The sequence below is a fragment of the Gopherus evgoodei genome, chromosome 7, assembly GCF_007399415.2.
Source record: "Gopherus evgoodei ecotype Sinaloan lineage chromosome 7, rGopEvg1_v1.p, whole genome shotgun sequence".
Taxonomy (NCBI): Eukaryota; Metazoa; Chordata; order Testudines; family Testudinidae; genus Gopherus; species Gopherus evgoodei.
Genome location: NC_044328.1, coordinates 95,271,402 through 95,559,759, shown reverse-complemented (window position 1 = coordinate 95,559,759; position 288,358 = coordinate 95,271,402). Strand labels below are relative to the sequence as shown.

Here is a 288,358-nt window from a genome sequence, read left to right as displayed (position 1 = left end):
CACACGAAGCTGGGGATTGTGTAGCAGGGGCTCCGCGAGGAGGTCAACCCCCACGGTGGCCGCCACGGACCTGGTCGTTGAAAAGAGCTTCCAGGTCCGGAGGAGGTCTTAGTAGAAGACCGGCAGCCCGGAGAGGTTTCGCGGAAGACCTCTCGGATGGAGGTAAAAGAACTGCTGGTCGTATCGGAGCCCTCGGAAGCGGCGGAGAAAGGCGTGCGCCAATACACTCCATGCCGGACTACTCGCACCAAACAGGAGCCTCTGCAGTGAGTAAGCACTTCAGGCCCTGCCCCCCCTCCTCCAGGGGCAGGTGGAGGACCCCTGCAGAGACCCTGGCCAAAAGAACTCCAGAATCGCCATCCAGAGGTTGGCCAGGAAAAACGGGGCTGGGACCAGGGTGTTGAGCCGGTACCAGAGCATGGACAGGACCAGTTGATTAAGCACCAGTGCCCTCCCCCGAAAGGAGAGGCACCGGAGTAGTCCTGTCCATTTCCAGAGCCGCTCCGTCACCCTGCCCTGCAAATCTTGCCAGTTCTCCGGCGGAGACGGATGCGTGGCAGAAAGGTAAACGCCGAGATAGAGCAGCGGACCCGCGCTCCACCGGATGGCCTGAAGCACGGGTGGGAGGGAGCTCGCCTGCCACCTGTCCCTGACCACCAGGCCAGAGCTCTTGACCCAGTTGACCCGGGCGGAGGAGGCCGCCGAGTACACAGCCTGGCAAGCCTCCACCCGCACCAAGTCGCCCGGGTCCTGGACCACGAGGAGCACATCGTCAGCGTACGCCGACAGGACCAGCTGTAGCCCCAGCTCCCGAGGCACCAACCCCGTTAACCTCTTGCGGAGGAGACAGAGGAAGGGCTCGATCGCCAGAGCGTACAGCTGGCCCGAGAGGGGGTACCCCTGCCGCACTCCTCGCCCGAAGCTGACCGGCTCGGTCAGGGTCCAGTTGAGCCTGACCTGACACTTCGCAGAAGTGTACAGCACCTGGAGAAAACCCACAAACAGGGGTCCGAAGCCGAACGCTCGCAGAGTGCCCAGGAGATACCCGTGATCCATCCGGTTGAACACCTTCTCCTGATCCAGGGATAAGAGGGCGAACGACAGACCTTCCCTACACCCCAATTCCAGAAGGTCCCGGACCAGATACAAGTTATCAAAGATGGTGTGGCCTGGGACGGTGTAGGTCTGGTCTGGATGGACCACGTCCGCCAGCACGGACCCTAGCCGCATCGAGATGGCCTTCGCAACAATTTTGTAGTCCGTGCTGAGGAGCGAGACGGGACGCCAATTCCGTAAGTCGCGGAGGTCCCCCCTCTTCGGCAATAAGGCCAGCACAGCTCGCCTGCACGAGAGAGGGAGGACCCCGCTCTGCAAAGCCTCGGCCCAGACGGTGACCAGGTCTGGGCCGAGGACGTCCCAGAACACGCGGTAGAACTCCACGGTCAGCCTGTCCAAGCCCGGAGATTTATTGGTGGGCATGCGACGGAGGGCTTCCAAGAACTCAGCCAGAGTGAGAGGCAGCTCTAGCCGGTCCCGGTCGCCCGTGCTTACCATCAGGAGTTGTCCCAGAGCACTCTGCAAGCATTAGGATCGGTCGGATCCGGGGAGAAAAGAGTGATGTAGAAGGCCCTGGCCCTCTCGCGCATCTCCGCCGGATCCGTGAGGGGGGTGCCGTCTTCTGCCAGGAGGCAGGTGACATGCTTCTTGGCCCCCCTCCTTTTCTCCAGGGTGTAGAAGAAGCGGGAGCCGCGATTCATCTCCCGAAGGAGGTGGATGCGGGATCGAACAAAAGCACCCCGGGCCCGATGGTCTTCGAGGGCCCGGAGCTCCTCCCGCTTCTCCCGGCACGCTCCGCAGAGAGATGGATCCGCGGGGCTGGTGGCCAGACGCCTCTCCAGCTCCAAGACCTCCCGCTCCAACTGCCCTATCGCCGCATCCCGCCGTCAGCTGGCACCCCGAGTGTAGTCACGGCAGAAGAGCCGGGCGCGCACCTTCCCCAGATCCCACCACCATCGTGCCGAGGAAAAGGCGCGCCTCTGCCCTCGCCAGGCCAGCCAGAACTCCCGGAAGGACGCCACGAAGCCCGCATCCTCCAACAAACTATTATTAAAGTGCCAATAGGCCGGCCCCGGCCTCTCCGCGCAGAGAGAGGCCGTCACGGTGGCAAGGTGGTGATCCGAAAAGGGGGCCGGCCGAACGCTGGAGGAGTGGGCCCATGAAAGGTGGAAACATGACAGGTAAATACGGTCCAGCCGGGAGTGGCGTGACCGATGGGCCTCCACCCAGACGAAGGTGAACGTCGAGACGTCGTCCGGGTGGTGGTCACGCCAGGAGTCTGGTAGAGGCCAAATATACCGGTCACTGGATGAGTAGTTTTCTGTTCCCTGAGTGACCAGAGCAGGGGCTGCACTGGAGTAATCAGGATCCTGCTAGAACCAATTAAGGCAGACAGGCTGATTAGAACACCTGCAGCCAATCAAGGCAGGCTAATCAGGGCACCTGGGTTAAAAAAGGAGCTCACCCCAGTCAGGTCAGGGGGAGTCAGAGGAGAGGAAGTGTGTGTGAGGAGCTGGGAGCAAAAGGTGAAAGGAGCTGAGAGTGATAGGGTGTGCTGCTGGAGGACTAAGGAGTACAAGCGTTATCAGACACCAGGAAGAAGGTCCTGTGGTGAGGATAAAGAAGGTGTTTGGAGGAGGCCATGGGGAAGTAGCCCAGGGAGGTGTAGCTGTTACAGGAGGCACTATAGACTGCTGCAATCCACAGAGCCCTGGGCTGGAACATGGAGTAGAGAGTGGACCCGGGACCCTTTGTCACAGCTTAATGGTTTCTTGCTTAATATGCAAGCCACAACTGCCAGAGAGAGCAGAAAAAAAATTCTCTCTGGTTCCCTTTTAAAACCAACTGTTTCTCTCTGCTAAAAAGCCTGTAGCAGAGAAAAGAAAAATATAATATTCTTACTGGCTTCTGGATTCTGTCCCACTGCTGCCACCATGTCAGATAACCTTAGTCCCAGATTTGGACCTTAGCATCCAAAATATGGGGGTTAGCATGTAAACCTCCAAGCTTAGTTACCAGCTTGGACCTGGTACTTGCTGCCACCACCCAAAAAATTAGAGTGTTTTGGGGCACTCTGGTCCCTCTGAAAAACCTTCCCTGGGGACCCCAAGACCCAAATCCCTTGAGTCTCACAACAAAGGGAAATAATCCTTTTTCCCTTCCCCCCTCCAGGTGCTCCTGGAGAGATACACAGACACAAGCTCTGTGAATCTAAACAGAGGGACTCCCCCCTCCCCGTTTTCCAGTCCTGGAGAACAGAATTACCGAGAGTTAATCTCTCTTTCCCCCCTCACCCAGAGGGTATGCAAAGTCAGGCGAATAAATCTAAGACACACAGATCTCCCTCTGACTTCTTCCTCCCACCAATTCCCTGGTGAGTACAGACTCAATTTCCCTGAAGTTTCCCAGTAAAGAAAAACTCCAACAGGTCTCAAAAAGAAAGCTTTATATAAAAAGAAAGAAAAATACATAAAAATGGTCTCTCTGTATTAAGGTGACAAATACAGGGTCAATTGCTTAAAAGAATATTGAATAAACAGCCTTATTCAAAAAGAATACAAATCAAAGCACTCCAGCAACTATAGACATGTAAATACCAAAGAAAAGAAATCATATAACTCACTATTTGATCTCTTTGTCCTTACAACTTGGAAACAGAAGATTAGAAAACAGAAATAACTTCTCAAAGCTGAGAGAAAAGCAGGCAGACAGACAAAGACTCAGACACAAACTTCCCTCCACCCAGAGTTGAAAAAAAATCCAGTTTCCTGATTGGTCCTCTGGTCAGATGCTTCAGGTGAAAGAGACATTAACCCTTAGCTATCTGTTTATGACACCGGGTTCCCCACAAACCTCCCCAATCCTGATCAGACACAGAAGAAGTTGACTGAGACTGTGGGGAAGATCAATGAGGTGAGCAAATCTGCCAATAAGCACAGGACCCAACAAGGCAGAGGAGGAACTTTGTCACAATTGCTAAAGATGAGTTGCCCATCTCAGATATACCCATCACTTCCTCAGAGTCCCAGCCACACACTATTGCTGCCATCTTAATGCTCTGTGGCTATTCCTGGTCCCAAGGAGTTCTGGAAATGGAAGTATTAATATATCAGGGGAAATGATATTCTTATGCTATTTCTGGCTTAGCTTTGTAGACCCAAGATCTTCTAATAAGACAGAGATAACCATTCAAAGAACTTTTGCGTGCCGCGGTAAGCTCTAGCTTTATTCTCTATCTTTGTGATCCCAAATCTGGCTATGTTGCCCTTGGAAACAGGCACTGTACTCACTATTTCCAGGCATTATGCTAGCAGCTGTACACAGGGAAATCCATTGGATTTCCACAAACTAGCAGATAGGCCCCAGTGGACCGTTTATGTTGCCACCTAACTTCCCTCTTCCCCAATTAAGTCATTTGTGGCTTGTTTAAACAACTGTAAACACACTCACATTTTCCAAGTAATGCTGCAGAAGCTGGTTTTTAGGATCAATTGAGGGGCAGGGGGAACCGTGAAGTGATCTTGAAAGGAAGTTCAGAGCTTAAGTGGTAGCACATGGGAGTAGGCACAGAGACATCTATCTGCGAGAGCTGCAGAAATGAGTATCTCGGTTGGAAGGAGAGGGTGCTGCTGAGCAGAGAAGGCAGGTGGGGAAGCAAAGAAACCAGGTTTGAAATGCAAGAAGATTTCTTGATATTTGACTTTGAAAGTAAAGATGAGATGGCACTTGATGTGCACCATGATGGGGTGTCAGTGAAGTGAATCAAGGTGGTTGCAGCAATGGGCAAGAGGTAGTGAGGCTGGTATCAAAGAGACCCAGGAAGAGGCCATTCCTAGGGGCCACACTAGTAATCTGGCAGTTGGAATAGAAAAGGGCAGGGTTGCGAAAGCCAGAGGGAAGAATGAGAGATTTGATCCCAGCCTGGATAGGCCAGGAGATGGAGTGTGTCAAAAACAGATAGTTAAGGGTTAATGCCTCTTTAACCTGTAAAGGGTTAAGAAGCTCAGTAAACCTGGCTGACACCTGACCAGAGAACCAATAAAGGAACAAGATACTTTCAAATCTTGGTGGAGGGAAGTCTTTGTTTGTGCTCTTTTTGTTTTGGGGGTTGTTCGCCCTTGGGACTAAGAGGGACCAGACGTCAATCCAGGCTCTCCAAATCTTTCTGAATCAGTCTCTCATGTTTCAAACTTGTAAGTAATATCCAGGCAAGGCGTGTTAGTCTTATTTTTGTTTTCTCAACTTATAAATGTTCCTTTTTCGCTGAGAGGATTTTACCTCTGCTTGCTGGAACTTTGAACCTAAGGCTAGAGGGGGTTCCTCTGAGCTATATGAATCTGATTACCCTGTAAAGTATTTTCCATCCTGATTTTACAGAGATGATTTTTACTTTTCTTTCTTTAATTAAAAGCTTCCTTTTTAAGAACCTGACTGATTTTTCCTTGTTTTAAGACCCAAGGGGATTGGATCTGTGTTCACCAGGGAATTGGTGAAGTCCCTCAAGGCAACCCAGGGAGGGGAAAGTTTTTTGGGGGGACAGAAAGTGCTCCAGACACTGGAATTCTGGATGGTGGCAGTGTACCAGATCTAAGCTAGTAATTAAGCTTAGAAGTGTCCATGCAGGTCCTCACATCTGTACCCTAAAGTTCAGAGTGGGGAAGGAAACTTGACAGAGTGGAAGAAGTCAGAGCTGATTCCCAAGTCAGGGTTACTGGGGGGATGGGGGTGTTACCGACCATGACAGAGGATGCAGCAGCGGAGAGTGGTTTGGAGAGAAGGTGATGGGGAGCCATCCCAAAGGAGACAGACAGATGGTGACAGGTGAGAGAACGAAGTGGAAGAGATAGGTCCAAAGAGGAGAAATATATTGGAGTGTGTCAGAGTAGAGGCTATGGGAGCAGAGGTCATCACTGAAGGACAAGGTGCGGATAGAGAAGCAGAGGGGCCACTGTGGGGCTTCCACAGAGAGGGGGAAGAGAAGTCGAAAGAGTGGCCAGAGAAGCCAAGATATGATGCTGAAGAGGAGTGAGCAGAAAAAAACAGACGTGTGCAGGGAAATGAGGATGGGGGTGGTGAGGCCAGAGCCTTAGCCAGGAAGAAGTCTTTGGAGGATTCGATGAGTGGGAGAGCAGGAGCCAGGCTGGGGTAGATCCAGGCCTGAGTCAGAAGTAGGAGAGTGCAAATGCAAGTTGCAGTCCAGTCAGTGATTTTGGGAGAGATGGGTAAGAGAGAGTTGGGATCACAGCAAGAGAGACAGGTGGGTCATGGGTAGGACTGAGTGCATTCTAGTCAATTTTATCGCATGTACTAGCATTTTACAAACAATGAATCACTTCACTAAAAATTTACAGGAGATAAACAATAGCAGGAAGTAGAGATGGTTGGCAAACAGTTTGTTTACCACAGAATTTTAAATTTTAAATTATATAGGCAGAAAACTGAAGTATTTTGATTCAAAATGGTGCTGTGGTGCCTCATGGGAGTTGTAGTTCAGATGCCTTATGCTCCCATTCTCTTTCATAGGCTGGACTCTGGTCAGACTACATTTCCCATGATGAACTGCTGTCTCCTCTTGATAAGGAGAGGGAGTGAGTCATAGAAGTCCCTAGCTGTGGTGCATCATTGGAAATGTAATCTAGACAGAAACCCCATGTGCAGTGCCATTTTGAATGGAAACCTTTTGGTTTTCAGCCAAAATGTTCAGGCATTTGTTTTTTAGATAAAATATCTCCCCCTCCCCCACCCCCACCCCAGAAAGCAGATTTTCATTTTTAAAATGAAATTCTCTCAAAATAGTTTCAAATTGGAAAATTTTGGCCAGTCCTAGCAAAAAGTTAAGATGACTTGACCTAAATAAAACCATATTTACAAAACAAAAGAAACCCTCAGCACTGAAAGTGTTGCACTCTTAAGAAAATCTGGCAGCCTCATTTGATGCCTAAATCTGGCCCCAGTTGTGGTGGCTCAGATCTCTCAAATACTTAACCCCAATGCTATTAGTTGCAGACTGCTCTCCCTCTCCCCCTCCCCCCCCAAAAAACCAAGTTGGTCTGTGCTTCTCCCCAAAATTAAAGGGCTCATGGTCATAACTATCAGCCTTGGTTGGCTGTGTCTATTGGGACGGTTGTAAATAATCCCCACCTTTAACAAAAATGTCAATTGTTGGGCTTAGCCAGAGGTGAAAGTAAGCCGGTCTGGTCCGGCGTACCAGCAAGAGCCAGTATGCCGTGCTGGACCACATCGGCTTCCACGGCAGGGATTGAAAGGGCTCTGGGCTGCCCACGGCCATGGCTGAGATTTAAAGGGCTCAGAGCTCCTCGCCACTGTGGCCAGCCCAGAGCCCTTTGAATCCCAGCCGCGGCTCCAGCGGCCAGGCAGGGGCCAGGATTCAAAGGGCTCAAAGCTCCCCGCGGCTACAGGCAGCCCAGAGCCCTTGAATCCCAGCCACAGCTCTGGCGGCTGGGCTGAAGCAAGGATTTAAAGGGCTCGGGGCTCCCCTTAGCAGCAGGCGCTCTGGGCCCTTTAAATCCCTGCCCCAACCACGCAAAGCTCAGGGTTCCCCTGGCAGCAGGAGCCCCGAGCCCTTTAATTTGCCCCTAAGCCTGGGGGGACTCCCAGCCACCTCTTCAGCTGGAAGCCCCTGGTTGATTTAAAGGCCCTGAGTCTCCCAGCCACAGCTGGTGCCCCAGGGCCTTTAAATCTTGAGAGATCACGCCTCTTCCAGATGAGGCCATGCCCCCCTCAGGACTCCAGCAGTACCGGTAAGTCCTGTAAGTTACTTTTACCCCTGGGCTCATCTCATTGAACCATGTTCTAAAACAAGCATGGAAGACAACTGGGATATGTGAGGAAAGTACTATGATGTGTTGCATCTGTATATTCCAGAAAAAATAAAAGCAAAATATTACCTTGGAAGGTAACCAACATATTGAATCTGATGCTGGAAATCTCTCTCTCCAAAGAGGAAGATGGGGACCATTCTCTTATTTACTTCTGTGTACAACTTCATTGTAAAACTGGTGAGAGAGGAGATTTGGACTCCTGGTCTTTTTAATCTGATTCTAATGACTCAGCAAATAGCTGTTATTTCCCCCTCCCCTTCCTGCCCCACCCCCCAAAAAAAAACTCATGGGGAAACTGCTATTCATTTTCAAATGTCCGAAGCACATTTGCCAGTTGATGAATCCTGACTGGCTGCATTTTTCTTTTGCTGAAAGGCAGAAATCTAGAAAAAAATGTAAGTTTCTCCTTGCTAATAGCTGGGAAACCAAAATCAATTTCAGCAGCTTGCTGAGTAATGTAATCAAAGGGCTCACAAATGACAAATGCATCATATGCCTGAGCAGGCAGCCAGCATTGTCACTTTTATTTAACCCCACACACTAGCTTTCCTTTTCAAACAGACAATCTACAGAGATCTCTTTAGAAAGGCAACTCCAAACATGTCTTCATTTTAAAGGGCAAGTTTGCCTTTTAAAACAAACTGTGAGCCACAGAAAGCCTTGGTTTGAAAGTGGATGCAGCAGCGGAGAGTGGTTTGGAGAGAAGGTGATGGGGAGCCATCCCAAAGGAGACAGACAGATCAGCCAACACTTGACAGCAACTGCAAATGTACATTGCACACATGTATAGAGATATAGATATGGACACATCAGTGAGTCTGTGATACAAAAATGAATTCATCATACAAGTATAAAAAAGCAATAAAAGACTCAGTTTGCAGATAGTTACTTGGGACTTCATTCTGCCCTTTGAAATGCAAATACAAATGCAAATAAAAATGACTATGGGGGGCAAAGTTATGGAGGCCTTAAGTGGGACTCCCTGATTAGTAGCCAGGGTGCCCCACTTAGCCCATTTCTATTATAAGTAGGCAGGAAGCATGGTCAGGCTTCAATTCCATGGTGCATCTCATTGCTGGTCCCTTTGCATTGTCCTCCCCTGCTGACACAGCTATTCCCATGCGCCTCCCACTGGCAAGCTGCTCCACCTCTGTTTGGCTAAGTGTTCAATGTGGGGGAGCTGTTCCATATGATCACAACCCAGCTCTTACATCCCTACAGGCCCCAAATGGTCTGCTCCTCCTAGGTTTCTCAAGGCAACTGACCTGATGCAAACACTCTTGGCCCCTCCCACCTGCCATGGACCTTCCCATTCCTGCTGACCTGTGACCCTCCAAATGGTGCTTTGAGAGAGGGGGAAAAAAGAGTGTATTGGCTACTTGCATTATCACAATTGGCTGCAATCAAGGATGTGTCTGCAGTTACTCAGAGCTATAAAAATAGATCAGACAAAAATAGCCTGCTGAGCAAAACCAGTGAATAGGCTCTATCACTGATTAAAGGGCCTGATTTTTTTTAATGGACTCTAATTTTGCAGATCCAAGATTAAGGGTGTCCATTTAAGATGTATTTTGTGTGAAAATAGGGTAGCAGACATGTAAATGCTAATATTTGAACCTATAATTTGCTGCTTGCAAAACGGGAGACTGTTTAATTGTGTGGGCCTGAAAAGTCAACAAGTATTTATCCATTATGTAGCACCTTTCATTCCCAAAGGACCCCAAAGCCCTGCAGTGTTGAAATGCAGCTGGGGCAGATGGTGGCAGTTGTTTCATGGTGCACAACCTCATAATGTACTGCAATTGTTTAAGACAGGAGGAAGTACACTGAATTCAGCATCCACGGAGGGCGGGGGCTTCAAAAAAAGAACTGTGGCATGCCTCTAACCACCTGGGAGAAGTTGCTCTTGAAATACCACAATGTGTCTAGGGGACTCGCCCCTGGACTAGAGTCGCAATGACAGCAGAAGTCAGGATTCTGTTTCCTAAATTGCCTAAGATCCTGAAGTCAGATAGAACAAGCTAGCAACACTATCAGAACCAATCATAAGCCAGAACTGAGACACAAACCATTCGGTTTTACTTTTGGTTATGGGGGTATTTCAGAAACTTTCTAGGGTGTAGCTGGAGAGAAGCATCATGGCCAGGGAGGACCCTTCTCCCTTCACATTCCTATCCAAGGGAAGACTGAGTCATTTTGGGATTTCTGGGACATTAAACAGTGTCATCTCAGCTCTGATCAGAAACCCAGAAGGCTGAGGAAAGTCATGGTCAGACTATCAAGAGACAGTCTAAATGCACATTGGAATCCAGACAAGAGAGCCACAAGGACAATCTTACCATCCTTGGTGTGGATACTTTGTAATAACACATGTGATGGGGCTCCACTCACCATACTGGCACCTCCTGCTGGCCATCTTGGGGATTAGCAGCGCAGGTTGGTACACCTTTTCCAAATGGTGCCTCACCCACCATGACGCCTCCTCTCGGACCCATGTCACTGAAAGGACTGCAGCGCCTTCTTCATGACACAGCCCTTCGGCCGTGTCATGATCTGTGCTCCCCCCTTCAGCAGGCCTTGCAGTCAACTGTCCAGCCACTTCCCCAGTGGTGCGTTTGGGGCAACCCGAGCCCACCCACAACTCCAGGTCCCAGCGCAGGAACGCTGTAGATGGCTGCCACGTGCTGTGTCCCCTCCAACTCCTCAGTGCATTTCCCTGGACCACTTCCACACGGCCCCAGCACCTTCTTTGCCCTTACCTCAGGGCCTCAGCATGCTAGCTGTAGCAGCCAGAAAGGAGCTCCCTCTTGCTCCCCTGTTCCTTCCCAGTCCTACTCTCTCCAGGGTGCTAGCTTCCACCCAGCTGCAGGGCATCCAGTCCTCCCTCCTTAACCACCAAGGAGTAACTGACCCTCCTCTGCCCTGTGGCTCTTCTTTTGTGAGCCCACTTGGCCTTGATTGGCTGCTCCTCACAGTTCCGCCTCCTGTTGGCTGCTTCCTGCGCAGCCTCCCTAGGGCTCTGTTAACCCCTTAAATGCCACTGCATGGTAGACGTCCCTTTACAACACCCCTGTTTATTTGAGATGGAGCACAGGATTGTTTGCACTGGCTATACAGTTTATATATTGTTTTTTTGTTATTGTGATCTGCTTTTCCATTCTCTCCTATCCTAAGTTCCCCAGACCTAATAAAGTTTTGGTTACTGTTTTATTATGCTGGAACTCATAATAGCACTTTTACTGTTTGTGCGCTGACTGACATTCCTCTGTAACAGATTGTGCGTTAAATATTTTCCCAAGGGACAAACCCTCTGTGTTCTCTGCTCTGTGAGGGTTTTCTTGGGGGTTGGCACCAGATGCCTTTGTAGGTGAACCTAGGACCCATAGCCCTGAGGAGAAAAGGAAGAAGCTGCAGACACAGCTGGGGGCTGAAGTTACAGCTCTGACTCCAGAAAAACAAGTATGTTTGTTGTCTATCTTTTATTATATGACATGAGTTCTTATTTCGTAGGCTGAGGAAAGTGCACACCCTACCCTAGCATCTGTCATGTCCTTCTCTTATCCTTTCCCCACCCCTACCCCAATTCACTTAGAACTTACCAGCTTTGGGCTGCTCTCTGCACTGTTCTTTGGTTTGGGATTCAAAATGAAGGATGATCCATTTAAGGCTTAATGGAAATAGAGCATTAACTTTTGTGGATCTGATATGAAAGGCCACTGTCTGGATTTAGCTCTGGAGGAGGAAGGAACTGGTGCAACTGACCTACATTTTTAAATGTGACTATTGATGGTGGGTGCCTCAGTGTTTGCATGCCCAGTTTCAAACACTGTAAATGGGTCTGATTTTGGGAGGGGTTAGTGCTCAGCTGTATGATGAACTTCACCCCTTTAAGGCAACTCAAACTGGACACCCAAAAGATAAGACTTGGAAAACCTAATCACTTTTGAAAAATCAAGCCTTGAGTAACTGAGATTTTAGACACCAACTATCTTTGTATATAATATATATGTATAGAAATATAACTTGGCTACAGAAATGAGTTTTATTTTCTCTCTATCCAAACCACGTTCTACAGTGTAACAAGGAATTTAGGGGCACAGGGCGAAATCCTGGCCCCACTGAAGTCAATGGAAAAATGCTATTGACTTCACTGGTGTCAGGACTGAAATCCCAAACTGGAATTAAGCAGAACACAGGGGCTATCTATTTTCAAGTAAAGGGTCTTGGAGTGTCAGGGGCCAGAAATAGCTGGGACCCTAATATTACAAGACTTCCAATACCACATTACTACTTAGCACCATACCAGGCTGCAGGTTCGGGGAAAAGATTGGCACCTACTCTATCAGCCACCCTTGCTTACTGTGCGGCAATGATCTCTAAGAATATTAAGTAGGTAGTGTGGGCAGGGAAAGAGAATGCCACTTACTAAATAACTTCAAAACACCAGATAAAAAAATCCAGAGGGAAATAATCTTGTCTCCTCTTCTTTTCTATATTTAAACAACAAAATTAGGACATTTGTATCAATACCAACAATATGATATTTCAGAAATATTATAAAACAAGACACTGATGCTTAGAATGCTCTATATTCAGTGGATATTTATACAGTTATATTCACTTCATTACTATTACATTCAATACCTGAAAGACTATAGCATCCTTTAGAAGGTACTCAATCACTGTGGAGCTCTCTGTAAATACGAATGCTTTATTACATGGTTAGTAGAGAAAAATATTTTAAAAAACAAGAGTCTAATTTCTCTTAGGAATATCAGTATGTCAAATGTGGGCTTGTTTGTATAATTTCTCAAGTCTTGTCTGCTGCAAATAAACCTAGTAGGTAGAGTGCTCTGCACAGGAAGGCCCTGTTCTCAGCTGGCCCTTATATTATAAATAATAAAAATAAGAACTGGATTCAGCAAAACAACAAAAATACCACTTTGTTATTTTGTTATCATGTAACAGCACAGGTTTGTTTGTTTCCAACTGTTTAATATACTGTGTTCTTCATAATATTGATTTTCAGAAACACTATTCTGGATATTTTGATTTTCTTTACATAGCGTTTAACCTGGCCATACAGAAAATGCGACTGTCAGCTCTGCAGTCTCTTGAAAAGCACAGGGAAAGTAATGAGTGTTTCTGTAGGAGAAGAGTGGTTTAAATACCAAAAGGCACATTGCAATATAACCTTAATCACTCTGATTATTCTTCTGGTTGTATACAAGGGAAGGTTTATTATTTCCCTGGAACTGGCTCAGAGATGTGAAACCTTGATATCAGAAGGTGGATGATTACAGGTCTCCCTGAAGCAGCTAATGGGTCTGAACTAGATTGTCTGAATGGCAGAATGTTATCTTACTCTGCCATAAGGGGAACGTTTAGGAAGGCCAACCTACCATAAAGTTTGGGAAGAGTTTCCTCTGGTACTATATACTTATCCATGAGCTCAGATAAACAAACATTTCGGGCAGTGAGTCTCATTGTGACGTACATGTGAAACTGCAATAATAATTCACTTGTGATGCAGCCATAAAATCCCTAAAATTTCTTTGTAATATGTGTTTAACCATCTGGCACTGCTTACCCACAGGACCCAGTTCTGTGTTGTTTTTGTTAGGCATGGATTGATTGGGTTCTGCAGTGCAGACTCGTTGATTCAGATGGTTTATTACCCCACTCTACCAAAAAGGAGGTGGATCTGAGTCTTTAAAGAGAGAAGAGTTAAGATTTAAATTGAGCAGCCCAGAGGGAGGAAACCTGGGACCTGCCAGCCCACTCTTCCCCCAGCTCTTCCTTTCCTGCAGTAAGAGGAGCTTGACTGGAATGGAAAATCTGACTCAATGTGTAGACTTTGTCTTAGAGCACATTGGAACCACCACTGCGTCTTTGCAATTTTCAGCTCTATTTCTTTTATGCAGAAGACATTTGAAATCAAGTGCCCTGTTTTCTGCTACACATAGATCCTACTAATTGCTTTCTTATTTTCTCTACCCTTTATGGAGCATGCTGATGCAAGGGCAGAACTGACGCTATGGAGACTCAGATTAACCCAAAGAAAATTAGGGTTTTTTGTTGTTCAGCCCACTTTGTGCTTGGAGATTAATACAGGCCCTAATTTCAGTGATGTGGATGCTCAGCATTATTTCATAAATATTTGACCTCATTACACTATGGCTGATTTGCAGTTCTCTATTAAAATGGTTTGGAATAACATGTTTTAAACCTCTTCTGGAATAGGCACATGCAGTCAATATCTTGTCCCTCCTACCCATACTCTCTTCTTTGCTGTATTGTGTGTTGACGATGAGATAGTATTTGCTCCCAGAAACTTGGGGGTTATCTATCTCATATCTGACACGGACATGGAATTCCACACATCTGTAACAACCATTCTAAAACCAGCTGGATACACGTGAGCAGGCTGAGCATGGCCTGACTACTCAAAGAAATGAGAATTCCCTTGTCATGCGACAAAGGTAAAGCCACACAGAATTACAGCAAGATGGCATTGTGCTTAAAGCACTGATCTGTGGCTCAGAAGTCCTAGTTTCAATTACCAGCTCAGCCACAAACTTCCTATGCAACCTCGGGCAAGTTACTGACTCTTCCTTGTGTGTAAAATGGAAATAATAAAAATACTTTACAACCACTCTTTGTCATCTTGTGCGTTTAGATAAGAAACAGTCTTTGCAACTGGACAACAGGGGATGGATCACTTGATGATTGCCCTGTTACGTTCAATTCCCCCAGCATTGGCCATTGTCAGAAGACGGGATACTGGGCTAGATGGACCATTGGTCTGACCCAGTCTGACCATTTTTATATTCATGGTTTACAAAGTGTCCGTACAGTGCCTAGCATCAGGGAGCACCAATCTCATTTTAGTTTCTTTGCACTGCTGAACATTAACAGCAATGCGAAGTCATTTTCTCAAAGCACTGAGCAGGGACCTTTATTAAAAGGAGAACAGTATTGTGCTTGAAGACACTCTGTCTCTCTTTGCTCCACTCTAACGCTTCTACCTAGAACCATCCACAGCCATGCTCCTGTCTGACTTCTTACTAGAGATTTTTATTTTATTTAAAAAAACAGTACATATGTTTTCCCATTCTCATCACTCTCCTGCTTTTGGGGAGGAGAGGCACTACTTCCAGCAAGCTCTGCCAGTGGCACTTGCATCCTGTTGGGAGAGGACCACACCAGATCCTACCTTTCCCTCAACAGTGGCGAGCAAAGCTTGCCTGACATGGAGATGAGCATGCCCTCCCCTAGATCTTCTGGGGGAATTGTGGCTGAATCAAGAAAAATCTCACTCCCTTTGTCAAAAAGAAAAGAAACGTGGCTAAAAAGCCAAAACTTGGGCCTTAGCGCACGCACCTAGCTGATGCAAAGCAGCACTTTCATCCTTTAACAATGAATTGTACTGAATATGAGACACAGTCCTAGGTGAAACTAAACTCAGGTTTTGAAGCAAGTCTCTTGCTGGTGTAACCATCCTGTTATCTCTAATAAATAGTCAGTTTATGAATAAATTGCCAACAATTAACTGCTACTCAGAATAGCTGCCTTTGCTGGCAAAAATGGAGAATTTAGAAAGAGGAGTGTAGCAGGGTGGACCCCTGCTCCTGCCCAGAAGGGGTTAAAAACAGCCCTGAAAGGGGGCTGTGGCTGGGGAAAGCAGCCTTTAGGCTGCTTTGATTGGGGAAGTGGCTGCAGCTGGGGCCATGCCCCAAATGGAGCAACAGGGCCTTATAGGAGGGCCAGGGAAGCCAGAAGAAAACAGTCTTTCTCTGACTGGAGAGGGAGACAGGCCTGGCTTCTTGGGAACTCACCCAGGGGACCTAGAGGAAGGCAGGGCTGGGGAAAGGCCTTAGGAGCGGGGAAGCCCTAGGCCAGTAACTCCCCAGGCTGTAGGGCCTAGTTCTAGGCCTCCTAGGTACTGGGCCTGCAGAGGGGCAGCCGGAGGGTGGGTAAAGGCAGCCAGTCCAAACCCCATTGCCTATGATGAGAGGCTGATACTGCAGTCTGCCCCAGTGAATGGGGGCTAGATGGAGACTGGGCAGTAGCCATCTACTGAGGCAAAGTGGGGATAGAGGGTGGGGGTCCCCTGGGAAAGGGAAACCGTCAGAGAAAGGGGTGACTGCTTGGGGGCAGCACTCCATGTAAAAGGGCACTGGGTCCAGGGAAGGACACGGGGGCCAGCAGAGGACAGGCGGATCACCAGCCTGCAGAGGGCACTCCAGGCTGGAAACCGAGCTAATTCCCCAGAGACACCAGCAGGGACCACCCGCAGGGATGAGTCCGCTCATTTACAAGGAGTCTCAGGATAATCTTAAAATGAGACTAGTGCTGGATCGGTTGTCAGCAGCACCAGGAGAGATCTTGAACCTGATGCTACAGGCTGCCCTGTGCATTGAACTCAGCATGGTCTCCAGCGGAGTTCCTTGCATAGACAGGCTAAGGATCAGGTCCTTTCTCTGGAGAAATCCTGTAGTATTGTCAGGCAGCACAGATTAACAGCACAAAACAACCATTCGAGAATGAAGAAAAAGACAATGGACTATAGAATAAAAATGAGCACTAGAATTATTAGAAGCATGTTAGAGTTCAGGTGATTAATAAGGGCACTATGCAGCCAGAGATGTTTCTTGCACAGACTTGATACTATAGTTTTTAATTTTGTATCCTAGGTCTTTTTTTTTGTTTTCCCAATTGTAAAGCATTTTTCAAAATTAGAGAGATGGTGTTTGTATCAATTCAGACTGCATCAGGATTCCTACTATAAATTCTTGTTTCAGAAAGGCTTACCTTGTTTGTCTTGATTTCTAACATTAAAAAAAAAAATCATATAGGTAGAAACTTGATGTCCTGGCTTCCAGCCCAGGAACACTTTAAAAAAAGTTTGAAAACTAGAATCCTTTTGACTCGCTTTAAGTTATACGAATGTGCAAACACTGAGGTTTACAAATAAAAATGAAATGATTGAGGCCCTTATTCATAATCTGGTGTATGCCTTTTGCATAAAAATAATGGCAAAGTAAACAGTCAAAGCTGTGCACAGTAACTCTCTGTTTAAACCACAAAACCACTCTAAGAATCCATATTATAGATTGTACTGCTAGTGTCTGAAGGTGAGCCAAGATGGGAAGGCAGCTTTGTGCATAGAATGCCTATTCTCCATTGTGGATACGGAGTGGGTGAGGTAATATCTTTTATTGAGGTTGGTCCAATAAAAGATATTACCTCACCCACCTTGTCTCTCTAATATCCTGGGACCAACACGGCTACAACATTACATGTTCTCCATTGTATCATTCTCTCTCCTCCCCCCTCCTCAACACTACAGGCATTCCAACACAAAGTGTGCCCCACCTCTGGTAGGGGGTGGGGAGTGGGAGAATGTTTGGTGTTAGTGCCCACAGTGTACCACAGCTTTTGCAAGAGACATGCCTGTATATCACATGGGAGTGAGAACCAGGAGGTAGCATGGAGATAAGGGACTTCTGAATTAATTTCTTAAAGTCTGCATACATCTTCTGAGATCTGCTGGGTTACATTCCCTTCTCACTAGCTTGGTATGGATATGGGACCATAGGAAGATACATTTGTATCCCAGTTACTCGAGACACAAAAACGGACAATATTTGTATGAGAAAGGTATTTATAAAGCTATATCTTCTTATGGCCTATACTCATCTATTACATATAAGACAATACAGATTCATATGAGGGGTATCTGATAGCTAGATGGCTTGGGAGCAGGAGTGGAGTAGCGTATTCCAGTTTGCACACACAGTTGTTAAAAAAAAATTGAATGCATTATATTTTATGCATTGTGGCTGAAATTCACTGTGAGGACCAGCACATGGCCCATGTATCATTGAAGTACAGAGCTTAAGTGGAACTTAAGTGGGCCATGGGCCTTGTGCTAGGGTGAACTTCACCATCTGTGTATTATATGCATTGTAATTTAAACATGTTTTAATATGTGTATATTTTAAAAAACTCCAAGAGGAAGTTGGATTAATTTTGTTCCATTTATGATATTCTGTGTGTCACTGAGTTTAGCTTCCAATATTTGCCAAATTCCAATCTACTTGGAATTTAAAATAAAGAAAAAAAAGAGTTGCATGTATAAATAATTCCATAATCAGATTGGTTGGCTAGTGTTCTAAAGGGACAGATTCAACTTTGCTGTGTGGTTCAGGCAGATTAAACTGCTGAGCTGCATTCTATAGTGGCCCTATCTCTTTCCAGACCTAATGAAACAGAAATCCCTTCAGCAGTCTTTCAGTAATAAATAATTTCAAGGCTGTTGTTTAATAAGATACTTTCATGCTTGGAGGATTTGAGGAATATACAGTAGATATGCCTTGTGCCTCATAATATCTCAGAAGAGCAAATACCTCAGCATCCTTTTAAATCTTATCATGAATTTTTTTATAATGAAGAACAAGGAATGTATCTTTTATACAGTTAAATCATAGTTACTACATAAACTTATTACCACTGTTCAAAATCTTGAAGATCTGGTCTGCACTTAAAATTTAGGTTGACCTAGCTACATCGCTCAGGGCTGAGAAAAATCTCACGTCTTGTTTGACGTAGTTAAGTTAACTTAACCCCCACAGTGGACTCGGCCAGGTCAATGGAAGAATTCTTCTGCCGACCTCACTACCACCTGTCGAGTGGATGGATATTCTGAAGCAACAGAAAAAATCCTTACGCCATTGTAGCAAGTAACTAACACTACAGTGGCATACCTGCAGCAGTGCCACTATAGTGCTTATATTGTAGACATACTCTAGCCCAGTGAGATCTAGTAGAGCATTAGCCTGGGAGTTTGGAGAACTGGGTTCCATTCCTGCCTCTGTCACTCATCTGTCTGATATTGGGCAAGTCACTTCATCACTCTATACCTCTGTTTTCCTTCCCCTTTGTCTCATCTGCACAGATTGTAAATCCCTCAGGCCAAGGACTGTCTCTTCGTACAGTGTCTAGAATCTTTGGACCCGGTCTTGGGTTGGAGCCTCTAACTGTTATCCTCATACAAATCAATATACATAATAATCTAAGAGAGACTTCCAGATTCTATCAAAGGGGCTGCTCAACCATTGTGAAGTATCATAACAAGATATTCAATATGCCTGCATTGTACTCCTATTTAGCACTGTTTCATGTTGAATCATCCACGCTAGAGAGCAGCTGAACCCTCTTCCATTTTGGAAGAAATATCACAATAGATCATACTTCCTCACCCACCCACCCCTGGCACCCCCTACTTTCTTTTCTCACCTATTCTTTGCTACCAAAATTTATGTTAAACCTAGATATTTATTCCTTGCTTACCTGCTCCTGCTGTTTATTCCTCACTTGAAGTCATAAACTTATCTTTTTGACATCTCTATTGGCAGAGTTCTGAAAATGATTATAAATTCAAAAGCAGAGGATTATTACTTTGTATGGAGAATAAGCAAGAGGACCATATGAACTCCTAAACTGAAACAGGGCACATGTAAAAATCCCTAGAAATAACGATGTATTATTTGTAGGGCAGTAATGCCTAGGGGCCTATTCCCATTGTGTTAGACGCAGTAAATGTAATAAGGAATGATAAGATACCAAAGATTATGTCATATGGGCAGAAACAGTTTTAAACAGAATGCCTTTCATGGTTTTCCAGAAGGCATCAGGAGGGCTGTAATTATCATGTAAAAATTTACTCTAAAGAATAGATCCTTGTAATTCTTAGCTCTGTTAAATCATCAGGTCACTTTGCTGACAGGGGGCCTGACATTTTTTCCTTTATAAGTCATCACTAACAGATAAAGTAAAACAAAATAACTTTATTCTGAAAAGCAAGAGCTGTGAAAAGCCGTGTGGTAATTTGGTGTAAGGAAGTCACTCAGAATGGTCTCTTGGGTTGTATTAGGCCTTTCCAAATGCAATAGTGAAGTGAACTAGTAGTGCAGGCCACTAGTGATTTCCACAAACTACCTCAGAACACCTCAGCTTGTATGCTTCATTGTCTAGTCTAAAGAACCCAATGAACAGAAGAAATATGGACAATTATTTTTAAAAATTGTACTTAGCCTAAGATGAAAAGCAGTCTGTAAAAAAGCTATGTCTACACTATAAACTAGGGGTATGAGTCCCCTGCTCATTTACACATACTGGCACAACCTCTCATCAAGGTAGCATGAGTGTAAATGGCAGCGTAGCCATGGTAGCAGCAGCAGAGGCATGGTTTAGCTGTGCAGAGTACGGCTCAGGCGTGTTTTTACTCAGCAGAACTAAGATATGCCTCTGTTGCTGCTCCCCGTGCTGCTGCAGCTATTCTGCTACTTATCCTTGCACCAACTCAGTAAGAGCTAGCACCAATGTGTGTACACGAGCAGGGGAAATCACACCTCTAGCTCGCAGTGTAGACATAGGCTGAGAGTGCTTTATAAACAATAACTAGTTAATCTTCACAACACACCTGTGGAGTAGGTCATTAGGTAACGTCATCCCATTTGTAGAAAGGGGAGCAGAAGTGTAGTGCTAGGTGGTGGTGTGACTGTTACTCCCAAGAGAATCTTGAGGATGTAGCTGTCTCAGACATATTGTGTGATGGGGCTCCCTAGAACAAGGGGAGCACATACCTTCTGCATGATCCTATGGCACAGCGCAGCTGGTCTGTGTGTGAGGAAAGCATAGACTTCTTCTACAGTGACCTATACCCCCAAGAGCACTAAGTGGGGAGTGTGACTGTGTCTGGCCTCTGCACAGAGGGTATGTGAGGCAGAAGGCTTCTTATGCCTTCCTCCCAAAACATGCCACAGCAGCCACGTGCAATCCAGCTGGGAGTGATCTGCCCTAGACCAGGAGTTCTCAACCTTTTTCTTTCTGAAGCCCCCCAGACATGCTATAAAAATTCCACGGCCCAGCTGGGCCACAACTGTTTTTATGCATATAAAAGCCAGGGCCAGCTTTAAGGGGTAGCAAACAGGGCAATTGCCTGGGGCCCCCACAAATCTAAGTTGCTCAGGCTTTGACATCAGCCCTGAGAGGTCAGGCTCGAGGCCCTAGGCTGAAGTCCTGTGTAGTGGGGTTTTGGCTTTCTTCCCTGGGCCATAGCGAGTCTAACACCTGGAGGACCACCTGTAACCTGCTGGCACCTCCCCCCCGGGGTCCCTAGACCACAAAGGGGAATCAGTGGTATTGTGAGGACTAGACACCTCTGTTATCACTGGATTCCTTAGTCCTGCGTTCTGAGCAGTAAACTGTGCCTCTCTCTTATTAAATATCGTTGGTTATTCTGAAAAAGTAAATGATTGGTCATTTGACCTCTCCAGCTCTAGAGCTGTATTTGGCTAACATTCCTCTAACACCCGCATATAAAACTCGCATTCGTGAGGTAAAGAATTTGCAAACAACTGAAGGCAATGCAGTTTTTCAAAAATCTCTGTTGTTCTCCCACTTCCTTCAACTATGTGATCCTTTCTTAGAAGCAGTCTCTCTGCAGGTCACTTTGACCATCTGTGGAGGAAAACAGAGGTGTACATTAGAACTCTGTGGTATAGGGTGACCAGATGTCCCGATTTTATAGGGATAGTCCTGATTTTTGAGTCTTTTTCTTATATAGGTTCCTATTACCCCCCATCCGCCATCCCAATTTTTCACACTTGCTGTCTGGTCACCTTACTGTGGTAAGACTTTATGTTGAGTATAAGGTTAAATAGCAAAACATTCATTTTGGGTCATGTAGTGAGGAGGTGGTTCCCTGCCACCCCAGAGAGAGACAAATCCCTCCAGACACAAGAGTGGGTGGAGCCATGGAGCTCTGAGCCCACTCTGGGATGCAGTGGAGTGGAAGACTCCCATGGCTAGACTAATTCCCTGCAAGACCTATTCCCAAATTTAGTGAGGTGATGTGGTTTCCTGTCACCCTAGAGAGAGACAAGCCCCAGCTAACCTCTCTACAGGTCAGTTCTGGTTTCATTTATCTCATTAAAGGCAACAATGAAGATGAAGGTCAAGGGATAAGTCCAAGCGTGTCAGAAGCTGAATTGTAGCCTGCTGAACAAACAATCCTAGCAAGAAAATGGAGGAAGGTTTTTTTTTTTTTTTTAAATAGAACAAAATTCCCCCAGGCCTTGCCAAGCAATGCAAATAGTTTCACTTCTATGGGTAGTTTGAATGATGGAGTCTTTGGCAATCTGTCTTGTCTCCTCAAGTTTTGGCTGATTTTAGCCTAAAAGTTTTGCACAGTTAATAAGCTGTTTGTGCCCCAGCCTTCATGATCAAAACAAGACTGTCAACATGCTTTTTTCATCTGAGCCCTGAGGCCTTCACTAAAGATGCATCTTCCACATCCATACAACCAGAGAAGATAGCAGACATTTTGAGTTCTCAAGGACAGCCATGCACCCAATGCAGGGCTTGCATTTGCAGGAAGATGGTCCTTCACAATAACTTAGCCTATCTTCTGAAGAATGGAATTCAGAAAAAAAAGTCCCTCTCACAGCAGGGAGAGTGATAGAAGTAATAGACTAGTGAAATGCTTACTGTGGTGCTTAGCGACTGTGACACTGACACTGATTGATTAAGAGGCTGAAAGTCTGACTGTGGTGCTAGGCTGTTAAGAATAAAAATAACTTTCACTTCTCATTCATTCTCATCCATCACCAGCAGACAAGTATTGGCTCTTGTAATAACAATGGCAGTTTCTTTCATGGGTGACACATGCAAGTAATTGAAGTTTATGCAGTTACTTTAGCAATTTTAGAAGTATTTTCAATCATTAAACAATCTTTGAAAAAAACAAATTTTTTGCATGAGCCCTACAATAGACATAGAACATATTCAAGGTGACAGGCATCACATTTATCAGCAGACTTATGATCTATTTGTAGTTTCCCTGAAGGACATCATAATTCAGGCTTCAATTAAGCATGTGCAGAAATTCCAATGATTTCAAATGATCTTTCTGCACGTGCTTAAAGGTGAGCATGCACTGAAGTATTACTTTGAATAGAAATGCTTTATTGCACTGGGGCCTATGTGCAAATTCTTCTGTGGAGCATAGTTCTTAATACAGTGAACAGTCCCATTGACTTTGCAGTAGAAAGCACTACAGTAAGCTGCAAATCTTTGTGGGATGGGCTGCACATTGGGCAACACATCATGCTTCACTGCAACCTAACACTGATCCTGAAGCAATGATATTACTAGCTCACAATGAGGTTGCCATCATCATGCAATGTCATGAGGTGAAGATGCAATGTCACCTTGCCAAGATAGTGAGCCAGGACATAGTGATGCCTGGAACTAATTAATAGTCTGCCAAGCTAAGGGTATAGGACACAAGATACACACTGGAAAATAAAAAGTGATCTCACAAATTTCAGGACAGGTGGTGGACAGAATCAAGAAGTCTGACTTTATAAAGGCATTTTCTTGTGGGTTTTGAAAACTGTTACCATTATCATAAGATTAAAAGACAGCAAAAGAGGGCACTAAGGTCCTGATTCAGCAAGGTATTTAAGCATATGAATAGACCCGCTGAAGTCATTATGTGCTTGAAGACCACTTATGTGCTTAAAGTTATGCATATACTTAAGTACTTTACTGAACTGCAGCCTTAGCATTGTTCACTCTTCCACTTAAGAGCCTCCTCCGATTCCTTTCCAGCAATGGTCAGTCTCAATCCCATGTAATAAAGATGATATGGTGCAAGTCCATCCTTAAGAGTCACATAAGACACAGTTGCTGTCTACCACTTTTCTCTCAGCTGCATTCAGCCCCACCTACCAGCTTTCTCTCTCTCTCTCTACATTGGCCCACCTGCTTCTACAAGTATGGATCAATATTATTAGCAAAGTAAGAGCAAAGCTGTTGAAATCTCTGCAGTTTCAAGAAATGATCCATTTTTATGAAATGCAAGTAATTAGCAAAATTCAACAAAATTTAGATGGAATGTCTAGTACATATTTTAAGCTATTTGAAACATATGGAATTCATCAAAATTTCCCATCAGCTCTGACTATGTTGTCTACAAGGCACCAAGACATTACAATTTTAAGAAGTGGTGAGCTGAGACTATTGCTGATTGTACAATAACTTGTTTAATTAACTGCTACTTCATACTCTCCACTTCCTTCCCTTTTTGTTCATCTCATCCACCTGCTATGTCTTGTCAATCTAGATTATGAGTCAGTTAGGGCATGGGCAGTCTTTTTACTTCATGCTTGTAAACACCTAGCACAATGGTGCCTCTACAGGCTACTCCCGTGCAATGAATAATCAGTTTTCACTGCAAAGCAAAAGTAAAAACTTCATATAACATCATTCTTCCTCCATGAATTTGATAAGTTATTGGAGTAAGTATCACAATTTTTCAATTTCTGTATAAAAATCAGGGAGCAGAACAGGTTTGGCCATTTTAAACTCCAAATTAAATTGCAATCTTGTTCAAGCATTTGCTAGCCTTAAGTCAAACAATAGGCAAATTTAAAGTCACCTAACACAAACTGAATGATTAATTTAATTGATGAATTTCACCTCTCCATTCATGGACTGGATGGGTATTAGCCAGGACGGGAAAAGAATGGTGTCCCTAGCCTCTGTTTGTCAGAGGATGGAGATGGATGGCAGGAGAGTGGTACCAATCATTGTGAAAATCAAATGTAAAAGTCACCAGCTGCAAATTATAATTTGTTTGCTACAAACATACACGCAAGGAAAAGCTCAGTTGCTTCAATGTTCATGGGAGGAAAACACAAAAGGAGCGTGAATGTAGCCAGAGTTAATTAATTTGAAAAGTTGAACAAATATTTGCAGAATAGTTTTTTGCAGCACTCATTCAGTTCAAATAGCTAGACAGTTTTCCACTTCGAAGAAGCCTTTTCATCTAGGCGAGCTTTGTGCATAAGTAAAGTATTTTTAGCAATCCATTTAATGAGTTGACATTGAAATGATTGTACTTCTGTTACAAAGAGTTATTATTTCCACAGAAGTGCAAAGAGTTATTTCATACTCCCACTGAATTCAATGGAAGTTTTGCCACTGACTTCAGAACAAGAATTATGCCATTAAAGCATGTTGCCCTTTTTGCACACAAGAGGGCAGACAGAGATCAGGATAAAGATGAAGGCATCTCACTGAGCCTGGTAAGAAATCAAAAACCCTCAAACAATCAAACAACCCTTCCCCCCAGAGGATGAAGTGGGATGGCATTCTGACATTTACTAGCCATTTTAGAAAGCTGCACTGGAATGTGCCAATAATACTCAAAGGAATAGACATCTTAGAGGACTAGTGGTGCTGTTAATGCAAGTGTTTGAAAAGGTGGAGTTTGAAGTTGGCATAGGGAGAGTTTTGTGGGATGTAGAGTTTTGTTGAGGGCTGCTAAGGTGGTTAGCTGTCTTTGTTTTATTCAATTTGTTTTTATAACTTATCTCAAAGCCTCAGATAGGAACCTTCCTATACTTTTATCAAGTTAAATTGATTAATAAATCTCCACTCTGAATCCACCACAGATCAGTAATGGCAGAAAGTCTATACTATCTGATGGCAGTCTCGGTGAACTATATTGGTGATCTCATTCTTGTTCCTGCTGGACAAGAGTCCATAACACAAACCTGATACTACTACAATTGGCACTAATTTGCACCTGAGAGCTGGTGCCTTTCCCAACCTGCTCTAAATTAAAGTCTGGCCTCTCTCTAGATAGCCCTACCTCCATTATATGTCATTAGGGTAAGGAGCTGCCTGCCCCAGTAAGCAAAACTTGCTTAACTGTATCCCAGCAGCTTTGACAACACCTGCTAACAGGCAGTGTTTCAGTCAAACACTGCCAGCCTGTCACAGCAACCTTGTTAGGAATCTGAGCAGATTGAATGGATTTGGGCAATGATCTATTCCTTGGAGATGGTCTTGCTAGTGTAGAACTGAGACACACTGGAAGGCTGAGAAAGCTTGCATTGCCACTGCCTGTGTTGTGCTGTATCTCTTCTGTGGAAAGAGAAGAGCATCAATCTGGAGACTTTCACAAATACAGCTCCCTACTATTGTATGTACTAAAAATGCCCCAGACTCCCACATTAGTGGACACATTTTCTAGTGCATAGCAAACGTCTGAGTCAAAAAGTGAAGAGTCTCTTATCCAGTTTCAACCTCAGAATTTTAAGTAGACACAATGGACCAGATTCTTGGCCCCAGTAAGGCTGCTTTTTGCTGTTCTGGGGGTGCAAAGCAGCCATAACATGGTGCATCTGGTTCTCTGAGGATTTCCCAATGTAAGGAGATTCCTTCCAGGGTGCAGAGCAAGCATGGCATCTGTACACCACTACTCCTTTTAGCCTCTAGTGTGAGAAGTGTTTCCAGCACAAAGGAAGCTTGGCTAGTGTATCCTTATGCCCTTGTAATTCCCAACTGCTGGAATGATCCCTTGGAATCATGGGAATCCAGGCAACCTGTGTAACAATCTTGGGGTTCATTAAATAACAAACCAGTGAATAAGAAAGGACTAAAAATTGTTTAATTAAAACAAGCTGAAGAACATCTGTAGTTAGCTATTGCATACAGCTATGTGGTGTTCTCAACTCCAAGGCACATCTCCAAATTCCTATGTTCACAGTGCTGTCCCTTAAGAGGGAGTGACTTTAAATTATAATCTTCTACAAACCTCTCTCTACAACCTACTCTAATTAAGGCAGGAGACTGGCCTATCCCCATCCAGCCCCAGGATCTGGAAAATGTAATGGTGTCTTAAAGCCACCTTTTGCTTCCTCTTGTTAGTCCTGCACTGAGCACAGCTTGTCTGTACTAGAGGTCCTGGTCCAATGAAATTAAATCAAAGAGGGATTTGGCAATAACCCAGCAGTAAAGAAAAATGACTCAGAACTAGCCCTACCATTGCAAAATGTCATTTTGATCCTTATTACCAACAGGACATCAGTTCTAAGGCCCCGTGTAAATATTCTATCATTGCATGGTGTTTGTTTTGTAGTTTAGTGATCTATATAACTAAAGAACTAGGATTTAAATGTTGTCTGCACCTTGTAAAATAAATCTGTGCCAATATTTGTGCTTACAGCACTAGAATAACCAGTTCAAAATAAAATAAAGGAACTACTGCTCAACATATGGCATTCTCTTCTTTTTAATTCAGACTGAAAGAGCAAGACACAACTAGTAAATGTGAACAGCTTCTCAAGCATATGTGATCTAAAATAAGTAATAAAAGATGGTTGATATTAATTGCATTTAATTGAAATGATATACTCCATATCTAAGAATCATTTTCACTTGTAAATATATAAACACCTTTTTATTCTAACATTCATTAAAGTTTCCTTGTATAAGCATTTATATATTAAATGTAGTTATGGCTGTACTTTATATTAGAATGAAAATCTACTATGTCAATGTCATGTTTTTTATAACTCTCGACTTTCTTTTAATCAACAACAACAGGTTAGGAGTCACATGGTTTTAATATTATTTTGATTATAGGCTATTAGAATTGGAAATGAGCTCTATAATCCTTAATTTCCCCATAGATAACATGTAGTGTTCATGATAACAAATGCACCAAAAGATGATAGTTAGTCTTTACAGTCAATGAAGCACTACTTTTGACAGCTATATGGTTTTCCCCCAAGATGAAACTTAGTTGAATTTAGACTACGACATATCACTCCAACTTTCTTTATAAACCGACATTAAGGTTTTTTTATTGAATTTTTGCCTATGTGAACTGAAATACAGAAATTGCATACATAAGAGAGGAAGTTTATTCATCTCAATGATCTTTACACTAGTTAAGAATTAGGATTTTAATATATGTATGATATATACTTGAATTCAAGTGTAACACAGAACTCTAGAATGCCCAGATTTTTCTCTCTCTACTTCAGGGAATGTCTATATAGGGCTTAACAGCTGGGAACTTGACAGCAGAGAGGGGAGGGCACACAGGTGAATGGACAGGTGAGTAATGGTTGAACTACAAAGCACTGTGGGATAGCGATTGGAAGCATGGAAACAAAGTGATGTACAGCAATTGCATCCACATGAACAATAGACCTCAGCAAACCTAGTCCACCTCACAAGAGGACTCCAGAGTTCATGGCAAATGTGGGGCTAGTGTGCAGTAATGGACTGCTTTATGTGTACACAACTATTTCAGACCAGATAAACTGTTTGATCTCCTCTAAAATCACCATATGCGCCAGCCCCCAGCATAGTCATTCTCTGTTCTACAGTAAATATGCTTTGCCCTTAAACTATCAGGCAAAGCTCGTTTGATAGGACGTCACAGATTACACACACAAGATGAGTCTGATAGCTTACATAACTGTTGGGTTTGATGTTGGAGCACACTGTGATACTCAAGAAGCTGCTGATTTCCCCACTGCCAAGGGAGTGAAAGGGTAAAGTCATCTTCTCATTCTAGCAATGCCAAACAACAGGAAGCTATGCAGAAAAAGCATTGCTGCTACACAAACTCACAGGGAATGTGAAGCTAGGAGAATGGCCCCAAAATATTCTTGAAAATAACAAAATCCAAAACATAAGTCTTTCAGAAATAAACAACACATAGCTAAAAGAAATAATGTTTTTGGTCTCACCGTATGGATTTTGTTTTTAAAAATGGTGCAACAGATGTATAATGGATGACATAGATTGACTGTGTCATAACTATTATCCACTACAAAGTTCCCAAAATGTTTCTTTTTCAACCTACATATTTTACTCTTGTAAAGAGACAGGGCCAAATGCTTCCAACGCAGTCACTCTGGGTAGCTCTTACTCATGGGAGTAGTTCCACTGACTTTATTAGAACTACTCACATGAATAAAGGTTAACAAATACGAATAGAGGTTTAAGAATCCAGCCCAAAATGGAATACAGATAAACATGTTCCATGCTTGAAATGGCCTGAGACTTATCGAAGTAAGACCCAGATGCGTACAAAGTCTATGTATTTGGTAATATAGCTCATAGTGAGGAAAGTTATGGGCATGCTGGATAATGTGGTCAATAAGGATGGGAATGCCCATCTTTGAATGCCCTAGTTAACAACCATATTAAACCAGAAATGTTTGGACAAGAATAAGAAAGTTTCTGGCAGTGGGCTTAGTTCTGAAGGAAATTAAAAGAAAAAACTATCAGTTTACCCTTTCTTTTGTAGGTACACTAATGGAACCCTTCATCTTCCAGAGTATTTCCTTGAGGTCTGCCTAGAACTGTCACCAATTCAACAAGCAGACATAACTTCAAGTATACATGAAAATGCAACAGATACAGTGTCCAAGTGAACAGAGAGCTGCATCCAGCTGGTTATAGCATAATTCAGCTGAGCCAAATGGAAAAATGTGAAAACTCATGAATGTCTTTCTTCTCAGCATTTTTTGACAGATGGATGTTGCCTCTTGTTTATTGCGGCCCTGGGACTTTGCCCACCCGCCTCACAGACTAATACAGGCTCTAAAAATGCCCTAGTTTGCACTTTTCATGCAGCTAATGTGAACCAATGCATCTTAAATTCATCAGTTTCATGAAAAGAAAAATAATGAATCCCTTTGCAGTCTGAGTAGTGTAGTTACTTGAAATTTGTGCCATTACTGAAAAGCAGTTTTTACTAGCTAAGCTGTTATTTTGACTTGTAAAACCAAACATATTTCTCACCTTGAGAGGGAGGTGATGAAATGTAAAAGAAGAACTCAGCTGTAATGCCACCTTCTCATTTTAATGGATAGCATACATGGGTGCATTGCAAGACCACTAGCTGCCCATTAAGAATGAGTCGTTTCTGCCTTACACATGGGTGCATCATCAGCACTGATCTGAATCTAATCTGCATCAGCACTGGCTTATACCACACAGAGATAGTGAGCTAAATTCATCTTTGGCGTAACTCCACTGAATTGAGCAAAGTTACACAAGAGATGACTTTGGCCCAGCATAAGTGGTATTGGCACACACTTTATGAGCCTTCCTGAGTAAATGCCAAGGGATGAAGCCAAAAAAAGATGAGGAGGGGCAGGTGTGGGATATACTTCCTGTGAAAAATGCAGCTGGAAGAGACCCACTAGTTAATTAATACCAAAATACTTTCTAATGTAGGAGTGCTGGCCACTGCTATAATCCGTGATGTCAGCGAAAGTAAGCAGCCAAGTATTTGCTTCTATGCTGCTTTGAGATTTGCAGTGCTACACTGAAAACATTTGAAGATATTAGGCTCTAAGTAATGAGCCAGCTGTAAAGCAGCTCTCTTCACAGACCCACATTGTAGCCAGCTTCAAACTTCTGCTTTCCCTATGTACAAAATCTCCTATTCACATCCTCCTTGTGGGCATCTCTTCAGGAGCCCTGCCCCGACTTGTTCCCTCTTTGCTCCCATGCCCACACCATACCCCTACTTTGAGAGGGAGCAGAAATCCACCAGTTAAGAGTATACCATGTAGACCTAGCTACGTAGCGTCCCCCACATCAACTGATATATGCAGAGTTTATGTACATATATATATATGCCTACCATGGCCTAGAGGGAAATAAAATATTTTCCATTTGCACATGTCTGGGGGCAGACAAGGTCTGATAATCTCCTGACAGATCCACGGTGTGTCAGGACTCTTCTTCTGTCAAGAGCTTAACCTCCCTTCCTACAAAGTACACTGTCTCTCACCACCTCTCCTGTTTGTTCCCTTCTGCCTCTTTCTTTGTCTGTTCCACTCCCCATGGGTCTCAGAGTCCCTCCTGCACATCTTTACCCCTCCCAATTTTCCCCATCACCATGCTCACAAGGCCTGCACTTGAAATGCTGCTGCGGCTGTATCTTCTCTTCCTCTTGCTACGGTACCCATGCTCCCCTTCATCTGCTGCTGCATCTGTGATTGCCATTTCACTCTTCTTCCTGTGTTCCCATTCCCCTTTCCCCAACTGCTGCTCCTGTGCCTGGCTGTGAAAGATAGTACTGTAGCTGCACAGGCTATCAAATTAGGCATGTCAGTATACTAATCCTCCCCTCTCCAAATTAATTAATTTCCCTCATCTCATACAGTTCCAACCATACCCCCTTGATTCTTGTCCACAGCTCCAGCCATGCTCCGCTCCCCTCCCCTCCACATAGCTTCCAGGTTCTCCTCACACCCAGGCTCTGAGTCAGGCTCCTCATGGGCAGAACTATGCAATTTGTTGCTGCTGTTGGAGGTGCAAAGTCTCCTTCTTTCCTTCCCCTGCTAGCTGCCAGCGAGCCCTCCCTCTGACCTTTCGCAGAAGAGAAGATGGGCTAATGGCAGTGAGGGTGCTAATTGGCTGGCAGAGGAAGAAAGTCTCAGCCACTGGCCCAACACCATGACAAGAAGTCTAAAGCTGCAGAGCCCAGTGGGGAGGCTAGGCAATGGCCTAAAAGTCATACACTTAGTATCATACCAAGCAGAGTGGCTGCTCCCTTGTTTCTATCTCCTCCTACACCCATCTTGACCCCAGGAGCTTCAGCACCATGCTTTGCCATGGCAGGACTTCTGGGTGCATGCAAGGCATGCAACCCAGTTCTGGCTATCGAAGGCTATCTATCTATTTATATAGCCTACTGCCAAGATGTCTATGCACTCCATAAACTGAAGAGCAAGATATCTCTGAACAAAATGGTGCTTTTACTTTGTCTCTCTGTTCCCTTCCCAGGGGGAGGTGAGTGGGGGACAATGGACAAAAGTGGTTCAATTCCAGCTTAACAATTGCCTCTGCAGTTTCACCATCTGCATTTCCCCTCTTTCAGTACAAGTGGAAAACGATGTCCAGCCTGTAGTGCGGGGATGGCCAAAAGTGCTTTAGTTTTGGGAAGAGGTAACAGCAATCTGCTACTAAATAGAGACCAACAATGGAGTATTGAGCTGGCCATTCTTGAAGATGGGTACCCAGCAATCTGGGGTTCAGCTAGAGACCAGAAATCACTTGTGAGCTCAGATAACATGGAAGATCTGATTAATACTCTAAATATTAATAAACTTAGTGGGCAACTAAGAAAGAGATGGTATTAATGAGAACAAGTTCCAACAAAACAGCATATGGCAAACCCTTTTCTGGAAGTTTATTCAGACAATTTATTACATGAGGATGAGACATTTCCAAGTAGCCTCAAGGAAAACCTTAAGACAATCATTTTAACTGAATTAGACTGGTTATACATTTTTATTCATCATAATTATAGTGGTTAATTATGTTTCTCTTGAATAGATATTGGATACTTTAACATGTGAGATATTATCCTTCTGCTTTTTCATGCATTTTTGTTTAGTTATTGGGTAAAGAAGAAGGCAATCAAATCATGAGTAAATGAACATGTACGGCATTTAGAAATGAATTGGCACAGTTCTGTAGTCCACTCCATGAATTCCCAGCCAGGTATCACGTCTCTAACCAACACCTGTCTCTGGCCAGGGACCCTGATCCTATTCCTTCCTGAATGGGGGTTTTAAGGCAGCAGAGCTCCCTGCCATATGCTGCAATATCCCCAGCAAGCCAGTTTGCCTAACAGACAGCACTTTTGCTTTGCTTTCTCTCTCTGAAAGCTATGAACAGTGTTTTGCCAGCAGTTACGTGTTATCACACAGCTCTTTCTAAGCAAGCACCTTTATTCTTAAGGTAACAGCATCAAAAAGTCATATAAAAGCGCCTGTAGTCAATGCTAAAAGCTTACCAGAGGTGATCAGTCAGTCTTTTGGGGCCCTGTCAGGGTTTCTTTCCCACTTTGAACTTTAGCGTCCAGAAAGTGTGGACCTGCCTGTTTCCTTCTAAGCTTAATTTCTAGCTTAGATGTTATCTCACTGCCACCAACCCAAAATATAGTGTTTGGGTACACTCCATGTCCCCCAAAACCTTCCCTGAGGGACTCAAGACCCAAATTCCCTGGGTCTCAAAACAAAGGGAAATAAATCATTCCCCTCTCCTTTCTTCCTCCCTGGGTTACACTGGGAGATCACTGTGATTCAACCTCCTTGAATCTTAAAACAGAGAGGAAATTCACCTTCCCCTTCCCCTCTCTCCCCCTCTCAGACTCTCCCTGAGAGAGAGACAGTGATCCTAACACAGAGAGAAATTAACTGTTCCCTCCCCTTTCTCTCCTTTCCCCCCACCAATCCCTGGTGAGTCTAGACCCCGTCCCCTGGGGTCTCACACAAAAAATAACAGAAAAATCAATCAGGTTTTTAAAAGAAAAGCTTTTAATTGAAGAAAGAAAAAAGTAAAAATTATCTCTGTAAAATCAAGATGGAATATATTACAGGGTCTTTCAGCTTCACCTAGACCAGAGGGACTCTCCCTCCCAGCCTAAGTATACAAGGTACAGCAAACAGAGTTAAAATCCTTCCAGCAAAATACACATTTGCAATAAAGAAAACAAACAAATGCCTAATCTGCCTTCTCTAGCTAATACTTACTATTTTGAACATGGAAAACTGTTTCAGAAAAATTGGAGAAACCTGGATGCATGTCTGGTCTCTCTTAGCCCCAAGAGAGAACAAAGCACAAACAAAAAACACAAACAAAGGCTTCCCTCCACCAAGATTTGAAAGTATCTTGTCTCCCGATTGGTCCTTTGGTCAGGTGTCAGCCAGGTTAACTGAGCTTGTTAACCCTTTACAGGTAAAAGAGACATTAACCCTTAACCATCTGTTTATGACAGGCCCTAGTAGGCCCAAGTCTATCCAACCCTTCTGCAAAGGTTGGACAGGATCTTCTGTCCCTGGGGCCTCCATTTGCTGAATCAGAAAGAAGGCAGTGAGCCAGTTTAAACCAAGCCTTTGTAGAGCAAAATCCCTACTTGCTGACTGGAAAACTCAGTTTGAACCTGTATATGCAAGCCTCCCCAGGGTGTGGTATGTCTCTAGAGGTGTTTAAGATGGATCACTTAGGTTGTAAACACCCATCTACCCATTCTCTACCCCACTTTTCAGTTCCTGGAGGAGCTGTGATAACCTCCTGCCTGGAGTGGCGTGCAATCCCTGGCCCACAATGATACATAAATTTCATACACGTTACCCCCCGAATATTCCATGCAGTTGCAATATCTGTCACAGTAATTCTATTAAATTTATCTTGGTCCTAATTTAGTTTACAAGCATAGATCTGAGTCTATCCAAGTTAACTGTAAATTTTATGTAAATATTTCTTTAAGACAGTGGTTCTCAACCAGGGGTACATGTACCCCTGGGGGTACTCAGAGATCTTTCAGGGGATACTCAACCCACCTAGATCAGTGTTTCTCAGCCTGGGGGTTGCAGCTCCTAGGGGGCTCATGGGACAAGTTGGGGGGGTCATATGTGTTGGGCTGGCATTAGGGGTTGGCAAGCAGGGCAACTGCCTCAGGTTCCATGCCACAGGGGACCCTGCAAAGCTAAGTTATGTGGTTCAGCCCCAAGCAGTGGGACTCAAGCTTCAGACAAGGCTTGCAAGTGAAAAACAGGTTCAGGTCTCACACTGAAATGTAAGTACAATATTTATATACCAATCAATTTATTTTATACTTTTATGGTAAAAATGAAAAAGTAAGTAATTTCTTAGTAATAGTGTGCTGTGACACTTCTGTATTTTTAGGTCTGATTTTGTAAGCAAGTAGTTTTTAAGTCAGGTGAAACTTGGGGTACACAAGACAAATCAGATTCCTGAAAGGGGTACAGTAGTCAGGAAAGGTGGAGAACTATGGCTTTAAAAATACTGAATGTATTTTGAAAAATGGTCATGTGAATTCACTACTCATGAAAAGTCCATCCATTTATACAGCCCACATTGCTCTAGCCGCGCACTCAGTAATGAGTTTATCTTCACAACACCCATGGGAGGTAGGAAAGTATTACTAGTCTCCATTTTGTGGATGGAGACCTGAGGCCACTGTTTGCAATGGGAGCTGCTGAGCCATGAGCACTCTTGAAAATCAGGACAATTTATTCAGTTCCCTAAATGGGAGTGGAGGTCTTCTGAAAATACAACCATAAGTGACCAGCCTAAGGTCACACAGAAAATCTGTGGAAGAGACATGAACTGAACCCAAATCTCCCGAGCACCAGTCTCTCTGGTTTGACAATCCTGGAGATTGACATCCTCTGTCTACAGTGTAAGTAGATCACCAGGACCAGCTCTACTGTTTTTGCCGCCCCGAGCAGCGCACAGAATTGCCGCTGCAGACAGCGGGGGCACTCAGTGTGCCTTTAGGGCGGAATGCGTGTTTCCGTTCAGTGGCAGCTTCTGTCTTCAGCCGGAAGACAGAAGCTGCACCGCCGCGGACAGCTGAGCTTAGAAGCTGCCGCCAAATTGCCGCCACCGCAGAAATGCGTGTGCCGCCCTAACGGCACATGGACTGCCTCTGCCATCTGCGGCGGCAATTCAGCACGCTGCTTGGGGGCAAAAATACACGGACTGCCGCCCCTTGCAGATTGCCGCCCAAAGCACCTGCTTGGAATGCTGGTGCCTGGAGCCGGCCCTGGAGATCACTCACTGCCTTATCAATGTGCCTTAACCAGGATTATAGGGCCGACACCTGAAGGAGAGATGTGACCTGAGAACCTCTTAATGCCAACTGGCAAGGGGGTACAAAGGGGTTACAGAAATCTCCCGAGTCTGGTGTGCACATTCTAGTTCACCAAAGAATGTTATGTGAGGTCTCAGTTAAAAGCCAGCATCACACTGGTTGTCAATAGCATTGCAAAATGCACGTGAAGGTGTTGTGTAAGGAGTTTATGAACATATATTGAAAATTTGGTCTTAAAGTCTGTATCTGGGGCTCTAGCAAAGGTGAAAAACAGGGTGTTTTTTTTTTTAATCAGACAAGGGATGTTCAGCCATCAATCTGTTTACAGGTCAACTGAATATTGTCTCATTCACTATGGGTCTCCTATCACCAGTCTGGACTGCATGCAAGTGAAGGATTGTAAGAATTTCAGAAAGAAACTAACAGGAAGGGAAAAACACCAGAGGAAGAGAACCTTGCCTTAAGGTGCACTTCTAAGGTTTACTTGACTATATTTGGGGGCAGAGAAGACAACTGGGCATCACTCTGTGACGTTGCACTCTATACGATTTTATGAAAATATGCTAGTGTAACTGGAATATGCTTCATGCAAAAGATCTCTTGTAAGGTATCATTACAAAGTTTATAATCTACTGAGTGTGATCATCCTATTTGTATAAATGTGCCATTCTTGCACCTGAAACTAGAAATATGAAATATAACTCTGAGGGCCTATTGTAATTATGTAAAGCATGGGCCATTAATGGTGGTTTGGAATCTTGACTGCAAATGGCTCTGTTTTACTTGTAAGTCTTCCTGTATACGTGTGTGCTGGCAAGTGGGTAATGAAGTCTTACAGTGATGTGATCATGTCACCTGAACTGGAATCCATCTTTAACCTGGTACTTTTCCATGGGGGAGGGAGGAAGAACCCAGAGGGACAAAGGATTCCTGCTTTATGCAAAAGATATATAAGTGGATGGAACAGAAAAATGGGAGAGCCATCATGAGAAATCCCCTAGCTACCACCTGAGCTGGAACAAGGGCTGTACCAGGGGAAAGGATTGTGCCCAGACTAGGAAGGCATCCAGTCTGTGAAAGAAACGTATCGAAACATCTGAGGGTGAGATCTTATCTATATTCAGTTTCTTACTCTATTAGACATAGACTTGCATGTTTTATTTCATTTTGCTTGGTAAATCACTTTGTTCTGTCTGTCTCTACTTGGAACCACTTAAATCCTACTTTCTGTATTTAATAAAATCACTTTTTACTTATTAATTAACCCAGAATATATATTAATACCTGGGGGCGGAGGGGAAGCAAACAGCTATGCACATCTCTCTATCACCACAGTATCTGAGCACTGTGTCATCTTTAAAGTATTTATCCTTACAACACCTCTGGGAGGCAAGGCAGTGCTATTATCCTCATTATTTCAAATGGGGAACTGAGACCCAGAGAAGCTAAATAACTGGTCTAAGGTCACACAGGAAGTCTGTGGCCAACCAGGGAATTAAATCCAAGTCTCCCAAGTCCTAGGCTAGTGCCCCAACACTGAACCATCTTTCCAGGAGAGGAGTGTCTACACAGGAGTTATATTGGTGTATTTATATGGTTTACATGAACACTTTCCCTTATACATGGGTAAGTTATATCAGTACACAAGCCCTCATTTACACAAAGGCTGCTTTACATCATTCTGGCAGAGTAAAAGGGACCTTAAAGTGAGTGTAAATATAATTAATGCCTACTTCAGTTCCCCTTTACAATGCCAATGGATGCATAATGACCTTAGCATCAGCAACTATCAGGCCAATAAGTGGATTACCATGTTCTTCAACAGCTTGCGTTTCTGAGTTATCTCAAGGTGTGGCCCTACGGAGCATGCACTATAGCAATCTAGAGGTGACAAAAGCATGCATAATTGTACCTAGATCTACATCCGAGTGGGACAGGCACAGAGGAAAAAGACACATGCTCTTGGACAGAGCTGTTTCCTGGAGCAGCCTAGGAGTTAACACACTTGAGCTGCACAGCTGTGTTACAAATGGCAGCCACACTTGGCAGCAAAATATTCCACCAACTCTTCTGGCTGCTCCCCGCAATGCAGAAGAATTGTCAGTCTGTTTTAAGATGCAGTCAGCTAGCCTTCATCCAACCACCCCCCCTCCCCAGTTCATATAGACAATATTATTCCTTACTACTTCTCCAGCTATGTTTAGGTATGAGGGACAGGTATGATTTCAGATTTATTTTGCCCACTTGTATGCCATATTGTGATGATTTGATGCCAAAATCCATGGATGAATCCAGCCAGAATGAGACTCCTTAACCATCATACAAATACAGAGGCAATCCTAACCGTGAGGTTCATGAGTGAATCATTTCAGCCAAACCAAACATTGTTTATTTCCACTTTCAATCTGCAGTGTGGACTCTATTCTACATAGGTTCTTTAACCATGGTCACAACCATGGTATCTGAGTGCCTTCCAACAGTACATTAAGCAACATGACTACACATCTGTCAAGTGTTTTCTGGAAACCCAGGACCTGTGCTAAGCCCCCACCCCAACAGCTTAAGCAAATCCTTCCCCAGAACTTCAGGTTTGTAGGCATCCTGAGTTTACAGTTTAACTCCTCAGGGGCACATGACCTCTGAAGCAAACAAAAAGATGCACAGACTGACTTTGCAAAGATTTCTACACACAATTACTCTTTCCTTAGCATAGAAAATATACAAATCCCCAAAAAACCAATAAAACTCTATATACATATCCCTGCCTCAGTTTCCTCCACAGAGTGGGGAGTCTAACTTCATTTCCCAGTGCATCTCATTTTCCATACATGGTTTTGTTGGTATCTACCACTTATTTCTAACGGTGAAACAAATATGATTTGATTGTCACAAGACAATGGATGGAAATACCGAGAGGGGCACTCCTTCCCTTGATTGACACTAATTAAAGATAGCTAATGAGCAATTCAGTTGATTGTTTTAGAATCTTTAAAATATTATACAATTAATACCAATTTTAAATTGTTTATTGTGCCTGACAGCATGGCTGGGACAAATGCAACTAGTTAAAGTTAATCATTTTCTTTTACCAATCGCAATTTTTTGAAATGAGTCTTCAAATTGTGCAATTGGCATTAAAAATAAATGACTACCTTTATTTACTTTCCTTCTTGCATGGTTTCATTTGCCCTGTTACCATTATCCTATCAAGCAAACTGAAGCGGATGCTCCATTTGTTTATCACACAGGGTCTATTTTTCTTCTTTTGGCACCATCCTCACAAACTACGCCACGCCTATGCCCAGACCTACAGTGCTCAAAGCATCCCAATTATTTTCAGTCTTTTGCGGCTTTATATACTTTTCTTCTTTTTTTAAATAGTGATATATTGCAGCAACTTCATTTCTGGTATGCTTTCAACACTTCAGCAAATCTATACCAGAGATGAATTTGGCTGAGTGTTTAACATTTATATAGCCCTTTTCATCCCAAAATATCTAAAGCGGCACAAACTTTGTAAGAATCATGTTACCGGTCTCTGAAATGTGCTACCACTTGGACTGGAATGCACAGCTGTTGAATAATACACAGCAATACTGCACTGCCATACTAACAAGAACATGGCTTCCAACCGAAGCTGCAGAGGGGAGGTTAGCGAGGAAGAATATAATTACATGGCCTGGAATTTGGTCGGGTCACCTGCGTTAATATCCTGGCTGTTATGAAAAGCAGCATGGGAATCTTTAATCATTAAGACTTCACTTTTATGTCTAAAGATATAAATATTGTCTGCTGTTTTCCCCATTAGGTGTTCATTGATAGGTGAAACAAACCAATTGCTGCCCAATGGGAGTGTTTCCTGAATAAATGCACAAAAGGCCTCTCTTCTCCACTCACTTTAGTGATTCCAATACAATCTGGTATGAGAGTAAAAAAACTATAGCACTCAAAGCCCTTTAGTATACTGTATGTATCTTGAGATTATTAAAATGACATTTGAGTAAATGGAAATACTTTTATTTCCAGGAGAGTCCAAAAACCAGGCTTCAATTAAGTTCAAAAATCATCTTTCATCAAGTGTTAAAACTAAAATGCAAGAGCTGAGGAAGATGACAGCAACTCATTGAAAGATATGTTTATGAAATGAAATCAAATGACAGGGAAAACATTCCAGCTGCTCCTAAGCCAGCAAACACCTAAGGTCACAATGGTTGGAGTCTCTGTACTATTGGACTAGTCATACCAGCCATACCTTTCAATGGGAAACTTAAAACCTCCAAGTGATTGTGGCAACCTTTGGATCTTTGCCACTCAACAAAGAGTATTCTTGGCAAGGATGATAAGGGCACTTGTCCCAAATAAGGAGAAATCCAGAAACTGGGTTCTCTCTGCATTTTGCAAGCCAGACAGTTCTGCCAAAACTCATGGAGCAGACAACTGAGGGGAAAAATCTCCCAAAACATAAGCAACAGCCTAGAGTTAACTTATGATTATTTCTTTCTGGCCACTATAAGCAAGTATCATTATAAAGCAACGATGATAGGCAGCAAGCGTAACACATCTGATGAAAAATTTAAAATCTTGTATGATACGTAAGACTAAAACTCAGCATATGCACAAACATTTAAAACACAAATAGCGCTATTAGGAGAATCCACATCTTATATGTGTCATATTTTATACCAAATAAAATAACTATTACAATTTTTCTTCCTTACATTCTCAGTGCCAGACAGGTGTTTATGCTACAATAATTAATAAATTAAGATGATCAGATATGGTAGTTTGTTTCTCAAGCTACAGGATACAGCATGACTCTATTTATTTTTAAATAACTATATATTTAAACACAGGGACTTCTTATAAACAATTAGGATGTGATGTTCATCTGGTGTAAGTTTGCATAACTCCATGACTTCAGTGGAGCTAGAGCAATTTATACTAGCTTAGGATCGGACCTTTAGGATCCAGAATTGCTATCTATGAATTTACCATGGGCGTGAATACATCAGCCATCCAATTATTTTGGTGTTAAAAATTAAAAACTTAAGAGAGTTCATACCATGGGTTCTATCCCAAACATATGGATGTCATAATTTACCCTATCTCACTATTCAATTAGAGATCCAAGAAAAATAAATGACCCCTAGAAAAAAAGACATAGGCCCATTACCCAATTCCACCTTCTGTGGCAATCAGCATATGACATGATTGGTTCTGTGAGGATATTTGAACTGTTTCTTTAAAACTATAAGAGGAAACCAGGCAGGAGGGAAGCAGGAACTCTAATCTGAGGATGTGGGGGACAAAGGCAGAGAAAAGAGAGTGTAACGTTATAGAGATAATACTAGGCAATAATCGTAGGCAGCAATACGTTCCATGAATGTAGCATTCAGGTCAGTAAACAAAAACAAAAATCCAATCAGCAGGCAGGATTAGGAAAATATTTATTGCATTTGGAAACTGGTCTTGAATTTCTTGTTCCAAGACTTCTAGTGTCAGCGCAGAACATCTCTCTGCCACTGCTCTTTTAGCTTTTTGTGACTAGGTGAGGAAACAAATACTTCCCTTACATACAGCTGAACCTAAAATGCCCCATCCATAGCACCAGGCTGCCAGTTCTGGTCACCACTAAACCCCCCCCCCCAAACCTGTGTTTCTCAAGCCAGCTCTGGTTGGAGGTCCCCCTGTCACCTTCTTGTGGCCCCACAGGGGGCCCCAGCCCCCTGGTTGAGAACTGCTGCCTTTGGAGATGTGACTAGCTTCTTTTGTCCTCCCTTCCCAGAGGGAATGGAGTGGGAATTAAGGCTAGAGCCATTTGATGTAAATCAATGTAGATCCATTTACTGCAGTGAGGCTATGCCTGTCTACACCAGCTGAGAATCTAGCTCACGGGGATAGATGTTTGTTTATGGATCTTATGGGGGTCAAGAACATTGATGATTGTTCAGGAACTCTTACTTTATCATGCTTTAAGGATACTAATGAAAACCAGCATCTATTGTACTTGCCATAGCAAGACCATAAATTCACACAGCCTTGTTGTCTTTTGTAATGTATGTATGTAATGGTTCTGCTGTTCAGATAATTTTCATGGCGAGATTTCCAGTCACATGATGAAAAACAAAGTAGCCAGTCAGATTTACATTCTAGCCACTAACCTAATACTAATAGGCAAATAACTATAAAACACCAGTTTGATACTACACTTCTTCTTTACACAAATTATGGGTTCAGGTGTGTCATTTGTATCTTGAGTAGTAATTATTTATGTGGGTAATATAATAATAATTAGGATATTATCTAGCACTTTTCATCAGTAAAATTTGAAGCTCATAAAAAGGAGGTCAGTATCATTATCCCCACTTTACAAATGTGAAACCTGAGTCACGAGGGGCGGGGGGAGAAGTGATTTTCCCAGTGTCAGTCAGCCAGCGAGTGGCAGAAATAAAAGTAGAACCCAGGAATCCTATCCTATCCACTTCTCTATCCACTAGGCTACATTGTCTCATTAAAGCCCATGGGAGTACTCAGACAAGTAAGTGCTACTAAGCATAAATAAAGGAATGCATGACCAGGCCTATGTGAAGCATAGTTCATAGAATATCAGGGTTGGAAGGGACCTCAGGAAGTTGTAGTCCAACCCCCTGCTCGAAGCAGGACCAATCCCCAACTAAACAAGCCCAGTTCCCTCAGCCTCTCCTCGTAAATCATGTGCCCTAGCCTCCTGATTACTTTTGTTGCCCTCTGCTGGACTCTCCAATTTGTCAAGCCTGACCTTAAAAACCTCTAATGAAGGAGATTCCACCACCTCCCTAGGTAACCCATGCCAGTGCTTCACCACCCTCCTAGTGAAGAAGTTTTTCCTAATACCCAACCTAAACCTCCCCCACTGCAACTTGAGACCCTTGCTCCTTGTTCTGTCATCTGCTACCACTGAAAACAGTCTAGATCCATCCTCTTTGGAACCCCCTTTCAGATAGTTGAAAGCAGCGATCAAATCCCCCCTCATTCTTCTCTTCTGAAGACTAAATAATCCAGTTTCCTCAGCCTCTCCAAGTTATGTGCTGCATCCCCCTAATCATTTTTGTTGCCCTCCACTGGACTTGTTCCAATTTTTCAACATCCTTCTTGTAGTGTGGAGCCCAAAACTGGACACAGTACTCCTGATGAGGCCTCATCACATCCCTCAGTCTGCTGGCAATGTTCCTGCTTATACAGCCCAAATTCCATTAGCCTTCTTGGCAACAAGGGCACGCTGTTGACTCATATCCAGCTTCTCATCCACTCTAACCCCTAAGTCCTTTTCTGCAGAACTGCTGCCTAGCCACTCGGTCCCTAGTCTGTAGCAGTGCACAGGATTCTTCCATCCTAAGTGCAGGACTCTGCACTTGTCCTTGTTGAACCTCATCAGGTTTCTTTTGGCCCAATCCTTTAATTTGTCTAGGTCCCTCTGTATCCTATCCCTACCCTCCAGCGTATCTACCACGCCTCCCAGTTTATTGTCATATTTTAACTTGCTGAGGGTGCAATGCACATCATCCTCCAGATCATTAATGAAAATATTGAACAGAACTGGCCCCAGAACCGACCCTTGGGGCACTCTGCTTGATACCAGCTGCCAACTAGACGTGGAGCCATTGATCACTACCCATTGAGCCTGATGATCTAGCCAACTTTCTATCCACCTTATATAGTCCTTTCATCCAGCCCATACTTCTTTAACTTGCTGGCAAGTTAAAGTTCTGATAATATGAAGTTCTGATAGTTCTGATAATCTTCAAATTTAAAAAAGTACAATATGTAAATTTAAACATGAAAATACAGTTTAGAGATGTCACCTGCTCTATTGGCAAAGACAGAAACAACTGGTTGGCTGCTACCCAGGTGGATAAAACTTGATTTAAAAATTAATTTAAATTTAATATATTTTTGGTTAACTTAAATACAGATTTATAAAAAAAAATAAACCTATTTAAAATCAAATTTGAAATGATGACAACCTATGTTAAGGCCTAATCTTACTGTAATCTATTAAAAATCACTTAAATTAAATACCAAAAAAAATAAAAATAAAAATAAACAGTTCACATCTGCAGCCAAGTTTTAAAGAAGGTCAAACCACTGAACTGGTGGAAGTCACTGTCTAAATACCAGGAACCAGTGTTTGTTGAAGTGCTAAACCAGCTTTTGATAGCAGTGGCCTCTTCTAGAGTTGCAGAGAGAATATTTTCTTCATTTCAGTTAATTCAACAAGTTCATTTCCATGAATAGTTCATTCAAAGTTTAGAAACCAACTGGGAGTTGGAAAGCTTGTTTTCCTCTACAAATCTATGAATAAAAACTAGGTGAGAGAGGATGAGATCTACTAGTTCTAAAATCTTGCAAGGTGCAACTTTTCAGCAGTGAGGATAAATAACTTTTGGAACAATTTAGCAAGGGCTGTCGTGTGCTTTCCATCACTGGAAATTTTTAAATCAAGGTAGGATGTTATTCTAAAATGAATTAATCCAGAGAGGTCCTATTGCCTGTGTTGTGCAGGATGTCAGTCTAGAGGATCATGGTGGTCCCTCTGACCTTATTACAAAATATGTTATAAATTCATAGATTATAAGTTCCCATAATGGTTACATAAATGGATAAAGTTTTCCCATTATTCAAATATGGTATCTGTTTTTGGCTCCTTTTGCCATGAAGGTAGTCTTAACCATCAGTAAAAATTCATTACACCATGTGGACGTTAAGCCCTCTGAGGTGGCCTTTCCTCAAATTAGTGTTTTTATCCTCATGAATGGTCTCCTGAAACTTGGGTTTCCTACATGAGGAACGAAATAATGCTATAAGCTCAAGATGGTATATTAAATAACCCCCAGGAGTTCCTTAATAGTATTGATTTCCATAATTACATAATTATGGAATAGCTGCTTATGGGTGTGTGCCCCTTTTTCCTCCCATAATTAGTATGTCAGATGAGATAACCCCAGTTGAAATTCTGGATTGTTTCTGATGAGTGGAAGTGAGGAAGGGAAGGAGCTCCCTCATACCTGTATCAAAAGCCTTATCCAAAGTGTAATTATGAAGTCTGGAGTATTTCCCTTTTGTGTTGGTCTAAATCTTTGAGGTAAAAAAGCAACTTCTTTGTTTTGACTGCACCAGCTCCTTTAGGCCCTGCCTTCCCCAAAACAGGACTGCCTTCCATCCACCATAATCACCACACTGGCCCCTTTGTATAACTCCTGTGGTATAAAGGAGTCTGTAAGTGTGCTGCTGAGGATTTCTGCAGCATGGCTATCACAGAGGTGGCATACTTCGTTTTATGCCACCCTCCCCTGGCTCCACCATCACAGTTGGTGTGCTGGGGATGCAGCCACAACAGACTATGTTTCAGGAGCCCACAGACAGCACAAAAGCCCCATGGAAACTATGACAAGCCAGCACAGTTTAGAGCTACCTTAAGACTGCCTGGAATCCTTGGCTGGCACAAAGCTGACATGGCCAGCTCCATATTAGCTTCCTTGTTTCCAAGAGTAGGTGCATGTGAGGTACAGAGTGAAATACACTATGTGACAGCCCTCCTTACATGGCTAATTGCTTGTGTGAGGCCACTACAAGCCAGTGGAAGTCAGAGCAGCCATTAGGCTGCTCCAGTTTGCTTGAGGAGGCAAGACAGTTTGCCTCCCAGCCTGCCCCAGGGTCAGAAAAAAAAAGGTGGCATAGCGTCATCTCTGTCTCCCAACTCCTACCACTCAGATGCACCTCTGGAATAACTGAGATACATGGCCTAGAAGAATAAAAGATAACAATGGGGCTGATGCACTTTGAAGGATTGTTATGCAACTGCATATAAAAAGACATGGAGATTTGAGGAGAAAATGGGCTTAATGTGCCACTGTGTTATGCCACTGAAACTGAAGTGACTGAATCAGGCCCGTCAATGTTTGCTTGAAATTGAATGGCTCTGTGATGGGACATGTACTGAAAATGGGAGAAGAGGGGCTTATGCTCAGGCTCCAGATGCATTTATATACTCTGAGCCTGATTCACCACTGCTGGACCCTCCTTTCAATCACAGTTTGGGTTGTGAAGGTACCACCAAAGAAGGAAACAGTGAGGCATATCCCTAGGATCAGGGAGAAAGACAGAGGTTCTGCAGTGGAGCCAGAACATAGTTATTCTCTGGGACATCACAACACAGATACAGTAGCCAGGGCATTCTCTTACCTTACAGTGGCACTCTGTTCAAGAAAGAATCACCTCCTGTCCAGGGTATGTTCTGGTTCCAGAAGAAGTTGGCAGAACTCACTTCCTGTTAGGAGTTTCCATTTTTAATCACATGGTTAGGCCTGGGGAGGCCCTAAAGCAGCCCCTTAGGCTATGTCTAAACGACAATGTAAGCCTAGGGTTAGTGGGACTTGAATCAGTTGAGCCATGTCAGGGAACCATGGGTTTGAGTATCTAGGTTGCATTTTTAACTCTAAAGTTAAGAATTTTCTGTCCCATGCTCAAACCAAGGGCTCTGGCATTCACACTGCAGTGCAAAGACCCGAGACTAAGTAAGGGTATCCTAAAGTGCCTAGCGCCCACCTCCCAGTGTTGACACTCTAGCCCTAGGAACATGGTGCACTGTGGGAAAACTCTACTGCCCACTCTGTTTCCTAACCGTTGTGGTGCTATTGATAGGACTCAGGTGTCCATAAGGAGCCCATGGGTACATAAACTGCCTAATTAGCTGCTTTGGTGGCTGTCTTAATAGAATGGTTGCAGTTGGAGAAGGCTGTATACTGAACTGCCAGCTAATCTGAGAATGGGGCTCTCCAGCTCTCAGCTGAGTCACAGTGGCAGGAAAATGCCCATGGGCACCTGTTCTGAGGATAATTAGGACATCAGTCTCTTGGGCTGTCAAACTATTAAAATAAAACTTTGCAATTGTTCATTTTCAATATCGGATGGTCCGTGAAGGTGGGGGGGGGTTGTTTTTTTTATTTTTGTGCTTTTGTTTTGAAGTTTGACATAGAATGAATGAAAACACACACACACAACTGCAGAGCAGTGAAGTGGGAATCCTTTATCCCTGCCCTCTCCACACCCTGGGAGGCAGGGCTAAGGGATCCTGGGAGGCTGCGGGGAAGTTTTGGAGCTGGCTCCCACTCACCACCCTCACAATACATGCAACCCAAGGGAGGCTGGGAAAAAGGGATAGAGAGCAGAGCAGGGACTAAGCATTGACCTGAAGAGATGGGGAGCAGCAGAGCCCTTGGCTCAGCATGGCTGGTGAAAGAGATGACCCCCCAACACCCTGGCAGTCAGGAACTATCTCTGACCTTTCAGCTTTGCTCCCTGCTCCAGGCAAGCTCTGCCCAGCAGTGAGGAGGAGCTGGAGCAAGAAGCAGGACATGCTCAGGGATGCAGTAATGACACCTCCTGCTGCTGCATTGGCTGCCTGCGGTGCTGCTCTTCTGCTTTTAGGAATTCTAGGATACATCTGGAGCATATCCGGGACCTGAGTCAAGCTGGGGCTGTGTGCACACAGCAAAGCAATAGGGCTCAGATCGTAGGTCCCAGGTGAACCTGTGCTTGGACCTTCCAGCCCTGCGGGGTCCTGGGACCCTGGGTCCAAGCTATAGGTTATAACAATTAGTTTGTGGATGCAAGTAGTGTTTGACTTGAGCCCGGGCTCAATCCTGGATTTATATTGCTGTGTAGACATCCCCGACATGGCCTAAACTCAGCACAGCAGTCTCCCATTGCAATAAATGGCAAACTGCAGAACTATTTCTTTTTCTTGCACTTTTCTTCTGCTTTCTCTACTTCTCTTCAGTGGAATCTAGTTTTGGCAACCTCTGCCTTCCTGCTGGCCTTGAGAAGGCTAAAATAATATACTGCTTTCAATAAAAATACAAGGTCCTGATTCAGGAAGCACTCACACACCTGCTTAAGTATGCTTGAGAGTCACCCACCTCTGAGTTACACAAAACTGGGACATCTAGGCTGACCCTAATCCCATAAAACTGGACAGCTGGCAGTATTTGCTGAGTATGCTTGCAGATTTTCCAGGGAAGCTACCACAAAAAAGGGGGACAAGACTGGGAAATCCTGGACAGGTGACAACTCTAGTTGGCCTCTTGTCAGGAGATATGATTACTCCATGCACAAAGATAAGCACAGGCATGTTTGCAAGATCAGCCATTTAAAAGCCATTAGACCTGGAGCATGGACAAGGGAGGGGAATGATAGGCTGAAGCACAAGGAAAGCAGAACCAGGGACTGGAAAACTGAAGCCCAGGCACTTGGAGTTCAGGTTATGACTCTGAAATGGCTGCAGCTAAAATGACAAAGGTTTGCTTTTCCTGCTTCACTACTCCCCCTTGCATTTAAGGCTATCAGTGCTACTGTATGCATTGGTAAGTTTGTAATCATAGGGGAATGTTACATCAGAAGTGGTAAAGCTATCAGTGTAATACATCACTTATATTATGGCATTAGTTATGAAGGACCTCCAAAACAAACAAACAAATCCATAGGTTTGAATCTGCTTTTGTCCTGCAGCACTGGGACAGTATACAGCAGGGAGCATTGTTTTAAGTCAAAGCAATTTAAATCACAGATTTTTGATTATTGAAATCAGCAATTTAATTTTAGTTGTGGTTTGCATTTGTTCTTTTTAGTTATTTTCCTAAAGAAAGACTGAGTCCCATTGGGTTGGTAACCATTAAAACATGTCAAGTATCAGAGGGGTAGCCGTGTTAGTCTGGATCTGTAAAAGCAGCAAAGAGTCCTGTGGCACCTTATAGACTAACAAACGTATTGGAGCATGAGCTTTTCTGGGTGAATACCCTACTCATGCATCCGACGAAGTGGGTATTCACCTACGAAAGCTCATTCAAACATAGTGATTTGCAACTAAATATATTCCTTACATTACATTCAAAGGTTCTTTCTACACACACACACACACACACACACACACACACACACACACACACACACACACACACAAGCAACTGTATAGATTCATTTATATTTATTCAGATTCGTAATTTTAATCTATTACTATTTTAGAAAATGGTGAATTATACATTTCATATTTACCAGACAATTAATTATTTTATGTATGATTTGTATCAAGCTCTATTTGGATGGAAATTCAAATAGAATTGACAATGCACAAAAATAGCATTTTTAAAACTTAGTAAATACCTTCAATGTGATAGAAGCAAGGAAAAAATGGATCAAGCGGAAGTATTAGTTGTACTTAGTGAATTGAATTGCTTGTTTCTGGTTGCTGTGTCTTTCACAATTTTAGAACTAGTAGATCTCATCCCCTCATGCCACCTTTTCACTCCTACATTCACAGAGGAAAACAATCTTTCATGCTTTTAAAACTCCCAGCTGGTTTCTTAACTTTGAATGAATTATTCATTGAACTCAACTAATTGAATGAACTGAAATGAAGAAAATACTCTCTGCATCTGCAGAAAAGCCTATTGCTGTCAAAAGCTAGTTTTGCACTTCAACATTTGTTCCTGTTGCTTAGCTTGTAATTTCTACCAGTTCAGTAGTTTGACTTTCTTTAAAGCTTGGCGCTGAACATATACTGCTTACTATTTTTTGCATTTAATGTAAATGATTTTAGTATAAGTTTAGGCCTTAATATAGGCTGTCAATTTCAATTTTAAATGTTTTTTAAATATTTTAAACAGGGCCGGCGCTTCCATTAGGTGACCATAGGCGGTCGCCTAGGGTGCCAGGATTCGGGAGGTGGTATTATGTGCGCTCCCCATGGGGCGCACGGGAGCTTCTGGTTCCGCTCCTGTCGCGCTGCCGAAGAAGGACCTTCTGCCAACGTGCCGCTGAAAACAGCAGCAGGTAATGGAGAAGCTCAATGACTGCCGCTGTCGCCTGCGGCATTGCAGCGGAGGGTCCTTCTTCGGCAGCAGAACCGGAAGCTCCCACGCGCCCCGTGGGGAGAGCACAAAATGCTGCCCCCCAAATTCTGCCTAGGGCACCAGAAACCCTGGCACCACTCCTGATTGTAAAACTATTTAAATAAAAAAATCATTGAGCCTTTTCCACCTTGGTACAGGGCAAAAAAACAAACAAAACCCCTAGGGGAGAGGGGTTTTGTATGATGGTTGTCATTGTGGTATAAGCCGGGGGCTTGAGCCTGAGAAATCTAGAGTTAAAAGAAGGAGGAGAACCTTTTGTTACAGTTAAGTCAATAGCAAAACTGTCATTGACTTCAATGGGGCCAGGATTTCACCTTGAATCTCTATAACTTGAGCTAAAGACACAGGATTTAGCTGGGGACTGGAACTCACTTCCTCTAAGGACCAGGAACAAGGAAGGATGCAAACACTGAAAATAAGTTAGGTTTGTGAGGGGAAGGAGGGAAGCCTATTTCTATCTAATACACTGAACCATTTCATCCACTAGTTAATCCTAGTAAATCTATTTACAACTTGTAACGTTGGATGGTTGAGAGGTTGGATTATTTGTCACGTAAATTCCAGTCATACAAAAACCCGAAGAGTTGCCTTCTATCTAACATACTTGAGTTTCCAGAAAACATTAAGATTTTCATTTACAAGTCAGTGTTCTATGCACATTCCAGCCAGTTCCAGACGTTTATTTTCCTCATTCTTGGGGCTTATTTTCTCTCTCAACTACATATTAGATAAATATAATACAGCTAGTAACTGATGGTCCAATTTCATATATGTAAGGAGAGGTGTTTCACACTGATTTTTAAATGAACAACATGTAGTATATGACTTGCAAGATTGTGTAGGGTGTAACAGTGGTTCTCAACCAGGAGTCTGGGGCCCCCTGGGGATGGGCTCATGGGCAAGTTTAAGGAGGTCCACCAAGTATGGCCAGCATTAGTCTCACTAGGGCTCAGCGCAGAAAGCCAAAGCCCAGTGATATAGGGCTGCAGTCCACCACCCAGGACTGAAGCCAAAGCCTGAGCAACTTAGCTTTGTGGTGTCCCCTGTGGCCCTGCGCAATTGCCCTGCTTGTTACTTCTTAATGCCAGCCCTGGCTTTTATGTGCAGAAAAACAGTTGTGGCTAGGGTTGCCAACTTTCTACTGGCACAAAACCGAACACACTAGCCATGCCCGTTCCCCAAGGCCCTGTCCCCCGCTCATTACATTCCCCCTCCCTTGATGGCTCACTCTCTCTCACTTTCACTGTGCTGGGACAGGGGTTTGGGGTGGCTCTAAATGTGGGTGTGGCCTACGGGATGGGGCCAGAAATGAGGGGTTCAGGGTGCAGGACGGGGCACCGGGCTGGGGCCAAGGGATTCATAATCGGGAGGGGGGGGCAGGCTGCAGGTTGAGGCATGGAGTTGGGGTGTGGGAAGAATGAGGGCTCTGGACTGAGGGTGCTGGCCCTGGGGTGGGGCCGGGATGAGGGGTTTGGGGTGCAGGAGGGGGCTCCGGGCTAGGGTAGGAGGTTGGAGCTCAGGGTTGGGGAGCGGGCTTACCTTATGCGGCTCCCAGTCAGTGGCACGGTGGGGTGCTAAGGCAGGCTTCCTGCCTGTCCTTGGGCACTGTGCTGCACCCTAGAAGCAGCCAGCAGGTTCAGCTCCTAGGCCAGTGGGAAGTGGGGGAGCAGAAGGCTCTACCATACAGGCTGCTCTCGCCTGCAGGCACCACCACCCCCAGCTCCCTTGGCTGTTCCTGGCCAATGGGAATGCAGAACCAGTGCTCAGGGCAGGGGCAGTGTGTGCCACGGAGCCTCCTGCCCCAGAACAGGTAGAGACTAGCCTGACTTGGCTCCACAGCACTACCAACTGGACTTTTAACGGCCCGGTCAGCGGTTCTGACCAGAGCCACCAGGGTCCCTTTTTGAGTGGGAGTTCCTCCTGAAAACGGGACACCTAGTCACCCTAGTTGTGGCATAGCGGGGCCATGGTATTTTTCTAGCATGTTAGAAGAGTCTCAGAAAGAAAAGAGTTCCCTGGGGTATAGGATGTTCAGAGACATGTCACTTGCAACCCCTCTCCTTTCTATGGAAGCCTAAGGATATTAGTTAGCTGAGTGGTTTAAATATTTACTTTCACACTTGTCCAAAGTCTATTAAGCCAGTCTGATCATTAGGATTGCAACTGCTGTCATCTTTGCCTAATTTAATCAATTTAAATAAAGTTTTGTTATGAATTTTTAATATGCCATAGCCAGGAAAAATGAACACACCTCAAATACCTGCACTCATTAAAAAAAATTGAAATAAAAAGCTCAGTATTTCAGTAGTGGCTTGATTTGTTCTGAAAAGGCTGACACAAGAAGGAAAATATAGACATCTTGTTTTAAGACCACAAAACTTATTAAGGCCTAGCCCACCCAATGGTTGATTAATGCACAGTTGCAAGCACTATGGCCCAGCTCCTCAAAGGTATTTAGGCACCTAACTTCCATTGAAATCAATGGGATTTAAGGCTGAAATACCTTTGAGGATCTGGCCCTATGGGCCTGAATCCCATTTACCCTAAAGCCCCTTTACACTTAGCATAAATGAGATTCAGACTCTATGTCAACAAACAAGAGAATAAGGCCCCAATCCAAAACCCATTAAACTCAATAGGAATATATCAGTTGACCTCAATGTGCTTTAGTCCAAACCCTAAGGTCCTGAACCTACAACTGAAAATGAAATGAATGGGGCTGTGTGTAGGTACAGCATCCATTCGTGCTGAGTCAATTACAGCATTGGGGACTGAAGGAGAAAGGAGCAAGTGACTCACAATGTGTGTAGTATTAACCCTAATGACACTGTGCCTATTGCTGAGAACTAACAGGGACCATATTCCCCCTCCCTGCCCTACTCCACTCAAGTAGAGGTAAGTGGCTGTTTTGGTTGCTTTAGAAAAATTAAAATGTGAAGTTATCCAGCAGAGGCCTTTTCTTTTCTCTGTTAGGTAGAGTAGAATGACCATTCTCTCTTATCTGGGTGCCCATAGGTCGCAGTGCTGATGAAGACAGTGTTAAACACTATAACATTTTTTTTATAATAGTACAGAAAGCCTTTCCAGAACTTTGTTCATCAATTACCTGCCCTAGAAAATGAAAAGCCAGTGTTTCAAACTGCCAGAGGCTTAACATAATGATTGACTGTTGTTGCTTTTAGTCTGCAGAAGTAACAAATCGCCTGTCCATTAATTCTCTGACAGGACAGAGTGCTGGAGCTTGAATGGCATTTACACTCAATCAAATACTAATGCTGATGGAGAACTTTGGGTTTCAGTGATTCTTGATGTGCCCTGCTGGGGCACAGAGAACTCTTATCACCTCTTAATGTGCAAGCTGCATAATGAATCTGAAAGACTTCTGTACTCATTGGGCATTGCCTCTTCATCTTGCCGATCCTAGCACTGCAGACATGCATTTACTTGAAATGATAAATTGCATAAACACATTGTTTCTGATTGGTACTTTACTGGTAAGTTCTTAAGACCATTAACTATAGAAAACAGAACTCACATGGAAGAAAGATCACTTTTACAGAAAGGATTCTGACAGAACAGGAATAAGTTTGAAGTATGCAACCTATAGATAGTCCAAGAATTTACAACTAAAGAATAAAAATTCATTTTCTACAGTCATGGATACGTATAAAGTTAGGTACAAAAAGGGTTTATATTTTATTACCTGGAAAAAATCCAAATTTTTAAAAAATGACATTTGAAATGGTAGAATTGGCCATGGGATATAATGAATACAGTACATCTCCCCTTTCACCCATAGATAGCGTTTACATATTCTTAATCCACAGTAGAAACAAGTTAATATTTTACAAAAAGATGATAATCAAATGGTTAATTATTACTGTATAAAAAGACATAGGACTTGGTTTCTCTTCTTTTATATACAATGCACACTGGTCAATATATGATCTACTGTAGGATAGAATGGATTATTAAACTACAGTGTAGTAAATATTTATATATTGTAGTTATGATTTTCATTAAGAACATTTTGCAGAATAATTATAACTAGGTCAAAGAATGCTCAGAAGATTACAGCACTGGAACTTTTTAAAAAGATCTACAAAAAAAATTCTGATATTCACCTCTAAATTCTAACAAATACTTGGATTACACTACACATACCACACCTCGCTCTCAGTTTTAGAACCTCATCCAGTTTCCTATGAGACTAGAGGAAACAGAGATTGTGCTGTAACATAATGATATGACAAATGACATAATACAAACTGCCAATTTATCTAGCGTTCTCCTCTGCATCATGAAGGTAGCATAACTGAGGTCATTTTCTTGGAAAATAAAATTTTGCAATCTATTAATCTAATTGCACATCCAGGCTTTTGAATTAGGTGTGGTAACTGATTACATGTTTCCTCTTTGGCATTCCTTTTAAGAATTATAACACATCTAATCTATAAGCAGAGCTACCTGAATAGAATGAGTTTGTATAGAGATGAGTTCAAACGGTACAAGACAAATGCTACTAACTGCAGTGTGAGTTTTTAATTGGCAGTGCAAGACATAACTCTAAGGCCTCAGTCCTGTAAATACTTGGACAGTACTTAAATTTAAGTATATGAGTAGTCCCTTTAAAGTCAAGCCTATGATTACAGTTTATGTTTGTTTGTTGGTGGGGAGGGTTTGTTTGTATATTTTCTGTATTTATTGTTAGAGGCAATATACTATGAAAGTTGGGGAAAAATAATCCTTTTATATGAGATGCACTAGCTGTCTGTCTGTACTTACATGGCCTTCATCACCATAGCATCTGGGTGCAGACACACCTTGGTGAAATTTTTGGCTAAGCAAAACTTTAGGTTTGTGCAATGTGTGCTAAAGAGAAACTGCTCGGTTAATTTTTTCCCTAATCAGTGGCACAAACCAAAGCCCCCAAGTGAACTGTTTTTCTTTCTAGTGCAGTATCTTATAAATGTAACTAAACCAAAGGAATTCACTGGAGCGACTGTAAAAGAAGGTTTCAGCACACAACAAATGTACTGCCTTTAAAATCTTTCCTTCACATACATACAGTCCAATTAACATCTAAAGAATTACACAAAAGGCAAGTCAGTAAAAATTAAGTTAATTTACACAACCCAATAAAATAGTTTGAAGCAATGATAGAAAGTTATTATAAAGGCTAGATACAGTAAATAGCAGTTCCACCGTAATAAGCTTTGGTAGAATATTAAAAGAGCATAGCACCAATAAACTCCAATGTCAATACATGCCTCAGTACGCATGAGATGTGATGAATATATAAATTTTGGCAAGAAAAGTTGTGTATGTTCCTTGACGCCATAATTTCATTTCAACATCTAACAAAAAGTCTTTAGGCTCCTTCACTTGTCGCTGAAGATAGACAATGCCTGTATAGGAGTTAAGCTTTCTAGTGCTGAAGTAGTTTTCTTCATTTCCTTTGTTGATGGTAAGGATTATGTTGTCTCCAGCATAGGCAGGTGAAGGTCCAATACGGAAAATATGAGCTGGGACTACGATGTTGGTTTGAAAGTTGAGCTGATAGTAAGTAATTCGAACAGGGGTGTTTTGGCAATCCACATAATTAAAGCAATTGTTGCGTTCACACCTCCTGAGAGAGTAAAAACAAGAAATGGTTAGTATTACAGTAACCGTGAGTTAGAAGATGTACATTTCAGTCATTTGCAAAATCATAAGAAGCCTTTGGCATGTGTTAGACAGATATGCAGCAGAGCCCCAAGCTTCAACTGTGTAATTAACAGCTGCTTGGTTCTGCTTTTACAGCCCCCATAAAACACTTGTAAATGATGTAATTGTCAGAGTACAACAGCATACCAAAAACATCTTCCACATGGAGAATCCTGTTTGAAAGCTCCACAGTGAGCATACAGAGAAAGCTAGACAAAAGTCATACTGTGTGTAGCCTAACGCTTGGAGGAGGAATCTGTGAATCAAAGTGCAAGATTGGGATTGTGTTTTATGAAATCTGAAACAGTCGCACTTAGAGAGGCAATTGTGCTCTAACTCTTAACAAGTGCCTATACTAGCCAAACTGCCCCATTCTAGCTTTTAAAGAAAGCAATAAAACTATGTTTAAGGCATAAGTGATGGGGATTTTCATTTTGAAGAGGAGAAAAGCATCCTCTGTGATTTCTCCATAGCTCTCGTATTTCCTTCCCACCCCATTCTCCAAGGCCACTCAACACAGCCATCCTCTTTGATTGTGAATGTTTGGACATGGCTGCTTTTTGAGCACAGAGGCCCCACACTGCAGGCAGTTCAAACTAATGCAGGGATTCCTGGGAAACTGCCCCACTAAGGTGAATGACACAGTACAATCAGAACAAAACAGGTGTTCCTTCGTTCCAGTTCTGTGTGTGATTCACAGCTTCTACTTTAATGGGATAGCTCTTCCATGTGATCGATCCTTGGGGGGCAGCTGCTTCAGTGCCTCAGATTGTACAGTGAACACGTGCAATAGAGCTGAAACTGCAATTCCCGTTCCATAGTAAACACCAAAATATCTATATATCTATATCTATATCTATATATATAAAGAGAAGGTTCTGACATGGAACAAACCCCCAAATTTCCCAAGGACTGGAAATTGCAAACTTTTGCATAGAAAAAGTTGAAATGACATTTCACTTGGATGTTTTTGAAATGTTGGTGAGGCTCCTTGAGTTGCTCAGGGCCCTGGCAACCCACCAGATGAGGTGCTGGGCAGTCTGGGGAGCCAAAGCTCTCATAACTTCCAGACTACTGAGAAACTGGGAGCCCTGACTCCAAGCTGGGGACCCTGGAAGCCCTTTGCTAGGCTGCTCATGCCAGTTCTGTGGGAGAAAGCAGCGTTTTCCAACAGAAAAAATCCCCTTGGACAATCTCCAACCAGCCCTAATGTGAATATTAAAGCACAGAGCTCTAAAACAGCAGCAGCAGCAGCAGTAGTTCACTGGACAGCCTAGAAGCCACAGCAGAGTAGCAAGGTGCACTTTACAAATACCATAAGACTAAAACAGTTTGAAAAAAATAAGCAGCCAAAGGGAGTTGGTTATGATAACAGTGAGGACTTACATGTCAGATACTTTTCTGTAGTTCTGAGGGCACTCAAACAACAGGCATCGGTAGCTGCCCTGGATGTTGTAGCAAGACTCTGCAGCTGAGCAATTGTGGGTTCCTATTGCACATTCATCAATATCTGGCAATGGAAAATGGGGAAAATATGCAGTAAATCTACAAAGTACTATGTGTAATCATGAGAGATGAACCTGAACAGATGTACACGTGTGTGATATACCCAAAAAGAGAGGCAGGCCTGTGCTTTTGGATCTGAAGGATGAGGGCTCACATCCTGACTCTGTAGCTGGGAGTTTGCCTACCAATAGTGACTGTCGCCTGCAGGCTTGGATTATTACAAAACACAATGTCAACATGCAGAACTTGAAATCCAGATCCAAATTTTGTAGGTGAGGCTCAACTCCAGTACATATATCCAGATACGTAGCTTTCAGGTTCTTGGAATGGTGGAATAAAGTATGTTTGTTTAGGTTATGGTAAAATTCCAGTGCATATTAAAACAGGTTGTGAAAAAAACTGGTTTACCTCCCTCTTAGTATTGTCATTTATTATTAGTCAAAAGCGGACAGCATGCCTGACACTGTACAAGAAATAAGGAAGACAAGGGTTCCTGATCTAAGGCACTTGCAATCTCTCTCTCGTTATCATTTGACTGCCAGGTCTCCCACGCTGAGGTGACTCAGCAGACTCCAACCATCCTGCCAAGATGCACCTGCCACTGCTGAGCATTTTGCAAATATTTTCACATCTTTTGAGATGCTAAGTTCTGCTGCTCTTACTCCACAGCAAGTAAATCTGATGGAACCCAGGATTGTTTTAACTTTCAGTGGGGAATAAGCAGCAGAAGGAAATGAACTCTTGAAACCAAAAATCCTGCTATCATATCACTGCTCTTTGTAATCAAACAAAACATTTCAAGGTCAAAATAGAAACAATGATTTGGGCAGAACTACTTCTGAGTTGGTTAGTCATCTCTGTTGTTCATGAGGTGCCAGCAGATCCATGTTATAAACAATATAGTGAACCACAATTATTTAAGTCTGCTTCCTCGCTGTCACTAGCAATAATCTCATAGGACATAACCAGCCGGTATTTACAACAAGCAGTCCCCTCTCACTGATTTTTTACAGGGTCAGAAAGGTAGATTATGTCAGCATACAACTATTTAAAGAGCTCCCTACATGGTTATTTTGAATCTGGGAACTTCATGAACAACAGTTTAAAACAAGACAACTTGATCCTAAGTATTTAATCTAAAAAAAGTCCTCTACTAGTGACAAAAATTGCAGAAAGCAACAGAGAATTCTAAGGAAAAGTAAAACCCAAAGATGTTTCAAGTCACTGGGCAGAAACACGACTACTTGAATAATAAAAATGCATAGTACTAAATCATGGTCCTCAAATGCTGAAAACCAGATGCAATCACAGGGACCCAACGTGAGCAAAAAGATTGGTAGACATCTTGCAGTCACATTGTGTTTTCTCAAATGTCTAGACAACATAAGGGGATTTTAAAATGAAATAAATGTTAACAGACAAACCATGCAGACTGTGTAGTGCTCTATGATTCTGCCAATTGTCATACAGGAAACAGACTCTTAAAGGAAAACCACAGCCATCCCCCCTAGAGATGAGACTTGATCTTGCAGGCAACACTGACTGGTTTAAAAGCCCAGCAAAAATATATACTATACGAAATACAAGTGAATTAAAGTAAATTAGGTCGCTCATTAATTCTCAAAACCGGCCCCAGGTAAAAACAGAAAATGTTTCTATATTGTAGCCAATGTCATGAAAGGCTCACTTCATCAGTTTGGCTATAGCGTGAAATTTGCACAGCTTTTTAAAAATGTTCTATATGTTGAGGAGCTGCCTACAACTCCTCTGTTTGAATTCACAGTGCAATGAAAATGCCAGCAAATAAATGATACAAGGGACAATACTTTAGTGGCTTTCAGTATAAGAATGGAGAAGATGAGGAACACTCAGGCCCAGATCTTCAGCTGCTGCAAACTGACCTAACTTAATTGGGTTAAGGCTGATTTACATCAACAGAGGACTGAATTTAGACTGTTCTAGAAAGAAATGCATAAGACCATCTCTTCAAAGAGGCTTCTATATATGATCCTGCAAAATTCTGTGTGCATCCATTTGGCATTGCTCAGAAATCTGCATTTGCTCATGCAATCATGTGTGCATCTGTGCAAGAAAACAAGCACCTTGTCACACAGTTACTTCTGCTGCATGGTTAAGTGCCAGTTAACACGCACAAAAAAAACGGTTACTCACCTTTTTGTAACTGTTGTTCTTCGAGATGTGTTGTTCATGTCCATTCCAAGTAGGTATGTGCGCGGCACGTGCATGCCAGCAGGAAGATTTTCCCTTAGCAGCATCTGTAGGGTTGACCCTGGTGCCTCCTGGAGTGGCGCCTCCATGGCACCCTATATAGGGGCTTGCTGACCCTCCACCCCCTCAGTTCCTTCTTGCTGGCACTCTGACAGAGGGGCAGGATGGTGGGTATTGGAATGGATATGAACAACAAATCTCGAAGAACAACAGTTACAAAAAGGTGAGTGACTGTTTTTTCTTCTTCGAGTGATTGTTCATGTGCATTCCAAGCAGGTGATTCACAAGTCTGAGTTTGGTGGTGTGGTCGGAGTTCACTGCAGATTGGTGCACCGCCCTGCTGAAGGCTGCATTGTTTCTGGCCTGGTGCGTGATGGCATAGTGCAACAAGAATGTGTGGACTGAGGACTACATGGCAGCCCTGAATATCTCCTGTGTCGGGACCTGAGCCAGGAACGCCGCCGAGGAGGCCTGTGCCCTTGTGGAGTGGGCTGTGATTGGTGGGGCAGGCACCTTGGCCTGATTGTAGCATTCGCGGATGCAAGCCGTGATCCACAAGGATATACACTGTGAAGAGATGGGTAGCCCCTTCATCCTGTCGGCCACAGCTACAAAGAGTTGGGTTGATTTCCTGAACGGTTTAGTTCGTTCATTATAGAATGACAGGGCCCTGAGAACATCCAGGGAATGCAGCCTATGCTCTGCATTGGAGGAGTATGGCTTAGGGTAGAACACAGGAGAAAAATGTCCTGACCAATGTGGAATTGGGAGACCACCTTAGGAAGGAATGCCGAGTGTGGCCTGAATTGGACTTTGTCTTTGTGGAAGACAGTGTATGGAGGCTCGGATGTCAGTGCTTTGAGTTCCCATACCCTTCCGGCCAAGGTGATAGTCATGAGGAATGCAACCTTATAGGAGAGATATAGCAACAAGCACATAGCTGGTAGCTCGAAAGGGGGCCCCGTGAGGGTGGAGAGGACCAAATTAAGGTCCCAAGCCAGGACTGGTTGTCGAGTATGCGGGAACAGACTATCCAGGCCCTTGAGAAAGCAACAAACCAATGGGTTTGCAAAGACTGAACCACCTTCAGCTCCTGGGTGGAATGCAGAGATGGCCACTAAGTGGACCCAAACCAAAGAGAGGGAAAGTCCTCACTCTCTCAACTGGAATAGGCAATCCAGGATGAGAGGGATCGGGGCAAGCAATGGAGCCTGTCCCTGCTGTTCAGCTCAGATGGAAAAACGTTCCCATTTGGCCATGTATGTGGCCCTGGTGGATGGTTTTCTGCTACCGAGGAGGATTTGTCTGACCTGCTGTAAGCATTGCATTTCCACTGGGTTTAGCCATGCAGCATCCCGGCTGTGAGGTGCAGCCAGGTTTGGGTGGCGGAGGTGGCCCCGATCCTGCGTGATCAGGTCCAGGAGAAGGGCAATGTTAGGGGTGCCTGTATGGACATGTGCATCAGCGACATGTACCAATGCTGGCACGGCCACGCCGGCACGATCAGTATGATGTGAGCATGATCCCTGTGTATCTTGAGAAGTATTCTGTAGACCATGGGGATCGGAGGGAAGGCATAAGGCAGGCCGCCTTCCCACAAGAGGAGGAAGGCATCTGTTAGAGACCCTGGACTGCGCCCCATGAGGGAGCAGAACTGTCAACACTTCCTGTTGTTACTTGAGGCAAATAGGTCTATCTGGGGATAACTCCAGAGATGGAAGATTGAGCATGCCACGTCTCAGCAAAGGGACCACTCGTGGCCATGGAACGAGTGGCTGAGGGCATCCGCCAGGCTGTTCTGCACTCCCAGGAGGTAGGATGCCATAAGGTGAATTGTGTTCTTTATGCAAAAGTCTCATAACGCGAGGGCTTCCCAGCACAGGGGAGAGGAGCATGCACCCCCGTTTGTTGATATAGAACATTGTCCATGAGGACTGCAATGCACCTGCCCACTAAGAAAAATTTGAAAGTGAGACAGGCAAAGCAAACAGCCCATAGCTCCCCGACATTGATGTGCAAGGAAAGGTCCTCTGGGCCAAAGGCCTTGAGTCCTGAGATTCCTGAGTTGCACCCCCCACCACAGATCTGACACATTTGTCACCAAGGAAAGGGATGGCTGAGGGCTGGTGAAGGGTACTCCCACACAGACCAACCGTGGGTTGAGCCACCACTGGAAGGAATCCAGCACTGCTTGAGGAAGCGTCACCACTGAGTCCAGCGTGTCCCTGGTTGGTAGGTACACAGTCGCTACCAGGACTGAAGAGGGTGCAGCCTGAGCCTGGCGTGGCTCACTACATAGGTGCATGCAGCCACATGTCCCAGCAACTTGAGGCAGTTCCTCGCTGTGGTGTTCGGGAAATGGCGGAGACCAAGGATGATGTCAGACATGGACCCTAACCTGGCCTCCGGTAGGTATGCTCTGGCCTGCGTTGAGTCCAAAACTGCCCCTATGAACTCTATCCATTGGACAGGAGACAGGGTAGACTTGGCCTCATTCAACAGGAGACCAAGCTCGAGGAAGGTCTGTGTGATAAAGACCACCTGAGCCTCCACCAGTCCCTTGGCACAGCCCTTGATGAGCCAATCATCCAAGTATGGAAACACCTGAATTCCGTGCTTGTGCAGGAAAGCTGCTACAACTGCCATGCACTTTGTGAAGATCCTTGGGACCGTTGACAGGCTGAAAAGCAGGACTGCGAAATGGTGATGGGCGTTGCCCACTACAAACCTGAGATAACATCTGTGCTGAGGGATTATTGTGATATGGAAGTACGCATCCTTCAAGTCGGGGGCGGCGTACCAGTCTCCTGGATCCATGGAGGGGATGATGAAGGACAGGGATACCATATGGAACTTGAGCTTCTTTACAAACTTGTTCAGATGCCGCAAGTCCAGAATGGGTCTGAGGCTCCCTTTCATCTTCGGTATTAGGAAATATGGGGAGTAAAAACCCCTGCCCCAGAGTTCCTAAGGAACTTCCTCCACTGCCCCACTATGAGGAGGGACTGCACTTCCTGAATTAGAAGTTTCTCATGAGAGGGGTCCCTGAAGAGGGACAGGGAGGAGGGCTGGTGAGGCATGGGGAGGAGGGCTGGTGAGGCATGGGGAGGAGAATTGGGTAGAATATCCCCTCTCTACCGTGCGAAACACCCAACTGTTTGATGTGATTCTGGACCAGGCACGATAGAAGGGGGACAGACGTGACGAAAAGGTAGGGTTGGTAGGATCCAGAGTCCTGACTGGTAGGTCGCCCTTGACCACACCATCAAATTTAGGGTCTAGGCCCCGACGGAGGCTGTGGCTGGCCGGACAACTGGCTGGAGGACTGTTGTTGCCTCCTTCTGTCGTTTCTCCTTTGCCTATGTGAGGGATCCAGGTGGTTCTGGGGCTAGTACAGCTGTGGAGCCGGCTTCAGCCTGAATTGCCTGTGTTGAGTGGCTGGGGTGTGCAGGCCTAGCAAGCGTAAGGTAGCCCTTGAGTCCTCTGGGCTATGGAGCTTCTTGTCCATCTTCTCGGAGAAGAGCATGGGCCCTTGAAGAGGAGGTCCTGGATGGTCTGTTGGACCTCATGTGGAAGGCCTGAGACCTGAAGCCAGGCTCCCCGTCGCATGACCAGCCCGGTTGCCAGCGCATGGGAGGCTGTACCTGCTGCATCCAGGAATGCTTGGAGGGATGCCTGGGAAATTAGCTTCCCCTCCTCTACCAGAGCAGAAAGTTCTGTATGCGATTCCTGGGGAAGGAGTTCAGCGAACTTGTACAACGCCAAGCACATGTTATGGCCATACCGGCTCACTATAGCCTGTTGGTTGGCTATACATAGTTACAGACCCTCTGTTGAGTACACCTTTCTACCAAAGAGGTCCAACTTCTTGGCCTCCTTGTTCTTTGGTGTAGACCCTTGGAACCCCTGACGCTCCCTTTGGTTGGCTGCATCCACAACAAGAGAGTCTGGGGAAGGGTGGGTATATAGATGCTCATGGCCCTTGGAGGGTACAAAGTAGCACCTCTCTGTCTTTTTGGCTACAGGGGCCAACGAAGCTGGCGTCTGCCGCAAGGTGCGGGACGTATCAGCTATCGTTTTGATCAACGGTAGGGCAACCCTAGATGGGCCTGAGGGGGCCAGGATGTCCACTACCGGATCTACATCCATCTTAATCTCCTCCGCTTGGATCGCCAGGCTCTGAGCGGCACGCTTAAGTAGCTGCTGAAGCACTCGGTTGTCCTCTAGGGCTGGTGTCGCTCAAGTTCCCGCAACCGTCTCATCCATCGAGAAAGAGGAGGAGATCACCTGCAAAGGACCTTCCTCTGTACCCACAGCCTCTCCAGAGTTCTGCGGCACACAGTACTCTGTTTGCAAGGCCAGTGTGGATGTAGGATGCGGCACCGCAGCTGGTACCAAGGTCGAAGCTGAATGACGAGGCATGCTGGGCGGTGCCTGTGGTGTCGGAAACATGATCCCCGTCAGTGCCTGTGTCTGACTAGGTAGTGCCGGGTTCTGTTGTGGCACACTCCTGTCGGACAGCGGTGCTGGTGGTGGAGGCATTTGTGCCAGAGCCACCAACGTTGAGGAGACTGACACACACCTGGAGCGCGGGCCGTGCGCCTGTCCCAGGGACTGATGGTGGCCCAGGGAGTCCAGAACGGCCACTGGGAGGGTGGTTGCCACTGTTGCTGACACTGTGCTAGGTAAGGTCTTTGGCTTGCCTGGGAAGCCGACCTCCTGCTCCTTGATCTACTGGAATGGTAGGATTCTGCCTCCGAGACCAATGTCTCCGAATAGGAGGACCAACGGGGGGCAGTGCCCACTGTTGCCAGGGAGAGATGCCGCAAGGCCGGGGAGCGCAGTCTCTGTGTCAGTGCCGCCGGAGCAGCACAGGGCATGGACTGGGGTGACATCATGGCCGGCTTGTCCCTTGGATTGGGGTTGGGCTGTGTCTGGCCGCTCTTTCCATCAGCGTGGAGAGGCTGGCACCGGGAGGCTTAATAAGTCAGAGGCCATCTTGAATGCCTTCAGCATCAATGGGAGACGCACATCCTTGCTGAGCTCCGGGGATCTAGAGTGGTCCGGACTCGACTGCACCCCCACTGGGGCAGGAGTCAACGGGACCTTGGGAGGATGTGGTTGTGGCTTGGCTTGTCCCATCGCAGTCGTGGACGCCGCCAGCCTTTTAAGGTCCTGGTGGAGTGATCGGTCCCTCACTGGTCTCTTCTTTTTTTGCAGGCACCAGAGATGGTGACGGGTGCTGCATGGAAGCCAATTTTCTATGTCCCAATTCTCTCTGGTACTGGGACTTAGAGGTCTTAGACTGGGCCTCCTGTCTTGTGAGTGGTTCTGGAGCGCTGCGCACCGAGGATCAGGTGCTGGGCGGTGGACTGGCATGCTCAGGGTCCGAGTGTGGGCATAAGTCCACCTCCATCAGGAGCACTCTGAGTCTCTGCTCTCTGTCCTTAAGAGTCCTGGGACGGAATCCCCTGCATATAGTGCACTGGTCTCTTTGGTGGCTCTCCTCGAGACACCTCAAGCAGGACGAGTGTGGGTCACTCTTTGGCATAAACTTCCCGCAGTCCGTGCAGAGTTTAAACCCTGGGGACCTGGGCATGCCCCAGCGGGGCGATGAGTCCATTGGGGGGAAGCCCCCCAACAACTATTAACTATCTACAACTAACTACAACTTTCTCACTGAAGGACTGTCTGGATATATGGACTCTCTACTCAGACCCTATGCCACCAGCACTCCCAGCTATCTCCGCGACACCACTGATTTCCTGAGGAAACTATAATGCATTGGTGACCTCCCAGAAAACACCATCCTAGCCACCATGGATGTAGAGGCTCTCTACACAAACATCCCAAACACAGATGGAATACAAGCTGTCAGGAACACTATCCCTGATGATGCCACAGCACAACTGGCTGCTGAGCTCTGTGCCTTTATACTTACACACAACTATTTCAAATTTGATGACAATATATATCTCCAGATCAGTGGCACTGCTATGGGCACCCGCATGGCCCCACAATATGCCAATATCTTCATGGCCGACCTGGAACAACGCTTCCTCAGCTCTCGTCCACTCACACCCCTTCTCTACCTACGCTACATTGATGACATCTTCATCATCTGGACCCATGGGAAGGAGACTCTGGAAAAATTCCACCATGATTTCAACAGCTTCCACCCCACCATCAACCTCAGCCTGGACCAATCTACACGGGAGGTCCACTTTCTTGACACCACGGTGCAAATAAGTGATGGTCACATTAACACCACCCTATATCGAAAACCCACCGACCGCTATGCCTACCTTCATGCCTCCAGCTTCCATCCCGGGCACATCACACGATCCATTGTCTACAGCCAAGCACTGAGGTACAACCGCATCTGCTCTAACCCCTCAGACAGAGACCAACACCTACAAAATCTCCACCAAGCATTCTCAAAACTACAATACCCGCATGAGGAAATAAGGAAACAGATCAACAGAGCCAGACGTGTACCCAGAAGCCTCCTACTGCAAGACAAACCCAAGAGAGAAACCAACAGGACTCCACTGGCCATCACATACAGCCCCCAGCTAAAACCCCTCCAACGCATCATCAAGGATCTACAACCCATCCTGGACAATGATCCCACACTTTCACAGGCCTTGGGTGGCAGGCCAATCCTTGCCCACAGACAACCTGCCAACCTGAAACATATTCTCACCAGTAACTGCACACCACACCATAATAACTCTAGCTCAGGAACCAATCCATGCAACAAACCTCGATGCCAACTCTTCCCACATATCTACACTAGCGACACCATCACAGGACCTAACCAGATCAGCCACACCATCACTGGTTCATTCACCTGCACATCCACCAATGTAATATACGCCATCATATGCCAGCAATGCCCCTCTGCTATGTACATCGGCCAAACTGGACAGTCTCTACGGAAAAGGATAAATGGACACAAATCAGACATTAGGAATGGCAATATACAAAAACCTGTAGGAGAGCACTTCAACCTCCCTGGCCACACTATAGCAGACCTTAAGGTGGCCATCCTGCAGCAAAAAAACTTCAGGACCAGACTTCAAAGAGAAACTGCTGAGCTTCAGTTCATCTGCAAATTTGACACCATCAGCTCAGGATTGAACAAAGACTGTGAATGGCTTGCCAATTACAGAACCAGTTTCTCCTCTCTTGGTTTTCACACCTCAACTGCTAGAACAGGGCCTCATCCTCCCTGATTGAGCTGACCTCGTTATCTCTAGCTTGCTTGCTAGCACACATATATATACCTGCCCCTGGATATTTCCATTACATGCATCTGAGGAAGTGGGTATTCACCCACGAAAGCTCGTGCTCCAAAACGTCTGTTAGTCTATAAGGTGCCACAGGATTCTTTGCTACAACTAATACTAACTCTAAACTATAAGAGAGGAAACAACTATGTACACTTAGACAAGACACTGCTAGGCTTGCTGCAAGAGCGAGCAAAGTTCCAGCTAGCCATCATCTGCGGCAAGACGGAACCGAAGAGGTGGAGGATTGGCGGGCCCCTATAAAGGGTGCCATGGAGGCGCCACTGCAGGGGGCGCCAGGGATGACCCTACGGACACTGCTAAGGAAAAATCTTCCGGCTGGTGTGCACACACTCCTGCTTGGAATGCACATGAACAATCACTCAAAGAAGAATACATGGTGGCCTCTACACGTATATTTGTCCAAACATCAATGTAGATATGTGGTTGTACAGCTGCAAATAAAGAGAATACATTTTTTGCAGAACCTTGAAAAATTTGCCTTGAAAGTATCACTATATAGTTCACTCAATGGGAAATCCACACAATGCTGGGCTCCCACTATGCAGGTTGAAAGAGGGTGCACTTGAAAAGAGGGTGACAACTGCAAGTGTAACTCACTGGTCAGTGTGTGTTACGCATCCCCTTCTATGCCTGAGCCACAGAGGGTATGGGTCTCTTAGAGCTCTGAGCTACAGAGAGCCTGGCTATTCAGTTCAGCAGTAGTGACTCATACTATTAAGTCTGAAGTAACCTGGTTCAAATTCCAGCATTCACAACGATAGCAGCTGTTATACAGGCAGCCTCAGATCATGTCGTCTGCACATAACAGAAATGGAGAGAGGATCGTTAAAGCTACTGTAAGTGGGCAAAATAAATGTTTCCTCTGACTTCCATGCAAGAGCTCATACATGTTTTTACACATTCTAACTCCACTGAAGTCAGAGGAGTTATGCCCGAGTTTTATTGGTGAGAAGAATCAGAACCCAAGAGTTGAGCTGTGCAACTAAAAAGTCTGAAGATACCCTGAAAAACTAGGAGCACAGTAAATGCCTGATAGCTAGCGTAACTGACCACTCTAATGCATACAGGGTGATAAGTAATCAGCTCTTCAAACATCATTACATGACAAGCATGTCTTTCGAAATGGAGGATTTTAACTTCAAACATGTACAGCTGCGCTGCAGGTGAAAACATTAGCTATCTTAAATACATTGCTGTGATTTTATGGGAGTATTTAGTCCAGTGTGGTTTACATCTTATTGTTTACTTAAGGCTAGTCTATACTGGCAGCACTTTAACGTGCCTTGTGTGGTCATGGCACAGTACTGGGAGAGAGCTCTCCCAGTGCTCCAGAAAAACAACCTCAACGAGGGGCGTAGCTCCCAGCACTGGGGCCCTGTTTATACTGGCGCCTTACAGCACTGCAACTTGCTGCGCTCAGGGCGGTGTTTTTTCACACCCCTGAGTAGGGAAGTTAAAGCACTGTTAATTGCCAGAGTAGACAAGCTCTTAGGCCAACATTTTCAAATGCGTATGCCTTGAAATTAGGCCCTTAAGTCCATATTTAGTCTTCTGAATTTGGTCTCCTAATTTTCAGAAGTGTTGAGCTCCCACAACTTCCACTGAAGTTAGCGATTTGGGGGTTCATAACCTCTGAAAATCAGCCCACTTACTTAGGTGATTAAATATGGATTTATCCTGCATGTATAACTTTAGGTACCTACGTGAAAATGTTTACCTCAAGTTGTATAATACAGTGATTTCCATTAAAAAATGGATTAAACAGTTAATACATAGTTATTTCTTACTCCAAATATAGGGGGGAAACTGACCTGTTTGATACCGATATGTGGCAACTATTGTCACGTGTTAACTATTTTATGGTGATCATTGTATAAAATAGAGGTTTGACTGGATAACCTTAAAGTTCTAGATCATATCCAGAACTGACATCAAGATACAGTCTTTACAGTCCCTTAATCTTATTCTCACCTCGACATGTTCTTCCATTTGCTGCCATAGTATATCCCTGCTCAGGACAAGCACATTGGTAACTACCAGGAACATTCACACAGCGGAAAGTGCAAAGAATACCCGCACTTTGTGTGCACTCATCAATATCTGGAATTAAATGATTACAAAAGCATTAGAAAAGTGACAGATATAAACGAAGAGAAAATGGAACACAAGGAAATTCCGATGGCTCTGATACAGGTGACGTCAGATGAAATCCCTCATCTCATCTGTAATAGGTTTTATTTAACAAGCGCCCAACCCTGAAAGTCTGACTTTGCTGTAGGGCCGTTCATGGTGTTTTATGAAGCGCTCAGTGCAAAGCTCCCCCCTTGCTCTCCCATTACATGTTTGAAAATTACTATCTATCTGACAACTTAAAAGTAATGCAGAGCAGCAATAAACCAAGCATATGTCTGGGTTTATACTCTCCTGTAGCTTTCCAAATTCAGAATTCCTCTAGAACTTTTAGGGGAGTTTTTTCAGACCTTAACGGAAGGAATCAGGTTTTTGACTCCTTCATAAACAAAAAGAGATTCTCTCCCAAGTATTTGTCAGGTGTCTGTTTTTTAAACACCTGTTCAGCAAACAAAACCCAAAGGCTCAGATCCTTCATCCCCTCAGACAGCACAAAGCTACCCAGAAAGCTGTCCTATAGGTGCAGCTGGAAACTGCCCATACATCACCTGCTCCTGACTTCTGGTGCAGTTTAGTGTCAGAGCAAGCTGGGGGAATGACCAAAATATGATGAACTCTGGTGATACACAATAGCATAACAGCTCCAAGGGGACCATTACAGCCAGTGGAAGTCAGAGCAGGCCTTAAGCTCAGCTATGGTACTGCAGAGGTTTTAGATCAGTGGTTCTCAACCAGGGGGTACGTGTATCCCTGGGGGTACTCAGAGGTCTTTCTCGGGGTACTCAACTCATCTAGATCAGTGTTTCTCAACTTGGAGCTTTCAGTTCCTAGGGGAGATGTCACAGGACAGTTTTAGGGGGGCTATCAGTAAAGCTATAAACGGCGGTTGACTGCCTGCTGGCTGCTGCTCCCGGCGACCGCTCTCCGGACAGACTCTGGGTGCCCTGGACCGCTGTTCCAGCCGCCCCAGGACAGCTGCTGTTCAGGAGGTCCCCAGGGCATCCCCAGGACCACTGCTCAGGCATTCTTCAGAGCTAGCCACACCAGCAACTGTTCCGGCGGTCCCCAGAGCCAGCTGCACGGAGCCGCCCAAGCAGTGGCCTGTGCAGCTGGCTCTGGGGCAGCCCTCAGACTGCTGCTTGGGCGCTCCCTGGGGCTGCCCCCAGGACCGCTGCTCAGGCGGTCTGCAGAACCAGCTGCTCGGATGGCCCTGAAGTCAGCCGCACTAGCCGCTGTGGAAGTCACGGAGGTCGTGAAAAGCCATGGAATCACGGAGTCACTTCTGGAACCTCTGTGAAAGTATCGTAGCATTAGTCATAAGTGGAGGGCCAGCATTAGGGGGTGGCAAGCAGGACAACTGAGTTCCACAGGGGGCCCAGAGAAGCTAAGTTACATATTTCATCCCAGCTGCCAAGGCTCAGGCTTCAGACAAGACTCACAAGTGAAAAATAGGCTCACATCTCACACTGAAATATAAGTATACAATATTTATATTCCAATCCATTTATTTTGTATTTATATGGTAAAAATGAGAAAGTACCGCTAATCAATTTTTTGGTAATAGCGTGCTGTGACATTGTATGTCCGATTTTGAAAGCAAGTAGTTTTTAGGTGAAACTTGCAAGACAAATCAGACTCCTGAAAGGGGTACGGTAGTCTGGAAAGCTGGAGAGCCACTGTTTGGATGATAGAGTTTCAGAAAAGCAGTCTGACTAAACCCCCCTACTTGTCTTGCTCAGACTTCAGTCTCTTGCCACTGTGAGGCAACAATCTCACTAGTTCTTCAGTCATGCACAGGTTCCTCCAGCAAACCTAGGCTATATATCCTGGCTCCTGGGAAGTCTGATTTGTATTGCTCTGGTGGAGCAAAGCAGACTTAAATCTGGTCTAAGTGGGCGGCTGAGATTTCCCTTTGCACAGGAATTCCCCAATAGGATACATACATACATTGTTTCTGGCCTTATGCCATCCCCTTCTCACAGCCCCCAGCACTGGAGGCATGCCCAGTGCACTGCTACACTCCAATAACTGCCAGTGGCTGGAACAACCCTTTGCGGCCACTGAAGCAGGGCATAAAATTCAGAGCCTTAGACACTCCCTGCAATGTACAAAAAGTACAAATGACATGAACAGCATCCGTACCTTTACAAGAATGGCCGTCTTCTGCTAGCTGGTACCCTTGCCTGCAGTAACATTGATAGGAACCATAGACATTGGCACACTCCTGACTGCATAGAGTGCTGTCACATTCATTCACATCTGTATCCAAAAATAAACAAAAGACATTGCTACACTGGAGCAGAACAATATCTACTACAGTTTCCTGCCTCTGACAGCAGCTAGAACCAGATTCGGCCATAAGCCAATCACTAGCAAAGAGGGCTAGACGAAAATTTCTCCTTTGAGCAGATTATTCCATAATTGCATGAGGAACTATAGCACTGCCATAATAATATATAATTAATACTTTAGAGTTGGTGAAAAAAGGCCAATTAGTTTCTGGAAAATAAATAAATAAAAATAATTCAAAGGAATGAAACAATTTTCAATGTTTTGTCATTGCACAATTCTTTGTTTTGATACATTTTGATTTTGATTTAAATCTAAACAGAAAGAGTTAAGTTTTCATTTCTTTTGGTTTTTTTCCCCCCTCTCCTTTTATTCCCCCTTCTCTCCTCTGGAAAAGAGGGATTAAGGAAAAGAAGTGGGGAGAGGGAGGAGATCAGAAAATGGAAACCAAAACCTTTCTATTTTGATTCAATTTGAATTTTTTTGTTTTGATGAAAATTTGGAAGTTTCAAATGAGCCAAAAAATTCTGGAAGAAAATTTTAATTTTTTTGAATTGTTTCATCTGAAACAGACAAATCACAAAAAGTTGTGAAAAAAACCAAAACATTACATTCTGACATTTTCAGAACGAAGCATTTCAAATTTTCTGTTTGAAATGGCTTTTCCTTTTGAATTTTGCTTCTATGTTATTTTTAAAAAGTTAAAAACATTTAAATTTGTCTCTGTAGCAAAGAATAAAATATATCAGCTATACCAGGATATAGAGGTGAAATATAAGTATTAATTAATGTTGTAATATGGGGCTTATTAGACTTAGGCCAGTAAGATATTTAGCTTAGCCCAAACAGGGCCTCACATCAACTAGTTGACTGATGAATAACCTTGTATGGGAAATTGTGCTAAGTGCTGATGTTTGGGAAAAAATGTATTGAAATGTATCTGCTAACACTGTAAGATGCCAGTTAAAACTGGTTGTAACATTTTGGGGATTTTTGCAGACATAGGGTGACAGCACTGTGCTATCCACAAGTCGTTATGGTGATTGAGGGACATAAATGTTAATGAGTAGAAAGGGAAAGTTAGCCTATGAAAAATGAGGCGTCCTAGATTTAGTGGGGAGTGAAAGTACAGATAACGAAAACAGGGTTGAAACCTTCATAAATGCTATAAACGCCAGTGGGAGTTAGTATAACACATAATAAAAGTTGTGTCCCAGTCTGCGTGTCTTGAGAGTCACCTGGATGACACCCACTGGTGAAGATGGTGATGATGAGCAGGAGTAAGATGATTACTGAGACTCTGGGGCTCCCCAGTAGGAGATGTGAGTGATACCAGTCAGTGGGCTAAACACTTTGTACTCTCTTTCTATCTACGGCTGTATTTCAGTGGTTGTGGGATTATTCATCTGCTAAATGGATTTGTTAATAAGTGGACTTGTGATAATTAGCAATTTCTTGTGTGCTCCCTGGGTCCCCCATTCTAATAACATTGATAATAATCTTCCTGAGGCTGTAGCCACTCAGGAGACTGAACTTTTATCAACCACTGCTACCTACAAAATTAATCAATAATCAACACATCAATCCATCAGTTAGACTCTACAAGTCAAACAAAATATTTAGTCTGACCTGAAAAGAATTTGGTTTTTTACTTTTTCAGTTTGATGAAACAATTTTCTTTCGTGTTGACTTGCAACATTTTTTGCAGTTCAGTCATCAAACTGAAAAAAAAATCAGTTATTTGCACAACTCTAACTGAAAAGATTAGCTCTATAAACACAATGTGTCAAGCTCATGCACAACTACTGGAGATATACCTACTTTCCTGCTCACTCAGTCTAGAAGAGCTTCTCAAAATGCATTAGAAACATGATATTCCTGGTCTCTTGGGCTGCTACATGTTCCCAGATCGTAATGTGAAAGTTACTGAAACTACCTGAAATAGTATGAAAATTGCTACTGGGCAGCTGGGAAGCACAGCTGCTAAAAAACAAAGGCAGATTCACAACTGCAAGTCAGTTTGCTTCTTTACCTGCAAATATTGTAACCACAAAGATGGGGGACATGGCTATGAAAGAAGTTGACAAGGTGGGGGAAAGGCCAGAGAGAAAAAGGCAAAAGCCACAAGAAAGAGGCGCTCTATGTCGTCATCATATAATGGCTTTTCAGCATTTCATTTCTTGTTTAGTAGAAATGATCTGCCTTGCCTACCACCCCTGGTGATAGAGTGTATGGGATCTAATGATGCTGGAGAAGCTTTACATACATATTGCAAGTTTAACAAATACCTTAACTACATTGCAGCTTGAGAGACATTCTAAGGATGCTTGCAATGTGAAATTTTAGTGTTTACAAAGCCTCAGAGCATTCATGAATCATGGGTTCTTGTATCAAATGCCACCCAAACTTCCTTCCCCATAGTCTTTCTTCTTCCAATGCAGACTTTGTCTTAAAAGGAAAGGAAAGCAGTTCGGTACCTTCACAGTGCTTCCCATCATAGGCCAAGCGGAATCCAGATGAACAAGAGCAACGGTAGGACCCAGGAGTGTTCTCACAGGTGTGCTGACACAGCCGTCCTGGGTAATTCCAGCACTCATTTACATCTGTCAGCAAAACAAGCAAACAATGGGAAAACACAGGATTTGAGAGAGACATGGAAGGATATTTTAAAGATGCCAGAGATCGATCTGTACTGCGTGAAATGCTGCAACCTTGTTTTTTTATATTGTCTGGCTTTGTACTCTAATTGGCATACAGTGATGATAAAATATAAAAAGCTTTATCCCAGTGCATGTGAAGATTTTCAGAAACGTACATTCTGCAGCAGAAGATATTTAACCCAGACAAAAGTACTGTGCAGATGACCTCAATCAATAACCTACCATTGAGCTAAACTGAGAACATGTGCTCCATAATGATACAGAAGAATGGTGGAGGTTGGTCAAAATGAATGAAGGTAGTTGGGGAAGCAATTTTATCACCTATTTTGAGCTACTGTAGAGCAGAACTAATAACTACACACTAAACAACAGCGCTAAATACTGTGACGGCTCAATCAGTAGTTTCTGCTTGCTCTGTGCCTTACATACCAATGCAGGCTCTGTTGAATGCATCATACTGATAGCCCATCTTGCAGTCACAGCGATAAGCTCCAGGTAGATTATGACAAATCTGTCCCTCTCCACAGCGGTGTATGCCTGTCTGACATTCATCAACATCTATAGCAGGAAAAAACAACATCAATTACTTTAAATATGAGGCGTGAAAGTGGTGGACATTCACTAAATGACACAGTTTAAGAAATGCCACACCACTGAGAGAAGTTTCAAGTAAAAGAATAAAAAGGAACGGAAACTGTTAACTGTGTCAGGAAAAATAATCATTTTTTTCTGCTCTGTTTTTCTCAGAGGTGGCTTCATGTATGGCCAGGCTCCTCTAAATCAAACGTTTGCAAAATAATACATTGTTTGAAAAGGAAAGAGTGCTTGCAAACACCATGAATACCTCCCATGTTACCCCACATTTAGCTCTAAGCAAAATTTCTGGTTACTGTGTGCAAATGATACCATTTAAACCCGTTTATCAATAGCATTTTATACTGACATTCTCCGAACTTGCTATATCAATTTATGTTGATATTACAAGTCAGCATGTTATAGCAAATCAATTGGAGCAAAATAAGAACCAGCTCAAACTTTTGCTCATCTCCTGAGCCAAGCCAGACCTAATTTCTGGTTCAGATAAATTCCCACCTCTACTTGCATTGTTAACTCTTGTTCCATTTTCTACATTCTTCTCTTTCCCCAACCTGATCCTCCTCTCTGCTATGACCCAAACCAATCCTTGACATTCCCCCATTTTCCATCCCCATCTGATCCAAAATCCACTCCTGATACATCTCCCACCTCTTCCCAATTTACAGGTCACTAATCTCGGTCTCTTCCCTGCTCCCATTCTGTTCCAAGATGAGGATAAGAGTCTATTTAATAACGGCTGATGGGACTGACAATGCAAGTAAAGATGAAGTCATGTCAAACAGACATCTGTTTGTTCTCCTCTAGGATGGACAAGGTTCAGCAGTTTGGTTTGGATAACACTCCAACATTTTAAGAGTTTATTGATTATCTGAACCTTTTGAATTCTGCCTCTTCCCATCCCATCAGATCCTTCCCCCTCCTCCATATCCACCTCTTCGATTCCTCCGGCATCCTAACTCCCTCTCCTCAACAGCCAAAACGGCTGGCTTTGTTTAACATCATCTCAGAGGGCAGTCTAAGATCTGAAACGCTCTTTGCTGTGCTCTGGTTGGCTGCCTTATGCAAATTCATAGATTCTGGGACTTCTCCAGAGGGACCCAAGAATGGATGGCCCCCTCCACCCAGCTCTTTAAAATTTGGAGACAGCAAATCTCCTCAGGAAAAAAAAATGGACATTTTCTGAGCCTCTGCATGGATGCTTGCTGTGGTAGGTCTCTTGGGAACCAAGAGAAAACAAGGGTTACTTATACAGACTTCAGATTGGTTTGGATGTGGTGAGAGATGTGGCTTCATGTTTGGTTCAGTTTTTATTTAGCACAGAGCCACATGTTTCTAATGACTATAGGCACTAGAGTTGCAGAAAAACCTATCCGGGAAAGAATTCCTGGAAGGGGGAAAGATTTCTGCTGAAATGTTGCCTCTCCACTTTCTTTAAGAGCACAGCAAGCATTAGGAAAAGGGAGTTTTTAATACAGATTTAAATCAGCAAATAGCAATTTTATTTGCAGTGAATTCATTTGTGCCATTATTTCATTCATTTGTGAGAAATTGTATATTCCAGTGTAGAAGTCCCTGCCCTTAATTCGGTCTAGGACTTTTTTCAGTCTGAGGTGTGTATTTCAAGATAGTTACAATACTTTTCAATTAAATGTAAGGAGGCGGTTGCCAGTAACTGATCTGGTGAATTAGAAAGAATGAATACATTCAGGATAAAGTCTCTGAACAGAGGAAGACGACCACACAGGCTCAGTTCTGCTGCAGAAACATGTCCAGATGATCTATTTCTATTACTATGAGTTAATCTGAAGTCCAATTAACCATCACAATGCCCTGAAGAAATAGATTTTATCATAGAAAGGGGAAATTGGAACTACATGGTTTTCTTTTTTCTTCTACATACTCTTTCCTTATTTAAAGCAACCATACTAAAACATTTAGACTGAAAACAGAGGCACACCTCACTTAGCCGGAGGCAGAGAGCTTGCATGTGGCATAGGTCATATTAACATGAAACATTTCTTTCCCTAAACCAAACAGAAAAGCAGATTCCTACACTCTCTAGATGTGGCAAGCTACCATATGAATTTTCTTGTACCTGGACCTAAAAACTGTGCCAATCATTTAAATTAAAAATGTGGAGAAACATCTTTAATTACAATGAATTACATTATCTCATCCCTATAACCACACAGCCCAGCCATGTATGAGTAATGTGTTTTTCCTCCTTAAAAAAAAGGAAAAAAATAAAGAAAATGGCCCATTTTTCTCAGGCCAGCAGTTTGAAAACTCAAAAGATAGAGAAGCACTAGCCATCACAAGTCAACTTTGATACTGGTCTTAAAACAAAGACCTTTAAACTAATGCTGGGACTTTGGAGCTGCTTGCCACAGCTTGTAGAAAAATGACATGTTGTTCTAATCCAGGGTCTGAAAAGCCTTTGTCCTGTTTTGATACTAGCTTTCATGGTCCCAACGACTAGTGCCAGGAAAGAGCCTCAGCTGGTATTAGCTGAAACAGCTTTGTTGACCTCAGTGAAGTAACACTGATTTACACCAGCTGAGGATCCATCCTAGAGTGTTGATGCTTTCCATTGCGAGGGACAGGAGCATTTATTTTCTCTTTGTGTCCATTGGGGTATCTCCCTGTTTGCTAAATGATAACGAATGAAAGATGAGTGCATCTCTTGATTAAGATCAGCCAACTCATCCCCCTTGACAATTGTACCAGCAAGCGTTCTTAATCTTATCATCATCTAGTTATTTTTAATAGTTCCAGTCTATAGGCTGAGTCCAAAACTTGCCCATCTCCCCACGTGGAGGAGTTAAGAGGTCTGCGACACTCTGCGGATAGTAGTGTAGAAGTGAGTTATGTAGTGGTAACATAGGGTAATGTGTAATGCTGAAGGTGGGAAGCTCATCTTGCATATGTCCTGTATCCACACCATTGCTCTCTGCTATGGGCCTTTTTCTTGTTTAGCTTCTTTATCTTTTGCAGTTTATTAAACCATTAGCTATGAGCAAAGTCAGAAAATAAATGAATGGGACTTTACTCTTCCCATCCCTCCCCTAAATTCACAGAAAGGCTGATTTTGTTCTTTTCACGTTCTCGTATTGGTCAGTAAACAGCATTTGGATTTACTGGATCATTTCTTTCCAAATATAGTTTTCCCTCCCCTAAATTCACAGAAAGGCTGATTTTGTTCTTTTCACGTTCTCGTATTGGTCAGTAAACAGCATTTGGATTTACTGGATCATTTCTTTCCAAATATAGTTTTCTATTTTCTACATTTACAAAATATATTTAATTCATAAAGACACAACTTCACTCTTGTTTGAACTCTGTACGCCTGTCTTTGTTCTCTTGCATCTCATGTCATTCACACCAATAACTGAATGCAAAAATAAGTGTAAAATCCTACAAATCTGATTGGATACCACTGTATGCCCACTTTGTACTGGTGGAAGTAACTACACAAGGTGCAGCACAACAGAGAATCTGGCCCTGAGTATATGTGCACTTCTTCTTTAAACAAAGAAGTCAGGACTTGGACTTATTCTGAGAATCTGGACAACAGAAAAATAACTAGGAATTTCATTTGCACTGCTGTAAAGACTATCTGCCCATTTATATTTTCTGATGGATGCACTCACAGGGTCTCTCTTATGCAGTATGTTATTACTCGACACCATATCCATCCACAGTGAGATACTATGAAATAACAGAGTCTGAAGTTTTTGATTGTCAGGTTGGGACTAACCACTGAGTTAGACAGAATTTAGAATGAAAGTTAGTAGGTACAAGATGCAACCAAATCCAAGGTCACCAAAAGGAACTAAATACAGTATTCAGGCATTAACATAATACAGGGGTAGGCAACCTACAGTACGGGTGCCGAAGGCGGCACACAAGCTGATTTTCAGTGGCACTCACATTGCCCGGGTCCTTGCCATCGGTCCGGGGGGCTCTGCATTTTAATTTAATTTTAAATGAAGTTTCTTAAACATTTTAAAAACCTTATTTATTTTACATACAACAATAATTTAGTTATATATTATAGACTTATAGAAAGAGATCTTCTAAAAACATTACAATGTATTACTGGCACGCGAAACCTTAAATTAGAGTGGATCAATGAAGACTCAGCACACCACTTCTGAAAGGTTGCTGACCCCTGACATAATATAACATAACATAGTAAGCACTGACCACATCATCATCAAGTCAATCTTTAAACTCTCCTACTCCTGGAATGCAGTTATAACAATTGAAAGTTTTCTAAAACTATTTTGGAACTGAAATAAGCTTTTTCCTCTAGCAGAGCACCCAATTGCAGATGGGAGTCTGATCCTTACCGATACATCGAGATCCATCCTCGCTGGAATGATAGCCTCTGCTGCACATTAACAGGTTTCTCTGACAAGTGTAGGATCCAACAGTATTGATACAGTTGAATCCAGGCTTACATGGCTCAGGAAGTGAAGTGCATTCATTAATATCTGTGGAAGAGAAAGTGTATTAGTATTAGCTATTCAATGAATCTGCTTCTTTCTGTTCCAACTGTCACTTCTTTTCCCTCATTTTGATTATGATTTATTATGCAATCTATGTAGGGGCTGATGAGAATCAGTTATGACTGCATTTTAAAACTTCACAGTAAGCAAATCCAATATATAACATTTTTAAAAGAGCAGCAACATTTGGGCAAAATTCAGTGAAAATTTAAAGAACATCAAACATGACCAACGTACAGCCACTTAACAGTGTAACAGTATTAGGACTCTGTTCAGTGCTACTGCACACATTAGAAACGTATTGCTGTAATCACACTTACCGACACAATTGCCCTCCGGGTCTTGTAAAAATCCTTCCATGCATCGCTGCTTTGATTCACAATAGAATGATCCCTTTGTATTCTGACATACAAAGTTTACTTGACAGCTATGAGTTCCTCTCACACATTCATCAATGTCTATTAATAAAGATAAAGAAACAATATGTGATCAATTCTGCCATATTTTTTTCTAATCCTATTAAATAATTTGTAACTCATATCCTTTTTTTCTCTTTTTCAGAAATGTGGTTATGAAGTATCAGATTTTCAAAAGGCCTCTAAAAATGTGCTTGTAAAATCAGTGAGTACAGTTGTTTGTTCCTGCCCATGGATAGGCTTCAGAATCCTGCAGCTGCATTTTTTTTAGGCTCCATTTCTGCAATGAGATCTATGCAGGTAGGCCCCATGATCTCCAGAGTCCCACTGAAGTCACCAGTGTAGATCCAGTTTCAGGATCGGGGTCCAAGAGACCCACAGAAACACTGATGTAGTGTATGTTTTGTGTTGACTAGTAGCTCCATTTCTAAAACAAGATGGACATTCTGCTTCTTACAGAATAAAAACTATAGCTAAAATCTTGACACTTCTGAAGTCAGCGGCAAAACTCTCATTGACTTCATTGGCAGGATTGCAGTGTGCGTGCATGTGTGTGAGAGAGAGAAAGAGAGAGTGTGTATGTGACACAACTGAACAAATAAGAAATAGCCAATAATTTATTGCTGACTTTTGCGGTCTATGAGCAGCTAACAATTTTCTCCAATTTATTACTTATCTGACGTGATTTGCCAAATAGTTTCCACATTTAACTTCTGGTCTGTTTATTAGCAGTTTATTGTGAGATTTCAATCTTCAAAATTCAAGCTGTGTTGGTCAGTTTTAACTGGATAGAGATCTCATGGCATTGTTTCATTTCCCTGACTGGATGAGTACAATGAGGTTTCTGGTGTAAACACTCATATTTACAAGCTCAAAACTCATTTTTGGTGAGTATTTTCTAATATTAGCTTATAATTTGCTGTTTCTGTGAAGATTCCTATTGGTGAACTCGTTTGCTAGAATAGTGCCAGGAAAGCGCAAAAAGAGGCACAAACACAAAATCCATGTTTTAAGTAGGAGAAAGCCTTCAGAACCTTTGGAGGCATTCCCCCAGCTGTAAGTATCAGCAAGAGATGTATGTTAAAGTTGTTTGCAGTGTTGATGTAGCTGTGTTTATCACAGGATATGAGGGTGAGGCAATATCTTTTACCGGACCAACTTCTGTTGGTGGAAGGTACAAGCTTTCAAACTACACAGAGCTATTCTTCAGGTCCTTCCCCAGACCTGAAGAAGGGCTCTGTGTAGCTAGAAATTCTGTACCTTACACCAACAGAAGTTGGTTCAATAAAAAGCATTACCATATCATCTTGTCTCTCTCACACGTTAAAGTTGTCAGTCTTCCAGAAGCTACTGTGTTGTCAAGTTTTTATACCATGGAGAGAAGATGAGGTATCAAAAAAAACAATGGAGACTCAGTATCTCATAGCATAAAACTAACTGCCAAAACAAAGTAGTTGTAGCAATATCTAGACCAGCAGTTGGCAACCTTTCAGAAGTGGTGTGCCGAGTCTTCATATATTCACTCTAATTTAAGGTTCCGTGTGCCAGTAATACATTTTAACATTTTTAGAAGGTCTCTTTCTATAAGTCTATAATATATAACTAAACTATTCTTGTATGTAAAGTAAATAAGGTTTTTAAAATGTTTAAGAAGCTTCATTTAAAATTAAATTAAAATCCAGAGCCCCCTGGACCGGTGGCCAGGAGCCGGGCAGTGTGAGCTCCACTGAAAATCAGCTCACGTGCCGCCTTTGGCATGTGTGCCATAGGTTGCCTACACCCCATCTAGACATTAATTCTTACAGAGATGCTGAAATTTTAGCCTTTGGGGGTCACATTTAAAGGGCCACTTAAAAACCTGCTTTATATATTCTATAAACCATTAAGAAGTCATATAAATAAATAGTAACTCATTTATAAGGCTAATAAATGCTAGGACCAAACAGGCTCCCTCGAGGTGAGCAAGGACTCCACAATCTAGCCCTTATTAAGTCTTTTCAAACATATGCTACCTACAGTTAAATATCTGGTTCACTTACAGCGCAGGAATTCAGTAACTACTCACTTAAAATGTTTGCTATGTGCCAAATTCTCAGGTCTATACTAAGACCAGCTGCTATTCAAGTCATTGGGAAATTGCAGGAGTAAAAATGGAGTGGCGACCTAAGTTCCCTGTAAGCCAGCCTATTAAGTGTGGTGCAAGCATTCAGGGAACCACTCGGCCAGGACCTGCCGTGGCTGGGGGAGAGGTGCCCCTCTCCCAGCCCCAACCTAGCCCTGCCCCCAACGTGCCAAGACCAGGAGAGGGGCGCCCCTCCCCCAGCCCAAACCCAGCCCCAGACATGCTGCATCTATGGGAGAGGCATCTATACCATGGCCCCAACCCCAGAGCTGCCACAGTGGGGACAGGCGCCTCTCCCCACAAGCCCAGGTGCTGCTGCAGGGAGTCCTCACTCCCTGCCATAGCCCTGGGGCAGCCTGCACCCCAAATCCCTCATCCCCACCCCAGAGCCTGCACCCCCCCAGCCAGGGCCCTCACCCTCACCCCAACTCTCTGCCTCAACCCTGAGCCCCTCATCTCCAGCCTCACCCCCAGAGCTGGCACCCCAACCCTCTCCCCAGCCCTGAGCCCCTCATCCCCTGCCCCACCCCAGAGCCCTCACACCCCTGCACCTCAACCCTCTGCCCCAGCCCTGAGCGCCCCCTACACTCTGAACCTCTCAGCCCCTCCCCACCCCATGAATTTTGTTATGTGCACTGATATGAAGATGATGTGTCACAAATCACCTCCATATTGGTGTACATAACAAAATTCATTCCTCACATGTGGGGGAAAAATTAGAGGGAACACTGGTGGGGACACAGCTCCTACCTTCTTGGATTGAGGAGAGAGGGATCCCCCACATCTCTCTCTCTCTCTCTCTCTCTCACACACACACACCACACACCACACACCACACACCACACACCACACACCACACACCACACACCAGCCACCTGTACTGCACTGTCTCCATTGACCTGGGCCTCTAGTGGAGCTTCCATATGGGCTGCCATATATAGGGTTGGACAAGGAGCGGGAAGGAAAAGAACCCAAATCATTCTCATCCCCATGGAAAATGCTCCAAAAAAACTGAATACAGCCAGAGGCTGCATTAACATCAGAATTGACATACTGGATCAGGCTCATGGTCCATCTAGTCCAGTATCCTGTCTCTGACTGTGACCAGCACCAGATACATCAGAGAAAGGTGCTAGAACCCCACAGTAGGCAGAAGTGGGATAATCTTTCCCCATGGAAGACTCATCCTGATCCCTAACAGAGGCTTGCTTAAGCCTTGAACCATGAGGTTTTAAATCCCTTCCACAGTTCTATCAACTCCTCAGTTAAGATATTAAGTTTCTTCTGGAGCCCCCTGAGTGTTGGGGACTGCACTTTCTTGGAGATGCCAGCCAGAGGTAGCCTTCAGCTGAGAAGTCCCTATTAATCTGGTTCCACTGGAGAGCCATAGGGGACTAGCAGTTAGCGCACAGACACCCTATGCATCTTAGGGGATCTGTAAGATGTGGTCTGACCATCAATGTCTTTGGGGGTGTAATTAACCCTGCCCCGTCCCACCCACACCCCTGGAAAAATTTCGCTCACTGTGTTTTCCTTCCCATCCTCCTCCCAGAGATTTTCCTGTGGGAGGATACAACAAGGACCCCAGGCTATGGGGCAATGCAGCAATATTTCCATTACAAACCATGGGATGAAACTGTTTTAGGAACAGCAGTTTAAAAAAACCCAAAGCGTTTTGGGAAATTGTTTATGTCAAAGAGGCAGGTAAAGCCAATCTTTTGGTGATCTGTTTCTCTCTCATCTATTTAACATTAAGCAGCAACCATAAAAATTATTCATACTCCCCCTCCTTTTCTCCCCTTCGAATAATTACAACTAATTAGACATTAGCAGCTTGCAAAAGATAAGCAGATGGCAAAAAATAAATATCCACCAGCCAGATTCTGATAACCTCAGTCAGGGCATGAAGCCCTGGTCTTACATGAGAAGAGTTAAGCAGCAAACATAACGAAAGACTGAAAAGTGCTTGCCTTACCAACACATTCGCCATCCTTAAATTCATAGCCTGGCTGACAGTTGAGTTCTTGGAGACACGTAAATGATCCAACTGTGTTAATACAGTGTTCTCCTCGCTTACAGGTGTGCGCTTCTGTGACGCATTCATTAATATCTACAAGAAGAAGCAGTTAGATCATTCAGAGTCTCACATACACCAAGAAAGCTGCCTTTTCCTGCTCTCTTTAGGAAAGGCTCAAAGGCTCATTTAAAAACTTTTCTTCCAAAAACAAGTTTATGTAGCACTGTGCTTCAGTATTTTGACTGAGTACATTTTATGTTAGGGTTTCCTGTTGCTGTAGAGCAGCTCAGGAAAATTAGAGGTAGCTTTTTTATTTCCCTTTTGAATTCACAGTGAGTGATGTGTTCATCAAGGACATGGGGTGGACAGAACTGATTAGATAGCAAAGCCAGTAGAGGTTAGATAATGAACTTCACATTTAATGGCTTGAAACCCCTGTCTAACAGAACAAGAAAGGATTCAGACTTCCTGCTCATTAAAGGCTTTTCAAAGCTCAGGTTATCAATCCTACTGCTTTATGCCAAATATACCACAGCTGCATGCATGTAGCAGGGACTGTGTTTTGAGGTTATTCATATTGCTAATGGGGTTACATTCAACAGGGGATCTTTCCTATTGAAGTTGAACACTTTTTATAAACAAGAATCTTGTGAAAATATGGGACGGGGAAGAGAAGACTCCAAAAGACTGAAATAAAGCTTTTAAAATTTAATTTCAAGTGATCAGTCTTCATGAGGAGGAAGTATAAAACAGGAAAATGTCATGCTTTCACTTAAATGTTGGATCATTTCAAGCTAAAAAGGTACCTATTTTGGAAAGAAAAATGCAACCTCCGAACAGATAAATTTTGACATATTTTCAATGGAAATCTATTCAGACTGAAAAACGTGCATTTTGATTTCTGAATATGTTAAAAGTGAAAATTGGAAATTTCATGAAGACGGTCCAAAGTAACAAAATGGAATGGAAAGACAAAGGAAGAAAATCTTCATGCAAAATTCCCCCCTGAGATGTTAAACATTCACACAGTTCTAGTTAAAACTATGAAGTCAATTAAAAGTTGCATGAAACAGGAATATGAACACATCAGCTACAGTCAGTCACCATGCTTCTCTGCCCACAGCTATTTTCACAGCATGCAACAGAACTAGCGCTGTATTAATGAAGACTCAAAAATTCAGGTGAAAGAGCCTGGTTCTCAGATATGTACAGCATGGGTCACACCACCATCTCGCAAAGCCCCAAAACCTGAGCAGATATTACAAAATTTATACAGCTGATTTTTCTGGTCGCAGTGGAAGAGGGCCACAGACAAAATTTTAGACACCAATCTTGCGCACACTTGTTCGTAGTGTGATGGGGCAAGGCCAGATGGCTACAGTAAAGTACTGAGAAACAGGTATGTTAGCCCCAGGCTAAACAAATCTCTAGTACCCTGGTAACCAAATGGCAGTTGCTCCAGGTTAATCAAGGCACCTGGGGCCAATTAAGATCTTTCTAGAAGGCAGTAGAGATAGCTACTTTAATTAGAACACCTGCAGCCAATCAATACAGGCTAATCAGGGCACTTGGGTTTAAAAAGGAGCTCACTGCAGTCAGGCAGGGAGGAGCCAGAGGAGAAGGAGTGTGTGTGAGGAGCAAGAAGCTGAGAGTGAAGTGCTGGAGGATTGAGGAGGACAAGTGTTATCAGACACCAGGAGGAAGGTCCTGTGGTGAGGATAAAGAAGGTGTTTGGAAGAAGCCATGTGGAAGTAGCCCAGGGAGTTGTAGCTGTCATGCAGCTAGTACAGGAGGTACTATAGACAGCTGTGATCCACAGGGCCCTGGGCTGGAACCTGGAGTAGAGGGTGGGCCCGGTTCCTCCCAACCCCTGATCAGACACAGGAGGAGCTGACCCAGACTGTGGGTTCCACAAGAGGGGAAGATCACTGAGGTGAACAAATCTGCCAATAAGCGCAGGACCAACTAAGGTAGAGGAGGAACTTTGTCACAGTAGCTTTACACCTGTGAACAGCCCCAGTGGAACTGTTCATGTGCATAAGGTTAGTCATGTGTAAGTTTGTGCAGGAGCAGGGCTTTAGTTTCACTGGAGTTTCTCTGTTTGTTTCTTATGTTATTCTTCAAGTGCTTCATGCTGACTTTCCAAAGTGAGATCAGTCCCTAACAATGCATCTGCAGTTATGACCATCAACTGGGCACCCTTTTGACAATCCTGCAAGCCCTCTGCATGCAGAATTTCCTCTGAGCTCAATGCAACTTCAGCATACAATGGGATTGCAGGATTAGGTCCATCAAGCTTGCATGGTTTACAGAGTTATTTCCTATGTGCACTTCATTGACAGGCTTCAACATTTTCACAAAACTTCATTTAAAAAAAAAAAAAACTGCTTGAATGGATTTGATATGATAAACAACTATTCCCATGAACAGCCATTTATGGCATGTAACGCCTAGGGACAAATCCAATCACTCTTTCCATTCATTGAGCTCTGGATCTGGGCCCTTAACTTGCTACAGTTTCTCTGAGACAAAGAAAACGTTCTCTCATAAACACATTAGATGATATGATATACTGTATCATGTGACCGTAGCTACTTCTGTACACGTTGTTAAAGGACAAAAATGTCAAAGTAGCAGGTGGGCAATGTTTGAAACACTCCACACAGTTAGCAGGTGTCACTCCTCTGAGGAAAGGGTTAGATGGGCTCTGCCAAAAAAAGTGTTCTGCAAAATATTATTTCCCCCTCCCCCATTTTTTCCAAATTAATTTTTTTTTTTAAAAAATTCCTCAACTCTGGACCAGGGCTGCCTAGAGGATTTCAGGATGTCTGGGGTCTTTGGCGGCTGGGGCCCCCTGCTGCCAAATTGCTGCCGAAGACCTGATATTTCAGCAGCAGGTCCTAGGGCGGAAGGACCCCCGCCGTGGGTCTTCATGGCACTTCAGCAGCGGGTCCCGGAGCGGAAGGACCCTCTGCCACCGAATTACTGCCGAAGACCTGGAGTGCAAGAAGTTCTGGGGGCCTTGGCCCCGTGAGAGTTTTCTGGGGCCCCTGGAGTGAGTGAAGGACCCTGCCTCCAGAGACCCCAAAAAACTCTCGTGGGGGCCCCTGCAAGGCCCAGGGAAAATTGCCCCACTTGCCTACCCCCTGGGTGGCCCTGCCCTGGACAAACAAGTGGAGCTCGCTGGAATATTGTCAATTAAATGAAATTTTGTTGAAGCCAAAATATTTTGCAGAGACATTTTGGTTTTGATCAAGTCTTCATCAAAAGTTGTTTTGTTTGTTTTAAGAGAGATACTTATGCTCTACAGTCTGGTGGTTAGGTCCCTGGCCTGGGATGTAGGAAAGCCAGGGTAATCCCCGCTCAGCATGATCTGGCATAAAATACTCTGCTCTGAATCTGACCAAGCAGGGTCTTGAACTGGATTTCCCACATCCCAAGCCAGACTGCTAACTACCAGGTTACAGAATGCCCACAACATTCAGAAAATTCTGTTTTTGCAAATATGTTTACAATGTTGGGTTTTGTTCTGATGTAGAATAAAAAATTCAAAACCATGATAGAGGTCATAAAACAGAATTGTCATTCTTCATTCTGCTCAACAAACAAGGTCCTATCTGTTCATCTCACTTGCATGGGAACGGAGATGGATCAGGCCCCACATACTAACGGGAGTTACAGAAAAACAGCTGTGCTACACTTCATGCAAACACAGAGCGGGGAAGGGGTAGTGATGGGTAGTCTGTTTGTTGCTTCTGAATCCTGAGACCAACTTGCACAGGCCCAGAATGCTGGCATTAACTAGAGATGCCTCAGAACTCCCCAGAATTCCCAAGTCATTCTGGCATTTTGGGCTTGTTGGCATAGGTATGCCCTGACCACGCACCTGCCCTGCTATTCCTGCAGACATGCCCTCTGGCACCAGGGCTAGCAACAGAGCTGCTGTGGTCGTTCTGTACCACCCAAAGATTCACTTACTCTGGGGGAATCCTCCAGGGGACAATTAAGACAGCTTTAACACTGGTTGCTGCTACCAGAATGATGCAAAACAGATGGAGTGGTCACAAGGATCTTGCCCAATATATTCTTTAGACCAGGCCAATCTCTCCTCCTTTATGGATTATCTATAAAATTAGGGGTGGTTGATAACCCTGCTCTCCTCAGTACTTTGAGAACCACTCATCACCTCTGTAAGGTGTTTGACCTAGCACCAGAAAATCTGAGCCAGGTTTTCACTAATCAAATAAAATTAATTCCTGCTGTTGGACTAAATATTGACTCAGCTTAAGTCAGTAGCTGTCAGAAAAACAGGAGGAGGGGGAAAAAACCTCACTGCCACAAGAATAAGGGAGAAAGAGAGAAAGTTGCAAAGAAAGTGAGAAAAATACTTTGGAAAGATATCACAGATTAGAATGACAGTTATTTATTTGCTCTTTCAGAGATCCACAGCATTTTTGAAATGTGTTTGTGGGCTAGGAACAGAAAAGTGGTTTGCATTGCCACCAATAACAATTCAGTATTCTTGTTATCAGTCAAAACACTCTTGCATAAATTGAAGCTTTATGCAAAGTTGTGTGTGCAGCTAATCTCATCATCCTTTACTGCAGGTCAGTAAAATCTGGAATAACGTGGTCATAGGACAAACACTTATTTTTTCCCTGGAACTACTGTGTTTGTTTGTTGTGTCCCAGAAGCTGCAGTAGCTGCATAGTGATATTGGCAAAGATCTCATAGCTGATTTTCTTGGGTTTGTTTGTTCAGTTTAGTTGGGGTTGGGTTTGTGTGTGTGTGTGTGTGTGTGTGTGTGAGAGATGAATCAGACTTTAAACTGCCAATAGAAACAACCCCATTAAAAACCGATCTCACCACCTGATTCTTATCTCTGGTAAACATGGAGCTTTCAAGAGTAAAGAAATTATAATATGCATTCAAACAAGCTTCACAGAGGAGGTGTTTGCATGCGGTTTAAACAGCTGGTGACTCTTTCTGTTCCTGACTGACTTTCAGGAATTTTGGAAATCTGCTCTTGAAGGCACCTGGACTTTTAATCTATAATGTGACTCAAGGAAATTCAAGAGAAAATCTAGTGGCTGTTCTATTGTAGTGTACAGATATACATATAGGGTGACCATATGTCTTGATTTTATAGGGACAGTCCCAATTTTTGGATCTTTTTCTTATATAGGCTCCTATTACCCCCCCCCACCCCCTGTCCTAATTTTCACATTTGCTGTCTGGTCACCCTATATACATACATATTGACATTAAAAAAAATTAAAACAATTATCAGACACAGTATTAAATATACGGTTCATTTGTCCCAAATAGTTCATGTTGGAATACAAAAGCAGTTAGCTTGCAAAAGATTCTTTAGGCAAACATGGCAGTAGCGAAGGGCTGAAATGGCAGCTCAACAAATTAGAAACCACAATATATTTGTGGCTTTTCTGTTTGACTAGAAAAGTTAGAAAAATATTAAATATGGCAAATGTTCTCTATGCATGTACAGTAAAGATTTGTGCAAGTCCAGGAAGCAGATATTCAATGTGTACCTGTTCAAAGTTTCACTAGTCTCAAAACTTCCTTGTCTATTTAACCATGTTACTTGTAGCTATCTGAACTGTAGCAGAGAAATACAGCACTTCATTATTTAGCCAGGGAACAAGGGAAGTTTTTTTGCTTCACAAATGAGTTTTTCCTTGGTGAAGCACAGAACATCTGCCTCACAGTTCTGGGTTTTAACCCTAAAATATCCTTCCTTCCCAGTGATGTTGTGCTAATCATTTCATTATTTAATCTAAACTATTATTATATTTAGATAAATAAATGAGTATTAAAAAAAAATCCATATCTGAACATTTGAAAAGCCAGGATGGAAGTAGATTTGTTTGCATTCCTGTTCTGAACTTTGACATGGTTATTATTGGGGTCATTTTCCTGCCTGCTCAGTAATAAAATGAGATCACCAAGCACTAGAGGAAAGGAAAACAGCAATCTGATGCTGCAAGGTTGAACCTGATTCAGTACATGATGCTATAAACAAGATTACAGGGCAGTCAAGGAAGGGGAGAGAGAAGGAAAATAATGACATGTCTACAAGTGATATTATAGTCACAGGTGGCAGTGATTTTCAAATACATTTGTTGGTCTCTAAGGTGCCACAAGTACTCCTGTTCTTTTTGTGGATACAGGCTAACACGGCTGCTACTCTGAAACCAGTGATTTTTCAAGCATCATTAGTGATTTCCAGGGCTTCAATTTTTGGATGCCTAACTCTAGACACCTTAAGAGGGTCTAATTTGCAGAGGCTGAGTGCACAACATTTCTGAAAATTAGGCCTCTGAGATGTCTCTAGTTTGGTATATGAAAATCAAGTCATTTTTTAAAATGCAGGCCATAGCCTTTCATAAGCAAGTAAAACCTGAATAAATGACAGAATAGTGGTGAAAACTGATTATTGTTCCACTGAAGACTATAAACCAGTGATGTTGTAAGAAGATGTTGAAGTATCTGTCTTCTATTCTTACAATATTGGTGGAAGATCTGTGGGTTAATCTGAGTATCAAAAATTCCATTGTTTCAGAATGCATCTTCTACAGAAGCTTTGTTGCCTGGATTTTCACACATTTCATGAGATAAATTTATCAAGCTCTTGTGCCAAAGCCCCAAACCTAAAGCAGCAGAATTCACCCTGTCCAGAAAGGGCAAGACCATTGTATGCTATGTTAGTCCAATTTAACTGTCAACTGAATATCTGCTTTTCATAACCGCATGAACTTTTATGGCTTTCCAGCTGAATAATATGCATCCTGAGAATGTATTGTTAGGGGAAAAGTCAAACAGCACAAGAACACACAATGGTAAAAATCACTTAGTGAGTGGTACACATGTGTTTTTACTAAGCCACATTGAAATGTCATATGCAAAGATGGCCAGAGAGCCTTTTAGCACAAATGGTTTAAATGCATTGCACAGCATGAAGAATTATGATGCTTCAGTGAATGGCTTACACCCATCATCTTACCAACACATTTTCTATGCATGTTGAGTATAAAGCCCTCTGCACAGATCACCCTGTGGTTGACACAGTAGAATGATCCCAATGTGTTCATACATAATTGGCTTCTGGAACAACTGTGAGCACCTGTAAGGCACTCATCCAGGTCTATATCAACATGTTGCAACCAAAAGGGAAAAATAGAATTCTATTAGCTTTGTTCCTGAAATGATACAATATTTCTTTCACATTGGAGCTATTGAAATACAGTGTGTTGGAGCTACCATGTTAGCATCATATTACAATTTAAGCAGAGCATTATGTTCAGTGCAAAGTATACAATTAACATTCCAAATTTTACCATGGTTGCCTAGAGATAATCATCTCAACACTGACATTGGTGAAACAAGCTGATCTCCATTATGACTAGATTTAAATAAAGATTCATAGGAATAATTTATCCCAGGATTTTAACCTCTTGTTTTTGTTCAGAATTTCTAGGGTATCCTTGACTTAGGCTGAGTCAACTGATAATCAATAGCATTCAAGAATCTGTTTTTTAAAATATTAACCCTGTGGATTGATTGGGAATAGTTCTCTGTGAGTTCAGAAGATGCTATCCGACCTTTGTTGGTTAGTTATGATTGATCAGATATTTATTATTGATTGATAAGGAAGGTAAGACACAGGACATTGTGTCGATTCCATGACTGGAGGACTGTGCAAGCACTTCCCATGTGAATATTCAGATATGTACATTTAAAATTCAGATTCTGTGAATAATCATGATGTGACTTTTGAAACTCACTGTTTGTAAATACCTAGGACAGATTATTCAGATAGTTTAAAGTCCAAGGAACTGTGCTGATTTATATAATCTGAAGATCTGAGCCATTTATGCCAGTGCAATTTAAATCATTCAAGTGTTCCAGTACAGCAAACAGAAAAAGACCAGTGAAAATTCATTTAAAGATTCAGGTGAATATTCAGAGATTTCCCCAGCCCCACTATTTGCTCAGCACCAACCGTGACAAAACCCATTTCACATATGCATTGTAGTTGTAGCTGTATTGGTCTCAGGACATCAGCGAGACAAGGTGGGTGAGGTAATATCTTTTATTGGACCAATCTCTGTTGGTGAGAGAGACAAGCTTTTGAGCCACACACAGCTCTTCTTCAGGTCTGGGGAAGGAATTCCTAGCATCACAGCAAAACGCAAGGTGGAACAGGTTGTTTAGTATAAGTAGTTGGTACATATTGTAAGGGACCAATCAAGGTAGAGTGATCCATTAACACCTCTGCATTGGTAGGACAAAAAGAGGGTAGTAGTGGGTTACAGATTGTTTTAGTTGTTTGATGATACCCCATATGGGTTCCAAGGTGGGGTGGAGAGCATCTCCTGCTGACACAGCACTGTCCAGACTGGTGCTTTTGTCAGTGAAGCTTATGTTGGTCAGGGGTGTGTTTTTTCACACTCGTGACCAACAAAAGTTTTACTGACAAAAGGGCTACTGTAGACACAGCCTAAAAATCATGGACCAGACATAGACACTTGATTTATGGCTTATTACAACAACCTGTGACCCATTATCTCCCTCTTTTTGTCCTATGACTGCAGAGGTGTTAATGGGCCACTCTACTGCAAAAGTTTCTCTCTCTCACCAACAGAGGTTGGTCTAATGAAAGATATTACCTCACCCACCTTGTTTCTCTAAAACCCATTTCAGTCATTTACAAATGCCTCTTCTATTTAACTCCCCACAGTGAAAATAACCCTTCCATACAAACTTGGCTTGAATGATGGAGTTCATTCCTCCACCTGTAGAGAGCATGCAGATTTGGAGCAGAGCCTCTCTTGGCTTCCATGCTAGCTCACAGGCTGGAATGGTAGCCTCTGCCACTTCACAACTTCATTGCAGAATGTCAGGGCCACTGGATTTGTGCTGTTGTAGATCCCCTGGCCCAGGCCCCAACTGCTTTTGCTTGCAGGCCCCCCTCCAGTGTCATGCAAGGTGTGTACGGGCCCCACTCCTCCAACCTGAACAACTCCAATACAAGACTTAGGTAAAGCAAAAGGTGAATGTTACATTTTAGTGAAAAAGGGATAGTAATAAGGTCTCATGTTTTACCAACAGGTATGGTCTGACCAATCTTAACTACTTTGCCATGCGCAAAGTCAAGGAATGCATCTTTAAACACCACAGCGGAAATGGCTAACCAGGCAATTTTTCATATGACCTGACAGATGTTGTAAGTGATACGTCTGAAGTGCTCAAACACTTTTTTAGCATCTCTAGTGCGAGCTGGTTTTAAGTACAGTAAAGTTAAGACTCTACTACTACTTGTAGTTAGCAATATCAAAAATAATAGGCCCTTAGAGAAATGTCCATGAGGCCCCCAAGACTAATGGAACCCATATAATGTGTCTTTAGTCTATTATCTCAGTGGAAACACCTTAAACATCTACTCACCTTCACAGGAAATGCCATCAGCCATGAGAGCATATCCACTTAAACAAGAGCACACAGCATTTCCTTCCTCAATATTACAGATGTGCTTGCAGGGGCCATTATCTAGACAAAGCAAAGTTTCAAACATTTTAAAATTCAACACAGAAGTCATTTAAAGAGCTTTATTCACCCAAGTATAATCCCAGGTATAAAATATGTAAATGAATAATCTCTTCTGGTAACCTTAATTACTTACCATCCTTCTATTATACTCAAATACACCTGTGTGGTTCCTACCTGTGTTACTTAAATTATCCTGCACTGCTCTTCTGCTTAAACTAATGTAAATAGCAAGTGTGTAATTACCTTGAAATTAGAGTCTAACCTCAGATTACCCCAGCACATTCCTCCTGACAATCCTCTAAACTCCCCAGGCTAATACCAGAGGTAACTTATGTGTGGACATGCACGGAAATGAAATCAGCCAAGGGAGATTTGGAATTTCATTCCAGCCTTGCAAACACTCATAAACCATCCATGTCTCCAGTGTGTCTGTCATACATACCTTTGCACTTATTTTGCTCTACTTGTGAAGTCTTAATAGTGGCAGGCTGAATATTAGAGGCTTCTGGAGCAATGGTGGCTTCCACTCCTAAGTCAGTCTTTTGGCCATCATCAATATCTGTGAACATGTACAAAAACAAATACTACACCCACATCTCCCAAGTGACAGAAGCAAAGATTACAAGTCGGACCTTTCATTCACTTATGCTACTTTCTGTAATATATATAGATACATTTTCAGATGATTCCATAACTTCTACTGCAAAATTTATGAAGGCGCTGAGTTGATATCTGTGATCTTAAAACATATTGTGTACAAGCAATTGTCCATGTAGCATACACACATGCAGAGGGTTGTATGCATAAATGGATATGCTCCAGAATTAGCAGGCAGAGTTGCCTGCCGTAAATTTCTTCCACTAAGTAAAATAAAATTTTTTTTGTAGGTGTCAAAATCTAATTAAACACACAACAGTTTATGATTTAAGCCTTGGATTGCTGCCCTGCCACAAAGCCAATGTTCTTGTCTTAATTCCTAGGGTAAACTGCATGATCAATATATGTGGTCTTCAAACATATGTCGTATATTCTACTAAAATGTAATTGAAAATAATATGTCCACTGTTGTAGGCAGAGTATGCAAGAGAATAACATCTAAAACAGGGAAGTGGGAGTTTTGGTGACTAACATCTGTGACTAACATCTATTATTTCCCTTAAGTTTCTAAAAAACCTTTAATGGAATTACAGCAGATCTAAACTAGTGCTCCGCTCCATTATATCAACAGGAGCAATCCAGTTTGTGTGTGTGTGTGTCATCTTTTTGTGTCTAAGATGAACAAGGCTCAGTCCTTGAGATGGTCTATTTGGACGACCAGAATGGCCCTTTCACAAGGTTTCATTGATAGTTTTCACACCTCAGTGGCAGAGAAACTCTTGATTATTTCAGCTACCAGGATAACTGACCACAAAGTCGCAGGTGGTCAGCTTCAGCATAAACACCCACATGAAGTGTATGAACCATTTCTGGAAAGTTCATCCCCAAAAGTTTTCTAAATCTAAGTTTACAGACCCAAGATCTTAAAAAAAGAATCGAAATTAAACCCCAAAATAGAACCCAGCATCAATTCTGCACACAGCAGCATTTATCTGATGTGGCTTTATGTACAGCAGTCTTGCAAAACTGCCATGAAAATTTACCACCAAATGCTTTTGATGGTGTTGGCAGCAGGATCAAACACACAAACAGTTAAACTTGATCCAGGTAAGAAGGTGAACTAAATTTTGCAAGGCTGAAGTACAGAACTGTTTCTATTACCACTTCTATATCAGGTTCCTGCCACAGAATTTAATATAAACAAAAGAGCCGACAGCTGTAGCAAGAGCATAATCAAAAAATACCTCAATGATGTAACTTTCTTAAAATCATGGTGAAGAATGATATTATAAGAACTCACTATTTGAATTTGGCTGACAGTACTGGGAGTCTAAGGTTTGGCAAACATTGTATGCCAACATTTCTTTTTCTCGTTAAATAAATAAAGAATGTCAAAATTAAAAGCACTTGTAATTAACCTAAAGTTTTAACTTTTCAGATTAGTTGACTTGAAATCTTGCCACTAGAGAACTTTAGACATCCAAACAATTACAACACAATAGGCTTTCTTTACAAGCCTTCCATTGCATTAGGTAATGTTATATTTTATATCACTGGACAGAAGTCAATGATTGCAAAGAAAATTCAAGTTCAGGAAGCACTACCATGTGTTTGACCTTAATAAATATTAGTTTCAATTGCAAAACTAGCCATGACATACAAAATACCTCGTGTGATACATGACACACTGCAAATGCAGATCATTACAAATCCTTTACTTTTTTCAAAGGATCCTAAAGGTGCCTTCCTCCTTTACGATCTTTTGAAAATGTCATCCCAACTGCATTTACTTTTACATTTGTCACATTTTTTCCTGTAATGTATGTACATTTCAAAAGTTGCAGGAACATTTTAAAGAGGTTTCTCCTCTTGCTCACACTCCAACCTTTTCTGCTTCTGTATTCTTATGTGAAGTCATAATGCTAAATTTGCAAAATCATATTCATGATAAAAACAGAATTTGAAATTATAACTGCTAAGGACATGTGAGTTTGGAAATGAAGAAATTAGTCCCATCCTCAGTTTGAGCATCAGGCTGGATCTTTTTAGAAGGATCAGGCTTAGTTTAGATTATTAGTTTCCCCAATTCAATATGAGAAGCATTTTACTCTCAAAACTCCCTTGGAACCTCCAAAGAATTGTTCAGAGTGGTACTAAGGAAACCCAGCACAAGAAAGTGTAAGATAAATAGCTGAAATTTTTCAAAGCAATCTTGGATATTAAGATGTGTATCTTCCATTCTTAATAGATCCTTCAATTCTTAGTGGAAGATGCATGTCTAACCCCCATAGATAACTTTGAAAAGCTTCTTAGCCAATATCAGGAAAAGATCCCTGACTGAGAATTATCAGACTCAAGACAAGTAGTGGAAGCTCCATTGCTTGGGTCACTTAAAGAGAGAGAGAGAGAGAGAGACTAAACTGAAAAAGACCAGACAACATATCTGAGGGAATAATCCTGCTTATCTAGTTGCTATGATTTCCTATTTTCCTTGCAAAAACTCTCTCCCCTAACATTTAATTCACACTCTTTGTTCTAGATAGTATGAGACTAAATAAAAAGTCAGATTAAAGATGGACAGGTCAGTAAAGATGGCAAGATGGGGACATTACTAGTCATGTAGGGGATGACTTTTCTTTATTAGTTTCCTGTTCATGCTTCTCACCTGGATTACAGCTGAGCCCATCATCTTGCAGAGTAAATCTTGGGAAACATGAACACTTGTAAGATCCCACTGTGTTGATGCACAAGTGCTGACAGAGCTCTCCAGGATAGACAAGGCATTCATCCAGGTCATCTCCAGGTAAGTTGTTAGACAGTTCAGCTTCATTACCGATGGACAAGGCTTCATTGTGATCCTCAATTTCTGAAACTATCAACAGTATAGCGTCATTAAGCAAGATAAGAGCCCAGAGAATACTGCATGTTCTGTCATTGTTGCTGTATAGTACACTATGCTAGGTCATGAGGAAAAAAACCACCAGCAGACACAGTGAAACCCACCTCAAGCAGCTATTCAAGGAATTAAAAAAATATTTGCCCTAAAGAGGTGGTTCTTTAACTAAATGGCAATCAGAATGGTTGTGTAAGCTTTGCGGACGCAGTTTTTTAAAGTGGCCAATGACTAAAGGGAATTGCCTCTTGGATGGTCCTTCATGCACCTTCAGTCTGTTTGCAAGGTCCACAATATTATTTGTATGGCAATAGTGCCTAGAGGCCCCAGCTGAGACTGGGGACTGATTGTCCCAGGTTCTGTACAGAAGTACAGTAAGAGCCAGCCCCTGTCCTAAAATCTTACAATTTAAAGAGACAAGCCAGACAAAAGATGGGAAGGGAATCAGAAGCTCAGAGAAACAGAGTCTTGCCCAAGAAAAAACACAAAGGTCAGTGGGAAAAGCGGAAATAGAATCCAGGTCTTTTAAGTCTCAGTCCATTATAATTTAATCTTGGATAAAGTTACAGATATGCTTCTAGGGCGGGTGCTATACCTTGACCCCACTCTTTGTCTCTCTTGTGGGCACTCTTTCTAAGCCCCACGCCCTTAGCTGTACTTCTCTTAGGCTGGAACTCTGTGGTATATACCACTTTTTAGACTGTATCACCAGGTTACAATACCTAGTCTCCCCGACCATCTTAACAAAGCAGGCCCACTGGGTTTCAGGCTTTGCTATACATTTCAGTCCAGGAGCTGTGATCAGCTGACAAATGTAGTGACTTATAATTGCTTTTTCAAAAACACGATTTATTTATCCATAGGAACATAACAAGTACAGTGATCAGGGTTAAAATGATAAAAGCCTAAATGCATTATCCTGCATTGGCCTTTCCTTGCCAGTTCTAGGTAGGCTCACAGCATTGGGCTAGGTGAGGCAGACTGCCCAAGAAGCATCTACCTAACCATCTGATTTCCCCAGTCAGTGTCTCTCTCATTAGTTCACTGGCTTTTTAGCCATTATTTTCTTCAAAATTTATAAGTTCCTTTGTCTGATTTGGGACCCTGTACCTGGTTCAAACCGGTCTATGTTTCTCCATAGGGGGCTGGCAGTAGCCACCCACCAAGTATTGTTCCTCTGAGCCCAGGCAATTGAATTAAAAGCCTAGATAGTTGGGAAGAGCTAGACTTAACTCTAAACTGGCCACAAGATAACCTCTAAACCCACAGATAAGCATGCAGTATTCATAAGAATACTATCAATAATACCCTATTCTTCAGTCATCTATCCATATATCTACTAATAACTTTAAGAAGAAACAAACATTGAGAGATGATTAGAGTAATCAGAGCAGCTTCTATTCAAGGAATTACTTCTGTAGACCTGCCCTGTATGTATAGCATCAATTGAAAATGACCCACACAATTAAAAAAATCATGTTATAGCAGTATGCTGAGCATGGGTCAGAGTATTTCTTTGGGATTAATATGCATCTGTGATCAAGAGTCTTCAGCTGCATTTAGGGTCATCTCCTCCTCCCAGCCACTTATCAAGTCCTCCAGAAATGTCTCATTAATAATTGGAGATATACCAATCTCCTAGAATTGGAAGGGACCTTGCAAGGTCATTGAGTCCAGCCCCCTGCCTTCACTAGCAGGACCAATTTTTGCCCTAGACCCCTAAGTGACCCCCTCAAGGATTGAACTCACAACCCTGGGTTTAGCAGGCCAATACTCAAACCACTGAGCTATCCCTCCCCCCTGCATATCTTGATTATATTGCTTGATTTGTCCAGAGAACTCTCTCTAAAGCTGGAAAGCTTCTGTTTGCTACCCCTGGAGAGATCATGGTCTAGGCCAGTGGTCCTCAACATGGTGCCCGTTGGGGCATTTATGTGTGCCTGCCTAGTGCCCAGCAGGGGACCTGCCAGGGACAGAGAACTCTGGGGTTGCAGATGCTGGTGTTCTCGGTCCCTGGCAGGTGCGGCACCCACCTAGTGCCCAGCAGAGAAGAGAATCTGGGGCCCCGCGCTTGCTGGGGACAGAGTATTCCAGGGCTGTGGGCACTGGTGTGCCCTGTCCTCGCGGCTTTTCTCCGGCTTCTCTCTGGATTCATATATTATGTAATATTAATTTTTTTTGTATTATTTAATGTACAAATACAAAATAAGCCTTGTAAAACTGTTGGCACCAGCCACGGTCTTCTGAAAACATGAATGTGCTACTGATCACAAAAAAGGTTGGGGACCACTGGTCTAGGCCTTAGCAAACCTGCAATGGTATTCCCTTTTGGATCACATAAGTTTCAGTAACTTACTCTGCGGTGTGGCAAAAATAAAATTCAGAAAACCTAGAGATTCCAATGCATGTTAGCGTGTGCTCAGATATTCAATGCTGTGTTCCATATAATTTCAGTAGTAAGAAACAGTATTGAATATGAAACAAACACCTTGTTTTGTTCCTAGCACCTTATGTTTTAAAATCACTTAATTCCAACTCTTTGAACTCTTTTTTCTATGGGGTATTGTAATAAGAAGCAGCAGTGATTATACTGAATCCTTAGCAACATTAAAGAAATGTAAGAATGATGCCTAATGGCAACACGATTCATAGTTTATTTTATCAAAAATCCTCAGCCAACAAACTTTAACAATAAGGCAATTCCCATATTTCACTAAAGCAGGGATGCTTCAAGCCAATCAGAAAGGGGGGAAAATATGCTTGCTTCAGATAAGCTTAGTGTACCTACAGTAGGTGACCAACCAGTGCTCTCCTATCCTTTTTCCTATTCTTCCCTCTTTGTCGCTTACAAACTGCTTTGGCTGGATCAAGTGTCTGAGAGCGAACAGCAAGAGCAAAGAGTCAAGCATCTATTCATGTGCAGAGCCAGAATTTTTAAAAAAGGCCCTGCTAAGAAGCAAGAGCAGAAGAGAATTTTCTGAAATCCTGCAAATAGTTTGAACAGATAATCCTAATGCATCAAAACTACTATTTTAACAGGTGTGTCCCTTTAAAGGGGAACTGTTTATGAGCTTTCTGCTTGTGGAAGATATTTTAATTTATTACACAGACAACATATTTATCTAGCAGATGTTTTCTTTCACCAGGCCACTTCCACTTGTTGACTGGAAGTGCCTCTCTTTCTAATAGGTGTAGAGCAGGGGTCAGCAACCTTTCAGAAGTGGTGTGCCAAGTCTTCATTTATTCACTCTAATTTAAGGTTTTGTGTGCCAGCAATACATTTTAACATTTTTAGAAGATCTTTCTATAAGTCTATAATATATAATTAAACTATTGTTGTATGTAAAGTAAATAAGGTTTTTAAAATGTTTAAGAAGCTTTATTTAAAATTAAAATGCAGAGGCCCTTGGACCAGTAGCCAGGACCCAGGCAGTGTGAGTGCCACTGAAAATCAGCTCACGTGCCGCCTTTGGCACCCATGTCATAGGTTGCCTACCCCTGGCATAGAATGTAACATTACTAAGGATTTAAAGGGGTTTTGTTGTATTTCTGTTTTGCTTTGGTGCTTAGGAAAAAGGAGTTTTCTTTCAATAGGTCCATTTCTTTACCAAGTATTTGTTTAAGCCGGTTCCACTAAAATGCATTACTATGCTTCCTATTATGTAAAAGTTAATTAAATGTCAGAAAAATTGAATGCCATGTTAATTATTTTATGCATTTTAAAAGAATAATTTATGAAGGATTAAAGTAAAATATGGTAATTCTTCAGTTAGACTTATCAGGCCCAAATTAACACCTTAGAGGAGAAGAAGAGACAGAGCTTGAGTAGACTGAAGGTGGAAGGATTATGCCAACAAGTACACGTGCAGACATAATGGGTCCAGGAGCGATGGGGCAACATGCTCACTAGTACACCATCTACCACCACTGACAAAATGTAACCTGTTATCCCAATGCAGCTCTCCAGGACCCCGACTCAGCAAACCATCCCTATTTAGCATAGCACTTCAGCGTGTGCTTAGCTTTCACCATTCTTAAATCCTATTAATATCAACAGGACTTAAAAGTTAAGTATGTGCTTAAGTGCTGTGCTGAACTGGGGCACAGATACTGTCTAGTGCCGGGCAGGGGGTGGACAGGGACAATAGCCATGCCTCCAAACATCTGGCTCTGGATATTTTGCCCTACCAGCAGCGGGCCCTTGCCAAATACACATCCATGTCCTTAGGGACAAAGACAGATACAGCTTAGGGCTGGGAAAGCTCCTTGCTCCCTCCCCTCAGCCACACAGTGACCACTGCTGGGGCAACTGTGAATTACACTATAGTAAAATCAGTGATTCCTTCCCCCAGCCCCCATGAATTTTATTGTAACAAGCCAAACATGTAACTATTTAAAACTGAACCAGTTACAGCAGACAGGCCTCAAAGGAGTAGCGTTCCCCCCACCTCACAGCTAGAGGTGCCAAGTCTTGTCAGTTCTACTTTACACATGAGTTGACAGAAGTTGACATCACACAAAGGTGACCAGACATTCCGTTTTTAAAGGGACAGTCCTGTATTTAAGCCCTCCTGCAGGTGTCCCAATTTTCTTAAAAATGGGAAAATTGTGCCATATTTTCTGTCTCCCCTGCCCCCATCAGTACTGATGGGTCCTGCTGCTGGCTGGATCCCTGCTCGCCAGTCACCTGTCCACCATTAGTGAGTGGAGGGGTTCAGTAGCTGACAACGAGAGTGGGTGTGCTAGCCTGGTGGTGGGGCAAGGCTGGAGCGCGGGAGGCCGGCCACTCCCTCTGCTGGTCTGTCAGTGCAGCCCCTGCTGTGTGCTGGCTCTCGGCCTGCAGGGCTTCGCTCCTTGTCCTGTTTCTGGCCAGTACTGGCTGCTCTCTGTGGTGGCTTGTGAGTGTGGGCAGGTGCCAGGCGGCGGACGGTGACATATCACCTCTGCCGCTCACCCATTGGCCCATTACATGCTCCCCTTCTCACTGTTCTCTCCCTGCTTAGCCCCTTCACCCCTCCCTAGCCCCGCTGCTCATCCATATTCCCTGAGCCAGCCCCCCACCCCCCAAACCAGCAGGGCAAGTCCCACTCCCAGTGCTGTGTCACTAACAGCCTGGCTGGCAGGCTCCTTCCTTCCCCCACTACCTCTGGCTGGACTGGCACCCCAGGAAAGCCCAAGATCCTCTGGCCCAGTGTGTTGCCCAGGAGGAGCCAAAGTCCCATATAGCACTGGCACAGAGAAGCCTCTCTGCCCCTCAGCTAAGCTCTGGAGTGGCAGGAGGGAGAAGCAATTTCCAGCCTGTTCGTGCCCAACCCAGTGGCTCCACAACAGGCCCCCTCCCGCCCCCCACCCAGACAGGGGCTTAGCTCCCTCTTCACTCACCCCTACCTCTACCTACCCCCAGGGAGTGTGAGGCTGCTCCACAGGGCTGCTGAGCCACTTCTCTGGCTGGGTTCACTGAAGCCCCTGCAGGCAGGGTCCCTGGGCCCTGGTGCACAATGCATCCTTAGGGCTTAACCCCTTCCTGCCTGTGTTGTAGCAGACGGGCAGGGGGACAGGAGGTGGCTGGGTTATGTCAGTGGCCAGCAGCAGCCTCGATGAGAAGTTAGCTGCCTTTTGATACTGCGTAGACAGGAAAGGATGGGAGCTGCGTCCAGACATGGTGGGGAGGGGGAAGGGAGGGAAAAACATGAGCTCTGCAAAGACGGGGGCCAGGACATCCCTTCCCCTTCCCTTCTCCCCTGTGGCTGGAAGCAGCTCCTGTCCCTTCCCTCCTGCACAGTGCCGAAAGGCTGCTGCTGGCCACATTCTGGTGTGAACCCTGGCAGAAATCTGGGGAGTGGGGGCATGTGAACATGCATGCCCCTCTCTCCATGTGTTGCCTCGGGAAGACATGGTACCAAGAGAGGCGGGTCTGTCTCAGAGGCCCAGCCAGGCATAGAGGGTGGAGAGTACCAGGCAGCGAGAGTCAGGTCGGTCGGTCACCTTCCCATGTGAGAGAGGTGTATGGGAGTGTGCATGTCACCTCTCCCCGTGTGAACCCTAAAGTTTTAAAGATAAGAAGGTAAATAAAAAGAATCCAACTCTGCAATATTTCTTTGCAACAGGGGCTCAAGTCAACTTAAAGTTAATTTGAATGTTTGTACCGCACAGTTCTGATTGATTGCAGTTGAACTTGCTTGAATATGAATTATTTTACCAGGTGTCCCATATTCAGCATAGGGAAATATGGTCACCCTACATCACACAATCCTGAGAACTCAAAGTGAAGGTGAGGGGTTTACAAGTAACAAGGGACTTTTTGTCAGGTAAAGATCTTCAGATACAGAACAAACCAAAGCTTCATCCTCCTACCAATGGTCTATTGCTTGCAAAAGCCACAGCTTTTAAAAGAAATGGGCTGGTAATTAGATCGGTGCAAAATTCAAAAGGGTTCATTTGGGGGAACTATCTGTGCACAAAGGTTTGTTATATTTGTTTTGCTCCGTCCTGCTGTAGGGGTTGGCTTTTTCCATATTTAAAAAAAAAAAAAAACTAATTTTCTCTGCGGTTTAGATTTGAAGCTCTCTTCACTTGGAAGGGACCCCTTCTTGTTCAAATATGCCCATACCCTGCCAAATTTCACTCCAAAGATGAGTTCACCAGTATGACTTTTCCTCCTCAAAAACAGCTCAGTTTGGAGTACCAAGTGAAATGCGCAAAAAAAAGAGTGTGAAGTTACTCAGAAAACTGTTACAAATATTTTGCACATCTTTATTAGCAAGATAAAGCTAGCGATACCTTACTACCACCTCAAGGGAAAACAGCTGATCTGATTAGACAGCATGGCACAGGCAAGGGCCAAGATCTTCAGCTGCTATAAATCAGTGTAGCTCCATTGATCCTAACAGAGGATCTGGCCAAAACTCAAATACTTAAAAAAAATATGCAATGGATTTTTGCAACTTTTCACATGCTGTAACTGTCCGAAGAATCAAACTATTGCTGCATCAGTGTGACTGTTCTTGGCATTCCTAACAAAATATGAAATGATTATTAAAGATATTGGTACACAATTCCTTTTTCACTCTACTTCTGATATGCTGTACAGTGAACAAGATTCTTTAGGAGAGACTTTCGGAGATTTTTGGTTGGAATTTCTAGGAGCTTTGAAGGCTTTCACATGAAAGCTCTGAGAACATCAATCAATCAGGGTCACATTTTATACAGTCTTACTTTTTTAATTCCCATGTACATCTTTAGCCTTCCTTTGGAAAAAAAGCTCTGTGTATTTTTTTCCATACTATATGCTAATACTCTGGAAAAAATCAAGTGGAGAATAACCCACTGTCCTCTGTTAGGTGAAAATGTACACAAATGTTGTCATTTCCCTCCAGAAATCTTTAAAATCTTAAAGCTTTCCACTCTTTAAAAAGAAAATACATAAAAGCCTGTGTGTTCTAGATTTCGGTTTCTTATTGAAGTTCCACAGCTTTTGAATGTCAGAAATGTGTGTGTTATACAGCACTAGCTGTGCTACCCAATCCCTACACTGGTTTAAAACAGAATCATCTCACATACAAGCTGGGAGAAGAGAATGGGCAAGGATTTGAAATCCAGCATGCTAGATGGCTATCCAGGGGGACAATTACTTGTCACTTATGTGTAACAGGTGCTTGGTACATCATGGTATGATCTAGTGGTTAGAGAAAGGGACCACCAATCTTGACTCTACTTTTCTATTTCCTGGTTCCACAGTTCTCACTGTGTGACCTTAGGTAAATTCACTTAACTATTTGGTGTCAGTATATTCATTTGCAAAATGGATATAACACTATTTACACACCTTGCAAGGATGCTAAGAGGCTGCATTAATGTTTGTAATGCACCTTGAGTCCCTGACTGACAGGTGTTGTGGTATTTAATGCAAAACAAGGATAGTCCAATATGTGTTAGTTTTAGTTCATCTGCAGTTTGCAAACTTTATTCAAGAGGTTTTGTTTGCACCATAACCAGGGCCCAGATTGTTTGGAGCAAACTCAGGGCTTGGCCACTTGGGGACTCAAGGGTATAAATCTACAGTGCACAAACCTGCTGCACACAAAGTCACCATGTGGACCTTGCTATTGTGCACTAAATGTCCTGTTGTGTGCTTTGACCTATTGCAGTAAAAGTGCACTACAGAGCTTGCAGTGCATGGTAGCAGAGTCCAAAAGGCCAATTAGCACGTGGCAAGCTAGCATGATGTAGATTTATACCCTGACTTGCCACACACTGTCTCCATGTGGACAAGCCCTCAGTTTTGTTTGGTTCAGATCCTATGAGTTGCTACCCCTATAAAAAGGCACTCACCCCTACCTTTGCCTTTGCAGTCTTCCATGGGAATGACCCACTGACTTTCAGCCATTCCAGCACCAGTGACTCTGGGGAGCACTGAGAGGCAGCTCCACCAATCTCCTTTGGTATTTTAGTATGGCTGCTACCCACCAAATTTAAAAGGATCTTTCGAGAGCTCAGAGCTGCCCATCTGCCTATGGCAAAAAGACAGTAAACAGAGTGCCCTGCTACTACCATTATGTTTACTGAGCCTGAGAGACAGGAATCCCCAGCCTCTTCAATACCATTGGGTAGGGAGTTACTTACTTTGCTGAAGGTGGATTCAAAGGAGATTATGGGGAGGAAATGTTGCTAGTGTTGCTCTAAATCTGCATTTTGAACAGGCAAGTCCTTTTTCAGTGAAACTATTCAGCACACCCTGTAGAAACTACTTGGCCTTACATCAGTGTTGTGACAAACAATAAAGAAGCAAGAGGACTGAGAGCTTGGTTAAGGCCTTGTTGGCATGGAGAGTTACTCCTGATTAACTCCATGTGTAGATGCTCTTATTACAGAATAAGAGTGTCTTACTCCAGATTTGCCTAATATAGTGGAGTTAATCTGCTTTAAATTCACACCCTACCTCATTCCAGATTAACTTTCATGTGTACACAAGCCCTAAGCATTAGTAAATTTTTCTGGCACACAGAAAGGAACAGTCAGTCCTATTTGGCTCAGTGAAAGCTTTGTGGGTAACCATTCTGGATAATCTAATAGGCTGCATCGTCCAATCTGGTGGCTAATGAAATACCAGCAGATAAGTGGGTATCCCAAGTTCAGAGGCATTTAAAATTTCTGACCCAATTCAGTCCATCTCTAGTCCAAAGAAAGCGCTTTATTTTCGACTGAAAGTGAAACCAAAACATACTTCCATAGTATCACATTGTATGTGTGCGTGTGTCTGTCTATCTGTCTGGAATGGAGAAACCGCTCATCTGTACAGCTGCCTGTAATTAAAACCAGGGAACCTACTTCTCTCAGGTGTCACTGTTGGCAGAGGTTCGGGATGCCTTTTTATTTCTGGAGGAATAAGATGATCTTCTCCTTCACAGCAGGACAGCATCACATGGTTGCAGGGATAGCCGAGATTTGGGTTGGACTCACAGGTTTGCCCTTCACTTTTTACTCTCAGTCCCAGAGTGCAGCAATCACAACATTGCTATAAAGGAAGGAGACAATTAGCAATCTAGGTTTTTTGTGTCCTGTGTTATATATAAATAGAGGTGGGCCCAAGCCTCAGAACTGGAGTTGCTCTGAACTTCCCCCAGGAGCAAAGATGTTTGAATCAATGGTTAGGACAGGGGTGGGCAAACTACGGTCCACGAGCCGGATCCAGCCTGGGAGCCATTTTAAGCCAGCCCACGAGCCACACAGCACATCCCTGTCTAGTACGAAGAGGGCAAGTTGGATGAATATTCAAATTTAGCTGCAATGTGGACTTCAGTTACTGTTCGCATGGAAGCAGAAGACAAATGCTGTAGAAACCGTTGCTCACAACCGTTGCATACATTAGTCATTGTTTTGGATATATGTTAATACACCATAGACTTGATGTTGAAAACTTGTAGGTTCTTTAAGACAATCTCAAATGAATGTACAGAACCTTAACAAGTAATCACGCTGCCCCAGTTACCGTCTATATACATTGTCAGATTTCTTTTCATAAGTACCAAGCTTCATAGAGCAAGTTACCGTTTTATTGGTCTCACATTAGATTTGTCTTTATGTTGGATTTTTGACAAAACTACAGGAACAACAGTAAATAAAATAGTACTCCTGTGACAGCTTGGGCTATCTAAATACATTGGAGGGAAAATGACTGTAAGCATATTGGAATCTGCACATTATGCAATACTTTATAGCCATCAGTCAATAAAGATAATACCAACCCACAAATGCCCAAATGAAGTGAATTTATCATTATCACATAATTAACATTTATGTCAACTTACTATCCAGTCTTTTGCAATGAATCCTTCACATTAGCCTACACAAGAAGTTAGCCAGCTCTTAATAAGGGCACAAATAGCCAAGTGCTAGTTTGAGATAAGGTTAAAACAGCACTGCTCATATAATCAACTTTTTGTTTCACAATAAGATCGTTCATTTATCGCAGGAGGTGATGGTAGTTACCCCATGGCATTCAATTTATGATCCCATTTGCAAAACCCTAAACTTCACGACGACACACTGAGCACTGTACTTACCAGGTCCACCAATGCAGGAGACTACTGAGGGCTAGATTGTCCCTGGCCTTTAATTGGTTTATAGTATGGGAAGAGGGTAAAGAGACCTATCCTTCTTCAGCACTCTGCAAAAGCACCAGGAATGCTCAGGTGAACAGAGACTGCTCCCTCCAGACACCTATTGTCCAGCAACTTGACTCTGGCTTTGGTATTCCCTGACTCCCCTGAACATGAGCCCACATAGCTGACGGCTGCAGAGAGGGGGTTAGGAAACGGAGGCCAGAATGCACTGCTAAGAATTGCACCCGTTCTCCCGTTCCATGGGCGCATCTAAAAGGGATAATACAGATTGTGTGATTTCCCTGCATGATGGGGAGATGGGGGAGGACACGTTCCTTTCTGGGGCACATCCCTCCTGAAGTTTCCCTTGGGGTGGGGTGATTGTACTGCCTTTTGCCCAGGTCTATATGCAGTTTCCACAATCAGGTCATAAAAGTGCATTAGACAAACACCGAATCCTATACATGTTTAACAGTCCTTTTTGAGCATCACTCATGTTTAGGCATAATTAGCAGCTAATCAAGCAAGGAAGTGGAGGAGCTAACTCACCCTGCTACACAGACCATCGAGAGATCATATGTAAATGAAGATACCCACCATGATGTGAATATTAAATAGCTGACCTGGCACCTTAATAAGTACACTTAGATGCCCACATTCATAGTAAATGGTTACAAAATGCTTGACAGCACTCAATCTCCCTTCCTCCAGATGAACGATAAGAGTCAATATATCTAGTTCTCATTTATACCTCTGCAACCCCACTGAGACTGCCCATATGAACTAAGACCAATGGTTTCAGTCTAGTTCAGCTGCAGACAGCAATCAACAGCATGGAACAGAAGCCACATTTAAACTGGCACAGGCTGACAATGTCAGCAGAAATTCCAAGAACTGAATGGGTTGAAAACTGAACTAAGCTCTCTCTTCTAGAGCTGGTCGCACCAACCAATCTCCTGTCAAAGCTGGTTTCGTCCCAGCATCATGCTGTGCGCATTCACATACCATCCCTGTCAAACTTGGACTTTTCACCAGCACTGCTTCCACTACAGACAGGGCTGTAACAGAGAATTTCAGCTTTTAGGCCTTCCTCCAAAAGACTCACAAAATGCACGGCATGGAACTCAGTTTTTCTGGGTCTGAAGAATGAAGGACTGAGTCGCCTCTGTGAAGATTCAAACCTGCAGTTTCAGGGAGCCTACATATTTCATACCTGATGTTCAGGACACAAAACAGTTCCCCCTCTTTGCTCACTCTACTCCCTCATCTTCTCAGCCTTTGCTCTAGCACACCGCATGTCCTAACGTAGCTTACACTGCTATCTATTTGTAAGAGCTTCAAAAATTTAATCGATGATCAAACACTGTACACAGCTGCACAGCTGCCACAGAGAAAACTCCAAAAAGATGGATTGGGCCACCTTTTCTAAAGTGAAGTCTGTTCACACAATTTTTTTGTGTAGGCACCAATCTGTAATTGCAGGCCCTACTCCTGCCATTGACAAACTAGCCTTTGGTACTACAGCTGCTTGAAGTATTTGTCAAAACATTGTTTCCCAACAAAAATGGATTTTCATTTTGTTAGCAATGTTCTATGTTTTGTTTAAAACAAACAAAACCCTTATTAATGACTTTGAATGACAATGAATAGTTATGGGGCCAGGGAGAGGGAGTGAAAATGACTCTACTGCCAGGTAGTTAGGCCATGCACCTAGCATATGGGAGACTCAAGCCTAAATCTCTGCCTCTATGACTGATTATTTATAAACGGTAGAACAGCTTCAACAGTACAGGCTGAGACAGTCCCATACCAGAATAGCCCATAGCCCAATGGCTAGGACACTTTCCTGCAATGTAGGAGACCCAAGTCCAAATCCCTTCTCTAGATCTGGCGGGGTCTTCCACATCAGAGGTGAATTCCCTAACCCAACACTGAAGCTGCCTCTCCCCAGGACTGTTCAGGTAATCTAGTCCTCATTTGCTTTTTCCATAAATGCGAAAATCAAAATGGAAAATTTTGAGTCAGGCTGAAACAAAACATTTTGATTTTTTGTCTAGCTGAAACTATTTGGGGAACTTGGCATAAATTTGCAAACAGTTTTGTCTCTACAAAAACTGAATTTGTTGGCAAATAACCATTTGCTGAAAAAAGTCACCCGGCTCTATTCATCGCTTCATGTTCTGTTCCTCTCCAGAAATACAGTGTCTTGAAATGTTGGTTAGTTGTGTTAGACTGCAAGATATTTTCTAGATTCCCTGTGAAGTCCTTACACTTAGAACAGTTAAAAAGCAATTTTTCATAATGGAAAGAAAAAAAGATATAACTATATAGTTTTCCCGTTAGCATTTTCTATGACACCACCAATGAAAGGAGAAGTGTTTGATTATAATATTGTTGAAACATCTCAATTTTCAAGAGATGTGATTTACTATTATTATTCATTTTTCTTCCTGTTAGTAGCAACTATATCCTAGGAGCTGTACAGACAGAATAAAAAGGCAAAGCCCCTGCCTTGAAGAGAGCAGAGTTTGAATGAAAGCACTACATTAATGTCTGCACAGCATGGATTCACAGTGCTGAGGATTCCAAGTTTTACTACAGCTAAGATACAAATGATAGTCCAGAGGAGAATTTTGCCTTACATCTAAACTAGGAGTGCTCCACTGGCATAGGGTGACCAGATGTCCCGATTTTATAGAGACAGTCCCTATATTTGGGACTCTCTCTTATATAGGCACCTATTACCCCTCACCCCCCACCATCCCGATTTTTCACATTTGCTATCTGGTCACCCTACACTGGTATAGGAATACTATACTGGCAAAGCTGCACAGTGCACTTTGTACTGGTAGAGTGAAACCACCCCACCCCATCGACCTGGCCTTACTCATTAAGAGTTCCTTGCATGTGAAGCAACCACAGTACAGCAATAGTGTTCTGCACTGCATATATGATGCCTACACACAGATCTACGAGTAGCATATTTGCCTTATTTCTGAAATAACTAAAGGTCAAAATCTACCCACAAATAGAGTCGTGAAAGTTTCAGTGATTTCTCTGCATGTTTCTGAGCGCAGAAGTTTAGCTCTAAACAAATATGATTTTGAAGACTTAATCATCCCCTAGAAATGATAAGCCTTCATACCTAATTAAACCCTATACTACACAGTGGATGACCTTATATTTTCCTTACCAACAAATCAAGTTATTTGCAAGACTCTCGGATGCATTAGAACAGACAGAGCTAATAAGTTTTCTGATGACACAATGGAATATTACATTTGAGCATACAAACACCTATGTAAATTCTGATCAGTGTTCAAGGAATTCTGAAACCTTCACTTCAGACTCAAACTGGAGAATGTGCATAACAAATAAGAGGCCAGATCCTTAGCTGGTGTAAACTGGCTTAGCTCCTTTATCTTCAATAGAGCTAAGCTGATTTAGACTGGCTGAGGTTCTGGCACATGGTTCATTTTTCAACACACCAGTTAAGAGCCCATCTTTATTTATGAGAAAAAGCCTCTATAGGAATCTAAATATTTGTTTCTTGTCAATTTTTTTGTTTAGTTTGTAAATTAAACTGCTATTCAATAATGTGTCTAAGCTGATAAATTGTTCAGTAAAGGCCTTTCCAATTATATCTTTGATTAAGCTTTTCCCTATCATTTTCTAAAATCTACTACTGCAGATGTAAAAACTGAAATAAACTTCTCCCACCCTCTTCCAAATGGAGAAAGCAATAATAAAACAGCAAGTTTAATCTTAACAATGAGAGAGAAACAATACAAATTACCTCATTACAAAGTTTTAGAACTCTCGGGCACAATTAAGCCTGAATGCAAACTACTAAAATATTTAGCTAAGTATGATTTCCATGCCTTACCCATGCAACTTTATAAATAACTAAACTCCATGACACAAATATAAAGCACTTTTAAAAAAAGTGCACAAAACTCAATAAATCTGCATCAGAACAGGACTTGCAAAAGTACCAAAGGGTCTTGCCTTATAAAAAGATCTTCCACATGTATCGCTTTCATCAGGTCCACACAGATCTCCTTCCTTGGCTGCGATCATGCCAGCAACACAGCTGTTTTCTTTTAAGTATGAGACACAACACTGCTGCTGAGCAATTCTGCAAAGATGGAACAGGGTTAAGTGGTAACTGGCATTCAAAAGGTAGTGCCATCAGGTTGCAAGAATATACAGTAAGAATGTGTGTCACTGGACACAGAAATATATGCATTCCATGACCTTTTTTTACATGGATCCTATGGGTGACATCTTGTTGCCACTGAAGTCAATGGGAGTTTTGCCATTGACTTCAATGGAGCCAGGATTTCACCCATTAAATTCTATCTTAGATTGGAAAACGTGACTTATAACAAAAGACTTAAGGAACTCAATCTGTTTATCCTAACAAAGAGAAGGTTTGATCCCAGTTTATAAGTACCTACATGGAGAATAGAAATTTGATAGTAGAAAGCTCTTCAATCTAGCCTGCAAAAATATAAACAAGAGCCAATGGCTGGAAGTTGAAGCTAGACAAATCCAGCCTCAAAATAAAGTGCAAATACTTAACCTTGGGAGTAAATAATTATTGGAATGACTACTCCGGTATTGTGGTGGGTTCTCCATCACCAGACATTTTTAAATCAAGATTGTAAATACACTCTCTCTCTCTCTCTCTCTCTCTCTCTCGTTCAAACAGGAATTAATTCAGGGAAGTCCTGTGGCCTCCTCGTTATACAGGAGGGCAGACCAGATGATCACAATGGTCTCTTCTGACTTTATAATCTATCAATCAGCATTCAGAGAACATAATGCCTGGCACTATATAAATAGTGTAGACCAATGGATTAAACATCATTCAACATATAGCAGTGGTGGGCAACCTGTGGCCCGCAGGCTGCCCACGGCCCATCAGGGTAATCTGCTGGCAGGTTGCGAGACAGTTTGTTTAAACTGACCATTGTGAAGAGCTGGATCACAGAAACCCCTTTGGGAACTGCCAACTGATGTGCCAAGATTACTTCTGGCCCTGCTTTCCTGCCCTGGCAGCTTAGGACTCCAGCACCCTGTCTTGCTGAGCCAGACACGTCTGACTACTCGAACACAGACCCAGGATCTGAATTACTTGCCTCACAGATGCAAACTTAACTGAAAGCAGCTTACAGAAGTGTTCTTGTCTTTAACGCTCAGATGGGGACTAAACACTCAACTCCCAATGGGGACTAAACCCCAAATAAATCCATTTTACCCTGTATAAAGCATATACAGGGTAAACTCAAATTGTTCATCCTCTATAACACTGATAGAGAGATATGGACAGCTGTTCCTCCCCCGGGTATTAACACATACTCTGGGTTAATAAGTAAAAAGTGATTTTATTAAATACAGAAAGTATTTAATTAAAAGTATAAAATTAAAAGGATTTAAGTGGTTTCAAGCAGTAACAGACAGAACAAAGTGAATTACCAAGTAAAATAAAATAAAACAAAACACACAAATCTAAGTCTAATACAGTAATACAATGGAATACAGATAAAATCTCATCCTGAAAGATGTTTCAATAAGTCTCTTTCACAGACTGGACACCTTCCTAGTCTGGATACAATCCTTTCCCCTGGTACAGCCCTTGTTCCAACTCAGGTGGCATCTTTTGCATAAAGACAGGAATCCTTTGTCCCTCTGAGTTCCCTCCCCCCCCAATGAAAAAGCACCAGGTTAAAGATGGATTCCAGTTCAGGTGACATGATCACGTATCACTGTAAGACTTCATTACCCATTTGCCAGCACACACTTATACAGGAAGATTTACAGGTAAACCAGAGCCATCTGCAGTCGATTGTCCTGGTTAATGGGAGTCATCAAGATTCCAAATCATCATTAATGGCCCAGGCTTTGCATAATTACAATAGGTCCTCAGAGTTATATCTCATATTTCTAGTTTCAGATACAAGAGTGGTACATTTATACAAATAGGATGATCACACTTAGTAGATTATAAGCTTTGTAATGATACCTTACAAGAAATGTTTTGCATGAAGCATATTTCAGTTATATTAGCATATTGTCATAAAATCATATAGAGTGCAACATCACAACTATCCATAAACACAGCTGCCTGCAGCTCCCAGTGGCTTTGGTTTGCCGTTCCGGGCCAATGGGAGCTACGGGAAGTGGCAGCCAGCCCCTGCCACTTCCCACAGCTCCCATTGGCCAGGAACGGCAAACTATGGCCACTGGGAGCTGTGGGTATCTGTGCTTGAGGACAGTCAATGTAAACAAACTGTCACATGGCCCGCCAGGAGATTACCCCGATGGTCCGCGTGCGGCCTTCGTACTGCAGGTTGCCCACCACTGACATATAGTATTATACTCATGTTCTTAACCTCATGATTTTGTGGTGGACCCCATTTTGAGGTGATACAAGGGAAGCAGAGAAAGGATTTACTTTCTCTAGGCATAACCCTTTATTGCTGGTGACAGCTAATTCCAGTGCCTGCCACAAAGTACACGAATTGTCCAATACGGGGCATCTTGGTAACAGTGCACCCAAAGGGCATAAACTCAATCTTCTCCAACCTGCAGTCTCACAAACATGCACTGGTTGTAAGGGATGTTGCTCTTTAACAGCCAATGGCTAATAGCCAGTTAATTATCTTTTACTGACAGCAAGTTCCAAGCCAAAAAATGGTTGTCAATACAATATGTATGATTATTACAACAAAGAAACAAGTCTCCCTGAGAAAAAAATATTTCCAATTCATTTTTTTCCTGATGCTTGAAAAAAAAGTTGTAAGGAGATGTCTCATATTCCTGCACAAACTAGCCTGTGACTGCAACTTGGCCATTGGCCATTCACACTTAAAATGTCAATGGCCAGCCGCACCACGTTTAAGTTAATATTTACATGCTAAACAATGTATGAATAGTGTTATCAGTTAATCACTGGTCTGTGGTTGAATAAAGGAAGAAGGTCTTTTTTCCCTTTGTGTTTTGTTTTTCCAGTAATGTTTGCTTCTTGTTTCACTGTGAATTGACAACTAGAAAAAAACAGTGGTTTGTTTGAAATTTTAGTGGTTAACGTCCAACCATATTTGAGGATTGAACCTAATTTTTTACTGCCATCATAGGACATCTGAAATTTTATTGATAGCTATTGTGGCTCTTTGAAAATGTCCAAGAGACTAACACTGAATGAAGTAGTTTTTTTGGATGTAAAGCACCTACAATCCAAAAATCATTAGCTGGTGTTAAAAGGCCAAAGTCTGCATGGATTAACGTTCCTCAGAAATAGAACATTTTGCCATGAAAAGTGTCTTTCTGATACAAAAAGAGGACAATAGTGATCCAGTGCTACTGGAATTGCAATTTGTCATTTTTATACTCATAACTTCTTTAGGGCTGGTCTTTACTAAGGGGAGATCAACGCTGCTGCAATCGACACACCAGGGGTCGATTTAGTGGGTCTAGTGAAGACCCACTAAATTGACCGCAGAGCGCTCTCCAGTTGACCAGTTGTACTCCAGCTTCCCGACAAGATTACGATAAATCGATGGGAGCGTCTCGTGTCAACGCAGCACAGTGAAGATACTGGGGTAAATCGACCTAAGATATGTCAACTCCAGTGGATTAGGCCTCAGCTGGAGTATTGTATCCAGTCCTGGGCACCATATTTCAGGAAGGATGTGGACAAATTGGAGAGAGTCCAGAGAAGAGCAACAAGAATGATTAAAGGTCTAAAAAACATGACCTATGAGGGAAGATTGAAAAAATTAGGTTTGTTTTGTCTGGAAAAGAGAAGACTGAGAGGGGACATGATAATAGTTTTCAAGTACGTAAAAGGTTGTTACAAGGAGGAGGGAGAAAAATATTTTCTCTTAACCTCTGAGGATAGACAAGAGAAAATGGGCTTAAATTGCAGCAAGGGAGGTTTAAGTTGGACATTAGGAAAAAACTTCCTAACTGTCAGGGTGATTAAGCACTGGAATAAATTGCCTAGGGAGGTTGTGGAATCTCCATCATTGGAGATTTTTAAGATCAGGTTAGACAAACACCTGTCAGGAATGGTCTAGATAATACTGAGTCCTGCCATGAGGCAGGGGACTGGATTGGATGACCTGTCAAGGTCCCTTCCATTCCTATAATTCATGTAGCTGGAGTAGCGTCCCTTAGGTTGACTTACCCTGGTAGTGAAAACAAACCCTTAGACATTTCAAGATGGTTTAATTTTGGGTACTGTGCCACTGAACCATTATCTCAGCAGATAAAAGCTTTATATTATGTACTCGTATTTATTTCCTATTCACAAACCCATTCTTAGATGGCTACATAGATCGATTGTTGGACTCTGGGGCCTTTCTCAAAAATTCACGCTGGTGTAATTACATAAATGTATTAAATTGGTGCAAGCCTCCAATATAAACATGCTCCACTTGAACCAGTGCAGTTCAATAGGTAACATATGTCATGGGATAAGAAAGAAGGTCCCCTCAGGGATCTATAACTGGCTAAAAGATAGGAAACAAAGGGCAGGAATAAATGGACAGTTTTCACAGCGGAGAGAGGTAAATAGCAAGGTCCTCCAAAGACCTGTTCTGGGATCAGTGCCGTTCAACGTATTCATAAGTGATCTGGAAAAGATTTTAACACAGTAAATTAAGCTTTGTTTAAAATATTTAAGACATTTTAGCTAGTTTTGACTTTTCTCATTGACATTATGGAAATAATATTGCATGTACCTCAATAATATCCAGGTCAAACTGGCTTCAAACTTTGCAGATGATACAAAATTACTCAAGATAGTTAAATTCAAAGAATTACAAAGGGATCTCACAAAACTGGATGACTGAGCAACAAAACACATTAAATTCAATGTTGATAAGTACAAAATAATGCACATTGAAAAACATACTCCCAATTATGAATACAAAATGATGGGTTCTAAATTAGCTGTTACAACACAAAAAGAAATCTTGGATTGATCATGGGTAGTTCTCTGAAAACATCTGCTCCATGTGTAGCAGCAGTCAAAAGCAAAACCATGAGCAAAGGGATATAGATATTAAGATAGAAAATATAAATACCAGTATATAAGTCTATGATATGCCCACACTTTCAATACTTAGTGCAGTTCTGGTTGTCCCATCTCAAAAAAGATACATTAGAACTGGAAAAAATACAGAGAAGGGAAACAAATATGATTAAGAGTATAGAACAACTTCCATATGAGGAGAGATTTAAAAGACTGGGACTGTTTAGCTTAAAAAGAGAGATGACTGGGGGGATATGATAAAGATCTAAAAAATTATGAACAGGGAGAATAAAAAATGTTATTTACCCCTTCAAATAACACAAGAACCAGTGGTCACCCAATGAAATTAACAGACATCAGGTTTAAAGCAAACATAAGAAAGTACTTCTTCACACAAAGCACAGTCAACCTGGAGATGTTGTGAAGACCAAAAGTCTAACTGGGTTCAACGCAAAATTAGATAAGTTCATGGAGGATAGGTCCATCAATGGCTATTAGCCAAGATGGTCAGGGATGCAACCCCATGCTCTGGGTGTTCCTAAACCTCAGACTGCTAGAAGCTGGGATTAGATGATAGAGGATGGATCACTCAACAATTGTCCTGTTTTGTTCATTCCATCTGAAGTATCTGGCACCAGCCACTGTTAGAGAACAGGCTACTGGGCTAGATGGACCATTTTCTGACTCAATATGGCCATTCTTTATGTTCTTATTGATATAAACAGGATGGGTGTAAGCCCTGCTTTATTCTAGGTCAGTGCATTTATATTAGGAATTTGTATTGGTTTGACCGCATTGATGAAGTTATCCCAGTGCAAATTTCCTTAATGTTGACAGGTCTTTAGCAGAACTTTTCTGAGCTCCAGCAATCACTCCTTGTTAATTTATTGCTGTCATTTCTTGGCAGCCAGTTTGACCCAGGTATTATTGGAGTACATTCAACACTATATCCATCATGTCAATGAGAAAAGTCAAAACTAGCTAAAAAGATCTTACATATTTTAAACAAGGGTTAATTTACTGCTTAAAATGAGGAGGACTGGGGGTAGGGGGAAGGAAGAAAAATGTATATCATTATAGTTTTGGGTTGTTTTTAAACTTGTGACTCTTGGACATAGTAAGAAAAATCTCACTGTCTGGCCGAGCTAAATACCCTGTCTGTATTATCTATACAGGAGGGCAGGGCGTGTCATTTCACACATCATTTCCAATGAGCGGCACGAACCCCAAAAAGTTGTGCAAACTTTATTTTTATTGATGTGAAGTTAAGATTAGTATAATTTCAATTCATATATTTTCCATTCCCCACCTAGAGGAATTGTTCCATCATGGAACAAGCAAAAGTTAGGCCTGGTGGGCAGATGAATAGAAAACATCAAAGGAAAACCGAGGTGCTGCAAGAGCTGGTGTGGGTGGTTTAGTTAGTAGCACCACAGACTTTGAATCTGTACTGATCTAATGCCCCAGCATAGTGCTACAGGACACTACTGTTGGGACATTCTAGGCTCACCTCAACTGGTGTAAATTGGCATAGCTATCAGCCCCATGGAACTGTGCTCTTTTGCCCCAGATGAAGATCTGGCCCTTTCATCTTTCAGATGTAACACAAGATCAAGTGCACTTTTGATCATTTGCAAAAAAAAAAGGTCTAGTTGTTAATAATTTGCTATCCTGGACACAATAGTAGTTAACCTGTAGAGTCTATGTCATCCTGTATTTTTCTGGATACCAACAGAACTGAGTTAGCTGCTTCTCTGCAGGTACTTGGTTGCCCAAAGGTACTTACAGGTATTTTGACTTACACATATAGGTGTTCTATTTGTATCTGTATGATGCAGATGCATAACAACTATGCCTGCTTTAACAGCTCCTAAAGGGCACAATTGGTTTTCTGTCCAGGTTTTCATACTGTGCCTATCATCATAGCATCTGACTGATTTATAGGATACAGATTCTATCATTTGTTACGTGAAGTTTTTGAATCTTTAAAACACGTGTATGAGTGCAACTGTTGTAATTTTGCAAGTGCAGATGTGGAGCTTATGTTTTCCAATTCATATATTTGTTGGTGTAAATACTGCTATATTACAACCCAATGGACTGGATTTTAATCTCACTTACATTGGTTTTCAACAGTGTAGCACCTCTGACTTCAATAGATTTACTGCTCCTTTCTACCAGCAAAAGTTCAGAAATAAGACTAGCATCTTAAAATGCTGAAATCACTTTAAAGAATCTACATGGATTTCATATTTAACACTCAAATTATTTTGTTTTTACCTCTGCCTCTTTTTCAGACTAGAAGGAGAGAGGGTATGAAATGGAGTTAAATTAACATGTTATACATGTTACCACCGCTCTTTTCTTAACTGCATCCTTTTCTTCTCCACACTGGGATGAGATCACCTAGAGCAGTACTTAATGTGGGAAGCACTTCCCTTGATTCCAATGGGGCTCTGGGATGAGCGGTGTGCTATTACAGGTGAGCAAGAGCATCAGATCCTAGCCTTTGGAACATATCTTCCCACCTACCAGATTAGTTGTCAAATGTACCATTTAATAAAAAGTAAGAAATATAATGTAATTTAATATTTGTCAACAAAAGTGTAAAGAACATTCAGCTGCACTGTCTTAAAATCTAAAAACCTCCACCAATCTGGGTACAACAGGGAAGCTAAACACTGGATTTTGTTTTTGAGCAGCAGGTACTTTAAAAGCATCTGTTTACATTAGGTTCTAGATCTTGGGAAAAACTCTTCTCATTCCACCCTGACATATTGCCAGTCAGCCAGCAGTCTAATCTGGAGGATGGACTTGGTTCTAGCTCCCTGGAGACTGGCCAGTTCATGCAATCATTAGGCTTCCTCTAAAGCAATGCTCACTGAATGACTCTGGATCACTTTGTTTTTGGTTTACGTACCTGCAAATATCACCATCAGTCCCACTGACTGGGATTTCTGTGCATTCCCCGTTGTCTATAGCCCACTGTTGTCCAGCTGCACAGCAAGTTTCAATTAAGTCCTTTGTGGAACCTGAAAAAAAGGAGAAATATGGGATGGTTTTGTGAGGAGAGTTTGTTTTTAATTGAAAATAGGTTTCAAATAAGAGGACTTCTGTTGGCTAAATGCACAGCTTGAAAATTCATTGATCAGGACACGCAGATGAATGAAGATAGACATAGGGATGGATTTAAGTGGCAGGGAAAACATATGGAGCCCCCTGGCTGCCCCTATGCATAGGAGCCGGAGAGGGGACATGCCGCTGCTTCTGGGAGCCGTGCAGAGCCACAGCATGCGTGGAGCGGGGCACGCCCCAGATCCCGCTCCCTGGTGGGAGCTTGAGGGCTGGATTAAAACGTATGAAGGGCCAGATGTGGCCCCCAGGCCGTAGTTTGCCCACCCCTGGTCTAATGTGTGGTTAAAGGGCTCCCACCATATAACCCATAATGCAGGTAGACCCTCCCTGACCTAAGACTCAAATAGCTTCTGAATTCTTTCACCCTTTTTCCCCGTGAGGGAAGTAAAAAGGTACCAAAGGGGTCTGTGAACTATGCGTCCATGATTCTGTGATGATGGTGTCTGTGTGTGTGTGTGTGTCTCTCTCACTCACTCACACAGGGCCTCTGCTAATTTGGTCCAATGGGAAAAACTCCTTCCTGATCCCAACGTAAACGATTGATCAGACTCACAGCATCCCGAACACACAGTGTCCATACTACAACTACAGAGAAAGATAGAGGGTGCGCAGCTGAAGGGGACAAAAGTTCCCCAATAGATTTAAATTAATGGAGAAGAGCAAGGGGGCCCAATCAGTACTCAAAGCACCCCTCTGGATGGTTAATAGGAACGGTCAGCTCTTGGCGAAGGGGCCCAGCCCTACACTCCCAAGCATGCACTCTCCCTCTTCTTTCTGGCCTATCTATCCTACTGCCAGTCTGACCAAACTTCCTCCCCAGGGAGATGGGAGCGGGGTGTCATTTGGGTTTTCAGCATTTAGAAGACAACACAGAAACAGCAATCTTCATTCTGTAAAAAAAAAAAACAAAACAGTACAAATTTAGTTCTCGGGACTCAATCCTTCTCCCACTGAAGTCACTGGGACTTTGTTTATTGACTTAAATGGGAGCAGGAACTGGTCCTGTGTCTATCTTTAAATGGTTTCCATAGCCCTGCAATGAATGCCTGCAAAGCATCCAAAGTTTAATCCAAGGTTGTACTTAAACCTATCTTCGGAAAATGAATATCTTTAGAGAGTGAACATTCCAAAGATATTTAGTGGTACACAAAACAAAGTATGTACCAAGCCCTCAATAGTTTAAAATTTATGTAAAGATGCATCTCCACTGGTATACTATGTTTCCTAGCTGGTTGTGTTCTGGTATGTACACTATGTGATGGGCATTTTGGGAGGACAGATTTGTATAACCTATAAGTAGATCATTTACTCCATACTAATTCAATATACCTTTCTTTGTATTACATTAATAAGGAACACAGGCAGGGTTACGTAGTAACAGCCTCTGTTCTTGGTCTGATAAGACAAAGAAAGGGGTGAACATTCCATCATCCAGCATGGACATATTGGAGCATACATTTTCTTTTAAGGAGACAACTAGAAGATTTAAATGGGAGGAATGCCATAATTTGTTTGAAGATAAATCCATCTTTGAGACATCCAAAGACCACAATAAAAATCACACTTGATTCAGTTCTCAGATGGGCTTAGTTTGTTACCAAACTGTTTACATGTAATGGTGACTCCCCCTTCAGTAGTCACCATTAAAGAAGCACGGGAAAAATTAAATAGTGGCTGCCTCTGTGCAAGAACTCTTGCCAAAGGTGGGAGAACAGTTAAGAATTAATATAGAAAGAAAAAAGGATGAAACAGAGTCTAAGCTTACGGCCTTACAAATCCAGACTATACAAGATTTCCAGACTATGCAAGATTCCGCTGGGAAAGGGCCCAGGCGGAGACCACACAGGCAGTAACTAAAGCCCAACCCTATACTGGAAATAACCCCTTGACTAACCCTAACCCCTCGGCCTGCTTTTTATGTGGGCAGAAGGGACATTGGAAAGCCAATTGCCCAAAAGTCCAGTGCAAATACTGTAAAAAGGAGGGACACCTTATCAAAAACTGCCCTATGCGACCCCCTAGGCAGTACCCACGGCAGGAGGGAGTGCCTCTTCCTGCTCCACCGCCCCCTAATAAATAGTGTCCCTATCCCCTGCTTGGTTGACACGGGAGCTTCTAGCTCTACTCTAAGGGCACAAGATTTCTCCACTGTGCCCCTTTCTTCCAAAGTTGTGACTGCAGTAGGAATGGGAAATGCTCCCATTCCCCACTCTGTACCATTTTGGGGTTTTTTTGGTCTCTTTAACCGACATGCATTTCTTCTTAGTCCATGTTCTCCCGTCAACCCATTAGGAAAAAATTTGTTGTGTGAATTAAATTGTACAATCTGTTGTACCCAAATGGTGTGTATCTGGATATGCCTGATCCCGCTCACAATAAGGCCCTGGCAGTTTTTTAGAGGTACACTGTAAGGAGAAGACTGACCCCAGCCCTTCCTCGTTGCAACAGGAACTGTTGGTTAAGGTCTCTCCCTCCCTGTGGGCATTGTAAGCTGATCATGCTGACCAGGTTGGGCACATTGGATCTGCCCGGCTGGCTGAAATTTGCCTGAACCCAGCAAGACCACTTCCCAAAAATATAGTTAAATCCTTCCTCTCAAACTATACCGAGGAAGGAATTTTATTGTGTTGTTTATGCTGTTGTTCTCCCTATTTTATTTATTGTTTGTAGCCCTGTTATTATTCTCTTTTGTAGTGCACCGATGCTGAGGGGTTGTTGTTGCCTCAGGGAAAGATTGTGTTGAGTCCAGCCATGAAAAAAAAAAAATGTTGATCGTTGAACAGGATGTAGCTGAATGTGGTGTGTGTATGTGAATGGGTGTGCGTGGATAAATAAAAGGGGATTTGGTCGGGAGGCCCATTCTCCTTGCCAAATTGGTAGTGAAACAATGCCTGTGCCCATAAAAAAAAAATAATAATGCAGCAAGAAAAAAGGATCGGGCCCAAACAAACGGCAACCGCGGTTTAAGGAAGTAAGAGAGAAAAAAAAAAGTTAAAAGTTGACTCTGTAGTTATTAAAAAAAATTAAGCAGTAAAACTAAGTACAAATGTTAAAAGAAGGTGTTATAAAAATAAAAATCTTGGTTTCTTTAGAATGTCTGTAAATAATCAGCACTCTTGGTGTGTATAATTTTTGTTTTATAATAATTGGTGTTTTGGGTTGTAAAAAATATATATATACTTTTGCCAGAACACAAAACTAAACAAGAAAACAATCCAAAGTTGTGGCTGCAACAGGGCAGTCAAGGCCAGGAGAATGGTAAAAAATTTTGAATCTGTTTTGGTAACAAATAGCAGATAGAAACCATTAAAACTTGACCTGCCTACAAAACAAATACAGAAAAATATGGGGAGTAATTTAAGTAATTCCTCAGTTTTGCCTGCAATCAGCAAGGATATTTGTAAATAAAAAAATATTTTAAGCAAAATAATTTTATTTAAATGTTTAAATGTTGTAATTGCAAGATTTGACCGTAAATAAGGTCACAGACCCCATCCCTTGGACATTAAAGGCTAATAAGACTTTCACTCAGGTTAAGCATGTTCTGGCCTGAGCATTGGCACTGGGCCTCCCTGATTATAAGAAACCCTTTACTCTCTATTGTCATGAAAAAAGGAGGGGATGGCCCTAGGGGTCCTCACGCAAACCCGTTGCATATTTTAGTTCCTCTTTGGACCCAGTAGCTGATTGCTTCCCTCTGAAATTTTTTGTCTTTGTATGCTGCAACCTCTTTCTCCAGCTGCGTCCCCTCATGACCTGGCACTATTGCAAGAGTCAGCGTCTAAAAAGGAGAAGGACGGATGGGGAAGAAATGGGTGTTCTCCACACCTTGTGGTGCACTCCAGATGGTCATCTGGTTGCGCCCCGGACTTTGTTCCCCTACCTTGCTCGCGTGGCCCATGGTTTGGCCCACATGAGAAAAGGAGGGATGATTGCATCAGGGGTGTGGCATTGGTTTGCCTCAAAATTTTTAATCATGGCTCAACAATATTGTAATCCTTGCCCTATTTGTCTGGCACACAACAGTGGAAAACCAGTCCAGACTAGACCTGCAGCTCACCCCACTCCATGAGGACCCTTTGTAAATATTCAGATTGACTTTATAAACATGCCAAAATGCTGTTCTTATCAGTATGTGTTAGTTTTAGTAATATATTTTCTTATAAAAAGGCTTATGCCAAAACGGTTGTGAAGCTTTGGCATACTTGTAAATAGTAACAGTGAATGTAAACCTAATTTTACTGGACAAACTATAACTAAGTTATGTGCAGCTTCACAGATCTAGTATGGCCAAATGCACTTACAAGGCCACTTCCAACGCACTCAGCCCTTATAAAATTTCTACCAGGGCACCCAATGCAACTATCAACAGTGCCCTGGCTGGCTTTGGCTCAGGTGAACATTTATTTAATAGATGACACAATGCGTAATTATCTCCAGGCACTAATAAAATGTGTTAAGTCTTTTTAAATACAGTAGCTCTGCTGCTTGCTGAAACCAGAAGACTGGGTGTACATGGAGGTCCACCACCGAGGAACTGCCCTGGCTCCATGCTGAAAGACCCTTATCAAATCCTGTTAATTACCAACACTGCTGTGAAGTGCCAAGAATTGACTACCTGCCCATGTTCCTCACTGTGATGACTCTCTGACTAATGATTGGTCTATCTTTCCTTCTGGCGTTGTTGCTCTTTCTGGACGGCAGGAGTGAAGGACAAGGTGAAAGAACTGGTAACTTCTCCTTTGTTTGCTGACAGACCCACTGAGCCTTTGAATTTTGCTAAGAAAACAACCTCTCCACCTGGGGACATAATAAAGCCTCCAAGCAAGCAAGGTGATTGTGCTAGTAACCTCTCCCTTGCTGCCTCACTGCTGGACAGCTAAGTGAATTAAGACTACGAAATCTTGAAGAATAGCTTGCGAAAGCTGGCCAAAACTACCTGAAAATGAGACTTTTAATGTTCCTTAGCCTCTCCTCTTTAATGAACTTGGGATGGGGATGGAAAAGTAATATTTTCTAAATATTTCTCCAATTAGTAGCCTTACTTGTAAGCTCACTGCTGACACCACTAGTAAATAATCAAACATATACCCACAGGACTTGTCTAACCACGGGAATATTTTTCTACTTAGAGACTATTTCAGTAACCAACAACATAGCCTGTACCCTGTTATAGTATTTTCTCTCCCATATAACGAACCTAAAGCCTCCTGAAAAGTATACGAGTGTATAAGCAGTTGTGGTTCTTCTAGGAAAAAGAAACCCAAGGGGGTTCAGATGGACCATACTTAATGCCAGGCTAGGAACTATCAAATTTGCCCTGCCCTTATCCCACTTCCAGATCACTTCTACCTGCCCAATTGCTCCTGAGGGGCTACCCTTGGGTTGGTATAGACTTGGGGTGCATCCTCCTACCAAAGGAGGGATTTAACTGGCTCCTTGCGGGACAGGGCAAATAGTGCCGCTCCTGTCTGAAATATTTACAAAAATCAACAGCATAATGAAAATTGGGCCAATTGGCCCAGGACATAGGCTTATCTCTGGGGCACAAGTAAGCAGTATCTGGGCTGGAGTGGACGAATTACATGTTGTCTCCACCCTTAGTTCTTTAACCCAAGATTTACTGCTAAAATGCTCTTAAGCATTGCTGAAACAGACATGGCAATGTGGGATAAAATGGATATTGGGATTTATTCCCAGTTCAGGTGATTGCCGTACAGGTGAGGTCCCCTGGCCATGCCAGGCTATTCCAGAACTACTAGACGAATCCCATCTTTCCCTTGCTCCCCCCACGGCCTCCCCTTTAGTTAAGCCTCCCGTAGTAACTCCATCCCTCAATATCTCAGAAAATCATACCCGTTCCGAGCCCCAATCAGACCCATATTTACCCAAGACCTCGACTATTATACGGTGGCCCAGACCCTCTTCCTCTAGTGATTTGTTTTCTTATTGTTTATCCAAGTTAGTTTTTTTCATTACAGGGCCAAGTGTATGAACGGTATGTTAAATGGAATGCGTTTGGTATGGTGTATCTTAGTTACCGTAATATAACCTCTTATGTTACTTATACAAGAGAACCTGACCAAGCTGAGATTTACATAGACACGTGGGACACTGACCATGATACAGACCTCGTGTTAGTCCCAGGCACTTGTTGGCCACTTACTGAAAAGGGTCCAAAATGTTTTGTAGCCACCCGTGCCACCGGAACTAATGTTACAGTTGAAAGGGTATGCTTAGCCACTGTAGGATTTCTTTGTGTTCAGAATCTCCCCCTCACTGCAAATATCACCTGCACTCTACTTCAATATACCCCTTCCCATTCAATTAACACTTCATTGGCTAAGGAGGGCATTCAGGTTCAAAGCCAACAGTTATGGTATGAGCCTACAAAAAAGCCTCACATATCAGGATTTAAATGGACAATCCTAAATGCCACTTTAGGAACCATCCATTTTTCTTTTCCCCTCACTCACTTTCAAATCACCGCCACTTACTCTAACTGCTCTAAAGGCACAGCCATACGCCTGATGGAACAACAAGCTCGACTTAAAGATAGCAGAAAAAGGAGAGATATTGTTGATACTTTGCTGCACGGTGCTAACACTGCAGCATCAGCTTGGACTGTTTACAAAACACAGGAACATGAGGGTCATCTGGGACAATTAGACCAGGCCACAGGATTTATCTCTGGGGCTCAGATTACTGAGGAGAAGGCCGGTATAGGCGCACTCCATACTATTTTGGCACTAAGCATTGTTACCCAGGACCTGCTTAAGCAAATGGTCCATCAGGCTACTGTATCAAGAAAGGCATTGCAGTGGGATCAGGTGTGTTCAAAAGTACAGGATTATCTCAATACCATCCTTTTCTCTTTACGTAAGGACCTTGAACAGCAGCGTTGGCCCACTGCCCTTACTAATACATCTGGTATACCCCCCTATTTGTGGCCATGGAGACATACCTGGAAGTTTTCTGAATGGAAGTGTTGGCGCTCACAGTGTTCCTTCCGGGCTTATGGACCCGTGAAAGGATTTTGGGCCCCCACTTACCGTATTCTCCCAGGCCCTTGGGGTGGTTGCTTGTGGGACTGGGTAATTCATCGAGATGTTTGGGAAATTAAGCCCCCTGGCGGTCCTAACCACTTCTTAATCGGTGCCCCAGCTATAACCCCTGACCTTTGGATAGGTCTAGGTGATCTCTGGACCTATTGGCCCTTACAGCCTCCACAACTACAATGCTTTAGAAAACTACACCCCAGAGAGGTGGTAACTGTCCATCACCGGGTATGTTGGGAGGGTCCTGGTAACCTACAAGACTTAGCCTCCCATACCCTTGTGTCCGCCAATAGCAGTTGTGTCCATGTCAATTCATCTATTATCTATGATGTGGCCTTTAACCTCCACACTAACTCAGGTACTCATAATATTTATTGGCCCGCAAAAAAAGATTATCAGGTTTATTTGGAGTTTCAGGTCCCTTTCGACTGGACATCTGTTGTCCCTGACAAATTTCACTCATTGTTATCTCTTCTGCCAGAAATCCGATCTATTTCACAATTGCAAACTCAAATTCATTATTTAGAAACTGTTTATCAGGAAGCTATGAACGCCCTCCAAACTGTTCGCTTAGTATCTTCCCTCTGTGTTAAAAGCGACATTCTCTGCCAATTCACAAAAAGTGTTCAGTCACCCCATCACCCCTGGTATGTATGGCTCCTCCTTGGCATTAGCACGTTTACTGTTGTGTGTATCTGCTGCTGGTGTTGCTGTTGTTGCTGGTCACATTGCACATGCCCTTGTGCAACTTCCCGTTCCTATACCCCACCACAGTTAGTACCCCTTAACCCATTAATGGAATCGACTTTAGCCAATAAGGATCGCCTGCATTATGCCACGCTAAATGCTTCCTTAAAAGAAGCCACCTATGCCAACATTCCAAACTTAAAGAACCCTCATCAGGAGAGCCAGGACTTAATGGATATCCAGAGTGAGGAGTTTGATGCCATGTAAGACAAAGGCATCAAAAAGGAGGGAGTTGATAGGGAACCCCCCCGACCCCACCTTACCCAAGGCCCCAGGTTTTTTTCTGAGAATAAAGTAAGAGTAGGCCCTTAGCTAGAAGCAAGAGTTTTAACGCCTGCTAAACTTGTTTTTCTGTACAAAGGGCACGCTGAGGCAAAAAATGTGGTCAGGGCCCCAAAAAGAGGAACTAGAATTGGATAAAGGGGAACCAGAATATCTGTTAAGTTATAACAGCTTTTAGTTTATTATGGTTTATTAAGTTGCTTGTGTGGGCGTAAAATATAACTCATGATCATTTGACCAAAGGTACACCAATAGATATTTTTGGGTACAAGTTCCTCAAAAAGGCTCAAGCAACGTGTAATAGCTTAACCGCAAGTAGGAGAAAAACACCAGGTGTCAATGACCTAACACTTACAAAACTTTCTATAGGGAAGTAGAAAGAGAGCAGACTTGCAAATTAGCTCATAACCGGTATATTAATAGCAATTGTTTTTAGCAGATGGTTAGAAGATGTTATTGTATTAACCAAATAAGGTATCATCGGATGTATGAGTTCATATGATAATTTGCGGTTTTCGGCTTTATAAACCCAGGTATCACTGCTGTAAGGTAGAGCGACTTCCCCTTGCTAGGGGACTTTGTCGTCTCTCCGTGCATATGCAAGTATTCTCTGATTAATCAATAAAGGAGCCTCAGGCTGTCTGATCAACTCAACACGGTGGTGGTCATTTTCCACGACAGAGAGGAGATCCATTACAACTTGTGCATAACACTACATAACAGATATGCATGAGCATTTCCTTGATCTACTGCACGTGCACGCCTCAGTGTTGCTATGTTTCATTGAATTATATGATATGAATGAAATTTAACACAGAAGTAGTAAAAAGACCGTGACAACAAACTGTGAACAAATGTTCTTTGTCATGGTCTCTGGAAGCTAATAGGATTTAGCAAGGGTTTTGTTTTGTAGATTTTGACAGATGAAGTGTTAAGAAATTGTTTCCACAAAGTGGATTAAAGTTTTCTCATACGACGTTTTCCTGGAATATAATCCTAGAGCTGAATTTGATGCTTTAGTTGGTTTAAGACACAATAAAAAGGCTCTGAGAGACTGTAGCGAGGCAGTGTGATTCCCCTCTGGCCCAGAGGAGGGAGAGCCCAGCTGGAGGCCAGAGTGGGTGGGGCTAAGGAGCTCTGAGCCCACCCCTCAAAGGGTCAGACGCCGACCCGGAACTATAAAGGCCGGCCCTAAGAGCTCAGTGAGACACCAGCAGCCGGAGAGAGTAGACGTCCCGCAGGGAGTTCGAGACTGGGAAACACCTGAGGACCAGGCCACCCGCCCAGACTGGCCTGAGCTTCCCCGCTGCCACTACCTGGAGGAGCCCCCGGAGCTTCCCCGCGCCTGCTACCCGGAGGAGCCCCCGGAGCTGTCCTGGACCGACTATTCAGAGGAGTTGCCAGACCTACCACCTAGCCCCGGCCGCGACAAGCCCATGCTCGTGGACCCTGCAGAGGCCGACATCAGGACCCAGATAGATCCCAAGGGGGAGCTCGGAAGTAGCCCGGGAGCAGCCGACCCCAGTCTGGCTGCAGCCATACTGGAACCTATGTCAGTGTGTTGCGGCCAGGATCCCCACTGACTGAGCAGCGGATCATTAGCCACTGCTACGGCCCTGGGCTGGGACGCAGTGGAGTGGAAGGGCCTGCATCCCCCCTACCACCCCAGTCCAGGGTGGCAGACTCCCCCTCTCCCTGGCCTGAGCCCGAAGCCAGTGTTTGCTGCCCTGCCCTGACCCAGGGCCGGGCCTTTAACTGTTATTGTTGCTCAGCCCTGCCAAAGGCCTGAGCCCCTTGCCCCGCAGGGCAGGCGATTGCTGTGAGGACTGCCGGGCTAGTTTCCCGGACCCACCGGTGCACAGTGGGCCAGCGTGGCTCCCCTCATCCCCCCAGAGAGGGTGAAGCCCCGGTCTCACTCGTGTACAAAGACATAGTGCTGAATCGACTGATAAGCTGATGTAAAACACAGGTGTAAGATGTCATAAAAAACACGGAAGTGTGGAACATTGCGCTATTTCATACATTTTCCCTACTGGATTAACATTTAAACAGTAACGCTGAGGAATAAGTGAAACACAGTTTACACTAGCCAATTTTCAATGTATCAAACATACGATTTTATAAAATACAGAGGGAGGACTCTCTTTAGGACAGAGACAGTATTTCATTGTGTCCGTACAGCACCAAGCCCATATCTGGGGTCTTGCTGTGTTACTGTAATGCAAATAACAAAACAATATTAATACTGGCCATCAAAGTGGTACTAGATTGCAGGGCTTGGAGCTTGAGGACTGGCCCCAACCCCTGACACCTACTGGCCACTGGCGTGCCACATCTATTAAGAAGGTCCTTGCATTGGCTAGTGGGATACCACCTTAGAAAAACAAAGGGTGCAAGCAGGTACCCACCTCCCTACTCAACTCAATGATCCCCAACAAGCCTGCAGCAACAAGTAGCACTTCTGCTGTTGCGCTGGCTTGTGGGACCTACCTAGGTAAGAAAGTGACCAGCTATGTACTTTGTAGTGGGATTTTGAGGTTTAAAGGATACATTTTAAGGGTTCCAGTGCTATGAGTTTAGAATTCTGATAAACATGCTGACGAAAATTGCAAGCAAAGCATATTAAAACAAAATCAAGAGTTATGAAAAGAGATAGTGGAATTTTATTCAGCTTGAATAGTGGCACATCTTGTCCTTTTCTTTGGCTAAAAAATGATACCCAAATTATTTTTCAAACCATACTTTAAGTGCTTAATTTGCAAAGAGACTGAGAATGCTTTCCACGCCTCGTTAACCTTTCCAGGCTATATTCTGGTTTTAACTAATTACTGGAGGTTACCTACAGATGGAAACAATAGGATGAAAGCATTCCACAATTTTATCTGGCTCCTGAAATGTGGGACTTTCATGGATGGCAATGGAAGTTAGGCAGCTAAATCCTGAGCACCACTTCAAAAAGTGTTGGGATGTATTTGTCAAAACCGTAACAAGGTTCAAAAAAGAACTAGATCAATTCATGGAGGATAGGTCCACCAATGGCTATTAGCCAGGAATGGGCAGGGATGCAAACCATGCTCTAAAGTGTCACCAGCCTCTGTTTGCCAGAAGCTGGGAATGGGTAAGAGGGGATGAATCTCTTGATGACTATCCATTCTGTTCATTCCCTCTGAAGCACCTGTCAGAGGACAGGATACTGGGCCAGATGGACCATTGGTCTGACCCAGTATGGCCATTCTTATGTTCTTCTCTACCAATACTCAGGTGAGTAATACTTATATAAGAAAGAGGGAATTCAAGACTTCTTGCTCTATAATGGCATTATCAACAACTTTGTTGCTCTAGAATCACAATAAGACTCATTAGGGGCCAAGTGTTTTAAAAGTGTCAAAAGGATATGAAACAAGAATGGAAGAAATTGAGCTTTTGCTTGATTAGAGACCTGCAATATTCTGGTGTATTACATTATTACAATCTAATTAGTAAGAATGATTCAATACGCACTCCATGTAATAGTCTGTTGTGCTCAGCAACCAAGAATATGACGCACAAGTTGTAGTCTTTCAGTTGTATAGTTTTTCATTATTATAAATCTCAGTGTTGGTGCCTTGTTTTTTGCATGTCAGCTGTAATGTTAAAATGGAGCTTATTCCAGTATACTGAGTTTGCTGAAAAAAGTAAAGTGACATCCTTTTGTCTGCAAGTTTGCAAAAGGGTTCTGTCTCTGGTTAGGGTATTGTGTCAAGCCATACTATACTTCTTCTAAAATGTAATAATATTTATTGACAGACACTGACATCAAGGGCTAGAGTTCAAAACATCTGGATATATATACCACAAGATTAACAATGAAGTAGGTCTATAAAACAGAGAGCCCATTCTATCATATACATTTTTGTGTGTATTAAGCAGAATTTGTGGAACTATATAGACCACAATTGTAAAATATATTTAGATTGATAACATGAGAACTCTATATAGCTCCAGAGCATGTATGCTAAGTAACAAGAACATGAAGGATAAAAAACACCTGTTGTACATTTCATTTAGACAGTTTACAGTGCGTACATACAAAAGGTGCCAGTTTTACCTACAAGAAATAAACAGACCCTCCTCCATATCAGCATTATTCCCTTGTACTGCTTCACACTTACTACAGGAAATAACTTTAATACTGCAAATCCTAAGGCTATCTCACTCCAAACACTTATTTAATTATCTAAGGCACATGAAATCTTAAAAACCATCTTTAGGTGATGTTCAATATTAGATCCTCATTTACAGACATTCTGTAGGTTCACAAAGTTGGATTCCTTGGATTTCCTTAACTTTAGGGTTTCTGTCCACATACTCAGCTTGTACACAGCACTGCAGAACAAATTCTACTCCCAAGCCGTCTTTAAAATGCTGGTTTTGAGACCAGCTACCAGAGCGTTACATTTCAATCATCATAAAGAGAACAGCAGACAGGGAGAAAATAAGAGAACCTGAATGTTCAGTTATTGGATTTAATCCTAAGGGAGGAAAATAATCAAATTTCATGCCTTTTTGTGCCCTTTCATTTCACATGCTTTATAGATGATCCTGGTTAACACACATAAGTTTGACTTGGCTATGCAATGTTTGTAAGTCAGGTTGCCAGCTGAAACATGATTTCATAATAATCAAGCAATACGTATAATTCATGAGATGGTAAATTGAGAAGAAGGCTTGTGTTCATGTGAAAGTCCAAAGCAGAGTAGAGCATGAAACAATTCCTAGAAATCTGCCTCAGCTCCAAGAAAATTGCACATGTTAAATTCAAAATTTGGTCTTAAATCAAGACAGTAAAACTGGTGCAGAAGACGAAGAGGACTTTCATACTTTAGTTTCAGTGGTTTATTTTGATTTAGCTCAAACTTCTTCCTAAATGTTATACTGCTACAGCGCTTAGAGTTGTAGTCTGGTTGCATCATGTTCTCATTCTCCTCTAGGGGCCAGGCTTCCCAGGCAGACTTCATCTCACATGCTGCACCATGAGCAAGAGGGGCGGTGCAGACTGGGAGATTTAGTTCAATCATGCACTAAATCATCCTATTCAGGAGAATGGGAGTTTTAGGCACTCGTACCAGGCACCACAGTGACAATTCCAAATTGAATTATTTTGGTTTTCAGCCAAAATATTTTGGTGTTTGACTTCACCAAAAAGTTGAAACGTTTCATAGAAAAATACCCCATTTTCCAGACAGCTCTAATAAATGCCAAGGAAGAAGAGGAATTATTTAGGGTGGCATGTGATGTGACTTTCTCTTATTACAGCTGTGTGAGCTGAGAATAAGACTAATCTTGTGGGCTGGGGCAGAAAGCTTCCTACAACCATCCAACAGGCAATTGAAATCTACCTGAACTTTTTGTTTCAGCTGAAAACCTGTTCAATCACATGAATGTCTAAACTATCCTGTGGATCAGTTAGACCAGGCCAGATCTTTCTCTCACTGCATCTGAGAGTAACTTCGGTGAAGTCACCAATTCTATACTGATGTAAATAAAAGGGGAATCAGGCTCCCATATTTGTGCAGACACAAAAGAGAGCATGGGATCCTGAAAAACTACACCAAACTGAAGAGTCTACATTATATCTGCAATTGATGCATTATGTTAACTATGTTAAAATACACTTGAGTTTTGATAGCTTTATTATGTATAGGAGTTATTATAAGACATGAGAGGGATTGTATTCACAGTTAAATGACACAGCAGATTAAAGTTGGTACCAGATAATTATTTGACACTGATGTAATACAAATTTTTAAGTCTACCCTTTCCTAACTCCCTGATATATATAAAATATATATGGAATTTCTATCTATATATAGATAGATAGTGTGACAAAGTTCCTCCTCTACTTTGGTGGGTCCTGCGCTTATTGGCGGATTTCCTCGCCTCAGAGATCTTCCCCTCTGGTGGAACCCCGAGTCTGGGTCAACTCCTCCTGTGTCTGATCAGGAGTTGGGAGGTTTGAGGGGAACCTGGGCCCGCCCTCTACTCCGGGTTCCAGCCCAGGGCCCTGTGGATTGCAGCTGTCTATTGTGCCTCCTGTAACAGCTGCATGACAGCTACAACTCCCTGGGCTACTTCCCCATGGCCTCCTCCAAACACCTTCTTTATCCTCACCACAGGATCTTCCTCCTGGTGTCTGATAAGGCTTGTACTCCTCAATCCTCCAGCAACACGTCCTGTCACTCTCAGCTCCTTGCGCCTCTTGCTCCCAGCTCCTCACACGCGTACCAGAAACTGAAGTGAGCTCCATTTTAAACCCAGGTGCCCTGATTAGCCTGCCTTGATTGGCTGCAGGTGTTCTAATCGGCCTGTCTGTCTTAATTGGTTCTAGCAGGTTCCTGATTACTCTAGTCCAGTCCCTGCTCTGGTCACTCAAGGAACAGAAAACTACTCATCCAGTGACTAGTATATTTGCCCTCTACCAGACTCCTGTACCACACTCGGGGCGGCTCTAGGCATTTTGCCACCCCAAGCACAGCAGGCAGGCTGCCTTCGGCAGCTTGCCTGCGGGAGGTCCCCCATCCCGTGGATTTGGCAGCATGCCTGCGGGAGGTCCACTGAAGCCACGGGACCAGCGGACCCTCCGCCAGGCAAGCCGCCGAAGGCAGCCTGCCCGCCGCCCTCACAGCACCAGCAGAGCGCCCCCCGCGGCCTGCCGACCCAAGCACACGCTTGGCGTGCTGGGGCCTGGAGCTGCCCCTGACTGCACTGGTCAGGGTCTGTCACAATGGATATATCTATATAAAACCAAGCATGGAAACACACTGTTGGTTAACATGGTATTTCTAGTTTCAATATACACGAATACAGTAGAACTCACTAACCTATACTTCAATCTACAGAATTTATAAATTATAAACACAAAAATTAGTAGTCCACACCTATAGCTCAGCAAACACTCAATATCAAATGTGCTGTACTGAGATGCTGTGTTATTAAGCTCTGATATTTACAAAATACGTTATACTTCATTATGACTCATGAATAATTAAAAGTAAATTTCAGCTATCAGAATAAATGAACATTTTCCAATGCATTATCTTTGCTTTTTAATATTGCATTTGATCTCTTAATCAGAAATTTGCAAAACTGAATAATTCACAATAGCTCCCCTAGTCATGTGTGTGAATTTGTGAGATTCTGACATACATTTCTATGTGTCTCACACGCACGAGACTAATAAATGAAGATAGCAAAGCTGAACTCTAAACTGGATGGATGGAAAGAGTGTGTTCCATGTGATAGAAGACATCTGAAATTCTTCTAATTTCCAGCAGGCCTTGCCTCCTTTTGTCTTTCATAACACTGAATGACTGATTTAAAAACAGTTATGCATGTATTTACTGCTATGCAATATGCATGAAAACATGTACATATGGTATTGCTAACACCATACTCTATTTATTATCCTTTGTGCACGTCTGATCGTTCACGGATCACTCTGATATACAGTAATAGCTGAGTCGTTCGCTTAGCCTGTACTATGAAATGTCAATGTCTCCTAACTTGTTTTCAATTTAGTAATTTATGTCTTGCAATTATCAATCTACATCAATCTGAAGAGAGGAACTGGCCTATATTTTGGCCAGCTCTCAAAATTTCATGTATTGTAATTTAGACACACTTAGAACCTGATTAAAATGTCTGGAGAAACACTTGTTTCCTTTCTGAGAACTTTGACTACCACTCAATTGTGACTTCCATCTCAAAAATTGTTACAGCTAACGATCTGAGTCAAAGTTCACTGATGTCTATAGGAATCCTTGCGTTAATTTGAACAGCCTTTGTGTCAGACTTAAAGTCTTTTTTCCCCAAATATTATTTATTTACTACCACCAAAAAAGATTGGTCTTTCTGACATGAACTCACAACTTTTTGTAAGTTGTACATCTTTCAGAACAGTGAAGTTACATCTCAAATATTACAAAGGTTAAAAAAACCCTAAAGTTTTCATCTATTTTTTGCATTGTTGAATATTCAGATTTTTCAAATAAAAACTAGACCCTGGACTTCAGAAAAGCAGACTAACTCCCTCATGGGCAGGATCCCCATGGAGAATAACATGAGGGGGAAAGGAGTCCAGGAGAGCTGGCTGTATTTTAAAGAATCCTTATTGAGGTTGCAGGAACAAACCATCCTGATGTGTAGAAAGAATAGTAAATATGGCAGGTGACCAGCTTGGCTTAATAGTGAAATCCTTGCTGATCTTAAATACAAAAAAGGAAGCTTACAAGAAGTGGAAGATTGGACTAATGACCAGGGAGGAGAATAAAAATATTGCTCAGGCATGCAGAAGTAAAATCAGGAAGGCCAAATCACACTTGGAGTTGCAGCTAGCAAGAGATGTTAAGAGTGACAAGAAGGGTTTCTTCAGGTATGTTAGCAACAAAAAGAAAGTCAAGGAAAGCGTGGGCCCCCTATTGAATGAGGGAGGCAACCTAGTGACAGAGGATGTGGAAAAAGCTAGTGTATTCAATACTTTTTTTGCCTCTGTCTTAACAAACAAGGTCAGTTCCCAGACTACTACACTGGGCAGCACACCAGGGGGAGGAGGTGATCAACCTTCTACGGAGAAAGAAGTGGTTTGGGACTATTTAGAAAAGCTGGATGAGCACAAATCCATGGGGCTGGATGCGCTGCATCTGAGGGTGCTAAAGGAGTTGGCAGATGTCACTGCAGAGCCATTGGCCATTATTTCTGAAAACTCATGGTGATCGAGGGAGGTCCCAGATGACTGGAAAAAAAGGCTAATGTAGTGCTCATCTTTTAAAAAAAGGGAAGGAGGAAGATCAGGGGAACTACAGGTCAGTCAACCTCACCTCAGTCACTGGAAAAATCATGGAGCAGGTCCTCAAGGAATCAATTCTGGATCACTTAGAGGAGAGGAAAGTGATCAAAAACAGTCAGCATGGATTCACCAAGGGCAAGTCATGCCTGACTAACCTAATTGCCTTCTATGAGTAGATAACTGGGTCTGTTAAAGAAGCATGGGCTGGATGAATGGACTATAAGGTGGATAGAAAGTTGGCTAGATCGTTAGGCTCAACAGATAGCGATCAATGGCTCCATGTCTAGTTGGCAGCTGGTATCAAGCAGAGTGCCCCAAGGGTTGGTCCTGGGGCCAGTTTTGTTCAATATCTTCATTAATGAACTGGAGGATGGCGTGGACTGCACTCCCAGCAAGTTTGCAGACGACACTAAACTGGGAGGAGTGGTAGATATGCTAGAGAGTAGGGATAGGATACAGAGGGACCTAGACAAATTAGAGGATTGGGCCAAAAAAACCTGATGAGGTTCAACAAGGACAAGTGCAAAGTCCTGCACTTAGGATGGAAGAATCCCACGCACTGTTACAGACTAGGGACCAAATGATTAGGCAGCAGTTCTGCAGAAAAGGACCTAGGGGTTAGAATGGATGAGAAGCTGGATATGAGTCAACAGTGTGCCCTTGTTGCCAAGAAGGCTAAAGCATTTTGGGCTGTATATGCTGGGGCATTGCCAGCAGAGAGAAGGACATGATCATTCCCCTCTATTTGACATTGGTGAGGCCTCATCTGGAGTACTGTGTCCAGTTTTGGGCCCCACACTACAAGAAGGATGTGGAAAAATTGGAAAGAGTCCAGCTGAGGGCAACAAAAATGATTAGAGGGCTGGAACACATGACTTATGAGGAGAGGCTGAGGGAACTGGGATTGTTTAGTCTGCAGAAGAGAAGAATGAGAGGGGATTTAACAGCTGCTTTCAACTACCTGAACGGGAGTTCCAAAGAGGATGGAGCTAGGCTGTTCTCAGTGGTACCAGATGACAGAACAAGGTGGGTGGTGAAGCACTGGAATGGGTTACCTAGGGAGGTGGTGGAATCTCCTTCCTTAGAGGTTTTTAAGGTCAGGTTTGACAAAGCCCTGGCTGGAATGATTTAGTTGGGAATTAGTCCTGCTTTGAGCAAGGGGGTTGAACTAGATGACTTCCTGAGGTCCCTTCCAACTCTGATATTCTATGATGATGAAACCAGCCAAATTTTTTCTGGAAATTTTTCAAAAAAAATTGTGTTTTTTCAATAACAAAAATTTAAAGATGAAATTTCAATAACTTTTTTGGTCATTGAAAGTTCTAGAGTTGGTCAAAACTCTGAAAATTTGACAAAATATTTTGTCAAAAATAAAATTTTTGATGAAACATTTTGTCAAACTCAAAATTCAGAAAGTTTTGATGAGTTCTGGTTAATATCCTTGACTTTACATCAAAGTGCATACATTATTTATTTCACCTGGTCTAATACTGCAAAATAGTGCTTGCAAACATTCAATTAAATACCAAAATGCTATTTGAGTCAACCAGTTTATTTAGACTTTGCTTGCTATCTGCAAATATTCATGGAGTTGATTTTTAATTTACACCTTTATTTACTGAATGGCTTTTATTTGCATAAATACATGTATTCACATTGCTATGAGCCATATTTTATTTGTTAATGCTTTTGTTTAAGATGTTTCAGACACCTAAATCAGGAAAATAACGTGACTTTGATGACTAATCACACAACATGAATAACGAATAGCAAGTAATGAAATGGAACAGCTTTTGAACACCCCATAGGCTGAAACTTGTTTGTTCAAGTTCTGTCCTAGAAATAAGTTATGACTAATGGATTAAATCCTGACGTTTGACTTCAATGCAGCCAGGATTTCACCCAGTTAATATAGAGCATGATTTTTGTTTATACGAAGGTCCCTTTACACTATTCTGGCAACACAAAGAGGTCCAGAAGTAGGTGTGAATGTAATTTATACCCACTTTAAAGGCCCCCCCCACATACACTGCCAGAGCAGTGTAAAGGGGCTTTGATATAAATGAGAATCAGCCCCATACATAGTGAAAATATGATCAGAAAACAGACTAAATCACAAATAACATTCTGCCCAAAGAATAATTTGGTGTATATACTTACCATGAAAGCTAGTGAAGATGCTGCCAGTTTGAAAGTCTTGTAGTTAGCCATTTTGCATGCAGTTGCATTAGCACATATTTAAGACTTAGCACAAGGGTAACTCATACCTGCTTGGGTGTGGCACTCTTTCCCCTTCTAGTGGCACGTAGACCATCTAGAGATGGATGAGTCTGCTATAACCTTCATTAAGTGTTATGTATCTTTTAGCTCATACACTATGCTTCAGAGATCCCAGGTTCTATGCCACCTGCCCATGACTGGGGTCTGTCAGCGTTACATAAGTGCCTCTTGTGAGATGATTAGTGCCCTCAAGGCCCATTAAAGATACTGGACAGAGTGTGTTGAGCACTTGGCAGGACTATGTCCTTAATTGCTTTGCTTATGTATTGTATCTCTTTCCCAACTCCCACTGTCTGTGTTTGTCTTCTAAAATTGTGTAGTCTTTGGAGCAGGGACTGTGTGTTCTTCTAACTGGAGAGCACTTAGCACAACTATTGTGTTGTGTTACATTATGCTCAGTCCTTTTGGAAATTCACATTCATAATGCATTGGAGCAAACTCCAATTCTACCACAAGATACAATAGTAATTTAAATATATACTGGCCAATTATATCCATGGAACTAGACCCAAGTACTGTAAAGCGGCTTTTTATAATTGGGCCAAATGCATTTGATATTGTTTTACAGGTCTTATACTTGTAAAATCAACCTACATTGGAGCAGGCACTTAATAATTACACTTGAAACCATTTCTATTTTACCCCACAAATTTAAAATTGAGAAGTACATGTCATGGAGTGCACCACTCACTACTGGTCTGGTGCCTCTCCTGCTCTCTCTCTCTCTCTCTCTCTCTCTCTCTCTTCCTCTAGTCTGTAGCCCCCTCACCTCCCAGGAACCACAGTGTCCTCTCTGTGACTTAGCCATCCAGCCAGGTCACTCAGTGTTCCCCCCATTCTCCCTAGCAGTCCTAAGCAGTCTTCCCTTTCACTGACTCGATGCTACTCCCTCAAAGGCTGGTAGGGGAACCCAGGCCCACCCTCTATTCTGAGTTCCAGTCCTTGGACCCTCAGCTCAGCAGTTCTGGGGTTTCCTCTCTCAGCCCTCATTGCTCTTTCCCTGGACTGCTTCCTATCATACCTGGTTCCTGTTCTTTCTCTGTGGGTGTACCAGTCCCCAAACCCTCTTCCCAGGGAGTGAGTGCTGCTTGCTTTCCTGCAGTCTTCCCCAGCAGCCCCTGCATGTTGCCAGCTACCTGGCTTTATACAGGCCTTGCCTGTTCCTGCACAGCTGAGCCAGCTTTCAGTTAGTTCCCTGCTCCCTGGACTCTGCTCCAGGTGTAGCCTGTGGAGTTAATTGACCTGCCTGGCCATCTTAACCCCTTCCAATCCTGGGTGGGGTGGACAACCCATCACAATGCAACAGAATATTAATTTTTTAAAGTTAATAACTTAAGGAGAAGAGATAATACGGAATACTTTTTTACTACAGATAAATGACAGATTTCATAGAATGAATTTACATTTCACGTAAGTCAATGTATAGTCAAATCCTGGCTGCAACTGCATCTTAGAGTTCTAATGATACTATAAAATGCTGATGCTTCACTTACTCATTCATATTTTGGAGTCACTGTTCACAGTTCTGTAGGTAAGGTTGAGCTTAGGTTTATACTTAAAGTAAAGAACACTGTATTTTCCCCCAAATTACAGCATTTACTCTGAGTACTGAATCAATTATTTGAGAGTTTGCAAGTAAATCTGTTAGTTTATGAGTTAAAATTACTTTTGATCTGGGTCCTTTAAGAAAATTAGCATTCTGTGTCAGACACTATTTTGTTCTGAGTTATGTCAATTTAGGCATCATCCATCTACACAAAAATTGGCAGAGACGTTAATCCAGAGTTGACTCAGTAGTTTCTGAAATTAAATTTTATACCTGGAGCCAGATCCTCAGTTAGCATAAATCAGTACCTTCATTTTCTTCAATGGAGCTACATTACCTTACACTAGCTTAAAATCTGGGTAATAATATATAGTAGTAGGTAGGACTAATAAAGCAAACTTCAAGGGTATTAGTGAACCTCCCAACTGACAAAGAAAGGACAGATAATGGGTTTCCCAAGTAGCATAACAGAAAGCATGGCTTCCGAGCCACAGTGACCAGCCTTAGGCCAGTTCCCTTTTCCAACAATAGAGTACAAACATCTGACCTGTAAGGCCAGATTGCCCTACACCTCGTGTAGCCATTTACACCAGCACAAAGAATGGTAGACGTTAACACCAAGGGTATGTCTTCACTACCAGTCGGATCAGCAGGCAGACATTGATCCAATGGGGAGCAATTTATCGTGTCCAGTCTAGACGCGATAAATCGATCCCTGAGCACTCTCCAGTCTACTCCTGTACTCCAGCTCAGTGAGAGGAGCAGGCCGAGTTGACGGGGGAGCAGCAGCAGTTGACTCACCATAGTGAAGACATAGTGGTAAGTAGATCTAAGTACGTTGACTTCTGCTACGTTATTCACATAGCTGAGTTGCATAACTTTGATCGATTCCCCCCTCCCAGTGTAGACCAGGCGCAAGTGTGCCAGGTGCAGGGCTGCAGAGTAAGGGCTCTTTTTTTCTTTACTCCTTTTTTTAATCTATGGGCAAACTTTACAGTTTTATGTGTGTTCTATTTTGCAGAAACCAACTCCTTATCTGGCTAGTTGTTTTTTTTTTTAAAAACAAGCACAGTCAGCAATGGGTGAGACTCAGAAGTCAGGTGCTTCCTCCCCTGCAACAAGAACAGTTTGTACACTACAGAGAAAAAATATATTTGATAAGGAAATAAATGGTATGGTTTCATGCTCCCTAGGGTTTATTAGTAAAAAGCAATAAAAAACGTGGAACAAAATGATGACATTTACTTGGTGGAGTCCTTAAGGTATTGAAAAGGTCTATTTTCAATTACGTTTGTTTATCTGCTCTATTCCTTTCCCCATTTAAAGCGTAAACAAACAGGATACTCTGAATATTGTAGCTCTTCCCCATAGTAAACTATTTGTCATTTCTTATCAGTAGTTGGTGAGATTTCATTAAATTCACTCATGGCATAGCACTATTTGGATATGTGGAATAATGTGTTCTTTACTTTATCTCAAAAGGCAAGGAACACATTTTAATTGGAATAGATAAAGGAAAGGAAGGTGGAAGTGATGATGACACAGTAACTAGATACCTACATGTTGAAACTGAATTTACACCTACCTCAGAGCAACTGTTCTGACATTTTTTCCTGAAGTGCCATCCTAAGGAATAAGCATAAATGAATACACAGCAAAGTATTTATTTTCTACCGAGTGTCTGTGGGAAAGGAAATTAGAGTGGAGACTACTGCATAATCCTGAAAGTGTTTCATGTGCTTAACTTTAAACCCCATTGAAGTTAAGCTTGTGCTTAAGCACTTTCCTGAATCAATGCCTTGAGTTAGCACATTGTTTGGGACTGATCATGGTTTACTTCTCATATATTCATAGAGTTGCCAAAAAAACAAACATAATTCTGGGATGTATTAGCAAGAGTGTTGTAAGCAAGAAGTAATTCTTTCACTCTACACAGCACTGGTAAGGCCTCAACTGGAGTATTGTGTCCAGTTCTGGGCCCCACACTTTGGGAAAGATGGAGTCTAATTGGAGAAAGTCCAGAGGAGAGCAACAAAAATTATTAAAGGTTTAGAAAACAACCTACGAGGAAAAGATTGAACAAATTGGACTTTAGTCTGGAGAAGAGAAGACTGAGGGGAAATATGAGAACAGTCCTTAGATACATAAAAAGTTGTTATAAAGAGGAGAGTAATAAATTATTCTCCTTAACCATTGAGAACAAGACAAAAAGTCATGGGTTTAAATTTCAGTAAGCAAGAGAGATTCAGATTTCCTAACTGTAAGGGTAGTTAAGCACTGAAATAAAATTACCTATGGAGATTGTGAAATCTCCATTGCTTGGGTTTTTAAGAACAGGTTAGACAACAACTGTCAGGATGGTCGAGATAAACTTAGTCTTCCTCAGTACATGGGAATGGACTAGATGACCTATCAAGGTCCCTTCCAGTCCCACATTCTATGATTCTATTATCTGAAGTATTTCCCCATCAGCTGAGGAAGTTTCTCCCTCTCCCCCATTTTAGGGATGAGGAACTGAGGATGAAGTAGGGTAAGTGTCTTGCCCAAGATCAAACAAGAAGTCTGTAACTGAGATGGGGATTGAATGCACGTTTCCAGTCCAGTGCCTTAGCCACAAAGCCATCATTCCTCCACTTTTGTATCCTCTCTTCCATTCTTCCTGGACCAGCAACACTCATGTAATTAGTGTGACATATTCTTTGTCATCACAGCCAACAATATAGAAGCAAGGCATTAACAGTAAATTTCGCAACACTTACAGTCCATTGCCAGCACCGGAAGAAGGGAATGTATATTTCAAATAACTTTTCTGTTTTCTTCTACTCCCTATGATGCATTTGATACTCTATAAATAAACAAATTGACTTTTAAAAAGTATGAGTTCTTACAATATTGCCCCATGCTCTTTGCTAAGCATCTGCTTCCTTTTTCTACCTGATAATGCTGTCTTTGTTTAATAGCGTATTCTTTGTTTCATAAATTCCTTAGGCTGGTTTCCCTGGCAAAAATTAAAAACAGAACATTTATGCCTCCCCAAAGGCACAATGAAACACTGGATAAAAACAAACAATGTTCACATTTTGTCATGCACTGTACAATACAGACATACATCACCATACCCCCAAGCCTGGATTGTTTGGCAGATTTTGCTCAAAGTGTGAATGCACAGCAAACTAATATCCCCTCTGGTCTTCATGCTAGATAATCATTCTAAGTGAAAACCTGCATTACCTGTGCCGGAGGTCAACTAATTTAACGTAACTTTGGTCTTTTCTGTTTTCATGACAGCACCATTTATTAGCTCCAGGTTAGAGTGGAAAAAACAACAAACATAATTAAGTCAATAAAGAATTTCACCTTTATCATTAACTAAAAACCTAAGCCATTTTTCTTGCCTTCTACAGATTTGTCCCATGTCAATCTATCCTTTTGTCAAGTGAGTATATAGTGAAACAGTTCCTGCACAATCACACTACTCTTAGTTACAATGAGAAATCATCTAGGAATAATGTTTCTTGTCCTTCAGCACATTCTCAGTAATATTTATCTACTCGGCCTTCCTTCCCTTCCTACTTCACAGATTATATTTATACTTATGATACTGTAAAAATTGTTTCAGACTCAGAGGGTCTAATTCTGATCTAGAGTAACTCCACTGAAGCCAGAGAAGTTACACTCATGGGAGATGAGAATCCAGCCTGAATGTTTAAAAGATATACATATGCCTATTCTGTGGCTAATCAGGTCTTCATCTCCACAGATACCAATCCAACCCTTTTCACCAGCACTGTATTTATTTATGCATTTATTTGAGTAAAGAGTATGGTATATCTATTTGCTTAAAAGAGTCAGTCAGTAAGTGACCATCTCATTGAGAAAACCCTTACAGATATGCAATTCTCTGACCTGGTCTACACTTAAAAATTGGATCAACCCAGTTACATCACTCAGGGCAATGGAAAATGTTGTGCCTGTAGCACCGTAGTTAGGATGACCTAACTTTTGGTGTAGATGTGGCTAGGTAATCATCCGAGCTCATAAATTTCAAATGAATATACTGGAAAGCCATATTTCTGCTCAAAAGATTCAAGAACACATCAGTGAAAACGGTCTAGCTTTTGAGCTAGTAATGGCAACCAAAACGAGGTTGTATGTGTGTTTTGGAATTCTACTGCTACAAGTTTGCCATGCAAACTGCAGAAACAAATAATCAGATATAATAGAAACCACCTTGTTTTGAAGCTATCCTTGATTCTAAAACCATGGGAGGAGGAACTGCATTTTTACCAGAGTCACACTTTCTATACAAAAATACACCAGACAGAAGTGTATATATTACATATATTTCTATTCAGATCCAACTGGATCACAGTTAGAGGTGAGGGGAAATTTGCCATGAATATTAATTTGAATTCAAAAGTAAATTTTGATTTCACTGAGTTCATTAACCTTTCACATTTACTTTTGTGACCACTGGGGCACTTGGGTTTTAAGCCCAAATATTTGCAGGAAGGAAATTCTCAAAAATATTATTCTTTTGAGAATTTCTCAGTTCATTCACAGCCATTTCACGTACAGAAAAGAAAGAGGAAATTAATCAAATGAGTTATTCATTGTTAATTAAACACTCAGCTCTGATCACAACCACCATAGAAACACTGAAAAGACCTACTAAATCATTTGGTCCATACCCCTGATAGCATTGGCTTGCTCCCTATAGTATATTTTCCAATACACTTTTTCAAGTTACTTTACCCAGATGCATTACAATAAACTATAAAAGAGACAGTTACTAGGCAATATATTTTAGACAAAACTTTTTTCGCAAAAAATTCAGATTCAGCACCACTGAAATGTTTTATAAATTCATCTCAATTTTCCTGAATTGTTCTTGTTGAAAAAAGCTCAAAAAGTCAAAATGAAACAAATTTTTGTTCAGAAATTTTCTTTGATCTTAAATCAGTAAAAGTATTTTAAAATGCTTGACATCCAAATGAGATGCTTTCTTTGAACAAAATGTTTCAGTATACCCCAAATCTATTCCCCTCCTCCAGTTTTTTAGAATTCATAACAAACAGAATAATTAGTTGCATGGCTCTAGCAACCAGTGCCCAGCAGTCTTGCAACAGCACCTTGCAAAAGCAAGAAAATATGGGGCTACAAGATAGCATCAGTTAGCAACCCCCACCCATAACGTGCCATGGAAGCACACTACATTCCAGACAAATATTTGCACTCAGATCTTGTTTTGACAGGATATTTGACTAACAGAACTGAATAGTAGAGGAAGGAAACCATTTAGTTTCTGACTAGTGTGTTTAGATGCTTAAGTATTGTAGAATAGACCCTCTAGGTCGGACTTCAGCATTCCCTATTTGGATTTCATACTGCACATCATACTGGTCCTTGTCAGTTTTATATTTATAAATTATGTTGTTTATTCGTATGATGTTCTGAAGAGAACAAACATGAAAAGTCCATGTAAGACCAGTCATTTCCTTTGGCTTTTCCCTCACTTACTTTAATAAATTCTGTAATCAGTGTTTGTGCAAGCATTTCAGCAATAATGATTACTGCTCAAGGCATTTCCTGGATTAATGATAGGCTGGAAAAGCTGATGGCCCATGGCTTTTGCCTCGATCCATTAACCCCAAGCAGGTTTTAATTCTCCAGGAAGTGCCTGGATCTGGAGTTGTTATTGCTATTACAATTCATTGGGATGTTTTTAGTCAACAAATAATGAATAAATAAGCTTTCTATATTTTACCTTTTGTTCCTCACAAGCACAGTGGGAAATATCGATTTGCTGCTGATGTTCTGAATGCTTCAGGGGAATTAGCAGCAGTTACCAGAAAGCTTAGTCAGAAATGTTAGTTTTGCAGTGAATTACATGTCAGATATAACAGAATTAGTGCCGATAGGAAAATAGGTTTGTTTTTGCCCACTGAAAATTTTGAAGTTTTGGTGAAAATAAACCCCCCAAACAAATTATTAATTACTACTATCAGCACAAACCTGGAAGATTTCAGACAAAACCTTTCAGATGAAAACTTTGATTTAGAAATGTTGCTGTGGTGTCTCGTGAGAGTTCTCGTTGGGTTGCCTCAACCCCCATTCTCCTCTATGGGCTGGCACCCTGGCCAGAGTACATCTGCCATGATGCACCACAGTCTCCTCTATTGATCTGCCACCACAGGGCACCATGGGAGTCCCTGGCCATGGTGCATCATGGGAAATGCAGAGAATTCTTTTGGCCAGCAGCTGTCTGAGAAATCACCTCACTTGGCTTATAGCACCATAAAATACACTTTTGCTCCAAGAAACCATCTAGCAACTTGTGCCTCCTGTAAACTGCACAGAAAAAAACAAACCAAACACACACAAACCAGCCCAGGAAACATGCAATCCTAAAGTTATTGTGACTAGATTAACTTTTCATTAGTAAACATCTCATTATCCATTCGCAGGATCTATTTTCTTTCCTCAGTGACTTCAGTATTTGATGCATTCTGTCAATTGGGCAAGCATTCAAAAATCCTTTCCCTCTCCAATACCTATACCAATAGAGTTATAAATAGAGACAACTATTTGAAAAGAAAAGGCACGTACTCACGGCTCAGTTTATCCTTGCACTGAAATTGCAGCTAAAATAGTTTCTCTCCTCCTGCTTCTCAGAAACAGTCTGAGGGAATAATCACAGACCTGGTTGGTACTGGGGAGATTACAATGTCTGATATTTAACACTTGAGACATTTGAAAGTAAATCCCCAACTGCAGTTTGTTCTTTCACTAAAAAAAAAAAAAGGGTATTTTTGGGCTTGTCTACAAGGAGCATTAGTCTGCACTAGAAGGGCATAAATTCCAACACGCACCAGCATGTTACACACTAACTGGCCTGTGTGGACTCTGCTGGTGTACACTCAAAGTTCCCTACAATTAACACTAAAAGTTCTGGAGTTGGGGGCAGTTAGCGTACAACAAACTGGTACACATTAGACTTTACATCCTAACAAGTGTAGACTAAGGCACTAAGCCTTTGAGGCTAACAATATTGTCCTTTCCCTGATTACAGATTTAATAATTGCAAATAGATGGTCCAATCACGAAGACTGAAAAAGGCAATGTTCATATATTACAATACTTCACAGACCGTATCAGCAATCAAAATTCTAAAATTCCTTTGTGACAAGAACTATAAAAAAAAGCAGATAATGACTATATGATTGTATCACTTACAGGATACAGACTCCAATTCTGTCCCATAAGTGACAATCTACTTTCATTTTCAGCTACATTAAGGTAACAAACCCTGATGCATCAGATATGGCCTCTTAGGCAGTTTTAAAATAATGATATAGCTCCAGTTTTTAAGTATTCTTTTGCATTTATTTATTCAAATTTGTCAGTTATGCCTATCTCAAGCTCTAGGGGCAGTACCAAATACATTTAAAACACAGATTTTCAAAATAAAATATATCGTAGCAAGGTATCCATAAGAGGACTGAACTCAGAGGTTGGAATAGACCAGACAGACAAAGGTTGGGAAGGAAGGGATATAACTTACAAGCAGAGTGATGCTCAGAAAATGTCACGTTAGTGCCACAATTTTTGCTGGTGGTACTTTGTTATTTATTGGGCAGGTGTTGTTGGGAAGGGATTAGATGAAAAGGAAGACAAAGGAAGGGAGAGGGGACAATGAAGGGAGAGGTCCGAAAAAAGTTGAGGTCCTTAGCACTAACTTAATTCAAATAAATAATAATAACAACAACATAATTGTTTCCATTGTTTTTTTTATTCAGTAGGTTCTGAATATATAAGAAGAGAAGATCTGAATAGCCATGCAATTCACTTCTGGCAACAACTACAGCAAAGTATATCTTCAATACACCACTCAACTGTAGTTCATGGTTTGAAATTACCCATCAGACACAGTGGATAAAATGGAAGTAACATGATATTTGTACTGCATCTGTACTGTTGGAAGATATTTTATTCCTGTGCAGCAGGTAATTGACATTTATATGATTTTTATTTTCTACTGTCTGGACAAGAACTGATTGGCACTGTAGTTGAATGAATAATATTTCAAAAGTTGAGAGAATGTAGAAATCTGAGTTAATGGTTTCATGAATTCATAATGATATTAAGATAACTTCAATTTACAGCATAGAAGTATAAAGCAAAGAAAAACTGCCTGGCATAGCATAACAATTTGTTATTCAAAAGTAATTATTCTTCCACACCATCATCTTTTAAAGTAATGGTTAGTGCAGCTGTATGCATTTGACTTGTGCATTAAAGAAATCTGGTGGGGAAGTAAAATTAAAAACAAACAAAACAAACCAGGAAAAGAAAAAAAGCTGCACTCAGAACAAAATCTTAATTTCTATTTTATCCTCCTTCTCCATAAATACCCTCTTCCCTCCACATATTTTTTTCTGCTTTAATTGCCTAATTTCTGGATAGCCTAGGATTGGGCAAACTATTTTGCATTTTCCAGCTTCCCAATGGTTGGTGGCAGTTACATCGTTCATGGCATCAATGACAAAGAATTCATTTTGCAAACACGTGTACAGAGGATTGGCACGTAACAACTGCCAAAAGAAGAAAATACATTAGAGTTTAAATTTGGGAGATCAGATTAACTCCTGCTCCTCAGCATCTGGCTTCAAATAAACCCAGTCTAAGCTGGAGTCCAAGCAGCCCTATGTCCTGCCAACAACACAGAGATCCAAAATGAACAAAAATGGTACCGACAGGTAAGTTCTCTAATGCTGTTTCCATGAAACAGTTCCAAATTACTTCATGCTTTTAAAAAAGAGTCAATTAAATTTGATATGTTTACTTGACTTCCAATGACAGATGTTAAAAAAACCCTGAACATTTGTAATTCTTGAAGTAATATTTTCACAAGTCAACCCAGCATGGGAAAATGGGGCTAACATTGAACTTCTGAACTACTGTGCCATACATCAGATTCTGCCACAGGTGTGCAAATGATCTGGATGGTGACAAAGGGCAAAAATCCAGAGAGCTGCTGAGCACTAGCAAGAACTATTGATTACAAATACAGTTGCAGGTCTGTGATTGCTTAGTGCTGCTCAGGATTTGCTCCTCCACGATTATACCTATTTTCTGTGAGAAGGAATTTCTTAGCTTACTGGTTTTCAAAACTCTGAAGGCTAGAGCCTAAGCTGATGTAAATCAGTGTAGAGAACTCATTCTGAGGATCTGGCCATAAAACTTTTGGCACTGCATTCCAAACATATACTTGTGATAATCTCTCTGTCTACATATCCTGGAACACTTTCTTCTTTCGGAGATCACAAATCAAATTGCTTAAGCTATCTCTACACTTAAAACACTACAGTGGCACAGCCGCAGCACGGCAACTGTGCCACTATAGCACTTCACTGCAGGCACTCAGGACAGTGACATGAGGGGTTCTTCTGTTCCTGCAGTAAATTCACTTCCCTGCCCATCAACAGCTAGGTCAACCTAGCTCGGTCTATGCAGGGGATTAAGTCAGGATAGCTCTCTCGCTCTCTATCAAGGATGTGAATTTTTCACCCCTCGCCGAGAGACGCAGCTGTCCCCACATGTGTTTTCAGTGTTGACCAGCCCTTAGAATCTCTGTTGTTTTGGTTACTAAGAAGTTATATGGTTTCACACACAAAGCAGCACGTTTATCTGTTGAGATCACCTTCTATTCAGAGAAGACCATGGAATAGGTAAAGGCCCCTCACTCATATGACCATTTCCTCCCTTTGACACCCCAGAGGGAAATGCACTAACTCTCAAGTGCTGGAAGTTTGTCTTTTGCATAGCGTACATTCACATTACTTACCAACAACACTTTATAAAAGGTAATTTTTTTAAATGGAACTGGAATTAGCAGGAGAGTTTTTCTACCATTATGATAAGATTCCCTCCCAACACCTGCATTGGCAGTGATCTTCACTAGCAGTCACTGGAGCAACCACTCTTTCTTCTCATCAGAACTGCTGTTGATGCTGCCTTTTCAATCAACACATATGAAGGAGAGTTTTATTTAGTGGTGAAGCCATAACACCCATAATGCTTCTTAAACTACATGGTGCATCACCTCCCCAACACATTGGCTCAAAGACTTCCAAGATCACTATCAAATTCAGGTCTCCTGCAGACAACACATTCGGCAGCTCAACAGTACTGGACCAGGGTGTCTGAGTCAAGGGTTTTGAGTAATACTCCATAGCTCCAACAATTCTATTTTGCACTTCCTCTTCAAAAGCAGTTTTTAGTATCTTCCCTCCTTGCCCAACCCCAGGAAAATTTTCCATTACTGAATTTATGTCCCAAACACAATCTAGGTATCCAATGCTGCTTTTAGTGTGCCTATGTAGGATACATTTTTCTTCTGTTGTGACTGACTGCCAGGCCGCTGATGTAATTACGGGACAGAAAACAATCACACACAGTGTAGTCCTACATTGCCAATCTATTGATACATGCTTCTATGTACAGCAATAAGAGGGTGTTTATCACCTTCAACTGTTAATGTTACATGCTTGTGTCAGAGTAGTTTTTATATGAAACATCTGATCAGGTGTTAGAACGTCAGGTATTTTATTGCCTCTTGTTGCAGTGAACAATAAAATGTATGTATCTGGATTATTGTTCTGAAATTCTGGGTAAGGGGCTGAATATAGAGAACCTTGGCCAAAGGACCTCATCATGTCTGATATGATCTGGCTGCGTCACTCTCATCAAATGCAATGGTAATGGTAATGGTACTCAGGATGGGTCTGAGCAATGTTTTGTCTTGTTATTTAGATTAAAACAGCACTCTCAAGCCCCAGTCAGAACTGGAGCCCCAGGAAGCCACAGACCTTGCTCCAAAAAGTTTATGATCTAAAAGGAAACGGAACAGATTAAGGGAAGGGGAACCAAATGCACAACAGAAGCAAAGTTATCTGTGTGATGACAGCCATGTGTGTTAATTCCACTTCTTCCCACTCCCACCAATGACAAAAATATACAAGGGGTGTGGCAGTGACAATATATGTACAAGTCATATATATTCTACATTGGCATCACTGATGGAGTTCATTCTGTTCCAAAAGACCCTATCAGTTTGGAGATGTATTCCCTGTGCTTAAAGTGGCAAACATCAGTAGAACTGGTAATATTTCTAAAAAAGAAAGAAACGTAAGTACAGTCACTGTATACATATTTTTATAGACATACAAAAAATCAGGTAACCTGACTATAGCAAACTATGTTCCGTATTGAGAATAAAATGGGTCAGGGAGTGTGGGGAGATAGGGCTGAGGGTGAGAGGTTTTCATGTGATAATATAGGGGCCAGAGTCCTGAAGGCGCAAGATGGGGCAAAAGAGCTAGACTCAGAGAAGGAAGTTTCTAGCAAAAAGAAGCTGGACAATGCAGAGTCATGTGCAGGGCTGCCCAGAGGATTCAGGGGGCCTGGGGCAAAGCAATTTTGGGGGCTCCTTCCATAAAAAAAATTGCAATACTATCCAATACTATATTCTTGTGGGGGCCCCTGCGGGGCCCGGGAAAAATTGCCCCACTTGCTCCCCCCACCACGGGTGGCCCTGGGAAAAACAAACCTTCCGCATCTTGGCACAAACCCAGTTTTGAGAAAACAACTTTACAAGGTATCACTGCTTCTCAGCATCAGCTAGTGCTAAAAGGCACTAAAGCTCATTAAAAGGGTTGGACAAATATTTTCCATCGACACTTTTTTTGGATTGAAAACTAGGGGTTTTTTAAAAGCAGGAAAAAAATCACGGACAATGTCTGCTTGCCTTCAAAATTTGTTGTGGTTTTTTTTAATTGAAAAGCTGAAATTAATCTGCCAAAACCTGAATATGGTTTGGGGTTTCAGAATTATGTGGACAAATATTTGCTGCTTGCTGTGTTTCATTGTTTAAAGAAACAATAAAAAAAATCTGCTTAAAAGAAAATCCAAAACTTTTGAACCACCTCAGCTTGTGACCAAACGCCTGAGCCCATCCAGTCAGAGATTTTTCCAGGTTTCTGATACTCTGCTGGCTTCCTTGACTCATATCTGTCTCCATAATTTTGGGTTCATTTAGCTTAGAACATAAGAATGGCTATACTGGGTCAAACCAAAGGTCCACCAGCCCAATATCCTTTCTACCAACAATGGCCAATGCCAAGTGCCTTAGAGAGAGTGAACCTAACAGGTAATGATCAAGTGATCTCTCTCCTGCCATCCATCTCCACCCTCTGACAAACGGCGGCTAGGGACACCATTCCTTACCCATCCTGGCTAATAGTCATTAATGGACTTAGCTTTTCCATTAGATAAATGCTTGGAGGTTAACAGCTTGGCTCTTCTGCAAGCCTCAAACTGCAGAATGAGCTTTAGGGTAGGGAAGGCTGTGCCTCCCAAACAGCCTGGCCCTACCCCCTATCTGACCCCCACCCACTTCCTGCCCTCCGACTGCCCGCCCCCTTCAGAATCCTCGACCCATTCTGCTCCTTGTCCCCTTCCCGTCCCCCAGAGACCCCTCCAACCACCCCCTCGGGACCCCACCCTTGCTCCCTGTCCCTGACTGCCCTGACCCCTATCCAGCCCCCCAACTAAGTCCTGACAGACCCCCGAAACGCCCACAATCCAACCCCCCCATTCCCTGTCCCCTGACCGCCCCCCCAACCTCTGCCCCTGGGACTCCCTGCCCCTTATCTAACTCCCCGCCCCGGCCCTGGCCTCTTACCCCTGGCTCCCCCCTCACCCGGAGCCTCAGCACACCGCATCCAGGAGTGTCCCTGAACAGCAGTGCAGCGTGGCTCCAGTGGGGCCCCTGAGCTCCTCCCTGCTCAGAGCCGCATGGAAAGAGGGTGAGGCTGCGAGCTCCAGCAGGGCCTGAGCTCCCTCCGTTCAGCATGGAGCTCACAGCCCCGCCCCCTTACCACATGGCTCTGAGCGGGGATGAGCTCAGGGGCCCCGCTGGAGCCATGCTGCAGCTGTTCAGGGATGCTTCTGGATGCGCTGAGGCTCCGGGAGAAGGGCGGAGGCGGGGCAAGGCCGGGGCTGGGGAGGGATCCTCGGCTGTTCTCGTGGGGTCCCCTGCAGAGCCCGGGGCCTGGGGCAAATTACCCCACTTGCCCCCCCTCTCCGGGCAGCCCTGGTCATTTGAGACTGTGCAAATGGAATGACATGAGGAGAGCCTTGCTGCTGTATTTGTTGCCTTTTGTTCAAGACAAATTTCACCTCTGCACAGAGGGGCAGAACAAGGTCTACACACCACCTAAGTCTTCATAGTAAAGCTTATGTGGACTTGTACTGACCCTCTCCACAGCTGTGAATTTCACTCCCTCTGAATAAAACTGGCCCAAAGGAATATCTGGAATTGAAAGACAAACTGAGCTATTGCAAAGTCCTAAACTCTACCTACTACTTGGCAATAGTGGCAAGCATTTTCATCTACATTAGAAAATTATCTGAGCTGCACAGCGCTGGTATGTCATTCAGCACCGAAACTGTTAAGATGTGCACAACAGCTTTGTGCATTTAGAAACCCTTCCTCACACAGCTTTACAGGAATATCATCAAATCAGCAGAAGAAATGGAGATTTTAAAAATGTTAAAAAGTAATTTCCACATCACTGGAAGATGCTGCTTCCTTGACATGGATTATTATTACTCCAATATTTAATCATACAAATGTTATCACTGAAGAAAAGAAAAAAAATCACTCCTAGAATCCTGGTTTTTGTTTTTATTTTTTTAAGTTTTCATGTTTTTGTGAAAGTCTCTAGCCGTTTTTAGACACTGGTTTTCCTAAAAACAGAAAGAATTTATGCATTGTACCTACTTCCATTGCCTATTTGACTCACTAGTACTCTTAACACCTTTTTCCTTCTCAGAGACTTTGACTAAACTAAATCTAACATACAAACATGAACATTAAATTAGCTATGATTTACTTCAGTAGGAAAAAAAGGTATATTTTACATATAATGGGACATGTCCATATGTCCTATTATATAGAAAATATGCACTTTCCATAGCATAAACCTCACTGCAAGAAAAATAAGAAGGACATATATCTATCTTTGCATGCAATATGTAGCATATGAATAATATTCCCAAGGAATATACCTGTAAACATCAAACTATAATTAGAGAAAACTGAAACATGAAAAAAGGGATGGTTTGAAAATAAACCAACAGGAAAGGATAGACTAATTGTGAAATAAGAAGCTTCTCCCTGGTCTCCTTAAAACTATATGCAAAAAGACAATAAACCACAATGTCTACTCCTGGGGGAATTCTGCACCACTGTGTATGTGAAAAATATATGTCCACAGATTTCTTTGCTTCCCTGCAGAAAACTGCCCTTCTGACAGGGAGGCAAAGGGAAGGCACAAGAGTGGTCATGTGACCCTCCCCAGCAGTATGTTTTGGGTACTCGGGGCAGCTGGCAGAGAGGTAGGTCACTGAGGCAGGGGGCAGGACTAGGGAAGAGCCAGTTAGTGACTCCTACCCTGTGCCACTCTCAGCTGTTAGTCCTGGCTGGGCTAGGGAGGACGGGACTTCCTCTTCCCCTGCATGGCATCTGGGGCCGGGTCAGATCCTTCCTCAGCTTTCTCCCCCAGCTGTAGGAAGCTCTGCAAACTCTTGCCCACCAAATTTTTAATTTTTTGGCATAGAATGTCCTCAGAGTAAATTTCATTCAGTCTTGTTCACTGTCCTGTGTGCATCCTGGTTCTAGAGTACAGTGCAGAAACTAGACAGATATATTTCAAGACCTGTAAAATAAATATTTACCAGCAATTACTTGCCTACTGTTCTTGGGTACCAATAGGCCATCTTAAGATAGTTCTTCCTCCTGTCCCTCTACTCCCCAGATTTTATGACCTCCAAATCATAAATTGCCACTGGCCCATGTCTCCTAGCCACACCAACTATGCTGGGAGGAAGGGAAAGTGATATTTTCCCAAAGCAAGGTGTAATTGTCTTCTGTCTGGATCCACTAGTCTCAGGACAGCTTTGCCCTAGGAGACCAACACAAACTGCATAGTAGATACAAAGAATGGACTCAGAATTTATAGAAGGAGGAGATTAAAGAGAAAAAACCTTCATTATTTAACTGTATTTGGAGTTTCTTATGAATGTATTCCCTTTGCAATGCCAAATAAAGCTGAAGGTATATGGCATATTCTTCTATACCACTCTGACTTGTGGAATGCCCTTCCTGTCTGCCTAGGGTAAACTGCCAAATGATAATGGCTAGGTGGAGGGCCGGTAAGCATTAATAATATGCATCGCTAATCCATGTAACCAGAAGTTTCTGTTACCCATCTCCTCCTCCACCCATACCCCCCCTTCATTTGTTACGCTCAATTATTTCGTCTCGTATTAGCTCGATCATAAGCTCTGCAGGGCAGGGACTACCTCTTACATAAAGTAAGAGGTAGTCCCCAGCTAGTTCTTTGAGTGTGTACAGCGCTATGGAACCTCTGGCCACTGCTGTAAGAAAAATACTAAATTATAACATAATCTGTACTATGGGTGAGGTAAGATAGTCATGCATATAAGGCCTAGTCCAGAGCTTACTGAAGTCAATCACAGCCTTCCCTCTGGAATTCAGTGGGCTTTGGATCAGTCTCATGGCGAGTTCCTGTCACAGATATCACAGCAGCAGAACCTGAATAAGACAGAATACTACTACGTAGGCTGATATTTTTATTGCAATTCCAAATCTAACAATATACACAACAGATTTATCATTCAGACTCCTTTCATATTGTCGCAGTGGAGAGAATAAAAGATCCCAGCGACAAAGGACTCCTGCAGCTACACAGTAGCATGTGCTTTTGCCAGAGTTGAAGTCGATATTGGACTTTGTATTTACAAGCAATGGGTTAATATAATATAGGCCAGACCAGACCACTGAGATCATCTGTTCTGACCTCCTGCATAAACACAGGCCATGGGAGTTGCCTCAATTAATTCCTGTTTGAACTAAAATGTATCTTTTAGAAAAATATCCAATCTTGATTTCAAAGTCCTAATGATGGATTAATTGTCCTCACTGTTAAATATTTCTGCCTTATTTCAGATCTAAACCTGTCCAGCTTCAACTTCCAGCCACGGGATCTATTTATAGCTTTGTGAGATAGAAATTTGAAAGAAGGCTCTTCAGTCTATCACCCAGGGCCTTCCTTAGACACTGTGAAGCCCTACGCAGGCCTCTGTCCCCCACCCGGCGGGGAGGGGGGGTGTCTGTGCCCAAGGTCTGTGGGGGGCAGGGGGGGAAACCACCTCCAAGCACGAGCCGGCAGAGCAGAGCAGGTTGGGGCCGGGTCGCTCCAATTCCTGCCGCCTGGTGATTGCAGGGCAGGTCTGACCCTGCACTCACGGTGCAACGGGAAGTAGAATGACCTGGCCCTAGCCCGCTCCACTCTGCTCCCCTGGCTCTCAGACTTGGGGGGCAGAAGGGACCTGCCCCCCAGCACTCACCAGTGGACCAGTGAGTGCAGGGCGCGCCCAACCCCTGCTGCAGTCCCCCAAGATATCACTCAGGGGAAGGGATGGAGTGGGGGCAGGACTGGGGATGAAGCAGGGGTGGGAAGAGGTGGGACAAGGGTGGAGCAGGGGCAGGGGCTTTGGGGAAGGGGTGGAGTGGGGGTGGGGCTGGGGCAGAGATGGGGTAGGAAGAGGCAGGGCAGAGCAGAGATGGGGGTTATGGAGGAGGGGTGAAGTGGGTGCAGGGCAGGAGAGGGGACAGCTTTTCTGGACGGCTTAGCCAGCCGGGGGATCGGGCTGGCCGCTGGAGCAGCACGCAGCTGCATAGGGCACTGGGCAATTTGGTGCCCCAAATTTCCTGGTGCCCTACACAGCTGCGCAGTTTGCATATGGGTGAGGATGGCCCTGCTATCACCCATCTAGGTACTTAAAGACTGTGCTCAAGTCACTCCTTAACCTTACCCTTGATAAGCTAAATAGATTGAGCCCCTGGAATTTATCACTACAAGATCTGTTTTCCAATCCTTTAATCCTTCTCATGGCCTTTCTCTGACCCCTCTCCAATTTATTAACAACTTTCTTGAATTATGGACAAGAGAACTGCACACATACCACTAGCAGTCTCAACAATGTCAAATACAAAGGTAATATACAACCTCTTTACCCCTACTCAATAGTCTCCTCTTTATACATCCAAGGATCGCATTATGCCTTTTGGCCTCAGAAGTGAACTGGGAGCTCATGTTCAGCTGACCTGCAAGTGTTTTTCAGTCATTGCTTCTGAGGATAGAGTCCTCCACCCTGTAAGTATGACTTACATTCTTTGTCCCTAGATGCATGATTTTATTTATTTTATTTATGGCTTCATTAAAACACATTGTTTTCTTGCATCCAGTTTTCCAAACAATCCTGATTGCTCTGTATCAGTGACCTGTCCACTTCATTATTTACCATTCCCCCATCATCTGCAATTTCACCAGTGATGAAATGATGTTTTCTTCCAGGTAACTGATGAAAAGGCTAAACTGTGTAGGGCTGTAAGGAGACGCCCTGGCTCCCCGCTGCGCCTGAGGGAGACGAGCCAGAGCAGGCGCCTCAGTGGGTGGAGTCAGCACGGCCTGTCCCCGCCCCCCCGGAAGTCAAGGGGCGGGACAGGAAGTATAAAAGCCCGGACCCAGGGCTCAGTTGGAAGCAGGCTGCCGGAAAGGACAGACGCTGTCTGCCCGGGCTCCCGCCGGGCCCAGCCTGCCCCTAGCCCACTATCCAGAGGAGCGCTGGCCGGACCTGCCCCGTGCCCACTACCCAGAGGAGCGCTGGCTGGACTTGCCTCAGACCCGGTACCTGGAGGAACGTCGGCCTGACCTGCCGTGTGCCCGATACCCGAGGAGTGGCCTGAGCTTCCCCACGACCGGTACCCAGAGGAGCCCATGGTCTGGGACCACCCAGACGCCGCTAGCAAGGACCAGGTACCCAGAGAGGGGGAGGTTGGAAGTGGCCCGGGGATAGCCGACCCTGGTTTGGCTCCTGAAGAGCCCGAACCCATGTCAGTGTGTTGCGGCCAGGATCCCCACTGACCGCAGCGGGTCTTGACCACTGCTAGGGCCCCGGGCTGGAGCACAGTGGAGTGGGAGGGCCTGCGTTCCCCCTGCCACCCGTAACCGGGTGGCAGACTCCCCCTCTTCCCGCCTATTGCCACTGCTCTGCCCTGACCCAAAGGGCCAGAGCGAATTAGACTTGTGTTTGGTGCCCCACCCGAACCAAGGGCTGGGCCCCTTTGACTTTGCCACTGCTCTGCCCTGACCCAAAGGGCCAGAGCTAATTAGACTTGTGTTTGGTGCCCCGCCCGAACCAAGGGCTGGGCCCCTTTGACTTTGCCACTGCTCTGTCCTGATCCAGGACCCAAAGGGCCAGAGCTAATCAGACTTGTGTTTGGTGCCCCGCCTGGACCAAGGGCTGGGCCCCTTTGACTTTGCCACTGTGCTGCCCTGACCCAGAGGGCCAGAGTGAACTAGACTTGTGTTTGGTGCCCCGCCCGCGCCAAGGGCCCGGGCTGATACTGTGTTTGCTCAGCCCCGCTAGAGGCCTGAGCCTGAACTATTACTGCCCGCCCTGTCCAAGGGCCTGGGCTGATACTGTGTTTGCTCAGCCCCTGCTAGAGGCCTGGGCCTGAACTATTACTGTCTGGCCTGTCCAAGGGCCTGGGCTGATACGGTGTTTGCTCAGCCCCGCTAGAGGCCTGAGCCTGAACTATTGCTGCCCGCCCTGTCCAAGGGCCGGGGCTTATTGACTTTGAGAGCCCCGACCCCGGCTAGAGGGCCGGGGCTCTACCCTGTTTACAGACTTTATACCCCGCTCAACACCTGCTGAGGGGCTAAGCCGACCCGGACTGCAGTGCATAAGGAGGCGCCCTGGCTCCCCGCCGCGCCTGAGGGGGACGAGCCCCGACGCAACTGGCTTACACGGGCCAAGAGCAATCTCTGTGGACCCGACTAGTAACATCTGCTTGATGATGATTCCCTGTTTACAATTACATTTTGAGATCTATCAGTTAGCCAGTTTTTAACCTACACCTCTACCCCCCGATATAACACTGTCCTCGGGAGCCAAAAAATCTTACCGCATTATAGGTGAAACCGTGTTACTTTGAACTTGCTTTACCACATTATATCTGAATTTGTGTTATATCGGGTCACCTTATATTGGGCTAGAGGTGTATTTAATGCGTGTGTTCAATTTGTACCATTCTACTTTCTTAAATCAAAAGGTTGTGCAATGCCAAGTCAAGTGCCTTTCAGAAATCTGTTGTATCAACACTATTAACTCTTTTCAATGAGATTACAAGTTTGGTAGATAAAGGTATTAAAGTTAGTTTGACAAGATTTTTTTTTATAAACGCATGTTGATAAGCATTAATTATGCTACCCTACTTAAATTCTTTAAGTCATTCCATTATTTTGCCTGGGGTGAACTAGTTCAATTAAAATAACACACACACGCTTGTGTGGCGCCTTTCAAAGCTTCCCCAGCTAGTCCTTTGAGCAAGAACTTTCTGAAGATTCACTTAGGCTCTGCCCACAGACACACCACCACTATTCTCCATGTCCAACAGTAACAGGAATTCTTTAGGGAAGGGAAGTGGCTTGGTAGCCCTCTTACTCCTCTCAGAGACAGGTTTTATACTTGTTCCCTCTGACTGCAGGTCTCTGTGTGAGGCCAAGGGGTCATCTCCCCCCGACTCCCCACCACATACACTTCCTTTCTAGATAAAGGCCTTGGATACTCTGGAGAGGCTGGGTGGCCTTATTCACCCTACATCCACCAGTACTGGGTCTTGGGGGCAGTTTGAGTGGCCCTTTTCTCTATCTGGTTGTAGGTTTCGAAGAGGCCAAGAAATTCTCTCTCCCTGACACTGCAGATCTTGCTTAGCTAAAATGTACATATTTATTTCCTTTACACTCTTCTCATCCTGCTTGTCCTTTATGTTTTTTTCCCCTCTGAATTTCCCCACAGGTTGTTGACCTCTGACTGGTCCATGGGGCCTCAAACTGTACACAGCATTCCATATGCCCCCCCTCGGGGCCATACAGGGAGTGACTCTGTAGCAGTAACTCCTTAGAAACTAAAGCTAATGACAGTCAAACATTTTTCCCACATGTCTCTCTGACTCCTAAAACTGATGATAAAAATAATCCAGCCTTGTAACAGTTGGAAATTATTTTCAGTTTTAATCTATATGTAACAGTGCAGTGCCAAATAAAGCAAATTTTTAAAACTCAGCAAAAGCAATACCTATTCTATAAAAAGGTGCTTTATTCTCCTTTCAGTTCATGGGGTGAATTTACACCCAGTTCCTATTTTAGTTAATGGAAGTTACCTGCAACAATCTGCCTCATATCAAGGGCAGAAAGGATCCATTATGCTTGTAAAAATGCTGACAGGAAGTGACAAATCAAACATTTTTAAGAGTGACATAGAAAAGTACTTAACTGCACACTAAAGGAAAGAAATTCCTCAGTCATTTCTCTTTCTGTCCAGCCAAGTTGCCATGAAGTGGATAGGTATTAAATATTCCCAAATAAATCTTTAGAGAACCTCTGACTCTTAATTTCTTGACTGCATGTGTAATAAATACCAGAAGCTTGAAGTAATACAATAAGTAAAGGGACTGAATCACTTTTTGGCCACATGAAAGAGAGAGAATTTAAAAGCTGTATACCTTCCAAGAGACTGACAGCTGAGGTAACCACCTCAAATGACAGATTTATCTGAGAACAATCCACATAAAGAATGGCAGGATCCCAAAACTTTTCTGCAAACCATCACTCATTAGAGGACACACTGGTAACAGATTCCACTTAACAACTCTAAGACTTGTCTTTACTTCAATTCTCAGCATGGAAACCAACCTCTAACTGAATTGATCTAGAAAGTTTAACTACCAATAAAATAATAATTAATAACAATAGCAAAATTGATCAAATTAATTAGGACCTCCTGTTATGTATTGCATATCGTACAGTATGGGACTGGTATACACCACTGATGTCAATTGGGGCTTTGTACTGACTTCAATGGGTGCAGGATCAAGGCCTATAAAGACTAATTGAGAGGGTGCATGCTTGAGTATCAGGAGTCAGTAAAATAAAACAGAGCATATGGCCTGCTATGCATCTGCTCATTCAGTACAAGTTTCCAGTGTGATCAAAAGAGCATCAGGGTGATAAAAATAAAGAGCTTACTCTATGATATTAATCAATATGGTATCCTGACCAGGTAATCAAAGTCTAATGATATTGAGCCAGGGGCAGGGAATTATGGGGTAGGGTAGAGACGTAGCTCCCTGTTTTTAGGGACATCATTGCCACCCAAAGAAAATGCCTGTCAAAACTCCTGCAGATTACATTGCTGCAGGACCAAACATTTTTATTAGTACCCTTTTATCAATTGCCAGTCTTAAAGATTTGTACTTATATTTAGGTAGTTTGACAAGTAACTATTACGAGCTATACTAAAATTTATTTATTTTTCTACTGGCACAAATTGCATCCCAAAATATGCAGAGTGAGCATTAAAAAATTTAGCTATAAATGGCACAGGATAAAACATTTTACATATAAAGAACAGGAGTACTTGTGGCACCTTATAGACTAACAAATTTATTTGAGCATAAGCTTTCGTGGGCTACAGCCCACTTCATCAGATGCATGGAATGGAACACATAGTAAGAAGATATTTATACACATACAGAGAACATGAAAAAGTGGAAGTAGCCATACCAACTATAAGAGGCTAATTAACTAAGATAAGCTATTATCAGCAGGAGAAAAACACACTTTTGTAGTGATAATCAAGATGGCCCATATTAGACAGTTGACAAGAAGGTGTGAGACTACTTAATATGGGGAAATAGAGTCAATGTGTGTAATGACCCATATATCACAGCACAATGGTATTCGGGTTTTTTAATCTTTAAACAACTCCACATGGGCACAGCTGGGTCCCAAATAACCACCTTTACTAATGATGCACAAACAGGCAACGCCTATCCACATATAAACTGCTGCTCTGGTTTGTTTGAAACAGCTTGTAGAACACAGAATGCAGTGAGGACCGCTAGAGAGCTCAATTATTTAAAGGGATAATACTCTTCCTACATACTACAACCAGGTGGGCCAATTAAGCCCTTTCTTTAATATTGGCAAAGCATTGGATACACAACAGCTTTTCTTCAGAATAAATGTGCTGTTTTTCTGTTCTCTCCACACTGGGATCTAGAAATAGATTGTTAAAAAAATGCAGTAAAAAGCTTGTTTGTTTTTAAGTGGCAGATCCTTTCCTAAAATACTCACATTATTAACAACACTGTGCCCTTACATATTATCTATGATAAAAGGATCTCTAAGCTGTTACAAAGACTAGAATGAAATTCACCCCTGAGCAGAGAGCAAGCACAGGGCTTCAGAATCGCTTAAATCCCATTTAATCACACAAAATAAGATTTAACTGAAATTATATGATAGACAGACCACATGCTGTCCTATTGCTCAGAGAAGAAGCTCACCTATTGGCAAATTACTGTAAGCTTCTGTGACATTCTGTTCAGGATGCTCAGATCTATAAGCCACTGTGTTACACCTCTTCCTCAGCATGTGAGAGCTTTACTGGAGATTAGTAAATCCCTGCCATATCAGTCTGTCGATCTCACCAGCAAACTCCTTAAGACTCTGCCAGTCTAAACCTGGCCTTGGAGGTAACCCTCAGTGAACCTCAGTTCCGGAGTTCCCTAAAGACATCTCTCTGCAATGGCCAATCTCTCTCACTAGGACACACAGAGAAATTATTAAATTCACTGCCTCAAAAGAGTGCATAAGCCATTGTGCTAGGTTAGGTGAAGACCCACATAAGACACAGCCCTGAGATAATTATTAATAAATTTATTCTTTTATTACAAAACTAAAACAGATTTAAGTGATACTAAACAGAAAAAGAGACAGGTATGGTTGCAAACATAACAAAAATAGAACATGCTTTCTAGTGTTTAAAGCTTAATAGATTACAATCTTGATCTCAGCAATTTCCCATCCGCAGTCAGTTCCCAGAGACTTCAATTCACATGCCTGAAGGATCTACCTTTCCCAGATTTCAATAGCTCTGGCCACTTTTGTCCCATAAGTGATGGTAACTAGAATGGAAAATATAAGGGGGTAGCAAAAAGACAAAGTCCATTGTCTCTGACTCAAGAGCCAGGAGGACATCATGGGACCCCCAGTGAGCTCATTAAGCTCCTTCCTCTGCTACTTGCTAGCTTTGTTTACCTTATATGTAAATGTACTTTCATTGTCCTCTGCCTGTATTCAAGCTGGGCAGACTGGTGAATCCACATTCCTTTGTCTAGGCCGGCTAGATTCATGCTCTGCCTCCCAAACACATTTTAAGAACATATTTGTAGTGCACATCTATAACTTTTTGTATACAACCCGTACTCATATTGTGCAAGGATTTTCCAGACCAACATCTCCCAATTTACACATGAAACCTGACAAGACACCTTTTAGATACATAGTATGACAACAGTGTGTTAGGGGTAGTGAGTGTGTCAGATCTGATATGAGTTACAGTATAGTGGGCCGTCTATCAGTGGGCATTGAGGGGCTCTTAGGGTCACAACCTCATAGGAAGCCATTGAGAAGGGAAGTATCTACATTACAGATAACAAGACTGAGGCATAGGCAAGGCCTATGTGTCTGAAAACGTCTATTAATTTTGGATGCTTAAGTTTTGAGGTGTGTAGATTTCTCAAAGGGGGCTCTCCCAATAGGAGATGAATAAAAGTAATGGACATTCAAAAGAAATGTAGAAGTATTTGACTTTCCCTGGACTGGGGCTAAATTCTCAACTGCAGCCAGTAAGTGCTGGCTGTTTGCAATGGAGGGGAAAAGGGAGAGAGGTATGGGGGAAATCTCTGATGGAATATGGATTTGTAGGGAGCTATGGGAGTAAGTAGGGATGTTGGGGGCACAAAGAAGTGGGGTTTATGTGGACAGCCTGAGAAAAAGCAGGGCTTGAGGTAAGATGTGCCAAGTGGGGAGTGAGCAGAGGGGAGAGGATCTCTGTGCCAATAAGTGACCTGTGACAAATAATTGTTCCTGTTAGAAGAGGAATTTTCTGTGTTGCATCTACATAATACTGTATACAATAAAATTTCCCTTTATTCACATGGTGTTATTTAGCTTTCTATCCTTGACTCTAAGCAAGTCTAAAACTCCAGCTTTATCATTCAGACTTTGAATCCAATTCTGTGTTTAGTTAAACCCATGAGGTTGCAAGGGTGTAACCAAGAGAAGAATCTGGCCTTTGACCTCTCAGACTGTTGGATCCTACAGAAAAAATTTATTAGTGCACAGTTCGGAAAGATCTGTTTGTCAAGAAAACACACCCATGAGTATGTATCTCTTGGAAACAAACTTCTTTTCTCTCAATATGGTCTATGCTGTTGTCTCTTTAGCAAGAGCTATAAAGTCTTCTATGGAATTTGAGAAATATTTAACCACAAAGAATGTTCAGCGACAGTCTTATCCAGAAATGTAAACAGTCTATGTGGTTGGTTGTTGTCCATGGCCTGCAATTAATTAAGGAGCAATTCTGTACCACCTACAAAGGAAGAAATTGGAGAGGAAATAAAGACACTAGACTATACACTCCATGGGCCAGATGCTCAGCTGATGTAAATTCAGTTTAGCTCTGCTGGCTTCACAGGAGACATACTGATTTGCACTGGCTGAGGAGCTGTGTCCCAGACTTCTACATTCTAAAGATTTGCTCTCCTTAAGACAACTCCACTTAGAAACCTTTGCAGGCAGAGCTACGGATTGTTATCTCAAAGTCAAGTATTTCAGGAGCTGACTGTAGTTGTCACGAGACAATACCACCCACCTACAAAACACAAGGTGCAGCCAAGGGTTTCCAATTCCCCAAAAATGGGGTAAATTTGAGTTAACCAAATCCTTCAGGATAGTCTCATCTCATCATGCCAAAAGCTTTTCAAGCAGTGTGTTCTTTTCATATTCTATTATGCTGGAAGAAAATGAAGGCAAAGTTGGCATATTTATTATAATAGACACATTCTGAATTGAAGACATTATCCAAGAAATGCTTTCCTCCACGTAAGGAGTTTTAATGCTCTGCTGCCTTTTTTGCAGCGATACTATTTCCAAATAAAAACTCAAACCCATTCCCTGAGAAAGCAGCACTCCATGGGGTTTCTCCAAGCTCAACAGACCTCCCTAGGGCAGAAGGCAGGAAAACTTTCGAAATGTGAAGGATTTTTCCTTTTCCAGAGACTCTCCGCCAACGTGAACTCTTGCAGTAGCTGCATAGTGACATCAGCTAAACACAGCCACCACCGTCACAACAAAGCTGAGTCACCGACTATGGCAAAACAAGCTTTGTTCAGCAGGACTCTTCAAAGCTGCTCAGGCTTCATCCAGCAGGTCCGCGTTTTACTTTGGCGGGCATATTGCAGATTCAATCCAGACTTGGATTTTCAATGGGCACATTGCCATGGCAACCTGGTTTCTACATTAAAGCACACTGTTCTGGGACACTTCCACATAAAATTAGGAGATGGTGACATTGGCGGAGAAGGGGGGAAAAAAAGCCCTCCTGTTATAACTCACCATATACATTGTGAAGCAGAATATTTCCACAAGTCTTGGCTTCCTTGTCTCTTCTACAACCACACTTGTCACTAGGGCTGAGGGATTCCCCCACTCCACTCCCTCCATCAATTCTATGCCTGGGGCCAAGGGAATTTCCTCAGTGGTTCTCCCATTCTCTGGAACTACCTGTCCATTTCCCTTGGGGCTCTTTTTACTCCTATTAGTGGGATTCCTTTTTGTGTTCTCTCGAGTAGGAACAGGGCATTCCAAAGACAGAGGCACTCAGAAAGACTGGGCGTAGGCCCTGGGAGGAGAGCAGGCCTCAGCATCCCACCCATGCTGAAGCACTCCCTACTGCAGAGGTGAGCAAACTACGGCCCGCGTGACCATCCTGCCCAACCCTTGAGCTCCCAGACAGGGAGGCTAGCCCCAGGCCCCTCCCCCACTGTCCCTCATCCCCCGCAGCCATGCTGTCACACAGGCAGTGCTCTGGGCGGAGGGGTTGTGCACTCCTGTCAAGCAGAGCTGCAGTGTGTCTGGCTCCAGCTGGGCAGCGCAGCTGCCAGACATGCTGCTCTGAGCAGCATGGTAAGGGGGCAAGGGGGCTGGATATGGGGCAGGCATCCCAGGGGACAGTCAGGAGACAGGGAGCAGGGGGCAGTTGGATGGGGAAGTGGTTCTGGGGGTGGTCAGGGGATGGCGGACAGAGGGGTTGGATAACCATGGGAATCCCGGGGGCCTGTCAGGGGGCGGGGGTGTGGATAGGGGTCAGGGCAGTCAGGGGACAGGGGGCTGGATAGGGGGTGGGGTCCCAGGGGCGGTTAGGGGCAGGGGTCCCAGGGGGGGCAGTTAGGGGACAAGAAGCAGGGTGGGGGTTGGAGGGGTCAGGGGTTCTGAGGGGGGCAGTCAGGGGGTGGGAAATGGGAGGACTTAGATAGAGGTAGGCGCCAGGTTGTTTGGGGAGGCACAGCGCTCTACCCTACCCAACGCTCCATACAGTTTTGCAACCCCAATGTGGTCCTCAGGCCAAAAAGTCTGCCCACCCCACCCTACTGCCTGCACAGTGCAAGTCTTAGGGAAGGTGGAAGGGAACCTCAGTACAGATGAGGAGGGAGAAAGGAGCAGGAAGTTGCAAGTAAAGACTGACAATCACTGATCAGACTGAGAGCTGGTGTTATGCTCATACAAAGCACACGGGATCTTTCAGAAGAAGGCAATACGCAGCATTTATTGAAAACACAAACAGTTAGCATATGCTTTTCAGTCACACACATAGACAGAGTCTTGCCAGCGATGTTTATAGTTAACAGTCTGTTGTAGCTCGAGTCAATCTAACGGCCAGTTAGAACACGAGTGTGGAGCTGGGCTCTTGTCGGTCAAGATCCAATGCTCCGAGGCTTTGCAGGACTGAACCCAGAGTTCCATGGCAAAACACCCCAGCTTTATAGTTGTAAATTCCCATTTGAGTCCATGCATTTTGCAATGTCATCATGTAATCATTAGTCCTTAAGTGGTGTTATCATTTGATGGTTATTGTCGGGCTTCCCATCATTATCTCCTATTTGTTGTCTCACCTTCGGAGGTGCCTGCTTCACCTCTGAGGTCGTCAATGCTGCTAACGTGTTTAGCATCCGATACAATAGATGTTTTCTGATTGTCTCCTGGTCTTTCCAAGTTTCTCACTTTTTCTTGACCATCTGGACATTTGTGATGGTTTTCACACCTTATCTTTTCCTGGGGCATGCATTCCTCATTCACACAAACAATCTCTTAACAGAAACCTTCAAAGGTATGCAGACAGCCGTATTGTATACTCAGCAGAATACACTGTAAATCAAGCCTTGCTAAATCTCATAACTAAAACAATTCACATTGGGGCTTCAGGCACCCAACATTCCTTTAATCTCCTTAACACAGATACAATACAAGATCCTGTCCCTTACTTACTAAAACCTTAAAACAAAGAAATGTATATTTAACTAGTGTGCCTAATTTGTAACACACATAGGAAACCATAGTAGACATTATAACTTATCCTAAAACAAATGAGTGACCATTATCAGTCATAAGGATTTGTTCCGGCCTGTCATTCCTTTTCGCTATTCAAAAAGGGTGGCTGAGAGGATGAAATCAAATCATACAATAATTCTCATGGGATATTATTATAAAATCCTGCTCTTACATACGGGACATTATAAAATCTTGCTCTTACACTGGGGGCAGGATTCTGCATGCCAACATAGCCCATTGGAAATGCGGTCAAGTGCAGAGCTGCTTGGCAACAAGACCAGCTTTGTAAGGAATCAGAGCTCTGCATACTAGCCAAACAAGGTAAGGTTCACATTTGCTGATGTCTGCTGTTTCCCCAGCGGGTTATATGCAGCTCCACCTTGTGTAGGTGCAAGGGCCCTCTTTATCCCTTACACTCTTGCTACAGGGCCAGACAATGTATTCCTGCTGCCCACTGAGTGGAAGCTGAGGGCAGTGGGACTGACAGTATGTTCAGGGGTACTTCATAACCCCAAGGGGGGCTGGCCAGCAGGATTGGGATCTTGTGACAATGTAGCCCTGTGTCCACATCCTCCACACTGTTGTAATAATCTTTGAACAGTACATGCCTTGTGAGGCATCATCATTTGAAAACTCAATTTGCTGTTCATTATTGTCCTGATAAAATGTGTGTGGCAATATTATATGTTAAATTACAAGACTCCACTGTATGGTGTTATTAACACCTGCTCCAAACTGAGGTTGGGAAACAGGTCTGTCTGAAACAAAGGAATGGGTGCTCTGCTTAGTTTGCATTTAAGCAGTAAACAGTTATCAAGCAGTAAGGGAAACAAAAGATGCTCGAACAGGTGAGGAAAAGGCGGTAGGGAACATCCTTCTATATTGCCTCTGCCACCTGAATCTCAGCTGGAAATGTTTTTCAGAAGGGAGACTGATACTATAATTAGGAGGGACAACCATCCCAATGCACCGCCTCTCTCTTCCTGCCCATCATATTCATGGCACCAGAAGCAACAAAGGAATCATTTGTTCGACTGGAGAAGGGGTCCTGATCTGAAGTTCAGTCAGTAAGACTGCTGAAAGCATCTGGTGAGAAACTTTGCTTGAATCGGATATAGTTTGTCAAGTTAGGCACCTGGAGCATTTTAACTTTATTTTCTTGTAAACATTTCTGACTTTTATACCACATTACCTTCACTCACTTAAAATCTCTCTCGCTTTGTAGTTAATAAAACTTGTTTTATTGTTTTATCTAATCCAGTGTGTTTAAATAGAAGTGTCTGGGAGACTCCATTTGGGGTGGCAAGTTGTGTGCATACTATTTCTGTTAAAGCAATAACAGACTTTATATAAACTTGCATGGTGCAGGAGAGGGTTGGGCAGTACAGGACACACATTGCTGGAGGGGAAATCTAAGATCAGCAGTGTGTTGGGGTCACCCTGCAGTATACCCAAGGCTGATAAGAGCCAAGGTGTGGCTGGCTGGCTGCAGCACACACGCAGACATAGCTGGGAGTGACCTGCATGTTGGATGCAGTTTGTGAGCAGTCCAGACTAAAGGCTACAGCATCAAAACATTGCAAAGGGCACCCCAGGTAGAGGGCAGTGGTGACACAGCTGCTCTTTAGTCTGGAGTGTAAACTGGAAGGTCACAGAGCTACCTGGTGACTACCTCTTCCCATCCCTCAGGATTGCCAACCTAACCAGTCAAAAAATCATGAGATCTTTAAAAAAATAATACTCGTGTTTTTATTTATATCCTGTTTTTTGAGCCTTTAGGGTTCACATTTTCAAGCTGCTCTCTGCAATCCTAAGGGCCAGAAACGTACTCTTTTGCAATGAAAGCTGAGATTCAAATGCAGTTACAGGACTCCAAAAGATGGAGCTTTTTGAAAAACAGCAAATATTGTGAGACTCACAATAAAATCATTAACATTGGCAACACTACTCCCTTCGCCTCGGGAAGCATATGCAGATGGAGCCCATGCTGTGTATTTCTATAGTAGGTGTAAATCATGCCATTCGATGACCAGGGCCACATGAGGCAGAATGCTTCAGAGCGACCTCACACAGCACTACAATCTCACTCTATCCATCCCTCGGCACTACTTGCTGCCAAAGCCAACGTTTTGCCCAGACTGTGTAACTTCTCACCAGCAACTGTTTGCAAAAAAACTGACTGAGGTTAGAGCTATGAGAAAACTTGTAATGTGAATTCAGATATATCAGACCGATATATTCAGAGTTCAAGTAAAGAGCTACGCTGAGGAATCAATTTGCAGTGTACAAGTTTTACAAAACCCAGGAGCAATTTTACATATTCTTGAGTGCCATCTACTAGCACCTTTACTAGTTACATATATACAGATATAGAGCACTCCTATAACACCACATAACATGGTCAGGCAACCTCTCCTTTCGGATGTTGTGAAACTCTCATTTCCAATTTTGTAGGGAGGTGAGATACTGGACCTTAAATCCATTAGTGGTGTAGGACTGATGTTACTTATCCTAACACTTGCACCAGTGTAATTTTGAGGACAAGAAAGGAAATATTTCCCCAGCAGGTTGATTTTTAAAAGTTATAGAGGTTACCTGAAGCTGCTCAGAAGTTTGGAATGTGAGTAGCAGTCCTGCTATGCCTAGATTAGAAGAGAGAGGGCAAAACAATTTAAAGCAGTTACTAAACACCGGTTATCACACGGTTTCATAGTTTGTCACAATATCACCTCCACATCTGTGGTAAAATATCATACACTCAGAATCTATATCTGTGTAGGGATGGATACATCCTGTGATTGCATGTATCCATTGATAATTCTGTGATTATCTGAAATTTGGCGGTGCAGATTGTGGCCCATCCTGCATATCTGCCCAAAGAGTCAGGGAGTCACCCCACTCCCCTAAGCCGGCTACCTACATAAAAGATAGCAGCTCCAGGGGCAGGAGGAAGCAGTCTTCACTCCAGAGTCACTTTTCCCCCATCAATTCAGGTGGGGATGAGGAATAGACAAAGCCTGGGCTCCATTCCATGACTCCCCACCCCACCCCAGGTAAAAGGTCTGCCTCCTCTCCCAGATCAGCGAGGAAACAAGAGACAGACACTGACTCTTTAAGTCTCTTTTGTTTCCCGTGCTTAGGGCATCACAACAAGGAACCAGCCTACACATGAGGCTTTGGCAAAGCCACAATTTAGCTGTTGGTAGATTGGGGTATAATTCACCTTCAAAATCATTGCCAGCTTTCATTTTTCTTTGCTTTTGTGCAAATGTTTACTCTCTATTGTTTGTCATCAGCCTTGGCAACTTCCATGCTTAGAAAGGATTTGGAGCAGTTTCAAGTGGCAAAGGAAGCATTTCAAGGAGCTGGCAGCAAGGGCCTAGCCAAAAGACAGGCAAGTTTCTGAGACCCTTCTGTCTTTGAAGAGAACAAACAGGCAACATGTCAGCAAAGCAAAAATGCTTGGCTTTTGAGGAAATGGACTTTGGTGCCTTGAATTTCTGTAAGTTCATACCTTTGAAGTTGTCACTCATTCAAGTATGAAAGCGATGTGAAGAAATCCCAGAGAGATTTGTGTGGACAAGACTAGGGTGACCAGGTGTCCAGTTTTTGACCAGGTGAAGGGATCCTGGTGGCTCCACTTAGCACTGCCAACCGGGCTGTTAAAAGTCTGATCATCAGTGCTGTGGAGCTAAGGCAGGCTAGTTCCTACCTGTCCTGACTCCATGCTGCACCCCGGAAGCAGCCAGCAGGTTCAGCTCATAGGCGGGGGAGGCCACAGGGCTCCATGCGCTGCTGTCATCCCAAGCACTGGCTCCGCACTCCCATTGGCCAGGAACCACAGCCAACAGGAACTGCAGGGGCAGTGCCTGAGGGTGAGAGCAGCATGCAGGGCTGTCATAAACAGATAGTTAAGGGTTAATGTTCTTTTACCTGTAAAAGGGTTAACACAGGGAACCTGAAACACCTGACCAGAGGACCAATCAGGAAACAAGACTTTTTCAAATCTGGGTGGAGGGAAGTTTTGGGTGAGAGTTCTTTGTTCTTTGTCTTGTGTCTGTGCCCTCTCGGCTCTGAGAGTGATTTTTCTATCTCCTGGCTTTCTAATCTTCTGTTTCCAAGTTGTAAGTACAAGGATAGTAAGACAATAGGTTTATATTGTTTTCTTTTGTATTTACATGTGTGTAGTTGCTGGAGTGTTTTGAATTGTATTCTTTTTGGATAAGGCTGTTTATTCATTCTTTTCCTTTAAGCAATTGACTCTGTATATTGCCACCTTGATACAGAGACTATATATTATGTCCTTTTTCACTCTTTTTATATAAAGCTTTCTTTTTAAGACCTGTTGGAGTTTTTCTTTAGTGCGGACTCCAGGGAATTGAGTCTGCAGCTCACCAGGGAATTGGTGGGAGGAAGAAGTCAAGGGGAAAATCTCTTTGTGTTAGATTTACTAAGCCTGACTTTGCATACCCTCTGGGTGAGGGGGAGAGATTAGATCTCTCGGTACTTGTGTTTCCAGGACTGGAAGCAGGGAATCTCCTAGGGGCATCCAGGGAGGGGAGCCTGGGAGGAAGTACCAAGGAAACAAGGGGAGGAGGTTATTTCCCTTTGTTGTGAGACTCAAGGAATCTGAGTCTGGGGGTCCCCCAGGGAAGGTTTTGGGGAGACCACAGTGAGCTAGGCACTGTATAATTCCTGGCTGGTGGCAGCTTTACCAGGTCCAAGCTGGTAACTAAGCTTGGAGGTTTTCATGCTAACACCCATATTTTGGACGCTAAGGTCCAGATCTGGGAAAAAATGTTATGACATGGTGTGCAGCGTTGTGGGATAGACAGACTCCAGAAGCCAGTAGGAATATAATATTTTTCTTTTCTCTGCTAGGGGCTTTTAAGCAGAGAGGGTTTGGTTTTAAAAGGAATCAGAGAGAATTTTTTTTTCTGTTCTCTCCTGGCAGTAGCTTGCATATTAAGCAAGGAACCATTAAGGAACTATTAAGGGGCTTTTGTGAGACAATAGCACTCCCATTGACAGTCAAGTACTCAGCACAATACACATGCAAATAAAGTGGTTTTTCTGGTTTACTTTACATTTAAAAGATTAGCTAGAGGAAAACAAAAGGCACTGTTGCTAGGCAGACCCCAGGAGGCAACAGAGAACCTGCATTTCAGGCAGTAAACACCAGAGGGCGCCTCAGCACAAGAAAGCAGGAACCATGAGTTCCAAGGAAAGCCTGAGACAGGAGTGAGCAGGGCAACAAGCCATGGACAAAGAAAATGAACATAGGAAACGGATGGAACTAATTAATGCAGAAGAGGAAGCCCACAAAAGAAAACAACAAGAAGAAGAGGCGGCCCACAGAAGGAAACAAGAAGAAGAAGAAGAAGAGGCAGCCCACAAAAGAAAACAACAACAAGAAGAGGCGGCCCACAGAAGGAAACTACAAGAAGAAGAGCTGGCCCACAAAATTAAACAAGCAGAAGAAGGGCAGCCTACCGCCAAGAAATGGAAAAACAACAAAAAGAAAGTGAAGAAAGGGAAAAACAGAAAACATGAACTGGAGTTAGCGCAGGCTGGGCAGCATGCTCCAGCCAATCCTAACAACCCTTCGCCAATTAGGGTTCCACATCCCAAGAAATTTCCCACCTACAAGGCAGGTGATGACACTGAGGCCTTCTTAGAAAATTTTGAAAGAGCCTGTCTTGGGTACAGCATCTCTGAAGACCAGTACATGGTAGAATTGAGGCCACACCTCAGTGGACCTTTAGCAGAGGTGGCAGCTGAAATGCCTAAGGAGAAAATGAACGACTATAAACTTTTTCAAACCAAGGCCAGATACAGAATGGGGATAACCCCGGATCATGCCCGTCGGCGTTTCAGAACCCAGAAGTGGAAACCAGATGTGTCATTTCCCAAACACGCCTACTACGTTGGGAAAAATTATGAGGCCTGGATATCAGGAAACAATGTTAAATCCTTGGACGAACTGCACCTCCTCATACAAATGGAGCAGTTCTTGGATGGTGTTCCTGAGGACATAACACAGTACATACAAGATGGAAAACCCAAAAATCTCACCGAGGCGGGGGAGATTGGAGCCAGATGGATGGAAGTGGCAGAAAGCAAGAAAGCTACTGTCAAGGGGAATGAATACCCCAGAGGGCACACCAACAATAAACCCTACAACTGAGGGCAACCAAAGACCCCCCCCTACAACCCAAGGAAAGCCACAGACACCCTATTCTTCCACCTCACCAGTCTCCAGTAACCCACCTCGACCCAGTGACCAGTCAGATGGAAGATGATTTAAGTGTGATGAACTGGGACACTTAAAGGCCAACTGCCCAAAGAACGCCAACCGAGTGCAGTTCATTACACCACCATCACCCACAAGATCCCCAGGCCCAGACACCTCTCAAATACCCTTGGAGAGAAGGGAAAATTTGAGAGTGGGCAGAAAGAAGGTTACTGCATGGAGAGACACGGGGGCACAAGTGTCAGCTATACACCAATCCTTCGTCGACCCCAAATTCATCAACCCAAAGGCCCAAGTGACAATTTACCCCTTCATGTCTCAAGCTATAGACTTGCCTACAGCTGAACTGCCTGTCCAGTATAAAGGCTGGTCAGGAATGTGGACTTTTGCAGTCTATGACGATTATTCCATCCCCATGCTACTGGGGGAAGACTTGGCCAACCAGGTGAAGCGGGCCAAGAGAGTGGGAATGGTTACACGTAGCCAAACCAGGCAAGCTTCCAGACCCATTCCTGTTCCTGAGCCGTCCACAGGGGCCCTGTCTGTGTTACCAGAGACCCAGACAGAGGTAGTGGACCCGGATCCCATGCCAACAACGAAAACAGCCACAGTGCTTCCAGTCCCAGACCAGGAACTGGAAAAGCAGCCAGCACCAGAACCGTTGCCAGCACTGACGACAATGCTTGCAAATCCATCTTCAACCCCAACGCCAGAGGGCGCCAGCGAGCCTGAACTGGCAGAAGCAGCAGACAGCCATACCCAAAAGGCTCAGCCAGAGCCTGAAATACCCTCAGGTGCACCAGCGGAGAGCAGTTCACCAGCAACGGAAACAACCCCATCACCTACATCACTTCCAGAGGGACCAAGCCCAAGTCCACAGTCTGAGGAAGAACTGGTGACCCCAGCCTCAAGGGAACAGTTCCAGACTGAGCAGGAAGCAGATGACAGCCTTCAGAAAGTTTGGGTGGCGGCACAGAGCACCCCACCACCTCTCAGCTCTTCTAATTGATCCCGGTTTGTTATAGACCAAGGACTTTTATACAAGGAGATTCTTTCTGGTGGACACCGGGAAGAATGGCAGCTGCAAAAACAGTTGGTGGTTCCAACTAAGTACCATGGGAAGCTCTTAAGCTTAGCCCATGATCATCCCAGTGGCCATGCTGGGGTGAACAGAACCAAAGACAGATTGGGGAAGTCCTTCCACTGGGAGGGGATGGGCAAGCATGTTGCCAAGTATGTCCGGTCTTGTGAGGTATGCCAAAGAGTGGGAAAACCCGAAGACCAGGTCAAGGCCCCTCTCCAGCCACTCCCCATAACTGAGGTCCCATTTCAGCAAGTAGCTGTGGATATTCTGGGTCCTTTCCCAAAAAAGACGCCCAGAGGAAAGCAGTACGTACTGACTTTCGTGGACTTTGCTACCCGATGGCCGGAAGCAGTAGCTCTAGGCAACACCAGGGCTAACGCTGTGTGTCAGGCCCTAACAGACATTTTTACCAGGGTAGGTTGGCCCTCCGACATCCTTACAGATTCAGGATCTAATTTCCTGGCAGGGACCATGCAAAAACTGTGGGAAACTCATGGGGTGAACCACTTGGTTGCCACCCTGTACCACCATCAAACCAATGGCCTGGTGGAAAGGTTTAATGGAACTTTGGGGGCCATGATACGTAAATTTGTCAACGAACACTCCAATAATTGGGACCTAGTGTTGCAGCAGTTGCTGTTTGCCTACAGGGCTGTACCACATCCAAGTTTAGGGTTTTCACCATTTGAACTTGTGTATGTCCACGAGGTTAAGGGGCCATTACAGTTGGTGAAGCAGCAATGGGAGGGGTTTACGCCTTCTCCAGGGACTAACATTCTGGACTTTGTAAGCAACCTACAAAACACCCTCTGACACTCTTTAGCCCTTGCTAAAGAAAACCTAAAGGATGCTCAGGAAGAGCAAAAGACCTGGTATGACAAACATACCAGAGAGCGTTCCCTCAAGGTAGGAGACCAGGTTATGGTCTTGAAGGCGCAACAGGCCCATAAGATGGAAGCATCATGGGAAGGGCCATTCACAGTCCAAGAGCGCCTGGGAACTGTGAACTACCTCATAGCATTTCCCAATTCCTCACTAAAGCCTAGAATTTACCATGTTAATTCTCTCAAGCCTTTCTATTCCAGAGACTTACAGGTTTGTCAGTTTACAGTCCAGGGAGATGATGCTGAGTGGCCTGAAGGTGTCTACTACGAAGGGAAAAAAGACGGTGGTGTGGAAGAGGTGAACCTCTCAACCACCCTGGAACGTCTGCAGCGGCAACAAATCAAGGAGCTGTGCACTAGCTTTGCCCCATTGTTCTCAGCCACCCCAGGATGGACTGAACTACCACTCCATTGACACAGGTAATGCTCACCCCATTAGAATCCCACCCTACCGGGTGTCTCCTCACGCCCAAGCTGCTATAGAACGGGAGATCCAGAACATGCTACAGATGGGTATAATCTGCTCATCTACCAGTGCATGGGCATCTCCAGTGGTTCTGGTACCCAAACCAGATGGGGAAATATGCTTTTGCGTGGACTACCATAAGCTAAATGCAGTAACTTGTCCGGACAACTATCCAATGCCACGCACCGATGAGCTATTGGAGAAGTTGGGACGTGCCCAGTTCATCTCTACAATAGACTTAACCAAGGGGTACTGGCAAGTACCGCTAGACGAACCTGCCAAGGAAAGGTCAGCTTTCGTCACCCATGCGGGGGTGTATGAATTTAATGTCCTTCCTTTTGGGCTTCGAAATGCACCCGCCACCTTCCAGAGGCTGGTAGATGATCTACTAGCAGGACTGGGAGAATATGCAGTTGCCTACCTCAATGATGTGGCCATTTTTTCAGACTCCTGGCCCGAACATCTACTACTCCTGGAAAAGGTCTTTGAGTGCATCAGGCAGGCCGGACTAACTGTTAAGGCCAAAAAGCAAAACAGAGTGACTTACCTGGGACACCAGGTGGGTTGAGGAACCATAAACCCCCTACAGGCCAAGGTGGATGCTATCCAAAAGTGGCCTGCCTCAAAGTCAAAGAAACAGGTTCAATCCTTCTTAGGCTTGGCCGGGTACTACAGGCGATTTGTACCACACTACAGCCAAATCGCTGCCCCACTGACCGACCTGACCAAAAAGACCCTGCCAAATGCAGTTAAGTGGACTGATGAGTGTCAAAAGGCCTTTACCCAACTTAAGGCGACGCTCATGTCTGACCCTGTGCTCAGGGCCCCGGACTTTGACAAGCCATTCCTAGTAACCACGGATGCATCTGAGTGTGGTATAGGAGCAGTTCTCATGCAGGAAGCAACGGATCACAACTTCCATCCTGTCGTGTTTCTCAGCAAGAAACTGTCTGAGAGGGAAAGTCACTGGTCAGTCAGTGAAAAGGAATGCTACGCCATTGTGTACGCCCTGGAAAAGCTAAGCCCATATGTTTGGGGACGGCGGTTCCAGCTACAAACTGACCATGCTGCGCTAAAGTGGCTTCATACTGCCAAGGGGAACAACAAAAAACTTCTTAGTTGGAGTTTAGCTCTCCAAGATTTTAATTTTGAAATTCAGCACATCTCAGGAGCTTCTAACAAAGTAGCTGATGCACTCTCTCGTGAGAGTTTCCCAGAATACACCGGTTAAAAGATTGTCCGTCATATGTAAAAGTCTTGTAGTTTACATACTTAGTAGTATATGTAAAGGTGTATGTGTTGTATTCATCTGTTTCTTCAAAAGTTCTAGGAAGAAATCACTGCCAGTGACGTTTCCCACTGTCTGTGTTTTGGGAGGCATGTCATAAACAGATAGCTAAGGGTTAATGTTCTTTTACCTGTAAAAGGATTAACACAGGGAACCTGAAACACCTGACCAGAGGACCAGTCAGGAAACAAGACTTTTTCAAATCTGGGTGGTGGGAAGTTTTGGGTGAGAGTTCTTTGTTCTTGGTCTTGTGTCTGTGCCCTCTCGGCTCTGAGAGTGATTTTTCTATCTCCCGGCTTTCTAATCTTCTGTTTCCAAGTTGTAAGTATAAGGATAGTAGGACAATAGGTTTATATTGTTTTCTTTTGTATTTACATGTGTGTGGTTGCTGGAGTGTTTTGAATTGTATTCTTTTTGGATAAGGCTGTTTATTCATTCTTTTCCTTTAAGCAATTGACTCTGTATATTGCCACCTTGATACAGAGACTATATATTATGTCCTTTTTCACTCTTTTTATATAAAGCTTTCTTTTTAAGACCTGTTGGAGTTTTTCCTTAGTGGGGACTCCAGGGAATTGAGTCTGCAGCTCACCAGGGAATTGGTGGGAGGGAGAAGTCAGGGGGAAAATCTCTTTGTGTTAGATTTACTAAGCCTGACTTTGCATACCCTCTGGGTGAGAGGGAGAGATTAGATCTCTCGGTACTTGTGTTTCCAGGACTGGAAGCAGGGAATCTCCTAGGGTCGTCCAGGGAGGGGAGCCTGGGAGGAAGTACCAAGGAAACAAGGGGAGGGGGTTATTTCCCTTTGTTGTGAGACTCAAGGAACCCCCAGGGAAGGTTTTGGGGAGACCACAGTGAGCTAGGTGCTGTATAATTCCTGGCTGGTGGCAGCTTTACCAGGTCCAAGCTGGTAACTAAGCTTGGAGGTTTTCATGCTAACACCCATATTTTGGACACTAAGGTCCAGATCTGGGAAAAAATGTTATGACAAGGGCTACCTGCCACGCCTCCGCCTAGGAGCTAGACCTGCTGGCCGCTTCTAGGGTGCAGCGTTGAGTCAGGACAGGCAGGAAGCTTGTCTTAGCCTCCGCACTGTGTCATTGACCAGGAGCTGCCAGAGGTAAGCCTGCGCCCCAACCCTGAGCCCCCAACCCCCTGCCCCAGCTCTGAGTCCCTCCCAAACCCAGAGCCCCCTCCTGCACCCTAAATCCCTCATCCTGGCCCCACCCCAGAGCCTGCACCCCAAATGGAGCCCTCATCCCCCTACACCCCACAAACCCAGAGCACCCTCCTACACCCCAAACCCCTCATCCCTGGCCCCACCCCAGAGCCTGCAGCCCAGAGGGAGCCCTCACTCCCCTGCACCTCAGCCCCTGCCCAGCCCTGAGCCCCTCAAGCCCAGAGCCCCCTCCTGCACCTCAAACCCCTCATCCACAGCCCCACCCTGGAGCCCACACCCCCAGTTAGAGCCCTCGCCCCCTCCCACACCCCAACCTCCTATCCCAGCCCAGTGAAAGTGAGTGAGGGTGGGGGAAAGTGAGCCAATGAGGGATGGGAAATGTAGTGAGCGGGGGGCAGGGCCTCAGGGAAGGGACAGTGCAGGGGGCATGGCCTCAAGGAACAGGTGGTGCTAGGGTGTTCAGTTTTGTGCAATTAGAAAGTTGGCAACCCTAGATCAGACCCTAGTTTAAGTCGTAAACTGCCCCGTAGAAGTCCATGCTCCTCTCTGAACAGAAGGTATCTGAACTCAGAGATGGTCTCAGAGACAGCAACTTTTATGGGTAATAAATCAATGCAGTTACTCTGGTGTAACAGAGAAGAATATGTCCCTCCGCCATTTTAATGCCTTAAAAGACAAAACTGCTTAAGTTTGCAAAAACTGACCATGAGATGAAGTATTTATTTGTGCTGTGGGGTTCTGGTCCATGAGTAGGGCTCCTACATGCTATCATAATCCAAATAAATAATAAAATAGTAATAATCTTGATGAATAAGGTTTTTTCTATGCAAGGCAGGGGAAACACAAACTTCCAAGTACTGTTTGCCTGGGGAAGTATATTTAACAAACAACACACATTTCTTTCTGAGCAAATACTGCTAACTGTGCCTAGCCATGAAGGATCAAATACCTCAGTTCTCCCATTCTAAAGGGAGTTCAACTCATTAAATTCAGCTCGTGTGCGCTCTCTAAAAATGACCATGGGATTAATTCACTGTACACTTAGTCGACATTATCTTCTGCCTCTCTATGTAAATTAGCTTTACCTATAACAGACATTTCATTTCTGCAATTCACAAACACAAGACAAATGGCTATAATAATATTTCTGAATAATTACCCCAAATTTCCATGATATCTTTATTTATTAATTATAAATTAACCATAAGGCCTGGGAGAACTAATTTTGATTGTGGTAGAATAGAACAGACATATTAATGAGGTTCTCATTGCTGAAAAGAAAACTGTTAAAAATTAGATAAATTGCTTTACATCCAGTAATATAAAATGCAGATTATTAATATATTGCTTTTGAAAGATCCTGTTTAATTTTTATAATTCCAAGCCTATGGCCGGTGCCAGATGGAATTTTACAGTAAAATAGGAGAAAAATGTAGAAAGAGGCATAAATTCTACTTTTCAGTTATACCCAGGTGGGTTACATGCAGAGCTCAGCAAAAAAATTTATTCAAAATTTTTTCAGGCAAAAATGTAGATTCTGTGACGCTAAAATTTCAAGCATGTGTGTTGATTTTGACAAATTATTTCAGTTAAAAACCTTTTTAAAAATTCATTACAAACCCTTGCATTTCCTTTTGACATTTTTGAAATGAAATGATTTTGTTTCTAAATGTGCTTTAATTTTATTTTAATAAATAAATAAATAAATTTAAATGTTCAAAATTGGACTGAAACATTGTTTCACCCAAACCAATTTTTTTGTTTTTTTGGTATGGCCAACAAACTGAAAAGCCCAATATTCAGAGAGCTCTAACTACATGGATAGTATTTAGCCTGCATGATTTGTTTCAAGAGAACCTTGTGTCATTATTTAACCTTGAACAACGGTGAGTGCTGGCTCTTTGGAACATCAGAGCCAGAGTGCGAATTTGCACAAAGTCTCTTCAGTGAACCAAGCTGCAATCTTGCCCAAGTACACAGTGAGGTCCCAATCCTGCACTTAGATGCACACAGGCAGACACTTGTCACGATGCCGTGCCTCACCACGTGGTGTGCCATTGATTCAAGTCTTCAAAGTCCCTCGAAGTTAACGGGGCTATGTGGATGCTGAAAGTTAAGCATGTGCTGGCACTGTTAGTTCTACCACATGCTGGTGTGATCTAAGTTCAAAAAATTAAATCCACTGAAGCCAATTGTTCTCTGAAGTGACACTTGAATGAAAAACTCTCAACCTAGATTTCTTTACATTTTGGGGAAAAGGCTAAAAAATAAAATAAACAAAAAAATTAAAAAACAAACGAACAGCTCATCTTGAAATTAATAGTTTCAGGGATTTTTAAAAAGAAAATAAATATTTGAATTTAAAATGAAAAATTTCCACACTTTTGTAAAGGAGGGTAATGCAAAACAACTAAATTATTGGGAAAATTTAACTGGCACACTCCAACAGTGCAAAGTGGCTTAAACTCATTGTAATTGGCTGCTTTGCATTACTATGAGCGCTATAAAACAGCCAGTGGTGAATGTGTCCCCATATGAACAGTACAGTGCTGAGCACATTGTCAGCTAATTAATCCATTAAGCAAATTCAGTAACTTCTTTCATTTAGTTTTTTACCATCTACATGTAGGGCCTAGCCCAAAGTCCACTGAGCCAATGAGAGTTTTCCCAGTGTCTCCAATGGGCTATAGATCAGGCCCTAATGCATACGGTTATAATTGCATTGACAGCACAGAGCACAATGGCTAAGAAGGACTGACAAGATAGGTCATCATCACTCCAAAGGGCAGAACAGCCCACTGGGTCAATAACCTATATTTCAGTAATTCTTTAATATACACTAACTTAATAGGAGTAAACAGCTCTACAGTAGGTTGTGTTTGTTAAAAAAAAAAAAAAAAAAAAAAAAAAAAAAAGACTTTTCAAGTCCACCTCTGTCACAAGATTTAGGGTCTCAAATCAGCATATGATTCTACCATAAGCACTGCAATCGTTACAGACACAAAGAAGCATAAAGGATGGACTGACAGTCTTACCCATCTGACGAAGTAGGTATTCACCCATGAAAGCTCATGCTCCAAAACGTCTGTTAGTCTATCAGGTGCCACAGGACTCTTTGCTGCTTTTACAGATCCAGACTAACACGGCTACCCCTCTGATAGTCTTACCATTGTACCTTCCTTGTCATCACCTAATTTTTTAAAACCTAACTATGCTGTCTTTTGAAGCTACCCAGAGCATGGGGACACAAGCTAATTACATAGCTGTCAAGAAAGAATGCACATGAATTTCTGTGAATTTATAGAGACTGCTCTGCAGTTGTCTTTTGACCCTCGTAACAAAGTAGTTTTCAACTTTTTTGGAGAGAATATTAAGATCCATTGGCCCAAGAGATAAATATTCACCCAGGTCTAAGTCACTACATTTTGATGGTATCCATTGACACAACACACACATATATGGATTTTTACATACATTCTTAGGGCTAAATCACCACTGAGCCCTCAGACAGACAGGGCAATCAGAAACCACAAGGCTTCTCTCGCTCCCTCATGTAACCTGTCCCAGTTGCCAGTACAGATGCAGGGAGGACAACAGGTTCCACACAGCTACAGCCCCAACCTGAGCAAATGAGCAGGGCATGGACACAGCTGTAGCTCAGGTAGAGCTCAAGGTAGAGAAGTTAGCATGTAGAGGGCCCTAGTAAGTAACTGCACTGGCTTTGTGGGTAAGATTAAAACTCCATTATATCATAGCACTGAGACTGCAAACAGACAGCTGCATCATGACAAAATCAACCCCGAAAGCCTCATCTTAGTATATACAGTTGAACTTGACTCAGCTGTAACTTCTTTTTAAAGAGCAGCACAATTCCAGCATATGTACCCAGCCCCAATGCTGATGGTAGCCACTGCTGCTCTCTTTTCAAATTCATCCCCATCAGCTGCTTAAAATTTAGACTAATCCCCATTACTTACTTAATTTAAAGAATTTAGGATCTCTCTCAAACACACGCACATAAACACACAACACCCCTACCTTAAAGACATAGAATTGAGCCTAGGAACTGGAAGCCTCTCTAAAATGGTCTTTAACACTCATTCCTGGATTGTAGCTTTTTTTTTCCCCCTCCGTTTTCTTTGTTTCCTGTTTGCACTGCCCTCTCTGCTGATAGATCTAGAACTCCAGGTGCATAGTGTAGATTTTTAGGCTCTTGTATTCCAGATTTCTCTCCCCATCATCATTTTATATATAAATGACACTGCTCTACAGCCAAAATGCTTCTGAAATAAACATAGTCCAACTTTACTAATGCTGGGTCACTGAGAACCAAAATGATGCTTAAAATTGTTGATTGGCTCTAATTTTCAAGATATGCTATTGCGTCAGTATATACGACCCTTGGCTTGGGAACGGCGGAGGATAAGTGAGTTATAAAGGGAAGGGATCTCAATTTAAACCAGAAATGACTAAAATACATCTTTGACTGGATCTATGAATAAATCTATGACTGGGTTTGGACAGTACTTGCTTTTTAGGCAAAACAATGAATGATGCAATCTGAAGCTGGTATTGCGTCATACATGATATGAATTGCATCATGTTATTCCTAGAAGTCATGGATGATGCAATCATAACAAAGCTTACATCACTCTGCTGAACAAATTGCCCTATACCAGCTCTAGAAATCATCCAGTGTCGTGCTCTCTTATTTGTCAGTGTTTGATTTTGCAAAGGGACACATTTCTGTTTAGCCAAAGTGAGCAGAGATGCCTCGTACTTGTGTGAACAGTGCAGATAACTTCTGCTCTGTTTGTGGTGAAATGACTTTTGCATCACAAAAGCGCAGTATAACCACTATGGTTAAGAAAGCCTATCACCTTTCTTTTGGCTGCAAAATTGGAGATCAGGACAAGAGGTGGGCCCCACACATATGCTGCAACACTTGTGCAACAAATCTTCGCCAGTGGTTGAACAGGAAAAGGAAATCTATGCCTTTTGCAGTGCCAATGATTTGGAGAGAGCCAACAGATCATACCAGCAATTGTTACTTCTGCATGGTGCCTCCAGTCGGGAAAGGTGTCTCAAAGAAGAAAAAGTGGACTGTGCATTATCCAAACATTCCATCAGCTATACACCCAGTACCCCATGGAGAAGGGCTGCCAGTTCCTGATGCACCAGAATCATTCTCACTTGAGTCAGACGAGGAAGAGGATGAAACTTCTGGTCCTGAACCATCGATGTCACAGGACCCACATTTTCTCCCATCCTCTTCCTCTGAACCACACCTCATAACACCAGGTGAACTGAATGACCTTGTCAAGGATTTGGATCTACCCAAGACTAAGGCAGAGCTGTTGGGCTCCAAACTACAGCAGTGGAATCTCCTGGCAGGCTATCAAAGCAAATGGAGCCCATCAATGCTTGCAGACTATTGCTGGACAGTGACAAGAGATGCTCCATTTAATGAATACAAGAGACAAGCCAAGAAGCGCCGAGTAGACACTGAATAGGACTAAACTATGTACATAATAGTTTTTTGCCTTTTGTTTTATAATCAATTTTATTTATATAACCCTTTTGGTGATTTTTAAAGTGTTACATAAACAGGACAGGTGAAATATTATCATGTAAAGCAACCATAAACACATGAAAAGACCTAGGTTTACAATTTATGATTAAAACTCTACTATCTACAGAATATACATAGACATAAAATGTAAAAACTTAAATATCTTAGAAACAGTAGCCAGTTGTTTTAATTGTCATATTTGAATTCAGCACATCAAAATACATAATAAATATCACATTTTATCTCTGAAGCAGAGAACTTCTCAAAAATTGTAGACCAATGTAATGTAAGTCTCAAGAATTTGCACATTACCATGGGTTTATGGTGAGGGTAAGGTGCAAATTCCTCAGATGCAACACCCTTTCACAAGAAAACTATAGCATTTCTTCATGTTGGCATTTCTTAGATGAATGTGGACAGTGGAGGCATCTGTGAGATACTGTGCAGCTGATTCATTCACAAAGTAAATAGATGCATGAAGAAAAATAAGAAATGTGTAGCAGAGATTTTTATGTCTGAAAAATATGTTAAAATTCAAATACAATAATAAGGACCCTTAGAAACCTGTTTTAACCAAAGATAATGTCTTCGATATCTACAGTACTCCTTTGTTCATCCCCAAATTCACTAACTAAATGATATTGCAATATCGAAAGTATTTCAGGCAATTGGCAAGTTTTAAAAGGGCCACTGCTGCATGACAGCCCTGCTGTAAATACAATATTTTTGTGAGGTATCTTTTTATGCACTGTAATTTAATACAGTCAATATGGATCCTCTGAAGAATTAGCCATGTGCCTAATAGAAAAGAGTGAATCCTGTCGGACAGAACATTCACCATTGTGATTTATTCTTACAGCTCTTTCTTTGAAGCCTCAAAACAACTATTATAAAGCATGAGGAATCTCCTAAACAGAAGAGAATGGGATAAAAATTAGTTCTGTTCACAAGTATCCAGAGTTCTGGTTCTACACAGACACCAAGACTAGCAGATAATACTGATGCTCTAAAGAAATCTTCTGAAGTAGAAAGTTAATCCAAAAGACGATCAATAAAAGAGTTTGATGTTTAAAATGTGCATATGAAGAAAAACAAAAAAGGGTTGGTAACACAACTAATTTGTTGCAATGGATAAGAGGAAACTCTATATTATATAACACTGAAGTAACATTAAGAAACCTGTTGAGATTGGTATTTAAAATGTGACAAAGTTTGCTAGACACAATTTATTGGCCATATGCTAGGATTTCTACCTCCTTCACTCTGAAAATTTCCCAAGATAAATGACTTGATTATGAACCTGCATGATGTTGCCCTTAAATGAGACAATAAGGTTGTGAAGTTATTTCTCAAATCTGCCAGTGATTTTAGTCAATCCAGGCTGATAACTGGGCACTTACTCATTTATGTAACTCATGAGTTCAAAACCTGGCAGTAGGCCACATCTGCCATGCTTCTCTTTTTATTTAAACTGCCACGAATTTCACTAAGCCAATGTTTATATGCTTTGATTCAGAACCAATAAGAGCACAAAACTATTATCAATAGATCAGGCATTACCTAGAGTTTAAGTTATTTCCGATGGAAAACAGTTCCTTACATAACTCATAGCAAACATCTTACAAAATCATTAATCCACAGCATTACAGTTCTGAATCAGGAAATGAAAAGCGCTAATAGTTTTGTTGTGCAAGACATGATTCCAAGAGTTTGAAAATGGATGTATATTACAAGGGAGAACTCTGGGAAAGAAGGAAGAACTGTGGCATCCTTAGCCTTAAGATGGGCTATTGATGATAATATTTTCAATACACTGTGGCATCTAAACAAATGAAGTGGAGCAACAGGCCTAGCTGGAAATTAGAGGTAGGTTGAAATACCTTCTGTAAATAGATTGCCCAATTTACCTGCTACTGAAAGTGTTTGGAGGAGACAAAAAGCCTTGCATCAATGTTACCAATCAAATAATGGATTGATATAACAGTGGTCTCTGTTTCCAAAGACTGCTCAAGGTCATAAGGAGATTCCATAGATGACAATCAAGCAGGATATTTTTTCCCCATGGAATATGGATTTTTGATTAAAATTTCAAATGAAAATTGATTTTTTTCACAAACATTTCCAGGTTTTTGATCATTTAAACCCAAATATTTATAATTTCTTTAATGTAAAGCTGAAAAGTTTTAAACACATTTTAGGCAAAACAACTCATTTATATAAAAAAGAATTGCAGGGGAAAAAATTGTTTCTGATGGGATCTGGATGCCACTAGTTTTTTTCATTTCAGTATTTGCATCTCACTGTTAAGTCTTGTTAAGTGTGGGCATGGCTTTTATTGTTTTCTGGAATTCATGTGCACATGCACTGTATGCTCAATGGGTTCAATATAAATATACAATCCCAACTCATCACTTAAGATTTTGATATTGATGATTATATATTCTGATCTCAATGCTGGAATTATTTTCTACATCTTGGTAAGACTGCACAAATCCAGTACAAATACTGTAAATACATAAGACTCTAGGCGAGTCACATCTTATGCGGGGGCTCCATTCCGCAGTTAGCGTGAAAACCACATATAGTCACAATTACATTGAGTTGAATGACAGGTGGAATCGCCCGCACTACAGGTACAGTATTAAAATTGTTATTTTTCTCTTCTTTTTTTTTGTTTTTCCCGACCGTGTAAAGCTGAAATCACACACGTTCAATGCACGTAAGATGCGACTGACCTGTATATGGTATTCAGCACCTTTACTTGTGGTCAGCAAGCAACTGCAGTATGGAGCAGCTTTTGAGATGTTTAAGCAAATGAGCATGTACTTTTTTAATATCATAAACAGGAAACCATTTAACATGGGACTAGTGAGAGGTGAGATGAAAAGGGAACTGAGGCATGTCCAGACGTTAAAGTTGCAAGTGTCAGGAACTATGGGCCTGGGTTCCCTCAGCTGAACCTGCATCTAGCTGGCTCAGCCCTCAGACCAGTTAAGGAGCCCAGCTGGGCTGCAACAGAATCACCCGATTTGGTAGCTGAACCAACTGGCTGCAAGGAGGCTACAGATCTGCATTTAAAGTTCATCAGCAGCAGGCTGCTCAACACTCATGCCTACAGCTGTGATCTCTCCGGTGCCTGCCTTGTTCGGTCCAACTCCTGGCCTTGTTCCTAGTCCTGCTTGGGCCCTGACTCCAGCTCCAACCACAAGGCCTAACTACCCCAGCTCCAACAAGTAGGCCCAGCTGCTCCTACCCGGTCCGTGACAATGAGCACTCATTCATTTTCCTTTCTGTGGTATACATTCACACTTCAGTGAATCATCTAGGGCCAGATTCCAAAACCCTTACTCACCATAAGCAGCACCTTATTAATGCACAAATAAGGCAAATGATGGGACTCTTTGTGGAATAAGGTGTTACTTAGCCTCAGGAAGGGTGTCAGAATCTGGCCTTCATTTGGCAGTTAGTTGCTCACTCAGCTAGCACATCAAAAGCGTCTTGGTGAGGCATTAAGTCCTGACACACTGGGTAAAGAGGTCTGAGAAATTTCAAGAGAATGTGCATGAGGTTTCTAGAAGATGACAATTCCTTTCATTTGTTACCAATCAATCCTTAATTCTTGGACTCCCTACCATCACATATTAAAACCTCTCTCTGCATCAGTTTCCTTTCTCTTTGCGCTCACTGACTTGTACAAAAAAGTATATTTCTGAATCATGGCCTTATTTACCAATATGTTACCATTTACTGCCTCTCTGGATATACCCCCGTCTTCTTACTAGTGGCATTTTCTTTTCTTTTTGCTACAGACAGTCACTGACTTCAAATCTAACGTTCAGGAGTCTTGCAGATGGTACACTGTTCCAGCCATAGAAACTGTAACAGAAGGTGGAAGGTGAGCTAACTGGCAGGTTCTGCCCTATGTTACTAGAATGACAAAATAGGAATAGTTAGCTAGCATCTTCAAAGTTAATTCTGAGAAATATGTAGGCTACATTGTTTTTTGTTGCTGTTGCTGTTATTAGTTTGTTTTTAACCTTTAGAGGATGCTCATTCCAGCGCTACTCAAAACCTTAGAAAATCGTTCCTCCAACCCCTAATGCTCTTGAAATGTAAGATAAGCAGTGGAGGAAAGAGAAACTGCAAATAGGGGCTGGGGGAAACCATATATAACAATCTGAAATGAAAAAGCTACACACATTCATCTCCTTGAAAATTTTTGTTTTTAAAACGACCTACAAAATTAAGCTGGCTATAGGTATCTTTAATTTACCTGTTATCCTTGGGGCACATTCACATCCCCAATTCAAATAATTTTAACAGAAAGACATACACATTTCTTTGCTAAACATCTCACTCACCATGGCTCAGGTAGACACAAGTAATGAAATTCAATCTGCTTGGTACCCTGCAGCCCCAGTTTTCACCACCATCACTTCATGATATCTCAAAAAAACAAAAACACACCTTTGATGGAAAACCTTCCCCCTTATGAAACTCTTTATATTAATATGTTTCAAGTCCATTGTTATTGGAGCCCTACACATTTATTTTAGCACTCAGAAGTTCAAAACCATGGTCATAAAAAAATCTGAACCCCTATAATTACAGTCATCATCACTTTGGTCCGCAACACAGAGTCTTCCCTCTGCATTGTTATGTGAAGTGGTTGCTTTTTTGACTATTGTCATATATATTTTCCTTAGTACAGAAAGGCTCCTTTCTCAAGGGCAGTACTTAATTTGTGCCAGGGCTTGCCATGGCACCTCTAAGCTTGGCAATTCATAGCCCCAGCATCTCTGGACTTGCCACATCAGTAAAGTAAAAAACAATTGTTTGAGCCTCAGCACCTAATTGCTTGAGCCCTGGCACCTCTTTCATTACCCCTTGAGCAGTGCTTAATTTGCAAAGATTTTCAAGATGCCATTCAAGACCGAAATTATTCCTGTAGGACTAAAGAAATGAACAAAATGTGTCCCACTTATACATTCTAAAGTAACATCCTATGAATTTCATTTAAAGTTTAGGGGGAATAACCCCCAATCCCAGAGATTCTATGGCATCCCTATTTTCAAGTTTATTTGCTCTCATGCAAATGTGCAGCCAATTTTTTTTTATTTGTTTGAGTCATTGCCATTTAATACATAATGTAAATCAAACATGAACATCTTGTATGTATTCCACAGAGGGAGAATTAATGCCCTATAACAATGGCTCCCAGTACCTTTAGACAAAGCCAGGAAAGGGGATACTGTGCAGTGGAGGTTTGCTGTTCCTAATGATAACATAATTACTTTGTCTTTTCCCTAAGGACTCTGGCTTAGTGCCATGAACGACACCAATGGCTTCTCGGGGTGGCTCTGGAAAGCAACTGGTCATCTCTGGGAGAACACAGACACATTGGGGATAGTAAATAAAACATGTTTCAGAGTAGCATGAATAAATAAAACATGAAACCCGCACACACTTGAGGACCCTTGTAAAATTCCAATTACTGCTGACTTGTTACTTAAGAATCCCTAAGAGATAAGATATATTGCTCTCTGAGAGGCCCAGGGTAATAGAATTACAGCGCCTTTCATGATTAAGCATATTAGGTTTATTTGGCCTACATATCTGAAACGGTTCAAAGAGTTATTGTCTCACAGATGTGACAGACCCAGGCCAGTGTGGTACAGGAGTCTGGTAGAGGGCAAATATACTGGTCACTGGCTGAGTAGTTTTCTGTTCCGAGTGACCAGAGCAGGGGCTACACTAGAGTAATCAGGAACCTGCTAGAACCAATTAAGGCAGACAGGCTGTTTAGAACACCTGCAGCCAATTAAGGCAGGCTAATCAGGGCACCTGGGTTTAAAAAAAAAGCTCACTCCAGTCAGGGAGGGGGGAACCTGAGGAGAGGAAGTGCGTGTGAGGAGCTGGGAGCAAGAGGCACAAGGAGCTGAGAGTGAGAGTGTGTGTTGCTGGAGGACTACAAAGTACAAGTGTTATCAGACACCAGGAGGAAGGTCCCGTGGTGAGGATAAAGAAGGTTTTTGGAGGAGGCCATGGGGAAGTAGCCCAGGGAGTTGTAGCTGTCATGCAGCTGTTACAGAAGGCATTATAGACAGCTGCAATCAACAGGGCCCTGGGCTGGAACTCGGAGTAGAGGGTGGGCCCGGGTTCCCCCCAAACCTCCCAACTCCTGATCAGACACAGGAGAAGTTGACCCAGACTGTGGGGAAGATCACTGAGATGAGCAAATCTGCCAATAAGTGCAGGACCCACCAAGGTAGAGGAGGAACTTTTGTCGCACAAAATTTGCATCACAATATACTAGGTGCATTAGTTTCTTCCTTGTAAGGAATTCTTCTTAGGGTCATTTTTAAACTCTCAGAGATTGATTTTAATACACCACATCAAATACTATTGTACTGCAGAAAATCATATTTAAATACTATTTTCTTAAAATATATGTATCAAGGTAAGTCTCTCACAGATACACACTATAGATGGATATGAAAAAGGCAGAGTAAGAGGAAACTAGAAACATGACAAGCGCAATACTTTCTTTTTAATTGGCCACTTTGCTATTACAACAAAATTTCATCATCTCATTATTTTCATAGTTTACTTCCATATTTTACCTTCAGCTCAAATTATGCTTCTTTCTTTAGAACCTGAATGTGCCTCTTGCAGACTGTATATTCATTATGGATGAAATCCACTCCCATGCAGAAGCCCTAGTTAAGCTCTCAAAATAGGGGCATGGGACCAGATTTCAAGAGCTATTTAGGTTCCTAGTGAGGTTTACAAAGTGCCTAAACAGATGGAAGTTAGGCCTCTAAAATTGTTTAGGTACTTCTGAAAATCCCACTAGCCACCTATGTGCATTGTCATGCACCAAAATGGGATGGTCCTTTGCACAGGGGTGAATTCCAACCAGCAGCAGCATTTTCAGATGACATTGACAGTCTGTACTGAAGAATGCAGGTTTTACATATCACAGAAGTAAAACTTCCCAGTTCCTTCCAAATATTCCATTCTGTGTCTCATCTCCTTTTTCTTTAGACATTCCCTGCAATTACCTGCAATACCAACACAGACCATGAAGTGAGTTTCCATATAACAAAACTCCAGCCAAATGAATAATATTAGTTCCTTGAACTGCAATGAGGACAATGCACTCTATGCAAATGTGTACACATCATCCAATGGATGACAAGTCAGACTACATCACATCAACTTGATAGCTAAGAGAAAAGTTGTTCTTGAAACTACATTTAACCAAGGCAAGGCTACAAAGAATCTGAACAGGTACAAAGCAAGCATGTGCGTCCCACCTTCTAATTCACACATGAGTTACTTGTAGGGTCCTATTGCCAGGTATCTGAATGCCTCAGTCTGTAATGTTTTTATCCTCAACACCCCTGTGAGGCAGGGAAGTTCTATGATCCCTATTTTACAGAGGACACTGACAGACTAAAGGCCAGATTTTCACAGATCTTTAGGTACATGAAGATGCAGATAGGCACCTAATGGCATTTCCAAAAGCATGTAAGCAGGGGATGCGCCTAACTCCTACTGAAATTCAATGTTTTGAAAATCCCACTAGACACCTATCTGCATCTTTAGGTACCTACCTTTGCAAATACACCCTAGGTGACTCACCCAAGAGGTCCGTGGCAAAGCAGGAAGTTGAACCTTCGTCTCCTGAGTCCCTGGCTAGGGCCTTAGCCACTTGACCACCCTTATCTGCAGGAGGAAATCCTCCAGCATGTTCTCCATACAGGTTACTGCTCTAGAAACTTGAGGGTGTCTGATAAAGTAAGCAACCCCTGGTGAGGGTATTGCACATCACAGTGGGCGAAGCACATATTGGTAAAGCTGCGAATGATGCAGCCTACTCATTTCAAATATTGTATACAGAGCCAGGGACTCTGGTTCGGAAAAGAGAAAAAGGGGCAGCATGGGATGAATGGAACAGAGCCAGCAACAGATGAAAGCATTCATAAAAATTGAATTCAAAGATGGAGAAAGGTGTCCAAATATATTGAATGTTGTTGTTTTAAAATACATGTTGAAGATAACTCTGAGGGGAAAGTTTGACTAAGGCCAGTTGGAAAGCAATCAGTCAAATGACATAGCGAGATATCCAAACAGCCAAAGATAACGGCAACATTTTTTGTTGGCAGGAATTGCGCCCTTTTGGATGCGGACAACACTGCATACTTACATTAAATGGATGGCAGTGTCCGCAGCGGCTGGCTACATACTCTGCAAAGGTTTCCATCCAAATTTAAATTAGACTTCGCCTGCTCTGAACCTGGTGGTTAAAGTTCTACATCAGGGTTGTGAAAAGCACTTAGCCTCAGCCACTGAAAGCAGTGGGAGTTTAGCCATTCGCTGCAGTGTGAGCAGTGGTAAGCTAGTGGTGAGCTCTTCTGAAAAATCCCATCCTTAGCATCTTTCATGCCTTTTGGTGCTGCCTGTTTTAGCTATCACAAACAATCACTATTCTGAGAGCTCCTCAGTGTTGTTGGGCCTGATCCTGGCATAAGCCAGGCCTGCTTTGCACCACCCTCACAGGACAGCTAGAGATTGCCCCTGTGTAAGAACCAATAGGTGGGATAAAGCTTGTCCTGTCACCCTGCTTACCAGACAAGACCATGGCTAGAGCACACCGCACTGGAGTTCTGCCAGCATAATGGGCCTTTGTGACTTGTTCCAAGCCATTGCAACTGAAAGCAGCCCTAAAGCTTCTCATATATGCACTAGGAGTTTACCCAGCTCCCAGCAGCCTCTGGAATCAGGTGTGGGATGTGGAGGATCTAGCCTATTGACTGTAGAGAAACGTTATCATTCTTTGTGCTGTCACAGTGCCTGTCTCAATGAGGACATTCACTTTAGGAAATGGAGATTTTAGTTCCACTGTATGTATAGGCATGAACTCAATACTACACATTTCATTTTAGATAATTTTGCTTTGCTTTTACATCATCTTTTAGTGTGCATATGTAACCCACACACTTCCTGGGTGTGGTGTTCTGTCCCATCTGATGGCACTGAGACCACTGGGGGTGGGGGGGAGAGAGAGTTAAATGAGTCTGCCCTACAGCCTTAGCTAACAGCCCATTGGCTTTTAGCTCATGCAGTAGAGGCTCATGCACTAAGCTCCAAAAGTCCTTGGTTCGATCCCGCCAACCGGGGGTCTGTCGACGTTACACACAGGAACTTTAAAATACTTGGTTTATTAATGTGCGCCACACTGTGCAGAGGGCTGTTTCGTTCCAGGGCTGGCCATTTCTTTTGCTTTCCTGCCATTGGCAGCTAATGTGACCAGATGTCCCGATTTTATAGGGACAATCCCAATTTTTGGTTCTTTTTCTTATATAGGCTCCTATTACCCCAACCCCTGTCCCGATTTTTCACACTTGCTGTCTGGTCACCCTACTGGCAGCGTTATCGATCATCAGCCCCTTCTCACATTCTTGGACAATTTTCAGCTATGGCAGGGAAGGCAAGTGAGGGGAAAGAGGAGAAATGATCATGACACTTGCATTCTAGGTCTTACTGCCTTCAAAGCTACAAAGAAGCAGGATCAGATTCTCTGTTGCACTCCGCTTCTTCATTCTCTGCCCTAGCACAGCCTACAGCAGCCTTGGAATTGCTCTAATTTGTGCCACCTGGCAATAGTCCCTAAATGACCATCAGCCAACTGAGTGTAGCCAGAGCACAATGAGTTCTGGCTCCTTTACTTCCTCATGACTGTCCAAATAAGTAACAGTCAGCCTGGATGTGTCAAGAACACATAATGTCAAACTAACCTGATAGCTTTCTTTTACAGGGTACCAAGCCTTGTGGATAGGGCAGATGTGGTATATCTTGACTTTAGTAAAGCTTTTGATACTGTCTCGAATGACCTTCTCATAAACAAACTAGGGAAATGCAACCTAGACAGAACTACTATAAGGTGGGTGCAAAACTGGTTGGAAAACCACTCCCAGAGAGTAGTTATCAGTGGTTCACAGTCTTGCTGGAAGGCTATAATGAGTGGGGTCCCACAGGAAATGGTTCTGGGTCCGGTTCTGTTCAATATCTTCATCAGTGATTTAGATAATGGCATAGAGAGTACACCTATAAAGTTTGTGGATGATACCAAGCTGGGAGGTTGCAAGTATTTTGGAAGATAGGATTAAAATTCAAAATGATCTGAACAAACTGGAGGAATGGTCTGAAGAAAATAGGATGAAATTCAATAAGGACAAATGCAAAGTACTCCATTTAGGAAGGAACAATCAGTTGCACACATACAAAATGGGAAATGACTGCCTAGGAAGGAGTACTGCAGAAAGGGATCTGGGGGTCATAGTGGACCACAAGCTAAATATGAGCATAGAATGGAACATTGTTGCAAAAAAAGCAAACATCATTCTGGGATGTATTACCAGGAACATTGTAAGCAAGACACAAGACGTAATTCTTCTGCTCTACTCTGCACTGATTAGGCCTCAACTGAAGTATTGTGTCCAGTTCCATGCGCCACATTTGAGGAAAGATGTGGACAAATTGGAGAAAGTCCAGAGAAGAGCAACAAAAATTATTAAAGGTCTAGAAAAAACATGCCCTTTGAGGGAAGATTTTAAAAAATGGTCTTGTTTAGTCTGGAGAAGAGAAGACAGAGGGGATGTGATGGCATTTTTCAAGTACAAAAAAGGTTGTTACAAGGAGGTGGGAAAATAATTATTCTCTTTAAACTCTAAGGATAGGACAAGAGGCAATGCACTTAAATTGCAGCAAAGGAGATTTAGGTTGGATATTAGGAAAAATTTCTTGTTAGGGTGGTTAAACAGTGGAACAAATTGCATAGGGAGGTTGTGGAATCTCCATCATTGGAGATTTTTAAGAACAGGTTAGACAAACACCTGTCAGGAATGGTCTACATAATACTGAGTCCTGCCATGAGTGCAGGGGACTGGACTAGATAACCTCTCGAGGTCCCTTCCAGTCCTATGATTCTATGATTATACAATGCTATTGTGATACCTCCATTGTTATATGCTTCTGAAATGTGACAAATGCTAGAAACCCACAACAGGAAACTAAATGCATTCCATCAGAGATGCTTGAAAAGAACACTCAGTACCCACTGGTAACCGACCCTGCTGTTACAAAGGAATGGCCAGCAGAGAGTAGAGACAAGAGAGTAGAGTGATTTGTACGGATGCCAAAAAACTGTATTCCTAGACAAGCCCTTGATTAGATACCACCCAGTGGAAGAGGGAAAAGGGGAGGACAACAGAGGACGTATTTAAAAAATATGATTGAGAAAGATGCTTCTGTCATTGAAACAGAATATAACAGAGCAAGAAACATGGCATTAAACATGTAAGCAGAGTCAGGATGAGTTCTACCCTGACATCAGGTGGTGAATTATGATGAGTGTGGAAAAGAACTTAGGGGGCTGATCTTGTTTGCATAGGCACACCCACTCTGCCTAGTATGAGCCCACGGCAGCCCAAAATGGTCACTTTGACAGCTGTGAGATCCCCAATTTCTTGGTTATTGTGGTAGGAGGAATAAAGTGTTGTTACCCTGATTATGCGAATGAAGGACTATGAGACTGTTTTATGACAGAGGGTCTCACCATCAACTAAGTAGCACTTGCTAGACAAGGGACATGGATTCCAAAACCCAGTGAATTGAGAGAGGTTGGGGACAGGTGTGTGTACCTGCTGGTATGGGCCCCCTTTGAGGGCCTAGCACACCAGTTGCACTTCCTTTTCTCTCTCCACTCTTGAATAGCAGAGCTATTTTTTATTCCATTAGGAGTCCAGCTAGAGACTGCTGAGCTGAATTCACTTTGGGCCAATGGTGCACCAGCACTGGGGCTCCCCTGCTACAAGCTGAAATCACTAAGAGCTGAAACCAATAAAAGAGTTAAAACTACTGAGCTGAGATCACTGAGTGCTGTGTTAACTAGTGGGGGAGCCTGAATATCTATAGCTCAGCAGATGGCAGAGCAGTTTGCAGGACGGTTGGAGCAGTGAGCGCTGTGGAGTGGAGCTGAGCAGTTTGTGGGGACAGCTGGAATGGTTCATGGGACAGCTGGTGAAGAGGAGCAGCTTGTGGGACGGTTGGAGTGGCCCACGGAACAGCAAGTGGAGCAGAGCGGAACAGTTTGTGGGGACAGCTGGAGGAGCGGAGTGGAGCAGAGCAGAGCGGCTGGTGGAGCAGAGCCATTCGTGATGAAGACTGCAGCAGACCTCCACGGAGAGACGGGGCAGTCGGCCTCGCCCACCCTTAACACCCTGTGTGCCCCCCCCAATTCCACCCAGGCTGGGGGGGTAAAACTCTGCAGATGAACTTTTGAACTCTGGGATGGCACTGACCAGGGACAGAGACTTTGGGGTTGTTGGACTTTGGGGTGATTTGGAGTTAAGACTCTGAGGGGAAAAGGACATTGCCAAACTTACTTGGAGGTGGGTCTTTTGCTCATGGTTTGTGTTATGAATCCTGTTTGTGGTGTTTCCCCAACGTAATGTCACATTGTTTCCCTCATTTATTAAAAGGATTTTGCTACACTCAGACTCTGTGCTTGCAAGAGGGGAAGTACTGCATTATTGAAACGGAACCTCTGGATACTGGCCCTTGTTGCTGCCAACTCAGAGCGGCAGAAGGGTTACAGACAGATGGACTTGGAAAGACTGGTTCATCTCATGGGTCACAAGACACAAGAACATGTAATAAAAAGAAATTAAAATCATCTGTTCCTCCTCAACTCCAGTGCTGTAGAGACTGCTTGTGTAAAAGTTGCTATACTCCCCTGGGCACTCCTCTACATTGGGGTATCTGCAGTAGGAGAACTACGCAAGAGTCTATGGAGGTGGATGGAAAATAGAACTATGCACTAATTGAAACCATAGGAACAGCCAATAGTTACAGTATATAGCATTTTTTGCATTTGAAAATGTTCCTTTCTCCTTTTCCCTGCTAACTAACTGCATCCAGTTCTCTGTTAAATCTTCAACATAAATTTTTGAACCCACTTAGACCAATGTGCCTGCCCTCCTTGAGGTCCTCCTCTAATTTATAGTAGCTCCAATCTAATTTCCTCTCTATAAATATGGTCAACCTGTCTCTTAAACACATGATGATATTTTCTTCAATGACCTTACCTGGCAACTCATCTCAAAATCCTAACTAGCCTGAGAAATAACTGTTTAAAATCACAGCCTCATGGAGTTATATTGATCTATGCCAGTTGAAGATCTGACCTGCAGATTTTGCTTATTTTTATGATAAGTTGTGTTCCTTAGTTTTCATAATTAAGGGCTCAACCTTGGAGTACTCCTCTAATCACTGAGAATTTTTAGTGAGCAAAGATTGCAGAATTAGGCCCAAAATAGTTAATGTAAATGCTAAAGTTTCATTCCTTAAGTATGATCTGGTATTCAGTGAAGCAAATTGGTTACAATATTAGATTTCATATTTGCAAACCCATTTTGTAGTATTCACTCATCTCCGCTCAATCTTATTAACTGCTGGTTCTATAGATTAGCACTAGAAATGTTAGGTTTGTATGTTTATAAAACTTCCATGAAGGTTTTGTTGCAGACTTTATTTTATATAATCTACTACTCCTCCCTCGACCCACCCCTCTTTAGCTATGAATAGAGCCCTGCGCGGATACAAAATTTGTACCTGCATTCAATCCCTGATCCGCAAAATTGATCTACGGATAGCCACAGATTGGCAGGGCTCTAGCTATAAAGGCCAAATCCATCTTTCTTCCTGATTTTTAACACCTTCTGCCCCTCTATTGCACCTTTTCTATCCTGGTATTATTCTGAAGACGCTTGCTAGTATTTCATAACTGGCCAAAATTTGCATACAATGTATGCAGTTTTCATCCCAAGATCTTGCCTTACAAATATTTACCTTGTGCAGTTTTCTACAGATGGACATAAATTATTTGTGTTCTTAGCCTCTGTTTGCCAGAAGCTGGGAATGGGCACCAGGAGATGGATCACTTGATGATTACCTGTTCTGTTCATTCCGTCTAAATCACACTGCATTGGCCACTGTTGGAAGACAGGAGACTGGGCTAGATGGACTATTGGTCTGACCCAGAATGGTCATTCTTATGTTTGAACTATCGTTAAATTTTTAGGAATGACAATAAATTCATCCATAATGGGGAAGGGGGATGGGGGAAAGAGAGGTTAAAATGGATACATGCACATGGTCTGAAATCTGCTGGTTCCAACTGAATGCAAAAGTTGCTATGCAGACTGTCAAAAACAAAACAAAACAAAAATACCGTAAAACATTCACAATAAGGGTGTTTGCTACCTGAGCTACATTTATTCAAAAAACAGCACTCTACTGGCAGAAAAAGTAGAAAAATGGAAATGACTGGAAAAATATTAATAAAACTTGACAGCAATAACTTTTAAGATGTTTTATCCCTCCCTCCTGCGTACATAACTTTTGGAGGAAGAAGAAACAGAAAATGTGACAAGAGACCATTAACACTTTTTGCAGGGTGAAGAAGGGAGAGGGGAGAAGGTTACCATCACAGTAACTTACAGCACTAGATCAGTGTTAAATGTTTTGTGCAGGATACAGTCCAAAGAAAATCTGTTTTCCTCCTCCCCACTAGTTGTAAAAGTGCTTGAGTAATTAATTTATACGTTCTGAGCTGAGTAGTTACTTGTATTTTACACTCAATGTTCCCAAGAAATCCTTCTGGAATGCACTAATTAGCATTTGATATGGGAACTGCAGAAGGTCTAACATACTGCTGAAGAAAGAATGGATCATGAATATAAACTAAGGAGACACAACCTACGCAGAGATGAGTCAAAAAAAAATCCAGGAGAGAAGTGGCAGCAGCATAGACAAGAATTTAAAGAAACAATGCGACAGAAAGCAAAATGTTAACAGATTCTTTGAAGGTGGGCGAATAGTAATAATATTTTGCACTTTCACAAAAAGTTTTTCACCTCAGACTATCAAAGTATTTGCACCACTCCAAAGTCGGTATCATTCTGATTGCTTTGCAAATGGGAAAACTGAGGTACAGAGAAATGCCCAAGATCACTTAGTAAGTTAATGACTGAGCTAGAAATAGGGCCCCAACTACCAGACTCCTAAAGCACATTTCTTCTCCAGTGGTTGAGGCTAGTGTAATACCCTGAAATTATCTGCTGACTAGGATTTTGGTTTCACACTCACAAAAACAGATGATGTCCCTCTATAACACACGTGTATGTCTACTACTGCCCTCTAGTGAGCAAAAAGACTTTCAAAGGATTAAAAACCCTATGACTTACAACAGCCAAAAGACCTTATTAAGCTGAAGCATTCCAGACCTGTGTTTATGGAACCAAAGGTCCTGGGGTCTACACTAATACCACATGGTTCTCTATGAATGAGTCCACAGATGCATTATACCGTGTCAGGATATTTTGAGAGTTCTGATACATTTCCTGGTGGATAGCTGGCAATGCTGTATGTATGCAGTGTTGTTCTAGTCGTGCTGGTCCCAGGATATTAGAGAGACAAGGTGGGGGAGATAATCTCTTTTATTATACCAACCTCTGTTTGGTGAGAGAAACAAACTTTTGAGCTTCTACAGAAGAAGAGCTCTGTGTAAGCTCAAAAGCTTGTCTCTGACCAACAGAAGTTGGTCTAATAAAAGTTATTACCTCACCCACCTTCTCTCTCTAATGCTGTATGGTAGTCAATAAACCTCTTTGTTCTTTACAATGATCTTTAGTTTACTAACCAAAATCTCACAGTAACATGGAACCAGTATACCAATAAATTAGCATACAAAGTTAAATGACAACCACATGGATAAAAATCCCATCAATTACATGCAGTAAATCATCTCCTAAAAAATGCCAGCTAACAAATCACAGATGTAATGCAATGTTATATCTTATATTATTATCTGTTTGCAGTTGGTTTGTCTGCATGCTACAGTTAGTACTTTAGGCCAGTTGATATCATTGTGGTCTTACCACAGACAATTAGGATAGGAATGCTTTTGAAATAGGATACAAAATGGCTCAACTATGAAACTACAGAGAGCTAGGACCACGCACTTCCACCTTGTGGCCAAATACTCTTCATCATGGAGAAAGGACACTGTGTTCTAAAACCAAAATTTCAGACTAAAAGAAAGATGAACAACTGAAGTGTGAAAAAAGAACAAGAATCAAACCAAAAACAGAGTGTTTCTGACCAGCAAATTACAAAATAGGCCACATTATTTTCACCAATAGTACTTACTGAGATTACATTTGAGGCTGCAGTGATTCAGGATATGAAAAGTAAACTACATATAAAACCAAACTGAGACCTAAAAAATGTAAGTAGTGAAGCCAAAATTTTAACCAAAGGCATCAGGAAATCAGCCATCACTGAATTCTGTTATTCGGAGGCAGTTAATAAGAAGAACAGAAAGATGACCAAATGCTTTCAACTTCTTAAGGCTTATTTTCATCATCTCCACACACTGTCCTGCAATTGATAGAAACATTTGTTTCTGTGAAGCTGCCTTTAAATTTCTGGGCTCTTGGAAAAAGCCCCAAGAATATATTTGTATTAGGACTTGGGAGCAAAGCCTGGAGCTGGAGCGAGGAGCAGCTCTGGAGCAGTGGATCTGCAGGTTTTTGCCTGGAGCTGGAGCAGAGCCGGAGCACAGCTCCAAAGCCCTGCTTGTAAGCATGAGAATTATTTTTAATGTATCCTTCACTGGCTCAGGGATGTAAGTAAATAAATATTCTGAGAAAAAAAGTAAATCAGTTGAAATTACGGTCACATATTAATAACTTTAAGAGAAAAACACCTTTGAACACACTGAAGTAGAAACCAGACAACATGCAGATTGTGAAGATGGGAAATTTTGGTTAAGAACAAACTCGAAAAAAACCGCATACTACACATTCATATATACACCCAAGTCCAACCAGCTTCTATCCCACAGTCTTAATACAAGGCACAATTCATTGTTAACCTTCACCTTGTGTAATCATTTACACAGTGCAAGGTGGATATAAAATATTACCAAATCAGAATGATAGGATTTAACACTAACTTTGTGTCAGAGTAAATAAATATTCAGAATATTGGTGATTCAGGCCTCTGCTATCCAGTCTCCATCCCACATTCCTAATTTAAGATTTCCCCCCGCCCATGTTAGACAATGAGTATTTATAAGTCACTGCAGTATTTTGTTATTTGGTTCATCTGGGCTCCCTGTGATGGGTGGAGATCTTGAACTATGTGTAGCTTGCTATGTAAAATGATTGGGATTTTGGAAACAATGTTCACAACTTCTTTAAATACATAGGCAAACGATATAGAGAATTGAGATGTTCCCAGACACTAAGAAATGTGACATTTAAGATGCCAATTAGCTGTAATACTTGTTCTAGACATGACTCTACGTTATGTAGGTGGCAGACTAAGGTTAAATTTATCTGGTGTTTCCTGAACAATATTTCCATATTTTTAATTTTTGTTAAAAATTCTATACATTTTCTAAGTTTTCTAGGTCTATTGCTTCTTTTAAAAAATTCTCTGAGTGGTTAATACAAATTTTAAAAATTTAACTTGACCTTCAAGTTTATCATCTGGGAACTTCCTTAGTTTCCATGGCGCTGTCAAGGGAAAGTATTGGCATTCCTGCCATATGAAACCATTTATTCTCCACCAGTGGTTAAAAGAAGTGGATAAATTAACCTAATTCCCAAATGAAAAGTGGGTAAACTCAGCTGTGTTAATTAGCATATCTCAATCTCCTTCACCAAAATTTCTTCAGTACTAGATAAAGCAGACAGCCATCTTAAAATCTTTCAGCCCAGCAGATTCAACTTCACTAGGTCTACGAACACAAAGCCTCCTTAAAAAGTTCTTTAACTAAGCTGATTCTAAGGATTTCAAAGGAGTCCCCATTGGGGCGTTAGATGTTCCAGAAGAGTCCCTATGTGGTGTAGAAATGCCAAGGAGGAAGTATAGCTTTCTGTAGGTGGTGCAGGGGAGGGATTATATCTGAAGAGAGTTGTGATATGGTGTTGGTGAAACGTTTGCATGTGTGCTGGAAGAGATATGGAAGGACAGTCCTCATTCTGCTTTCAATAAATCTAGTGATTTCTAAACTCCACAAGAATCTATGGGCCACATCCTCACCTCAGTAGAACTAGACCAATTTACACCAGCTGAGAATCTGGCCCAATCTGTGGGAGGCTTAGAAATTCCTGAGAAATTAATATAGGGCTCAGGTTCCATAAAAATCCATGTGGGGATCAGAATCTCTGCAAAAGTGAGTGTATTTGCAGCACTGCTTTATTCACTGGATTTCAGTGGCAGCTAATTTGGAATCAGCTAATCTGTCTCCCAGTTTTTAAACTGACCCTTCAAAACAAGATTATCTGATTGGTGCAGTCAGTATAACTTATTTTGATTTCTGGGAAAAGGCAAAGATTAGCTGACAATCTGGCAGATTATACTGATTTACAAGTCTACCTAACAAATTCAAGTTTCTATTCTATACACACATGCAAAATTCGATTTTCTTTCAAGCTCTGGCTAAGTTCTTTGCCAGTCTAGCTCAAGAGTCACCAAAAATATAGGACATATGTATTTTATTACTCAATACACATTGCTATACTCATGAGTCACAACCTATCCTAATTAAAAAAAAAAAACAGAAACAAAAGAAACCCACACAAAAAACCCAGTTCCCAGGCAGTAACATTGGTCCTAACCATGATGAATGACATTCTCAGTTGTGGATAGTGTCAGCTTTATAATAGGTCTGTAGAAATATGTTCCTATCACCTAGTATCATGGGAAACATGAAACAGCTGGCCTTCTGTGCCTTGCCTAACACTGGTCTTGAGAAAATTCTTAGGTTATTGACACAAACATGAGGTCTGTGCAACTGCTTCAACTCCATGAGCCAAATTCAGCATTGCTGACCTCAATGGAAGTGCATCATTTATATCTGAACAAAAAGGGTTGTGAACAAAGACTCCTGGTTTTCGTATTTCTACTTCAAAATCTTGAGAGGAATACTAATTTATTTAAGGGCCAAGTGTCACCTGAATGTATCCATCCACCTCCCCACTGAACGGAATATTCAGGGCCTGCTAGGATGTTCCTTACTTTGGTTAGAAAATTCTCTGTTGATATAATATTCATATCGTCCATGTCATGCAAATTAACTGTTTCCCCCATCAGCCACATTAAGGCTTCAAATTCAGCCAATTCTATTGAAACATGTGTTTAAATAAAATCACCTGAGGAAGCAGTCAGCCATATTGGCCTCCTGAGAGTTATGGTCAAACCCTCCACAGGCAGCTGACAACCATACAGCTATAGTACCAGATACATACATATGTACATACGTGTGTGTGTGCGCACGTGCGCATTGAGACTTCTCTCAAGACAGCAACAAAGATGAAAAGATAATGATGTTCTGGTGGGAGAGGCCACAAGACTCTTTATGGAAGGCTGTGGGGAGGTTCAAACCTATATTTGTAAGACTCTTGGTTCTCCAGATGACTTTGAAAGATTGAAGGCAGAGCCTGGGGTTGGTGAAACATCACTTTGTGGGGGAGCAAGGCTTCCTGCTGAAGTTTTAGTTTGAGCCTGCAAGAACAATTGGCCTTAGGCTACAAGTAACTTTGATAATAGATGAAGTTTTATTACTAGGATTCACATTCAGGTTTTCTTCAGAAAGGATTTGTAGCAGGGACAAAATGCCAAATAGCTCCAATGTTCAGTCAGGACCATAAAAATGGAGCATTTGTATTCAGATCTAAGGATAAAGCATAACCCTAATACTAAAGTCATCAATCCATTACAACTCCTTTGAGTGAGATGGAAGAAATGCAGAGGCTGGGTTTTAAACCTAGATCCTGTAGCTGTGCACAGAAAGGGTGTTGGGTTTATGCCCCTTGTTTATTATCATAAATCTTTTAACAGTAGGGTCTGATTTCTTATGGCCTTGCACCTTGTATGATCATTTACACCTCTTCAAAGAAGCTACCATTGAGATCAGATAGTATGTTACTCCACTTTACACAGATGTACCTGGCTACACACGGTGGAAAAATATTAGAGATTCAGACCCATAACATCTGAGATGTGTTGGCAAGAAGACTGAGAGGAACAAGGAAAAAAAATGTATTATACTGATGAACATTATCAAAAGAATACATGATAGTGTAGGGTGGTGTGTCAGTTTTATTGGCATGAATTTTTGGATGGCTACATTGGCTGGGAGTGACTTATACAGTTCATCCCGAACTAACAAATAATTAATGCTTTTTCTTTCTCCACTTTGTGCTCTACTTTCCCAATCTTTAATTTGCACAGTGGCCAGTACGTCCTGTACAGGCAGTTTCAAGCTTCCCCCAGAGGGTCACAGATAGATTCTCATGTGGGTTCTGATCTTTCAGAAAAATTTTGAAAAGAAAATAAAAAGACAATGAGATTGTAAATCCAGAGCACTGGGAGGTGGGCCCAGCACCTGAAATGACTTTCAAAATCACTTTTTAAAGTCAGAAGCTAACGATGTGCCTTTAAAAAATTGCATACAACTCTGCTGCTATGTACTAAGCATTCACTTCTGTAGGTGTTCTGTTTACTTAGCCACTTTAAGTGTTTATCTATGGTGCCAATGTATAGATTTTTACACCGAACAAGACCTTTGGCCTACTGCTGTTCAGGATATTATTCTAAGTTTGAAAACACAAGGTCCCACTCTGATTAAGTCAATTAAATCAGCATTTGCAATAAAAACAAAGGAAAAATGCAAGTACTTGGGTTCTCAGATTGGCAGGAAAGGGAGAGGCTACTGTGCCCATTCACATATCGTGTATATAGTTTATTTTGGACAGGTGTCATAATGTCCGTTTCAACCCAGGATCTAGATCTGATCTCAGTTCCCCTCTTATCGGAGTGGGGAAGAGGTGGTTCAGCATGTTACCTGGATGATATGAAGAAGAGGGGGGAGGGATAGCTCAGTGGTTTGAGCATTGGCCTGCTAAACCCAGGGTTGTGAGTTCAATCTTTGAGGGGGCCATTTAGGGATCTAGGGCAAAAATCTGTCTGGGGATTGGTCCTGCTTTGAGCAGGCAGTTCGACTAGATGATCTCCTGAAGTCCCTTATGATTCTATGAAAACTATGACCCAGATTAATGAGCATTCTCTACCTGTACTACAGATATTTTACAAGAAACAAAGAAATAGAACATTAAAAACCATTATGAGAATATTTGGTGCCACATCATGAAAAAAAAGTTACGTTTGATTTGATGAAAAATGAATCAGAAATGTGAGCTGCATTCATACTGATTTGCAGCAGTGGAGTCCGCATTCATTACTGTAATGAGCACTGCATAAAGCTTATAATCAACGTTTACTACAGATGTCAAAAGGAACCCAGAGGCAAAGAGGAAATACGTGCTCTTGCCAGCCCTGATCAAAAACCATCATAAAACTTCTAGCCCAAAAATGACAAGAAAGATGCAGTATTTCTTTTGCTTCCTACTACTTCCTTCCATGGCAATATATTCTGGCGTATTTATGAAGTTCTTGCATTAATAGGTTTAGACAACATTTAAAAAAATTAGCATCACATGCAGCAACTCCTGTAAATACTTCTTTGTATTAATACCTGCTTTATCTTGAAGGAATACTAGAACAATTGATTTTTATCAATATGGTCAAAGCTAAGATTTTGTTTAGGTGGATAATCAAATCAGGCAAATAGCCAGCTATGTCTGATTCCTTCTCTTCATAGTAAGTCATTTCAACATCAGTAATGAGTAGGGTAAGGAAAAGGGTTGTATATGAACGATGCCTAATCTGAAATGCAGTTGAAACACCAGAAAAAACATTGTCCGGTCTCTGGAATTAAAATAAGGCAAACAACAGTAGAAGTCTACCTATTCTGCCAAATTAAATAGGTAACAATCCCTGCTTCTCTTAGAAAGACAAAAGAAGACTGGAGATTTATTTGATTTCATGCATGTATGTATTAGTGAGAAGGAGAAAACAATGTTTCTGGGCCATTTTTATATGATGACTCACTATTCTCAACAAAACATCTATGCTGTTAAAAAAAAAAAAAAAAAAGATAGAGGCCTTACCTTCTGGTAACCGGGAAGCAGCATGAATAGAATTGGGGTCTCCGTCTTCTTCAGGTTGGTAACGATAAAGCGTCTGGGACTGCTTTTGGGATGCCTGACTACGGTCTTCTTTCAGAGCAATGGGAGGGGATGTTGTGGGACTAAATTTGACCTTGGGGAAAGTATTTCCTCCATGCTTTTCATGGGAAGGTCTGTGACCATGTGACACAGTTACATTTTTCTCTTTCAGAGCTGGAGATATACCGCCCCCCTGCTCTTTATAATCTTTTCTCATGTGTTTTCTTGGTTTAGGGCGAGCATATCCTTCTTGTTCATGTCTCCCTCTCTCCCCTTGTTTCCCCTTTGATTTTCTCTCTGATTCTACCGCTTGCGTGGGCATCTCCATCGTAGCAGTTGTTTGCTCCTCAGGAGCACTGCTAGTCACAGTTATTTTTTCACTCAGAACCTGCACTGTGGGTGCCATTGTGGTGCTTGGGTCTCTCTTTTCTTCTTCTTGTTCCGTTGCACTGTTAAGTTCAGGGCGGGGAACTCCTACAGCAGCTTCTTCAGCACGTGTAACAGGTTGAGTCAATGGTGGGGAAGTAACGCTGATTGTGCGGTACTCATAATCCTCACTCTGTTCTTGGCCAATGCTGTCTTCTTCGGTATGGGCTGCAGAGTTTCTGTGTTTTGTCGGAGGTTCCACCTGAGTGGCATCTCCTTCGGGTGCCTCTTGGTCATAGCTGTATGGATCATCATAGTGCCTCTCCGGTTCGTTCTCTTCGGTATCTGTTGGGCTCTGAGGATTTAATGTGGATGCACCACAGTCTGGGAGCTGGTAGCACATGAGTTCACCTCCAGAATTTGGGCAATGGCAAACCTTGCATGGAGGAATATGGAACGTATGGCCTGCTACATACTTCTGACCTTCATGGAGGCAGCCTATTCTTCCACACTGAGAGCAGCCATCAGCTGGTAGTACAGCATCGATACAGTTTGGGGGCAACTCAGGGCAAAGCATAAACTGGCAGCTGATCTTGCCCCCTCCCTTGGGACACGAGCATTCAGTGCTTCCAAAGTCCACAAAATAAGATTGCCCTTCAGGTACTTTGCCATTCATAAATCCCACATTGACACAGTCATAGTACTGGTAGCCTTCACAAGTACAACCATGTTGCAAGCAAGAGGCACAGCATTCACCAGGCTCAAGCACCTCTTCAATACAGTTCTCCAGTTGCTGGCACTCCACTCCTGTACAATCCTTCTGAGCATGTGAGATGCCACTCCAAATGAGCACCAAAAGGACAGTGCACAAACAGCTCAAATGAGGGACTGTGTCTCTATCCATAGTCTTTCTAAACAAATAAGGCACCAATCCAGTTTTGCTCATCCTATTTTTTCTGGAAGAACTGTAGGTTCAGCTCTCAGTCTGCAATATTTTCCTGAATTCTCCTTTTCTCCTAGATCCTAGGTTTATGAAAGAAAACTCTGTTAAATGCTGTACTCAGCACATATCCTGTTAAACATTAGAAATCCTTAAAAGTTGGGATACAATCCAACATCTGGAAACCCAAGTATAAAATTAATCATAATGTCTTCCAAGCATTTCAGGCACTAGGCTTCAAGTTGCATGTTTTTCTTTCTCTCAAGAAAAATCCAAGATTGCTTTTCCCCCCTTTGGTATCTATTCATAAAAAACAGAGTAACATTAAAAAAAAATAGCCCTTTATACTTCAGTGGGCTTTGTTAAGTTATTTCTTCTGGCTAAAAAAAGGTAAAATACTTTGGGCAGATAATAAGCAAATTCACAGCTCTTCCTTTGCAGACGTCAGTTTCAGATATAGAATCTTTATGTTTTAATTACAAAGGATCAAATCCTGGAGATGTAACTCAGGCAAAACTTTACCTGATTAAGGACTTTTGGATTTGTCCCTGTGTATGTAAACCCTTAATGTGAGGGTTTTTCTCCATTAACTAAATACAGTGACATTTTGCTGACAACGATACTTTTGTCTCTGGAATGCTTATAAAATTCAAGACATAAAACTTGCATTACATGTCACTGCAGTTATGTGTAAACATCACATTATCAATTGTGCATACGTGAACCCCTGTTGTACCTATCATTTTAGGGGCCAGATCCTCTGCTGGTGTAAATAACCATCCACCACTGAATTCAGTGAAGCTGTGCCAATTTACACCAGCTGAGGATCTGCTACAATGTGTAGCAATGTAGTTTATTTGTGACAGCGCCCAAGTGGTTTTGGCTCAGCTCTCCAATGGTTTGAAACCAATGAGCAATAGGTACCTAAATACCTTTGACGATCTGGACTCTTGTGACTTTAAAACCAAACATTCTAGAGTAATCAATATGTAAAGCATTTGAATCTAAGACATTAATACCCATTAATGATTAGTAAAACAAACATATCACATTGGAAATTTTTAATAATTTTGACACTGTGTGCTGCAGAATGATTAATTTAAAAGTCAAAGCAAATCAACTGCTGTCAAATCACAAACCATACAAACAAATTATTTATGGTTAACATGGAAAGTAACATAATGCAGAATAAATCTGACTTTAGTTTGATTAGTGGAATTAGTGGTTCAAAATGTTTTTTATTTTAAAAAAGTTGTCTGATGGGGGAAAAGTTTTCACTCACAGCATCACCAGGAAACAGGAATTCGGCCAAAAAAGAAAAATTTCAAAAGATTATTTCTCCCATTTATACTGGGTTTCCAGCAAGTCAGCTCAGAGGTACTGCTGGAAATCGGCCAAAATGTGGAAAAAGCGTGCCTGTCCTGATAAGATATGAACCTTTTATCATATTTAGAGTTTTCTGTAGTTCTGTATTACAATCTGAATTGCTAGACTACATTACTCATTAATATGATAATAATTCTGAGTCAAATTAGTGAAAACTCCAGTGCTATGATATGAATTCAGTAATGGTACAAAGGACGTTCCTGTGATTCAATGAAAAATACAAATAGAAAGAAAGTGGACCATTGTATTCTAAGAGATCCATTTACTGAGAACCACTTTCAACCTTGGACACATAGGAATAAGTAGCAGAGTATTCACTATGCAGTTCCTGAATGAATTCAAACTGGGTTCATAAGATTTAACCATTTCATCATTTATATATAAAGCCTGCTCTGCTCTTTCGGCAGCTCTTTCGGGTAATATGAATTTGCAACTGATTGTCTGATTTAGACTGCGGAGTAATACGTGGAAGAAGAATTAAAGATAAGCCACTACTGAGAGGCTTTAAGGACAGAACTCTAGTTATCAGATTCTTACAGTGGAATATCCAGGTTATAACACCTCAGCACATTTCAGTCATCAGGCCAAATTTTCTGCTGGTAGCCAATATGCTCACTCCACAGTGGTCCATTTCCCCCTCTCTAACGTAAGGCTAACTTTACAGATGGTCTCAAGCATACTGCTGAACTTTGGGGCAGCTGGGTGTCAAGTCATAACTTCTCAACTTAGGCCAATCTATTGAAGGCAGAGTTTCTATGTTCAAATGTTTCTTGGTCCAGAGAAGGCAAATCATGCAATGCCATATCGGTACCAATGTGAGTATGGGATGTCCTATCACTCTACAGTAAGGCTGATAAGTCGGGGGTTAATAAGGGAATAGAGAGCCTCTCACCTCTAGGTTATCGGGTTGAAAACCAGTGCAGCTATGTAATGATCAAGAGTTGTTACCGTCTACACTGACCTACCTGAAACTGGAATTTCCACTGGAACTGTTTCCCTTTCCAGTTCCTTTTGGGTGTTGGGGGGAGGGGAGGAAGAGTATTCTACATTCCTTATTCCCTCTAAACCCAATATAAACAATAAGCACTAACAAGCACTTTTGTTCATAATCTCAGTAAAGCAATGAAGCACTAAATCTTACACCTGGTCTCTCCAAGTCAAGGTTGAAGCAGATTGGTGACACTGCTCTCACCAGATACACACTGCAGTCACCTGTCCTTCAGAGTATCTAAAACACTTTACTCACTGTAAGGCTGTCAGTCTGACCCATGTAACAGCACTAAAATTCACCTCAGCTTCCACAATAAAGGATCCCTCAGGCTGCATTAAAAGATGTATTGTGCTTATATATTTTCAGCCTTATATTAAAATGACTAACGATACTTGTGTAGCAATCACATATTTATAGTTGTTGCACCAACATATTAAACATGACAAATGGAGCTGGAAAGCTCAGCGAATATCACACAGTGCGACTTGCCAGTGCAGTATAACGTTCGTCATATGCTGTCCATTGTTTCCTGCCTCTCAAATGTAGCATATGAGCAGGCTCACTTCTCAGGCATAACATGACCCTCCAACGAGAGGCCACAAAGTTTGTTTTTTTGAAGTGAGTAGCACAAAACTAGCTGTACTTCATATCCAGCATGCCTAATAAATTCTTTAGTGGTGCATTAACCATTAGTGGATCTCTTCCTGCATGGTCATCTTTGCTGACCTGGCTCCTTTCTATAGCTTTCAAAAACACTCCAGTTTCCCAGAAAAGAAAACCTCTTGACTCCACTTGTCTCCATCTCCAACCTTCCCTTGCTGTCTACTTTCCCCTCTTTCACTTAATCTCCTTTGATCCTACCTGGAAACCCTGTAGTCCCATCTTAACCTAAGGTGCTTTTCTGTCTCCTTTGCTATCTGCTGTCTGTGACACAGCTGTTCTCTCTTTGCCTTGGTCTTTCCTGGCTTTAGTGCTTTCTTGGTTCTCTTCCTCACTCTCCAGCCACTTCAGAAGATATTTCAATTTCCCTTCCCATTAAAGATTCCTTTTCCCCCTCAGTTGGGTCCCTCAGAGTTCTGTCCCTAGTTCTCTTCTCCATTTACACTTTATCTCTTGAGCACAACCTCTCATCTCTTATCCAATCACAGCATTGTGTCCATGATCACTCTGACTCCTCCCACTCTAGTCACTTTCACATTTCTAACTGATTTCTCATCCCACACACTCATATCAAGTTGGTTAAAGCCAAATTTATCTGCCCCTTTGAAATCCTCTGTTAATAACCACATTATCCTCCCAGTCGCCCAGGCCCAGTCTCTCTCTTTGATGCCTCTGTGTCTTTCTGGAGAGAGAATACTTTTAGATGAAATATCTCATTTCGCTCTTTTAAGCTGCTAAATCCTCTTTATGTTTTCCCCTTGTTGACTAACTATCGGTTTCCCCCCGCCCCAAATAAACTTCCTTAGTGTCCATACCAGATAGGTCTCTACTTCTGCATCTCAGGCGGGGGGGAGGGGGGAAGAGAGAGAACCCAACCATTGAATGAAACACAGACTCATGTCTGTTTTGTTCAGCTGGGAAAAATGTGTCTTACACTTGTTCCAAAGAAAGGGTGCATATCCTGTATAATCCTAAGGAGTTTGTGTATAACTGCTTTGGGAACTCAGCCCTTCCTGGAGACAAACTGTGTTGTGGAGACAGTAACTAGTTTAAATGCATCTCATGCTGTTATTGTGGATAGGGTGACAGGGATGTCCTGATTTTATAGGGACAGACCCACACCCTGATTTTTCACACTTACTCTCTGGTCACTCTACCTGTAGAAGGGTGTAATGATTGACTGGAGAAGTTGCATCATCTCAGTGGGTGTGAGGCTTTCAGAATTTTTACAACTACTTTATGATTTCAATAATTTATTCTCCACAACTGTGATTGTATTTACATTCACTTAAATGCCCCTTTTTGCAGCCAGTGCACTAGAGAGGGGCCCTAGTGTAAGTGAGAGAGAATCAGGCCCCTTTAGATCTTTCACTGCGTCTTATTAACTTCATTGACATTTACTGCTCAGAGTTTGGACTGGATGTCAGAACTAATTGAGCCTCAGACACTTGAACAAAAATCCCTCCAAAGACTGTATTTGAGTTTCACAAAACTCTGCAGCAAAACCACCCAAATCTCACCCACAGGCTTGTACACCGCTTCATGACCCAGAAAGCGTAGTTATTGTTTGTTTGTTTAAATATATCTTTTGTGAAATTTATTAAAATTTACAGATCCAAATTCTGCACTGATTTTTTATTCCATGTAGACCTATTGGTTTCAATGGGATTGCACTGGGCAAAAGGCAGAACAGAACCTGGGTTGCCACGCTAATGCGCACAGTGTACCACATAAAGGAGATCCCAGTTAATATGGGCACCAAAGACCTGATTCTTCTTTTACACTGGTGAGAGTTGGAGTAACTCCACTATGAGAGAGACTGAAACCTCAAGGGGTTGAGTTGCCCATCAAAAGCAGCCTAGCCTCATAACATAGGGCAACGCCCACAATAACCCAACATTCCAAAGCTGGCCATTTTTGCAAAAGGAATGAGCTCATGTGGGCAGCAGGATATAATCTCTCGGAAACTAATCCCCCACCATCCCAACTAAAACAATGGACTATTCATAAGGTCTCAGAATTTAAAATGACATTCTAGTATATTACCAATTTAAGCACTAAAAGAATACCTTAAATTCATTTCCATTATTTTACAATCAACGTTAAAGAAAATGTTTCTTTTGGCAGGAGAATGTTATTCATACTGGTAACAATTTTTCTCCTCAAATTCATAACAAAGGAAGAATGAAGACATTCTAAGGAATACTGGGGGTGGGGGGAGGGAAGGCAAGTGCACATGTGGGATATATAAACATTAGACATTGGAGAGAAGGACAGAAGAGCCTTTTGAGTTAGCAAACTGGATGGACAGATATCCAGGATAGGACATTCAAGGCTAATGTCAGTATGCAGTAGAAACTATAACTAGAGTTGGTCAAAACACAGAATTTCCATCATGTGGGAAAATCTGAGAGTTCAAAATGTTTCCTCCTGAATGAGGACAAAGTCAAAATCTCAGAATTTTTCATTTCATTAAACATTCTAAATGTATTTCATTTCAACAAAGCAAAAGTGTTTCATTCTGACAATATAATAAACAAATTGAAAATGTCTTGTCGAAAATTTGTAGATCAGCTCCAGCTGTAACCTTGAGCTAGTCAGTTTATTTAAGGTGCCCACAAATGACAGGAGGCCCATTCCTTAAGAGGCTTCCTTATACAAGTTATTTTGACTTATGCATGTAGTCCCATGGACTGCAATATGGCTACACACAACAAAAGGATTACTCGGGTGCATACGGTGCTGCAGGATCAAGGGCTTGCTTTTAAATGTTTTTATTGGAAAGAAGTATAGCCAGCATATAGATACAAAAAATTGTATGATATACATGCACTAAAGGGGAAATTCACCCCTATGCTGTGGGCCAGCACACAGTTTATGCATCCCTTAATTCCCACTTGAGCCCTATTTTGAGGATTTAAGAGCCGTTCAGTTGGCAGACAGCCCTTTCATCCTAACGGAACTTATGAATGATCTATTCTAATGGCAGGTTTGGAATAATTGTCCTTTCCCTCATGTGCTCTGTTGACTGGTGAGCATATAAAAACTTGTACTGTCATAGCCCATGGTCTGTGAATAAACATCCAACCATGATATTAAATTTTTTTGAAGAGCATTCAAAAAGGTGCAGTAATTTGGAAAGCACACACTATACAAGAAGTCTAAATGTGTTTTCATATGCTATATACTTTTATAACCTCTACTTGTTGGCTTCAACGGCTAGCAGTCAAATTGGTAGCTGTCAGAAACACAGACAGCAGGAGAAAATGAGGAGGGAAAGATCAGTCTAAGAATACTATCCCTTAAATGCAAGAAAGGATGAAAAAAATAATTGGGGGGGAAAAATCCTTTTTTTTTTTTTTTGCCTGAGGAGAACAACCCTGAATCCAGTTGCTCCAGAGTAGACTGTGCCAGCTAAAGGATTAGTTCTTCCTTTCACACCCTCACCCTCTAGAAACTTGTGATCTCACCAAAAGCTGCAAGAGAGAATTCATGACTATTCCACCCCGTCTCCCCAGGTGTAACTGAAGAGCTACCCGGAATATGAATGAATGGCAGGAGAAATGTTTGTTGTAGTTCTCTTATATAACATACAGTATACAAAACCCTAGCTTTTTCCTTCTGGAACTACTGAAACTTGAGGTGGATCTGAACCGTGAACGTTGGGGGAGGTGTGAAACCCCAACAAAAATCTGGATCCAAATTTTGTAGCTTTTTTCTGTCTCTCATTGAAAGTAATATGCCTTATATTTAGCACTTACACTGTCATCAACTCATGAGTTTATAACAAGTCTTGTAATATTTGGAATTATTCTCAAAGTCCCATCTCCTGGGGGCCTATGATTAGGTGAGAGGCTCAGCTTTCTTTTTAAAAAAAGACATATGTTTCTAACCCTGGTGGCTGCAGAGAAAAGCTTGAAATCATGACCCAACTAAAACCTAACGGCTCCAAAATTAGCATCCCCAAAATCTTTTTAAAAAAAAGAAAAAGAAAAAAAAGAAAAAATCTCATGATTTTTTACGCTACTTACAATTGTTTGGGGCCTGACTCATGATTTTTAAATGCATGGGCTTGACAATACTGCAGTTAACCCACACAGGAAGAACATTTGAGAGCCTTATGGAGCTTCAAATAAGGATATGTTTATACTGCAATCTGGAGGTATGAGTGCAGCATGTGTAGATATACCCAAGCTAGCCTGTGTAACAATAGCAGTGACGCTACAGCAGTATGTACCCAGGGTCCTGGGCAGGCAGGGCCTCTGTTGTCATGGCTTCTTTGCTATTATTACTTGAGTTAGGCCAGGCGTGGGTCAACTTTTTGGCTTGAGGGCCACATTGGGGTTCTGAAACTGTATGGAGGGGTGGTCTAGTTTATTAAATTGCTCCCAGTAGTAATGTGCTACATACAGCTGCCAGGCCTGCTGCTCTGAGCAACATGGTAAGGAGGCAGGGAATACACTAGGCCTGTAGTGTATTAAATTGCTTCCCATAGGAATGTGCTACTTGCATGTAGTACTTACTGCTGCCAGTCCTGGCACTCCGTAAGTAGCACATTCCTACAGGGAGCAATTTAATACACTACATCCCTGGCGGCTCTTACAGGTGTGCTGCCCAGCAGGAACTCGCAGCCCCACCACTGAGAGCGCTGGCAGCACGGCGAGGCTGTGGGGGACCGGTGGCTAGCCTCCCCAGCCGGGAGCTCAAGGGCCGGGCAGGAGGGTCCCACAGGCCAGATGCGGCCCACGGGCCATAGTTTGCCCACCTCTGAGTTAGGCGGATCAAAGCTAGTTTGGGTATGGCTACACATGCTAAAGTCTCACCTCCTGATTGAAGTGTAGACATAACTTAGGTCACTGGAGATATTAAAAGTGTGAGGAAAGTTAAGGTGCAAGACATGCAAAGCAGAACAGAGTAGATTCCAAGAAAGAGAACCAGACAACACACCATCTACTGTAATTATTTACCCACTTTGTACCGATGTTATGGTGCTTAATTAATGTTTTTAAAGTGCTTTGATATGCTCAGAGGAATGTGTGGCAAGATCAGCATTACTATCTGCCTGTCAACCAAATGTGGGCCAAATTATTTCAGAGAAAGGTGGGTCCCTCAAACCAAGTTTTTGGAACCTGTACGAAGTATACAACTACTCAACCAATTGCTAGACTGTACTATGATGCTTCTCCAGGAAGTGTAGCTTTGGAAGCAGTGTTTGCAGTCATGAAGTGAAAAGCAGCCCAGCCCAAAATATACCGTAGGAGAGGGTGAGGCGGCGGGGTTGTAAGCCACAGCTCAGGTGCAATGTTTCAGTACTTCCCCTCTCTGCAGCTCACCCAAATTAATGAAATGAGTATTTGCCTCACCTATAGAGAAATTCACCTGTCACTGGGGGGTCGTGGAAAATCCTCAGTGCAGCAAATCCAAAAAGGGACTCAAGTGGGATTGTGGGGAGCTGCAAAGAGAGACCTGCATAGGAATGTGTACATATGTGATGAGTGTGGGGCGACAAATGCTCACCACACCTGCAGTGCAGATGGAGGAGCTGGGCTCTGCCTCAACTCCCTGTCACCTAGCACACCAGGGTGATTTGTGGCTCAGGGAAGGGGTTGTTGTGGGGCTAACGGGTGCAGCTGAATCACACTTATTCCAATGCTATGGGGACCTCTCCAACTATACAGTTTGGGGCGGGGGGGAGATGGACACAACTGGATTTTCCTCACAGAAGCACAAAAGCACATGAGTCTTGACTCAGAAAAACCTCCTTGTTCAGGATAGCACTAAAACACGTGCCTTTCTGAAATGGGGCTATTGTGCTTTACAAAACCAATGAAACACAAAGTTCCTAACAAGATGACCAAGATTCAAATTCCCACAAATGCATCCTGAATACAACCCACTGGATACATTATATCAGTGGACCCCAAACTGTGGGGTGCAGAGGAACATTTGAGGGCAGGGAGGAAGCTCCACACAGCCCTGCTCCGCCACCAGCTCTGCTCCAGCCCCAGTTCCCTGCCATGGCTCCACTTCTGGCCCCGCCACCAGGTGAAGTCCCAGCCTTGGCCCCTGGCTCCAGCCCCGCCCCAGCCTCAGGCCCCAACCACGGCCCAGGCTGTGGCTCTGTTCCCAACTCCGCTCCTAGCCACAGGCCCGCCCCCAGCTGCAGCCCCATCCTCAGCCCCTGGCTCCCAGTCCAGCCCTGCCCCCAACCACACTGGGGGGAAGGGGCATAGACAGGATAAGAGGGGGCGCAAGTTAAAAAGTTTGGGGACCACTGTATTATATCCTGAAACACCATTGCATACAACCTGGCCAGGTACTTAGTCAGCTCTGTTACGTCGGAAATCTGCTTCATTATTCATCTTTGAAATTAAAACAAATTGGTTAAATTTATAAGAAAGAAATTATCCAGTCCAGAAAGTTGAAGACCACCGTCTTTGCACTTAAAAACCCCTCTAATTCCACAACACACAAATCTGGAAGAAATAAAAACAGATTTGACAAGATGCAGCCAACGCAGCCAACACAAACTTCTCTGTGCTCACAACGTCCCAGTTCAGTTTCCACAAGCAAACAGAACTACTGTGCTTTCACAGTGCACATGAAAAATTCAAGAGAAACTCCTCACCACACAGACTCCAACCGCACAACACATGTGCAGAATATTCTACTATATGTAGGCAGTGCAAATTTGGCAACACTTATTACACAGATGCCATAACAAGCATGCAAAATTAGTTCAACACCATGCATGTAGGGGTGTATGCAATCAAGATGATACTCACATAGCACAGAGAGGAGTGTAGTATAAAAATGTATATAGGATTAACTAAAATAGTTTAGAACACTCAGGAAACTATGGGCCAAATTTTCCAGAGTTTTGCCTGAGAAAGAACGACAGGAAGACTGGACCATATAGGAAATTTTTTTTGTTAGGCAAAATTAAGTTATTCAATTTGGCCAGGACACAGGCGTTTGTACCCCTGTTCATGTAGGAAGTGTTTTGGGATTCTGCACTTCTAAAATTCTTTGTGGTGCTCATACTTTGCTCCCCTCCTCAATTTCCAATCTTCCTCTGATACAAAGTCTTTGTCTCCTTCCCTCACTCTTCCTTCAGCTGGCACACAAAGAGTTTCTAGTCACTATCTTCCTCAGAAATTTGAGAGAAAAAGCAGCAGTGATCTCATGGACTGTGGCATGCACGTTTTGAGAGTTTCCCCCCCAAGCAATTAAAATTATTACAGTGCTAATTAAAACTACTCTTTGAAAAATACTTATATGAAAGGATTTAAAATAGCAACAGTACAGTACTCCTAAGGCATTTTGAACCTAACAGCCCTAAGCATGTAGAGATCTATGATGCAGGAGACCACCTCCATTCACTAGGGAACATGTTGTTCTAAAACTGAATATAAGCATCAGATGGAAACCTGTCTATTTTCTTTCCAGCTATATTGGGAAGTCCTGCTGGAACAGTTTTTAACTTTATTGAGGGAAAATACTGTAAGTGACTGTTCAGCAGAGTTCTGGGGTCCTCTGCCCCATGGATTATATAGGAAGTGTTTCAACACCATTAACAACTGTACCTGCTGGGTAAAAACTGAAGCAGAACAGCTATGTATGCTATCACAGATTTACGCCCCCGCTTCCTGGGCAAAAATGCTTCAAAGTAAGTTAATGTAGTAGGTCTCTCTCTTGGCTCATTTAAGTTAGAATCCAGAGTTTCGTATATTCTATTAGCATTAGATCCCCAAAGTAAAAAGACACGATTTCATTTCATTCTGACAATGGACTCCTAAAGAGTGATGAGTCATTTGTGTCAAAATAAATCTTGCCACTATACTCTAACATTTATTGGGGTAAATAAATCAGTCAAACTTGTCTAGACAGTCATTTTCAGGATTAATTTTGAATTTCCACTGCAATACATTGTAACATGTTACTTGCACAGTAAGTTTTATTTTATCCACATCAATCTCTTTCTTGTTTTGGTTTTCTCCATGACTTTCCATACTTGTGAGAGAGAAATATTCCAGTAAACAGAGCTAAACACACAGAACTCTGTGAATATACCTCTGTCGATCTGCAACACATGTGCCTGCAGACTGCAGTCTTGGGTTCTCCTGGGAATACATTGCCAATCACAAAAGTTTTTCTCCCCTATTGCATGGTGGTTTTGTAATGTAGCAAACGCCCACTAGAATCTAAGATCAAACTTATTTTCTTTCTCAACAGGATTCAAACCTAGTTCTCCAGAGACTAAACGCTGCTTTCAAGAATCAACTGTAGCAGCAAACTGATGTCTTTCTTCAGCTGCACTCTCCTACACATCGCTGAGAAAATATGAATTTCTTCTCTCTCAGCTTACAGAACATGCTTGGCTAAGAATTTGTGTAAAGCCAGAACGCAGGCATGGCAATATGTCATACTTACAAATATCAGACCAGATCATGAGCTTCTTAGTTCCATAAGTAGAGGGGAGTCTACACCTGCAGATTGGCTGGGAGAACAATGAGAGAAGAGAAAGCCAGCTTCACAGCCTAATCTCCCTTCCACTAAGCCAGCACTGTGGGGTTGGGAGTAGATGGGCCAGCAGGTATTTGCTGGATTCTGGCTTCTGAGACAAGACAGTGTAAGTTACTGCAACAGAGTTCACAGTAATTCGAGCTGCTTCCTTTTCCATAGTGTGGAACTCTTCTCCCCTTAGAGGTTGGTTATGACAGGTAGGGAGCTGCCATCAAGCAAGGCCCTAGTATGAAGTCTTCTGTGACAGCCATGCTCTCAAGAGGCTGCATGGATCCTGTCCCTGCTGGGAGAATTCAAGGGAACCTCTGCAAGGAGTAATACCCATGAAAGGATGACTGGGTCCTCATTCAAGAAAACTTCCTCTGAAGTCAATGAAAGTTTGTCTGAGTATCTACTGCAATCCTTGTTCCATCATTTGCTTATTATTACCCCAAAGTCATATTCTCCAATCACCTGCATGGCACAGACATAGCATCAGTATATAGTGAGCTACCACCATCAACTTCACAAGAAAAGAGACTGCACACCCAGTGTGTGAGGGTGTTAGGTTTAAAGCTTAAGGGCCAGATTCTGATATCCTTACACATGCTAGGTGGTACTTTACTCTACAAGTGCTCTCATTGACTTCCTAGGGACCATTCATCAAGTGATTTACTATTCAGCATGGTATCAGAATCCGGACCAGAATCAAAGTCAGCTTGATCTGATCAGAAGAATTGCTGCAGTGAGACAAAGTACATGACGTGGAGTACCGCATGCTGATGTGATATGAGAAGCAAGGCGAGAAAAGAGAGTCAGCAACTATTAGCCTCAGAGAATGTCCTAGGAACAATCTGGACAACATGAGATAAATACTATTGCACATTAATTCTTCTTAGAGCACTGGTACATTCCAGTGCAGATGACAGGAACACAACAGAAACTGTAAAAAGCACAGGGTAACATGTGAGCTGATCATGTCATCACAGTTACATAAAAATAATCTGTCATAATGTCACATCAGTGAAGGTAGCCATGAAGACAGTCCTCTAAAAGACATGTATTGAAGACCCATGTTCGTCAGGCCCTCAGAGAATGGACTAGACACAGGATTTCCACAGGTTTTTCTGCTTTGGTTCATCTCCCTTTTCTCTTTCTTCCGCTGCTATTTGCTCCACTTGACAGACCCTATAGTATTTGATTCCAAGAGTTTACTATGGTGCAATTGTTCATTATTTGCTCCAACAGAATTTGGCACATCTTTTTCCCTCCACATGGATGTACAAGGAAGGGAGCCGGGACGCTCTAAATACCACCCTCTTCACCCAGTCTAATTAATACAAAAAGATTTATGCACCATGGCTGTAGAAAAAAAAAACAAAATATGATGAATGAGTTTAGACAATTGCTCTAGTGCAGCACACACACAAAAAAGGTGAGTCTAAAGCTGCACAAATTTGCTAGAGGATGACAACAAAGTGTAATACAGATCAGGCTAAACCCTACAATCCCTATCAGACAAGGCTCCCATTGACTTCATAAATGTAGATAAATGAAGCATATTCCAAACTTGTGTACCAGCTAAATAGCTCATCACTCTCTCATTCATAGTTATATCTTCCCACTAGTCAACATTCTGTTATAATTCACCTTCCAATTCTTCAGGCTATTGCACATGGCAGTTGATTGGCTTTTTCCAGGGCTTTCCAGAGGTGCTTTGCATTGGCTTGCTCTCTTACTTGTTGCTTTATTCTATCTTTCCATTTGGAATAAGGCATTTTTCCAAGTTTTCAGATGCAGATTTCAGAGATTGCTGCAGGGCTCTATTAGATTGCCTCAACAAGTTAGGTGCCAATATAAATGGTATTTTAACTTTTAGCTCTGCATATTTAACAGGAGCAAATTTGCAATACCATACAAAATTGTTCCATTTTCCAAAGCCTCTCTCCATCCAGCCTTGCTACCCTTCTTCATCTCATCTCCCTGGTTTGGGCTAGCCCCCTGTTCTCAATCATTACAATTGCTGCTTTTCCTTTATTTACATGGCATTTTAAAGCAGTTTTCATTTTCTGGATATTCTTGGCTCCACACAACATACTGGATGCATGCTCGTCACAGGGCAGGTTTTCCACTGGTTCCAAAAAAAAGAGCCAGTCACTGCAATTTTCTTAGGATTTGGGTACTCTCTTGATCCTGGAAGTAATCTGGGTTGGGTTTTGTGATCTAATTTCAATACATGCTTTTCCTAAAAGGGAAGAGGGGGAGAGTAGCTGGCATTATTGAAGAAACAGCTTCATGGCCAGATTGCCTTTTAGTAGAAAAGCACACAGGAGCGGGATCAGAGGAGAGGAGCATTCTGAGAGATTTTTCTGCATGGTCTTTCCAGTAAGAGAAAGCAGGGAGGGGGATGTAGATTTGCAGGCTGAGCCTTCTCAAACCTCAATCATTCTAGTCTGTATATGGAAAGGGGACTCCCTTCAGCAAAGAATGAGAGGCCATTGACCACACTGGCAGTGTAGATTCTGTAGGAGCTACCTTTCCTTCAACTGGACCGTTCCTTAATACTGCACAGAGCAACCCTGGATGGGCTCTAAAGGGAGGTTATAGAGCTCCCTAGCTGTATAATCTCTGGCTCTCTATATGGAAAGCTGAACACAACACAGGAGATGGAGTTGGATAGTCTCCTCCTTTGCTATACCTTCTTGCATCCCCAGCTCTCTCCTCAAATCTCCATGGCCATCCACTTCAGATCACAAAGGAAAAGATGGGTTAAAGTCCTGACACCCACCCCTTCCTCATGGAAAGGGTAAGACGATCCAGCCTTGCCACCTAGCATCCACAGCCTCCTTAATCTAGGTGTCAGTTTGTCGTCTTTTTTGCCCAAATATGTTTACGAGACTGGGCAGGGCTGGAAGAGAATTTTTCATTATTATTGCCATTCACACCTCTTCCCCCCTCCAGAAAAAAAACAAACTGCAAGTACACAATGGACAGAAGACAAAGCATTATCCACAGCAGATGAAACAGGTCTATCGGGACATATTATGTTAATTATAAGTTTTCTGTGTCTTTCGTGAGTCTCCAGTTGCATCCAAACAACCTGCTCCCCATCTCAGATGCTGACAATAATACTTCCAAATGGGATTATTATGAACACTAATTAACATCTTTGAGCTAAAAGCAAAAATTATTATTTTAATAAAGGACAAAACTAGAACATTTGGTTAGAATGTTCTCAAAGAAATGTTAATTACCACTGACTTTAAACAAGTGGAAATCAAAGCCCACCATTTGTGGATCACTTTGAAAAGTTCTAACGCCAAAATAAAATGCATTGGAAAGAAATCTTCAGTTTTCTTCATGATGAAAAGTGAAAACCCTGTAACAGAAGCCTGAATCTATCATCCCCTTACAGTCTCCAACTGCAGATGTAATCCATCAATCAAAGCAGCTCCTACACAAGCTTTCCATAAAAGACAATAGAATTAATTTTGTTTGCTGGATACAGATATGTGAAAAGATGCATGCCTTGCTATTTCATCTAACTTTCTATCATTCACAAACTATATTGCCAGATGTAGCTACCAGAAGTTACTCTCACAGTTCCTCCCAATCTTCTATCCAGTGTTTATTTTTCAGTGAACTGCAGTGATTGTAAAAAGCTGTCAAAGCGAAGTTGAACAGTTGTTACATGACTCTCTGGGATGGAAATTAAATTGTTCTTGGGCTAATGGATTGAGCATGGGGCTGAGAGACAAGTTCTCTCTGTTATCCAACTGATCTACAGCACAGCAGGAGAGACGGGTAAGTCATATAGGCCCAGATCCTCAAAAGGCATTTAGGTGCCTACCTCCCATTTTAAACAATCAATGGCAGTTAGTTCCTTAACTGCCTTTGAGGATCTGGGTCCTAACCTCTCTGTGTCTCAATAGCCCCATTTTAGAGATGGAGGAACTAATCCTTAGTGGCAACAATTTTCAAGTTGTTTGACTTGAAATGTTTTAAGTCCCCAGTTTTCAGAGAACACTGAGCACCCGTTTTCTGAAAACCAGTCCCTTTAAAATGTCTCAAGTTAGTTACCCACCATTGGTGGCACCCCAAACTTACTAGTCCATTTTAAAAATCTTGGCCACTGATCTCTGTGAAGTGCTTTGACATCTTTAGGTGAAAATATTTTATATGGGAACAAAGGATTTGTCCAGTCTGTAGCTTTCAAGTTGTTATTTACATCCTAATTATCTTTACCTCAGATCCTAATCTTTTGAGATAAACAGCCATTTTCCTGCCCCCTCTCTCAGAACTCAATATCCTGCTGGTATGCCTTGGATCTAGATTACTCTATGTATTGTAGATTTTGTATTATTGACCATTCATCATCTTAGTTTGTACCAATCTATCTGCTTGTTCCACTGTCTATTGATTCTCAGTCAAATCTACTGCATCTGCCCAAATCACTGAGTTCCCCACTGAGTCACTATTATCATCACGGGCAGCCATTATACACCCATGGCTCTCACCACATCCCTTCTCTGCATCATAGTCTGTTCCTTCAAACTCTTGCAACCATCCTCTTGTTCCCTTGAACCTTCCCCTTCTGTTCCCACCACATCTGTCTTTTCCTCTCCCCTCTTCCCTTCTCAGTCTCCCACACTCATAAATCCATAACCCACATGCACACTACTCTCCCTGCTTCTCCAGTGACATCTGTCCCAGTTCCAGCTCTCCCTTTATCCCATCCTTTCCACCTCCCACACTCTTCCTTGTCACTACCTTTGTTCCACTGGACCCTCTGATGCACATCTATCCCCAGCGTCCCTCCTCCATTTCTTCTACTCCCTCTGGAACATTGGCTCCATGTATGAAAAGATCACTGCCATCTGTGACCTGTTCATCTTCTCACACACACGGAAGCCTGGCTCCTGGACTCTTTCCACTGACCTCAGTGGGTTTTGGACAAGGCCCAAAATGTCTGAGATGTATCCTGAATTTGGATGATTAATTCCCCTGGACAAGGACAATGTCTTTTCCTGTCTATTATACATCATCAGCTACTAACACACAGTAATTACAAATAGGGTTTGTTCTAGTCTTCAATATTTATGGACAAATTCTGCCCTTGGATGCATGCATGTGGCTCCAAATTTTATAATGAGCTTGCGGTTTGGTATCATGTTTACCTCACAATCCAGAATGGTGTTAGAAGATCTAGACTAGTTTCCTTTTCAAGTTATACATTACATTTTTTCATTACTTCATGAAGCTGCTGTGGGCTTTTACATAAATAATATATAGCTTATAATCCTGCATGGAATTTTGCTTAAAGTTTATTTATTAGCAAGTACAAGTGAACCACACTAACAAAGCTAAAAGTCTGACCCCATTAATAGCTATTACCAGGCATAGATGGACGCACTGGACTTCAATGGGACTGTTCACATGCTTAAAGTTAGGCATGTGGTTAAGTACCTTGGTGTATTAAGGCCAGGGCAGCAAGTACGCACATACAACTATAGAAATGTAGGGCTAGAAGGGACTCGAGAGATCATCTTCTAGACCATCCCCCCATGCTGAGACAGGACCAAGCATACCTAGACCATCCCTGACAGGTGTTTGTCCAACCTGTTCTTAAAAACCTTCAGTGATGGGGATTCCTCAGACTCCCTTGGAAGCCTGTTCCAGAGATTAACTACCCACATAGTTAGAAAATTTGTCCTAATAGCTGCCCTAAATCTCCCTAACTGCTCATTAAGCCGATTCCTTATCGTATCTTCAGCAGACAGAGTACAATTATCCACCATCCATTTTATACCAGTCTTCAAATATGTTAAAGGGCTGTGATCAGATTCCCCCTTAATCTTCTTTTCTCAAGACTAAACATGCCCATACTATTTAACCTTTCCTCATAGCTCAGGTTTCTAAATCTTTTATTACTTTTGTTGCTCTCCTCTGGGCTCTCTCTAATTTGTCCACATCTTTCTTAAAGTGTCATGCCCAAACTGGGACACAGCACTCCAGTAGAGGTCTCAACAGTGCTGAGTAGAGCAGGACAATTACGACCTGTGTCTTACATATGTACAGTCAAGTTTTATACAACCCAGGATGATATTTTTTGCAACTGTATAAAAATTGTTGGCTCATATTCTATTTGCAATACACTATATTCCCCAGATCTCCTCAGCAGTACTACTGCCTAGACAACTATTCCCCATTTTATAGTTAGGAAGGAAAAATCAAATGCACAAGTTGTAGCACATTTGACTTGTTGTTATTGAATTTCATCTTGACAAATTGGAATTGATCTGAAATCAACAAGATTATTTTGAATTCTAATCCTGTCTTCCAAAGTGCTTGCAACCCCTCCCAGCTTGGTGTCACCTGCAAGTGTTATAAGCACACTCTCCATCTCCATCATCCAAGTTATTAATGAAAATATTGACATAGGGCCGACCTAGGATAGACACCTGTGGGAACCCTCAAGATATATCCCTCTAAGTTTGGACAGTGAGCCATTGAATACTCCATTTCGAGTATGGTTTGTCAACCAGTTGTGTCACCCCACTGTGCATACCAGAGTACAATACAGACTAATGAACAGCTGTGCCACCTCGTCCTGCAACTTTGGGTGCCTTACAACGCTTTGCTGAAGTAACTCCAAACTGGGCTGCTCACAAACAGCCTTCCAGCGTACAAGCCCTGAACATCTGTGCATGACTGCAACTGCCAGCCACACTTGGGGTCACCCTGCAGTATACTCAAGACTGGTGAGAGCCAGAGTGTACCCAACATGCCTCCACACTGAGATTTCCCTCCAGTAAATGTATGACCTCTACAGCCCAGACCCCTCCTGAACAGCACAAAATATTTTACGCCTATTAGCCCTTAAATGGAATGATCTCAATAGTTATTCAGACCACGGGGGGAGGGGTAGCTTGGTGGTTTGGGCATTGGCCTGCTAAACCCAGGGTTGTGAGTTCAGTCTTTGAGGGGGCCACTTAGGGATCTGGGGCAAAATCAGTGCTTGGTCCTGCTAGTGAAGGCAGCGGGCTGGACTCAATGACCTTTCAGGGTCCCTTCCAGTTCCATGAGATAGGTATATCTCCATGTTACAAACACGTTGGATTAGATAAAATAGTAAAACAAGTTTATTAACTATCAAGAGATAGATTTTGAGTGAGTACAAATAAGGAGGCATAAAACTTAGAAACGATTACAAGAAAAATAAAGATAAAAAACATTTACTAATGTCCAATTTAACAATCTATAGCAGATTCAAGACAAGTTTTTCACCATGTGCTTTCAGCAGTCCTACTGACCAAACTCCCTCGGTCAGGGCCCCTCCTTCAAAGTCCAACAATTGCTTCCTTTTTCTCTTCAGGGGCAGCGAATGCAACAGGCAGAGAGGGGATGGGGTACCTTGTGGTGTTTGTCCCTCCTTTTTATAGTTTCAGTCCCTTTCTTGAAAACCATTTCCAGATGGGCACTAGGTGTCAAACAGTCTATGTGGAAGGATATTCTCTGCTGGATTTTTCACCTGTTTGAACTTCCTTTGTCTTCCCTTCCTGCTTGAAGACTCTATTTACTGCTTAAAATGCAAATTAAGCAGAGCACACATACTTTTGTTTAGGACAGATCTAGCTTCTGTTTGGGCAGGGCTGTGGGGTTTGGAACATGTGTGAGTAAAATCATACAGGGAACTCTTATAATTTTACATACAATGTTGCCATACATATTTTATCAGGGTGATACTGACCAGCAAATTATGAGTTTTCAGATTATACTGTACAAGATATGCCTTGTACAAAAATTATTACAATAGTGTGTAGGGTGTGAACACAGGATTGTATTCTGCCACACTCACTTTACAGCAATTTCCTCTAAACCACATTTCCTTACTTTGCTTATGAGAATGTCATGTGGCAGTGCCAAAGCCTTACTAAAAATCAAGATATATCGTGTGCTTATCCCCTTACCTAGTCAGAACACTTTAAGCACATGCTTAAGTCCCATTGACTTCAGTGGGCCTTAAACATGTGGCTAAAGGCTTTCCTGAATGGGGACACTACTTGGCATAAGATTCTGATTCAGGAAAGTAAGTGTCCTCAGATCTGACCCTAAGTTTGTAACAAACTTAAAATTCATAATCAAAAGGACAGTGTTAAGACAGCCATTTATTTTAATCTTGTTTTCTTAAATTGCTCATATAACACCAAGATCACCAAAGGTCAGAATTAGATCCTTCCTTTCCTGTTCTCTATTTACTTTTTGTCTTTCACAAGTAAACTTGATTCTCCTACACCTTTTCTTTTTTCCCCTTAATTTTACTGTTGACTTTCACTTTCTGGTTCTTAGCACAATGCTATTTCTTTCTAGCACAACGCTATTCTGCCCGAGTTTCCCAACATTGCATGGAATAGGTCAGTTTCTAAAGAAACTAAATAAAAATAGCTGAGTTTTATGGAATTCTTTGGAAAAAATGGAATAAAAACCTTCCCTTTTCATACTACGCCAAATACAGATGCTGGTGCTATGGTGGTGCAGAGCCCAGAATCTTAGATCTTGCCAGGATAATTAGATATGTCAGAGCTTTACTCCTTCTGCAAATATATATACAGACTGAGTCCCACTAACGTCAAATGAAAAAGATCATTTCAATAAATATTTTACTTCATATGTAGCTACATAATGAGAATGCTCCTCTCTCTTTGTCCACATCTTGTTTTTGTTGAACGAATAAGCCATATAGTAAATTAAGGCTGATTTTCATTAAAATTAACAATACTCCAAGCGTGCTATGGACTAGTGAATGCAAATCGTTTGAATTTGATGGTCTCCATAGAAAATGTTCAAACTTTTTGTCAATGTTTTTTCCCTTTGAAAGGAGGTAGCTTTCCTTCTATTTTCCAGTAAAAGAAAATTATAAACATAAGAGGAATTATGCAAGAGAAAATAAACCATTAATACAAGAAAACAAGAATGAACTAATATATACAGAGTGTCCACACTAATTCCACATTGTGATGCTGGACTAGACTATAGAGGAAATAAAACTAAGATGACAGAAATAAACGATGTGCAGGAGTCCCTGCAGAGAGAAAGTGCCCTATTTCTATTAAAAGAGAAAATTGTAGTTGGATGGGAAACAAAGCCAGATCTCAATAGAAATAAATCTGAGAGATTATAGCTAAAATGCATCTTCCATTATGTCACAGAAATGCCACCTCCAGTCATTATAATTAAATTTGGTGTGCCCCCTGCCTTTTCAGCTTGCAATTTCCCTGGATTTTTCCCCACTGGTGAGGCAAGATTTGCCCTCCAGTCGCCTAAACTGGAAGATCTCCTAAAATCTGCCAGCAGGAAGGGACATCCCTGTGCAGAACCCTTCTGCTACTCAGACACATCCTCTGGTTCCCTCCTCTACCCCGCAAGAGTTTTCACACTTATGTAGTGCTGTCACAGGTTTAGATCCAGTGGGCACAATGTTCAACGGGGGAAGAAAAAGAGGTTTACAAAACTTTAAACCAACATGAAACATACATTCTTTCCACAATCATAGCTAAAAATTAACTAAATGAGACAAGAGTTTAGACATTGTGGTCTTAAATAAGCCAAATACAGAGAGGATAATACTCTGGACCAAACTGTGGACAGAGACATGCGTATATAGGTGGTTATGAACCAAACTATGGACAGAGATATGCCCAGGGAAGTTGCAGAATCTCCATAATTGGAGATTTTTAAGAGCAGATTAGACTAACACTTGTCAGGGATGGTCTAGATCAGGGGTAGGCAACCTATGGCATGTGTGCCGATGGCAGATGCAAGCTGATTTTCAGCGGCACTCACACTGTCCGGGTCCTGGCCACCGCTCTGGGGGGCTCTTCATTTTAATTTAAATTTTAAATGAAGCTTCTTAAGCATTTTAAAAACCTTATTTACTTTACATACAACAATAGTTCAGTTATATATTAAAGACTTATAGAAACAGACCTTCTAAAACCTTTACAATGTATTACTGGCACACAAAACCTTAAATCAGAGTGAATAAATGAAGACTCGGCACACCACTTCTGAAAGGTTGCCTACCCCTGGTCTAGATAATCCTTATTCCTGCCATGAGTGCAGGGGACTGGATTAGATGACCTCTCGAGGTCCCTTCCAGTCCTATGACTCTATAATACACTCTGGCTCCAGAAACACAGCAGGTTTAAGGGAAATATTGTGATGACAATGCCACAAACAAAAGTTGTGCCATTGTACCTGCCCTCCATTTGAGGCATAAACCCCAAACCAAGTGCCCTCAACCACACAAAAAGTGTTGGTTGTCTACTAGATCAGCACTCAATGAAGGGCATTGTTGAAACTGCAGCGGGGAGCGTGCCTCCCAGCTGGAGCAGAAAGACTTGCATGAGCTTGCTCATGCTAGTGTGCTAAAAATAGCAGTGTGGATGTTACAGCACCAGTGATTTCTCTACCCCCCTCCAAATTTCCCCAACACCCCCTCTCCCCAGTTTTGTGAACTAGTTACATGCCATTTTAGTGACTGTTCGGAAATTTGAATTGAAATTGAAACATTAATACACACTTTAAAAGCATATACAGTGTATGATAAAATACGTGTATCTGAAAAAGTATAATAGATTTAAAAATATGAACATAGACTAGCTTCCTTATACAGCTGTTGTTTTTTATGACAATGTCAGTGCATTCATTTCGGCGATGTTGGCCAACCTAATAATTTCAAATGATGGTCTGTAAGCAAAGTGTAAATGAGATCCCCCTAACAGCTAATGATAAGCTGGGGCAGGGGGGAAAGGCTTCAGGAGCAGACTGTATTTACATTCACACCTAATCTACCTAGGTATCCAGCAAACAGAGCTGCATTGCCCAAGTAATAGATTTTGGCTGGGGCTGAGTTACAAATCTCTTGAATGCTGGGATGGCGGGGAATGAAATGTTGTTGTTCTTATTGTATGAGTAAAGGGCAGTTGAACTGTACTTAGCCTGTGCTGATTGAAGGCATCAAGAGAGAATGGGGACCTGTCCCTCTCCACTGTTTAAAGACAGAGCTGATTAGGCTCCTTAGATAGTCTTTTGTTCTGTTAAGTGACCACTGCAGCTGAAATCACTGATAATCAGGTCTAAGTGCTTAGTCCTGCTGTGGGGACAGTGTTTCGGTGGAAGAGACATTCCAGACTTCACTAGCAAGCGAGGTTCCCCCATTGAAAATTCATCTGAAATCACTGAGAGCTGGGTGGAACCTCAAGAGACCAACTTGCAGAGCTCAGAGTGGCAGGTGGCAGCAGAAAGTGACTGCGCAGGGCCATTGGCAAGAGAGTGGTGGAGTGAACGGTGGCACAATGAATAGCTGTGACCAGAGTGAACAGTGAGCAGCTGGAGGAATGAGCAACGTGCCTTCTTGCCCCCCACCTGGGAGATGTACTCATGTGAAAGCAATTCTGAACTCTGAGTCTCCACTGACCAAGGACAACACCGGTGAGTAGGGTGCGGTGAAGGGAAAAGTGAGGGGCACGTTAAATAAACATTTGTTTGTTGGACTATATTTTAGTGACTTTGCTCCAAAATGCTAGATTTGTGACTGGGAATGGAAACTTATATAAAAAATATATTTCCTAGTAGGCCAAGATTTAAAAAATGCATTATTTGCCAAGGTTGTTATCTCACATTGTTGCTATCTTGAGAGGTCATTATTTTGGGGAGTTTCTGTAGTAAACATTTTTATTATAATAATTTTTATATAAGAATGGTCATACTGGGTTAGACCAATGGTCCATATAGCCCAGTATCCTGTCTTCCGACAGTGGTCAAAGCCAGATGTTTCAGAGGGAATGAATAGAAGAAGTAATCATCAAGTGATCCATCCCCTGTTGCCCATTCCCAGCTTCTGGCAAACAGGCTAGGGACACTCACAGCATGGTGTTGCATCCCTTTTCATCCTGGTTAATAGCCACTGATGGACCTATTCTCAAGAAATTTATCTAGTTCTTTTTTTAACCCTGTTATAGTTTTGGTCTTCACAGCATTCCCTGGCAAAGAGTTCCACGGGTTGACTTTATTTTGTGTGAAACAAACACAAATGCTCACTATCTTCCTGCAAGAAACTCAACTGACCAGCTAGAAGCATGCGGTGCAACAGTGAAAGACTCAACAGTTGAAAAAGTTAAGAACTCTCTCACCACATTCAAAAAAAATTTGCATACATGGCTGATGATGCTCATTTGCATCGGTGCATTCAAGTATTAAGTCATTGTGTACATTATCTTGATGACAGGGGTTGGCCAATAGATACATTTCTAGATGTTCAAGTTATAGAAGACACATAGGCTGCATCTGTGACAACCCACATCGGCTGCATCTGTGACAACCCACATCTTAGAGAAGAGTTAAATGCTTGTCAATGGGACCCCAAACAGATGGCTGCTTGTGCATTAGATGGAGCTGCAAACTTCTCTGGAAGACATGGTGGAACACAAGCTTTGCTCAGAGAAAAAAGTGTAACCCTAATCTCTCTTATACACACTGCAGAGGCCATCTACTCCAACTAGCATGAGCTGCAGAATCTTCAAAAGACATTAAAAAAGATATAAATTTAATGTCTTCGTTATATTCTTTTTTGAGCAAGAGTCCAAAAAAACTGAATATCCTGGAAAATATAGAAAATATACTGGGACTGAAGTTCAAATTAGTCCAACCTGGGAAAACCTACTGGCTTTCTCATGAGCGATCCTTGGCTGTTGTCTTAAAATTACTCCAGCCATTATTACTGGCTTTGGAAAGTATCTGCCAAGATGGGATGGATTTAAGTAGTGAGGCTGGTGGATTACTTTTGCTACTACTTCAGAGAAGACGATTGCCATTCTCTCTTGTAAGTCTATTGTTGAAACCACTTGGGTCATTAAACAATGCCATCCAGGCATCTGCTACAACAGTAGTAGATCTTTGTCCAGCAATAGAAGCTACATTTGGATCAATTAGAGAGCTATCCATTGAAAACGTACTGGAAGAAGCAAAGACTTCAGTCCAGAAGTTGACTAATAAGGATTCTATATAAATGCCTTCAAGTGAAGACAAGAAGTGTTTGTTAAGACAACTGAAAAAGTACACAGACTTGATTCTTAAAAAAAAAAAAAAAAAAAAATCTACAACAGTGACTTCTAGATTCTACTCAACCTTTATGTAGCTTTTACAGATGCCTGTCCTATAAAACTCCAACAGTTGAATGGAGTGAGGCACTACCAGCAATGGGGCTGCCATGTGATCAGGGCAGACTAGAGAATTTGAACACTAAGTGGAATATCATACAATGAATGAATGAATATTTGACTTCAACTTCTTTTTTATCACCACTAGTGGCTCGACCCGATCTTTGTGTTCTGTTTCCTGGGATGAAAGAAGTAGAAATTCCTCTCATGCTACTCCCAGTCAAAACAGCTACAGATGAGCATTCTTTTTCATCACTGAATAGAATTTTGTGTTCTGAAAGAAGTCGCTTCTGCCTGATCATGTGAATGAACTGATGAGCATATCAACTGAAGTAATGGAAGTACCAGACACACAAGAAGCCACCAAAAATGAACGCATTGCACTCAAGAAGTTCATTAACAGAGTTGTGCAAAATTATAACAAGAAACCAAGAAGGATGTAGACATAGTGCTTCATAGAAGGCTTGAGTAGCCAACTTTAATTTGTGTGATGATTTTAAAACATGAGTTAAATCTCATAAAATGGTCATGAAACATTTTTCAGTTTTTGCTATGGTGCCATACAGCTCACCTTCACCCTTAGTCTCACTCCTTATCGGCCCTGACACACACACCCCCATTTCAATTCCTGGGGAAACCACTGTATAGCACCAGCCTGCCCAGATCCCCTGGGTCTAAGCTCAGGTGGCTAGCCTGTGCCATACCTGTCCTGCAACCACCACACTGCTATTTTTTGTGCACTAGATTAAGCTGAGATAGAGCATCTTGCTCTACTCAGGCTGGGAAGCATGCTCCCAGCTGCAGTATAGACGTACCCATAGGTGCATCTGAAAATCCAGGTCAGTTCTGAATTGGGTAGAGATATCAGAAAGGGAAGAAGGATGGTCCAGTAGTTAAGGGTAATAGCTCAAGACTAAGGAGAACCAAGATTCAGTTCCCTGCGCCACCACAGACTTCTGTGTAACCTTGAGCAAATCAGTCTTTCTGCACCTCTGTCTCCATATGCAGCACTTCCCTAATTCACAGGGTTATTATAAGGTAGTCCAGTCATGGAAATCACACGATCAGGACCCACATATTGTTTTTTGGTACATATGCTCCCCACAGCTGAGTAGATAGAGGGAGACCGATGTACATGGAATGCAATCTGGGTACAAGGAGAGAAAACGCAGCCACACGCAGCCTTACAACTATGCCCCGATCTAGTCCTTCGGTGGCTCCAAGTAGATGATCAGCTCTGTACAGCCAGAGAGGCATAAATTGAGGGAAGAGTGGAAAATCTGGACATTCTACAAAGTACATGCCCCTCCGAAGGCAGTTTAAGTTACAGTACCAAAAAGGGTTATAGAAGAAAAGCCTCTTAACATTTGTTCCCCAACAGTTTTCCAAACTGTGAAGGAGTCTGTGGAAGGTAGTTGGTGGAGGTGGTGAAAATAGCTATACTCGTACTGTAGGGGAGGAAGAACCACAGTGGACTATACCAGGGGCAAGCAGTTGGAGCCTGGATAAATTGAGACCATCAGAAACTGCCCTCATTTATGCAGCTCTCATTCTTTCACTCAATCTACTGCCCAAGCTCTCTTATCTGATGTTATTCCCACCATCTGATCAAGAATAGCTGTGTGACTGCAAGAACTGATACTTCCCGCTTCCACACGGTTTTATGGCCAAAGAGGATCACATCCCCCTTAATACCTATTTGATAATAAATATAGATGTTCTTGTTTTCTAGGAACTACTTTGTTACAGACTAAGCACTGTCTTCCATGTCCTAGTTTTCCATTTCTTTAATAAATAAATCAGTCACCCATTTGGGATCCACCTGAAAAATACAACACTCCATTCTGGAGAACATAAACAGCACCTGGGAACAGGGACCATCTTTTTGTTCTGTGCTTGTACAGCACCTAGCACAGTGAAATCCTTGTCCACAGTTAGGGCTCCTAGATGCTATAGTAAATACAAATAAATAAATAAATAAACACAAACGTGTGTCACCTGGTCAAATACACAATGTGCTTCCGCCACAGCAGCGCACAAAACCTGTTTTTTCCTTCTGAGGCTGATTTCAATAGTTTGATCTACCCTGTTTACTTTACACAAATCCTGTTTCTTCCTTGCAGATGGATACGATCTGTCAGGGACTGGGAACATTTTATCCCATAGCAAAACTTGTTTTAAGTACCATCTGTTCTTCCTGCAAGGGCACACTAATGCCAGAAACTATTTAACATTCCATCTATTCAGAGCACATATTGGCTAGTTTATTGTAAAAGTGGAGTAAGGGATAATTTGGAGCCTAACAATAGATTTTTTATTGGCATTTGCCTTAAAAAACAAACAGTATCCAATATGTATTAATACACAACCTTAAGCAGCAATACACCATGATCTGGACCACTTTCTATCATAATGGGCTTGACCCTGCTGCCATCAAAGTCAATGGAACGGCTTTCCACTAACTCCAGTGGCATTTAAACTATCCCACTAATCTGGGCCAAGTTCAGCTCTCATATATACCTTGGTGTTTATCTAGAGAACTCCTCGGATATGTAACAGAGCAGAATTTGACCCTGTAGATTAAGCTGATCAATTTTTTTACTACATTCTAATCTATGCTACTTGTTCTTATATTAATTTCACACACACAATTTTACACACACACACACACACACACACACACACACCATTCACAACATCTGAAAGAAGCACTAGCCTGTAATTCATAAAAATGGACCTTAACTTGTATCCATTGCTGAAATGTTTGTGTAAATGATCAGCTACCTTCACAAATGCTAGGAGATACAGAGATGTACCAGTAATAGGAGTAAATCAACAATTCTGTTACTAACCCAAATATTTCAAGTTAGAATTAAAACAGTCTTTCATTTGTCATCGAGACAACAGTGATATATTATACAAATATAGAAGAACTATCAAAGACAAAAATAGATGGCCCTTTAAACACAGACACAGACACACACACACACGCACACAGAGTAAGCCTAGCTATGGAAATCTGCCTGATGTTGCAGGATTCCTAGGGACAAACATCAATCTCGATGAACATGCAACTCCAGTTAGTGGCATTAATGAGAGTCGAGTGAGCTACGCTCCACATGCCACAGTGAAAATGTAATCCTTAATAACCAAAGACTGCCATGTATCATATCACTACATGCAAAAAAGCTAGTCAAGGAAACTACTGACAGATCACCAGCTAATAGCCTGATCTAGTGATAATGATTAGTATCAGAGGTTGATTCATGTCAAGTTTTCTATAAACAAAGCAGGACAAGTACATATAATACTGGATTACTCCGTTCCCATTATATCTTAGAGAGAAAATTCCATATTCCTATGAGAAATTCACTGTAGCAGAGAAAATTTAACCAAACTATTATTCCCACAAAAAATGCAGACATTTTTCATCACATCAGATACTTGGTTCTTGAGAGTGGGGGGGAGGAGGAGAGAATAAAACACAAGTTGTGAAGTGGTAAATGTGTCAAAAATCTAAGATTACTTGGAGGTATTCTGCAGTACAATCATCCTTTATGCTTATATAGCTCAGCTCATATGGCTTACATTCAGCCTGTCACACTGAATCATGACTATTTCTTGACTTGCATTAAACAAAAACAAAAGTTAATTTTCACTTCAGTATGTGAGATAAAATCCTCTCTGAATTCACAGTCAAAAGGCCGGAAGCAGTGTTAGAAATAATTGTTTTTCTGAGACGCTCACTTGTAAGGAATGGAAAAAAATAGCTCACGAGTTCTGACTAAAATACGAAACATACACATTTTGTTTATGAAGTATTTAGCAGTAAATTCTACTGCAAAGAGCTTTGTTCATGTGCAGTGTAGCCATAGCTTTTATTTAATACACTGCTAAAAGAACAATAGTAAATCCTTCCAAGCCTGCTGAAGTCTTTACTGTATCAAACAATAGCTTTAAAACTATGATTAACATTTAGAAAGTAAATTTGGAGAACAAAAAGTCCGTACAAATTAAGGGATAACATAGTAAGGTATAATCTCTACAACAAGCAAAACAGATAATATAAAGCAAAACTAAAGCTAAAGCCAAGTTATTTCATACCAGTCACAATAAATTCACTACAAGCATCTAGTTAACCATGATTTCTGCTAACCTGTAGATATGCAGGACTGTAGATGCAGTTAAATTTTCCTATAACCTTTTGTCTGCAGTCATGTTACTAGTGCTCTGTTTCCAAGTGTTTCTTACACTCACAAGTTCCCTTTCCCAGCTCTATCCTAGGAACTGCCCAGATTTTGTGGTGTAATCTGAGCAGGGAAGTACCATGTGCCTATGATATGGTTAATTCACTTCTTACCCCCTGTGATGTGTAAGGAAACAGCTTCGAGTTTCAAAGACTATTACTCTCTGTCCTGTCGATCCAGGTATAATGAGAGGCAGTACTTTTGTATCTGGCAGTTTAGACTTTCATTTGGCATTGTGAAGTCAGAAACCGATATTATTACAAACTACAATAGTTTTAATATAAACTTCCCCAGGGCCTGATTCTTCAGTCCTCCCATATGCAAAACTCCCATGGACTTCTCTAGGAGGTCCACATATAGGGGCTTACAGGATCAGCCTGGAAGAAACCAACTCTTATTAGCAGCCTAAGGGCTAACTTTTTGCTCGAGGGGAGAGTAAATGTGACAATCAACAACTTGGCCAGCACTAAGGACTGAATTGGGGACCTTAAAAATTACCAGCACAAGCCTGTAAGGCTTGAACTAAAAATCTAGGCTCTACAGGTGGGAGCTTAAACAGACTCACATCCATTGTGTATGGGACAAATAGGAAGACATTCAACACACACTGATCAGTTGGTTACACCAGGGCAGGAGGGGTCTTCAGTGCCCCAGTGCTGGAAGTGTTATGCCTATGGATGCTGGATGTAGCATGCTGAGCAAGACAGCAGCACTCTTTCCAGTGCTGCCCACCACCAGGGTTTCCCAGTGCAGAGTGTGCCCAAAAGCACTCTTTGGTGATGTGTGCAGTGGAGGAAGCACAGCGCATCTCCCCTCCTTCCTCCCCATCCCTCTCCCCCTCCCCTCGTGTTCTATCTTCGGGTTTTGAACTTGTGCCCATCACCTTAGTATCTGAATGCCTGAAGCACAAGCGGCCGGGTTACCAACTTAAAGACAGTGATAATGTCACCCTCAATAATAAACTTTGGCCTTTTGACTCCAATAGCATCCATAGCCCTTTGGTGGCACTGTAATTCCTTTTGCATCAGTTTACCTGTGCATTTTGTAAGCAAAAGCAAAATGGAGCCATACTATCAATGGACTCTTCAAACACTGGCAACATTCTAGCTGAGAAATCAGGCCACCTTATTCTGGCTGTTGACATTTTTCTACTACATTTCTTTTTTGTATTTGATTCTCTTTGTATTAAAATAGTCAAAAAATCAAGTATAAATGATTCAATACATGTAGAGCAGAATTACGGAGAGGTGGAAGTAGATCTTTCCGACCATATACCTCTTTAAGGGTGATAACGTACCTCAGTATGGAGCTACACCTATATATGTAGGGAAGATAGCGTCCCTCAATATATAGGCAACTCAATGAGTAGGGAAGAACTATATGAGAAATAGCTCAAGGAAAAAAAACCTGCTTCATCAGCCCCATGACCCCATCTACACCAAGAAGGTACATGGGACTATCCCACCAATAAAATGACATATATTGCAAATCACATGTTGTTTATCCCCTGGTACCACCAACAAGTATGCTGGAAGGAAAATGGGAGCATGCTGCACAGTAGCTTTACCCCTCTTCAGTGTCTTGAGAAAACTCCATGTTGATGCATTTTCTTACCACTTTGTCATTGAATGGGAGAATACAGTCATAAGACATCCTTTTGTCTATTCACATTAATAACCTGGGACCACATTCACTGCTATGTTCCAGCAGTTTTGTTCCACTCCAGCAATGTAAAGGAGTCCTAAACCCAATTTAACTGGTCAAACAAACTGGATTGATGACTACTTCACATTGCCCGCATTGCACAAAGCAGGCACAGGAGATCAGTGAAACTGATACTTCAAAATAACCCCTCCTTGCCATCTAATCCAGCCAACAATGATGGTCATAATCAGCACAGACCTAAAGCCCATATAATTTTATGAAAATTAGATGCCGCTGTGTGGTTGAATACATAACCTAGATTTCTTGAAAAGAGTAAGAACTAGAAACTGATGATCTCGTTGCTCCAAACAGACTCTTGCAAAAAAAATAGCATGTAAAGTAATCCACTGTCAATATCACTTTCACGCTGCCACTCCCCAATTGCTCATACATTTTCAAGTAAATTACACAAGCAAAGCAAAGAGGATACAACCCTATCTGGAAATAATTCACGAGCAAAGGGGTGGAGGCTTCCCAGCCAAGCTAAGACAGTGAGACATGGAGGGAAAGCTGTATCATCTTTGAAATGCTCACCAAGGAACAGCTGCAATTGAAGATTAAAGGAGAGCAATAGCCAGGGATCATGGAGGAAGGAGAATTCGAGACATCAGGGCGACGAAACAAACAGGAAATATAAAAACTCTGAGAACACTAACTCTTGGCCAGAATAGTGCAAAGCGAAGCAAAGCAATTATGAGAAGGGATTTGCTTGCTTTTAATTTTTTTGTCATTCATTTTTAATGGAGCTTGGTGGTAACACCTGCTTTTTATAAGGTAATTTGAAGCACCATATACGTAACAGATGAACTCACTTCCCTTCTGCCCACCTCCTCATGCTATAGCCTACTGAGAGAAACCGATTTGTTCTAAAGGGAATGCGTTAGTTCTGTGTGACTGGAGATCCTCCAGTTGATTAATTAACTAGCTTATTTGTGCTGTTCAGAAAAAAAGAAAAAACACCACCACCACCACAATTGTAGAACCCTTCATAATGAATTTAAGAGTTATATCACCATTCAAGAATTCTTATCTTGCTCAGTTTTAATGATTATAGGCTACAAAGCAACAAAAAAGGGAGTAGACAGAGAGATTTCCGTGCTTCGGGATAAACTACAAAAAGACATCTCTAAAAACAGAAATCCAACTTTAATCTACACATCAGGAAAAGCAACTTGCTACTCTACCAACATGCCTCAGTCTTGCTTAGAAGAGACCAGCAAGGCACAAGTAATCAGTGATTTCTGTGATGTAAATGTTTGTTTAAGAAATTAACTGAAGCCACCAGTATGTGTTTCAAATTGCCAAGCAGCCATCACATGATAATCACTTTTAGCCACTGGATCGCTCCGTGTCTCAACCAGAGCTCTAGAAGGATCCAGATTCTGTAACCAATAACCCAAGCTGTGGAGTGCTCTAGTGTCAAAGAGTTCACTGTTTACTTAGAGGGCCACATCCTCTCTGACACAGAATGACAATTTAACTCCTTCTGCACTAGATAATATTAATGGCACAATACTCACCTTCACTGCTGCACATACAGGCAAGTCACATCATACACGCATTTCACTTACGCGAATTCAACTATACGCACTTGGCAAAAAAAAACAACACAAGATACCTGTAAATAGGGCAGGCGATTCCACCCAATACGCATATGCCCCGGAGTGAGTGTGAGATGGGAGACGTGAATCTGCTGTTCCCTCTGTCGGCCTCAGTTCCCGCGTGCCTCTCATAGTGTGAGCATCTCACCACATGGAGTGTGATTCTAGTGTTTAAAGATACGTATTTTTCATACAACATGGCCCCTAAACGCAAGCCAACCACTTCATCTGGTGCTCAACCGAAGAAACAGCGATTTGTTCTAATGCTGAAGGAAAAACTGGCTGTGTTGTACTTATTGAGAGATGGTATGTCGGTCTCCAATGTGAAGCGTAAATATGGCCACAACAAATCTAGCATCCATGCCATCAAGATTCGAGAGAGAGAAATTCATCAAGCCGTGGCATCAAGTGCTCCAACAACTGCTAAGGTGACAAGCCAGGTGCATGATAAGACTTTAGTGAAGACTGAAAAGGCATTAAACCTATGGCTGGAAGATATGAATCATAAACGTGTGCCTATCAATGGCAACACGCTGCGAGAAAAGGATCTTAGCCTCTACTCGCTGTTCAAGCCTCCTTCAGAAGAGGGGCAGCCTTCTGATGAGAAGGAATTCAAAGCCAGCCAAGGTTGGCATAACAGTTTTAGGAACTGCTTCAATCTCAAATACATGCAGACTACTGGTGAAGCTGCATTTGCCATGCCCAAACAATTAAAGAAATATCATAGAAGAAAAGGGCTATCTTCTGGAACAAGTTTTTAATACTGACGACACTGAGCTCTTCTGGAAAAAAATGCCCAACTGCACTTACATTTCAAAATCAGAAAGACAAGTCTCTGGCTTCGAAGCAGCTAAAGACTGTGTTGTTTTGTGGCAATGCAGCTGGGCATTTAATAAAGCTGGGCTTGCTCTACAGGGCTGCAAATCCCCGTGCCCTAAAAGGCAAGAACAAAAATCTCCTGCCTGTGTTCTGGCAATCAAATAAAAAGGCTTGGGTGACGGCAGCATTATTTCTGGATTGGTTCCACAAGTGTTTCATTCCAGAGGCAAAGCGGTACCTCGAAGAGAAAGGACTTGACTTTAAAGTGTTGCTGACTGTAGACAATGTTCCTGGCCACCCTGCGGCACTCCAGTTTGCATATTATGATGTTGAAGTCATCTTTCTCCCTCCCACCCCAAATACCACCTCCATCCTCCAACCTCTCAACCAAGGCGTGATTCGCTGTTTCAAGGCCATGTACACAAGGCTCACGTTCTCAAGGGTACGTAGCACTATGGATGCTGATCCCAATCTTAATATGATAGAGCACTGGAAGTCCTTCAACACTGCTGATTGCATCACTTATATTAAACAGGCAATGGATGCAATCAAGCCTGAAACAGTCAATGCATGTTGGTGAAACCTATGGAAAGAATGTGTGAATGATTTTAAGAGTTTCCTGACCATTGACAAAGAAGTGAAACACATTGTTCAGGTGGCCAGGCAAGTGGGTGGTGATGGCTTCATCGACATCCTTAAGAAAGAAATTAAAGTTGGAATCCTCATAAATTGGCTGAAGTGTTCTAAGCAGCAAAACACTTGAATGATTTAATTTCTTAATACGATCCCTCTATGGAATGAAACCACAAAAATCACACGTAGTATTATGGATGACTTAAGACTGCATCAAGAAATGTTTGAGCAGCTCAAGAGACAACAGTAACAGTTGCCAGTCACCATGTTTTTCAAGGAAAAACAGCCAGCAGCAGATGAGCCTACACAATCAACTTCTCGAGCTGAACCAGAGCCAACCACTTTGTCTACAACTCTCTCTTCGTCATCCAAGCTCTCTATCACTTCCATTTCCCGGATCGATATCAAGCCCTGATTACCACCTGTAATTAAAAATACAGTACTGTAAAATTATATTTTGCATATATACTCCTTATATAATGTACTTTACTGTACACATACATATTACCTTACAGGGTTGTATACACAAAACCATGTACAGCATACTGTACTTTATGCGCAATTTAAGGGATTTTCAAGGGTAATTTTGACTATACACGATTTTTGCCTAACACGCTGACTTTAGAACCTAACCCCCACATAAGATGCAACTCCACTGTACTAGGCACATCTTCCTTTACTGTTCATTTACATAGCGGTTCTCTATTATTTGTTGCTGGAGCACATTCCTCTCCTGGCAGAAGAGAGAATCAAACATGTTTATTATGATTATTTATTCACATCTTGATATTGCCTGAAGGCCCCAGTCAGGATCAGGGCCCACAATTGTAGGCACTCAACAAACTGAAATCGACGTGATCCCTGTTCTGAATGGCTGACAGTCAAAATAGATTCTTAGAGCCAAGTTCAGATCTGGTATTTGTGAGTACAACTCCCTGGGGACTTTTACTGGCCTACAGTATTAAGGGCCAAGTTCAGACATGGTGAAGACCTTAGAGCTTGTTCTCTGCTAACCTCAGGTTTCATTTTTGCTGTAGTTCCAGGACAGAGCTTAAATCAATAAGCTGCTGAGCATGAGAGAAAGTCTGATCACCATCCTACCTAGAAAACTCACACTTAAGAAATCAGAAATGCTTAATTTTATTAGCCATTTGTGCCAGACTAGAATTTGCTGAAATTATGATTCATACCTTGTACTTCTGTAGTACCTCTCATCTAAGGATCTCAAAGCAGTGTATGAGCTGATGAATTTTCACATTAATTCTATGAGTATCTAAGAAGAGATATTTGAGGATTCATCAAAATGAAGTCAGTTCTGGGGTGGAAGTCAGCAGCTATTTAACTAATTTCACAGAAGTAAAAAACAAAAACACAATGAGCTGAAAGTGTCAGAGAAATTTAGTTGGAATGTAATTGCCTGTACCCATATCATGCCAACACACTACAGACTTGTCAGGTCCTTCATGGCCTACCCATTTTCTACTACACAATGGGGACACTGGCAGAATGGAGGATGGTAGTTAATGATGACAGTCTTCATTGTCTATTTCTCAAATTTCCCCAACAGGCACCTTCAATGCTCCATCTCATGCCATCCCCGATGCCTGAGAAGAGTTCTCAATAAAAATTCACAAAGTCACTATATAGTCCTCCTTCAAATCCCACCTCTGCTATGATGCCTACATTAGACTCAATGACTTGACAACAGTCACGTGTCTAGTGTGCTGTGACCACTGCTTATCACACTGACCTGAATTGCCTCATTATCATCTTGTTCCCCGCCCCCGCTGTTTGCTGTATCCCCTGGCTGTTTCATCTTATAAGATCTTTGGGACAAGGATCATCTTTCTGTGTTAGATGTTTGATCAGTGCCTGGTACAATTGGGCTGGGACCTCCAGGCACTACTGCAATGCAAATAAGTAAATCTTTAAGGAAAGACCCATTTGATCTTTAATGGAACAATTAATCCATTTTACATCTGACCCCAAATATACCATAATAAAATAGACTACACAGATAACCTTAGGACAGTACTTAACACCATGCAATGGCATTTTAAAAAGGAAAGCGTAATACTGCTTTTCCAAACATTGCTTCAGCAGGAGCTCTGCTGAAGAACAAAAAGTCAGACCCTTGACATCTTCCAAACTAGGGCTGTGGGAAATCATCAGTTTTCACAAATTTCAAAATAATTGACGTTTTGCCTTTGAGTGCACAGTTCTGCCAGCAGACGATATTTCATTGCCAAAATAGGCACAACTCCACCATGGAACAATTTGTAATGTTTCTCCTTCGCCTCGGGTAAAAGGGCCATTTTTCCAGAGTATTCATGCCATTTTCAGCACAAAAGCAGCAAATCTGTGATGACATGACAGAATTTCATAATGGGCTAAAGAAAAACAAAGCATACCCTTTGTTTTAGGGAGAAAAAGAATTTGAGGAGAAACCACAAAATGTTCAAGAAAAACATTCAACTTTTGATTTTCCAGTCCCATGTTGCCAGCTGTGAGACTTTTTTCACAGCTCTAATATCCATGTCAATAGGAAGGGGGGAAAGTAGCTTTATACTGATTACAATCACTCCTGCAAATTAAAATTCTAAATAATAAAAAGACTAAAACAGGAGACCACCCAGAGAAGTCATTATTCTAGAACTCAGTTCCCTTTAATGGGAGCATCTATAATTTAGTGATCAGAAAGTAGAGCATAGAGACCTGGGTGGGGGAGAAGAGGGTACAACAAAAAGAAAAGAGCCACCACACTCCTAATACACCAGGCTCCAATCCTGCCAATTATAAAACACAGGCAAATCGCTGCACTCACTCAGAATTTCATTGACCAAAATGGCATCCTCACTGAAGCACAGCAGCCCACCTACATCCTATCAACTGTAGGACTGGAGTCCAGTAGTTTCCTGTCACAAGGATGTTATGGATAGCAGCATATTTGATTCAGATCAACAAGTTTTGACAGAACTACAAGACCAATTAAAACTCATGGTAATATTTTATTTTAAAATAATTTCAGTAGAGGCTATTTTCTTTTTAATGAAAAAATATTCCCCAGCAGTGTTTGCAACCTAATCACTGCAGCATTATTTTAGTGCACGAGAACTTGCCAAAGTTGATGATGATTATAGTAGTAGCTAAGGCCCCAATCATAGTCCAAGACCCCAGTGTACTAGGCATTACACAAGACACATGACAGTCCCAGCCCCTGAGAACTTGTTATCCAAGTAAAAAACAAAGTCGCCAAAAATTATAACAAAAGTGAAACTGACTTGGGTTTTTTGAGGGGAGGGTGAGGGATCTAAGTTGAAAGATCTGTGGAAAACAGTGAAAAGTAAAGTAGATATTTAAAAAGAACACATTTTAACAATCTAAGCTGTTATCAGTAACATAGCTAAGGAAATGTATTGGTATATAGTTGTGTTTAACTTGACAGTGCTATTTTACTCCTAAATTTCAAAACAGGCAACTCACAGCCCAGAGCCAAGAAGAGAAGCTGTAAATATAATTGCTCATGTACCTTAACACGTCTTATATATTTGAGACTCTTAAAAGTTCCCTGTTGAACAGAATACAGATTTCAAACACTCAGCTCATCCTCTGTCATGCTGTTCTATGAGGAAGAAATCAAAGTGATCCTAAATAATATGAAATGAATGTAGAATCCCAAAAGGACATATCCCTCTCTAGTGATGTGCTCCAGATATTAATCTTGACATTTTACAAAAAAAACTAAAAGATTAAACACACTTTTTCCTCAGGGCAAATTCTTCCAGCATCAAAGCAGGATGTCATGTCAGTGACCCAAAAGCATGCCAGAAAGCAAAATGTATTTACAGCTTTGCCTCCCATGTTTAAAGGCAAATTTCAGCATATTAGAACATACTACAATTCATATTACTGAATGAATCCATTGACTATTACTTATCAATGCAGGATCCAGAGGTAAACATCAAAGCTATTTGCATAGGAAAATCCACGCTGTTTCAATTTATTTCCCTTTCAAGTTTCCAGCATTGTTTAAAACGTAACTCACATTATCCCTAATTTTCTATTTCTGTTAAGATTTTGGGCTGGTAGATCCTGTTGAATACAAATGGTTTTTTAGAAGGAGGGAGCCACCTAAGACTAGATCTTGTTGCCTCTTTACAGCCACGGAGTCCGACTCAGTTACTGGGACAATTCTCATCACTACAGAAAGTGTGATTTGGATCTTGGATTAGTGACTTCACTAGAAGGGCCGTTATCTGTGCTGGCATACACCCTGTGCAACTCCCAAATCAATGGCATTGCACAGGGTATAAAAAACAGGGCAGAATGTGACTCTAAACAATATAGCTAGCACTAGTCACCTCCCAACTCCAACAAAGCCAATTGTTTATGCTGTAAAGGAAATTTTGAAAGAATAACTTTAAATATAAAATAAAAATAAGTAAATAAAAAAATAAACAGAGGGTTTTGTATCTAAACTAAGATCTGGCATTCCTTTCACATGCAAAATTCAGTGGTGTTACGCACGCATGCAAGTCAGCTGGAACAAGTCCATTACGTTTAATGATCCAGTAAAAAGCAAACCTTAAAACAAACTAAATAAGCAAATGCAATCGTTTGCAATATCACTGTACGCAGACAAACATCTTAATCTTTTAAAATACTCAATTCTTTTCTAAACAAAGCCAAATGAATTACATGGTTATTTTTAATTTCTTAAATCAGCATGTGTTAGGCTGACCAGACAGCAACTGTGAAAAATTGGGATGGGAGTGGGGAGTAATAGGAGCCTATATAAGAAAAAGCCCCAAATATCGGGGCTGTCCCTATAAAAACAGGACATCCGGTCACCCTAATATATGTAAAAGGAATGGATTTTCCAGGCCCTGACATATATTTAAAGTGCGATTCTTTTCGGAAAAGGTACCGTGTAATAACAGCAGTGAAGGTTCTATACTTATTGGATCTCGCTGATTTTCATATTAAAGATACCCAGACAAAAAAACCAAAAAGATGTTTTTTCTATCTGCCAGGACTGCCTTTCAGCAGGTTTAATAACTGATTAAACACTAACTAGTTCAATCTGCATTGGTTTATTGCTTCTGGGTATTGCACTCACTGGTCCCAAGCCCTCCCCATACCACTGCCCACAGTATACCAATGATCCTTTGAAATCTCTCAGAATGCTCTGTGAATGAAAGCTGAGCCAAGAACTCAGCGTGGATACTGGGATAGGTATCTGGTTGAAATGGTTTAGCACAGCACCAGTGTGCATGCAAGGTATATCTTAAACCAATCCAGCTCGGTGAACATGGATGTACTGAAACAACTGAGCTTACATTGCTTCAGAACAAACAGTTCTATAACTAAGGCTTCAGTTCTCCAGTGTAGACAAAGCCTAAGAGTCAAGCAGCATTTTTTCCTTCTCACAAACTGGTACACAGGTTGTGTGTCAAAGTAGGCCCTGGCTGACCCTAGTGCAGCCCTGTTTCCTTGAGTGTAACCAGTTAGGCCCTACTAAATATTTCTGTTGATGCACAAACAGGGATCAAATCCAGCTCATTCTATCTGAGTTATGTTGCTCCAAAGGGCTAACAGGAGTAAAAAAGAAATAAAAGTGTCACTTCAGTGACCTAAAGAGGACTCTGAGCACACACGTGGAGCAAGTCAGAAGGTACACATATTTATCTAGTCACTTTGCAGAGAAGTACACCTCAAAACATTTTCAGCTTATGACTTTTGGAACATTTAGGCTATGTCTACTCACAACACAGCTTTTAGCAACATGGTTGTGCATCTACAGCCGTGCCATGCAGTATAGCCACTGTTTGTCAGTGGGAGAGAGCTCTCCTGCCAACAAAAAACTTCCACCCCCAATAAGCCGCAGTAGTCTTGTCGGCAGGAAAACGCTCCTGCTGACAAAGCGCTGTGCACACCGGTGCTTTTCATTTGTCTTTTGGGGTGTGTAGTTTTTTTAAATACCTCTGAATGACAAAAGTTTTGCCGTTCGGTTGCTAGTGTAGACAAAGCCTTATTGTCCTACTACCCCTTTACCTTTCAAGGAGGGAAATGCAGTTTGTATTAACAGAGTAAGCAGGCCCAACGGGAGTTATAGTAGTCTGCTATTCTATTGTCCATAACGGAAATGTTTCTCAAGCTTACATTTCAGCCCGTAACCCTTGCATACTGTATTCTTGGCAAAGATTTGGACAGCGCAGCTCAGCTGTCATTGCCTATACCCATTCATAAAATGTGACCACATTGCTGAAAGCCACAGCTTCTTGTGCACCCTGAAATAATGTCATATCTCAGTCAAAAACATACTTCTATAAATTGCCTGTACTTGGAAAGCCTAAAGGTCACATCTGGACTCTGAAGTCAATGGGAGTTGTGTACATGGACCAAAGGCAATATTTAAACTTCTGTCTCATTTTGGAAGCAATCCATGTAGAGAGTTCATTAGCAAGTCAGTCAGATAGGAATGTATAAAACTCTTAAAGCAGAACGGAAGCTTAAGTTAAATTAGTACAGCTTTATTTTCGTGAATAGTAATATGATAGGTTTGTAACACACAAGTCCAAAAGATAACAGAACTTAATGGCTCATTGACTGCAGTGGGATAAGATGCAGACCCAGCCCTCCCCCCCAAAAAATCATCACACCATATTCTTAGCAGGACATCATTATATTTGTTTGTTTCAACAGTTCACTTTCTTATATGGAGAACACAATGGTATAATCAGGCGCAAACAATTCACTCCCTGGCAGATCAGCCTGACTCATTTTTGGGCTCAAAGCAGCCAAAAAGAAATAGTTTAACATTGTGCCCCAGAGCTAGCAGGAAATCCAAACTTCCACAAGGGCAAGAAAATGAGGGGAAGAACTATATCAAGGCCTTGGTCTGAACACATGGATTGTTGGTGTGTGCAAGATGAGATAAGAGTTGGACTAAATAAGTCTCAGGGTTCTTTTCTCTTCTTGTATGCACACAACATATGGAAGATACATTCACATCACATATTCAACACTCTGGGAAGGGGAGAGGTATGAGGAGGTTTAGGTATCAAAGTAAACTAAGAATTGAGGAAAGTGCCAGCTATGCAGCATGCTGCCTGCCTCTTGGGAATCTCACAGACATGTCTCCCCCTGAGTTCTGTGGATGAGCCTCCATATTTGATTGGAAAGGACATCCAGAACAAGGAGGGGGCAACTCAGCCCTTTCCCTGGGATGCTCTCTTGCTACCCCTGCAGATGTTACATCGGGTCACTCACCATGCAAAATCGAAACCCATGAATCCACCATTATGACTGAGCCGCATCAACTGTGGGAGTTTCAGCTAAAGGCAGCATGGCTCCTTCAGGACCCAGGCTGCCAGAAGGCCTTGGTTCAGGTGAGGCAAAGTACAACCTGAGGCACAGGCCCAATGGGTCTCAACATTCACCACAAGCTTGGGATAGCCACTGATTGAAGAGAGTGAAACCCTGCTTACTCCCTGGGGAAGAATTCAACCCCAGTCCCACCCCCACCCGAAGGAGCTGGACATTCCACAAGCTTCAGAGTGGTAGCCGTGTTAGTCTGTATCAGCAAAAAGAACGAGGAGTACTTGTGGCACCTTAGAAACTAACACATTTATTTGGACATAAGCTGTCCCACGAAAGCTTATACCCAAATAAATGTGTTAGTCTCTAAGGTGCCACAAATACTCTTCGTTCTTATTCCACAAGCTGAAACTTCTTTCCCCTGCACAGGAAAAACCCCCAAGAAAGGATTTGACATAGCAAAAGTTCAAACAGCATTTTTATCTCAGAACTCCCAAAGCAGCCTCAGAGAGAGACAAAGAAAGAGAAAACTGCCAAACCAGGGCAAGTTTTAGCAGAGTATTGTCCCAGGGTGTATAAACCCCAGGTTACTCCAGCCACTAAGAAGTTAACAGGGAAACTCCCGGTCTCATCAGCTGAGGCTAATTGCTAGACTTGTAACAGCTGGGGGAATAAAAAGACTGCAGGTGCTCCCTGCCTCCATTTCCTCCTCCAAGGGTGGGTCCCTCCAGCCTTTCCCACCCAGGCTGGAGCCGTTGCCACAGCTTTGTCCTCCAGCCAAGTCAGTCACTAAAACGTAACCCTTTCTAGGGAAACACTAAAATCCACACTCACAGCTTTCCCACCCAGCATGGGCTCCTCTTCAGTCCCCCTTCTGGGACCCGCTCCCAACCTCTTCCAAGCTACCTTTGAGTCTCTCTATTCTTAGATAGAGCACTAACTCCCAGGCTGCTTCCCCAGAGTCCCGCATGTAGCCTCAGCCCCTATAGACTACCTTTCAGCCTTCCCTATTCTGGGATAGCCTGCTTCCCTGGAGTCCCCAGCTTCTTCCAAACAAGCCCCACTTATTCCCTGTGACTCCATTCTCTTCTCCTCCCCCCAACCGAGTTCTCTCCACCATTTGGATAAGGCCGATGTGATTCTCAGGCTCCTCCTGCCCCGACCCCAATTAGCCCTGCCCCTTAGGGTGGGAGGCAGCTAATTATGGCACAGGTGGGGCTGATTGAACAGGTCTGTCTAGTCCCAGGCCTCTTGGCCCTCAACGGCAGGCCACCCTGCTACAGCTTTTTTTTCCCTTGGACATGAAAACTAGAGATATGTAAAGGGAGCCCATAACCAGCCCTTTGGTCCCAAACTAGTCCAGCTAGAAGGCCTTAAAATAAAACATCAAGGACAGTCAGGTATAAAGTTGACTTCTGTAGGAGTACTCCCTGTGTAGGAACTACAAGATCAGGGCCCAACTCAGAACTACAAGATGGCCCTCAATTGCTTACTTGCTTATTTATTTAATTATGTTCAGGGAAGAGGAAAGGCCCCTAACCAGGCAGTCAGTGCTTCGATTAAAGCAGTATAGCCAAGCTAAATCCTCAATATCCACAAGACAAAGACAGTGAGCGGAAAAGTGTATTCTTCCTACGCACATATACATTTCTTAGACACTTCTTGAAAAAATCTGGAAGCAGATACTCCAGTGATGAGAACTGTATAAACACCTACACAAACAGAAAAATAAATGCAAAATGCATTTAACTGTAAATCTGGAAAGAGATCAGTGATCTGAGAAACAACATGGGGTAAGTTGTAAGAGAAAGTGGCTTATACTCACAAGCTAGGAACTGAATGCTCTTTTCCTCCTCTGCAAACAGAGAGGAGCTGAAATCCATGGCTCTTGCCTGGAAAATCTGGTTCCACAGCACAATCCCCCAGACCTGATGGAAGCCCCCCTTCCACTTGCCAGGGAACTGTCCAGCAAAACAAAAATAAACTCTGAAAAAAGCGTAGTACCAGTGCTGAATGACAACTAGTTTACAAACACATGACAGACCATCTTAAACTTCTGTATGGCTTTTGACTTGGTACCACACAACATTTTGATTGAAAAACTAGAACAAAATAAATTTAACATGGCACATGTTAAAGGGATTAAAAACTGGCTAACTGATAGGTCTCAAAATATAACAGTAAACGGGGAATCATCATCAAGCAGATGTGTTGCCAGTGGGATCGCACAGGGATAGACTCTTGGCATTAGACTATTTAACATTCTTATTCATGACTTGGAAGAAAACATAAAATCATCACTGATAAAGTTTGCAGATGATACAAAAATTGTGAGAGTGGTAAATAATGAAGAGGACAGGCCACTGATTCAGAGCAATCTAGATCACTTGGTAAGCTGGGTTCAGGCAAACAATGTGTGTTTTAATGCACACATGTAAATGTATACATCTGGGAACAAAGAAATGTAGACTATACTTACACAATGGGGGACTCTATCCTGGGAAGTGGTAACTCTGAAAAAGATTTTGGGGTTGTGCTGGATAATCAACTGAATATGAGCCCCCAGTATGATACTGTGGTGAAAAGAGCTAAATAGTATGCATAAATAGGGGAATCTCAAGTAGGAGCAGAGAGGTTATTTTCCCTCTGTATTTGGAACTGGCGCAACTGCTGCTGAAATTCTGGGTCCAGCTCTAGCACTCACAATTCAAGAAGCATGTTGATAAATTGCAGAGGGTTCAGAGAAGAGCCATGAGAATGATTAAAGGATTAGAAAATCTGTCTTACAGTGATAGACTCAATGAGTTCAATCAGTTTAGCTCAACAAAAAGAAGGTTAACAAGTGACTTGGTTACAGTCTATCAGTATCTACATGGGGAACAAATATTTAATAATGGGCTGTTCAATCAAGCAGAGGAAGGTATAACATGACCCAATGGCTGGAAGTCGAAGCTAGCCAAATTCTAACTGGAAATAAAGGTGTACATTTTTAACAGTGAGGGTAATTAACCATTGGAACCATTTACCAAGGGTGATGGTGGATTCTCCATCCATTTTTAAATCAAGATTGGGTGTATTTTTATAAGATCTGCTCTAGGAATTATTTTGGAGAAGTTCAGTGGCCTATGTTATCCAGTAGATCAGTGGTCCCCAAACTGTGGGGCATCTCCCCACCCCCCAGAGGAAAGTTCAGAGGGCGCAACAGGCCTCAGATCAGCTTCTATGGGGGCAGAAAGGGAGCGCATGCCACCCAGCTCCACTTCCAGCCCTGCCCCCGGCAGCAGCCCTGGTTTTCCCCCCACCCCCCATCTTGACCCCAGCCACAGCTCTGCTCCCACCCCTAGACATGGCCCTGCTCCCAGCCCCAGACTTGCCCCAGCCTTGGCCCCCTTACTGCTGTTCACACTCCCCCTCCCTCAGAGCCGCAGCCCCGCTCTCAGCCCAGACTCCTGGAGGGGGACACAGGCAGGAGTAAAGGGGGGGCACAACGTGGTTTGGGGACCACTGCGCTAGATCACAATGGTCCCCTTTGGCCTTGGAATCAATGAATCTCCTCCCTGACTTTACCTAGCAATGTTAAAAGCCAACCTCAGATATCTAGAAGCCTGTGAGTAGTCCAGTGCATTTACTCATGTGTGTGTTTGCAGAACTTTCTCAACACATTTATTAAATGTGACAGGCCAAATTCTACTCTCAGTGACATATGTGCAGCAAGGTTAAAATTCAACTGCCCCTCCCATACATCTGGAAGATACATTTTCTCATATAATGGATGGAAAATAGGGCTGTGCACATGCAACAGAGTAGAATTTGGCTGTATCCATGTACCCAGGAATGTGCAGTGACAAGTCTAGAACTCACATTAACACATCACTTTAGTGACCCCTTAACAGCAGTGAACATGCTGCAATATGCCAAAGTTAGCAACCCAAGACAAATGCCACCACAGAAGAAACACAAAGGCCCTGTCTAGCTAATAAAATAATGCTTTTTTCAATCCATTTAGCTCTGTCAAGGCTGCCTGAGGTGGGAGTCTTAACTGTTAAACTGTATCTCTAGGGGTGTTAAGTGTGTGGAGGGTTCAACTCACCTGAAGCTAACCTGAAAGAAAAAAGCTCACAAACACATTCCTCCATCATCTGTACATGCTCCCAGACGGCAGTGTCCATTTCTGCTCTACTTTAGCCAGATACGTTTGCAATAGTACTTGTCGCAGCATTTTAGGGTTTGTTTACATACAAAAGTTTTACTTCTTAATTATACTGGTATAATTAAAACTCCACAATCACCTTAACCCGGGTCTACACTAGAAACTTTTGCTATTATAGCAATATCAGTTTGGGGTGCCATACGGATTTTCGGTTTTGTTGTGAAATGTTTTTTTACACACACACATGCACACCCTAGGGTAGAAACATTTATAATGACAGGAAAGTGCTTTTGCCTGTATAGCTTATTTTGTCCAGCACTTTTTTGCAGGTATAAACTGCACCTACAGTAGGAGAGTTTTCTGTTATAACAGTATAATTAAGCGACAAAGAGTCCTGTGGCACCTTATAGACTAACAGATGTATTGGAGCATAAGCTTACATGGGTGAATACCCACTTCATCAGACGCATGTGCATAATTAAGCAGTATAAACTTTTTCTAGTGTAGACTAGCCCTTAGTGAGAATGCAGATATAATGGCCCAAGTATGCTTTCTAGCCTTGCAACTAGTCTTATACAAGAAAGGAAATAAGCTATACTAGTATAAAGCACTTTTATACCTGTAATAATGTCTCCACATTATGGGTTGTACTGGAATAGCTATTTCAGTTTTAAAAAAAAATCACACACCTGATATAATACTGATCCAAAAAAAAAAAAAATCAATCATACCTGGAATCTTTCTCCTTCCCTGGAACCTAGAAAGACAATCTGGAATATAGAATATCTAATGGAGCCCTCCAAAGGGAGAATGCAGATTTCACAATATAGAAAAGTTAGATGCTACTGATCTATCAGAAGCCACAGTGACAAATAATACTCTCAAATAACATCTTCCTAGGTGCTGAGTGACTGAATAACATCTTTTCCTTCTGTGCTGAAGAATTTGAGAAAGGCCAATTGCCATCACAGAGCCAATAAGACTAGAAGAACTTGCAGCAGGTGGTACAAATGTGCATGTCTAATTACACCCTTCACCCACCTGTCAGATTCCTCAACTCCGGACATGGCTAGAGAGAGAGTGCAGCAAAATATCTGAGTTGCAAAGAGAAAGAGATAAGAGGAAAGGAGAGGGGGGATAGGATGGATGGGAGAAAAGGCGTGATTGGCTGATTCAAGTACTGAGCATGTTGTTGAGGATTCTTATATTATTCCTGTCAATGGAAGGAATCTCTCCCTCCATTGCCCATTCCTCTTCCCCTCCCCTCCCAGCAAATATCTGTCACATATCTCCCTCCTCAAGAATCTGGATGTTTCTCACTACTGCAGTGTATTTGCCACAGTCAGCCTATCTGCTGAGCATGTCACATGCCACTATTAAGACAGTAGATTTATACCAAGAAAGTCCACAGCAAAATTAAGAAGCCCATAGTATTCCCCTAGATGTCCTATATATACACATGATCTTCCTTTTAAACTCCTCCTCGGGTCTCGTTAAGCTCTCACTAAGCTAGCAAGTCTGCACAACTTGGAGAACAATTTCACAAAAAAGTGCGTTTGTTTGCCAATTTCGCCCTTGTTCTAAATGTAATTTGATTTGCAAACCCTCACCATACCACAGCCTGTTCTCAGTTCTTGCTCTCCACCCAGAGAGTTGTTTTCAATAAGGCAAAAGTTTTGAAACATTTCAAGTATGTTTGACAATTTGCCACTTTCAGAACAACAACCACCACCACCAAAATGTAAACACATATTTGCATATTTGTCCTGGTAGCCAGGAAACAGTTTTTTGGATCATATCGCTTATTCTGAAGGACTGCAGAGTTACATATTCCATTACAACTTCAGTGCACTAGGAGGACCACATGCTGTTTAATTACTTCAATGCTAGCAGCGGCTTGAGCCTCTGTAACTGGGCTAGGGTTTGTTCCGTGCACGTTCCCAAGGGGGGAGAACGAAAACAGGATTTCTGAACAGAGTAGCGCGATGCCTGCTGGTTGTTTTCACTTATTAGAGGAGCCAGAAATGTTCACACAAGGCGGTGGCTCTACCATCCGCGCAAACGGGAGGGGTCAAGGGGCTTTGGCAAAGCAGCAGTAACATGCACATCCCAACGATCCCGTCTGTGCAGTGCCGGGGAGTGGATGGAGCGCGGCTGCTGCGCTCAGGAGCTCAGTGGGTGTGGAGAGGGGGAGCTCCCAGGTGAGCAGCAGGGGAGAGTAACTTGGGGACCTGGCACAGAGCTACATCTGCAGAGCCGGAACTCCCCTAGCGTGGGGGGCCCGGTCTCCCCCGGCTCGCGGCACTGACTGACACTCCTGTCAATTGCGGAGAGCTGCTGCTCGCCCGGCTCCCTCCCGCAAGCCAGACCGACTTACCCTCTCTGCGGGGCCGGCGGGCGCCGCCGCTGCTGCTGTAGCTGTAGCTGCAGCTGGTTCGTACCGGGGGGATCCCGGAGCACCCGAGGGGAGGGACCAAAAGTTTCTGTGAAACTGACCAACTGCGGGAAGTGTTTGTCTAACCTGAAACCCAGGGGCGATGGCCCATCAATCATTGTTAATTACCAGGCCCTTGAGACCCCCCCTTCCCTCCGCAGGAGACGGCCGGGCTGCCCTGCTGCTGAACTATTTGGGGATAAAGCCTAGCTTCACTTCCACCTCGCTAGTTAAACGTCTTTAGGAGGGAAAGGACTTGCAGAGCCACTGAGATCTAACTAGAGGTGGAACCAACCAGGCCATTTCCTACAGCAGAGCATTTCCCCCCTCTCTTAGACCGGTGAGGGAAGGGGGGGAGGGTAAAGGGAAAAACCTGGAAATATTTACTCTCTAATAGGAACGAGGTGGATCCCCAGCAGCCTGCCTGGACCCTCTGCTTGTAGCGCCCTCCACTCAAAAAGCAAGGGGAAAGCTGCACATATTGAAACAATGAAACAGTCTGTTTTATAACATTCTCCTGGAGAAGGAGAAAATCTGCATCATATTTCCTGGTTTAAAAAGAAGAAAGTTAAACAACCTCCCTGTCTCCCTGCCCCCTCCCCCCCCAAACCTTGCTCATAGTTCCATACAAAACTGCCTGGCTGTATTGCTTTTCCGAGGTTACAGTCAGTTAAATCAAAGTCTGCTTAAAAGATCTGCTAAGGATTGGTTTTATTATGTCTATTTGTTAATTTTCCACTGCTGACTACAGAGATCCACGCTGCTGTTTGCTTTCCTTGCAGTAACTCATGGCTGCAGCATTGGATGATTTTGACCTTAACATCAGATCTTCCACTTGGCAAATTAATGTGAAAATACAGACTGTTTGGAGAAATGCATGCTGCTATAAAGTAAAGACAAGGTTTAGGCAAAGAACAAAATCCTTATAGTGCTGTGTCTCATCTAGAAAATGTCTTTGCTAGCCTTCAAAAGCAGGATAACTCAGCCACGCATTTCTCACCGCAAGCTGAAACCAGCTTTCCAGAGACAGCCAGTGGAGGCTGGCTGTTGGCTCCCCTGGTCAATCTGTAGCCATTTCCTGTCTCCCCTTGGCCAAATCAATGTAATCTCTGTGGCCCTGATCCACAAAGGTACTTAGGTACCTAAATCCCCATTTTAGGCTCCACTGTGATCTACAAAACTCTCACTGTAGATCCCTAAATTCACTTGGTGCTTACGGTTTCAGGCTAAAAGTTCCCTCTGCACTTCTGCCTTTGGGCATGCGCTCTGCTCCCTCGCTCTAAGGGGACATCTACACTACACACTCCTTTTGGGGAGGTGTAGAGTACACACACAGCACGGCACGCCCTGCCCCCCCTCCCCTGCACAAATATAAATAGCGGTTTGGACAGTGAGGCATTGCTTAGGTAGGCAGAGTGCAGACAAGCCCGAAAACTAGGGTATGTACACTACACATCCAAACAGGGCTCCTCCCATATACACTGCTATTTTTGGCAGCATAGTGTCCTACAGTTTCCAGGCTGCCAGAGCTTTTCCCCACTGCAGGAAAAGACTCCAGCAGCTCCCCACTGCCTGCCCCTATAAACAATGAAAGAGTGATTGGAGAAGGAGCTGGGTGGCCCTAACCATTGGACTACAGTAGTCTGTCTTACTTTTGTATAGCTTGATGGTTTGGGCATCCATATGGAAGTTGGGAGATTGTTGTTCTGATCCCTCCTGCTCTAATAGTTCTTTCATTATTTAGTCACAGTGGAACTTTTTCAACAGGTGAGACAAAAGGAGCCCCACATCAGAATATCCCAGAGCTTGGGGGTTAGCAGTACTCTTGCCTGAGCTCTGGGTGGCCCCTCTTCAAATACTTTCTCTGTCTCAAGTAGAGGGGGGATTGCAGCTGGATCCGCCACATCCCCGGTGAGTGATCTAAGGGCTGGATTTAAAGTTTTAAGGTGGGTGTGTCATGATCGGGGAAATGGAGTCAAAGGGCCCATGTGGGAATTGTTATTGACAGGATCAGGGAACATGGGGAGTTAAGCTGGAAGCAATTCAGCCAGGTAGACAGAACAACAGTGCACAGGCTTTAATAAAGTTCCACTTATTCAACTTAACTTGCATTCCACTTCACTCTTTGCAAATGAAATAGTGGCACCACCACCTCCTTCTCCAGCCCTTTTTTGGGGAGTGAGGCAGGTGCCTGATTAAATCCTGCAGGAAACTCTTAGGTGCCTGACTCCAGGAGTTGGTTCCCCAGTTGTGGATCATGGTGCAGAGATAGGCACCTATCTCTGAAGGATTAGTACACCCTCCTCTCAACAGCATCTCCCATTGGCTAGCTGAGGCAGCTCCCTGCCTAAGGTGCTGGCTTTTGTGGATCCCATTCTACGCAACCTGTGTCTCCCCACACAGCATTGGATTTACCATGGCGCTGGGTCTACAGTCCAAAGGGGCCCCTGCCCAACCTTCTCCACCCTCCACCCCCTGGGGGCAGAAGCTTAGTGCTGCTGAATAGGAAATGTGCGTACAACTATAAAAGTGTAAGAGTTTCCATCTCTGAATAATAACATAAGAACAGCCCTTCTGGGTCAGACCAAAGGTCCATCTAGCCCAGTATCTTGTCTTCTGACAGTGGCCAGTGCCAGGTGCCCCAGAGGGAATGAACAGAGCAGGTAATCATCAAATGATCCATCCCCTGTCACCCATTCCCAGCTTCTGGCAAACAGAATAATGCCTGTCTCTGACAAGCCAATGGGAGAGAGAGGCATTTAACCGCCTTATTGTGCAACATTCCCTGCCCCCAGGATGCTTTCTGACCCTCCTTGGTAATCACTTTATAACCTCGAGGCTTGAGTAATTATATGAAATGATTGTGTAACTTAAAAAAAAATTACTGTTGAGGTTGTGAGGAAACAATCAAGCCCTCTTCCCTCTCCTTCCCAAAATGATCTTTTCTTAGGTGTAAAGGACAGAGCTTAGGAAAGAGCAGGGGAATTGTTGGCCTCAGGACTCAGATTGCTTTCTGTCTCCAAAGTGATATGCCTCAAGCACTTGAGGGGTGAGCGCAACATTTACGTTATCATCAATCCCTGGTTTACATTCATCATTAAATGTCAAGTGCTGTCAACCAATTATAAAACTAACTGCTTGGGCACACAAAAGAGAGGCAGTGGTATAAGCCTAGCAGACAGAGACCAGAACAAAATTAAATGCAGTCAAGTCCAAGAAAGCACAAGATGTAACTTGGGATTTTATCATAGCAATAGCATCTTGCTAATAGTGGGCCCAAGATGTAACTTGGGATTTTATCATAGCAATAGCATCTTGCTAATAGTGGGCCCAATGCTGAAGTCCTTCGTTCAGCCCAAACTCTTATTTATTTCTTTGGGAGATTTGCCTGGACTAAGTCAAATCTGAATAAATAGTTCAGGATTTAGTGCAGTGGAAAAATGACTGGAGCCAGTGCTAAGGACTCGATCCTGCTCTCTTTAAAATCAATGGCCAGACTCCCATTGCTCAATTAGTTCCTGAGCAGGGACAGACGTCTTGTTCCACAAACCTCAGGCTCAGGTCCAGTGCTGTAATTCAATAGCAGCAGGCACAGTAACTGATAAATATATGTTTCAAAGTATAGTAATTCAAACAAATAATGTCACTGTTCTCATATGCTACAGTCACATGCTGCTGCTAATAACGTAGACGTATTCTCTGTAGGTAAGTTACTGACACTTGTTTTGATGTTGGTATTCAGGTGTTAACCTACACTATGCACACTTTAGTTAACTTAAACTAAGAATAGTGCTTTCTAGGCAGAATTTGCTTATCTGGTTTGTAATATTTTGGTGTATTTGTTGCTCTTAGAGAAGACAGACAGATCCCCATCCACCATCCCTCAGTGCTGGATTACAGCACCCTCTTTGTTCCAGTACTGACTGAGAAGTCAGGCTTACCAGGAAAATGATTTGTTTGTATTTAATTATGTATAAATGACCCACCCACTGGGGAGGAGGGAGAGTCATCTCACCTAGCCACCAAAATAATTTTACTTATGATCTAAACAGAACTTGGACCATGATATCCAGAGATCACAGACCATTGCTTGAGTGTAATTCATTCTGTTATTGATTTGTATTATGGTAGCAGCTGGAGACCCCAGCCAAAACCATGGCACCTGTGTGCTGGGTAATCTACAAAGACGTAGAAGGCAACAGTCTCTGTTCTGAAGAATTTAGGGCTTGTATAAACAGGGAAATTTACCAGTAACTCATACAATTAACTGAATTAAGGCCACTTTAATTCTAAATGAGAGCTTCCACACAGAAGTTTATTGCACTTTATCTAATCCATTTTAAATTCACATCTTTAGTTAATTCAGATTAAGTTTTCCTGGGTGTCCCTGTGTAGACAACCCCTTTGAGTCTAGAGACAAAAGACAGGAGCAAAAACAGAGGCCTTGAAATGCCTTGCCTAGGGTCACCCAGTAGGTTAGCAGCAGAGCTGAGAAAGAACTGTTCCATAGTACTCTTAAGCCTAGGGTAGTAGTCACACCTTGGGCTACATTAGGCTTTCCCTGCAATAGGTTCTCCTCTCACCCCCAACCCGCCGCAGTTTTCTATAGCTGCCTCGACAAGTGCTAGCCCTGGTCGGAATTTTAGTGCAGCAAACAAGATACCAGCAGCTACCAGAATTTTAACTATCATGCCATCTAGATCTGCTCTAAAGCAGGTGGTTAAAATGTATCTGGCACCTTTTGCACAGTAGTATGCCCACTGTCACTACTACAGGTAGAGATGAACTGATGGTAGCCCTATGTCCTGGGGGAAAAAAATAATGTATACAACCCTTCTGGAAGGTAGTAAGCCATGTCTCAGGGTCTCAGTCTGCATCCAGTGGCCCATACCTAACAAGATATTGCCCCTCTCTAAACCACTTTTCTGTTCTTGTCATTAAAGCACACTGCAGGGATACAAATGACCTGGTTCTGTTCCCTGCTCTGCCAATAATTTCCTGTAAGACCTTGGGGGCAGAGGGGACGTCACTTTAGTTTTCTGTGCATCAGTTTCCCCATCTATAAAATGGATAATAGTACATAGCTCCCTCAGAAAGGCCTTTTTGTAAAGCACATGAATTCTTCAGAATAGCACCATAAAGTAGTATTTGTTAATGGAGGACTGTCTTGTCTATGTCCTAGGAGAGCACTATGCTATTGAGCCAGAAAAACTATGAGAAACCTACTCTCAAACATGGAGGATCCAGACCTGCAGTGCTTCCACTCACCTAGTGGGACTTTTGCCTGAGTAAGAATCGGCAATAGTTGATCAAATGGGGGGGGGGAGAGACACACACACACAAGGGGCCCCAAAACAAAAATCACAAGATCCAGTGGACTTGAGTACATCTAGAGGTCTCCAGAGGCCTGCATTGCATAAGTACATGCTATAGTGTTTTGCTTTTGTTCCAATATACATTTACAGCAAATACCCTAGGCTTTCATAAAGCCAAAAAAGAAGGAAATATTCATCATTCCTGAAAAGGAAAGCCAAACAAGCAGAAAAAAATTGCCCATTTGAGGACTGAGTGGGCAAGACTGATCATGTGATTCTGAACAGAATATGCAACTGTATTAGTCTCTTGTGTGGATCAGTACATACTCCTTTAAGAAGCTGGTTTTGGAGGCCTAAAGGGCCCATTCTTTAGATATTTGACTATTTCCTTGAGGTTAAATATGTCAACAAGTATGTTCTATTGGGACTCTGAGTCATGGGCTCTGTGCAACCCCTGAGCCCCCTGAAATCCTGCTCCTTTTCCATTAGGTATCAACACCTCATTACAGTAAAAGCTGTGTTATCCGGCACTTTGAACCTCCCCCCAGGGCTTGGGAATTAAAAGAATGTGCATTCCCAGACTCTCCCTACTTCCAGACCCCTGCCCTCCCCTCCAAGGGTGTAGATCCCCAGATCCCATAGAGAGGAGAGAGTGCTACAGATTTTCTGACCTCCCCTTCCACACGGTCCAGAGTAGATCTGCATGGAGAAGAGGGCTCGCCATGCATCACCCTCGAATGCATGATCTGGCCTACACTACTAAGCAGCTGGAGGTTTTCCTAACAAAATTTCTAGGAAACAAGAGAGAAAGAGAGAGAGAGAGAGATTTACCACAGTCTCTGACCTTGTACAAGAAGCAGCAAGACAAATTCATAACCAAAGATTCACTAGTTGCAAAACAAATATGACGTCAAGATTTACCATCAAGTACCCATTGCTGTTTTGTGTCTCTGAGCTATAAATTCTTAGTAAAGATGTGTGTGTTGCCACATCTCTTGCGTGTGGTCCACATAGCTTACTCCCAGGCTCTACTAACATTACTTTTGTTGACTAACCACTGGGCAGCGTTGAACATTTGTCACATGTGGGTGGACCCAGAATGAAATATAGTTTCCCATTTTTTGCATCTGACTGTAGCTTTAGACCTTTGAGTGAAGTCACAAAGCAAAGAAAACAAAAAGTCTATTTGAACAGATATTCAGAAAGATCATCTGACAGATGGAAGTCTGCATTTTGTTGCTGCAGATTTACAAATGGGGGGGGTGGGAGAAACCTATAGATTATGTTTGAAGATATGCTAGCAGCACTGTCTGCTTTGAAATGCCAATCTTTATTCTAACATTTTAAATGGGAGAAAAATGACAAGATCTAAAGATGAACCCTCTCCACACCCCCACCCAAACCATTCAATTTTAAAAGTCTATTCCAAGCACCCCGGCAGAAGGAGACTCTGCTAAGAAGTGGGTGTTACCCAATTTCTGATAGCTCAATGCATGCTAAGATTTGCTGTGACCTAAATGGTTGCACTCTAACAGCGGAGAGTTAAAGAAACAGCTTACAAGAGAGGATTCCCACTGTGCTGAATGAGTACAATATGAGAATTATGTACTTGGACATTTTAGAGGAAAACAGCACCACCCTTCATTTGTCAGCAAGCCGCTTTTTCCACAGGTATTGGGCCAAATTTGGCTGTTATACCTATGCAATCCATTGAAAGGAAACAAAGTTGCATATATGAACAGGGCAGAGGTTAGTCTATTGTATGGCTACTGAGTGCACCCTACAGCAATTTTGCAGCTCCTGTTAATTTAATGTATTGCCAAAGGAAAACCAATTACAAACAACAATATATAGTGATCTATGTTTTGATAGCCTGGCAAAAATATCAAACCAAGAACAAGAGACTCTAGTGTACAAATTGTAGGGAAATAATATTGATATTAGACTAATTGGAGACTGCTCTTTGTTTTGGAGCTTTTTTTTTTCAAAATCAGTAAATCTGCAATACTGTGCTGGTGAACTTTAGCATGGTGAGGATACTTGGGCAGCCAATATGCTTTTTATTTTTTTTTTTTTGGTGGGTGGGAGAGGGAATATCTCAGCGATGATTCGACAGCAAGAAAATGCAGAATTCCATCTGTCAAATTACCTTTTTGATGTTAGGAAAAGTTAATTATCCGGTGACCTTTCAGACAGCCGATCCTGCTGAGGTAATGGCTCTAACATGGTCTGCAATCTGCCTTTCACTTCCCTAGTCTCATCCGCTTATATTACATGACTCTCCTGCAGATCAGCGCCTAACATTTAGCATCTGTGAAGCAAGTTTCAAGGAAGTAGTTTGCCCGCATGGGGGAACATGTCAAATGCGTCTTAGCTAGAATGGACCTGTCATTATGGAACAGCAGTTTAAATCTGACATTGGGACAAGCATTCAGCCTGCAGACATTTCATTTTCCCAGCCATCCACTATTGAAATTTCCTCTTGCCTCTTTATCATCACAATTTCTCTCACAGAAACTCCTGTATCTGTGAATTATGGCAGTGAGTGAGGAGAGGGATGAAGACAATCTAAGCTCTATTTTTTTTTAAATGTTCCAATCTTGACCTTGCAAGTTTGCAGAGAACATACAAAGCTCTCTCTCTTTTGGAAGTGAGTTGAGTAACACAGCCTGTTAAATTCCACTTGAGGTTTGCTGCAGCAAATTATATGCAGGTTGTAATAAAAATACACACATACATACTCATCCAAGATAAAAGTGACCATTGATATGCTTCACTGCACTGAGTTATACTTTGAGTAACAGTTGCATTAAAATTCTCAAATATGCTTTTAGTCTGAAATGAACGAAAATGTCTGAAATGTCAGCTGTATCATTAAAAAAGAAATACAGTACCAGCTCAGGCCCTGATCCTGCAAGTTGCTCTGTACAAGTGTGCTTCTGCACCCACTGAAATCAGTGGGGCTTTCTGTGGGCACAGGAGTCAGCCAACACAGAGGCCTAAGTAATAGGTACATGGGCATCAGTAAATAGTAGGCGGTGTAGTAAACTGCATCGGGGCACTGGAACAATTTATGCAGGGGTGGTGCTGAGAGCCAGTGAACCAAACCATTTCAAGCAAGGGGGTGCTACAACACCCCCTGCGCCCCTAGTTCCAGTACCCATGAACTGCGTGGAACCTAGAGGGAGCAGCACAGGTTGGCAGGAGGCAACAGGAAGCCTGTCTGTGTGCACATGGGTTGAATGCTAGCCACAGTTGTGTCATCTCTGTAAATAGTTCTCAGTAAAGAGCCAGTTTAGTTGCACGAATATGGAGTCCTTTCATGTTACTACATGAGTACATGAAACAGGGTGGAAGCAGTCAGGCTAGTGAGACACACAGCAAGGAAGAGTGTGATGAACAGGCAAACAAAGCAGCACCTAGGACAGAGCAAACAAGCAGCTTGGAGAACCTCAGACCACTGGGAATGCTGGATTTCCAGACAAAAAACCTTGCACAGGCATGGACAGAAGAACTGAGTCTGTACTTGCATAAAGGGAGATAAAGATGAAAAAATGAAGGTAGCACTATCTCACTGGGGGAAAGGATGAGAAGTGAGAGAGACACTGTTGTCAAGACCAACATACAAAACACTGGAGCATCTGATAGGTGTTTGATGAGTGCAGACAGAATGAGACTATAGAAAGATATGTTGGGGGTTTTAAAAAAAAAACCCAAAACCACAAAACAGAAGAAGGAATAGATGCTTACATTACAGAGCTGAGAGTTCTGGCATCCACGTGTAACTCTGGAGACATAAAAGATTCACTACATAGTAACAGGATCATTTCTGAGACATGCAATTCCAGCTCAAATGAGAGACTGAGAGAAACAGATCTAATCCTAAAGAAATGCCTCCAAATAGGCTGGGCAGCTGCGCTTTCTCCCCTCACCAAAATAGCTACTAGTGCAAAACAAGTACCCAGGCTCAAGCTAAAGGAACCCGGAGGCAGGCAGAAACAGTTCTGTTACAGATGCAGGCACTGTGGTCCAGCGAACATGCTATGGTAGGGTCACAGCTTTTGCTAAGAGGCCTGGTTGTCTAACAGAAACAGTGGAAGTCCATGCTTTTAGATCCCAAGTCTCCAAATTCTATTCATGCAGACCAGCGTATTGGAACTGCTGCACTTTTGTGATGCTCAGGAGGAGTTTCCTTGGAAAGGGAGAACCCTCATTAACCTAGTGTGAGTCTTTGTGCCTTTCTGGTGGCTGGAGTCTGCTACTGCTGCCAAGCTAGTAGATTCAATCCTTCAACTCAGGCTGCAGTGACTCCTGTTTTAGACCCTGAGCTCCCAGTTCCAGGCCCCACAGATGGCCAATTCAGATGCATTGTTACAAAAGTCAGGACGTGAAGTTTTTTTTAATATATACCACAGACTGCCATTGTCCCAAACTGTGGTGGAAAGGACTGGGTCAGAGTTAAGGCTTGTAGAGAAACCTTAATAGATATCTCCTTACCTTGTGTGCATAACTGAATCATTCTAATAATGTGCTCTAGAATAATGTATAGTTATTTATACACTGAATTATCTAAGGAAGACTTCTGTGAATGCCCTTAGATTATTAAAATAGTATTAATTTAAAAAACAACTACAAAATATTAACATATGGTTCGCTAGCAGTCACTGCAGAGCAAAGAAAGCATAGAGTTATCTTTAAAGATCACAGAAGTTACAGAATGACTGATAAATTACTTAGAGACGTCAGAGTGGTCCGTCCAGAGTTTAGGAAATCCACAGACGTCTGTCCGGGGCTTCTGGGCTCTGTAGCAGTCATACTGGAACTAAGACTCTCAAACAGACACAGGCAGTGACTTTGGGTATTGTCATCTGTGTGGTAACTAGCATGGAGCTTTAAAAAGTCTACAGGCAGCATTTCTGGGCCTTTAAATTATGTAGCAGTAACCATGGAGATTACAAACATCAGATGGAGTTTATAAGGGTAATAAAAAATAACTAAAGAATTAAAAAACCCTAAAGCTAAAAGTAGGCCTGTGCACTGGTTTACACTGAGTATAAATAGGTAAAACAAGCATGAAGGGCCAGAGCTTGTTCCACACTGTTTGGTCTTTGCATCACCATAGCAGCACAAAGGGGATATAAAGCTTCTAAGCTCTTTGGGGCAGAGAATATCTTTTTGTTCTGTTTCTACAGTGCCTTACACAATGGGGTCCTGATCTACGACTAGTGTCCTAGGCCCCACCACAATATTAAAAATATTTTTAAAAAAAGATGCCCTAAATGGACAGCTGGATATTGCCCCAGCATGATGGAAATCTCCCAGCGACATAAAGCTGGTTTAGCTGGCTCCATGCACCCCTTTCAGCATCAGGGGCATGATAGCCCTACTGAGCTATTACAAGCCATCATAAATTAGAACAACCCCGAGGCTGCTCTAATGTACACCAGGGCCAAACTATTTGCAGCAGCCCAGGGCACCAATCTTTTTTGAAAATATATTCTTTGGCAGAAAAAGCAGCAACAGACTTTTCAGATAGAGGGCAGCTTTTTAAAGAAAAATAGACTGAGTTTTTGTTTGTTTTTAAATCAAGCTTTGAATAGAAACTGTCCTCCTGAGGATTCTTAATTGCTTTCTATTTACTTTCCAATACCTTTAAAATACATTCTGATCCAGAGCAGCATGTAACAGCCTAGATCTCTTAAACAAAATAGGGGCCACTGCTGTGGGGAGATAGGTGATGGATACTTATAATGCTGGAGGATTTACAGCCCCTGCTCCAGACAGGAAATGCTACCAGGGGCCTTTCCCAGCTGATAAGCCATGGGGCTAGGAATAGCCAGAGTGAACATGGGCACCTGAAGGGTAAATCTTCCAGGGAAGCTGGAGTGCTGCTAGGTTGCATTGAGTGGCTTGGTACTGGGTGCTGCTTGGCAGCAACTGCTTTGACAGCAACTACATCGTCTATGGAGATGAAATATCCCTGTTGGGCAGCCCCATATTTGCAGCTAGACAAGTCACTAGCAAGAAATCAATCCTCCTGAACTCCACCCAGGGTACTTGGAGATATCTGTCACTGCCAGAACAATACAGTTTGAGAGTTCAAACCAGACGATTCTGTTTTTAGCTATTACACAGTACAGACAGTATGAACAGCTTTCTTCATTCCCCCCCCCCATCCTGGCTGAGACTAGAGTTTCGGATCTGAATCTGCTTAATTGGCATCCCTGTTAAAATGTGTTCTCCTTTGCTGACATTCACAAACCCTGAGCGTATAAGGAAGTAACAAGATTAGAGCTGTTATGCTTCCTTGGCTTGTTCCAACTCAAAGGCCAACTGTGCCGAAATACTAGTGCTTTGGATGCAGTTCTCACTTTTTCTAGCAAAGGGAGTAGATGACTCTTGCGAAATAGACTTTGAGCCACATCTCCTTACCAGCTGTCAGCAATTTTTCTTCTGAAAGCTGGATCTGAGGGAAAATATCCAGCCAGGACAGAGATGTGAACTGTTTGGAGTTATTCTTATTTCTTCTTAATAACACTACAGAGAAGGGAAATGTGGCCCTTTGTTTTACAGCCGTCATTTAAAAAAAAAATACTACGGTGAAGAGCTAAACTGCAGCAATGTGGTCCTTTCCCCTCAGCACTTCACGTTTCCTGGGAAAGTGTTCATGTAAAACAGGAGTTTTCAGACTGTGGCCTGTGGATCACCAATTGTCCATGTAGCCTTCTCTGGTGGTCTAGAGCAGAAAAAATGCACTGGGGAGAGGGGTGTGGGAATCAGGAATTTGGGAAAGGAGATGGGCCACAAAGGGATCTCTCTTTTGAGATATTTCTTTGGCTAGAACTGGTACTAGGCAACAGGGATGGATCACTTGAGAAGTTACCCTATTCTGTTCACTCCTATTGAAGCACCTGGCACCCACCACTGTCAGCAGACAAGATACTGGGCTGGATGGACCATTGGTCTAATCCAGTATGGCCATTCTTATGTGAGCTGTAAAAAGTCAACCTCCGGCTTACTACGGTGCTGACGTAAGGCCTCAGCAGACAGGCTACATTTACCATATGCTGCCTACTAAATCTCTGGCTTTTCCCTGAATTTTTAGGTCCAGGTTGTATTCAGCCCCTACATAGGTGAACAAGGAAGGGAGAGAATAAGCCTTTTCCTCTTGGAGCCATCTATTCTAGATTCTGGAAAGAGAGCAAGGAGGATGCACTGCCCGCTGTCTCCCCCTGACACCCACACACCTCCTTCCCCCCACATATTAGCCAGCCATGGAGAGGAGTACTTTACCCATAACAGTGGTAAAGAGCCTGTACTTCTCAGAAGGCGTTTCATCTCAGGCACAGAGCCTTCTCCAGGAGCTCCTGCTGGGGCGTGCCCTTCCACAACATCTTTAACATGGGGCTGTGGCTATATGCCAAAATTTAGCCTCTTTAGCCATTAGACACGTTCTAACAACCTACTCTGCTCCCTTGTATGTGCAGTTGCACTGCAACCTGCAATGATAAAAGCGGGGAGGTACAGCAAGCACTAGCAATGAAGACAGAGAAACAATACAAAAAGACCTAGACAGAGTAGAAATATGGGCAGAAAATAATCGAAAGATGAAACTTGGAATAAAAGCAAGACAATACCCCTGGAGAAAAATCTTCTGGAACACAAATACTTCTTGGAAAGCAAATAGGCTTAAACTGAAGCAGAGAACCTGGAAATCAGTAACGCTGAAAGGGGCCTTGGAGTGGTAGTGAAAAACAAGTTAGACATGTATTGGCTGGGATGTTTTGGGCCACACATACAGAGACAGCACATCTTGGAGAAGGAAGTAATAATCCCTCTGAATGAGCCTCTAATAGGACAAACACCTGGAACATTTGTGTTCTGTCTGATAATGAGGTGCCCGCTGATAACTTGGAAAGGGTTTAGAGAAGAGCAACAAAAATAAATAGGAGGCTAGAGGGTTTGCCTTATGGTGGAAGATTAAAAGAGCTGAACATATTTAGTTTAGTTAAGAAAAAGTTAAGGGGCCAGAATTACAGAATACAGATATCTGCAGGGAAGAGAGAAATAAGCTTGGGCAGTACTAAGGGCTGAGACTGGGCACAAAGGTAGCATTTTCTATCTGGGAGAAAAAATAGGCTGGGCAAGTCTCCCAAGAGAAGTGAGAGACACTTCAAACCAGGCTGTACAAAACAATAGAAAACACCATGGAGCGCAATCCTGCACTGACTCTGGAGTGATGGGGGAGAGAGAGGGGATGGACTGAGTAACGAGATAGGTCTTTTCCACATGTAAAATACTTTTGAAACAGCTCCATGCCTTTAGTGTCTTATGAGTCGTGTGACCCCACCCCTTTCTTTGCTTCTCTGGCAGGTTGATCACTAGGGGGTTTGCCAGTGGAAAAGCCCAAACCTGCTCTGAGGGGCAGCTCTGACTTGCCCTGCAATTGAGCTAGTTCTGTGGGGCTCATCTAGGAATTCTAAGCCAAGGTTCTTCCTTTGCTAAAGCCCAGCTGAGTCTGTTGTACTAACACACACACTGAAGGGAGAAGTAAGGGAATTCATAGTTCTGGTTTTCAGTTGATGTCCTCCAATATCCTGAAATTTAGAGTGCCACGCTGAAAGCTTCCTTAATACAACCTATAGCTCCCATTGTAGAGCTGGGCTCTGAGTCTTGCTGCTGTGGAATCCTGCTTTCTGTGTAGAAATAAAGGACCCAGGGCACTTGTTGCAGGATAGTCACTGTAGTGTCTTAATCTAATTCCAGTTCAAATGACTCCATTCTGGCTTCCTAAAGTCTCCTTTCCATCTCTGCTTGATGCACTATTAGGGTTAATATCCTGTCCTAAATTGCTATGTCATGTTTCTCTGCAGACTACTGATGAATTTCACCTTAGGGGTGGCTGCATTTCAAAGGCAGGTGACCCCTTATTTCTCTCTTGGGGGAGCTGTCATGTTTAATTCGTGTTTGTATAGTGCTCTGGGATGCTACAATGAAAGGCCCCGTGTAAGTGCAAACTAATAATTTCATTCTCATAAGTGTGAACTGCTTCAGCTCTAGAGTTATCTATCAGAACTTCAATCTTTCAATGCAATTCTTAGACGCTGGAATTTATGTTAAATTTGGGCTTGCAAGCTGTCATTTACCAGCTGGTTTCTCAAGAGATTTAGCTGTGTTTAAAGCATTTTGTATAACTTGTGTGTGCGCGTTTGGGGACAGGAGAGGGGTGTGTTTGTGTTTGACTTCCTTGCTATTTGCTGTAAGCCTATTTGAGATGCGAATTCTTGTTTTTCTTCCACTACTGGGACCTTCATAACATGTGGGAACCTGAATAAGAATTGCCCAGAATAGCTTGCATCTTCTTTAGTTGGTGTAGAGACCGAAAGATAACAGGGAAGCTCTGGTGTTGTGTGGGATTTACATGGCACTGGATTACAGACCCAGCTATAATAATAGTTTAAAGAGCTTGTTATCTGAACTGAGCTGTTGTCTTCAGACAGTTATGTTCTTTCATGATTCTCCTTTGCACTTCAGATAAACCAGCAGAAAGAGATAAAAAGACCCTGCGGAACCTGAAGGAGAGATTTGCATTAATTGTAAAACAATGCACATTGCAAATTAACCCGTCATGTCACCTTTATTTGCCAGCTGAGACTGGAAAGATTACATTATTTTTAAAGAAGATGAACCAACATGATTCATATAATCAGAATATTTAATAGGATTTCACAGCACTTAAACTTTGTAGGGTTTCTGGGGAGAAATACACCAATATAGATTTTCTTTTTTAAAAGGTCAAATAATATGAAGTGAGTGTTCACTTTAAGTCATAATGATTTAGGAATGGGAACTAAGGATTTTCATTCAAGTTCAGTCAAATTGTATTCTTGTTTTTACCGGTGGTAAAATGCACATAGGTCAGTTTATCACTTGAGACAGCTAGTCTTCCCCTCCCCACCCCCCAGCTCCACACTTCACTGTGATAGGAGCAATTCTCACATAACTGGCTGTATGTTTACACTAGGGTTAGCATGGACTCTCAGCTAGTGTGCTGGCTGTTAGTCCTGTATGAGGTTTGCATACCACTGATGTACATTAGTGTTTCTAGTGAACACAACATCATTCTGAAAGGGAGAGTGTGTCAATTGCTGACTGACAGGGTTACAAACTTTTCAGATGAAGCTGTCATAATGCAGCTGGTATGACAAAGAATTTTTATTTGGAGTTGTAAAACGTGTGTAATTAGGTAATGTTTAAAAGTTAAAGGTCAGATCCTCAGCTAGTTGGCACAGTTCCATTAAAATATGTGGAGATAGCTGGTGAAAATCAGTGTATATCCATAACTCTCTTAATATCACAGGGTCAGATTTATAAAAGGGTTTTAGTCTCTTCAAGAGAGTGGGATTTTCAAGAGAACCTAGGTCCTTAATTCCCACTGAAATCAATGGCTGTTAGGTGCCTAGGCACCTTTGAAAAATACCATTTTGACACACTTATCTGCATCTCCATGATCCTAAATATGATGGAAAATAGTTTTTAAACTTACTTTCTCCACTCCACGGGGAAGGGAAAATGACGGCAAGCTTCATGCAGCAAGTTTGAGGATGCATGCAGAGGCAAGCTACAATTTTTTTAAAAAATACGTTAGCAGAGATTCTGAACCAAATATATCTTACGCTCCTGTTCACTGATTTGAGGGAAAGCTTTAATCTGTAAAGTGAAAATTCCTGAATGAAAGACACACATTAGTTTTTCCATCTGCTGGCTATTTATATCTTCCATTCGGGAGGCCAACATTAATTAAACTAAGCATGATGAATATTCAGAGTTTTCCCAGTTACCAAAAGAGATCATTTAAAAACGAAGCTAGGTTCAAGAGATCTAAGGCAGAGGGGGCAGGGGAGATGCAGAGATAGAGTCATGTGAGCGCTGAGCTTCACAGGAAGCTCTAAAAGTTCCTTGTATCTCCCTTCCCTAGCTACTGAGACCAGAAAATCTTGGCTGCCTTCGGAACAGACCTCAAATCAGTTACCCGCAGCCATCCAACCCTTAATCATAAGCTCCAGCACTCATGAGCAGCCCTGTGCTATTACAGGAACAACCACTATAATCAGCCATACAGTCACATCTTCTACGCCTGTGTCTCAGCCAAGGCAGCTGTGAGCCAGTAGGATGTACTTGGGGTAAGGGCCAGGGAGTCCAGTCAACCTGACCCAAGCAGGTAGAGCAAACAGTTCAAACTGGCACCTACTGAGGGAATGTCAGTACGTTTCTGGCGTTTCCGTTCCTGGAGCAAAGCCTGATGCTGCTAGTCCTCAGCAAACAAAAATTTGCAAGTCATTTCCAAACGACGTCTTTGGTAAAGAAAGATGTGCTAATTGTTCAGTCTAGTACTGTAATGCATAGAATACAGTCAGTCACTGTCCGTAGCAGAAAAGCTAATTCAAGACATCAGGAAGTGCCCAGCTCTTAGGCGAAAGCTAGAGAAATCTAGGGAAATCTCTTTCCACATGAAAACCCTCCAAACAAGCAACAAGATACATGAATTTTTTTTTAAAGTGAAATGGGGGGGAAAAAAGGCGGGGGGAATATATTGTTTCCATGGCATTAAAATGCTGTCAGAGTGCACCTATTTTTCAAAATGTTTTTGTGAGAGGAGGGCTCTGCAGCTTCCCAAATTCCACATCCAGCTGCTTAGACTTTAAGAGAAAGTTTAACAGATGAGTTTATGCAGATTTTTGTATAAATTGCTTTTCAGCTCAATTTCCGTCATGACGACAAGCTCATTTGTAACTAGCCGATTGCCTGCAATTTTGAGTAATTGTCGCAGCCCGTAGGTACTCTCTCAAATCAGTTTTGTTTCATTAATTTGAGAGAGTGAGCTCAAAGGCAGAAATAAATTTTCTTCCACCAGATGCCTTATTTAGCTGTGATTTACATGAGAAAAAAAGTGTGACAAATATCAATATTTGCATTTTTAAACATTATTTCAGGATGTATGCAGTGGTTCATTCTTCTGCTTCTTGGGTTTTCATTGCATTTAGCTCACTTTTATTTTACCGTATGAGCATATGGCCTCATTAGCTTAATGATGCGCTTATTTATTCTTCATCAAATTGCTAGCAGAGTGATTTTTAACTTTTAATTGCAGTAAGTGCCTAGATGTATTGCAATCATATACAAAATGGTCCATACCCAGAATTATGGATTTTGTGAGTAATTGATGCTGCTTAAATAATCAAGAATACGTCAATTGGTGATCATCTGACCCATATGTTTTACTCTTGATTTAAGCGAGAAGTGATAGAAACCCTTATTTAGGAAAAAAAGTTAACTGTGAATCTGGGGTGGGGTAGATGGAATTGTTTCCTGAAAGTGGTTTCAATAACCTTAGCTTCTGGAGTGCTGCTGGTTTGACTGCTATCCTGCACTATGTGCAGTCAAGTGCAAAGTAGATATAAAACACTCATTCCAATCGAATGGATTATATTGGCTCTGCACAGGTCTAAGCAACTAGTCAAAAGGCCAAGCTGTGGAGAAGCAGTCCTTCTAGGTAAACTCACCTTGCCCTAACCTGGCACATGCTGCGATGAGAGACAGACCTTGTATATAGTTTATGAGCTAGTCACTGCTCTATAGGTGGCAGAGTAACAAATACTCATTGATGTAATAAGCCTTATTTGAGAAGAGGGCAAATCAGTATTTCATAACCTTCACATTTGGCAGCATAGAGAGAAAGGATGGCCTTATGGTTAATACATTGGCCTGAGGGGCAGAAGACTAGGGCTCTATTCCAGGCTCTGCCGTTTGCAAGAGAACAGTGGCCCAATCTTTCAATATATTGCTTGCACATCTTATTTTCTATATTAAAAACTTTTTAGTTCTTCCATCTTATGTTTCTTCCTCATTGCCAATTTTGTAAAGGACCACTCAGCGCAAGAAAAGTAAGCTTACAGGGCTGCAGACTGGGAACTAGCTGCTTTATTTAAATACATCAAAACAGAGTGTGGGAGGGGAGCTCCCACCAACTAAAACAGGAAGTAAGGGAGGGGTGGAGAACAGCTACATCACATAATACTCTTCATAACCCATTTAAACCAATCATAACCACTTCACACAGTAAAAACAGCAAAGAATCCTGTGGCACCTTATAGATTAACAGACGTTTTGGAGCATGAGCTTTCGTGGGTGAATACCCACTTCGTCAGATGCATGTAGTGGGAATTTCCAGGGGCAGGTATATATATGCAAGCAAGCTAGAGACAACGAGGTTAGTTCAATCAGAGAGGATGAGGCCCTGTTCTAGCAGTTGAGGTGTGAAAACCAAGGGAGGAGAAACTGGTTCTGTAGTTGGCAAGCCATTCACAGTCTTTGTTTAATCCTGAGCTGATGGTGTCAAATTTGCAGATGAACTAAAGCTCAGCAGTTTCTCTTTGAAGTCTGGTCCTGAAGTTTTTTTGCTGCAGGATGGCCACCTTAAGGTCTGCTGCAGAAGCCTCCTACTGCAAGACAAACCCAAGAAAGAAACCAACAGGACTCCACTGGCCATCACATACGGTCCCCAGCTAAAACCCCTCCAACGCATCATCAGGGATCTACAACCCATCCTGGACAACGATCCCACACTTTCACAGGCTTTGGGTGGCAGGCCAGTCCTCGCCCACAGACAACCTGAAACATATTCTCACCAATAACTGCACACCGCACCATAGTAACTCTAGCTCAGGAACCAATCCATGCAAAAAACCTCGATACCTACTCTGCCCACATATCTACACCAGCGACACCATCACAGAACAGCAACACCATCACCAGTTCATTCACCTGCACATTCACCAATGTAATATACGCCATCATATGCCAGCAATGCCCCTCTGCTATGTACATCGACCAAACTGGACAGTCTCTACAGAAAAGGATAAATGGACACAAATCAGATATTAGGAATGGCAATATACAAAAACCTGTAGGAGAACACTTCAGCCTCCCTGGTCACACTATAGCAGACCTCAAGGTGGCCATTCTGCAGCAAAAAAACTTCAGGACCAGACTTCAAAGAGAAACTGCTGAGCTTCAGTTCATCTGCAAATTTGACACCATCAGCTCAGGATTAAACAAAGACTGAATGGCTTGCCAACTACAAAACCAGTTTCTCCTCCCTTGGTTTTCACACCTCAACTGCTAGAACAGGGCCTCATCCTCTCTGATTGAACTAACCTCGTTATCTCTAGCTTGCTTGTATATATATACCTGCCCCTGGAAATTTCCACTACATGCATCTGATGAAGTGGGTATTCACCCACGAAAGCTCATGCTCCAAAATGTCTGTTAGTCTATAAGGTGCTACAGGATTCTTTGCTGCTTTTATAGATCCAGACTAACACGGCTACCCCTCTGACACTTCACACAGTGAGACTTTGGGCCATTCCCCTAATATTTCTGGGTGAAATTCTGGCTCTACTGAAGTCAATAAGTTTTGCCATCAATTTAAATGAGGTTCTCTTTGTCAGTTTCCTCATTTCTAAAAGTGTTGTGAAACTGAATTCATTAACATTTGAGATCTTCACACAGAAAGGGCTACAGAGTCAAAGTAAGAGAATTCCAATTGAAAACCATGTTGCAGAAAAATCAAAGTTATCCTCTTTACTAAACAGGTTCTGTGAAAGCGATTTGAATATCTAAGCTCAGGCCAGGGCATACTTACCACATATCAACCATCCAAGTTGCATGGAGACTAGCAGTACACAGCTATAGACTTGTTGTATTTCTGCAAATATATTCAAAGCATATCCGAGTTTTCACTCCTAATCCAGTTGATAAAAATGCAGTATTGATCTTTCTGATGTCAAGCATTTTCATTATTGCCTTTATTTCTGTTTGTGTTTTTCCTTTTCCTTTGTTTCACCACTGGTGGTGCTAGACTGCTGCAAGATCCCAGGCTTTCTTATGGACAGAGATCCTTGTACCAATTGCTACCTGTGGTCCCTCACAGCTGAGAAGTACCTGCTGTGGTTAATATGTTGCCTATAATTTTCTTGCCTTAGTAGTGACTCCCTAGGGTTGTCACAAGTTGAAGGAGTTAATATCCACATGGCATATCATAGAAGCTTCCTGCAAATATAGTAATTGAATTTCTTAGCTTATCTAGAAGCAGTAGGACGTCAACCAGTTAAACACACAGCATGTTCCATATAGGAGTGCCTCACTTTATCTTTTTGATATCCCATTTATGCTGACAAGTTTTAAATTTAAAATACATTGTGGTAATATAGTGCTTGTTTAAAACTCCCTGAAGTCCTTCGACATCCTGGTTTTGTACCTGAACAGCATTTATATTTTAACATTAATTAGCAGTTTGATTCCCTCTCCCCAAACACATTCACCCCTCAAATCAACAAGTCTCTAGAAGTCACATCAAATTCCACTGAAGATTTATCTACTATATAATATGTATTATCCGTGCACTCTTTAAAAATCCTTTATTACTATAGAAAATAGTCTCACCCATTTTCTGTAAGAGACCTTTTTATGAAAATGCACAAGAGGGAAACCCGTTATGTAGACCACAAATGATCCGCCATTTAGTACCATGAAAGAGAGAACGATAAACCAGACAGTTACACATCGCAGATATTTCCAGTTGCAAAAAAAAAAAAAAGTAGTAAGCTGTATAACCAATGAAAACGTCTAAACATTTCCTGCTAAGACAGAGGAAAATATGAGTTTCCAGCTGTTCTAAATCACTGTCAGCCTCTTAATTCTCAGGGCAAATGTAAGTGAACTCTTGGGATAAAATTTACTGCTTAAGCCCTATTAATAGGCCACTTCTGGCCCTCTAGAGGGGTGAATTTCACTCTTGAACAGCATGAAGTTACATCGTTTGTCCAAATCAGCAATTGCCATCTTCAGTTACCCATGCATGTTAAATACAGAAGGCGAAAACTTGGCCCCATTGACTTCAATGGAGCTGGGATTTCACCCGGAGTGCATGGGGCTAAGTGTATTTGCAGTGAATGATACACAAGGGACCAGCTTTTGAGCAGTTACATTTCCTCAATGGGTTACTTGCAGAATTACACAAGCTGAGTAGTAATTAATGAGACAAAATCTGGCCTATGTTTCTTTAAAAGGACTTTTGGCTTTTCATTACAGATTTTCAGTTTTATCTTAAAATGACCTTCAAAGATGAGAATGCTCCATTCAAGATGTAAGTGCTATGGAAGAATAGAAAGTACATTACTGAAAGTGTCCTATGTGGTCCTGAGACTAGTGTATATTTATTTCTACCATAGCACACGTGCACACGCACACACACAAAAAGTATATATTCAAAAGCCTTTTCCACAGCCATTAGATTTCTGCTGAGAGTACAGTACAGAAAATGGCTTTCCATATTAGTAGAGCCCTACCAAATTCATGGCTGTGAAAAATGCCCCATGAACCATGAAATCTGATCTCCCCTGTGAAACCTGGCTATTGTAGAAAGGACCAGATTTCACAGAGTTGGGTGACTGGAGAGCAGCAGTTGCTGGCTGGGAGCCCAGCTCTGAAGGTAGCAGCACTGCCAGTAGCAGCACAGAAGTGAGGTGGCATGGTATTTGGGGGGTGAAAGGGAGGGGACAGGGCTGGCCTTACGGGTGAGTGAGTGGTCTCACACACACACACACACACACACATACACACACACAGTGCCAGCCTAAGGCCCCTTTACCTCCCAAGCATTGAGCTCCAGCTGCTAGTCTTGGAGGGGATAGGGAGGGACAGGATTTCCTCTTCCTCTGCATGGGCCGCTCCCAAGTCTGGGTCAGACCCATCTCTGGGAACCTCCCGTGGCTGCCGGAAGCTCTGCAGCTGCTGGCTGGGAGTCCAGCTCTGAGGGCAGTGCTGCTACCAACGGCGGTGCAGAAGTGAGGGTGGCATGGCATGGTTTGGTATTGCCACCCCTATTTCTGCGCTGCTGCTGCTGCAGGTGGCCCTGCCTTCAGAGCTGGGTGCCTGGCCAGCAGCTGCCTTCCGGCTGCCCAGCTCTGAAGGCAACAGCACAGAAATAAGGGTGGCAATACTGCAACATTCCCCTCCCCATCTCATGACCACATTTTGGGTTGAGACCCCCACGGTTACAATACCATGAAATTACAGATGTAAATATCTGAAACCATGACATTTAAAAAATCCTATGATCATGAAATTGACCAAAATTGACCATGAATTTGGTAGGGCCCTACACATTAGATAGATCAGACCTAAAATGGATTTGACATTGTAATCTTTCTAGTTAATATCTAATAAGAATAGTAATGTTATTGCAGGAAAGATTACTACTTTATAGATAACCCATGTGTAATGAACAATGGATCATTTAAAGCCAGCTTAGTGACTTCAATGTACCTATGCTGATTTACATCAGCTGTTGAGGTTGATCCTGTGCAAATGAAATCAGCATCAAAACTCTCATTGACTTTTGTGATGCAGAGTAAAGCCCTTTTTTATGATTAAAGCTTGGCAAATACAGATCAACACAGGGGAGGGGAAGAAAGTACATGCCAAAAATATAAACTGGTATTGGCAAAGTCAGAAATACTTAGTAAAACAGAGAGATTGTATGGAAAGGGGAACAGAGCCTCAGCTGGTGTTAATCAGCATAGTTCTGTGACATCAATGGAGCTATGCCAGTTTATACCAAGATACCTTTGAGGATCTGCCCCAAGATGTAAACAAGAAAGGAGAGGGTTATTTCCAATCCAAAGTGGGTGATCTCCAAAGGACAGGATGTCTGAGGGAAAGAACTAACTGATGTGGTTACATTTGTTGTAAAATGCTCACTCTGTGGGGTTGATTGATTTGAATGATAATGAGGATACGGATGCAAGAGTACTGAGACTGAAATGATCAGCTACTTCTGAGTTTTGCAGATACCCAAATGTGGCACCTTAAGGACTCAGGCCCAGATGCACAAAGGTATTTTGGTATCTCTGTCCCACTGAAATCAGTGGATGTTGGGTGCCTAAATACTTTTGAGGATCTAGGATCCAGTCTTGTCCTCCCAATACATTACATGTGTCACTAAGTACATAAGAAGAAATATCAGCTACTGATATTTACAAAGAATTAGGTACATTTAGTGTATATGACAACTTCCACATTGACAGCCTGGAGACTGAAGTCCTTTGTTTATTTTTGGACAGGTTTATCATAGGTAGCACCAATGTGGTTCAACTTTGCCATAGAGGCATAGCTACCATTTGCCCACAGAAATTCTGTCTCCATCTACGGTAAATCTATTTCATTCCAAATGTTGTTCCAACTAGTGTGTCTTATACACTGTAGTCAGTTTCACAGGAGCCACAATTGGATCTATAAAGCAGAGGGCAAGGTAAACCCTAATAAGCATGTTTCAGTATACATCAAGTGGAAAAACAGGGTTTGGTTTTAATTTCCCATTTCTTGCACCACAATAATTAACATGATGAAAGTGACAAAACAGTGACAGGCCTGAAAAACAAGAGAATTTATACTGGAAAATGTTATTTTACACACACAAACAAACACACACCCCTCATCAGAAACTAAGACAAGTTCATTAAGGTAGCTGTGGTTCCAGGGCTTGTCTACAAGGTATGGCAATATGCTCTACAGGCGAGTGTAACATGCTGCACACTAACTGGCCCATGTAGACCCTGTTGGTGCACAGGAGAAGTTTCCTAGTGCATTTTGCATGTGCCGATTAGTGCACAATATGTTAGCACATGTAGTGAGGTGGCCTGGCTCCCAGCCGCCCCAGAGAAGGATGAGCCCCTCTGGATGCCAAAGTGGGCAGAGCCACTGGAGCCTGCGCCCACCCCCCAGAGGTCAAGGTGCAAGACAGGAAGTATAAAAGCCCAACCCCAGGAGTCAGAAGCTGCCTGCCCACCGGAGAGGCCGGACGCTAGTGCCCTAGCTCCCGCTGGGGAGACTCCTGCCGCCTGTGACCGCCCTGAGGATTGGCCATACCCTTTGAGGCCAAACACTGACCAGATGCTGGAGAAGCCAGTAAGCCTACCAGTGAGAAGGGACCCAGAGGATCTGCCCAGCTTACTGCTTGCGAAGTACCCCGAGGAGCCTCTGGTGCTCAATGCCATGGAGAATACTGACCAGATGCAGGTACTGCTAGAGGGGGAGGTCGGAAGTAGCCCGGGGGCAGCCGACTCTAGTCTGGCTGTGGCACACCCAGAGCTGAGGTCAGTGTGTTGCGGCCAGGATCCCCACTGACGCAGCAGCAGGTCGCCTGCCGCTGTCAGGGTCCCGGGCTGGGACGAGGTGGAGTGGGCGGGCCTGCGTCCCCCCTGCCACCCAAGTTGTGAGTGGCAGTCTCCTCCTTGCCCTGATGCTCAGGACCAGGAGCCTGGGCTTTGCTCTTGAACTGTTTGTTTGCTGCCCCGCCCTGACCCAGGGCCTGGGCTTAGTACTGAACTCTCTGCTTAGCCCCTGCCTGAGGGCCTGAGTCCTTGACTGTTTCCTGCCCCACCAGGCTAATTTGCCGACTCACCGGACTTGTGTAGTGAGGCAGCCTGGCTCCCAGCTGCCCCAGAGAGAGGTGATCCCAACAACAGACACCTACAGCACACTTAAGAAATCACATCTCCATAGAGCACACTCCTGCACCATGTAGACAAGCTCTTACTTTATGAGTGTGATTCTGCTTTCCTTGCATACCCAAAAGTCCAACTGAAGTTAATGGGAGATTTAGGTGCACAAGGGATGCAACATGGAACCTGAACTTTTAAAGAGTGCTGTGAAGATGAAAAGCCCTATACAAGTGTTAAAACATATTAATATTTACTAGGAGATGTAATTATGGGACCAATACATCATGGAGATACACCACACTGTATATAGTCTAAATGAAAGAGAATCCAATGCTCAGACTTTATTGCAATTCCAAATAAATATTTTCTGCGTCAATGCTCCATGGTAATCTGCTGACTAATATGCAGATTAGTAACATTTTACTAAACATTCCTGAAATGCACATGCAGCTAAATCATGGTTTAAACAAGAGGAAAACAACCCAATTTGGTTAATGTCTCTTTAAAGAATAGGGCCCCATGTTAAGAAATATTCCCTTAATACTTTAAGGGATTAGTGATGCATGAGTAATCGAGTAATCTGGTCCAAGAAACATTCCCATATACTTTCAAATTAATTTTTTTCCAAACATCTAAATTTCACTAACTATCCACAGAATATTGGAAGTGAATATTAGCCATCTGAAGTAATGCTGAGTACATGATCAGACTTATCCTTAATGCCTTAGATCTTGATCAAAAATCATCACTGCTAAATCAGAGGAGTTACACCAGGGATGAATTTGGCTCACCATCTAATACTGAGTGAATTCATTTTGTCTGGACATCATCCATCATTCACAGCATTACGTCTTTTGAAACTTAGATAATTCTAAAATGTATTCAAGTATCTCACATACACACACACCTCACATGTATAGAAGGATATAAAGTAACTTGCTCAGAGCTGTCATTCACTGTCATCTGAACTAACATATCAGCATCTAGCAGCATTTCTGAATTATCTCTTGTAACTTTATCTTCTACTTTCCCTTCTCTGTGTTTGCTGAAGAAGTTACATCCCCATGAACAATATCTTCTTGTATTTAATTATGAAATGTTGTCCATCAGGATCTATTTTCTATTACTTTAAAACATTTTTGAAACTAAAGGGACAGTGAGTGGCATATTTTGTCTTTATTTTTTGGTATCACTTCACTTACTTGACTTATTCCCCTCATCCATTATTTGTTGTCTCAATACCTGTTCATATACTCCTGCAAAGCCTCTTGGCAACATTTAATTCTGTCAGACAATATACAGATTCTGCAATATCTAATGTTTCTCACCTGAAGAATGGGAACAAAATGCTTTAATCTGAATTTTAAAATCTCACATCCTTTCTCCATTATGTCAGTGGTGAATAATTGTTTCTTTCCATGCTCTTTTGGGCAAGGTTCTATCCATGCACCCTATTAGGGATAGGGACATGGGCAGTCATGTCTAGTGGTCAGAGCAGGAGTCAGGCCCTGGGAAATGGAGCTGAGGGTCAGAACTAGATTCAGAGGCCAAATGCTAGGGCCGAGGGTTGGAGCTGGACCCAGAGTCAGAGAACAGTGGCATGAATTAGGAATGTGGCAGGAAGACAGGACCCAGGAACAAGGCAGGGTAGCAGTAACCAGGAAAAAGGCAATGAAGCAGGGCTCAGGAGTCAGGGTGAGAAGATTGGGCCCAGTGCAGCAGCTAGCCAGGAACTTACCTAGCTGCATAAACAATTGCCTGTGCCTCTTTCTGGCTTAATGGTGCAGCTAGACAACTTGGTGGGACCGGACAGTCCTCCAATCAGGACTCCTGTAGGCAGTCTAAGGTTCCATTAGCCACCCAGCCCACCCACCACAAGCAGCTGCTGGTTGGTAGCTGGGCAACAAGGATTATCTGGAGACCCACGGACCTGGGTGCAAGAACCATGGATCCTCACACATACCTTACTGCCCCAGCCATCTGCCCTCTGTGGTAACACCAAAGGCTGTCTCATGCTAAAGGATTTTCTAGAAATCACCTACTGACTTCAATCACATGCAAAAAATGTTACAAAATAGTAAGGAGGCTCATGTGGTCCAGTAGTTACAGCAAAAGAATATGAGTGAGGAGGAGTGTGGATCTCAAGCTAATGGAGTCATTGACTCAGGGTGCTGCTCTCCAATCTGTGGCAAATCCTTTTACTTCCCTAGTGCAAAATCTGGGTCCTAGTGAAATCAATGTCAAAGCTCCCATTGAAGGTACAAACAAGAAGCTTTCAGCAATGAAAAATCCATGTCTGATCACAAGATCAGAACATTTTGCTAAATTTTCTATATCACTGTCAAATTCTCTGAAATTAAATGAATTTGCAATGCAAAATGCACAAAGACTTCCCATGATAGAGGAGAGGCATGTGAAGCTTCCGGTTCTATCTTCCACCTTGTTCTCCTCCCACCTATGTCATTTTCCAGCCTATACTCTGGCCCCCCAAGATGCCTGTTGTCACTCACTTTTTTGGATTTTCTTCCTTTGCTCTCTCTTTCTGCATCCACTTTACTTCTAATCAAGTTCCATCAAATAAATCTCTCAGCCATTTATCATCCTGAGCCCCTGTTTTCCCTTTGCAACTATCCAATCTGTCTCTACCTGATTGTGAAGCATTTTTAACATCTATAATGCTCTTTCAGATCCTTAGTATTTCCAAAGGTAAATACTGTGGGTCTGAAACCATCGAGCCTGTTCCAAGTGCCAGACTGCTAGATCAGTAAATAGGCAAACATTTTATTTGGCAGAATTGGTTGCAATATGGCCAGTGTTTTGCAAATTGATGTCTGAAGGAATGAATTTTTTCTGTGATGCAACATAAAGTGGGTAAGAAAGTCCTCCCAGTTGGTTTGGACCTTATTAAGGAAAAAAAGTAACCAGGAAAACCATAAAACTATTAAACCAATAGATCTCTTGGACTCATTATTTCCATAGGATGAGAGTTACATTGACAGGCCATCTCTTCAAGGCAGGGTTTTCATACACATTCAAAATCATGAACTATGAAGGGATGTGAATGCTTAAACAAAGTGGAAAATAAAATCAACTTCCTAGTACATCGATTAAGATGATAAACCTGTAAAGGAAGCTTACATTATGCTTTTAAAGAGATTATTTTGAAAGGTGTTGAGGCTGCTGTTAATCACAAAAGAACTGAATGACAATGTCAACATATCCTTCCAATCCTCATGCAGTGTCAGAAATTCATGTCAGCCCATTCCTGTGGAGTTAAAAGGGAAACCACCCCTCTTTTTGTTCAGTACAAGGCTCTGAAACACAGTTTGATAGAAAGAGCTCCTAGCCAAGTGTAAACGTGGAAATGGACTTCAGAATCATCTTTTTCCTGTTGGACTTCATGACTGCCCCTGTTGCAAATACCATGGCATTCAGCCATACCAAAGCACTACAGCTTTGATTGGGTACAGGCCTTTGTGGCTATGTATGGAGCAAGGAAAGATGGCACAAGAAGGAAAGATGGCATTTCTTCTGAGTCCAAGGACTGCTCCAGGCGAGTATTGACAGTGATGCTAGCTTGTCCAAAGCCAAAGAGGAGGGGCAAGAAAGCCTTATACAGGCAAAACAGAGTCTATCACTGCAAGAGGGCGCTCAAAGAACCTGTAGTATACTTCTTGGGGCTGTAGGGCTGACAAAGTGGGTTGCGCACTGCAAATTGCTCCCTCTGACTTCTCTTTACATCAGCTCTCTATATATGACGTTGCACCCTGCCCAAGGTGGCAAGCAGCAAAACTTCCCAGGAGGCTCTCTGCCTGTCTCTCACTGCAGTAATGCAACTCTGCACGGCCCTTGTAGTAGGCACAATCCACTACTGTGCCTACTACAAGGCACAATCCACTACTTGTAGTAATATACTCTGATTCCTTCTCTGACCTGAAGGAGAGCTCTGTGTGGCTCGAAAGCTTGTACCTTGCACCAACAGAAGTTGGTCCAATAAAAGAAGTGACCACATCTACCTTTTGCCTCTCATATCCTGGGACCCACAGGCTATAACAACTATATAGTAGTTTGGCCATCACTATAAGTACTGTGCAATTTTCCTTAAGATATCAGTGGACAAATTGCTTACAAGTTTATCCATCTGTGAACCCAGAAGTGGTAACAGGAGCCCTATTACTGCCCTTTCTGAGTCAATGGAAGGTTAATAAAAGGAGACCTTTTCTTTTTAACATGAGACAGAAATGTTTTCACTTTTACATATTAAAATTGTCTCTCAATTGTTAGACTTGATAAAATTGCCAGTGGTTGCAATTAAGCACAATGTAATCTAATCCCCTTGTTCAAGGAATCAACCCCCTCCCTACTGCACGAAGGTCCACAGAACAGAATGGGTGTATATTTCTGTTAAGGAAGGAGTAAAAATGGCTGTGATAGATGAAAGTCTTCTTCACAGACTGATCTTGGGTTAATGGTTTGAATTTCATCCCATCGCTAAGGAGATAGGACAGTATACATGTCCTCCGATCTCTAGTCTACTTCCTTTCTCTTGGGTTTCTCCTCTCAGCTCAGCCAGGGCTACTCCAACCCATTCAGGTTCTCCCTCAACCACTCCCAAATGTAAGAGGAAGATTTTCAATTCCCCCATTTTCCCCCCCATGCACACCATTCACCTTTCTTCTTCCCCACCCTTACCTCATTGACCCTTTGCTCTCCCTGACTACAGGGGACAGATGAAGCTTCAGCTATGTCACACTGTTCAGGGGCCTGCTGACTAACCAACCAGCTGTGGCAGGCACCTGCAATGCTGCACTTGTAAGATCTCTTTTTGATCTCTGCTCTTTGGGGCTCAGATGGGATCTCTTATCCCCAGAGCCGCTTTGGTATGGTGGGTGCTCATTAGGCCTGAAGCCACTCAAACTGTCTTTTACTTTCACCATTCTTCACTACTCAGCTCTGTAGGCCAGAACTGCAGTTTCCATACTCCAGATACAAAGGCTGCCCCAGTGTATTTCTTGCCTCTCAGTTGGCCTCTTTGAAACACAGCTATATGTTTTATAAGGGTAAGCACTTTTCTAGATCCTCCAGGACTTCACTAAAGTGGGCTCAGCTTCCAGAATGCCTCTGTTCCAGATGGAACAACAGACTGAATCAAACTCTATCCCTGGTAACAAGGGAAGTAGGGCACATTACTACATCAGCTCCCAGTGGTGCTGACAGCCGCTGGTACTGCAGAATATGCTACAACCACCTCGGCACTGCTCTTGGTAATCTGATGAAATCCTTCATTTTAGCACAATACCTGGAATGGATCCTTGGGTCTGGGCATCCCACTGCAATTAATGCTTAGATTCTCCAGTTTTTGTACAAATATAGAGGGAGGAGGATCTAGAGGGAGAGAGAGTGATGTGTGTGAGGGATGACGAGACCAGAGAACTTTGATTGGTTCTGTACTCCATGGGTATACAAAGGCACTGTAATTGCAAGACTTCACATGCAGTAATCTCTTGAAATTGTTCTCCATCGTATGTGCTTTCTGCACTAACAGTAGGAATATTTGACACTGAAACTGCCAATCCACAAACACATTCAGAGATCAAACATTTCCCCAGTAGCTCTGTAGCTCTCAAATGAAAAGCTTTCTGGAGGTCAGACCTGTATTTCGTGCTATGAGCCTTCCGACCCTCATAAACCCACCAAAAATAGTTTGGTCCATCTCAGCATCTGTAAATTCTGCAAAGAATAAGACTCAGAATTACCAGTTCTTCCTCTTTTAAAGATATTTTCCCTCCCCATTTATCTTTGGGGGGGAGCAGGAGGGAGAGAATCAAGAATCCCTTCTCTCCGGCAGGATTCAATAGGGGCAAACACTGTGTCCCTAATTTTCCTTCCAAGTGTCCCTATTAATAGTTTTCCAGTGCTGGCATCTGTACAAAGATTAATCCACTGTATAATCTACAGAGGATTTGAGATTAATTGGTTTTTTTTAAATATCATCCAAGAGATATTTTAGCAAATCAAAAACTGTGTCTCAGACAGGCAAATAATTCATCATTTAAACCCAGTTATGTGGTGTAATTTTCCAATCAAGTCCATTGTTCCTCTGCACCACTGAAAGATTATTTCTCTTATGGAAAGACTATAGGTACTAGGAAGGGGTATTTACTACACCAGGAACAAGAAAATTGGCTGTGCTTAGCCTTAGTGAAAGTTATTCTCTGACAGAGCCGCTTACTTAATGTCTACTTACATGCAGTGCTTCCTACAACATGAAAAGAAAAGGGGGGGTTGGGGCAGTGAGGAGGAAGTTAGTGAAACACTCTCTCTGCACTGTGTCTGTGTGCAGAACCGGAAAGGATTCTCCTGAAGGAACAGTGGGTGAAGGCTTGTTGGTTAACTATGTGAAAGCAAAACTACCTGTGTGCCCACTAACTTTTCATAGTTGCACCATAGGCAGCTGCATAGACTTATGATTTGTAGGTTTGTTGCAACACTTCCATATGAACCTGGTCTGTAGTCAATATATACCTCATATCACTGATCTAAATGATCATAGTTCGGTAGCTTGGATTAGATATCATAGCTCTAGACATAGAAAAGGATGAGCTGGCATACTGTGCCATTTCCCTGTCCATGCACAATTGTTCCTGACTGTACATTGATACTGATTTGTCCGTCCCAGTTTTAAGTGTACCCAGCAATGGGGTTTTCACTACTTCCCTTGTCACAGGCCAATCAATAGCACCCTAGGGACACTTTTTCTGATACAAAAATGTAAATTTTCCCTTCCTTAGCATCACGTTACATCACCTTTTTACTCTGGTAGTCTCTCTCTCTTTGGTATTTGCACACCTGAAATGTGTGTTCCACTTTTGTTTCAGTAAAGTATCTTGTTACTCTTTGGTGAGTGGGGAAATCAGCTTTACTGGTGGCCCGAGAAACTCATCTAGGAGGGATCACTAGATTAACATGTCAGAAAGGGCCAGTTTTAGATGTTACTTGAGACTAGTTGAGGATTTTAACAGATTAACAGTGTTTGCCTAGAACACACCACCCTGCTAGCAGATGTTGACTGTCTGAGAAGAGTTAAATAGGTTCTACTGACTCACTGAGACAAGTGACTCTCTCTCACACACTGGATGGAAACAACAATGTAGGTGTGGTAATCTTTTTTTATTGGACCAGCTGGAAGGTCCGAGCTTTCAAGCTACACAGAGAAGAAAGGCAGGAATGGTGCTCTGAAAAGTTTCTAGAACTGCTCATCCCACTCTTAAAGGGGTGAATTTCCATCCTTAAGAGTGTAGCTGAGAGCCTACATGCTGGAGGGCGGAGCCTGCTCCTGCAACAGTCATTCACAAAAGTGATTGCACTGAGCAAAAACCACGTGCATGAACAGATGTTGATGGAGCAGGCCCACAGGTTATATTTTTGTATATCAGATATGAAAGTTTGAGTCCACATTTTAAGTTGTGTCCAAGGAGCACTCAGAAAGGAAGTAGGTGCAGAGCTGCTGACTCAGTGCTGGATCAGTTCCACAACATAATTTAAATCAGCCTTTTATGTCTTTCAGGGGCTGCCCAAGGGCCATAGCAAACCCTGACCATGCTTCCTTTCCTTTGGCCCTGCCCCTGCATCCAGGGACGAGGAAGTGGTTGTGGTATTTCTATGCCACCCAGATGTTCTTCTGTGTTGTATGGAACCCTCAAGTGACCTGCTAAGCCAGTCTAAAAGGCAATGTAGCAAGGGTTCTGACCCTCTGTTTTCTCAGACTTTCTATCGTTTTAGGGTTGTTCAGTGTCCCTGGATCCAGTACAGTTCAAGTGATTTTTCATTCTCTTGTAATCAGGTGTTTTTCTTAATATCTTCTATATATTTTCATGCATTAGTAGTTTTTTTCAACTCTCATTTCCCAAACATTCACAATCTCTCTGGAATACAGCGCTGCTTGTACCCCAGAAGATAATGCCCTTGAAGGTCATCTATAACTCAGAAAAGGGTCTCCTTTCTCCCAAGCAAATCAGATTTTAAATTTTGCCTCAACTAATTTAGCAAATCAGAGTGAACACAAACACTCGCCAATCTTAATTTGCAAGTCTTGACTAATAATAAACTACCCTAATTGATAATCTAATACTAGCAGCTCTTCATCAATCACCCGTTAAAATATATCCCCTACAATACTCTTGGGGCTGTAAAGGAGATAGTGATCAGCTGTTTCTGAGTAGCAGCATGGTCTTTCCTTTTGTTTGTTGACACTTGCTTTAGGAGTGCAGTGACCCAAGGTAAACTTGTTATTGTGGCTGCTCTCCATTTAATAAAATGTTATTTGATATTCCTGAGATATTTAGGGAGGTTCACATTGTAGCCTTCTAATAACTTTCGTATAGTGATAGGGTTTTTTTTTAAATCTTATTTACAGATCCCAACGCTTCATTAATGTAAAGGCTATAAATCCTA

At 42.6% G+C, this 288,358-nt stretch overlaps 1 protein-coding gene across 3 annotated transcripts; it reads right to left on the bottom strand.

Annotated features, from left to right (window-relative positions):
- Positions 1–52,844: 52,844 nt before the first annotated feature.
- On the bottom strand, positions 52,845–255,105 carry FBLN2 (fibulin 2). Of its 3 annotated transcripts, none has more exons than XM_030570266.1 (17): positions 254,968–255,105; positions 205,992–207,437; positions 118,491–118,602; positions 110,536–110,665; positions 105,254–105,440; positions 95,699–95,905; positions 92,879–92,995; positions 92,335–92,436; positions 82,825–82,959; positions 78,632–78,769; positions 78,153–78,296; positions 73,633–73,761; positions 73,021–73,146; positions 70,397–70,513; positions 68,096–68,224; positions 56,460–56,583; positions 52,845–54,996 (listed from the first exon to the last, which is right to left on the bottom strand). In XM_030570266.1, exons 2-17 carry the CDS (start codon positions 207,358–207,360, stop codon positions 54,639–54,641), a joined length of 3,624 nt encoding a protein of 1,207 aa, XP_030426126.1. In that variant the 5' UTR covers positions 207,361–207,437; positions 254,968–255,105; the 3' UTR covers positions 52,845–54,638. The 3 variants fall into 3 exon arrangements, with proteins under 3 accessions (XP_030426126.1, XP_030426125.1, XP_030426124.1); XM_030570265.1 differs by lacking the exon at positions 254,968–255,105 and adding an exon at positions 250,266–250,342; XM_030570264.1 differs by lacking the exon at positions 254,968–255,105 and adding an exon at positions 236,273–236,357.
- Positions 255,106–288,358: the final 33,253 nt, after the last annotated feature.

Bases quoted from the DNA above. Each gene is read 5' to 3' on its own strand.
- FBLN2 (XM_030570266.1), bottom strand. From the start codon at position 207,360: ATGAGCAAAACTGGATTGGTGCCTTATTTGTTTAGAAAGACTATGGAT. The intron at 92,996-95,698 runs GTGAGAAGCATG...ACATGTTCACAG, and splicing joins TGGGCTCAGCTGTAATCCAG to ATATTGATGATGGCCAAAAG. The intron at 54,997-56,459 runs GTAAGTCCTCAC...TTACTCTCTCAG, and splicing joins TACAGAAAAGTATCTGACAT to GAGGTGTGAACGCAACAATT.